Source organism: Carcharodon carcharias, chromosome 32, assembly GCF_017639515.1.
Source record: "Carcharodon carcharias isolate sCarCar2 chromosome 32, sCarCar2.pri, whole genome shotgun sequence".
NCBI classification, from domain to species: Eukaryota; Metazoa; Chordata; class Chondrichthyes; order Lamniformes; family Lamnidae; genus Carcharodon; species Carcharodon carcharias.
Window position 1 is genome coordinate 10,711,211 of NC_054498.1, and position 288,358 is coordinate 10,999,568.

Genomic DNA, 288,358 nt, shown 5'->3' on the forward strand with positions numbered 1-288,358 from the left:
GAATGAAGCAAGGGTGTCCATCCCTTAATAAAATTTACCAGATTCTGTACAAAATTTTACAAGTGTCCAGCTGGTGTGGGGCATTGTGAAACAAGTGCTTGGAAACACCATCATCTTGGCCTTATCGTAGAATCACAGAATGGTTAAAGCACGGAAGGTGGCCATTTGGCCTGTTGTGTCCGTGGAGCATTCTGCAGAGCAACTCCACCAGTCCCACTCACCTGCCAAAATGTTTTCTCTTCAGATAATTATCTAATTCTCTTTTGAAGGCCTCGATTAATCTGCCTCCACCATATTCTTAGGCAGTGCATGCCAGATCTGAACTGCATGCTGCATAAAAAATGTTTTCCCTATTAAGAACATGAGAACATAAGAAATAGGAGCAGGAGTGGGCCATTTGGCCCCTCAAGCCTGCCCCACCATTCAATAAGATCATGGCTGATCTACCCAGGCCTCAACACTTCTTTTGTGCCAGGTCCTCATAGCCCTCAACTCCCTGATATTTCAAAAATCTATCTACCTCCTCTTTAAATACTTTCAGTGATCTAGCCTCCACAGCTCTCTGGGGTAGAGAATTCCAGACATTCATTACCCTCTGAGAAAAGAAATTCCTTTGCATCTTGTCTTAAATGAGTGTCCCTTTATTCTGTAACCATGTCCCCTAATTCAAGATTCCCTCACTAGTGGAAACATTTTCTCAATATCTACCCTGTAAAGCCCCTTCAGAATCTTGTATGGTTCAATAAGATCACCCCTCATTCTTCTAAACTCTAATGAATAAAGGCCTAACCTGTTTAGCTGTTCTTGATAAGTCAACCCCTTCATCCCAGGAATCAGCCTAGTGAATCTCTTAGGAACTGCCTCCAATGCCAGCATATCCTTTCTTAAATGCAGGGACTAAAACTGTACAGAGCACTCCAGATGCAGCCTCACCAACACCCTGCACAGTTGTAACAAGACTTCCCTATTTTTAAACTCCAACCCCCTAGCAATACAGGCCAAAATTCCATTTGTCTTCTTAATTACTTGCCACACCTACATGCTAATTTTTTGTGTTTCATGCACAAGATCACCCAGATCCCTCTGTGCTGCACTTTTTTGGACTCTCTCTCTATTTAAATAATAGCCTGTCTTCTCATTCTTTCTACCAAAGTGCTTCATCTCATACTTTCCTACATTAAGCTCCGTCTGCCAATTTTTTGCCCACTGACTCAACGTGTCTATATCCCCATGCAGATTCCTTACGTCCCATCACAACATGCTTTCCCACCTATTTTTGTATCATCAGCAAATTTGGATACATTACACTCTGCCCCCTCCTCCAAGTCATTAATATAGATAGTAAACAATTGAGGCCCGAGGACTGATCCTTGTGGCACTCCACTAGTTATGTCTTTCTGACCTGAAAAAGACCCTTTAACCTCGAGTCTCTGTCTTCTGTATGTTAACCAATCCTCAATCCATGCTAATACATTACCCCCAACACCGTGAGCTCCTATCTTGTGCAATAAGCTTTTATGTGGCACCTTATCGAATGCCTTCTGGAAATCCAAATACATTACATCTACCTGTTCCCCTTTATCAACTCTGCTTGTTATATCCTCAAAGAACTCTAGCAAATTTGTCAAACATGATTTCCCTTTCACAAAACCATGGTGACTCTATTTGATTGTGTTGAGCTTTTCTAAATGTCCTGCTATTTCTTCCTTAATAATGGACTCTAGCATTTTCCCAATGACCAACGTTAGGTTGACTGGCCTATCGTTTTCTGCTTTTTGTCTCCTTGCCTTCTTGAACAGGGGCATCACATTAGTGGATTTCCAATTCCCTGGGACCCTCCCAGAACCCTCTGGAATATTTTGACCAATGCTTCCACTATCTCTGCAGCCACTTCCTTTAAAGCCCTTGGACGCAGGTCATCAGGTCCTGGCAACTTGTATGCCTTTAGTCCCATTAGTTTGTCAAATACTTTGTCCCTCATGATAGAGATTGTTACAAGATCTTTCCTCCAATTAGCTCCTTGCTTATCGTATATCTTTGGGATGTTTATAGTGTCCACCACTGCGAAGACCGATGCAAAATATTGGTTTAAATTATTTGCCACTTCCCTGTTCCCCATTATCAATTCTCCAGTCGCATTCTCCAAGGGTCCCACGGTCACTTTAGCCACTCTCTTTCTTTTATATACCTGTAGAAGCTCTTGCTGTTTGTTTTTATATTTCTTGCCGATTTACTTTCATAATCAATTTTCTCCTTTTTTAGATTTTTAGTCATCCGCTGCTGGTTCCTAAAAAATTCCCAATCCTCTGGCCTACTACTAGTTTTTTGCTGCTTTGTATGCCTTAGTTTTTGATTGGATACTCTTCTTGGCCACCTTTGTTAACCAGGGGTGGTTCATCCTTCTCATTGAGTCCTTCTTTTTGACCGGGATAAATTTTTGCTACATGTTATGAAATATCTGCTTAAATGTCTGCCACTGCTCATCTACTGACCTTCCCCTTAGCCTATTTTCCTAGCCTGCTTTAGACAACTTTTTCTTCATATCTCTGTAATTGCCCTTATTTAAGTTGAGGACATTGGTTTGAGAGCCGAGTTGCTCACCCTCAAACTGAATTTGAAATTCTATCATGCTGTGATTGCTACCCCCTAGAGGATCCTGAACTATGATATCTTTTATTAATCCCACCCCATTACACATTACTAGAACTAAAATAGTCTGCTCCCGGACAAGTTCTGCAATGTATTGCTCTAAGAAACAATCCCTGATGCTCTCTACAAATTCGTCTTCCGTGTTACCCCTGCCAATCTGATTTGTCCAGTCAATATTCAGATTAAAATCACCCATGATAATTGTAGCATCCTTCTTAGACACCTCCATTATTTCCCGATTTATACATTGTCCTTCAGTGAGGCAACTCTTTGGGGGCCTATAGATGACTCCCACCCATGACTTCTTTCCCTTGCTATTCCTTATTTCCACCCAAACTGATTCCACATCAAAATTTTTAGCACCAATATTACTACTCACCACCACACTGATACCTTCCTTTCTTAACAAAGCTACCCCAGATCCTTTTCCTTTTTGCCTATTTTTCCAGAATGTCGAATACCTTTGAATATTGAGTTCCCAGTCTTGGTCACCCTGCAACCATATCCCCAAAATAGCTATCAAGTCATATTCATTTATTTCTATTTAAACTCATCTATCTTGCTACAAATGCTGCGTGCATTCAGATAAAGAACCATAAGCTTTGATTTTTTACCATTATTACTTATTCTGGTTCTAATTTCTGCTGCATTCTTCTGCTTATATTTTCTGCCCCTTTCTGTCACACTTTGATTATCGTTTGCCTCTTCACTACCCTGCACCTCTGCTCTCTCATTTCTTTTTGATTTTTGAAACTTCCCTTCAATTGAACCCTCCCCCCACCCACCACTAATTAGTTTAAAGTCCTATCTACAATCCTAGTTATACGATTTGCTCTCCATTTGCTGGGCCTCCCTCTCTGCCGCCAGTTTTTATTTCCCCCCGCTGCTGCCCTTCTCATGCAGGTCTGTTCTCTACTGTTTTCACTGTTGCTTCAATTGCCAGTCACCTTAAATCAGCATTCTCTGGTTCTGAATCTTATTACCAATGGGGACAGTTCTTCCCGAAACACTCTGTCCAGACCCCTCATGATTTTGAACACCTCTATCAAATCTTGATCTGCTCTGGGGTCAGATCAGAATCTAACACCTAAGCTACCACTTTTCATGTTGATATGTCAGTTGTTGCTTAGTGAGTAGTTCTCTAGTCTCTTAGACTGAGAGTTGTAAGTTCAGGTCCCATTCTAGAGGCTTGAGCCCACACCCTCCAATGTGATGACACAACATCTTCCTCTGCCCTTGCAGGCTTCTGAAAGGATCGTTCCCTCATCACAGCCCTATCCACTCTTCAATCTCCCCTTCCCATAGCACCTTTCCATGCAACCACATGAGATTCAACACCAGGGCTTTTATCTTCTCTCCTCACCGTCCAAGGTCTTGAACACTCCTTTCAGATGAAACAGTGATTTTTGTGCACTTCTTTCAAATTAGTATACTTCATTCGCTGCTCACAATGTGGTCTACTCTACACTAGGGAAACCAAACCCAGGTTGGATGACTGCTTTGCAGAATACCTTTGTTCAGTCCGTAAGCATGACCCTTAAGCATCCAGCCACCTGTCATTTAATTCCACTCCACCTTTCTCTCATACTAACCTCTCTGTCCTCAGCCTTCTGCAGTGCTTCATTGAAACTTGACCTGAACTTGAGGAACAGCAGCTCATCTTTCCATTAGGTACTTTACAGCCTTCCAGACTCAACAGTAGGTTCAACAATTTCAGACTGTAATCTTAAACCCAATTTTGTGTCCTTTCGCTTTGCAAGTTTCAGTTTTACTCTCTATTTTTTCATTTTGCTTTTGGACAGCAGCTGTTCATCACTCTGCCATTCATATCTCTTCTAGACACAACCTTTGTTTATTTCCTTGTTTGTCCCATTTCCACTCATTGGCATCTTGCATCACCAACTCCTTTGTCATTTAATTTCTCCTCCCCTCCACTCTATCACAGACCATCTCTTTCTGATCTTTTTCTACCCCCACCCCCCTCCACTTTCTTATGACCAATTACATTTCTAACTACCATTCTGGCCAATAGCTATACCTCAGCCAATGCCAAAAACACAGATTATTTGGTCATTAATTTCACTGCTGTTTGTGGGACCTTGTATACAAATTGGCTGCTGCATTTCCGACAGTACAGCAGCAACTGCTTCAAAAAGTACTTCATTAGCTTTAAATGACTTTAGGATGTCCTGAGGTTGTGAAGGGTGCTATGTAAATAAAGTCCCTTCCTTTCTTTTTAAAGTGGAGCTTTACATTAGCATGAAAATGACAGTGTAACATAGATCCACATTTCTTTATTTGTCCAAGCTACATTTCAGGATCTTTAACCAATTGTGACATTAGGGTTGATGTTAATGTTGATGTTAATCACATAGGGTATAAGGGACTTTTTCAAAAACAATATTTCAGACGGAGCAATTTGCTATCACAAATCAAGATCATGTCTTACATTTTACTGTTTATCTGCACTCCACTAATTGTGTAACAACTCAACTTATGGTATTAGATATAATCAAAAGCTGATAACATCACATCTTTGGGACAGGATGGAATTGTGGTTTGAAGTAGTGTGTGATTTTATCAATTTTGTCCTACTGTCACACGATCTTTCTATTTACATAACAAAGTTTCCCTTTCACAGCTGCACGATACCATTGCTCACACTTCACCAAAGACAAAAAAAGAAACAATCCCATGTGGGAAGGATTACAGAGTGGATGATTTATGAACAAATGGATTTAATTCAGAGTGAACTTCTTTGCAAATTGACTTTTCAGGTGTTAGGCAGTTTAACCTCTTTCAATTCTTCTACCTTTTTATAACCAATAACCTAAAGTTTCCTTTAGATTCCAACTGCATGCTTTTGTTTTTCCCTTCATCTAACTGCCACATTCGACTAAATTCTCCCCACAGTTCTGGTTAACTTCCCTGCAGTCGTAGACTGTGCCAGTGTTACAGCTCAGTCCTGCCTTCGGACTGACCCTAGTGCCCCGGGAATCTAAACTCTTCCCTGTCATATTGTGGCGAAGAAATTGTGATGTGTTGTCCCTGATTTGGGTTCTAAAACAGTCAAAAAGTGTACCAACTTAGCAGTAGGTCAGCCTGCGTCCAATTTACATGCATTGATCGCAATGCTAAATTAGTGGATCATCCCTTTCAGATATTCTTGGCAGATGCATAAAAGAGATGGTTAAGCTCCTTAATTACTTAAACTAAAGGTCTTATGCCCCTTGAAGGACCCCTTCCAGAAGTTAGTCCTCAAAAGTGTTGGAAATGATAAGTTATTTTTCCCCATAAAGAAAATGTGTTTGTGGAGTCAGGAAGAGCAGGTGTGCCATTGTGACTCCATGGAAGTCATGATTGACTTACCCTGTAGTCCAGTGCTTCCCAAACCTTTTCCTGGCGTGATCCCATTTTAATGCCTCAGACTTTGTGAAAATTTGGGGGAAATGAAAGTTGTTGAGGAGGGGCGCGCAGTGACTTCAGCTGTTCAATGGGGGCAGGGTGGAGGCTTTATTTCTTGACCAGGTCATGAGTTGAGCATGAGGGTGGGGCAGTTGATGAAAAGGTGGTTTCTCCAAAAAGAATACCAAACACATCCTTATTCACTGGCTTTTTTTGCAGCAGCAATCAGGCCTCAGAGAGTAGTCCATTAGGCCACGCACACCAACAACTAAAAATTGCAAACATTTAAAGGGGCCTCAGAGCTGTCAGAAATCAGTCCAAACTTCAAGGCAGCCAATGCTTGCCATCCCAAAATCTAATCTTGCAACATAACTGGGGATTGTGATACTCACAGTTTGGGAGGCCCTGTTGTAGCAAGCTCTAGTCTCTGCATTTGGGACTTACCTAAGGGCCGTTGCTGACGAGACAGGTATCCCCGCACTGATGTCTTCACTCGGACGAGATGCCTGTCGAGGCAAATATCTTGATGAGACTCAAGGCTCAGTTCCTTTTGAAATCTAGATCCCTCAGATTCTGGTGTGGGCTGGCCACATAAACTCTTAAGTCGATACCTGAAAACAAGCCTGGGCCAGAATTCATCCCCTATTTCTCTCACCTTGCTAACACTAGTATGTTGCATGCGAAAAATGAAAATATTTTCCTTTCACATGTGTTATTGAGAGACAGTGTGCCCTGTGCACTACAGTTATAATTCAAGATGTTTATCAGCATCCTAATGAACAATGTCAAATGGCAGTAGCAATAAACATAACAAAAGAGGTCAGTTAATCAGCTTTACTGAGTAGATTTCACTGAAGTAATTTTTTTTTCAGGTTGTTGCGTGTCTCTCTTACCAATGCCAGGACGTCACCCCCTCGAGCTAGTTGCTGTAGTTCCTGTTGCTCTATTTCCATTGCACGCATATGTTCCTCATTAAGCTGCAGTTGCAATCCCTTTTGTATTCAAAGGCTACACTGTATGTAGCAAAATACCAACATTTTATACACCCTTAATGACATATGTAAAATAATCGCAAATCAATGAAGAAACCGTTAATTTAATCTTGGAGTTCAAAAATACGTTTAATAACTGATCTTCTATTTTTATATAGATACAGTAATTCTAGACTTCATTTAGTGACACATCTTCCCTCTGAATTTCTTCCCTTATTCGTTTGAAGGCACTGACTGATTAATACAGCAAAATGTTGTTCTATGTTTCCCAGAGGTCTGGAAAGGCTCAGGCACTGATGAGGTTTCATGAATTAGGATAGTTTCTTCAAAGTAAATCGATCACATCTATCCATTCATCTTCACTCTGGAAGAATGGAATGCGCTTTGGCCGTTGACGATTGACTCAAGAGTGACCGGAGTGACTGAAGGCATCATTTCATCATCAAGATGATTTCTGCTACAAGTCGCGCATTAGTTTGTTTTGATCTAGGTCTACTTTTTGTCTTTTTTTTGACATAGCAAATCTGTATTTTTCCATTCCGTGTTGCATCAGCGGCTGAATGCGTTCCTAACGGCATGTTTCAGCAACGTCAGTAGGTTCCTTGATTAGAAAGTGTTACATTCTACAAATCAAAATTGAAGAAATCAATCCTTAAATTAAGCTTCTGATTGTTCCGTGAGCTGCCACTTTAAGAGAAAAGGCTTGACCTTGCTGTGAACTAAAAAAGTAAAAGTGTTTGTGTAGTGAGGGAAGTTCTGTGACTTTTTATACGAGGCACTGCAGGTTGCGAGTAGTTCTTAATACACAGGGGAGTTCTTACTACATCTCTGTAGAAAGCCATTTTAATGAAAAAAACCTGATTCTTTATGGTTTGGCTTTTGATTTTTAGTGCAGAGACTATAAATACAAGAGAAAGAACACTGAATATTACAACTAAGGTAAGAGATATTGAAACCATATTTAGTATTAATAGTTGAAGTACAATGAGGCGCAAACCCACAAGATTGGTGAAATAGTCAATGAAATTTACGACGAAAAAAGATCACAAACCTAAGCAAATACGTGGAGCTGTGCGTGTTGAAATACAACAAAATAACGCACAGAGTGTTTCTTTCTTTGCTCCTCATCAATTCTCTCCTATCCTCTGCTGAAGGTTCTATCTCACTGGGTTATGGGACATTGGTTTTTATCATTCAGCTAGAGTATTCACGTATGAGTCTTCACACTGTGTCAACGGCCTATTCAGCTAAGTCCTTATAAATATCGGGAAAGGATTGACAGATATACAAGTCAGGAATTGATTGACAAGCTGGATCTAGGTCTTTAGAATTTTGAATGGCTTTGATCGAGTGGATGCAGAGGGAATGTTTCCTCTTGCGAGGAAGAGCAGAACTAGAGGCCATCAATATAAGATGTCACCAAGAAATCCAATAGGGAATTTGGAAGAAGCTTCTTTATCCAAAGAGTGGTGAGAATGTGGAACTTGTTACACAGGGAGTGGTTGAAGCAAATAGAATGGACGAATTTAAAGGGAAGCTAGACAAGCAAATGAGGGAGAAGGGATTAGAAGATTCTAATGATAAGATTTATATGGGAGGAGTCTTGAGTGGAGCTTAAATGCTGACATGGGCTGGTTGGGCTGAATGGCCTGTTTCTGTGCTGTATATCCTACATACAAACATTCAAAATAGGAGCAGAAGTAGGCCATTCAACCCCACGAGCCTGCTCCACCATTCAATAAGATCATGGCTACTCCGATCTGGCCCCAATAGCCTTTGATTATCTTGCCTAACAAGAATCTCTCTACCTCTGCCTTAAAAATATTCAATGACCCCAACTTCTAAGGCAGAGAGTTCCAAAGTAGCACAACCTCCTGAGAGAAAACATTCTCCTCATCTCTCCTTAAAGTGTGACCCCCAATTTTAAAACAGTGCCCCCTAGTTCTGGACTCACCCACAAGAGGAAACATCTGAAGCAATCCTGTGTAAGCATTCCTAAATGAATTGTTCTAGTTGAGGTTGCTGCACTAGATTAGGAACCATGGCTGATTTTCCCTACTGTAGCCCAAGTGAGGCTAGTTAGTCAGCACAGACCAAGAAGGAAATCCAGGCTTTTGCCGCTCTTTAAGGCACAACAGAGGAGATTTTAACCTCAAGCAATTGGGATGGTGAAAGCATTACAAACAACTTCCATTTATATAGCACCTTTAATATAGGAAAACATCCCCCAGGTGCTTCATAGCAGCCAGACAAAAATTAACACCAAACGAAAGAAGAGGGCATTAGATTAGTTGACTAAGAGTTTCCTAGCTTGTATGTAGGGTCCTGCAAGAATTTAGGTTGAAAGCTCTGCAGTCCTGCCACATCCAGTTGTGAATGGTGGTGGACAAATTAGACAACTCACTGGAGGCTCCCCAAATATCCCCATCCCCAATGATGGGGGAGCCCAGCACATCAGTGCAAAAGATAAGTTGAAGCATTTGCAATAATCTTCAGTCAGAAGTGTCCAGAGGATGATCCATCTCGGCATCCTCCGCAGGTCCCCAGCATCACAGAGGACAGTCTTCAGCCAATTGGATTCACTCCACGTGATATCAAGAAATGGCTGAGGGCACTGGATACTGGAAAGGCTATGGGCCCTGACAATATTCCAGCAATAATACTGAAGACTTGTGCACAAGAACTTGCCGCGCCCCTAGCCAAGCTGTTCCAGTACAGCTACAACACTGTCATCCACCCAGCTATGTGGATAATTGCCCAGGTATATCCTGTATGCAAAAAGCAGGAAAAATCCAACCAAGCCATTTACCGCATCATCAGTCTACTCTCGATCATTAGTAAAGTGATGGAAGGGGTCATCAACAATGCCCTGAGGCAGCAATTGCTTAGAAATGACCTGTTCACTGATGCTCAGTTTGGGTTCCGCCAGGATCACTCATTACAGCCTTAATCCAAACATGGGCAAAAGAGTTGATCTCCAGAGGTGAGGTGAGAGTTACTGCCCTTAACATCAAGGGAGCATTTGACTGAGTGTGGCATCAGGGCGCCCTAGCAAAACTGGACTCAATGGGAATCGGGGGAAAACTCTCTGCTGGTTGGAGTCATACCTAGCACAAAGGAAGATGGTTGTGGTTGTTGGAGGTCATTCATCTCAGCTCCAGGACATCATTGCAGGGGTTCCTCAGAGTAGTGTCCTAGGCCCAACCATCTTCAGCTGCTTCATCAATAACCTCCCTTCCATCATAAGGTCAGAAATGGGGATGTTCGCTGATGATTGCACAAGGTTCAGCACTATTTGCGACTCTTCAGATACTGATGCAGTCCATGGCCAAATGCTGCAAGACCTGGACAATATTCAGGCTTGGGCTGATAAGCAGCAAGTAACATTCATGCCACACAAGTGCCAACCAATGACCATCTACAACAAGAGAGAATCTAATCATGCCTTGACATTCAATAGCATTACCATCACTGACTCCTCCACTATCAGCATCTTGGGGGTTATCATTGACCAGAAACTGAACTGGACTAGCCACATGAAGAGCTAATCAGAGGCTTGGAATTCTGCAAAGGGTAACTCACCTCCTGATTCCCCAAAGCTTGGCCTCCATCTACAAAGTCAGGAGTGTGATGGAATACTCTCTACTTGCCTGGATGAGTGCAGCTCCAAAAAAGCTCAAGAATCTTGACAAAACAGCCCACTGGATTGGCACCCCATCCACAAACATTCATTCCCTCCACCACTGACTCACAGTGGTAGCAGTGTACACCATCTACAAGATGCACTGCAGGAACTCACCAAGGCTCCTTAGATAGCACCATCCAACCCCACAACTGCTACCATCTAGAAGGACAAGGACAGCAGACACATGGGAACGCTACCACCTGCAAGTTGCCCTCCAAGCTACTCATCATCCTGACTTGGAAATATATCGCCGTTCCTTCACTGTTGTTGGATCAAAATCCTGGAACTCTCTCCCTATCAGTAGTGTGTGTGTACCTACACTACATAGACCACAGCAGTTCAAGAAAGCAGCTCACCACCATCCTCTCAAGGGCATTTAGGGTTGGGCATTAAATACTGGCCTAGCCAGCGATGCCCACATCCCATGAATGAATGAGGCTTAGGGACGGAATTCCAGAGCTTAGGGCCTACATGGCTAAAGGCAAGGCCACAAAAGGTGGGGTGATGGAATTGGAGGATGCATAAGAGTTGAGAGATGAAGAAACATAGAGTTCTTGGTGTGCTGCAAGGCTAAAGAAGATTACAGAGGTAGGGAGGGGTGAGATAATGGAAAGATTTGAACATGAAAATCAGAATGTTGATGGGCTGGGAGCCAGTGTAAGTGAGCACACACAAGGGTGCTGCGTAAGTGGGATATGGCGTAGGTTATGACGTGAGCAACAGAGTTTTGGTTACAATCATGTTTATGGAGGGTGGAAAACAGGAGGCCTGCCTGGAGAGCATTGACACAGTCGAGTCTAAAGGAAACAAGAGAATGGGTGAGGGCTTCAGCAGCAGATAGTTACATTTTTATCATAATGAATGGGGTAGTTGACCATCTACAAAATTAGTTGCTAAATTGAAATTTGTTCATCAATTATTTTGATTTAAAATGTAAACTCTTTTGATGTTAAAAGTTCAAATGGTAGAAACATTGCTTCTCAGTTAGGAGGTTGTGGATTCAAGCCCTAAAACAGTAATTTGAACTCCTACTCCAAGCTAAGAACCCAGTGCAGTACTGAGGCTGTGCTACACTGTTGGAGGTGGCATCCTTTGGATGAGATATTAAACAGATCTCTCATATATCTATTCCATTGTATGTTATTTCGATGGCGTTGCATAACAAAAAACCAGGGAATTCTCCTGGACGACATTCTTTGCTCAACTGCTACCACCAGAGGTACTGGTCAACTGGTTATTCATCACAAACCTGTTTGAGGAATCTTGCTCTGCACAAAATAACTGCTGTATTAGCCTACACGACATTAACGACTATATTTCAAAGTGATTCATTGTATAAGATGCACACGAGTCATAGAAATTATAGTGCATCTTTTATATGGCCTATCATAGAGGCACTGCCATACCTCCTTAACTGAAGCTGTCGAGTTAAACCAATTTTTCTGCCATTTTCCCCAACCTCCTATATTCTTCCTTTTCAAAAACGTATCCAGTTGTCTTTTAAATAGTGTTTTATATAGTAATAGCCACTTCTAGTAAAGCATTCCACGGTCTAATAACTCTGTGTGTGAAAATATTTCTTCCAACTTCTAATTTTGTTCTTGTAATGGCAAGTCTGAAGGTATGCTTCCTTGTTATTAATTTGCCAACTAGTTGAAACAATATTTCACTACTTGTCATGTCAAGAGTATTTATACTTTTGAAAACCCATTACATCCTACTTAATCTTCAATCTTCTAGGGAAAAAAGGCTCACCGTTTCAAACCTTTCTTTATAATTATAACCTCTTGTTTTGTGTTTCATTCTGCACCCATTCATGGCTCTAATGTTCTTCCAATCACAAAACCCCAGCTGCGAACTAATTATTGCCTTGCACCAATTTAGGATCACTTTGTTCTTATATTCCATGCCGCCATGCATAAAAGCCCAGAATCACAACTGCCTTGTTACTGTGCTTTGGTACCAGCACTTCCACCTTGAAAGATCTATATATTTATATTCAACTTCAGTCTCTCTCTGTTTCTCCACTCTGTTCGGAATCTTTACATAGAATTAAATAGAATTCACAGCACAGAAACAGACCATTCAACCCAAATGGACCAATCTCATCAACATGAAAAACATTAATTTATTTCAATGTCTTGGGTTGTACAAACTTCAGATTTTTAAACATGTCAATCTGACCCTCAAACTTTCTGTCACCTTCAGTGTGATGCCACTGCCATCTTCCTTTGCCCTCCAATGTCAGCATTCCAAAGGGACCGTTTCCTCCGTGACACCTTGGTCCTCTGCTCAATCACCCCCAATACCTCGCTTCCTTCCAATGGCACCTTACCACGTAATCACAGGAGATGTAACACCTGACCTTTTATCTCCTTTCTCCTCACCATCACCATCCAATGTCCCAAACACTCCTTCCAGGTGAAGCATTGATTTACTTGTACTTCTTTCAATTTACTACAGTGTATTCGCTACTCACAATGCAGTTTCCTCTATACTGGGGAGACCAAACGCAGATTTGATGACCACTTTGTGAGACACCCCAGCTCAGTCTGCAAGCATGACCCTGAGCTTCCAGTTGCTTGCCATTTTAATTCACTGCCTTGCTCTCATGCTGATCGCCCTGTCCTTGGCCTGTGGCAGTGTTCCAGTGAAACTTAAGGCAAGCGCGAGGAACAGCACCTCATCTTTTGATTAGGCATTTTACAGCCTCTGGACACAACAATGAGTTCAACAATTTCAGACCATAAACTCTGTCACCCATTTTGATTCTTTTTTTTTGTCATGTACTGGTCTTAATCTTGTTTTTCATATTTGGACAGAGCTGTTCATTATTCCGCCATTCACCCTCTCTCTGGACAAATTTTCTCTTTCTTTACCACAGCCATTTTACCACTCCCTTTGCCTTTTGTTCCACGACCTATTTGACATTCAAATTCTCCCGCCCTTTACCCCATCCCAGGCCTTCCCTTTTGCTCTTCCTCCGCCTCCCCACTTTCAACGGCATAAAACCCATCGTATTTCTACGTTTCGACCTTCCTTTAATTCTGACGAAGTGTCATTTTCGACTCGAAACATTAGTCCTGTTTCTCTCACCGTAGACGCTGCCAGATTTCCAGCACGTTCTATTTTCACCTGAAAACTCAGGCAACACAGTTCTATTTTCATTGGCATACCTATTATTTGTTATGGCTCAGTTGGTAGTACCGTCATTGGAGTCACAAGTTTCAAGCCCCATCCCAGGCCATGAGCACAAAAAAAAAAATCAAGATTGATACTCCAAAGCAGCATTGAGAGAGCACTGTACTGTTGGAAGTTCTGTCTTTCGAATGGGGTGCTAAACTGTGGTGAGGACCCACCTGCCTGTCTGGGTGGATGTACTATTTCGAGGAAAAAGGGAGTTTTCCCTGGTGTCCCGGATGATATTTATCTCTCAATCAACCTCACAGAAACAGATTATCTGGGTCATTATCACATTGCCGCTGATGCGAGTGCATTGTGTGCATATTGGTCGATGCATTCCCTACCATACAACAATGGCTATGCTTCGAAAAGTACCGTTTTTAAAATTCTTTTGTGGGATGTGGGTGTCACTGGCAAGGTCAGCATTTGTTATTCATCCCTCAAACTGAGTGGTTTACTCGGCCATTTCAAGGGCAAATAAGAGTCAATCACACTGTTGTGGGTCTGGAGACATGTAGGCCAGGCCAGATAAGGATGGCAGATTTCCTTCCCTAAAGGACATTAGTGAACCAGGTGGGTTTTTATAACAATCAATGATAGTTTCAAGATAACCATTACTGAAACTAGTTTCAATTCCATACTTTTAAAAAATTAATTCAATTTAAATTCCACTAGTTGCTGTCATGAGATTTAAACCTATGTTCCCAGAGCATTAGCCTCGGTCTCTGGATTACTAGTCCAGTGACATTACCACTATACCACCATCTCTCCTTAACTAGCTGTAAAGCACTTTAAGACATCTGGTGGTGCAAAGCGCTATATAAATGCAAGTCTTTCTTTATTTGCTGTATGTTCTGATTGATATTTGTAATGCTGGAAGTTTAATGCACCTGCTTTTAGCATTACTGCCTCATTGGTAGATAAGATCTAACTCAGGACATCTTTATCATAGAATCATAGCAGAGAAATTGTCAAATCAGTTTGTCAAATCAATGCCAATGTTTTTTTCTCCACGAGACACATAGTCTAATCTCACTCTCGAAATCAATCCCTATGACTTTTCACATTCCTCTTTCTCAAGTAACTTGTTTATTTCCCTTTTGAAAATAGTTATGAGATACCCAAGTTTAAAAGGTTGGTTCTGCTCTTGGAAAGGAGCCTTGTCGATATCTGTTAATGTCAGCAACTTAAAATATGTGCAAATTAATGGCAACACGGGCTTACACTTTACTTCTGGGCTACCAAGGCTTCATGGTATCTACATAGGTGGTCTACGAAGAGAAAACTTTGCAGACCCCAAGCCATCTCTTCAGTGTGTTTAAATGCTATATAAGATGTGGCTCACTTAAAGCAATCTTGCCTCTGAGTCAGAAAGTAGACTTTAACACAAAATCTAAGCTGATATTTTACTGCAGTACTGAGGGAGTGCTACAAATTAAACTGATGAGTTGTTAAACCAACACCTTGCGCGTGCTCTCAGCTGGGTGTAAAACTTGTTGTGACACTTTTTGAGGATGAGACAGGGTACCTTGGGCAATATTTAACCCACAAGCAATACCTAAAACATTTATTTCTTGCTCTTTGTGGGTGCCAACTTTGCAAGAGTATGCTGCATTTCCTAAATTCCAACAGTGATTACCCTTCAAAAGTACTTCATTGGTCGTAAAGTACTTTGGGGAGTCTTGAAGTTGTGAAAGGCACTAAGAAATTCAAGTCTTTTGTCCTATAATAAAGACTGAAGATGATAGAAACACACAGCAATTCAACCACCATCTGAAACGATCCTGGCTCCACTTCCGTCCCACATTCCTGAGCTTTGGCTATCCCTGACAGACCTTATGCTCCAGGACCTGGTTAGCCAAAATTTCAGGCTTGGTATGGCTTGTGGGGGTGGTCTCTCTGGTTTCTCCTTCTGCAGGCTTGTCCATGTCTGGATGGTCCTGAGGAAGCACATGCTATGTGCTGGAGGCCTTCTGTGAGCATTGGCTATTGCAGGGACTGGAAGGTGCGGTCAATAATATGAATTTAAGTTACAAGCTTTCTTTGTTTTATGATTTAGCTTTATATTAGTTGCACCCCTCATCATTTAATCTCCTTTTCATTTCAATTAAAGAAAAGGCATCTGTTATGATGATTGGGGCGGGTATCTTGTTCTGAGCATCCACATTGAAAATGTCACTAGAACAACTGCTGATTAATCAGCTGTGTAAATGCAACATTTTCTATATTTTTTTGATGGCTTTCGAGCGTTTGCTATATTTCCTTTTTATTTCACTGTATAAATGTTTCACTTGTTCTGCTCTATCTCTTTAACTTAGAGTTATAGTCCATTTCAATCTTTCTTACCGTAAATCCCACATTCACTCCTAATAGATCCCAAATTTTGACAACTACATTTGTCTTATTGCAATTTATCCTGCCGGATACTTTTTAAGTCGCAGGAGCTGCTATAACCCCTTAGAGGGCTGGAAGGATTAAAAAGGGCTATAAATGAGGAATAAACTGATGAGCCCTTTTTTAATCTTTCATGGGATGTTGCTGGCAAAGCCAGCATTTGTCGCCCATTGCTAATTGCCTTTGAATTGAGTGGCTTGCTAAGCCATTTCAAAGGGCGGTTAAGAGTCACATTGCTGTGGGTCTGGAGTCACTTGTATGTCAGAGCAGGTAAAGATGGCAGATTGATTGCCTTCGCTGAAGGACATTAGTGAACCAGGTGGTTTTTTTTATGAAAATCAATGATAGTTTCGCGGTCACCATAATGGGACTAGCTTTCAATTCTAGATTAATTTAAATTCCACCAGCTGCCATGGCAGGATTTTAACCTGTGTGCCTAGGACATTAGACTGGGACTCTGGGTTACTGGTCCAGTGACATGATCACCAAGCCACCATCTCTCCATTTACTTCAGGGATGATTAATTAATTATTAGTCATGGAGAATTACTTACTAATCAGTGATCATGAGGGACTAGGTCGCTAACTCCTTTCAGCAACTGAAAGGATTACACTGGGATGGAGTGGAGCCCGTCGCTTGGCTGCTGAGGAGGCAGGGGGATCGGAAGTGGGTCGGGTTGCTAAGGGGAAGTGACGTCAGCGCGTAGCCACACCGGGGGCGGAGCAGCGGAGCGGGGCGGGGCGCTGGCGCCCGCGCAGGCGCAGAAGCCCGGTGGGGGTGGGGGAACGGGCGATGGCGGAGCTGTGTGTGGATGCTCTCGCTTTCATCGCTGCCCAGCCTCTGTAAGGGTCGCTGTCCAGCCCAGCCCAGTTTCAGGCCGCATCGCTTAGTTAAAAACGTAAGGGACGTCGCCTGGTCGCGGTTTCGTCTAACCGGGGAAGCGCGTTGACTTTTTGAAGGGGGTGGAGGCGGGAGGCTTTTCCTCCATGGATGCTGCTGTGCCTGGGAGTTGGATTGGGCCTACTCCCCACCCGAGCCCATTCAATAGCAAAAGCCTGGTCCTTTTTCCAGCAGCCCACTCTTTGGTGATCACTAATTAATTATGACTCATCAGTTTATTCTCCATTTACAGCCCCCTTAAACCCTTAAAGTAAAAATAAAATGCTGCGGATGCTGGAAATCTGAAATAAAAATATAAAAGTGCTGGGAAGAACTCGGGTCTCTGGCTGCATCTGTGGAGAGAGAGCAAAACAGCTAAAGTTTCGAGTCCAATATGACTTTTTTTTTGGAATGGAGAATAGTCTTCTAGAGAATTTTTAATCCTTCCTAAACTCAATGGGATTACAGCAACTGGGGCTGCCCAAAAGCATCAGATCAGACATTGCATTGAGTTTTTTTTTATTTCTCTTCTCTTTCCACCCCACCCCTGTCTTATCCAACTATGGTATGAAAACAAAGTGCTAGAAATAATCAACAGGTTATGTAGCATTTTTGGAGCGAGAAAGAGTGAACCTTTTGGGCTTTTGGTCAGAATTGCAGTATTTTGCTTTTGTTTCATTCTCAAAGCCTTTGCATCTGGACAAGTCCAGACAGCTCACTCCTGTGTTTTGAATTGACTTGGGAGGGGTGGTTTTGGTAATGAGAGAGAGAGAGAGATAAATTCATATGTTCACACACATGCTTCAATCTTTATTTACACTTTGCTTGCTTGCACTTTCAATCTTTAACTTGAGAGTATAGGTTTGGTCCAGGGAGGTGGTGGTGTATAATGTTTTGGGAAGACGGGCTCAAATACCACCATGACACCTGGTGGAATTTAAATTCAGTTAATTAATCTGGAATTGAAAACTAGTCTCTGTAACGATGACCACAAAACTATCACTGATTGTTGTAAAAACCCATCTGGTTCACTAATGCCCTTCAGGGAAGGAAATCTGCCATCTTTACCTGGTGTGGTTAACATGTGACTCCAGACCCATAGCAATGTGGTTGACTTTTAACTAGTCTCTGAAATGGCCTAGCAAGCCACTCAGTTCAAGATGGAGCCCATGAAAGAGTCAAGAATGAAAATGTATACACAGTCACAACACTGGATGCTGTGTTTTAGCCCCCAGAGTTTGCAGCTTGATGTCACAAAACTTGCATTTATATTGAATTATTATGAAGCACCTCTGGCAATTTTGAGCTTTCTTGTTATTGGATTAAAAGTGACACTACTGTTTGAAGGTAAAGCTCAGGGAGTTCTGCTTTCACGCTACTGTGTGTAATAGTTGACTGACAGATCCTGAGTACAGGTATAACCATTGTTTTGTAGTCAGTAACATTTTTAATCGAAGTAGTATATGATTTTTGACCCTAGATTTTTAAACATGATTTTAAAAAGGTCCAATATGAATTCTAGCTGAGAAAATATGTGGAACTGAAGTGCTGTTTTCTTTAGTTTGTATTGCAAATTTCCCTAGCAAGTGATGTGATAGAATTGTTATGCTTTATGACTGTAAAATAACTTTTTATTAAACTTCGAGCAGCATTGCAAGAAGTTTTAATAATATTGAAATTTTGTAGAGCAAAAGTTAAAATTTGAGTTAATTATTGTAAGTGTTTACTTTCTTGGGATTTTAACAAGATTAGGTCAGGTGTTCTGTTCTTGTTCGCAACTTCATAAATGTAAGGTATTCCTTTAGCAAATACATTCTTTACTCTCATTTGGAATTAAATTGACTAATATTTCAAGGATTACGAGAACTACAGAGATTAGTGACATTAACAGATCTAAGAGCATGGGATTAATAGCGCTTGGTCTGGTTTTATTTAAGAAATGAGTTGTTGCATTAGGTTACTTGAGATTATTTTGTTAAAGCACAGGGTGAAGTGTTTCCGTGATTGTGGTTTTGGAGGAGTTGTACCCTAGAGTGATGCTGCATGCGTTTAAAGGCTCCCCACTGTTTGGTCACTGAAGATGGGTACCATAAGAGAGGCCAGACACTTCCATGCCAGGGGTTATTCCTGCTTGTTGATTTTGTGGCTCTTTAGAGTGACGCCGACTCCAAGCGTATCACCAAGGAGGAGGGTCGGTTAGTCGCCTGCCTGTTTTGATTGAAAATTGATACTTGGCACAAGAATAATAAAGGAGGAGAGCGAATATTTAAAAATAAAACCCGTTTTTGATTTTAACACAAGGAATGAAAAAAGATGCATTTTTAAATGTGCAAAGTTTGCTGAGTCGTCATTCTCCTCGATGGTTTTGAACAAAGATTAGTTCATTTGGGGTTTGGAAGTTAATTAATATGAAAGTTTAAGAGAAGTTTTTTTTTTTGCTTGAATTTTCTCCTTCACCTTTTCCGAACTGGTCTCCTTGAAAGTATCTGCTTCCTAATTGCCTTCTAGTGACCGCCCAAGCATCCATTATTCATGTGAGTTTGACGCAATGTGGCAGGGGGCTATTTGACAATAGTGGCATCACAATTCGAGCTCACCTCCAATAGGAGGCATGCTCAGAAATGAGACGTGGAAGTTATACTCGACAAGCTGGAGGGAGCAAAGTAAACTGTAGTCCCAACTCCTGTTTGTAGTTCAAACCAACTCATTCAGCATAGATCACAGATCAAACCTTGGAATTTCTTGTTCTACATGGTTTAGCTATTAAGTACACAAACTTACTGACCTTTTGAGAACACACTTTTTTCAATCAATGAAGCTTAGTTGCAAAGAGAACAATTGTTTTGAAAAAATATGTTTTAGCAGTTCTGTTAACTAAAAGCTGATATTATGCTGTACTTTTAAATGCCACAATGTATTTCATCTTTTAAAATATTTTTTAAGGTTATTAACAAGAGAAAAATGGATAATACAGCAGAGTAGGAAGTCACTGCAAAGATTAGCTGCATTTGCTATATTACCGGTCCTTGTCTTGTGTGATTTGCAAATTACAATGTCTGTCAATAGCACTGCTAATAATTTGGAGAGCAACTAGAAAATTAAAGCAGATATTTGTTTCATTGTACATCTCTCTGTCTCCTTGACTCTTTTAGTTATGCTCTGGAGGATGGCTGTAAATTGGATTGGAAGCCTTGTTTCTATTAACTGTGGAGAGACACTTGGAGTGTATCAGGGCAAAATTTCTGCAGTGGATCAAGGCAGTCAGACAATCTCTCTAACACAACCTTTTCGCAATGGAGTGAAGTGTTCAGTCCCTGAGTTAACTTTTAGGTAAGTGCTCTTCCTTCAGTAACTTAGCAATGTCAACAGATTGCGACCGCATAATATAATTGGAACTTGAACCATAAACATCCAGCAGTACAATTGTGGATCTTGAGTCCTTAAACTTAGGTGATGTTTGGAGAGCATTTTTGATCTATTGAACAGTTATGGACGATTGTGCAAATTCAGTTTACACAGCTGCATTCCTTCCCCACAGTTACCTAAATCATCATTGACAGGGTCTTCTACTGGTTACCTATTGGTTCTTAGGCTTGGGAGATGTCAGATTAAGAGGATAGGCCGCTTTTTGTTCTGTCATTGAAGCCACTTTTTGGAGGTGGACTACCAGGGCATTTAATACTTATTGACACTTAGCTGAACAGAATCTCTCCAGCTTGAAATCGTCCTGGTCAGATTAGAAGAGAAGATAGTTTTATCTACTTTATTTTAACTAGAGTTCGTCTGGGGTACTCCAGGAGTTAGCATCCACTGAGTTGGTCCCAAATGTATGGAAATGCAGGTTTGTCAGTCAGAAGAATAAATTTCCATTCAGATTTTTTGGAAGAACCTAATCAAGGTAAGGGGACAAGAAGAGACAGAATTAATTGATGATATTTAACCTCTGAATATACTTTCTTCTATCATGCAAGTTTAAAGTTTTGTAACAATTCTAAATATATGTCTATTTGTTCCAATTCCCAGTCCCTCCAGGACATTAGTATTTACCAAAGCCATGTGACCAAACATGTCACTACAGTTTGTATCCCCTGTCTTGTATTTGCTAGATTCTTACTTATTAAAATATGAAAGACCATCAGGTTAATTAGGACTGTTTAAAAGCCACCAGTTTGGCAGAATTACATTGATAGTGGTTTGTATCAGAGAGCCCTTGATATTCTGTTGTGTATCAAATGCCTTGGGTTAGTGAAAGTGCAGTTCTCTATTCAGGCTCTCATTAAGCTATGACATATCTAATTTGACCAGATGAATGGAGAACCTAATTTTCACCTGATTTCATTCTAACAAGATGTCTTGATGTTCATGTTCACAGAATCACAGTGCAGAAGAGGCCCTTTGGCCCATTGAGTCTGCACCGACACGTGAGAAACACCTGATCTACCTACCTAATCCCTTTACCAGCACTTGGCCCATAGCCTTGAATGTTATGACGTGCCAAGTGCTCACCCAGGTACTTTTTAAAGGATGTGAGGCAACCCGCCTCCACCACCCTCCCAGGCAGTGCATTCCAGACCTTCATCACCCTCTGGGTAAAAAAGAGTTTTTCCTCACATCCCCCTAAACCTCTTGCCTCTCACCTTGAACTTGTGTCCCCTCGTGACTGACCCTTCAACTAAGGGGAATAGCTGCTCCCTATCCACCCTGTCCATGCCCCTCATAATCTTGTACACCTTGATCAGGTCGCCCCTCAGTTTTCGCTGCTCCAATGGAAACAACCCAAGTCTATCCAACCTCTCTTCGTAACTTAAATGTTTCATCCCAGGCAGCATCCGGGTGAATCTCCTCTGCACCCCCTCCAGTGCAATCACATCCTTCCTATGTTATTTTTCAATCATTTGCCCTCATGAAAGTTATTATCACACGTGTGCAGCCAAGGTGTGTGTTTCCATAGTTTTTGTTGGGTAATTTACTGGTTCAGTTTCCTTAGTTCACCCAAATTGGGATGTTTGGGTCAAGCACCCGTACCTCCAGGCCTCCAATCTGTACGTTAGAACATTATAATTATTATCTCTTCCTGGGTAAGAAAGATTGCAATTAACCTTAATTTCTTCAATTGATAATTGTCAGGATTTTTTCAGACATTGGCTGATGTAGCGCAGGCAAGTGTTAAGTGAAGAAGCTAATTTATTGTAGATTCTTGGCCAAATTTACTGAGATTTGCAATTTCAGTGTAGCAACTATGTGCTTGTAAAAATCATGTTTATGTATTTTCAGATAGAATTGCATAGACGTAACAGTATGAAAACAGCCTGCTTGGCCCATCCAGTCCACTGTTTATCCTCCACATGGGATGTAGTCTGAATTCCATGTGCTTGTTCTCTCATTCATTTATTCCCTTTCCTTAACTGTCTAACCTATTGTGTTGATTTGATTTCACAATCTCCTTTGTAAAAATGTTTTCCTCTCTGTCCTAAATCATAATTTATGAATTTCTGTCTTCTCATTCCAGACCACTGGAAACAGTTTTTCTTCAGTCTTCCCTGTGTCTCCATCACTTCAAAATTTTAGAGGCCTCTGATAACTCGAATGGTTTTATCAGCTTGCTGACTTAGCATCTTAATTGACCTGTATTGCTTACAGAGCAGCAAGGCTAAGTGCATTCTTCAGGAGAAACTGCGTTAGAGGGAAGTGGGTAATTTGACCAGGGCGTGTAGTTACAATATTGAAGATAGACATTACATCTTTAATTTGCTTCCTATGTCATAACATGCACCAAGTTCTGTTCACCTATTCCCCCTATGCTCTATGGCTCCCAGTCAAGCAACATCTTGATTTAAAAATTCTCACCCTTGTTTTCAAATCTCTCCATGGCCTTATCCCTTCCTGTTTCTGTAATCTCCTCCTACCCCACAATCCTCTAAGATAGCTGCACTCATTATTTTGGCCTCTTGAACATCACTGATTTTAATTGCTTCACCATTGCTGGTTATACCTTCAGTTACTTGGGCCTTAAGCTCTGGAATACCCTCCCTACTTCTCTCTACTTTTCAATCTTGGTTCCCTCCTTTTAAGACACATCTTAAAACCTACCTCTGGCAAAGTTTTTCGTCATTTGATCAAATGTCTCCTTATGTGGATCAGTGTCTTGTTTTTATAACGTTCATGTGAAGCACCTTGGAACATTTTATTATGTTAAAGCTGCTATGTGAACATATGCTGCTATTTAAAATGATTCTGTATAGTGGTTAACTATCAACATACTTGACACTTGGAAGAGACTTGGTTGGCACATAGGTGTTTCCCTACAGTACAGTTTGAGGATCTGGCAGATGGCAAACTGTGATGTTGTAACACCACCACTAGCTGGAGGATGTAATTAAGTGTGACAAGTTTACATAGGCAGTTTCTCTTATAAATGCATACGTCCACATTTATAATGGAGAAAGTGAACACAAAACTATAAGCAGGAAGTATGTTCTTGTCAACAGGAATAGTATGTTAATATATAGATTTACGGAAATGTGCAGTAAAATGTACATTAGCTAATAAGCTTTTACACTCTAATACTCTGAATTCCTGTCAACCTGCCACCACTACCACCAGTGGCTAGGCTTGTAGCCACCAGTATTTTACTCGAGTTATATAGCCAAAAGTGCTTTCTCCAGGCAAAACTTGAGTTTTGGACGAGCAAAATTTGTAATTGTACTGCAAATAATTATTTCCCTATAGCTAAAATGATTGTAGTATAAATGTGTTTCTGACTAATTGCACTCTAATCTTCGAGACTGTACTGATGTGACTTAGGGCACGCAAAAGTAAACTGTGAAAAAGTGCAGTGCCAGTAAGGTTCTCGTGCAGATGTTGCCTGATACTCTGACCCTCGATATTTCTTGGTCTGAAATTCTCACAATTCTTCCAAAATGCTTTGCGTGAATTTTGCTAAATTTGACCAGTGACCTCTCGTGTTTAAATTTGAGCTCCTTGCAGGCGGGCATGTTTTTTTAAAAAAAAAAGTTCCAGATGTCAAGCTACAGAGTTTTAAGACTTTGTCTGCAATACTATGTTGATGTTTTAACAGCTGTTGAAGTTGGCAGACTAAAGTATGGAGGGAAAAATCTCTGCTTGCACCAGCATACCATGCTTGCAAATGCCTTTTACTGTTTTAGGGCTCTATAGTACAGTGGTGCAAAGAATACTTGGATTGAGAGACTGCCAGTAAAGCATGTTAATTTGCTGTTGCAGGTTTATCACAGTGTCTGCACTATTGGAAATTGTACTTAGTGTTGTTTGTTAGATAAACCCATTATTGTTTTATATGCTCAGAGTGCTTTTAACTTTATATTGACCTAATGTTGAAAATGAATCAACCTTGGTGTGGTTTTTTGAAGATTGCGAAGTAAAACCATTGTAATTTTTATGAGCATTTATGTCTCTGATTTCAAATGTAAAGTAGTGCCACCTATCAGTGCTCAGGAACCAAATTTGAATTTGCTGTTCTGTGCATTTCCACTTTCTTATATTTTTACAGTGCAATTGACATCAAAGACCTCAAAATATTAGACATCCCACATTCGCAGGTGAATATAGGCCTGGCTCAACCTTCTGTGTTCACATCTACCAGTTTGTCGCACAATGCTTACTCATCTCAGAACTGTGCCGGCAAGGGTGTGAAGAAACCAAACGCTTCAGGAAGCGCTCCCCAAACAATTCCACGGCGTGCGGAACTCAAGGTTCAGGACCTGGTCACGTCACCTCAGCAGTATTCTAAAAGTTATGTGGACCGTCACATGGATTCTGCCCTTACTCCATCTAAAGCGTTTCGTCGGAGACATAATTCCTGTAAGTAGGTTGTGGATGGGGTATTTGAGGGTCGCTTTACAATATTGAAGGATTTTCACAATTCACTTTGAATCTTAGACATTGTTGTTTTGGCAAATGTATTTTACTGAATACAGCTGCCAGAATTATTCATCATTTTTGTTTGATGTCCCACTAACTGCATATTTCAATGTACGAGTTCCGTGCTGTTATTGTCATGGTATATGAAGGCAAAAAATTTAATTGGTTACGGATTGATGAAAATACCCCTCAATGGATAATGCAGTGGGATTCCCAGAGAAATTTGATTGCAGGGTGACTGCCACCAGAGCTGTATCAATATCTGCTGAAAAGTAAAATTGAGGGGGCATTCTGGACATATTGAGAGCTTCATGGGTGTTGTTGCACAGTGCATTAACTCTTAACAATTTGCAGGTCTGAATATTTCAAACAAGGGCAATCATTTCAACTTTATTTGCATCAGACCCATTTCTGAAACAATCCCAATCATAATCTGCAGCAAATTTATGCTGGGTTTAGGCACACCACAATTTCAATACATTAAATATTTTTAAAGTACATACAAAAAGCATTTTTAAGAGAAATTAGGTATTTTAGGCAAAAAGCGTTCACTCCACCTTCGAGTCCCCATGCGGTGTCTAGTTGGTTGTCGCAGTAACTGCCCTTTAAGCCCTAGCTTTTAATTTCATCAGGTAACAAAGCCATGGGTTGCCAAGAGGAATTGTAAACCCACTAAGTCATCAGCCAGTAGGAAAATTGACTTATATGACCTTTTTTATTTTGTTCCAGGAGTAATTCTTGGATAGATAATTAGTTTATTGAAAAAGCATCATGGCGACAAGTGCCCAATTGTGATGACAATACAAATAAAATAAGTAATCGTTCATAAGGATTCACAGTTATGAACATTTCAGTGTACAAATAATTACAATATGTTGCAAAATGCAGGTCCCCTTAATTTACAAAATAAAAATGAAAGGCTACTGCACTCTTAAATATTGAAATAATAACAGATATGTTATGATGGGTAATCAGCTCCTTGGCTTTCTTGCAAGCCTCTGCAATCTACCCTTGTTCCATTTTGTTCAAACGGCTTTGAATTATTATTGAAGTCAAGATAAAGAAGAACATGCTGAATTGCACAATAGGTTCAAAATAATCTCTCAGATCAGCAGAAGGGGGCAGGGAGGACAGATTAACAGGAGAAAAAGAAGGCGAATGCTGCCTTTTCTCGACAGATGCTGACTGAATTGCTGTGTGTTGTTAACGTTTTCTACTTCTGTCTGAGATCTTGTGAAACGAATGGGACAGTTTTCTAACCTGCAAAATTGAGCAATTAATCTTGTGGATGAGGCAGATAATTAGTATTCATTTCTAATGTATTTTATGGGCAAATGGTATTGGAAGTAACAAACTTGAGATACTGTGAACTATATCCAAGTGTAAGTTGCACTATCTTGGAGATGTGAGTGATCTGCTATTGTGAAACCCTAATACTCTGTTCCTAATACTCTAGGTGTTTTCCTTGGATTTTTTCTTCCCTTTTTTAACTGAGTATGGTATCTGACCATGGCTGAGATTGGGAACTTGATACATGTGGACTTGTGGCCTAATTGCACTGTTGATGACTCCTTCAATCACTTTGATGATTGAATGGACTGGTAGAGCAGGAGTGGCCAGGATACATTGTTCAGTAGTTGCCAGCGTTGGAAGTGTACTGGAGCAGCTTGGCTAGAGACCTGACTATTTCTGTAGCACAGATGTTCAACACGATAGCCGGATGTTGTCAGGACCCATAACCTTTGTGTGACTAGTGCAGTCAGTCATTTCACTCTGATATCACAAATCAAATTGGCTGAAGTCTCATAGCTGTGATGATGAAACTTGGTGGACCTTAAACCTCAACAGATGCCTTGCAAAATAATTGTTTTTGTAGTTGCGCTTGTTCTGACTACTTTGGATTGTTTACTTTTTTTGTGTGTGCCTTTTGATAGGCCTACGCTGCTACTGAATAATTTACAAAAGATCCTTTGATTGGCATTGAATGGTATTTAAAGCCTTTGTGATGCAACCTGTAGTAATGTTTTATAACCAAGATAGCTCTCTGAGGAAAATGCGTTTTTTGTTTTAGACTCCTGTTTTTGTTTTGTTTTTGCTTTGTGCCTCTTATTGTGTGCAGAAAAATTGATCTGAGTATAATCGGTGAAATCTAGTTTATCCCCTGGAGAGTCTGATTGGAAATTATTTTGTGTTTGAAAGTTAAACTTGACTAGGAGGTTAGAACAACAAAAGGAAAGTGAACAAAGATAAGTAGAGTTGCAGTTTAGCCATGACTACCAGTTTTATAGCAACAGTACAACCTTGTAACGTTTTGAATTTCAGATTCTTACTTGACCAAAAAAGAGTCTTATTTGTGCCCCATCTAAAAGCAGCATTAGATAGAGAGAATGTCCTTACGTGTGATGGAGGGAGCTCTGTTAGGTGAGTTTTTTTCATAATTCCTTCGCCTGTCAATACTTCACTCCCCTTTGCATTGGGTTGTTTGGGATTTGGGCATCCTTCAGCACCTTATTGCCATTCAAGGAAGTCTAGATGGTGAGTCTGCAGCCTACTTGCCCCATGGGCACCAGCCTCTGATTTTACCAATACCCCTGCATGCAATTTCAGTTGGGGTATTTTTGTGGTGGTTTGGTCTGTTTTCCTACCTCCAGCCCTGGATCTGCACTCAAATGTAGTCCCCTGCCCACCATGTCAGAGGAAACTGGCTTGATTAGTACAGGCCAGGTTTGAACCTGCCATTTTAATTCACTGCCTTGCTCTCACACAATTTCTATCCTCGGTCTATTGCAGTGCTCGAGTGGAGCTCAACATAAGCTTGAGAAGCAGCATCTCATCTTCTAGTTAGGCGCTTTATAGCCTTCTGGACTTGAGGTTGAGTTCAACAATTTCAGACCATGAACACTCTCCCCCATTTTCTTATTTTTCATGTTTTTGCTTTTGGGCAGAGCTTTTCATTATTTGGGCATTTACACTCACTCTGGACTAGTGTTTTGGCTCTTTACCACAGCCAATACCACTCCCTTTGCCTTTTGTTCCATGACATCTTTGTCATGTAATCTCTCCCACCCTCTCTCCTATTGCAGACCTTCCCTTTTGTCCTTCCTCTCCCTCCCCTCTCTCGATGTCATATAACCTAACCCATTTCTACACTCCTTCAGTTCTGAGGAGACATATTTGACTCAAAAGGTTAACTCTGTTTCACTCTCCATAGATGCTTCCAGCTCTGCTGAGCATTCCAAGCACTTTGTGTTTTTATTTTATGTTTGAACCTGGGAAGTTGGCCTGTATGTCTCAGCCACTCTGGTTGAACCCATTCTGGCTGAACCCATTCAATTGTTGGGGTGCCCATTTGGATGACTAACTGTATCTTGTGTATGCAATTTGGCACTTTATTGATTGTTTGCCTCAAAACAAATTAAATCATGGTTTTGGCTGAGATCCCTTTTGTGACAGGTTTCCATGTAGCTACTTCTGACTGGCACATCTGATAATCTCCCCTCTGGTTGGGGATATTGTGAACTAAGTTTGATAAACCAATATTTTTTGCGGGGAGGTGGTGGTGATGGGAATATTTTCAGACTATGTAATGAGCATGGATATGTTTAAAGGGAAGCTACCATTGAAATGATTAAAGTCCTGTAGTTTCGTATGCCCAGCAGCTTTTCCTTGTTTATTTGAGAGGGAAGTTTGGATGTTTTAGTAGGCAGGACAGAATCAAGAAAATAGGGATTATTTCCTCGATCTGACCATAAAAGAATTTTGCAGTGTAAATATTGGGGAAACTTGATTAGTGTTTAGCGCTATAAATTCTAAGCTGAGCACAGTTTGTCTGTTGCTACTTTATCAGAGTGGGTGAGTCAAGGGCAGGAGGGTTTTCAAAATGCTCAGCTGATTTACTGGTGTAGTTTGACCACAGTTTGTCCTTTATTCTATCCTTTCATGGGATGTGTGCATTGCTGGCGAGGTCAGCATTTGATGCTGATCCCTAATTGCCCTTGAACTGAGTGGCTTGCTAAGCAGTTAAGAGTGGGCCTGGAGTCACATGTAGGTCAGACTAGATAAGGATGGCAAATTTCCTTGGGTTTTTGCGGCAATCAATGAGTAATGGTGACCATGAAACCATCATTACTGGTGGTGATAAAACTGAGACTAGCTTTCAATTCCAGATTTATTAATTGAATTTAAATTTCACCAGCTGCCATGGTAAGATTTGAACCTGTGTCCCCAGAGTATGAGCCTGGGCCTCCGGATTACTAGTACAGTGACATTACCACTATGCCACTGCCTCCCTGATAATGTAACAAATCCTGGAACTCCCTCTCTAACAGCACTGTGGGTGTACTTACACCACAGGGACTGCAGCGGTTCAAGAAGGCAGCTCACCACCACCTTCTCAAGGGCAACCAGGGATGGGCAATAAATGCTGGTCTAGCCATTGACACCTGCATCCCATGAAATGAATTTTAAAAAGTGCTGCACAGGTTGCAACATGTTTAAGGTAACGGCGACGAAAGTTGGTGTCTATTGCTGGTGTGTTGTCCATGGCCAAAGACGATACTGTTAAATTTAAAATGCAGTTTGGTAGTCCTGATCTTTACCTGCGGTTATATTTTCTCCCTTCATATATTGCCTCTGAAAAATTATTTTGATAGATGGCTCCGCCTTCTAGTTGAGGGTATTTTAATTAAGTCTATTTAAGTAGAGAATAATTTCCATTTGCTCAGAAGCTTATTACATTTGTTCTCTAAATGCTTTACAGATTGAGTCACAGCTTCTGCTCTTAAAAAGACTTTAAGGCATTTTGTGCAGAGGAAGATCCCACAATCAGTTATGAGTTGAGTGACCCATACACTGTTGGCAAGGATACCAAGAAAGCTTGCTGCTATTTGCTGAATCATGCTTTAATGTCCACCTGAACTACTCCTATTCAGGGAGGATGAGCCCTTATATCATAGCACTTTTGAACAATATAACACTCCCTCAGCACTACATGATGTATCGGTGTAGATCCTGTATAGTTAAATCTTGGTGTGGGGCTGAAGCCTGCACCACTGCTTTCTGACTTTGAGACAAGTATACAACTAACTGAAGCATGTTAATGCAGGAAATGTTTAATGTTAGGCTTACAAAGTTGTTATTTGAGCTATAAAAAACATTCAGCTGGAATGGTTAAAGATTTTGTCCTTTGTCCTTCCAAAATTCAGCTGCATCAGGGGAGGAAATATTTTCAGCTTTGTATTAGGATGCATTGATATTTATAGACCTATCATTGACAGTAGAAGCAGCTTGAAGTGATAAGTTTTTGTGCTTTGAGAACCTTACTGCACAGCAGTGAAGTATATTGATTTGATTGCCCTTTTCCTACTGCCTTATGTCAGTACTGTTATCTGAAAGTTTGTGATTTATTTGTAAAGCTGGCATCCAATTTTGTAGCTATCTCATTTTATCTGAATGACTCAGTACTTCATTATTTGCTTGAGCAGTTCCTCTGTTTTGATTGTGCTGATTGAGGGATAAATGTTAGCCAGGGCACAGAGAGCTCCCATGAAACAATGTTTGAATAGTGCATGGGACCTTGGTGAACAAATAGACAGGGTCTCCAGTTAATGTCAAACCTGAAAAGCTGCACTCAAAGAATTCAGCGCCCTGGCATTGCTGTGAAATGTTGGTCTAGACTTGATTATGAGCTCAAGTCTTATAATTGTCAGTTAAGGGAACAGATGGTTTTATATAACTAATATAGAATATCTTGCCTGTGGTGAGCATTTCTTGCAGTATCATGTTTACTTCCTGTAACACATTTCCAGTCAAGTTTTTCCCACCATGTTGTGTTAACTTCTCTGTTTAAAAGCTGATTACCCTCTGACAAACATGATAGTTGAAACTGGTATCTTTGTATTTATCTGAATATAGTTATTTTTATATCTTATTTAACAAACAGTGATTTAGTGCTGTAGTGCATGTTGGGAATTCAAAGAAACATAAAGCATCGTCTGTCTGTTGGAAATTAGCATTGAATATGTTTCCAGTACTTTTTTTTATTTCTAACACCATTTTCTGATTGTGGCCATTGTAATCTCGAGTGGAAACATTTTTTTCTTGGCAGTTGCTGCTATCCATTATAAAAAGTGCAATCTGATGGTCATTTGGTAGCTCTCTTCTTTCTGAGCTTGAAGATTAGCAGTTCACTCCAGGACTCGAGCACAAAATCTAGGTTGACACTTCAGCACAGTGCTGAGTTGGTGTTGAACCGTCAGAATGGCCGTCTTTCAGATGAGACATTAAACCGAGGGAAATGGCTGATGTAAAGGACCCCACAACAGTATTTAACGATGAACTGGGACATTCTCCCAGTGTCTTGGGAAATGATTATTCCTCAACCATCACCTAACAGAGATAATCAAGTCCTTTCTTTCATTGTTGTATGTGGGACCTTGCTGTGTGAAATTTTGCTTCCCTATTTCCTACACTACAACAGTAAATACAAAAACAGAATTACCTGGAAAAACTCAGCAGGTCTGGCAGCATCAGCGAAGAAGAAAAGAGTTAACGTTTCGAGTCCTCATGACCCTTCAACCTAGTTCTGTTGAAGGGTCATGAGGACTCGAAACGTCAACTCTTTTCTTCTCCGCCGATGCTGCCAGACCTGCTGAGTTTTTCCAGGTAATTCTGTTTTTGTTTTGGATTTCCAGCATCTGCAGTTTTTTGTTTTTATTTTTACAACAGTAAATACACCTCATGAGCTTTGAGACACCCTGAGGTGGTGAAAGCTGTCATCTATGTGTAAGCTTGCTTTTTTTAATGTTCTTTAATGGGATGTAGGCACCACTGGCAAGGCCAGCATTTGTGTGCATTCCTATTTCCCCCTGAGGAGGTGGTGGTGAGCACTTTCTTGAACCGCTGCAGCCCATCTGATGCAGGTAGTCTCTCAGTGCTATTAGGAGGGGAGTTCCAGGATTTTGATCCAGCAGCGGTGAAGGACAGCAATTATAGTTCCAAGTCAGGATGGTGTGTGGCTTAGAGGGGAACTTGCACGTGGTGGTGTTTCAGTGCCCTTGGCCTTCAAGTTGGTAGAGGTCACAGGTGTGAAAGGTGTTGTTGACGGAGCCTTGGTGAGTTGCTGCAATGTGTTGTATATAGTATATAATGCTGTCACTGCATCAGTGATGGAGGGAGTAAATGTTTGTGGATGGGGTGCCAATCAAGCAGGCTGCTTTGTCCTGAATATTGTCAAACTTCTTGAGTGTTCTTGGCTCATCAAAGCAAATGGAGAATATTCCATCACACTTCTGACCTGTGCCATGTAGACAGACTTTAGGAAGTCAGGAGGTGAGTTACTTGCCACAGAATTCTGAGCCTCTGACCTGCTCTTACAGCCACAGTGTTTATATGGCTGATCCAGTTCAGTTTCTGATCATCCGTAACACCCAGGATTTTGGGGGAAAGCTGCTACTGTTGAATGTCAAGGTGAGATGGTTAGATTCTCTCTTGTTGGAGATGGTCATTGGTCGCCACTTGTGTGGCGTGACCATTACTTTTTTTTTCATTCATTCATGGGATGTGGGCTTTACTGGCAAGGCCAGCATTTATTGCCCATCCCTAATTGCTCTTGCAAAGGTGGTGGTGAGCTGTTGCCTTGAACTGCTGCAGTCCATGTGGTGTTGGTACACCCACAGTGCTGTTAAGGAGAGAGTTCCAGGATTTTGACCCAGTGACAGTGAAGGAATGGCAATATATTTCCAAGTCTGAATGATGAGTGACTTGGAGGGGAACTTCCAGGTGGTAGTATTCCCATCTGTCTGCTGCCCTTGTCCTTCTGGATGGTAGATGGTGGGTTTGGAAGTTGCTTTCTGAGGAGCAGGCTGTTGCTTGACTAGTCTGTGAGACAACTCTCCCTATTTTTGGCACCCAGATGTTACTAAGGAGGACTTTGCAGGGCTGTTGTTGTTTCTGGTGCCTAGGTCGATGCCGGGTGGTGCATCCAGTTTCATTCCTTTTCTGAGGCTTTGCAGCGGTTTGATTGCTAGGCCATTTCAGAGGGTTGTGGGCCTGGAGTCCAGACCATCTCTAACGGGACATTAGTGAACCAGATGGGTTTTACAACAATTGACAACGGTCATCATTAGACTTTTACTGAAGCCATCTGCTGTGGTGGGATTTGAACCCGGATCTGCAGAGCATTACTCGTGAGTCTCTGGATTACTAGTCCAGTGACAATACCATTACATCATCGCCATTGCCTCCCCCTTGCCACTTATCAGACCAAGCCTGAATATTGTTCAGGTATTGCTACATACAGACAAGGACTGCTTCAGTATCTGTGGAGTTGTGAATGATACTGAACATGGATTGGTATACTATAACTGCTGTGACTCATTGTACACCGAAAGACAATTACAATAATAGAGTAAACATAATAAAATGTCATTGTGGTAGAGATCAAGACAGATTAAATTTAACCATTAATGCGTTATGAAATTCAGTTGATGCATTATTTTCCTAAAAAAAAAACATACATGGTATGTTTAAATTAAGATATGGTGTTGCTGAGATGCCTCGATTTTCCTTTAGTTTCAAATTGCACAGGTTATTTAAAAATGGCCTGCTCTCAAAATGCCATCAGTCTCGACTAAACCAAAATAAATATACAAACCACAGGCATGATAGTATCGGTAGAGTATTTATAACCCTTTGGAAACTCAAGTTCTTTTAATCTTAAAGCCAGTTTACACATACTGCATGAACTGTTGATGAAATTCACTAAGTGAATCTAATTTTGTCTTTGTGTCTTCTCACCTGAAGTTATTGAATGAATCTGGTTGATTTTAATCTGCCACTTTGCATGTGAGGAGTGAAGACTTAACTGTTGCCTTCAATTGACGCTTTGTTAGAAGTTGAAGAAAACTAGACCATGCATGCAGATGTAATTCAGCTCTCGTTTCAAATTTGTACAATTTTTTTCTTTTTTAAAATTCCTGTGTCCATATTTCTAATTGAAATTGTTTATGTAAATTTGTCACTGTAGTTGTACCTTTTTTCTCACTCCCAATGGAAGTACTTCAGCGACACCATTGGCAGGATGGTGAAATTACAGTTTGACAAATTGGGCAATTTCTATTAGAAAACGTGGGCATAAACATTTACACTGGGGACAAAAAGGTGACGGGTAGTCCATGTGGATAAGAGATTTTTAATATAATTGGATATACTGCACAGGATATCTGGTCGAGGACTTGTTGGAAGCAAAATTCCCAAAGGGTGGAAATAGCCTGCAGACATTATTTTACTCCATTCCATTTTGTACTTCCTTTTGCTTTGTTGAAAGACTTATGTTAGCATTATCATTGGAATCGGAAATCAGGAACACTGATAGGTGTCAGTGTAGTATTTTTGCCTAGTTAATGGATTAAATATATAGAAGGAAATGTGTTCAGTCCTTGAGTGTGTTAAATTACTGAGCAGTAGATATATTTTGTGAATCAATATTTTATAATGGCCATGATGATGAATGGCCCACATAGTACATCTTGCTGTGTTGTGGATTTTTAAAAAATCCATAAGTTTTTGATAAACGCTAAATGCAGTGAAGAAATTGATTTTTTTTTCCCCTGCTGTTCTCGGAATAAGTTTTAACAACCCAGCTAATAATGGATAAAATGCCATTGATATTTATAGATTGAAGATTACTGTTTATTAGAATTAAATGCCATTCATACAACATTTAGTATAAGGGAGCTAAAAAAACTAAGGTTCCAAACATGAAATTCTAGTCATGCCTGTGTCTTGATAAAAATCAACTCATACTTTACAAACTTAGTTCTCGTCTAGAAACGGGATTGCATTTTTTCTTTTCCCCAAAAGCTTCACATTTATAGACCCTATTTTGACTTTTAATTCTGCTCATTTCCTCTTATCCATTTCCTTCATTCCTTTTTTCCTGTCAATTTATCTTTATGGAACAGTGAGGGCTTGTTTTATACTGGCATTTGTGCAGTTTCGATTCTGAGTTAGGCTTCACCTGTTTACACTCCTAAATTTGGCTCCCTTTTCCTGGCAGCAGAAATGAAGATGAAGGGCCTACAGTTCTGAGTTAAGATGGTCAGACTTAGTAGTGCAAATGCTGGGTTTGACCTCATGGGCTACTCTTGGAATATAAACTTAACAAACTCCCCCCTGAATTACAACAGGACACTTCTTCCCACCTTAACAAGCTGCTTTTTAGATAGCTGTATAGGGTGTCCATTTGGGGCATAATTGGGGAAATTGCATTAATTAGATTGCTGTCAAAAGTTTCCACAAAAATTAATCTGCATGGCACAAATGTGAATTCTTCATGAGCCTGTGTGTCAGAACTTAACTGTTTCTTTTTTTCTTTCCATTTGAAGGCCTTCCTTGATGTATTTAAGAATGATATCTGGATGTAGTTTTATGAATATAGCTTAAAATTGGTCTATCAGCATTTTTAATGAGGTTTTCCAGTCTAGTATTTGTAAGTAACATGATTTAAGATAGCCAAAAATGACTTAAGAATACTGAACCATTTAATTGTTTCATTGGTGTACACTAGTCAGTTTCTTACTAAATTCAATATTTGATATGATAGTATCTTATCAGCCTTTGAGGACAAATGCCTAAGAAATCAGGGGGCATGGCCAATTTTGTGCCAAGGAGTCTGAATTGAATGAATTGAAACTTGAAGCAGACATAAAACCTGGAATTTTTGCGATCGTTCGCAGATCGTGAGGGAGGTCACTAAGAATAGGAGCCTATGTGATGCACGTTGCAATCTCTCTGTGATGAAATCAGCGAGGAAGAGATTGTATGGTGGTATATTTAGAGCTCAGGAGGAATAAGAAAGTTCAGAAAAAGAATGAATGACTAGTATCCTTGATAAAAGTTGAGACAAGAATGGTTGCGACAGGTTGGAGGCCAGATTCAAACTTAAAATCCTAACTATTGTAGAGTATCTGTGCCATGGCTAAAGGTAATCTTTTAGATTTGATTCACACAATAGAGCTTTTCTGAGAGACAAAATCTGAATAAAAGGTTGCTAAACAAGAGTTTTTGTTGAATGAAGAAATAATCTTCAGTTACTTTGGTTTCAAAGATAACTTTTAACCTTCAGAGTTTGTCACTAATTTCCTTAGCATCTGAGGATTTTGCTGTGCATCTATTCTTCTTTTTCACATGAACACCTGTTGTTCAATTTGGCATTAAATAAGCAGAATCAAAAATGCTGCTTTGGAAATAAACTACTAATTTATAAAATGCAAATGAGTGCAGAATAGGTGTGAAGATGCATATGTTTAATGGTTGAGCGTCAGACCCTCCCTCCCATTCACGAAAATCAAACTGATTAACCCTTGAGTGTTGTTGTTTTGGATGTATGGGATTTTTTTGGGGTGTAAATGATGTTATTATTATTGAAATTGAATCAAATCATTTTTTGCTCATGTTTGGTTCTCTTACTGAGGAGCCTGAAATGTTTGCTGCATGGCCAAATATAATTAGTTAGGACTGAGGATTTGGAATTTTTTTGGTTTTGGACAACCAGTGTCACAAACAAGCAACCCCAGATCAGGTTAAGCAGCAAATTAAAATCCTCCTTTTTTTTGCCCCACAAATTTGCTTCAGCCTTAACATCAGAAGAGTGCTCCTCTGCTTTAACAATGTTGCAGTTTTCCATTTCTCAGTCCGGTCATCTGCTGGGTTCTCTCATGCAGTTGTCAGTTTAGTGCAAGATTAAAGGCAGCAGTGTCGTATGACTAAGTGCATGCTCACAGGAGTAAAACTTAGAACTGTCCAAAATGGTTTCAAGAAGACTTTGTACAATTACCCTGACCTGGATTTGTGACTTGTGACCCAGGGGTGAAAGGTTAGTATCTAATCTACTCCCAACGTCCAACCCTCCACTATTGTCCATTGAAACTTATGTCCAAATAACTTGTTAAATTCTGGCGTGCGTGTTCTATCTGCTCGCAGTAATTTAACCTGATAATGTAGCTTCTGTTAACGGCGTTAATTGTTTTATTTTAAAAGCTTCACTTTAATCTCTGTTCATTTCGTGCAGTGCAGGAAATCACAATAGAATCACAAGTTCAGTGGGTCCTGACAAGCTAATCTTATCAGACTTGCTCTATACCACAGCCACGGATGATTACCTTTTGATCCTTCTATTGAGAAACTGTTTAATACACCTGCATTATAAAAACTGGGATGAATAATGTTTGCACAGCAAAATAACTAATACCACACCACATTCTGTATGGTCTATAATATGAGGAAGAGGAAAGGAAATTGGAAAGAAGAGGATGGGTGTCTACTTTGGCAAGTGACAGCATGTAATGAATGATTTGGTAATGCTGACTGTTCTGTGCAATTGTGGAATGACCTCTTTCATCATACAAGACATTCAAAGTGCAATAAAATGCTGCTGATGTAGAAATGAGAAGTTAGCACCTAAAAATTTTACTGTGTGGGTACAGCAGGCTGCATTTTAAGCTTCGCTTTGAAGTTTAGGGGATTAAAAACTTCACCTCTGTTTCTTTAGGAGTTATTTATTTAGATTTGTGATATTACTTTAGGATTTTATTTAACATTTAAAGAGGGTAAAATGAGCACCCAACTGTTCCAGCTATTTTCTTTACATTTTTACACTTTTTACAACAGCTTGCAACTATATAGTGTCTATGACATAGAGCGATGCCTTGAGGTTCTTTGGAGACTTTATCAAATAGAAATGAGAGACAGAAAAGGAGATCTTAGGAAGCGTGACCAAAAGTTTGGCCAAAGAGGTGCATTTTACATAAGGCCTTAAATGAGAAGTGGGAGGTGGAAAACACATGCAGGGAATCTGAATGTGGAGCCCAGAAGGTGGTGGTGGTGGTGTGGGTTTGGTGGGGGGTGGTGGGAGGCGTGTGGGGGTGCAGTTGGGGAGGGGATGGTGGTATGAGGCACAATCTGTAGAGATTGGGAGGAGTAAGGTACCGAGACCCCCAGAGGAAGATCAAGGTAGGTCGACAGGGACAAGAGCGATTGGTGAGTAAGATTTGGTATCGATTAGGTTATCGGCAGCAGAGCTTTGAATATAACAGAAAATAACATTGCAGGTGCTGGAAATTTGGAGGAAAAAATGCACAAAATGCTGGATAAACTTAGTAATTCAAACCACATGCTTAAAGAAAGGAAACTGTTAATGTTTTAGACACAGCCCTTGACGGAATTAAATCTTCAAGCATTTTCAGCGCTTTGATTGAGGTTGGATGATGGCAGGCTGATCGGGAGAAAATTGGAACAGTTAATTCTTGATATGGTAAGGGTGTGGATGAAGGTTTGAACAAGATTGTGAACAGTCTGGTTTAGCCTTAGATACATTGGCGGGAGGCAGTGGAATCTGAGGCAGGGGCTGAAGACAATGACTTCGTTTTCCCAATGTTTAACAAGAAATTGCGGCTTATCTATGACTGGATAATAGGCAAGTAGTCTGACAATACAGGCAGTGGAGAGATAGAGCTGGGAGACGTCAAGGTGTACACCTGCAAATGTTATGAAAGGACAGCAGGTACTTAAGAAAGAGGAAAGGGGCAGGGATATATCTTTGGACATTGGAGGAAAAGGTTTGAGAGTGGGGAGAGATACTATTACTAGAAATGCTAAACGCAAGGAAGGACAGTGCCACGCACTCAGTCCATTAATGGAGGAAAAGCATTAGAGGAGAATGGTGCAGCCAGTGGTGTACAAGGCTGAAATGAGGTGCTGTAGTGTGAGCATAATGCCCCATGGCCACAGAGGATGTTATTTGCGACTTTTGTTACGGCTATTTGTTGTGGCAGCAATGAAAACTTGATTGAAGAGATTCAAGCATGTAATTGTGTGAAAGTTGCATTTTAGCTAAATTTAAAAATTAATTGATGGGATGTGTGCACCGTGGGCTAGGCCAGCATTTATTGCCCGTCCCTTATTGCCCTTGAGAAGGTAGCGGTGAGCTGCCTTTTTGAACCGCAGCAGTCCATGTGTTGTAGGAACACTCAAGTGCTGTTAGGGAGGGAGTTCTAGGATTTTGACCCAGCAACAGTGAAGGAATGGCGATATATTTCCAAGTCAGGATGGTGTTGTGGCTTGAAGGGGAACATGCAGGTGGTGCTGTTCCCATTCCCTTCCGCTGCCCTTGTCCTTCTAGGTGGTAGAGGCTGTAGTTGGAAGATGCTGACAACTTTTGTCAGTGTTGGTTTGGTCAGTGTTGGTTTGGTCACTGAGATTTCAATCCACTACAGAACTGTACTTCATAAAACAAAAGCAAAATATTGCACATGTTGGAAATCTGAAATAAAACCGAAAATGCTGGGAATACTTGGGTCAGGCAGCATCTGTGAAGAGAGAAGCAGTTAACATTTCAGGTCAAGGATCTTTCTTCAGGCCTGAAGAGAGATAGACGTAATAGATTTTAAGCAAGACTGGTTCAGACTGACTCGACTGATTCCTAGGATGAAGGCTTTGTCTTACGAGGAAAGGTTAGACAGCTTGGGCCTGTATCCATTGGACTTCAGAAGAATGAGAGGTGATGTTATTGAAACATATAGGATCCTTAGGGGATTTGACAGGGAGGATGCTGAAAGGATGTTTTCCCTGGTGGGCGAGGCTAGGAGATACAGTTTAAAAATAAGGAGTCTCCCATTTCGGACGGAGACGAGAAACATTTTCTCTGACGATCATTAGTTTTTGAAACTCTCTTCCCCAGAGAGTTTTGGAAGCAGGGTGAAAATATTCATTGTATATTTTTAAGGCTGAGTTAGATCCTGGACTGACAAGAGAGTCAAAGGGTATAGGGAGTAGATAGAAAAATAGAGGCCACAATCAGATCAGCCATGATCTTATCAAATGGTGGACCAGGCTCGAGGGGCTGGATGGCTTGCTCGTGCTCCTAATTCGTTGTTTCTACGTATGTAAGTGAAAAGGAAGGGGGTGGTGCAAAAACAAAACGGGAAGGTCTGTCATAGTATGGAGCATTTTCTGTTTTTATTTAGACTTAATGGACTTAATGATCTAGGACTCCTAGGTTTTTCAGCATCTCGAGACCAACTCCTGAAGCAAGACCATCCAGCCTTTGGAGATACCTAAATATAATTATTTTTTAAAAATGCTTCATAAACACAGTGGTTTTGTTGAGAAAAATTGGGTGTTCTGTACTTCTTAAAGCCAGTTTACTGTGATTAGCCACTGAGTCTGTTTTTCACAGTGATAGCTGCGACTTAATGTGTAACTATCTCATCTGATTTCTGTATGATCCCGGTGTAATAGCTCAGTGTTAAATGGCATGTTACCTGTTGAACCAATATTAAAACCCGTTCTTCATCCAACACAAGTCTTTTAGCCCCATTGATCACTAATTTGTCATATTTGTACATGTAACCAACTGAAGCTGGACTTGAGTTTCAACTTGATCAAGTCAGTTGATTATTAGATCCTGAGGGGTCTTGACAGGGTTGATGTGAAGAGGATGTCATGCTAACTGGCCTGAAGTTATCTGTTTTTTGTCTCCCTCCCTTTTTGAATAAGGTTGTTCCATTGGCAGTTTTCCAATCTTCTGGGACGTTGCCAGAATCTAAGGATTATTGGAAGATTACAACCAGTGCACCCACTATCTGTGTAGCTACTTCCTTTAATATCCTAGGATGCAACCCATCAGGTCCAGGGGACTTATTGGCCTTTCGCCCCATTAGTTCCCCTAGTACTTTTTCTCTGGTGATAGTTATTGTATTTATTTCCTCATCCCCATTTGCCCGTTGGATATTTAGTATTTTTGGAATGCCATTAGTGTCTTCTACTGTGAAGATTGATGCAAAGTATTTATTCAACTCCTCTGCCATTCCCTGGTTTCCCATTATTATTTCCCAGCTTTGTTCTCTAAGGGGCTGATGTTCACTTTGGCCTCTCTCTTCCTTTTTATATATTTAAAGAAGCTTTTGCTGTCCCTTTTTATATTACTTGCTAGTTTAACCACAAAGTTTATTTTCTCTCTCTTTATTATTTTCTTGGTCATTTTTGTTGGTTTTTAAAACTTTTCCCAATTTTCTGGCTTACCACTAATCTTTGCCACATTGTATGTTTTTTCTTTCAATTTGTTACTATCCTTAACTTCCTTGGTTAACTATGGTTGGTTTATCTCCTTCCTAGAATTCTCCTTTCCTGCTGGGATTTATCTTTGTTGTGAGTCATGAACTATTTTCTTAAATGTCTGCCATTGTTCATCAACCGTCTTTTCTGCTAAACTCCTTCCCCAGTCCACTCCTGCCAACTCTGCCCTCATTCCTTTGTAATTACACTTATTTAAGTTTAGCACAGTTGTTTCCAATCCAAGTTTCTCACTCTCAAACTGAATGCTAAATTCTACCATGTTGTGGTCACTGTTTCCTAGATCTCTGAGATCATTTATTAAACCTACTTCATTACACATTACCAGATCCAAAACAGCCTGATCCCTGGTTGGATGTTCTAGGAAACTGTCCTGAACACACGCTATGAATTCTTGCTCGTGGTTACCTCTGCCAATTTGACTTTCCCAATCTGCATGAAGATTAAAGTCACCCATGATTGATGTACTGCCTTTTTTACATGCCCTCATTATCTCCTGATTTAGTCTCTGTCCTACAGCATAGCTATTGTTAGGGGGACGATAGTCTACTCCCACCAGTGTAATCTTCGCCTTGTTATTTCTTAATGTCCACCCATATGGATTCTGTGTCTTCCGATTTAAGATCATTTCTTGCTATTGTACTTATTCCATCTCATTGTAACAAAGCTACCCCACCACCCTTTCCTTCCTGCCTGTCCTTCCTAATACTATGTGCATTAAGTAAAGAGACGTTCATTTTGCCTTTTTACTATGTTTTCCCTCTTTGATCCTATTTGCTGCTTTGTAAAAAAAAAATGTTTGTACACGGTCTCTTCCTGTCACACTTTGGGTATCATTACCTAAGTAGCTACCCTGCAATGCTGCTTTATCCTTTTGCTTTGTAAGCGTACATATCCCCTCTCCAGAAACCCCTGCCTTCCCCCTCTATTTAGTTTAAAGCCCACTCTATAGCCCTAGTTATTCGTTTCTCCAGGTCCCAGCACGGTTCAAGTGAAGCCCATCCCACCGGAGCAGCTCCATTCTATCCCAGTACCGGTGCCATGAACTGAAACCCATTCCTCCCACACCAATGTTTAAGCCATGCATTTAACTCCTTGACATTATTTACCGTATGCCTGTTTGTCCATGGCTCAGGTAGTAATCCTGAGATTATTACCGTGGAGGTTCTGCTTTTTATATTAGTTCCTAACTATTCCTGTTCTTTCAGCAGAACCTCCTTTTTAGACCTATTAATGTCGTTGATACCAATGTGGAGGCTGGATCCCTCCCCTCCCACTCCAAGTTCCTCTCCAGCCCTGGGGAGATGTCCTTAACCCTGGCACCGGGCAGGCAACACAGCCTTCGGGACTCACGCTCATGGCTGCAGAGAACAGTAGCTATCCCCCTAATTATACTGTCCCCAACCACTACTACGTTCTTATTTCTTCCCTCCCACTTGAATGGCTCCCTGTATCATGGTACCATGATCAGTTTGCTTATCCTCCCTGCAGTCCTCACTCGTCCACACAGCTTGAAAGAACCGTATAACTTTTGGACAGTTGCAGGGCCCAAGGCTCCTCGAACGCTACCCCATGGGCCCCCATACCTGCTTCACCTGCACTCTCACCCTCCTATCCCTGATTGCGGACCAAATTTGAATTACCTAATCTGAGGGGTGTGATCACCTCCCGGAGCAAAGTGCTCAGGTAACTTTCCCCCTCCCTGATGTGACGCAATATCTGCAGCTTGGACTCCAGCTCCTCAACTCTGATCCGAAGTTCCTCGAGCTGCAAACACTTACTACAGATGTGTTCACTCCGGATCACCTTGGCGTCCAGCAGTTCCTACATGCTGTAGCAGCAACACAACACATGCCCTGTCATTGCTATTGTATTTTATTTAATTAATTACTCTAATATCCCTGCTATTTACACTTTGTTGTAATTATTTTTTACACCAGTATCGATCCTATACTTAAGCTATTTTTAAGAAAAAGAAAAAAAAGACTAGAGACCCAAACAAACTAAAGACCTTACTTTTACTTTAAAGCCTAGAAATACTCACCAATCCTACTCAGTAATCAGCTGCTCTTTACGCTCTTTCCCACCTTGTGCTCTTTAATGCCTCTCATCTCTCTCTTTCTCCGTGCTCTTTATTGGTCTCTCACCTCTCTCTGTCTCTCTCTGCGCCCTTTAATTGTTTCTCACCTCTTTTGTTAATGGCCTCGCCTCCCTCTGCGCTGTTCAATGGTCTCTCGCCCCTCTCTCCACGCTCTTTAGTGGGCTCTTTAGTGGCCTCTCTCTCCCCGCCCTTTAATGGTCTCTCACCTCTCTCTCTCCCTGTCCTTTAATGGTCTCTCGCCTCTCCCTCCATGCTCTTTAATGGCCTCTCTCTCGTATCTCTCTCTCTCTCTCTGCGCTCTTAAGCTTTCTGCCTTTGCTGATATTACTCACGTTACATGCATCTCTAATTTCCTGATTTATACCGTGCCCACCGTTAGCACCACAGTTTGGTGGTCTATAAACAACCCCCACCAATGTTTGCTGCCCCTTGCTGATTTTTAGCCCCACCTAAACTGAATCTACATCTTGATCCTTCGACCTGAGATCCCATCTTACTAATGTACTAATCTCATCCATTACTAAGAGTACTACCCAACTTCCTTTCTGTTTTTTCCTATCTCTCTTAAATACAAAATGTCCTTGGATATTCAATTCCAAATCTTGGGCACTCTGTAGACATGACTGTAAGGAGCGACTTAAAGGGAGAGAGAGAGGTGGAGAGGTTTGTGGAGGACTTGAGGACCTGGGCAGTTGAAGGCATCAAATGAATGTGACTTGTGAAGCACATAGACGGTCCACAAGATACAAAAGCTTGTTTATTTTTTCTTTCTAGCTCTTGACTATATTTTAAAATATAACCAGAAAACTCCCCAAAGCCTCTCCATCATCTGAAAGGCACAAGTCAGGAATGTGATAGAATACTCTCCGCTTTTCCTGGATGACTGTGGCTCCAACTGAAGCTCGACATCACCTAGGACAGAGCAGCCTGCTTGATCACTTCATCCACCACCTTAAACATTCATTCCCTCCACCACCAGCACACAGTAGCAACAGTGTGTGTACCAGCTACAAGATGCACTGCAACAACTCACCAAAGCTCCTTAGGCAGCGCCTTCCAAACCCCGTGGTCTCTGCCACCTAGAAGGACAAGTGGGAACACCACCATCTGCAATTTCCCCTCCAAGTCCACACCATCCTCACTTGGGACTATATCGTTGTTGCTTCACTATCACTGGGTCAAAAATCTGGAATTCCCTCCCTAACAGCACTGTGGGTGTACCTACACCACGTGAACTACAGCAGTTCAAGAAGGTGGCTCACCACCACCTTAAGGGCAATTGGAGATGGGCATTAACCTAGTGACCCCCCACATCTGATGAAAGACTAAATAGTTTGTTCACTAGAAGTGATTTATTTTCCTACCACCCCCACCTCCCCTCATTGTATGTGTCTTCCAATTTGATATTCAATCAGTAGTATACTCTTGTGTTGAATGTTCCATGATACTGATTCTTTGGTGGTTTCATTTGCTAAGTAAGGCGGGTTCATTTTGCAAATTGTGAAAACTTGCAGTTGCATGCAGCTGTTTATGCAGGATCTATGGTTAAATGAAAATTATTGTTGTTGACCTCAAAGTCCCATAGCGTGCTAAATGAAGTCCAAAGTTCTACTTTATAATACTTGTGTGGCAAAAATCAATAAACAACAAATAGTAAAACAAGCTATGTAATAAGTTTCATGCAGTTCCTTCATTTAATCTATCACGCTACAGGCGACTATGAAAAGGCAGCCTACAAGCAGTGGTTTTGATTGTATTGGAAAGGAGTGCTTTAGTTTTGCTGGAATATAATTAAAACATAAATGCTGGAAGTATTTGTTTACTTTTAATAAATAAGGAATTATCTTTTACGTTGAGTGATTTGCTGGCCTCATGTTAAGCTCCTCACTGTTCTGTTGAGACCGTTGATTGCTGAGAGTTGTAGGGTGAATGCACTTAGTTTTTTCAAAGGTCGTGTGTTTGTGCACTGCTCAGGTTGCGTGACCTGCTCACAGTGTGTTTAACGTTTGCTTGAGAAAGATTTGAAAAGATAGTTTTAACCATGAAGTGGCATATCTGTGGGAAATCTGTGTTACCTACATGATGGAGAAGGCAACATAGATGCAGATTTGACCACTTGCTAATTTTTTTTATGGCTACTATTTAGGTAATCTAAAGCGATCAAATGAATTTGTTCCCATCATTCGAGTTTTGTTTGTCTTCGTGGTTTAATGTAACCTATAATTTAAAGCCTGTTGCTCATTTGGGTTCCTTGCCCAACACTGAGTGGATGCGAATTGCACGGTTTTTATTTGGGATGGCCAATTTGTCAGTAGGGAGGTTCAAATGGCTGCAGCAGTTAAATACACCAAAATAACAGGAGGCTGGAAACCTGCATCTGAAAGATTGACATTTAGGTTGGAAGCGATTAAAAATAATTAGTAAGTGGTCAAATCTACATCTACATTGCCTTCCCCAACACGTAGGTAACACAGATTTCCCACAGATTATGCCACTTCATGGCTGTTCGTCTTCTAAGTCCTCAAAACATCTTGATGCACTCGATTCATAAAGTTGAATTACTTTCGAAATGTGGTCACCATCGTAAGATAGGGAAATGTGGACAGCAAGTTTCCACAAGTAGCACTGAGTTAAGATACTAGATTATTATGTAGAATTTGTAGCACAGAAACAAGGCCACATGGTTTTAACTGGTCCATGCTGGTGTTAATGCACCACATGAGCCCCCTCCCACCACACTTCATCTCACCCTATGAGCATACCCTTCTATTTCTTTCTTCCTTATGTAGTTATTTACCCAGTTTACCCTTACGGTCTAAGCCATTCACTTCAAATGCTTCATGTGGTTGCGAATTCCACATCCGAGCCACTCCCTGGGGGTAAAGCAGTTTCAACTAAATTGCGTTTTGGGAGATTTATCTGTTAGTGATGCTGTGGAGGGATACATGTTGTTTAGGACACTCCACTGCTTTTGTTTGCGTTGCTGCCTTCATCTGAGAATGCAAACAACCCCTCTCTTTAACATCTCAGCCAAAAGACAGCCACTTGTGGCAGTGCAACACTTTAGCAATCAGAACACTTCATTACATTAGAGTGGGACTTGAACCATGATATTCTGACTCGGTGCTTGCACCGAGTCAAGGCTAACACCAGATGTCCGGAATTGTGTGTTTAAAATTAACCAATCATGAGAACAACCAATATTATCAAAGAAGGAAAAGTATGCAGCACAGAAGGTTATTTGGGCCACCATGCTTGTGCCAGGATATCATGGCCCATGTTACCAACTAAAATAAAGGAAATGGTGCTCTTGACATGTTTGAAATTGACAAGTAACATTTGTTACAAAAACAAGAATTGCTGGAAAAACTCAGGTCTGACAGCATCTGTGGAGAGAAAGACAGAGTTAACGTTCAAGTCCGTATTACTCTTCTTCAGAGCTAAAGAGAAGTAAAAACGTGGTGAAATATACATTGTTTAAGGGGGAGGTGGGACAGGTGAAGCTGGATAGAAGACCAGTGATAGGTGGAGGCAAAGGAGAGATTGCAGAAGATGTCATAAACAAAAGGTTGAAGGGATGTTGATGGTGGTGATACTGGCTAAAGGAGGTGCTAATGGTGACATTAAGAGTAGAAAGCAGAAGGTGCAAGTGACAGATGGCCCTAGTGGAGATGGGGTGGGGTGTGGGGATGAAAGATCGAAATAGGCTAAAAGGTGGGGATAAAACAATGAATGGAAATAAGTTTTAATAATAATAGAAATAGGTGGGGAAAAAAATATAAATTAAACAAATATTTGAAAAGAGGGGTCAAAAAGGGGTGAGAATGGAGGAGAGAATTCAAGATCTGAAGTTGTTGAACTCAGTGTTAAGTCCGGAAGGCTGTAAAGTGCCTAATCGGAAGATGAGGTGTTGTTCCTCCAGTTTGTGTTGAGCTTCACTGGAACATTGCAGCAGGCCGAGGACGGACATGTGGGCATGGCACAGGGTGGTGTGTTAAAATGGCAAGTGACAGGAATGTCTGGGTCATGCCTGTGGGCAGACATTTGTTGCAACATTTGTTGCTGTCAGGTTTTTGGAGATAAAGAGTAATACAAAATTAATGAATATTACTAAAGCAAAGCATATACATTGTATTAGCAAAGTACAGTGTCTCTAAGGAAATCCAAGGTGGTTCCATTGACATTTTTGCCTTTATTGTTCTTTGATTGCTAAAAATAGTGAATGTATGCTTTATTTAAATGTAAGGACTTTGTCGCTGGTCGCATTACGGTGCAATTTAATTGGATACTATTCCACTGAATCACTTGACTGACCAAATATAGTAGTATTTTTTTTTTCAAAAGTTATTTTAGCTGACATAGGTACATTACAAATTAGTTTTCAAATGTAGGTTAAGGTTTCAATACAAGTGTTTTAGGAAACTTGAAAAATCAGTTACTTTGCAGTTATGTTTTTCCTTTCAGATTTTGGTAACGTTACGCATCACATCCAGTGGAAAATAATTGAAAAAGCAGAATTGTGATTCCTCTCTTCAGTTGTTCTTGTGCACCCCTTCCATCCAGCCCAAATTCAAAAGTAAAGAGAATTGTGAATTTATAGAAAAAGTTATCTTGACAATGTACATTGACACTGGTTTCTGCATAATTGCCAATAGATAATTGTACAATCATTCTTGCCTTTTTGTTGGAACTTTTAATATTTACCTTTAGATACATAGGACTTAGGATCAGGCCATTCAGCCCTTCGAGTCTGTTCCGTCATTCAATAAGATCCTGACTGATCTGGTTGTGGCCTTAGCTCCACTTTACTATCTGCCCCCCCATAATCCTTGACCCCCTCGGCTATCAAAAATCTGTTTAACTCTGCAATAAATTCAATTACCCAGCCTTGACTGCTTTCTGGGGAAGAGGATTCCACATACTAACGACCCTTCTTTGTGCATGTGAAGTGGTAGCTAGATTGCAATTTATGGCCAAGATCACCCTGGAATATAACTTGGGTGCTGGCACACTCTATATCTTGAGTATCATTTTGTGGAAGCTTCATATTCTAGAAAGTCCAAAGCACCTGCCAAGTAGCTCAGTTCTCTGTTGGATGCAAAGTGACTACAAGAGGATTTGCTATGAGGTGCACCACTTAAGTATATGCATTTTTAATGTTTTGAAATGAAAACATTAATTAAAATTAACCACTTAGTAGTTGTTGCTCGATGTATGTAAAAGCTGCAGAAGAATTTCAAACCCAAAGGATTAAGGTTTTGTTTACAGAGGTTGCTCTTCAGTGCCTGTGATGGCTTAGCGTGACTGAACCTACCTTCTGAGATCTCGTGTGTGGCTTGTCAGATTGGTTCACCTATTTGCAAGTCAGTTTAGATTCTTCAAATGCTAATTGTGTATTTTTAAGGTTGTATTAATTAAAACAAGTCTTTACAAGATTATATGTTCCTGCTTGCTGAATTATAGAGAACAGAAGACCCCACGTTTGGTCCTGGGTTAGCTGATCACGAGCACGGTGGCAGAAGCACTGCAATTAGCCTCCATGTTTGTGCACATTCCTTCTCCAGATTGTTGTTCAGTGTCTCCTGATGAAGTGTGCCCATACATAAGCCGTGGCTCGGTTGGTAGCCCTCTTGCCTCTCGGTCAGAAGGTTGTGGTTTGAACAACACATTATTGAAGCTAATGCTTCATTGCACTTCAGAGGGAAATGTTGCACTGTTGGTGGTGCCGTCTTTTGAATGAGAAGTTAGACGAAGGCCCGTTTTCCATTTGGCAGATGTAAAAGATCCCGTGGTTCTTTTTCCAAAAAGGAGCAGGGGAGTTTTCCTCAATGTCCTGGCCAACATTTATCTCTCGGTCAACGCTACTAAAAACAGATTAGCGGGTCATTGTCATGTTGCTGTTTGTAGGAGCTTCCTGTGCTGAAATTGGCTGCTGTGTTTCATATTTCATCAGTGACTACACTTCAGAAGTGCTTCATTAGCTGTAAAGCGCTTTGGAATGTCCTAAGGTTGGGAAATGCTATATTAATCCAAGTTTGTCTCTTTGGGAACCAGATTAGAACCGAATACACTTTGGCTGTGATGATTCCTTGTGATCAAATGGCTGCTGTCTGGCACCACACGCGAGAATGACATCTTGGGAGTGAGGTATTACAGATCACATGTCACCATCTAACTGTACAACAGTATGATTTGCACCTTCAAGATAAAGGGAAAATATTGAATAAGATCAATAAATAATATGCAATTAATTATATTAATAACCCCCAAGTGAAAGTCATGAACTGAACTTTGTGCAGAAAGTATATTTTGATTGCAACTTAATTAAAATTTTAAGCGCGTTTTAAAGCTTTGAGGAAATGATTTTGCCTTTATGACACTGGATTGCAGTTATAAAATGCTTACTGATAATTGCTGATGAAAAGAAGTGGTGAGAAAATTACAGCTTTTGTTTTTCTTTATAAAAGAAAGGCTAGAACAAAGTACCAGATATTTTCTACTTTTCACCAAAGCTGTAATGGGAATCTATTCTTGGGCATGACATTATAACTATAGAAACACTATAAACCCTAATGGTTCAGGTGGTTGTCCATTTTCATGAACCCTCCCTCACATTTCCATTTAGAGGTCATTAGTTACCTCAGTTTGTTTGATTTGCGTGTGTATAGTTAGAGACTTCAATAGGAACCTTGATCTTGGGAATGGAGTAACAATATCTGTTGTCAACCAAGGAAATCATAAACATCATTGTAATATTGTAACACGTCTTGGAGCCAGCATTGTGCATTCAGGAAATTGATCTCTGCCTTAAACTGTGCTGGTTTAAATGCCGGTGAACACATATTTGTTCAGTGGTTTCGGTGCTCTGAGTATCAAGGATAACATAGTTGTTATGCTGCAGTCTTCCGATGCTGACATCTAAAAGGCCTTACACCCAATACACTCAACTTCCATATTTATCGCACAATTTCCATGATGCACTTGTGGCGTCAGCACACTACTTGTGTCGCGCTGCAGTAGCTTCATGAAGCGTGTGCTGATTCCCTCAGTTGTGGGCACCTTTGGTTTTCCAATCAGATTTTACGGGCTCCAGTCCAAATTCAGAGCATAAGGTAGATTGACAATCCAGCGCCATAATGATGCACTGTTGAGCTTGGTGCCCTTTGGACGATGTATGTGAATTTTAAGGTTGAATGGCCTTAAATTGAGGCCCTGGTCTGCCTGTCTGATGAATGCTGTAGCCATATCCAAATTGCTGGGAGTTGTCTTGGTTTCTTGGGCCGCATTCTTTCCTTAACAACACCATTAAAGGCTTGTTAATTGAGCATCCGATTTTTGTTGACAACATCTCACCATTCACAAATTAACCATCATGTTTCCATAGAAGTAGCAAATTGAGCTATTGCATATGAAGTGTTTTGGAATGTTGCTCTCACATAATGATGTACTGTCTGAAGGCATGTTTGTTTGGCATATTCCATCAAATCGCCTACTGATGTAAGGGGTGGCTTTGAGCTTGTCACCCATGGATTCAAATTTCTGCATATGAGCAAGCGTCTTTGTTGGGGTAAGTATGGGGAAGTCTAATTTTGCTATGTTCTTAGCTTCTATTATAACCATTAGTGCCTCGGTTGCTAAAACTGACTCTTCTCGCCATCTGATCACCTGAGATCTACGCAGCAAAAGAACGTCTTCTCTGATGGACAAATCTGGGCCAAAGTTTATAAACCATGCTGTAAATGGTGAAAACTAATGCTAGTTTGATGAATTTAGCTATCAGGCTCAGAAGTATGCTGCATTACCTTAATCAGAATGACAGCACTTGAATGAACATGTGCAAACAGTCAAAAAAAGGCTGTGAATTTTGTGGCACAGTTTGGATTTGCCACTCCATTAGAAGTAATTTGTCTTGTAAGTTTATATGTGGTAAATCATGTTCAGCAACTGACAGTCGATTATCCAGTTTGTTTTGCTAATATGTTAGTGACTAAGATCTTCAAATTGTGTGAAGTGCACAACAGTTGATAAAATTTAGTTCCTGAACAAAATCTATTCAACTTTGATGGTTGTTATTTTTAGAACAAAGGGTGCCATGATTCTTCCCATTGTGTCATGTGCTGCCTCTTTCCAAACATGACTGACTTGTCTACTTGAAAATCATCTTAGCAGTCTTGTCAAAGTGCAGCTTTGCAGTGAGTTAGAATTCCAGGCTGAATGTGCTGTGACTCCACAGAAAGAGGAAAAAATAGAACCAGCAGTCAAATTCGCCAAGTACAGTTTAAAAAGAAGCAAGTACTCTGTTTGCCATTTAACAGTTGCCTTCAAGTGTGCTGCTATCTTCACAAACCATCGGAGCAGAGATTTGTGGTATTATTGAAATAGTTCAGTCTCTTGCTGTCAATTGGCATTAAAAATCTTTTATTGTTTTGCTAATCTTCTAAGATCCATTGAACTTTGTGAAGTTAAGAGGAGAAGAGGACATTTAGACTTGAGCTCTTTTTCCACAGAATTTCTAAGCTGCATTTCAGAGTCAGTCTTTCTGCTTTGGTCCTTTTATTAATGTTGCAATTGTAAAACAGAAACATTTAATTCAAACCAACCAGTGCATCTGTTTCAAAGGGAGTGGATGTTGATGACTTTGTCTTTTGGGCAAATCCTGGCAATTACTCTGACTATAAAAACATTGCGGACTTTGTGAAAATTTACAGGGCCTCTGCCTTTGATTTGTACAATTGTGAGCAAAACTGGCAGGAGATTGGTAGCTGTCAACCAAACCCAGCATGTGAAATGTTTTGTGAAGTATTTTCAATACTGTGACCTGCACAAGAAACTGGTGAAGAATTAATTCTGTGAAATGCATCAACCGGTGAAAAAATAAGCAAAAACTATTCTGTTGTAGAAGAAAAGCAATATTAATTGACTATTATTAGAAAAATACGCAGAACCATTAGTAAAATTTGGTTGGTAAACTTTCTTCCTCCTGTGCCCCCCCCAATAATTGTCACTTGTATTTCACAATAATGGACTTTAAAAATTTTCTTTTGCTCATTTGATTCAGAATTGCAGAGCATAATTATAGTTTATCTTCTAAATCTTGTTTAGAGAGAGCCTTTTGAACTGAAGAACGTAAAGTAATTGTGGCTATGGGCCCATATCTAGTGAAAATGCTACTTGAGGTGATATACTAAAGCATATTGCACGAGCAATTAGTGTGCATCAACTTCAATACAACACCTAGAGTGCACTGTTACCATTATGTCAAATAAGCTTAGTAACAACTTTTGAATGCAATTTTTAATGAAAATATGTTTACAGCTTGTCATTAGAGTACACGCTGCAGTACATATCTCACATGACTTGCAAGTTACTGCAATAAGGGTTTTAAAATGAACAGTTATATATGTTAGTGTGAAGGGTGCTTGGTGATGGAGTTGGCGACATTCCTGTTAAGTTGGTGCTGGAAACTTGTTAGAGGATAGATGCTGCAGTAATTTTGCAACCCTATGACTTTGAGTTTTAAGTTTGATTTTTGAGTTTTTTTTTCTGTGGTTATTTTATCAACTTTTGCAGTTTTTGAAAAAACAGAAAAATCTAGCGATTTGACCTCGCTTAGAAGTGGTTTGGAAATGTATAGAATTGAATGTCTACAAATTAAAGTGGAGTTAAACTACTGTATGTAAACTTGGTGAGAGATATGTGACTTATCTCCTTGAGAGGTACTTGGGGATTGGGCTGATTGTGAGAGGTTGAGATGGGTGAAAGGCTGCCCTATAGAAAGTGGCTAGATATCTCCTGGCTTTCCTCTGATCTATGCACATCTTTGGTGTCTGCATCTAATTGGTGCATGTGCGTTTTGTGACTGAAGCGGTTGCCTTGTGAAGTTCTGATAAGCAATGAATGATTTACATTACAACCAACAATGTGTCTAGCTGATTTATCAGTGAGTCGGGTTGGGATGGGGGGGACGGGGTGGGGGGAAACCAGGCAACAGGCTTTTCTGCTTGGTGCAGGTAACTCAGTCGTACCTTATGTAGTTTTTATACAAAATAAATCTATAGGTAATTGTGATTTATAAGGTTTAACCCTTTTCAATGAGGCCTGAGATAGTCAAAAGCTTCAAACACAGATCCAATGTTAATGCCCTTTAAACTAGACCCAGTTTTCTGTTTCAAAATATTGAAATTAGATTAAATAAAAATTTTTAAAAATCAGTTCTCAAATTTGCTGTTTTGAGTTTTTTTTCTGTGGTTATTTGTATCAACTTTTGCAGTCTTTTTAAAACAGAAAAATCTAGCGATTTGACCTAGCTTAGAAGTGGTTTGGAAATGTATAGAATTGAATGTCTACAAATTAAAGTGGAGTTAAACTATTGTATGTAAACTTGGCGAAAGAAAGATTTGCATATACAGCACGTTCCATAACCCAGAACATCCCAAAGTGCTTGCAACCAATGGAGTAGATTCAAAGAGTAGTCACTTTTGTAATCAAGGAAAAAGAGCAGCCAGTTTGCGCACAGCAAGGTCCCATAAACAGCAATGTTGTGATGATCAGATAACCTATTTAGTGATGCTGGCTAAGAGATAAATATTAGCTGGGACTGAAGGCGAGCTCTGCTTCTTGGACCGAGTGAGATGAGAACTTTTGCATCTACCTGAAGAAGCAGAAGAGGACCTCCGTTTAATATCTCAGTCGAAAGGAGGCACCTCAGTGCATACTCCATACTGTATTGGGAGTGTCAGCTTCATTTGTTTCTGGAGAGGGGCATGAAACCACAACCCTCTGATTCAGAAGTGAGAATGCTACACAATGAAACATGGCTGCTGAAAGTTGTAATTTATAAAATTACATTGAAGTGCTTTTACTTTTTAATATCCATTTATTTGTTGGGAAGAAATTGAAAAATATATTAGTGAAATAGTTATGCTACGTATGTTTCTACAGAGGCATAGTAGCAGTTGAAAGTTTATTCTAGGCATTTCTCCATGTTTTATCTCCTGAGACCAAGAAGTGGTGCCGAGGTTTTGTTAAGAATGTCGTGACTATTTATAATATGAAATTCACTTGTAGTGTTGCCAAATAACTAGCTGGAGACTTTAACTGGACAGGACATTCGTGGAATCATTCAGCATAATACATCTCTTACACCTCCCCCATCACTGCCCCCCTGCTGCCGTCAGCATTCTTTAGGGATCTACTTAATTGAAGAATGTTCTGAACTATGCATTGAGCTTTTGACAAGAGCGCACGATGACCCAGTGTCCTTTGCTGAGTCTGGAACATGCCCTGGCTCATAGCAGCATGCTACATGCAACTGCACCTCCCCTCCCCCCCCCCAAACTTTAATCAACTAGTATTGCTGCACAATCTTTTTCTTTAAAGCTACTTCTTATCTTAGCCCCTGCCATGATATAAGCTGAAGAATATTTCTCATTTGTATATCAAGGTTGTTGAGTTTGTCTCTGTAGAGCTGTCAGTCAATATTCTATCTAGTTAAGTGTTTACATTTTTCTTTCCTCTTTCTCATAGGTTACTTCCTATTCTTTTCAAGTATGGAAGTGTAATGACTCATATGACACAAAGGCTTACTTTCTGATTTTTATTTTCTTAGTCACCTATCTGTTTCACTTGCCAATTGCTTTAATCACCTTCACCCCAATATTCTACCTGATGCACGTTAACAGCCTCTGAAACAGCTCCGGTCACAGTGCAGCCATTGCTCAGTACTTCACAGGACTGAGTTCCGAGCCAAGCAAACACACTACAACTCCAACAAGTCACTGAGCAGCCCAGCTTCCATTACAGTGCATGTTCAACAGTGCCATTGTATTGTAAAGCTGATGCAACATATTAGAACATGCTGATGTTGTGAGATGAACATGGGTGGGAAGAAGTTAATGTGGACCAGTTGGGTCAAGTGGTGTGTTCCTGTGCTGTACATTCTATGAAACCAAACAGCCTCAGTATAATTCCTAAAATTATCGGGTGAACCCAAATCCTGAAATTTCCTTTACTCTCCCTATGGCTTTGCAGCAACCCAAACTTCAGTGCTTCCCCACAACCCTTCGCTCTGACCTTACTGTCTGTTGCTCCCTAGCACACTTCTCCTTGCCAGCACCTGCCCAGTTCGCTCGTACTCCCCACATAAGTTCTGCTTCTGCCTCACGTCCTTCCGTTATGCATCTTCCCAGATTGGTTCATATTCCTGACTCTGGGTCTTCTGTTTATACTGAATTTGCATTGCAGCCCATGATTTCTCTTTTCACTTTGTTTGCTCCTTAAAAGTACAGTGGACATATCGAGTGTTATAATTAAAGGAAATCTCAGATTAAGTGAAATGTTATTATTAAGGGAAACGTGCATCAATGAAAATTGCACTTAATTATATCTATCCTTGGTTTATTGGCACTTCATTCAATACACAGATTAAAGCCATTAAAAAGATAATGTGATGTATAAAAGTAAATTAAGGATTGGAAACCAAATAACGAATATGAGAACAAAGAAAATACAAATATTGGATCGCATTTGTTTCAATGTTTTAAGATGAATGTTTTTGCTTGTGAGCTGTGTGCATGGTATTTGTTATTCTTAAACAGGGGGAAAAAAAACTCCTCCCTGGCTTGTCCTGACACTGGCTCTGGCAACAAGAGCAAAGAAACCATTACTTGGGTATGAGGCAGCCATGGAAGGGCAAGGCAAGTGGCACCTGTGTTTTAGATATCATGAAATTCAGATGTGAAATCTGGATCAGTTCATTGACCAGTGAATAAGCAGATAACAATTGTTGGAGGCCATACATCAAAGAAGCAGGTGGTTCTGGGCTCTCTTGGAATCCAAGTAGATCTAGTAAAGTTTTTTTGTTTTTATTTCAATTCATGTAGTTTGCCAGTGATGTTATAATTGTTTAAGTCATCAATTATACTTATATGCAATGGGGAAATTATTAAATTTGACGAGTTAAATGTGGCATGGTAGAGGTGCTTACAGCTGGGTCAATTCTTATGTCTGCTAAAGAAATGATTTTGAACTACTTGTTTTGCATGCTGCTGTATATTTAGTAAGGGAATCAAGGGATAGGGTGGGCAAGTGGAGTTGAGGTAGAAGATCAGTCATGATTTATTGAAGGCAGAAAAGGAGCAGTATAGCTTACTCCTCCTATTTCTTATGTTCTTAAATATTCAGTTGGGCAATTGCATTCTCATACTGAGTTACAAAGGCACAACCATTACAGATATAACAGGCAAAACCCTTGTAAGGTGGAGGGAAACCTGGATCCTTTTAAAACATATTTGCACAACGTACCAATCTCCATATCATTCTTCTTCTTCTTTTCCTTAGGGTCATCGAGCAGTAAGATTCCAAATCAAGCAACGCCAAAGAAAAACGGAGTAAAGAATGGACCAATGAAAAATAAAGACGATGAATGTTTTGGGGATGGAATTGAAGTAATTCTCGATACAGACTTTGATTTTGAAGGCAATCTAGCACTCTTTGACAAAGCAGCCGTGTTTGAAGAGATAGACACTTTTGAAAGGAGGAACGGAACACGGTCCCGGGGGACACCCAACGAGAAGCCAACAAGATATCGCCATGATGAGAACATTCTGGAGTCTGAGCCTATTGTCTACAGGCAAATCACAGTGCCACAACATAGTGGCAAAGAATATTGCACTGGTGAGACGAAACACAGTTTTAAAGCTGTTTAATTGGTAAAGGAAGGGAAGACTTAAATTTAAGCAGATGTGTTTGAGGAATTGGTGCATATTTACCAGGGTAAATTATTCTAAAATACTTTTGTTGAAAAAAACTGAAGCAACATGTTACTTTTCAGGTTTTGACAGATTGGAGTATTTTAAATATGTGGATGTGGGCTGGTTTTTTTGCAGGTCCATTCATAAAATCTCTAAATGTCCATTCTTCATCTGGCCATCATTTGGAGGTACAATTTGCTGAGACTGCATTATTCATATTTTTATAGGTGGAATTCTTCACCCTTCGTTTGCTGATAATTACCCAGCTTACAACAATCTTGTATTGAGGACTGGGTTGGGATGGCTGGGGGAGAGATGGATGGGAAAGGGTCTTCAAGAATGTTGTTTACATTCAGTTTGTTCCAGGCGGTTTGTTGCAGATCTGTATTCATGAGGAATTTGAAGTATAGAATGTTTTGTTTTGGGGTATTACCTATGGGTTAATGTGGAGATATTTTGAGAAAGAATCTTACTACAGTGCCTGACTGACAGAATATAAAGAGCTGAGAAGCCATTTGGAGGGAAATCAAAGTTAAACAGAGCTAGTTTATTTTCCTGGGAAGAATTTTGGAATGAAATTGATCTGTTAGCTGGTAGATTCACAAGGTCTTAAAGCTTTGGATTTTACTATGTTGTGCACCCAGGGATGAAGACTGCAAGAGTGGGATAAGGTGAGGTCTTTCATTGCCACAAAGGCAGCACCTATGAGTTTGTGTTCGGCTTCCTGAATTTGTGTTGCAAGCTGCTGAGCTGGCTGTGTTAAGATCAGAACTGCCAGTACTAATGGGCATAGTTAGTTCTTCACCTGTTTATCATCCCTTACCTCATATGTGAGCTGTTGGATGGGAACAGGATTGGGTGCAATGCTTGCCATGGACAAATAGTTCTCCAACGTTTGTTGTCCAAGTTCTCTCATAAGTAATGCCCACCTCCACCATGTGGAGGATGGCGTCTCAACATGTCCCACCAGGGAGCTGCTCCTTAAACAGAGGATTGGGAGGCTGAAACATTCAGAATTGCTGTCGAAGCTGATTTGTCCCTGGTGTCTCAGCTCAGCGTCGTTTAGTACCTCTTAAATGAAGGTTTCAAATGGATTAAATTTGTTTTTAAATGTTGTGGCTTTGCAGCGTCGCTGGACATGTGACAATTGATTCAGAAATAATGTACTGGAAAATGGCACTGCTGCAAAACATCAAGTGCCTTAGGCCAGACAAAACATTACAAACCATTTACAGAATTTTGCTGAGAGATATTTTCCACAAACTTTTTTTTGGTGGTGTGTGGTTGCTGCCAGCACTACCTAACTTTGCGATTGACTCTTTTTGGGTCTGATTTTGACATGTTCATTATGGACAAAAACGGAAGATATAAAATTCGTCATTGTTGGAATTTTGTCCCGCGGTGAAATCCACAGAACAATAGTGATAGAATCGCGAGTTCTGAGAAGCCCCCCCCTCCCACCTCTCTTCTTCTCCCCACCCGCCTCCCCCTCATCACCAGCTTCCCTTGCATCCCCGCTTTTGGAACCACTTAACTCAAGTTGATATGTCATTCAGCCATCAGTGGCCAAAATGACTGTTCTCGCACGGTCCTAGTCGTGTGGTTTGCCATTCCTCCTTGGGAGGCTTCAGAGCTAAATCTGTTCTTTTTCATAGGTGTGTTTTCCATGTACCATGAGATAGTGGATATGTTTGCTACAGACCCCTATCAAATCTGTGATTGGACCAGTTGTGGGGCTCCACCCATTTCCTCAATGCTGCTGAGAACAGCCTCAGGCCGTTTGTACTACGTTAAAGATGCTATGTATAAATGCAAGTTATTGGCTGAGATAATCTAAAGTGTCAAAGCCTGTGGATTAGACCTGAAGCTTTTCTGATCAGAATAATTTAGTACGACACTATGTGTTGTATTTACCATTGAGGGGTTGAGAATCTCATGAAGGACTTCCATGTACAATGCAAATGAAATGTTCATTGTGTCACAAAAGCAAAACAATCCAATGCATTTGGAAATTCTTTGTGCGCATTCTGTTTGATAACCTTAGTGGGGTTTCATCCGAAGTAAGTGACTCTATAGAAATTTCCGTCGCCCCTCTTTGATCTACTTTCTCTTACTGTGAGGTAATTTGCTCAGCAGTTTTACCTCCGGCGCACCTCAGGGCTCCTACCTGCCATTTCCCTTGTTTGAGGCAGCGGCTAAACTTGTTCTGTCTGGTGTGTGTGATACAAATGTTTCACCCGTACGTTTATTATGGGAAGGGCTGCACTGTTGCAGGGAGGAATGATATATTTTCTTGTAAGTAGTGAGAGCTGCCCTGTTGACTGCATTGAGAAGGGTTTGGCTGCTTTGTTTAAATGGGGAGTTGACTGAGAACTTTTTTAACCCCCTTTTCTAAATAATTCTTCAGTTTTTTAGTGTCGTTTATCAGGAGCAGTTCTGTATTTTGCTCTCAAGTTAAATGACACAAATTACACAATTGTTGATGTTTTGTGCAATGAATTAAGCCATTTGTTTTCAATGTGATTCCACAGTCAAACCCTTTCACCCAGCCTCTCACTTCACCTTCACCCTTTCCCCGTACCTTTCCCTCCCTAATTCCGCCCCCCCCCCCATCATTTACCTGTTTTGAAGCCGGTTCCCCAGTCCTAAGCGTAGACGAAAGAGCCAACACAAGAGGCTAATAGCTGGATCGTGATGATGGCAGGCAATGGAAATAGTGGAGAGAGGGTTAAGATTTACCTTTAAACATGTTTTTAAATTATATTATCTGATCTGGAATGCTTGTCCCTAAGCTTCATCGAGTATGGAGACAGGACCTGGGAGATTGTCAAGATAAGTAGGCAACAGCACCACCTACTTTGGAGACAAAGTAGTGCAGGATTCCAGGTATGTAAGGGCAATTAAAAGAAGCAGATTTGGAGATGGTGTGACAGGCAGAAAAAATGGTTACAGTAAGCACATGTTAATTGTAATTGCATGGAGATACCTTTTCAAGCGCAATTAGGGATGGGCAACAACTACTGCTGGGCTTGCTAGCAGCTCATCCCTTGAAAGAATTTTTAAAAAGTCTTATTATAATACAATATACAAAAAACATGTTATGAAGATTTCTGCCAACAACCATGTTCCTATTGGGGCACAGATAGGTATTTGGTGCTAGATAGCAGGTCAGCCATGATCTCATTAAATAAACTCACTGAACAGGCTCCAGGGGCACAATGACCTACTGTTGTTCTCATGTAACAGAGTTGGGCCCTATAGATGCAGCACACAACTCTATCTATAAGCAATAGCTTTTTTCAAAAAAAAAACCATCCAGGGTTTATATCAGTAAACATTTACTCTCTGGGAACAAAATGGGTAATTGTGTTTCTTGCCTTGGTGTGCGGGGCTCATTTTTGGCTTGATTTGAAGCCGATGGGAAGTTTGCCTTTCCTAGATTCATTGCAAGACTAGAGTTTTGGTTTTCTACTAATCAGTTTTCACACTCTGCTTTGCATACACCTTCTCTTGCTTTCTTCCTCTGTCAGAATTAAGATAAGCAATCAAACTGGTTTTATTAAGTGTTTTTCCAATCCTGGGTAACTGGAGCTGATCCTCGGAGTCATTTTAAGTTTTCTATCTCCAAATGTAGATATTTAAGAGTTTTTCACACAAAAATCGGTATAAAGTCCAACTTGAATAGAAGTCCAAAAATGCCACTGAACTCTGAAATGTCCTCTTTATATGCATTATGTTGCACCCCCAAAAAGCTACATTTTGTGTGCTGGTAATTTAGTGTGCTTGTAATTTAATATGCAGAAAGCACTTGCTGCCAAAAGTCGATGGGAACAAATACGTTTTTCACACAGCTAACTTGAACATTTGGCAGCCAGTAATCTCAAGATTTGTAAAGTAAACCTCTGTGCTAAGAAGTAATTAATTAAACATCTGAGGTTTGACGTATCTGCATTCAGGAAAAAGAGAAATTAACTTTCTGCTGAAACTTTATCCCTGGAAAAAAAATCTGGTAGCGAAGTCTGGATTTGTTTTCTCTCCACCTAGTTTACCAAAGAAGTCCGAGTGATTAAATATGGCTTTTATATCTACAACAATCGGTGAAATAATCAACTGCATGTGGGTAGTTCTGTCTTGTTAGCAACAGTGTAATGAGTACCAGATGCTGCCCATCTGACGTTGTGCACTTAACCATGCTTGCGGTTGACTAAGATTCACAGTTGTGTTTTCCAGTCTTGTCACTTACAATTTATTGCAGTCCACCATAACTTCACAATAGTGTTGGCAGGTCTAATGTCACGAATCCCTTGATAATTTTGTTGCTAAATCTGATTGTAGTGGTATCAGATTTTTGTGCTAGTATTATATCACTGCTTCATAATTTTGTCTGTTGTTTTAGTTTCTGCTCAGGACATCCCCTGGTTACGAGGAAATTGAGTCTTTTTTCCACTTAAACTTCTGTAACAATATTCATTAGGGCAGAGTTTCCGAAAAATAATTTGATCATATGCTTCACTCCAAATTCAGATTTGGCTTCCTCTGCTGCCCCGCTAGAGTTCCTGAACTATGTCCTAGGTCTTGCAGCAGTTTGTTTTTTGACTTTGTAATTAAGCTCTTCACAACTTTGTATATGAACATTCAATCTCCCTGTATAAAATGTCTTCACCCTTTATCTTAAGGCCGCTAACCTATTAAAGATAAATTGGTTAATGTCCCCTGTTTAAAAAAAATGGACAAAAGAGGGTTATAGGAAATGCATGATATGGGTAGGTGGGCTTGATGGACCAAAGGATGTCTCCCCCGTGAAGCTGTTGCCGTGCTACTGTTGCTAAGTGTGTGCTAACAATTGAGCTGCAAAATTTCAAGGCATTTGTAATCTGAGAGTGGGTAATTCTAGATGTCCACTAAAGACATCAAACCCAGTTTTCAGATTTCCCATACCGGACTCAAGTAGCTAAGGCTAATATAATCTGTTCTCGGTGTCGAATGTCTTTTATACTCATCGCATTTAGAATTCACAACTAGTGTCAGAGAACATCCGTACATAGCAATTTGTATTTATTATATGAAATATTGGGCTATAACTTCCGAGCTCCAGGGCATTTGGGGTAACCCTAAAGGTGTGCTACCCCACTGCACCCCCCCACCCCCCAGAAAGTTTCCAGGTAAGGTTTGAACAGCAATTGTCTGCCCTGGAAACCAAACCAAAATGCGATTTCAACCATGAACTTCGGATGGTTCCAACTATCTTACAAGAGTAGTTACCCAGAAAAAGTTAGATAAATGAAAACCATTCCTAGCTTTTGGGTAACTATTGTACAAACCCACGCTGACTTCCTCCACCCCACCCCGCACCCTCCGCCCACCCTCAAACGGAGCTACAACCCCCCAACCCCGATTGAAACCAACCTACAGGATACCCCTCCACTATTGCCACCAGGCCCAACTTACAGGGATGCACTGCATTGCCCAGATCTTGCCTGGCCTGAGCCAGAAGATTGAGTGAGATAGGACCGCCTGGATTTCAAGGTAAGTACTTTCAAGCGGAGTGGCAATCAAACTCAGTTACTGCTCCATCGGAAGTTGTGGCCCGTTATTTGGCGTAAACTGAGTTCACTGCATATTATTTCAGCCTAGATCAACATAAATCAAATGATCATGGCTGTCTGCTCTCTCCGAAGGTATTAATCAGTTTTGCTACATCTCCATAAATTCTCTTAATGTGGAGGTGTATTATCAACAACAACTTATATTTATATAGCACATTTAAAGTTATGTAACATCCCAATGCGCTTCTCAGGAGTGGCTTCAGTCAGCATTGCTCAAGTCTTGTCACTTTATCGTAAGTGAATCCATTGACACCTCTTAACCCTCCTTCCTGTGTATTATTGTGCACTATTGCTGTCGAACCTACAGCAGAGTAAGACCCTGCAGCATTTCATTTCAAAGCATAATTCGATTAGTGGTATTTGCCATTTATTAGGAACCACTATGATGACCCGCCACCAGTAAAACAGAATGAATCCAGTAAGGCCACCTGGCAAACCCAACTGTGTATGTTGTACAGAATGACATCAATTGGAGTGTTATGTTTTAGGTTATAGTTGAGATTAATGGACTGCTCTGACCTTTGATATCCTCTGAATTTTGGCCAAGTGCTGGATTGACAAGATGCCCAGTTTGGGCAGTTTTAATCATTCGTTGCATTATACGCAGGCTATTGGATATTGTGTTTAGATGCAATATTGTTTTCTCAAAAACTGCAATTAGACTGTAAAAGATTTTCAGGAAAAACTCAGTAAAACTGCTCCCAGAATGGAGTCTAACTTGATGAAAGTATGAAAGGTGCTTTAGCTCAACCTCTGGCTCCTGTCCAGCGAGGCTCTGCTTTGTGAGTGCAGCCTCACTGAATTCAGTTGTGTACTGTATTGAATACTTTGACCAAATCCATGCTGTTTCACAGCACCAAATCATTCTTTTTTGATAAATGAAATGGGGACTTGCCATCAGCAAACTTTCCCGTATCTTTCTTCTTTCACCCATTACCCCTGTGCTTGCTGACTTACACTGGCTTCCAGTCCAGCAATACCACAAATTTAAAATTTGCGCCTTTGTCTTCAAATCCATCTGTGGCCTTGCGATCCCCATCTCTAACCTCCCCCAGCTCTGCGAGTCTCCAAGATCTCTGCGCTTTCAATTCTGGCATCTTGCGCTCCTCCATTATTTAATCCCTCCACCATTGGCAGCGTGCTTTCAGTTGCTTGTGGCCCAAGAGCTTGAATTTCCTCCCTAAAACTCTCCATCTCTCTACCTCTCTCTCCTCCTGTAAGATACTGCCTAAGACTTAACTCTTCGACCAAGCTTTTGGTCACCTGTGCTTCTTTGGCTCAGTGTCAAATTATTTGATAACACTTCTGAGAAGTCACTTGGGATGCCTTACTATGCGAAAGATACTATATAAGTGCAAGATGTTGTTGTGATTGCTAGTAGCTGTTTCAACTAAATGCCATATTTTGTAGTGTGTAGCTGAGCCTGTAAAGATTTTGTGCAGTTTACATTTGCTGCTTGAACAGTGTTATAAATGTGCTCACCAGAGTCAGAGTAATTTGATTGTTTAAGAATACCAATCGTTAAAGGGTTTGGAGCTATGAGTTTTCATCCAAAGTGTCTCTTTAATAACAGAATGCCTTGTCCAGGCAAAATGGATATCTGCATGAGAAGTTTATAGAACATTAAGCAAAAGATTAATCCGCTTGGAGTTAAATCAGTCTGAAGTTTATTATGCAGATTACATGTATAGAGTAGACCAACTTGGAGCAGTACTAAGTTCTGTAATAAAGAACTTGATCCCACGAGAACGTGTATCAAGTCAGCAGACCACAGCAACCGATACACGTGGTGTAAGTATTTTATTTGCATGCTTAATGGCGCCATATTGTTGTTAATCCATGTGTATCATTTTGTCGTTTTGTCCAGCAATAATGCACACTGTTATCCGTTTCTTGCTATTGGCCATAAACCATTTTTCCATCAGCCGTCCCCCTGCCACTGCCTAAACCCGTTTCCAATCCCAGCCAAAATCAGAAGAGGTCTTTGTTTTTAATAACAGCCATGTGGGTTAATTTTTAAAAATAATCTCATGGATGCGTTTTCAACAATTATGTTTTTTGTGTCAGCTAATAAGCTTAGCCTTGCTTGTTTGTGGAATTGGCATGTCTTCATTTAAAGGAAGGGGTTGCTTCAGGGAGTGGGAGCATTGTTACACTTAGATTTTCTATTGTGGGATAAGCCTGATATGAATCCAAGGCTGGTGTCTGGCTGCAATTGTAAACCTGCTAGGCTGGTTATTTTCTGCCAGTTTTACACTAGAGAAGGCAGAGTTTCCCTCATCTGTTTCTCAATATGGCCATTGTGAGCAGTCATGGACTACTGGCATATTATAGACTGTGGTCAGCTATTCTTCATGGATACTTGGCAATGCTGCTGTTAACAGGTTAACTAAGCTTTGAATGGTCATAGGCATGCCATTTATTGTTCATTGTAGCTGCTCCACAGTATAAATTAAATACGTATTGATATACTTTGCTCAAGCTGATTGGTTCAACTCTGATTAAAGAAAGATAGCATTATCCTTAGTTTGATATTGTGTTGCATAGAAAACGCTGTTAACCTCGGGACTGAAATCACTTCACTTTTTTATGGGCTCTGCTGATTTGAAGGAACAGTTTGCTGTTTTTTGGCACCTTTTTGCCAGCAGGACATCTCTGAATGCTTCACATTCTCATAGATTGCTTTTGAAATGTAGCCACTGTTGTATTTTTAAGTAAACCTAACAGCCAATTTGTGCATTGCAAGGTCTCAAACAGGAAATTAAATAAATGTCCATCCATTTTATCTATGTTTGGTACTGCTGGTTAAGTGAGCAATGTTGACTGGGCCAAAAGAGCTGCTCTTTGAATAGAGGTGTTTAGTGTTGGCCTAAACCAATGAAACAGGCAGATGGGAATGTGGTTCCCGAGAGGACCTTCAGTGATCCAGTACTCCCAGTATTACACTGAAATGGATTCCAACTTTGGTACTGAACGTGTTGAGCACTATGTATTTAACTGCTGTCCATCATTTTACTCATGTGTGCTTTGGTGTGGGTAAGTATCAAATAAAACCTTGAATGATTGTAAAGTTTCAAACTTGAGATACTTAAGTTAGTCAGTACTTATTGCACTTGGGGTGACTAGGTTTGCATTTATGAATTCAAAATGTGACAAGTTGTCTCTTGTGCGTTCAGGCTGACTGTGCGATGAATGTTAACTTGGCTGGAATTCCAGTATCATAATAAATTGAATGTGCGATTATGGTATTGAGATTTTATTCCTGACAGTTTTGTTGTGGAATTTGCTGAGTCCTTCCTAAGAATGCAGTACCATCATGCTGGAGAACTGACAAGTTAGCATCTTTGAGACAGTACGATTGAATCAAACTTGGTAACTTTTCAATTTAGAAGTTTTAATTACTTCAGAGAGAATTCAGGTTCAGACACATTAAGTTATAGCTTAACTCCTTGACACTAGGTTTCCTTTTGGTGATTTTGTTTTTTATAATTTATTTTCCAGGTCACTCCGACTACATTTAATTTGAATATCACTGAAAAGAGAGGCACATTGCCGAAGCTTTGCATCTTGCACCCATCAGGGCAAACACAGGATGAAAACCTCGGCAAAGTGTCTCTCTTTTCAGCAATATTCAAGTTCTGCACTGCGATGTGACATCTTAAGATTTTTGCAGCATGGATAACAGAGGAAAAGATGAAATGTGCACAACAAGGAATAAATATTTTGATTCCTTGTTAACATTAAAAAAAAATTCATTCATGAGATGTGGGTGTCTCTGGCTGGGCCAGCAATTATTGCCTATCCCTGGAGAAGGTGGTGGTGATCTGCCTTCTTGAATGTGACAGAGAGGGAATGGCAATATAGTTCCAAATCAGGATGGTGAGTGGCTTGGAAGGGCCCTTCCAGGTAGTGATGTTCCCACGTGTCTGCTGCCCTTGTCCTTCTAGATGGTAGAGGTCGCTGGTTTGGAAAATGTTGTCTAAGAAGGCTTGGTGAGTTCCTGCAGTGCATCTTGTAGATGGCGCACACTGCTGCAGTTGTGTATCATTGGAAGTGAGTGTATGTGGATGGGGTGCCAATACAGCAGACTGTTTTGTCCTGGATGGTGTCAAGCTTCTTGACTGTTGTGGGAGCTACACTCATCCAGACAAGAGTATTCCATCACACTCCTGATCTGTGCTTTGTAGATGATGGACAGGCTTTGGGGAGTCAGGTGGTGAGTTACTTGCCACAGGACTCCTAGCCTCTGACCTGCTCTTGTAGCCACAGTGTTTATATGGCTAGTCTAGTTCAGTTTCTGGTAAATGGTAACCCCCCCAGGATGTTGATAGTGTGGGATTCCAAGATGGTAATGCCATTGAATGTCAAGGCACAGTGGTTAGATTCTCTCTTGTTGGAGGTGGTCATTGCCTGGCACTTATGTGGCATTTGCCACTTGTCAGCCTAAGCCTGGATGTTGTCCGGGTCAAGCTGCATTTGGACGTGGACTGCTTCAGTATCTGAGGAGTCGTGAATGGTGCTGAGCATTGTGCAATTATTAGCGAACATCCTCACTTCTAACCTTATGATGGAAGGAAGGTCATTGAAGCAGCTGAAGATGGCTGGGTCTAGGACACTACTAGGATCTCCTGCAGTGATGTCCTGGAATGCAAGCTGCATTGCTTTGTGTTTACATCTGTGTAGTATAATTTAAAAAATTATAATGTTATTTTGCTAGAAAACTGACTTCAAGGCCTTGAGGCCAGTTGTTCATGAAAGAGTGGTATCAATTACTTTTATGAAAACTGATGTTTCCTAATTTTCAAGGTTAGATGCAAGGCTCGGTTTGGCTATCATAATCATTGTTTTGTGGACAAACCATTATATATTGCAGATGAAGTTGAAAAATAAGGTTTGATGTTGGATTGACTATGCTAGTCTGCTCAGCTTCATTTAACAAGACAGAGAAAGTAAATTAATGAACTAGCACCCAAGTTGTGCTGAGATACAGCAGCCGAGCTTCAAATTCCTGCAGTGTTGAATATATCCAGTGGGAAGCTTGGCTTTAAGAAATTGGGTGAGCTTTTGCTAGTTGCTGAGTTCAAACTTGGTAGTATAAATAACGTTGAAATTGACTGGTTGGCTTGTTTGCAATTTTGAAGCTGCAGTGTATGGCAAAAGGATAATGGGATTTTTAAACTATTTCAGATGTGGACAGTGCTCCATGACTCAACAAAGTCGTATGTTTTTCAACTGGGGGCATTTTGAAATCATGCTATGGGGATTTTTAGTTAGAGGATTGCTTCAAACTTGAACCCTTCTGTATAATAGCTTCATTGATAGAGAAAGACGAGATGGAAAAATAGGTTACATTTGGTGTAAGACAAATACACAGTACAAGGCTTTGGCCAGTGGAAGTTATGGGGGTGAAAAGCTAGCATTCCGTTGGTGCTTAATTTTTTTGTGTAAGCGTGCTTCTGTAAGCTTGTCATGTATACCCTTTAATTTTCCGTTACTGGAACTTTCGTCTTCAGGTACTGTACTTAATTGGTCTTGTGTTGTGCTATAATTAAAACTCTCCATTTCAGCAACTGAAATGCCAAACCTGAATTACCAGTGTTCTAGTATTTATTTTAATTCATGTTTTTACTCATGGGTCAAAGTTGCTTTGGTGCTTAATGCACACTTGCTAAACTGTCTTTCATATTTGCCCTTCTTACCTATAGTAGTATAGTCATATGGATTTTGATAAAATATGATTGTAAGTCTGAAATTTTACCATGCCAACACTGCATGCATTTTTTCCATTCAGTTTTCAATAAACTATAATGAGCATGAGTTAAGTTGTTTTCTGGTGCATTTTATATGGAACTGTGAAAATAAGCACCAATATGACTTATAAATTTTGCCTTTCCAAATTCTCTTGAGAGACAACTCACCTAATATTAAGAAATGCTGACAGTTAATTAAATGGCCACAAGTGACTTATTGGGAGATGATGAAGCAGAAACACTGCATTCAGTGGCCGGTATTTTGTAGGCAGCAGCGAAGTGACAATGATCACAACTCATTTTGAAGAAAGCTGCCCACATAGCTCTAGTGGTCACCCTGGTATGAGTTTCTCCTTTCCCAATGTTGCCTTGATTCTGACATCCTGCAGCAGTGAGGTCATCCAGCAGACTAAGCGGCCAATCACATTGAAGAATTCTCTCGGGCAGCAAACCACTGGTTATCCTTCATTTTTAAAAAATATTATGCAACATAAGGATTGGGAAATGCATGTTTGATTAAGGCAGAAGCTGAAATATTATCAACTTTAAAAGAAAATATTACTTTAAAAATGTGGATTTTTATCATAATTGATTTGCCATTTTACAAATATAAAATAAGTTTTTTCAGAACCAATGAGACTGACCAGTAGTAATTATGGACTTAGTATGCCATTAAAAACCCAGTTACACCTTATTCAGCAAGGTGTATCTTGAGTATTGTTGAAAAAAGAGACGTTGAAGCTTTTCATCTTGCACTCATCAGGACACCACAAGAATACCAAATGTAAAGGGGACAACAGTTTATACTATACGAGAAGAAAGTGCTGATTGGCAAGTGGATTCTGAGGCTTTGCCATTGAGAATGCATCAGTTGATAGTGACTGGCAGTTAACTGCCAATCATTGTTTGAAATTTAAACCAGGCAGCTTGACCCTGATTGGTTATGGCATTGCCCTGAGGAATGAGTTAGCAAATGGCTGTCACTTATTTTGTTTAGTTGAAATAGACTCAGTATACGTATTCTTTCTGTTTGCAAAGAACAGGGCCAGGTGTATTGATATATGTAGCTTCCAGCACATTCAAATGCACCACACTGCGAGCCTGACTGACTATCTTAAATTGGTTGTCAGTGTAATTCTTAGCGTGTTGAGGATTACAGTGTGGCACATTTGCCTGTACAGGAAGCTGTAAAGATTGATATACAGGGCCCTTTGCAGACAGAAAAAACATGTACATACATTGTGCCTGTTTCAGCTAACAACAAAATAAGTGATAGCCATTTGCTGATTCATTCCTCAGGACAATGCCTTGACCAAACAGGATCAAGCTGCCTGGTTTAAATTTCAATCAGTGCTCAGCAGTTAACTGTCATTCAACATCAATTGGTATACTCTCCATGGCAACTCCTCAGAGTCCATGTGCCAACCAATCAGCACTCTCTTCTCATACGGTATAAACTGTTGTTCCCTTTACGTTTGGTATTCTTGCGAAGTGTCCTGATGAGTGCAAGAGGAAAAGCTTCGACATGTCTCTTTTTTCAGCAAGTTATCTACTACCAAATGACTAAGGTGTAACTTTTTCGTGGCTTTTTGCAGTGAGATTAATAATGTAAAAGTGGAAGTTCCTGTCAAGCTAAATGATTTCAGAAGATTTCAATCTGCGAGAATTTCAACAGTGCACCCCATTGAGGAACATTGAATAATTGGCAGCATATTTAACTTTGCATGTGTGAACTCCAGAAGCTTCCCCCTCCTACCAGATTTGACAACTGTTTCTAAAATCTCATTTCATCTGAGCTCCACTATCCTGTGAAGTGTTTTGAGACACCTTTCTGCATGTGAGAAGTATATAAGGATTGTAAATCGTAATGTGGGCCTTCAGCCCTCTTTAGAAATCAGAAGCTAGCTGATGGAGGAGGAGGAGGAACTTTGCTCCTTCTTTTTTCTTTATTGTCTCTTTGGTTGGATTAAATATTTGAAGTCCAGATTAACTGGAAACTTATTAGCAAAAATCAGAGTATAGTTTCCAATGATGAGCCTTGCCATTATCTTTAGTAGAACCAGATTAACCTTATTTTAGTCATGGGCTCCTTATTGCATTACCCAGAATCAGCTTGATATATTTGGAATTCTTCCAATATGGGATGGTATTCTTCCACTGTTCAGCTTAATTAATAATCTCTTGCATCTATGTTTTATCTTTTTAAGTTTCATTTTTACCACCTTGTCATTCCAAAACGAATGTTATGCCTTGGCTGGTGACACAATAAATTAATTGTTAAGCTCAAAAACGTACAATTGTAAAATCCAGCATTGGATTGTGTAATCCTGTTTGTGTCATTTGATGTTTCCATATCAAAATGCGGAGTGATGAAAAGTTAAAATACTGGAGATGCACATGACAGAGATCCTTCATCAAAACTTTAATTTTCTTTGATAAGTTGATTGACCTTCAACATACGCCCAATATTTTTAGATCATTTCCCGTTTTCTCCCACTTCCCTGCCAAATGCCTCCTCATCCACTTAAGGAATCATCTAAGGCATTGTCTCCTGTATGATTTCAATGGTGCTGGTCACCTTCTGGCACCTGGGCTAAGTGACCATTTTCAGGTGTTGGCAATTCATATGTCTGTGGAGGGCATCGCTGAGTTCAAGGCTCTCTTCACAAAGCTGAAACCCACTGACAATGACAAGTTTTGTTCTGTAGTCCTGCTACTTTGAAACCAGTTGTAATGCCTGTACTGCCACCTAGACCAAGAATTGCTCCCGCACCACTCCCTGCAGCGCCCCCCCCCCCCCCCCCCCCCCCCCCCAAAACTACCCCAGCCTGCATTGTTCAGTTATATGCTGCCTTACCAGGTTGAGCCATCCAAGCATTTTATGTTTTTATTACGACATGATGTGATGAATTAGTCCTGTAATGGAAAATCAAATGAAGTACTTTTCAGTGATGAGAAAACTTTACTGCACTAATCCAGTTGTAGTTAGTATTGGCTTCAATCCAAGTAAATTTCCTTCATTGAGGTGGAGTGTTACTGCTGTGTGCACACTGTGGTATGACCTTGATTCTTTTCCTTTTATAGTTTATCACACTTGTAGTTTTAGGGTTGTGCTGCAAGTCTACCGATAACCTCTCAGGGCAGGTTATACATCGCGTGTGTACTTGACGGGAAGTTGGCTTGGCAGCCAGTACCTCCATCCAGACAGACTGTTCAGTATCAATTAGAGCAAAGTGCATTGTTTCTCTGTTTCCTTTTGGTTTAATAGTACAGACTTTTGCCCTGTTTACCAGACACAATTTGTGGTGCATCACGCACATTTAGGCCACCATACAAAGTACAGTACGTGTTTCTGTCTCAGTTATTATTTAGAGAAATAATATGAATCTAATCCCCAGTTCACATTTTCCACATGCAGTAATTTGTGCTGTACTGGAGAGTGAGAAAGAGCAAGCTCACATTTATATAGCACCTTTCACATCCTCAGGATGTCCAAAAGTGCCTCACAGCCAATCAGTTACTTAGTGAAGTGTGGGCATTGGCAACTAGCTGTCTTTTAAAATTGATTAAAATAGTTGGCACCCTGGATAACCTATTTGAAATAGTGAATGTCAGCCACAGACATATTGCACTTCTGCATATTGACTAGAAACAATTGTCTGTAGGGTTAAATTTGAAAAATTCAAAAGTGGCAGCTGGTAATTCACTTTAATTACTTACATAAGTTCCAGCTTAGCTCCGAGGGCTCACTTGCGGATGTTACCAAACTAGCTAAGTAACTTGTTCCAACAAATTTTAGGATACATGCTTGCCTAATTAACCTCTGTTCTGCCAACTATTTAGGACTGTTAAGTTCACCAAAAATTTACTTTAGTCGCAAGCACACTTTTGGAAGGGTGAACTGATGACTTGAAACAAATGATTATTGAAGAGTTTGGAATTTTTTTTTGTGTAAAAAATATTTGCCAACCTTTTTCTTTTGTTTGGAGACTCATAACAGAATTGCATTGTGGTGCATTCTTTTTGTTTGTGTCACATTATGGTGATTCCAACAGACTGCTTGTTGGATCCCTCAGAATCTCTTAAAATAAGTTGAAGATTAACTTCCATGAAGACAATGTTTCTTTAAACCTGTGTTTGACCACTGTGTGTAATTAAAATTGTCCCACATTTGTCTTTCTAAAAAAGTAGATAACTGTTTCCCAACCCCATTTTAACTCTGCGATCCAATGCTTATTGGTTCAAAGTGCCCTGTTTAATTTGTTATCCCTCAGGTGCTTATTAGGGGGATGATTAGAGGAGGGATAATATTTGTGCATACTCTATTGTTTTCACAGCCTTGGGACATCAAATGTTTTTTTTTTATATTTGTCATGGGATGTGGGTGTCGCTGGCTGGGTCAGCATTGTCCATCCCTAATCGCCCTTGTTCAGAGAATCAGCCACTTATAGGCCAGACCAGGTCTGGACAGCAGATTTCCTCCCCTAAGGGATATTCGTGAACCAGATGGATTTTTTACGACAATCGACAATGGTTCCATGGTCTTCATTAGACTTTAAATTCCGATTTTTATTGAATTCAAATTCCACCATCTGCCATGGTGCGATTTGAAGCTGGGTCCCCAGAGCATTATCTTGGGCCTCTGGGATACCAGTCCAGTGACATTACCACTACGCCACTGCCTCCCCTTAACTTATTTTGCACTTCTTTGTAGCAATATGTATGGTGATATTCCTGCCTATGCTGGTGTGATTTTTCCATCTTTACTGATATTACAAACCATGTACAACTGCAGTGTGACACTAAGCACCAGAGGCACTGTCATATCGTACCTTTTCCTTCTTGTGGTATTCCCTTATGTCAGTTACTGTGTTAAAATGTATCTTGTACCTAAGCATAGACATTACTGTTCAATCCGACTGATGAAATTAATGTTCATATTTTTTCAGAATAATATTTAACTTAATTTTCAAAAGAAATGCCAAATCCCTGGTGTCCATCATACTCTTACTTAACCGGCTGCTTAATAAACCTGCATCCAGCCTCAGGAACCCTGCTCGTTCCAAGAAATACTAGTCAAATAGCGCTGCTACTGAACAAATGTGCCTGTGTCAAAATCAGCATAACCTCAGCAGATGTTGATTTTAAAACCTCATTGAAACTGTTTATTCCTATTTTCCAGGAAAGCACTTAGATGTTGAAAGATTTTGTGACATGAATGTTTACTTATTGGTCCTGCTCTCTTTGCCTTTCTGTGCTGGCTGCATTTAGTGGACCTGGAGTTCCTTCTGTACGCAAGATTTATCCCACTTTTAATGTATTTTAGAATGTATTCCTTTCAAAATTAACTGCAGAAAAATCCAATGAATGGGGCAGGTCTTAGTTTAATTTTGTAAGCATTATTTATCTGCTTAGGTTTCTTTTTAAACTTGTGTACGCCAGTTTGTCAAGATGAAATGGGCTGCGTGTTCAGTATTGAACAGCCATATCTCGGAAATTGTTAAATTATGCACTTCTTTCTTTAAGGGCCTTTAGAAATGAGCTGACAGTCAGAGATCATCTTTTTCTAACAAACACTGATTCATTACACTTAAGCTATTTAATTGCTATAATGCAGTGAGAAAGATCTATACATCTGTTGCCTCTTGCTTTTTTAAATTCATTCACTGGTTGCAGGTATTGTTGGCAAGGCCAGCATTTATTGCCCATCCTTAATTACCCTTGAGAAGGTGGTTGTGAGTCCCCACCTTGAAGTGCAGCAGTTCATCTGGTGTAGATAAACCAGAGTGTTGTTAGGTAAGGAGTTCCAGGATTTAGACCCAGCTTTGATCAAAGGAACACCAATGTATTCCTAATTTGGGGGGTGTTTTGTGTGGATTGGAGGGGGAAATAGAAGCATTTGTGTTCCCATGTCACGATCACAATATATTGACAGACTTGACAGGTGCATTGAAAAAAAAATAGCAACCTAAATTATAAATTATGGATATATTGGCAAGCAATCTACCATTTAAAAGTGTGTTGAATTTGCATATAGTTAATCCTTTGCAACTGGCATAATCCTGACAAATGTGTCTTATTTAAAGGAGCTTGCCACAGCTTTAATCGCAGTCTTCCAAATTTACTGAAGGATTTCACAAAATCCTTGTTCAGTCAGGCATTGATAACATCAGAAATAATCTCTGATTTTTTACATTTAAGAGATGGCCTTGCAGTACTCAAATTAGTTTTTTGGCGATCTTCTTCCCATCAAATTCTAAACTTAGAACCTTGACTGGATTAAACTTGGATTAAAATTATTATATTTTAAATTTACTGTTGTCTTCCCATTCTTTCATAATGAAGGTCACAGAAGGCATCCCTTAATTCTAAATAGCCTTGTGTAGCTAATTGCATTTTAATTTGAAGATCAAGCTCCTTGTAGCCTCTTAAGCTTTTTGACCAAGGGAGTGGAAAAATCATCATAATCTCTTGATAAATGCATGCAGATAATGTTATCAAATGTAACAAAGAATCAGTTAACTTTAGATCTTGTTTAAACAGAGGGGCAAACAAAATTCATGTTGACAGAAAAGTAGCATGTTTGTAAGCAGTTGGTTTGAAATCCTAAAATGAAGTGTCAAGGTTGAATCCATATTAAGGTGAAAATGTTACTAGTTGAAATAAAAACAGAAAATGCTGAAAATACTCAGTTGGCCTGGTAGCACCTGCATAGAGAGAAACCGAGGTAACGTTTGAGGTTGATGCCCTTCTGTCAGAACTTGGAAAAGATAGAAGTGTACTAGCTTTTAAGTAGGTAAAATTGGGGAGGGTAGAAAAAGAACAAAAGGCAAAGTCTGTGATAGGGCAGAGGACATTAAATAACAAAAGAGTTGGTGGGGCTGAGCCAAAGGGAGTACTAATGGGAGGAGTACAGTAACAAATGATGGGTCCAGAGGAGGTGTGAATGGCAGAATAATGAACAGCGTATGTCTAATGTGTTGTGCTCTGGAATCTTAGCACAGTCGTGAAGGACCCACTATAAGTACCATAAGTGTGGTTCAGAGCAGATTTGGCAATGTGAGTTCTTCCACAATGGTTTTTAACAACTCTTTCCCCCAAAGCCTTCTCCCTGGATTCCCTGATATTGTGGTTATGTACATGCAAGCCTAGCCGGACACTGCAATGAGGTTTCAGCTTTTTATGTATTTAATGGTGCTAATATTGCACTTACTGTGGAAGTCAAAACCTTCAAGCATGTCTTAATTACCTTTAAATATAGTAGTGCAACCATCAGATGATGATATACCAGATTTTTTGGTACCATCTATAGTTTAACATATGAGAAAGGATAAATGCTAAACAGTTACCAATAGTGAGCTTACCAGAAAAACTTGGGAGAGCATTCTCCATGTGTTATACAACCCCCATTACCATTTTAGGATTTGGGAGCTGGTCTCTGGAGAAAGGTTTGACTGTGCTGTTAATGCAGGGACCCTTGAGTGCAAATGCAGCTCGTTATGTTTACTGAAACTGGCGGCCACAACCTATTCACACAATGCTGCAAGTACTCAACATCTCCTTGAATCATTTTTCTGGTTGATGGGGCCTCAGTTCAATGTTTTATACAAGAGTTGGTGACTCGGGCATTTGCATGGTGTGTCAATTAAGATGACCAGGGCCAGATTCCCTGCATGGAGTTGAAAGCTCTGAATCTGAGGCAGGAGCGCTATCAACTGACCCAAACCGCCACCTAAGTAGGCAGGAGGATAAAACAAGATAATTTTTTAAAACTTTCTAAAATAACCCCAATTTAAAGAAAATTGCCCTTTAATTGCTCAGCTCTGGTAACATGTTGCAGAGTGATATGACTGGAAACGTATACTTGCTAGACTGGGGCCTATTTCTGCTCTCTGTCTTATGATTGTGAAGGTGAACTTATGTATTTTCCTATATTGCTGTATCACAGCAATTAAGTTGGAAGCTTTTGTTAAATTGTGCCTTTATTTGGAAATCTAGAACTTAAGGAGAGTTGTGGCTGGGCACAGCTTCAACAGTACTTGTTGATGTAAGACCTAAGACAGCATCAAAGAATTATGTATAGAACTGATCATAGTGTTTCTGCTATGACTTGGTAAAACACAATCATAAAATGTCATAGCCCAGAAATGGGCTGTTTAGTCCATCAAATCTGTGCTCATTTTCACTCCACATAAGCCACTCATTTAATTCCACTCTATTCATTCCCCATTGCCATGAATGTTCTTTGTTCAGCGACTGTCTAAGTCCTTTCAAGAAAACACGTATACTCAACAGTGGTTTGTGGCAGAACATGCTGTTTAAAGATTTATTTTCTAACCCCTCCCATTGCCCCAGTTCATTTTGTGATCATCTTCAATGTATGCCCTCTCTTTGTTTCCACTTGTCAGAGGGGCAGTAATGGTAGTTCGGGAATCTTTGTGTACGCTGAGCTGTGGGCGAACATCCATTGGTGCAGTGCTAGATTTTGTGCATTCATACTTGGATTTGTATCTTTGGTCACAGGAGTCATCAATTCAATGAGTTTAGTGCATTCACCCCATGGTGCTGCAGTGGTATCTGTCAATTTGCCGGGGGTGGCAGCAATTATGTTACACTCCTTCCCTCATCACACCCAATCCCAATACTGCCTCTCCCAACTGTAGCCCTGACCTACCTACCTTAATTCCTTTGCTATTGCTTCTCTGAGTTATCTGCCAGCTTGCTAAATAAATTCTTGTGCTCTTGTGTACTTTTGAAGGTGCATCTTTCAGATGAGTCATTAAACCAAGGCCCCTCCTGCTCTCTCAGATGGATGTAAAAGATCCAATCACTATTTGAAGAAGACCGAGGGGAGTTCTTCCCAACGGCCTGGCCAACTGGCCCTTACCTAACATGTAATTAAAACAAAAAAGATGATCTGATCATTACCTTATTGTTTGTGGGACCTTGCTGTGCTAAATTGTTTGCTGAATTGCAACAATAATTGCACATCAAAAGTAGTTAATTGGCTGCACACATTGACATGTCATGAGGTCTTAAAAGATGCTATATAAGTTGAAGTCTTCCTTTCCATCCTTGAGGGAAGCTGTAGTGAAACCATTGTACATATTAGCATTGTTCTTATTACTCTGGCTCTGCAGATGACTGAAATGCCAGCAAGGTTTTGTGCTCTTTTTTTCTGCTCCGCCATTTTTGGGCACAGCAAGAATTTTTTCGAGCAGCGTTACTCTATTCTGTCATAACCGTACAGTGGAAATGTTCTTCCTGAGCTAATGCAGAAACTTTGGTCATTTGAGATTTAAGCAGAATAGTGGGTGAGGCCTCGGCTGTGACCTGACTTGTCAATAGGATGTCTGAGGCAATCATTCATTGACACTCGACAACAGAATGTGCAAGGGTCAGGTTAAAACAATCGCACGTGTGCCACACCCCACACAGACTGTTTAAATTCCACCTCTTGCTGTCCAACAGGTGCTGCAGGAGTACATAATTACTCACATTCTGGTCCTTCCTATGCTTCTGGCCCTCTCGGAGCATAATGGGCCTGAGAGGCACTCACAAGCCTCAGAGGCTCCCTGTGAGGCATGAACATCTGTAGGTATAAGATGACTACAGACCATTGCACTGCCATAGCTCATCCACCCCAACCGCAAACATATGCATTTATAACACTTACAATTTGACAAACTGAACAGGTTATAACACCCGCCCTGGGCTGCCATTGCATTCTACCTGCTGGGGAACAGGACTGCTTTGAAACAAGAGGAAGAAAACCCTGAAACTTAATGAACCTCCAAAAGCTGACTGTCATGTATGATTTCCTCTTATGATCATGACTCCATTTCAGCAAGTGGTGACAGATGGTTCTATATTTTGCCCTCCCTTTTTGTGTAAGTGCCTGTGATTTAAATCATTGTTTCATTGCATAACTCTGTAAAGTTCTTTGTGAATGAAAGGCTACATGTCTGAATCAGTTCTCTGTACCTTACATTAAAAAAATGCCTTGTACCTTTTATTTTGTAAAGAAATGCAGCATAGTATGCATGGAATTGTTTTGCGTGTGAAGACCTTCCTTTAGAACTGTATGTATAGAGCGCCATCTGTCTTGAATTCTGAATGCAACAATGATTTTATTTGTAGCAAACCAGTTCTTGGCTTGTTTGATTGGGCAGGATGCTATATAACGTGAACGTAACACTTCAGAATGCAAAAGCAAAATTGCATGGAGGGCAAAAATTGTCAGGTTCTATCAGCAATGAGCACTTCTAAAATGTTTCTAATTGACACGACCAAATTGGAATTTTAAATGCCAGGATGATATTGCTTTTTGCACAAAGGAAGGCCCAGTAACCACTTAAAGCCTGCTGCTATTGTTTGCAGTGGGTCTAGTAAGCCGCTAGTATAGGATTTTGACTCCAAGGATCATGCAGTTGTATGGCATCTGTCCCAGTTAAACTGAAGCACTTTGGCTTTTTTGTTGGTGAATTTTTTTTTTGCGCCTCATAGGCTGAACAGAAATATCTTGGCCAATCTGTGAAGTTTTTAGTCGCAGTAGTATCAGAGTAACAATATGGTGGAGGGAAAACATTCTGGAAATACCCCAGGGTGATTTGCTTTGTCAGGGGCCAGCTGCTGATGTATCATGCACCTGCACAATCTTCTACATTTGCTTCCAGGCTCCGATAAGCAAGAACAAGATTGGCATGGCCTTCACATGAAAAGACTTGTGTCTATCACTTCTCAGCACATCCATCATTTCAAAGAAGCCTTCTAGGCAAAGGGCGGATTCTGATGCGTTACACTAGGCTGCTGCATATGATTTTCCTTGATGCACTCAGTTTTTAGAGAATGGGAAGAAATATAGTTCTGGCCACAGACTCTTGAAGAGGTACACGTCAGTCATGTAGTCACAGGTTTTGCCTGATCTTCCTGGAATGTTTTTTTTCTCCCTTGTGAATTGGGACCTGCTGCGTTCAATGATGTGTTCATTATTCACATTTGCTCTCAGCAACACCCTGTCCCCTGCCCATTCACTGCTGTTCTGGACCTTAGTGTTTGTGGCCCTTTAAGACCTTCTGTCTCAGATGGAACAAGGTGAAGGCCTCCATCTTTTCTGGATCTCTCGTGAGCCTGGTCAATATTTATCCCTCAATAATATCACAAAAACAAATTAACACATTGCAGTTTATGGGAGCTTGTGTGTGCATTTGGCTGTCAAGTTTCCTACATTGCAACAGTGACTACACTTAAAAGCACTTAATTGGCTATAAAGCACTTTGGGACATCCTGAGGCTGTGATAGGCGCAATATAACTGCAAATTTTATTTTTCCTTTTGCCTGCACTGCTCTAGACAAATGGAGAGTGAGACTTTCTGTTCCCAGGTTTTCACTGGAATGCCACTAGCAATAGCCTGTGCTACAGTGTTTTTAAAAATGCCAACCCTCCTCATTATTGAGATGTTCTGATCCAGGAAATGCACATTTTCAACTCATTTTTTGTTTGTTTGTTGATGTGGTGCAGTCTTTCAGGTTTCAGAACAATTGTTAGGCTGCGCTGCGCCACATGTCAAGATTTTACCTCGTGCAGTTGGGATTTTATTTTGTAAAGCTTTTGATCCATTCAACAGCAGAGGCATTGTTTTACTAAGTGCTCCTTATGGCACATACGAGTAGATGTGGCAGGGTTGTTTTGTTTAATGTCTGGCTGGCATCCACATATTCTAGCCTGCAAATAAGCTATGTCAAAACTATATTCAGATCTAAACGATATATTTACGTGGTTGCTGATTAGCACCGTCAGTTTTTTTTTGCTGATTTTAATGTCATAAAGTACTGTAATGTGCACTTGAAGACTATTACACTCGTCACCATTAACCGTGTGCAATATGGGTGCACTTTTATCTTTCCTGATCTGGCCTTTCTTAATCAGCAGAGGGAGGTAAGAAAAAATTAATACTAAAGTAAAATACTACAATTGCTGGAAACCTGAAATAACACAAAAAGCTGAAGAAACTCAGCAGAACAGACAGCATATGGAGAGAGAAACAGAATTAACATTTCAGGTTGGTGACCTTAAAAATGGACATTGCTCTCAAAGCTGGCTCAAAAAAATCTTTGAAAACACCTGAGTTCTGAAAAATCATCAGCTATTCTAGCTCACTCACATGAAGACTTTTGCATTGTGACCTGCAGGTTATAAATTATTTACTGCACATTATTCTAAGTTTGTAGAGATGGAGATAAGTGACTTTTTAGGTACAATTGAACATATAGAATGTATGTTTCACTTCTGAGTTTGTAGCACATTCAATTGCTTTTTGAAACTTGTGTGTCTGTAGAGTGGGAAAGGCTGGAGAATTCCAGCGCTGATAGAAAGCTTCGGAAAAGCAGATTTGAGTTACCAGTGCTACTGCATTATATTGTTGATTACAACCAGGTATCCCCCACTCTGCTGATCTCCATCTTGTCATGGGCTGGTTAATAGTATTTGTTTGTCAGAATCCTTCAAAAAATATGTTTTACTTTTTCTCAAGGGAATGTGTGTGTGCCAACTAATGTTGCGTGTTAAGTAGCGTTGTTTCTTGGCAACCCATAGTTTACAAAACTGTATTTTAAGCTTAAATAAACAGTAGCAGTTTCCTCATTCTTCTCATTTTGTTGCTATGTAATTGGTATGTGCTGAGTCCGAGCTACTCGTTCAGAATTTCTCCAGTGGCGTGCAAACAGGCTGTGGCAAACAACATAAACTCACCTGACTGACGGGCACATTTTTGTTCTATTTAAGTATGTGTATCGAGAGCCATCTGATTGTTTCGGTCCCTAAAGGCTTAATACTCTTCAGCGAGTGCTATCATTTTTTGGCTTCTTGTGTAAATACTGGAACTGCTGGAAAAGTACAAGTTGCCATGACAAAGTGTGTCCAGAGGGAAAGAGAAGATAATAGTGTTGGGGTGTTAAAGGGTGCATTAGTGTTATTTGAGGTTAATAGGATCTGACTGTTGGCTGTTACATCAAAGCATGTTATTTAAGAAGTTCTTTAAAAGCCTTTTCAGGTATTAATGATTATTGGTTATAAGTACAGTTGAAATCCATAAGCTCCAGCCTACCCAGTGTTGCAGCTAGTTAATCATTGAGTGACTAAGCCTAACACACCGGCAAGGTTCAATTCCTGGTAGTGGGTGAGGCAACAGTAGGGGGTGTTGCCATTGTAGCCTGCATTGGTGAGGGGGATCAGTTAGAGTTGCCACTCCTGGTCGCTGTTGAACAGCCCTCAATGCAAGTCGACTTGCGTTCTGTTGGATTAAGGACAGGATTGTGACTGCAGTAGTGTCCTTCCCACACATTTGAATAGTTTGCCAACATATTACCTAGATTTGCAGATGAAGCACTGTTACCTGGGTCAAATACTAGAGAGCACCCTGTGCCTGTGAAATTGTACCTCCACATGAAGTCAATGCATTCGGGAGAATGAGAGGAATCTGGCAGAAAAACACAAGTTCAGCAAAGGATTTTAAAAAAATAAATAAATTCCAACTCATATACTAACACTTCTCACTGCATAGTGAGAATTTGAACATCTAGCAAGCTCGTAAATTTTACTGCAAGTGTTTCAAAAGACTACATAAAGCTACAACAAGCATGTGTCGTTTGTCTCTGGGACACTCTATTTGATTACCCCCCCAACTCCATGCTATCTGTCATTTGACTAGGAGAAGGAAATAGATGTTCTGTGTAAAGCTCCATAACCCAGAAGCACTTGCTGGCAGCCAGCAGAGTATGTTCAGCAGGCCATGCCAGATATCAAAAGACAGCATATTAAATATTTGGACCGTTGGGTAGTTTCAGTATGACAGGCACCCAATTCAGAAAGTCAAAGTTCAAATTCTAAGCTCACAGCTCACATCGCTCACTTGCTTTTCATGGACATCTCCCATTCCAACTTCAGGGGCGTATGGCAATGTTGTGGTAATGTCACTGGACGAGTAATCGATTTTTTTATCTGTCTTTGCCACAAAAGGAGCTTCCTAAGATTTTTTTTCTTTCATGGGATCAGTGTCACTGACAAGGCCAACATTTTCCCATCCCTAATTGCTCTAGAACTGAGTGGCTTGTGAGGCCATTTCAGAGGGAGCTAAGAGTCAACCACATTGCTGTGGGCCTGGAGTCACATGTAGGCCAGACCAGCTAAGGAATGGAGAATTCCTCTTCTGAAGGACGTCTGTGAGCCAGATGGGTTTTTACAGCAGTCAATCGTTTCATGGCCACCATTACTGAAGCTAGCTTTCAGTTGTGGATTTTTATTCATTGAAATTAAATTCATCAGCTACTGTGGTGTGGGAATTGAACCTGTTTCCCAGAGCATTAGCTTGGGCATCTGGATTACTCGTCCAGCAACATTACCATAACGTGGCCATATGCCCCTGAAGTTGGAATGGGAGATGTCCATGAAAAGCAATGTGAGCTGTGAGCCTAGAATTTAAACCTTGACTTTCTGAATGGGTGCCTCTTGTCATATTTAACCTACCCAATGGTCCAAATATCTAATATGCTGTCTTTTGGGGAGTCTGACACCTTTAAGATTTGGGGTTTGTTGTGGAATTTAATTTTCTTAAAAGCATCTGTGTATGGTGACCACCTCTACTCCCATGTTAAAAAAAACTGGAGTGGTTGATGTGGAAAATTAAGCATTTTTTCTTTATATGCTCTTTAATTTGGCACAGCGAATTCCTGTGTCACTGTGGAACATTGTTAGGAACTCAGTTAATCACTTTTCCCCCACTGCTAAGGGCTGACATAACCAATAAAGTTTAACATTGAATCTTAGGCTTTAGAAAGCCATGCTGACGCACTGCAAATCATTATGGGGGCTGTAGTCCCCACAACAGACCATTCCTGTGAAGCAGTTTAAGATTGAATGTCTTTCAGTAATGCATTCCAATAACGTGCTTTTAAAAAAAAATTTTAATTCCCTCACATTCCTCTTGGAATTTATGATTTCCTCTCGAGTCAACCTATGAAGCAATCACTCTTCTGCAGCCAAAGGTGCTGGCTGGAGACTTTATTTGAAACCATCTACCTTACAAAAATATCCCTGTGATCCATTCATTCTCCCGCCATCTTTTTGGTGCAGTTCATGATTTTTGTTTGGCAATCCCTCCTGACTCATGGGTTGTGGTTGGTTCATTGTGAGGATTGAGTAGATAGAAACCCTATCTGTGGCAATTGCATCACCCATTTCCTCTCTTGAATGCTTTGGTTTTGAATGTCAAGTATTTTTCTTTCCCGCTCTTCCCACTGTCACAGGATAGTTTGTATTTCTGCAAACGCAAGACAGGGGCATGAACCCCAGGCTGGATTTTTGATGATACGAGGTATGTAAAAGGTTTTGACAACATAGTTCTGCAAAACTTAACAGTTTTTTCACTCCTCAACATTTTCAGCTTATATGCCTGGTTTGTGCTACATTTGGCTTCAATTTAAATTGCCAGGATTCCCCAATGAGTCACTCAGTTTTACAATTATATAAGCAACTTTCTGCATTCCTAAAGAATATGCCTAGTTTTCATTGCAAGCAGCTGTTCATGGAACTGCTATAGTTTCAAGTGATGCACTTAAGATGTTTGAAGTCCAATGTTTGTTTTTATCAGAGTCATTGCAAGTATAATTGCAATGAAAATTATTGTATTTATTTTAAATATATACTTATATTTGTGTGCCTTTCTGGTGCATCTATATATGTGTAAGTAGTTGGTCCCCATTGATTACTTTCGCAAATGACACATCTGGGCAGGAGTTCAATGTATTGGGCATTCACTGTATCCTAACACTGCTGCATCAGATAAACATTGGCTGGCTGCTTTCCAGAAACTGAATTTTGATTAGCCCATCAGTTTAAGGCTTGATCGTGTCCAGTTAATTTTACATACCATGAAGTGCTCCGGTAATCAACATCCCACACTAGTTAGGGCCACTTTAACCTCTGCAAGTCAATGTAACAGCACAATGAAATGGTGCACCTGGATTTATCAGATACTGCTGTATTGCCACTGAAGTGAACACAATGTTTAACCGTTTGATTGTTGACAATTATCTCAGCTTGAGCAAGTGAAGCTCGAGACAAATGTGAAACGTTTTTCATATCTTAGTGCCTAACCCGGTTACAGGTCACTTGCAACTTCAAAAAAAATCGGGCTAGCATTAATAGCAGTTGGAAGACTGATTAACAGATTGTTTTGAACTGATGGACATAATATAATGAGAGAGTGCTTGGATACTTGTGGACTCTGCTAGCAGATTTCCATCCCTGAAAGTTATTGGTGGAGCAGCTAGATCTTTATGACAGTTTGGCACGGTTGCTTTCATTGACTTTTTACATGGAAAATTCAAATTCTCAAACTGCTATAGTGTGATTTGCACTCTGTTTTTCTATTGCCAGGACATTCACAGGAGATAAATGATGTCTTTAGCATAGCTGCTGAATGTTTTCTCCACATTTTACAATGACATTGTGTTTGCTTGCCTTACAGATTCGGGATTGGTTGTCCCGAGTATTTCTTACGACTTACACAAGAAGTTGCTGGCAACTGCTGAAAGGCATGGCCTGTCATTGGAGCGCAGACTGGAAATGACTGGAGTGTGTGCCAGCCAAATGACACTAACACTGCTTGGTGGGCCTAACAGGTACTTCTGGGTTTATGTACATCACTCTGTCATTCTATTTTTAAAAAAGCACAATGAGCCTTCTATAATCTAGTGAGCTTCTTTCAGTGAGAGATTTGTATGCTTTGTATGGGAAATTGAGCAATTTTTTTCACTACTGATTTGGGTTTCCAGTGGCAGCATCTATTCCCATGTCAGTGTGACATGAGCAATTTTAGTGGTGGATGGTTGTCTGCTGTCGGTCTGTGTCTAATGAGAATTAGTTTGAAATTATCTTAAAACACTTGTGGTGTCCAAAGTCCTGCCACTGGCCTCACTCTCTTCCAGTTTCTCCATACGAGTTATTTGTATTGACTTTTAAGCAATCATGTTTCTCCCTTTACATGGAAGCTCTAGCATCACCATCCCCTCATCTGTGCATCTATGGAGCACCTTCATTCACTTAGATGGAAGTTAGTGTTTCACACTGGGGGATTCTCAAATCAGCAATTGTTTGCTCTAGTTTGACACTTTGCTGCTCTTTTTGTAACTTTTTTCCAGCTGGTGTAACCATGAGTCACCAACCTTGTGTGTAGGCGAATGGAGCGGATTCAAGTGTTGGTAGTGGCACAACATGCTGCTCTTTCATATCAGGGAAAGAAGAGAGAAATCACTTATGTATTCTGAAAGATCAGTGATATGTTAGCGTTGAATGCCTGCAAAATGCAGAGGCACAAACACCATGATTTCTCAGTGGTTTTGGGAAGATTACACTATGGTTGCTGCTGGTGGTGTGAGACTTGCTTGTCACACTAGCATGTCAGCAAACAGTGTAAGACCAGCCTCAGCTTGATGGAGAGATGGTGGCATAATGGTAATGTCACTAGACAAGTAATCGAGAGGTCCAGGTTGATGTTGTGGGAACACGGGTTCAAATCCCACATGACATCTGGTGGAATTTTAATTCAATTAATAAAATATGGAATTGAAAACTAGTCTCGGTAATGATCATGAAACTATTATCAATTGTCATTTAGGGAAGGAAATCTGCTGTTTTTAACCTGGTCTGGCCTATATGTGAATCCAGACCACACCTGTGTGGTTGACTCTTAACTGACTCTGAAATGGCCCAACAAGCCACTCAGTTCAAGGGCAATTAGAGATGGGCAACAAATGCTGACCTTGCTAGCGACATCCACATCCCACATCCCATGGAAGAATAAAGGAGAAAAACCTCATATTAGGTTGATCCCAAGTGCACAAACTAGGCTTATCTTACTCAAATAATGGTTATACCATGGGGACACAAACAAGCATCATTTGAGAGCTGTATTTTAGAAGCCACGTTGCACCAACTTAATCAAACCCAGTACAGTAACAGCAAAGTACCATGCCTAACGCTGATCCCGACGCTAAATATTAATTCTGAATGTTAGTGATGCCATTTTTGTCTTTCGTGCAGGACATGAGCTGGCACTAGCAAATATTAATTTTTTTCAAATTGTGACTTCTTGTCTGTTGGGGCCGGAACTGAGGAAATAGTTTCATATGGTGCAGGATGTTTTAACGGGCAATTTCCTCCTTGGGTGTGGAACTCAAACAAATCAGAATTTCAAATATTACGAGTTCCTGCCAGTTTGTGACTACCTTTTGGGGAGTAGGAGTAGCAGCATTTTTCTTCTGCTGTCTTGTTTTCTCACTCATTGTACATTTGTACACAGAGTGGCCCCCTCATTGTGCTCGGGAATATTTCATCCCTTATTAAGACTCTACACATTCTTGGGACATTTCTCAAATGTTTGAACATTTGGAATCTAAAGATACAATCTTTTATTCATCAGTGAAGTTCAAAACTGGCTCTCAAAACTTTGTTATTTTAAAAAAGAGTAACTCTTGCCCGTGTGAAATGGTTGAAGCCGCTGACTTTCACAAGGAAAAGTGGACAGGTGCTGGGACGCAAGCTCCCAGAATCCTGTATAATAGCTTGACCTTTGGCCTATTCACTCACCGTTAAGTAGAGGTCCTGGTAATGGCTTTATAGTTCTAACAATCAACTAGTGTCATGTTTAGATTCTAAAACAGCTGAGAAACGCTTGTGTCTGCTGTCTTGTTTTACCCCCAATCCCACTTTCTGAAGGAGCTAATTCCAGCAGGGGTATGACTCCATGGCAGCCAAAAACGCTCAGGTGCCCTCACTCAGGGCCAGGAGAAAAATCATGGGCTCCAGTGCTTCTCCTGCTTCCAGGTCCCTTATCCCTCCCCCTACTTTAATCCTCCCCTCAGTCATGCTTGATATTTTTTCCCCTTTCAAGATTCACCAATCACAGGCCCTAGTGAAATAATAATGCCCATTTTTGGCATCTGCTTACAAATATCATCCGATATATATGCAGCATGGGTCATTAATATTAAAAGCAGCAACAATATAATGCAGTGGTAATTTGTGTGCACCCTATAGGTGATCCCACTGTGACTATTAAACAAACCAGAGTGTACAAATTTTACTTCAGCATTGTGCAATATTGTTAATTTGAGAGGAAAATATCCCATTGGTTATTTGTAATGCTGTGCAGATGGTACCGCTGATTTCAGTGACTGCCTCAGCCCTCATTAACATGTTATGCACAATGCACCATGTGGACACGGTCACAGTGAATTCATATTTGGGGAAAGATTCAATACTTGCAACCCAGATAAACTGCACAACATCTTTTCCATTCTGTAGAAGTAGAAGACGACTTCCTTTTGCCTGGGTGCATGATACTATTCAATATAATTATTTCATACAAGGTATGTAATTGAATTCTATTTTATCAATAATCTCTCAGAGTAGAAAGATCAAATGACTCCTAAGCAACAAAGTGGAATGACTGAACAACATGGGTCTTCACTGTCATTGAGAAGGTTTGGAGCCCTCATGTGTCTCTGTGCAACACAACTTAGGAGACCAGAGGACAAAGACTGAATGGTTCACAATTGTATCTGTCTTGATCAGCAAGTCTGAAGGTTCTGCTGCTTCTCATTCCCCCGACCCTCCCACCAAACCGCTCCCCCCCCCACCCCCGATCTCCTGCCGCTCCCCCCGTCTGCTGCCATCACCTCTTGCCCCTGCTTGCTGCTGCCTCCCCTCCCTCCCATTTCCCTGCCACATTTCCCCCCCCCCCCCAATGCATGCACACAGCATCAAATTGATAACGACGATTTGAACTGCCGTTTTTCAAGTAAAAAAAGTTCTTAGTTGCTGCACTGCTGTTGAACTTCAGGCAACTTCGCAGTTTTCTGGCGAGCTTTACAAAAGAAATTGCAGCCAGGGAGCTGCCCGAAGGTCAGAAGCGGCGCAGCGACTTAGTGAAATTGACCCGACTGATGCGCCTGTTTTAAAACAGTTTGGACTCAGCCTAACAGATCCATTTTATTTAAGCTGTTGTTTCACGTTTGCAGCTCTGGCTGCTCCGTGTGGATGACGAGAAGCTCTGTTACATCACCGGCCCCAGGCCCCCTCGCCTCTGAGCCCCAGTGTTTTGCACCGCCTGCACTCCTGCCTCTCCGTGGCCCTGCCCTCCCCAGTGTGAGCCTACACGGCGTGGACAAACAAGGCAGAGCCGCAGCCGAGTCCCATCTTGAAATACCTCAACATATGTGCACAGTTTCCCATAGGGCTCACTGGGTAAGAATTGCGTGGGCACAATTGCTGATATTTCTTCTCCCTACCACTGTAACCAGTTGTGGTGTTGCTACTTCAAAACAGACTCTGGGATGAAACCTAGACTTTGTTGGTCTGTATGATTTGATCCTGCACTCGGGCAAACCAGGTGGCTACCTTTTGATACCATTTTTTTACTCAGAGGCATTTTATCAACACGGTATTTAAACTAATAATAGCACTTAACACTCCCATTTTATTACGATGGCACCTAAAACCACACAGCATGATGGATTTTCAGCACTTGAGTATAAGTTTAGGGATGACAGTCAACTGGGCAGGATACTGGAAGGTTGCCAGTTCCTGCAGACCCAAACTGCAACATGAATGAGGAGAACGTGTGAAGAAAATTGGGCAACATGGTACCCAAAGAATTACATTGTTCTTAAACTGCCAACGGAGCAAAGCATTTTTTTTTTGTTGTTGTTGGTTAGAGTACATCATTTTCCCTATTCTTTCGTAGGACGTGGGCATCACTGGTAAGACCAGCATTTGTTTGCCCATAACAAAAACAGAATTACCTGGAAAAACTCAGCAGGTCTGGCAGCATTGGCGAAGAAAAGAGTTGACGTTTCGAGTCCTCACGACCCTTCGACAGAACTTGAGTGAGTCCAAGTGAATCCACTTGAGTGGACGCACTCAAGTTCTGTCGAAGGGTCATGAGGACTTTAAACGTCGACTCTTTTCTTCTCCGCCGATACTGCCAGACCTGCTGAGTTTTTCCAGGTAATTCTGTTCTTGTTTTGGATTTCCAGCATCCGCAGTTTTTTTTGTTTTTATCTATTTGTTTGCCCATCCCTAATTACCCTTGAATTGAGTGGCTTGCTAGGCCATTTCAGAGGACAGTTTCAAGTCAACCACATTGCTGTGGACCTGGAGTCGCAAGGAGGCCAGACCAGGTAAGGATGGCAGATTTCCTTCCCTGAAGGACACCAGTGAACCAGATGGGTTTTTATGACAATATCACTGATAGTTTCATGGTCACCATTACTGTTGGATACCCTCACATGCCAAATTTATTAACGAAATTTAAATTCCACCAGCTGCTACCTGGAGCATTAGCTCGGGCCCGTGACAGGACCACTCTGCCACTGTCTCCTCGTACAATACTTCCATGTGATTGCAGATGAGTCTCAGGATGATTTTGCTTAAAGGTTAAATCGGGAGGATATTTATTCTGTGTTCAAGGTTAAACCCCAAGAATGTTCACCAGCGTCCGACAGTTGCATTGCTGTGCGGACCACATGTGAAGGGCGCTCAGGGAATCAGCTGCGGTCGCCATCTTGCCAACCACCAGGTGCAGATTATCCTGTTCCTGCCCAACTTTGTGAAGATGCTGGAGTGCATCACCACGGAGCTTCAGCTTTTCAGCAAGACAGACGGCAAGCAAGTGGCCAGTGTCAAAGGTGCGTTATCTTCCAGTCTGCGTGCATCTCATCCTTTTGCCCATCGCAGGCTGTGTGGAACCTGCGTGAGTGTAAATGTGTTGAACCTTGGACAGTCCTCACTGGGGTTTTTGGGAAGCCTTTCACCAGTGACTGGTTATCAAGTACATGTAGCTTAATAGATTTCTGCAGGGAGGGATTGTATCTATTCCATTCATACTAGAACTGAGCAAATTTGCTTTTTCAACAAGCAATCAGGCCTTTGCTAAATTGCTATTTATTTCAGTTATAAATTTTAAGTTAGCGATTTGCATGGGCAGTTTAAATCAAGAACACAGATAACTGCAAGGTACATGCAACTAAGTACAGCCAAGTATCTAAAATCATGAAGGGTCTGGACAGAGCAGATAGGGAAAAACTGTTCCCATTGATGGAAGGATCAAGATCGAGAGGGCACAGATTGAAGTTAATTGGCAAAAGAAGCAATGGGGACACGAGGAAAAACTCTTTTTTCACCCAATGAGTGCTTAGGATATGAAATATGCTGCCTATGAGTCTAATGGAGGCAGGTTCAACAGAGGCATTCAAGAGGGAATGGGATTATTATCTGAAAGGAAGAAGGTGCTGGGTTATGGGGAGAAAATGGGGGAATGGCACTGGGTGAATTGGAGAGCTGGCGCAGACATGACTGGTCGAATGGCCTCCTGTTCTGTAAGAATTCTCTGATTCTGTGATCTAGTTCTTGGAGTTTGGTTCTAGAGGTAGCCAGATGGTTACTTCAAGTCCCACTCCCTGAGCACGTAATTTAGACTGAAACTGCAGAGTAAGTACTGAGGGGTGTGCTGCATTGTTGAAGATGCCAATCCTAGAATGAAACAGTAACATGAGTCCAGTTCTGGTGGTTTCAGTGGCACCCTGTAAAGAAAACTAAGGGATTTTCATGGTGTTGTGGCCAACATTCTTCCTTTGGCTGACAAAACTAAGAAAAAAATAACTGACCATTAGCCTGATGTCTCTTCGTTGAATTCTGCTGTGTGCAAAATGGCTTTCATGTTTTCCATCAAAGCAAATCCCTGTGTTTCAAACCAATTCCTTTTCTGTCTTCTCTGCATTTTGAAACATTTCCATTTGAAAGAAATGCATGCAGAATGTCAGCCCTAGTGCAGTTGTTATCTCTGAATTAGCATCAATAGTATTCATCTCTAGGCTGTCAGTTAAATACGATGATGCAGGTGAAATTAGCACAAGAAGATTTTACTTTTCAGAAATAAACGCACAAAGTTTTTTTTAAAACTGAGGTTGTTTGGAGCATTTTGGTGAAATGTTAAACCCCGCCCCCCAACTGTGGGAAACCACTCATGAGAACAATTAAAGATTTTGTCTCCCCAAATGCGGGTTGCATCTGGACAGAGCATTTAAAGATATCTTAAGGCCAGCTTGAAATATTATGGCCTGCCACTGCTGATGAGAGTAAGTTGAATATAGGTGCAGTTTTTCCCTCAGCTTTTTGTTACCAATGCACAAAATATTTCTAATGACCACACAAGAGGTCTCCAGAACGTAGTTAGATAACAGTTAACGTATTTAATTCACACCTTAAAAATGTAATAAATTTGAGCACCCAGCAAAGTGCAGTTGCTTTTATTTTGAGCTCACTGCACTTTTTGTGGGATCGACTCCGATGTGTGGGTTTCACTAAAGAAAACTTGTTGGATTTGCTAAGGACACGAGCCTTCAGGAGTGTGTCTGGTGTCCCCCCCGCCCCCCCGTCTCTCTCTCTCTCAACTCTCTCTCTCTCTCTCTCTCCCCCCCCCCCCGACACACACACACACACACACACACACACACACACACACAAATTTACTTTGGCTGTATGGAACCTTGGTGTCTGGAGCTGTCTGTGCTAGATAGATGATATGGCAGTATAAAACCAGCGTAAAATCATCCTCCTACACTCACTCCTTTCAAACTTCAAATTGTACTTTCTTTCTGGGCTATTTGCCAGACCAACCCATCTGGGGGGGGAGAAGATGGACTGGGCTGCTTTCCTACTTTGCACTTGGTACATTATATTCACCAGTTCCTGTTTATTTTACCTGGCACCTTGCAAAAAAGCAAGTAAGGCCAATTGTTCTGTGAGCTCAGTTTTAGTTATTCTATAAAGTCTGTTCAAGGAATATTATGTCTTTAGAGGGTCAGTTAATCAGTGTACTGTTATTTAAACAATGGTAATGTTTATCTAGAAGGTTTTTGGCTGCTAAATATCTTTGTATTATAATGTTTGATATTGGATTACACTGAAGCTTCCAAGTAGTTTTACACAGAACAACCAAAACTGGTTTCAACATTGCTCATTATCAGCTTAAAAAAAAATATACATGCTGATTAACTTTTAAAGGCTGTTACACCACTGTTTAGATCCTTCTATAATTCCGTAGTTATTTTTTAATAGAAATACGCAGTTTGCTATTCAAACTGATATTTCCTTCCCCTCCCTCATATATAACCTCATTCCACCCCCCCCAACCCAATTTTCTTCCCCCCCCCCCACCCCCTCCCCCTGAAGGCACCGACTCATGCTGCATTACATTTCCATGGTTGGTGGCTGCCCTTCACATGTGAATGCAGATAGTGATTCTCCCAACATTCATACCTGTCATTTCCAGTCAAGATTCGGGACCCACTCTGATCTTTTTTGCCCCCTATTCTAGTGCAGAGACGCTGCCCTCCTCCTTTCTCCTTTGTAAGTAAGACCTTATTCTAACCTACACCATTGATTCCACACCCCCCCCAAAACCTCCTCATAAACAGCAGTTGTGAATGTGATTTATGCATTAGTCAATTGGCATTTTTCTACTGTTTCTTTGTGTTGTTCTAGAGTTGTTTTACCAAAATTCTATAAGTTTCAGAAAGGTTAAAACTTTGATTTAAATTTTGGAAGCCATTAATAATGTCACGTCCCTGGTTCCTAAAAGAATTTCACCTCTGGTTTGAGGTCATTAGGAAATGGCTCTCAAAAGAATGCAACAAAGGTGCAATGGCCAAGTCATGTTCCAACTTGGATTATAGGCAAAGAGAATATGTTATTGGCTCTTGACAAGTGCAGCTTCGTTCAGCCACAGCCTCAGAACTGCTCACGCCTGGGGTTTTTCAACTCTATTTCGTTCTGATGCTAAGATCTCAAAAGCGTTGCAATCCTGAATCAGTCGATGTTAATGGAGATATTAATCTTGCCTTTGTCACAGTTTTTTGCCCGCCTGTTGCAAATCCTTACAACTTGGCATGGATTAAGATTCCAGTTCTGATTGACACCAGTAAACCCCAAGGCATGAATACAGTACTAAGAAGTGGAAAGAGAAGTTGTCATTGAGGAACTCCATCTCTAAAACTTTATGAAGTGTTCCTTCAAAGTTACAAGCCCAGCCATTTCAAGTTCCTTGGTGGTCTTTGTGTGAATGTCTGCTGCTTAAATTGGGACTCTTTGGGTTCCGAGACCGGAGACGGCAGCTGAAACTTAGATTATACCCTTTGCGGAAGAGAATGAAAGGAATTTAGTTATATAGTGCCTTTTTTAATTCTCTGGATGCCCCAAAGTGCCTCATACCTTTTCATAATGCTGTTAGTAGAATATGGAGAAACCTGGCAGCCATTTCACGTACAGCAAGGCTCCTTATACAGCAGTGTGATACATAATCAGATAAACTGCTTTGTGATGTTGGTTGAGGGAAAATATTGGCCAGGACACTGGGGAGAGGTCCTCTGCTGTTCTTCGAATAGTGGAGTGGAATCTTTTGCATTCATGTAAGCAGATGGGGGGTGGGGGGGGGGGGCGCCTCGGTTTAATGTCGCGCACAAAAAACAGCACCCCCGGCAGTGCAGGGCTCCCTCAGTACTGCAACACACTGTTAGCCCAGATTATTACATGACTCTCTGGTTAACTGTATCTCTGTTCTATAATTTCTATATTATAGTCTTTATTATAGAACTCTTTGCGGTAACTTTTACTGCACAGATCCTCTGTACTGTAACTCCTGTCACATAATGCTTACGTTATGCTGCACTTTGCAACCCTGTGGACTCTGCTGCAAGAGGTGGGCAAGCGCGGTCGATCGTACCACGCTGCCACAGCTGGTGCCTGGCTGAGACCAATAGATTCAGTACCAACACAAGACAGAACTTGAATTTGCCTAATATTCATAGCTTTGGTATGCTCTCTGCCTCGCTCCATGCTCAATATTCTGTAGTCTCCTATGTAACATCATTTTTGCAGCTCCACAAGAGCTGCAGCTGTTTCAGAAGGCCCATCGTGATCTTATCGGGGAGCTATGGATGAGCAATGAATGCGACTTTAGTGTCGCCCAAATCCTGAAAGCAATTCAGATGGTTTGGAGTGAGTGCGCATTGAGGATGTCAGTCAAACCATCGTTTCCATATTTCATCTCATTTCTATGTTTCCTTAGTTCTGATGAAGAGTCATACGGACTCGAAACGTTAACTGTGTTCCCCCTCTCCGCAGGTGCTGTCAGACCTGCTGAGCTTTTCCAGCTGTTTTTGTTTTTGCTTCAGTCAACCCATCCTTGCCTTTAACTCATTTTGCAGGAAGAAAGTTTCTGCACCCTGTCTAAGCACCTTCACCATCAGTAACCTAGAGAGCAATCTTTCACATTTTTGACATGCCCTTAAAGCACTTCACAGCCAGCTAATTACTCGCTCGGTGCACAGCATGGTGAATGACCAGTTAATCCATTTTGGTGGTGTTGGTTGAGGGATGGATATTGCCTAGGCACTGGGAGGGCTCTCCTCCTTTAAAACGTGCTGCAAGATCTTTTCTATAAGCCCTTTGGGCTTCGGTTTAATTCCTCAACTGGAAGAGGGCACCTCTGACAATGCAGCTTTGCTCTCAGTCCTGTGCTGAAGTGTCAGTCCAGGTTGTGTACGCAAGTTCTGGAGCAGCACTTGAACCGTACAACCTTGTGACTCAGCGGCAACAGTGCTACTGCTGGCAAGTCAGATTTATCTCTGGTCATTCATCCAGCACCAGCAGAGTCACATGGGATTTCCCAGTCTCCAATTTGTACTGAATGCATCAAAAAGATCACATTATTGGATTTTAGACTCGACACAAGGAAGTAGTACTCTTTAAGTGGAATTTTTTCCCACATGATTTTCTTGAGTAACTTACCTTTTTTCTTTGCAAATTCCCAGACTTGCCGGACACTCCTGTTGACTTGGTGATCAATTGCCTTGACTGTCACGAGAACCCGTTTCTTCGCGAGCAACCTTGGTACAGAGCCGCTGTCGAATGGGCCAACCAGAATCGGGCTCCAGTGTTGAGCATCGACCCGCCCGTGGGTGAATTGGAGCACGTCATTGATGCCAAGTGGTCTTTAGCCCTCGGCCTGCCTTTACCGCTGGGGGCAAGTGCCGGCCGGGTGTATCTCTGTGATATTGGGATACCAAAGAAGGTTTTCCAGGAAGTGGGAATCTCCTATCATTCGCCTTTTGGTTGCAAGTTTGTTATACCTTTGCACTCTGAATAATCGTGGCTTAACGCACAAGAGGAAGATCGTACAGGCCATAAAACATCCAGCAGCTGGGCAGAGAGAAGAATGTGGAAGTGTTAGAAGCCTTAATGTACAACTGACTTGGATCTAAATAATATTGTTGCAGAAAATTGTTTTGTGAAGCAGGGAAAGCACTACAAGTGTCCTGTTGCGACTGGTGCCATACCACGTTCCAATAAGGGATGGCTGCACCAAAGGTCTGCAGTTATGCCTTGACCCCACGTACATTTCTGTGCCTTTATTGTGAAGGCTGTGCATGGTACTGTTTGTTACATTTGCAAGGCCTTGGGGTTGAAATGGGCACCATCCCACAAATGAGTCTGCCCATGTTGAGTATTCTCACTATTCAGCTAGTTATTTTCTTTGGGGGGTGAGGGTGGAAACTACTGTCTTAAGTGTGAACAAGTTTAAAATGTGGAAGATATTCATGAAGAAAAGCGGTATTTGTCACATTTGCGGTTTCCTTTTAATTCTATGCACCATTTAGAAATGATCACTGGTGAGATTTCTTTTGCCACTAGCAAAAGCGCTAATGGCTTAAAACAATGTTTTCAAGCCCTGTGGTTTTTATGAAGCTAATGTGTGTGGTGAAGCACCAGCTTTTCATACTTTCAAGATGCCTGTAATTGTGATCTTTGATATGCACTTATAGCGCCCCCTAGTGCAGCCAAGGCTTGAAAGCAGCTTCTGCAGAGGACAGAAGGCCTTCTCGTTTCTGCTTTCCCTAGCTTAATACTGGATGAGGGATGTTGCGACAATTTCAGTAGATCCCAGTCATATGCTGCAAAATGCAGGAGGATGCCTGATGGCATCAGCTTCATTTCTGCCATCGATAGGAATTTGAACCCTTCAGATACACAACCGTTTTGAACGGAATGGACTGCGGTGTCTTAAGACCAAACGAGGATTCACCCTTGATCGTATTGGTTTTTAGATGGGTCCACTACACATTGTTTCTTTCTGTCTTATATTGTTAGGTGTCAACTTAATGGATCTACCAGCTAGAGTGGGTAAAGAGAGCTTTTGTTTTGTTTGCCAAGTTGGTTGATTAAAACAATCTCACATATTCGCACAATAGTTGATGGGGACCATTAGTTCAGTAGACTACTTTTAATCCAATACCCTACTTATAAATACAGCTGCTGTGAGGAAATGAGATTGTGGAAGAGCAAAGTTAAGATTGTGATGAAAGTCAAGCCGAATCACAGCATGTAGATTAGCCTAGAACTGAGCTCTAAAATGCTTTTATTTAGATACATATACTAAGCTGGAGCCAGCAGAATGAACACATCTTCCTTGTGCTCTTAGTCTATTGAAGTATTTCTAATCACTTTTGTTGCATGACCAGATTAGCATAGCAAACATTTTCTGTTGTAATAGATGAGCATTTTAAGTAGATTCACTAAAGTGGGATGGGAGTTTTTTTTCACTAAAACTAATTTCGCAATTGCCCAAAGAACTGGTACAAATATACACAATCTTGTACCCTCCATATTCAGTCCTTGTGGCTTTCCTAGTATCGTGTGTCCCTTTCTTTAACCGTGACATGGTGGAAAAAGTTTCTGTCATTATCTTACACTACCCTTTGATTCTCCGGACATCTGAATCAGCCACCAGAAATGCACAAGGATCAACTTCAAGGTTGTATTTATGTTCTTGAGTGTAGACTAATTCTTTGTTCCTCGACTCCCAACATTTATTCCCCATCTCATCGTTTTTGCTTGGACAATCTTACCTGCTCACTGGAAAACATGGGAGTCGGAGGAAGAACAGTAATTGCAGAGAAATTGCAGTTTCCTAATGTTTAGAAACACACTGAACATCCATGGGAGCTCAGAATTGCAGTTTCTTGAATGGAGCAGGGCCGAACATGGCTTAATTTCTTTTGTGAAGACCAGCAGCCTCAACTTTACTGCTGATCATGTTGTGCTAATGAGAGTCAGAGTGTTTCTCTGAAAATACTTCTTTGGTCTCCGTGCAGTGTTCTTCATGCTGTGAAAGTTGACAATATTGCATGTGGCAATACTTCAGGAGGCTGAGGAAGATTCTTTGGTTTTCAAACATTTTTTTTTTCTAAAGTGTAACTGTTCAAAGTTCTACTGAGATCTCTTGATACTGCCTTTTGTGAGATGCCAATGGCTTCATGTTGTAGATCTCTGTATTTTGATATTTGACAAATCTCTGGTAGAACAATGGCAAGAATTACTTTTAGCAGCTTGGAAGAACATGTTTGCCTATACAATGTGATGATGCTTAAAACCAGTTTAACTATTTAATGAAGTGCTCGCAATGATTACAGCCTTCCATGCCTCCCTTTGCTTTGAGCAAGAATGGTCAGTAAAACTTGTTCAGTAGCTTGAATCAAGCCATCACAAAGAATTAAGTTGATTAAAAAATGTGTTTGTTTTCCCAGCTTACCTTTGAATTCATTTTGGAGGAGGGGTGTTTTTCTTTGTTGTAAATGTGGATGGTTTCCATTGAGGGAAAGGGGGTACAATGCTTGACAACACAAGGGAGCAGAATTAACATTGCACCCTTGCTATGATAGATTTGGTGAAAGACCCTGGTTTAATGTCTGATAACTCAGACCCCTTTTTGTTTCCAGTTCAAAACCAACGTGAGGTCAGCAATATACCCATTTCTCAGAACAACAGGTTCTTTGTGACTGCAGCATTTCTGCTCAATTTAGGCCTGATGTGAGACATCATTATTTGAACTATTCGAGTACAACAGTAGAATTATTATCTTTAGAAATAAATCTTATAGAAATCTTTGTTTTATGTAGTCATTGTGCAACTTAACGACTGCAGTGTTTAAAAGGACAAAAGTTTTGTGCATATTTTTCATTGACACAAGAATGTAGGTAAACAAACATTACTCACATTTGTAGAAGGGTACTTTTCAAGCAAGTGAGTGATTTCTTGTTGCTTGTAAACTGGAGACAAGCTGTTATAGATGATGCATACAGGGCTTTGCACCGTGCATCAGCATTCTTTTTGAAACTGCTTGGACAGTGATAGATGTGTACTTTCAATGCAACAAATACACTTAGTATTTTAGGAAAACTACTTTTGCATGCAAGTGTTGTGCCACTCGAACTTTGGGTTTTGTCAGTCCTGCCCCATTTTTAAGCCAAAAAATGTGATTTTTTTTTTAAACCATTAAATTTTCTTTAGGTGGATTTGCGCAGTCTATAAAAATGCACCATGAGAGTGAGTATAACCAAACAAGGGGTAGTGATGGAGTATGTCAAACTCTGTTGAAAATGTAAGCCAGATCTGTCACGTTATTTCAAGAAATTCCCTAACACCACCAAGCCCTCAGTACCCTGTGCTCATTGTTCATAGCAGACGAGCGGAATCCAAACATCCTGGTGCTTTTGTTCCAGGCAGATAGAAAACATGGGCCATTCTCCAAAGTATACCACCCTATACTTTAGTGAGCACTCTGGTCTGATGCCACAGCACTGCATTTCCTTTCTTCCCTCTCCCAGATGACTATAATGGCCCTGTAGGCGGAGTATGTTGTGCTTTTTCCTTGGACAGGGGTTTTAACAAGTCCCTATGGTGGAGAATCTTGCATAAAAGGAGGAAGAACTCTGGTCTAGATTATTTTTTGCTTATTTAACAAAAATAATACATCTGGCAAATGGGATAGAATTTGGGAATCCTCAACCTTTCAGGTCATTTTATGTTATGACAGCACTGATTTGAGGAGCCAGGAAGTTTTGAAGAATTAATGTCCTATTTTAGTTCTATAAAATAAAGCAGATAGTTATTTTTAGTGATTTGTATCGGATCAGCAGTAAAAGATGACAAACAACTTGAATTATCCAATATACAATATTGCCTCACTTTGTTTTTACACACAAAAACCATCAAACTCCTTCCCACTTGCTGCTCTTGAGGCAGTGTTGCCAGCGCTGTCACCATATGATGCCTTGCTGACTGAAATACACCGGAAGATCCATGAATGAGCAGAAAGTTTCCTGAGTTAGGATTACGGTATGTTACTGAGCATCGCATCTTCAGTGATGGCTTAGTGATTAAATGTGGCATGTGGTGCTTCACTGAACAACCCAGGCTGACCTGTGTGCGCTAATTGCCTTTTTTGCCATCAGCGGTCCTGGCTTAGTAAGGAGTAGGGGGAAAAGAAATAAGCTAAGTCTTCTCTTCCTGACTGATTTCTAGTTACCCTCCTAAGTACTGGTGTTTGGGACGTTGAGTGAGGACATGGTAGGATTTCAATTGGGCAACTGGAAATACCTGCCGACGCTCATTTTTTGGCTCACTCCTGATGAATGAATGGCCACTTGAAGGACTGTGGACCGGACACCAAGAGTTGGAAAGAAAATTTTAAAAAGTTCTTGTTGAAACAGAAGTAATGGTGTCTGTACATTGGTGTCTATGTTGCCCTCTGCTGAAGCAGAGAGCTTTACACGCATGTGTAATTCCACACCTTAACAACAAAGTCATCCTAATTTAGTGGAAAAGGCTGCTAGGAATCTTCATGGTGGCCAATAGTTGCCCAGAGTGAAGTGAAACACCCATTTTAAAGAACTTTTCACTGTGAATGAAATGATCAAAATTAGTGCTTTGAAATGGAAAAGATATTGAACATATAGTAAGGTCCCTGGGGTCTGGTATTTCCTTACAAGGCCTATTTTGATAACAAGAGCTGATGAAACTTGATTCTTACAGTATTTCAGCATTAATGCATAATTTTCCTTTGTTATTGTTTACATATCTTAGACACATTCTGCACCACCCAAAACTTATTGGTGACAGGAAGCCCAGACAATCGCACGTTTGCTTGGTGGAAGTGCTCCTGTTCGCCAAGCTTTGAGGAGTACATTGCATTACAGCAGTGTTAAATATTGTACTGTGGTGCAGGTACAAGTGGTCACCAGTGCTGCTTTTCTTCCCTATCTGCCTGCTTCTTTGTATTGCAGTTGCTATTGCTAGTAGCTCTTGGGAAAACATCTGTTAATGTTAATTAGAAATGATTTTTTAACTGCACACTTAAATAGGCTGGTACACTGTGACGTGATCTTTTGAGTAAATATAGATATTTTTCAATAAAAGCAAGTGAAAACAGTCACTCACTTTTGTAGCTGATTTACAGTATTGAAGCCAACTTACTTGCTAATTCAGACAGCATCTTCTATCTGTACTACTTGCTTTGTGTTTTCCAGTTTATTGGAAAGCTCGACCTTGGGCATTAGAACCAGAGCTGATGCACATCACACTTGTGCTGTACCAGTTTATTTTAGTTTTAAGGTTACTACTCTGAGGAACTGTGACCAAGATGCTTTGTGGATGTGTTTTCGCTTCAGTGTTGACTAACGTTTACAAAATGTAAATTTGTTGTCTCGAGATTTTCAATCCAAATACTATCCTGTGTTTTGGAAGGTACGTGACTTCTCATTGCTAGAACTAAAGAAAGAACTAAATAAAGACAAGAATTTCTGTTGACTGGTCTCCTTTTTAAAATATGACTCTTTGCATTTGGGAGTAATTCCAGACACGAAGAAAAATTGGGAATGCCAGACGTGGGAAATAAAATGACACTTGGCTGCTGGTTAATTTTTTTTCCAAAAATATGCTTAATTCATAATATTTGTCAGTGTTACATAACAGTTCAAATTTGACAAAGTACAATATGAGTCAGTTTCTTTCAATACAGGACATGAGGTGCCTCACTACACTTGCCATTACATGTGTTTGGAATGCATACTTTTTATGGCAAACATTGTCTTATGCAACAAAAACAGAAAATGCTAGAAAAACTCAGCAGGTCTTAGCATCTGTGGAGAGAAAAAAAAGTTAATGTTTCAAGTCCTTATGACTTCTTCAGAGCTAAAGAGAAATAAAAATGTAATGAAATTTATACTGTTTAAAGTGAACCTGAGTAGAAGGTCAGTGATAGGTAGAGGCAAAGGAGAGATTGCCAGAGATGTCATGGACAAAGGGCTGTTAATGTAATTGATACTGGCTAAAGGAGGTGCTGATGGTGGCATTGTCTTGTGCGCATAGCCCAAAGGGTTTTTATATGGTTTCCAGCCTCTCGGTGTACTCTGGCAAGAAGGCCTTACTTAGACTATCTCTGTCTGTCTCTAAACATGGGAGATGGTGGCACAGTGGTATTGTCACTGGACTGGTGACCCAGAAGTCCAGGCTAATGATCTGGGGACATGGGTTCAAATCCCACCATGGCAGCTGGTGGAATTCAAATTTAATTAATTAGAATCTGAAATCTCAGTAATGGTGACTCTGGAGCTATTATTGGTTATCATAAAAACCTATTTGGTTTACTAATGTTTTTGGGCATTAGGAAGGACAACTGCCATCTTCACTGGTCTAGCCTGCGTGTGACTCAAGATCCACAGCAATGTGTTTGACTCTTAACTGCCCTCTGAAGTCGCCCATCAAGCCACTGAGTTCAGGTGCAATTGGGGATAGGCAACAAATGCTGACCTTGCCAGAGACACCAACATCTCTTAAAGGAATAAATTTTTAAAAAATGCTGTGTGTCCCTCGACATGGATTCCTGCTGTTGGAATGTGCCAGTCTGCAACACACAGTTGTTGATAGCTCTTTGTATTGGAAGACCAAGTTTCAGGCAGACCAAAGAATGTCTTTCACTGAGTTCATGATTTGTGTGCACTCCGCTGGGAACAAAGCAGTACTGGGTCCTGTGTTACAGAGGTGCTCAGGATGAAGCTCAACAATAACCACTGCATCTCTTTGCAAACCTCCTTTCACGTTTCAGTTAAAAAATAAAATACAAACACAAACAAGGAAGGCAAGAAGAAACAAGTTGGTTAAGTCTGTTGTGGTAACTGCACCATTACCCCCACCTCTGTGGCAATTCAATCTTCTGGGAAAGGCAACAAAGAAAGCTGTAGGCCAATTGAGTTAAACTCCCTGACTAATGAAAGTAATGATGCTTCTGGAGATTTCAGGCTCTGATCTGACTCCAAGTATTAAATAGGAAAGATGATGCTGATTGGCAGCTATAAAGTTATTCTAAAGTATTGCTATTTAAGTGCAAAGATAGAAACATGGCTGTAATGCCTATTTTGAAGAGAGTGGAGAATTAGAATGGGGAACGGCCTGCAATGAACAAGCCAATGTGGGAGAATGGGCTGGGCATAGGATTGATTTCAGCTGAACTTCGCAAGTGTATATGCAAGTGCACCAGCAGAGGGCAGCTGGATTCTTAGTGGGGAAGCTAGTTGGACTGTTCCAATTGCCTGTTACTGTTAACCTAGCAAGAATCATATAATTCTATTACTCCTCACAGCTCTCCAACACTTCAGCAAAAACAGCTTTTGGTGGATGACTGATTGTGATTTTTATTCTGATATGTAAATCTCTTTCCAGGGCTGAACTTGAAATAGAAAAAGTCTGTTGCATTCCAAGTTGTTTAATCTGATGATGGGCCATTTCAAAGTTAAATTGTCCTTTCAGAGGTGTGGACCAAGCTTACTGAGTCCCGAGTTTACTCATGATCACACTATACGCAAAGTGTCTGTCCGGATTCTGACATCACTTGTAGGATCTTGGCCAGAGGTTATAAAGATCATTAAAGCAAATCATCAACTAAGAGTATATTTAAAAAGTTAACTGCATTGCTGGGTATTTTAGCAGGGGTGTGGAAAATTTCAGAGTGCGGTATAACGTGCAGTGTAAGCCCCCTGCTGGTTTCATAAGGCCCAAACTAGCCCCTGGCAGCTAACTCAGTCCATGATACCCTTGATTTCTTGTGAGTTGGTTTACACTGCTTTAATTCATGGGCCTGGCAAGGGCTCTCTATTTTGTGATATTGCTTCATTGTTGGATAAATTGTTAAATCAGAAAGAAAGACTTCCATTTACGTCGTGTCGTCATTGTTGTCGGAAACAGTCGCCAAGTTATGCACGGCAAAGTCTCACAAACAGCAATAATGAACTGTGTTTCATGTACTGAGAGAGCCAGAACATCTAGGAGAATTCCCCTCCACAATGGGGCCACGGGATACGTACGAACATGTGAATTAGGAGCAGGAGTACACCACTCGGCCCCTCGAGCCTGCTCTGCCATTCAATAAGATCGTGGCTGATCTGATTTTAACCTGAATTCCGCATTCCAGCCTGTCCCGGATAACCTTTCACCCCCTTGATTATCAAGGATCTATCCACCCCTGCCTTAACAACATCCAAAGACTCTGCTTCCACCACCTTTTGAGGGAGAGAGTTCCAAAGACTCATGACTCACAGAAAAAATTCTCCTCATCCTTGTCTAAATGGGTGACCCCTTATTTTTAAACAGTGTTCCAATTTTCGATTCTACAAGAGGAAACATCCTTTCCACATCCACCTTGTCAAGACCCATCAGGATCTTACGTTTCAATCAAGTCGCCTCTTACTCTTCTAAACTCCAGCAGATACAAGCCCAGCCTGTCCAACCTTGCCTCACTTGCCCCGCCAAATCTAGGTATTAGTCTAGTCCTGAACTGTTCCCAATGCATTTACATCCTTCCTTAAATAAGGAGACCAATACTGTACACAGTGCTCCAGATGCGATCTCACCAATGCCCCGTGCAACTGAAGCATAACCTCCCTACTTTTGTTTTCAATTCCCCTCACAATAAATGATAACATTCTATTAGCTTTCCCAATTACTTGCTGTACCTGCGTGCTAACCAGTTGTGATTCATGAACTAGGACACCCAGATCCATCAGCATCTCAGAGCTCTGCAATCGCTCACTATTTAGATAAAATGCTTTTTTATTCTTCCTGTCAAAATGTACAATTTCACATGTTCCCCCATTATACTCCATTTGCCAGATCTTTGCCCACTCACTTAACCTATCTATATCCCTTCGTAGCCTCTTTATGTACTCTTCACAACTTACTTTCATACCTAGCTTTGTGTCATCAGGAAATTTAACAACCATTCCTTTGGTCCCTTCATCCAAGTCATAAATACAAATTGTAAAAAGTTGAAATCCCAGCAATGATCCCTGTGGCACACCACTTGTTACATCTTGCCAATCAGAAAATTACCTATTTATGCCTATCGGTTTCCTGTTAGCTAGCCAATCTTCTATCCATGCCAAAATGTAACCCCCTACACCATGCACTTTTATTTTTTGCAATAATTTTTGACATGGCATTTGATCAAATGACTCATGGAAATCTAAGCACATCCACCAGTTCCCCCTTATGCACAGCACATGTTACTTCTTCAAAGAACTCCAATAAATTGGTTAAACATGATTTCCCTTGCACAAAACCATGTTGATTCTGCCTGGTTACCTTGAATTTATCTAAGTGCCCTGCTATAAAGTTTTAATAATAATTTCTAAATTTTCCCTATGACATATTAAGCTAACTAGCCTATAGTTTCCCGCTTTCTGTCTCCCTTTTTGAATAAAGGAGTTGCATTCACTCTTTTCCAATCTAATGGAACCTTCCCCGAATCTAGGGAATTTTAGTAAATTAAACCATCAACTATCTCACTTTTTATGTCCAGCTGCCATTTTCACTTTAATGTGACAGACAGCACCTCTAACAGTGTAGCACTCCTGTGCTACCATGGAAATCCACATCCCCAGAATGCAATTGCAGGAATGATATTTGTGTTTATTGGTCCCCAGTTATTTGATATATACTTGTTGGACTTGCTATAGTTTATATTATTATAGAGATGCCTTATTTGCTGACATAGGGCTGCAAAATAATGTAGGGGGACTTTGCTGAATCCCTGGACTATCAAATGGAGACTTCAATACACATAGATAAGCTGGTCCTCAGAGTGTGCAAGGACAATGATGATGGACTATAGGCAGACAGTGAGTTAGGTCTACAATGTTTCTGGATTACAAAGTTATTCTGATTAGTTTGATTTCAAGACTTCAGTGAATCACTGGCTGGTACAGTCTTTGCCCCTGCCCCAGTCCATCTACTGTTGAAACCTTGTCTATGTTTTTATTATCCCCAGATTCAACAGTTCCAATGTGCTCGATTCCTTCCACCATCTGTCAGCATCCAAAACTCTGCTGCCCGTATGCTAACTCAGAGTCCCGTTCACTCTTCAACTGTGCACTCGCTGATCTACACTGGCTCCCAGTCCAGAAACACCACACATTTGAAGCTCTTATCCTTGTGTTTGAAACCCTCACCCTCTCCCTATATCTGTAATGATCTCCAATCCTGCAGTCCACTGAGATCTCTGTGTTCCTCCAATTCTGGACTCGAGCATCCTCAATTACTGTCCCACCACTGGCAGTCATGCCTGGGCCCTAAGCTCTAGAATTCCCTCCCTAAATCTCTCTGCCTCTTGCCTCTCCTCTTTTGAGATGTTCCTTCAAATCTATCTCTGTGACCAAGCTTTTGTGTCTGGTGTAATCTCTCCCTCAGTAGCTAGGTGTCAATTTATTGTCTTATAATGTTCCTGTGAAGTGTCTTGGGATTCACTATTCAACTAAATAGTGCAGCAATTAAAATTAAGGATACACAAGAGACCATAATTGGATCAACGCACCTCAGAATGTTGTAAGACTGTAGGAAGTCTGAGAAATAGGGGGATGGGGTGGAGGTGGGGGGCATGGCCAGAGAGGGATTTGCATACATGAATACTTAATTGTAAAACCAGGGCAATGTTGGACTGGGAGGAAATGCGGGTTTTCAAGAACAGGAGTGATGGATAAACGGGACTCAATGTGAGTTAGGTTACATGCAGCAGGATTTTGAATCAGTTTAAGTTTATGGAGGATGGGAGGCTGAGCAGATGAGTGTCGAAATAGGCGTATCTGGAGGTAACAAGAACACAGACCAGGGTTTCAACAGCAGGTGAGCTGAGGCAGGGATGGAGACAGGTGATACTCCAGAGGTGCACATGACTGATCTTTCTCATGGAGTTGGAAACTCAGCCTAGGGTTAAGTAGTACACCGAAGTTGTGAACAATTTGGTTCAGTCTGAGGCAAAGACCAACCAGGAAGATTGTTATGTTTTCTTTTATGGGATGTGGACATCACTGGCAAGGCCAGCATTTGTTGCCCATCCCTAATTGCTCTTGAACTGAATTGCACTTCAGAGGGCAATTAAGGGCTGGCCACACTGCTGTGGGTCTGAAATCACATGTAGGCCAGACCAGGTAGGGACAGCAGATTTCCTTCCCTAAATGACATTAGTGGATCAGATGGGTTTTTAATGACCATAAATCAATATTGATCACCATCACTGAGACTAGCTTTATATTCCAGATTTATTAATTCAATTCAAATTCCACCATCTGCAATGGGAATTGAACCCATATTGTAGAGCACTAGCCTGGATCTTTGGATTACCAGGCCAGCAACATTACCACTATGCCACCATTTCCCAACATTAGTGAGCAGAGTTTGTGGCAGGAACCAAAGACAATGACTTTGGTCTTCCTAGTGTTTAATTGGAGAAATATTTGGCTCAACTAGAACTGGATAAGCATTTTTTTTGTATTCTTTCATGGGAATTGGGCATTGCTGGCTGGGCCAATATTTACTGTCCATCCCTTGTGGCCCTTGAGAGGGTGGTGATGAGATGCCTTCTTGAACCGCTGCAGTCCATGTGATGTAGGTACACCCACAGTACTGTTAGGCAGGGAGTTCCAGGATGTTGAGCCAGTGACCATGAAGGAACGGTGACATAGTTCCAAGTCAGGAAGGTGAGTGGCTTGGAGGGAAACTTCCAGGTGGTGTTCCCATCCATCTGCTGCCCTTGTCCTTCCAGAGGTTGAGGGTTTGGAAGGTGCTGTTGAGGAAGCCTTGGTGAGTGGCTGCAGCACATCCAGTAGTTGGTACACACTGCTGCCAATATGCTGCACTGGTGTAGGGAGTGAATGTTTAAAATGGTGGACGGAGTGCCAACCAAGTGGGCTGCTTTGTCCTGGAAGGTGTTGAGCTTCTTGAGTGTTGTTAGGGCTGCAACTCATCCAGGCAAGTGGAGAGTATTTCATCATACTCTTAACTTGTGCTTTGTAGATGGTGGACAGGCTTTGGGGTGTCAGCAGGTGAGTTACTCACTGCAGAATTCCCAGCCTCTGACCTGCTCTTATAGCTACAGTATTTATATGGCTGGACCAGTTCAGTTTTTGGTCAATGGTAAACCCCAGGGAGTTGATAGTAAGGGATTCAGCGATGGTAATGCTATTGAATGACAAGTGGAGATGGTCAGATTCTCTCATGTTGGAGATGGTCATTGCCTGGCACTTGTGTGGTGTGAATATTGCCTGCCACTTATCAAGCCCAAGCCTGAATGTTGCCAAGGTCTTTCTGCCTATGGACATGGACTGCTTCAGTATCTGAGGAGTTGCGAACATTGTGTGACAAATCAGAAGCAGTGAAGGGGTTGAGAGGGACCTGGCAGATGCAGAGAGAACATTTAAGGCTGCAGCTACCCTACGTCTAGGTGTATAGCATTGGTGTGATGTGTGATGTAAGTCTGACTCCAGAGCAAACCACGCTGATTTTATAGTTGAAACGTGAGAGTGATTTCCCAGGCATGTGGAAGACTATAAGGTAAAGAGGGGTCTTCAGACCGAGAAGGTCTGAATTGTCACAAACCCCACTATTTCAAAATATATCAGTAAACTGAGTAATGAGATAGTGAATGCAAATTTTAAAAATGCAGGTGATAGACATTGCAGAGGGCATTGTGTAATGTTAGTGATTTCTGATTGTTCCACTGTGTATCTATATCAATGTCAGCTGTGGCGTAGTGAGCAACACTCTTGCCTGAGTCAGACTGAGAGTTCAAATCCCATTCCAGAACTTGAGAACAACAATCAAAGCTGGGCTCTGATGTGGGAGTGCGGCACTGTCAGAGGTGCAGTCTGTTGAATGAGACATTAAAACGAATGCTCTGTCGGCCCTCTCTTTGGATGTTAAAGATCCCATGGTACTAGTTTGAAGAAGAGCAGGGCCGGGCCAACAGCTACCCCTGAACCAACATGACAAAACAGATACCCCAGCCGTGTATTCACTATACCCCCTGACCTTCCCCTCTCCGATGCTGAACGTTCAGTGCTCAGCAAAGGACTTAGTTTCATACCCTTACGCCCTCACCTCAATGAATTTCGGGCTCGGCATGATGCTGAACTCTTCTTCCGCCGTCTTCGTCTCCGGGCTCACTTCTTTGGGCAGGAGTCCTCTCCCAGTTCAACGGATCCTTTTACCCATCTCCAATATTCTCCCTCCACCTGGACCCCTCCCTCTGGATTCTTTCCTTCTCTTGGTCTTTTCATTGAGAACTGTCGGCGCGACATTAGTCGTCTCAATTTCTCTGCTCCTCTCACCCATTCTAACCTGTCTCTCTCTGAACTTACTGCACTCCATTCTCTCAGCTCCAACCCAGACATTGTCATCAAACCCGCTGACAAGGGTGGTGCTGTTGTTGTCTGGCGCACTGACCTCTACCTCGCGGAGGCTGAGCGTCAACTCACAGACACTTCCTCCTACCTCTCCCTGGACCATGACCCCACCACTGAACATCAAGCCATTGTTTCCAGGACTGTCACTGACCTCATCTCCTCTGGGGATCTCCCTCCCACAGCTTCCAACCTGATAGTCTCCCAACCTCGGACGGCCCGCTTCTATCTCCTACCTAAAATCCACAAACAGAACTGCCCCGGTAGACCGATCGTCTCAGCTTGTTCCTGCCCCACAGAACTCATTTCTCGTTATCTTGACTCCCTTCTCTCTCCCCTTGTCCAGTCCCTTCCCACTTACATCCGTGATTCCTCTGACACCTTACGTCACATCAACAATTTCCAGTTCCCTGGCCCCAACCGCTTCCTCTTCACCATGGACGTCCAATCCCTCTACACCTCCATCCCCCACCAGGATGGTCTCAGGGCCCTTAGCTTCTTCCTCGAACAGAGGCCCGAACAATCCCCATCCACCACTACTCTCCTCCGTCTGGCTGAACTTGTTCTCACACTGAACAATTTCTCCTTCAACTCCTCTCACTTCCTCCAAATAAAAGGTGTGGCTATGGGTACCCGCATGGGCCCCAGCTATGCCTGTCTCTTTATGGGGTATGTGGAACATTCCTTGTTGCAGTCCTACTCCGGCCCCCTTCCACAACTCTTTCTCCGGTACATCGATGATTACTTCGGTGCCGCTTCATGCTCTCGTCAGGACTTGGAAAAATTTATTAATTTTGCTTCCAATCTCCACCCCTCCATCATTTTCACGTGGTCCATCTCTGACACTTCCCTTCCCTTCCTTGACCTCTCTGTCTCAATCTCTGGTGATAGACTGTCCACCAATATCCATTACAAACCCACCGACTCCCACAGCTATCTTGACTACAGCTCCTCACACCCCGCTTCCTGTAAGGACTCCATCCCATTCTCTCAGTTCCTTCGCCTCCGTCGCATCTGTTCCGATGATGCTACATTCAAAAACAGTTCCTCTGACATGTCCTCCTTCTTCCTTAACCGAGGTTTTCCACCCACGGTCGTTGACAGGGCCCTCAACCGTGTCCGGCTCATCTCCCGCGCATCCGCCCTCACGCCTTCTCCTCCCTCCCAGAAACATGATAGGGTCCCCCTTGTCCTCACTTATCACCCCACCAGCCTCCGCATTCAAAGGATCATCCTCCGCCATTTCCGCCAACTCCAGCATGATGCCACCACCAAACACATCTTCCCTTCACCCCCCTTATCGGCATTCCGTAGGGATCGCTCCCTCCGGGACACCCTGGTCCACTCCTCCATCACCCCCTACTCCTCAACCCCCTCCTATGGCACCACCCCATGCCCACGCAAAAGATGCAACACCTGCCCCTTGACTTCCTCTCTCCTCACCGTCCAAGGACCCAAACACTCCTTTCAAGTGAAGCAGCATTTCACTTGCATTTCCCCCAACTTAGTCTACTGCATTCGTTGCTCCCAATGTGGTCTCCTCTACATTGGAGAGACCAAATGTAAACTGGGCGACCGCTTTGCAGAACACCTGCGATCTGTCCGCAAGAATGACCCAAACCTCCCTGTCGCTTGCCATTTCAACACTCCACCCTGCTCTCTTGCCCACATGTCTGTCCTTGGCTTGCTGTATTGTTCCAGTGAAGCCCAACGCAAACTGGAGGAACAACACCTCATCTTCCGACTAGGGACTTTACAGCCTTCCGGACTGAATATTGAATTCAACAACTTTAGGTCGTAAGCTCCCTCCCCCATCCCCACCCCCTTTCTGTTTCCCCCTTCCCTTTTTTTTCCCAATAAATTATAAAGATTTTCCTTTTCCCACCTATTTCCATTATATAAAACAAAACCCCCACTAGAGCTATACCTTGAGTGCCCTACCATCCATTCTTAATTAGCACATTCGTTTAGATAATATCACCAACTTTAATTTTAACACCTATGTGTTCTATTGTACTATTGTCGTTGACATCTTTTGATGATCTGCTTCTATCACTGCTTGTTTGTCCCTACAACCACAACCACCTCCCCCCCTCCACCTCTTTGTCTCTCTATCTCTCCGCCCCCCACACACACACCTTAAACCAGCTTATATTTCAAATCTTTCTTGGACTCACTCAAGTTCTGTCGAAGGGTCATGAGGACTCGAAACGTCAACTCTTTTCTTCTCCGCCGATGCTGCCAGACCTGCTGAGTTTTTCCATGACAAAACAGATGTTTACCCGCAGGATCATCATCACACTGCTGTTTGTGGGAGCTGGCTGTGTGCAAATCGGCTTCCTACATTGCCACAGTGACGTTTCCGATGTGTTTCACTGGCCGTGGTGTGATCTGGGTGCGCCAGGGAAATTGAAGTCTTATTTTCCTGCTCTTGTTTGATTCAGAAGCAGAATTCCCGCGGTTCCCCGCGCCGCCAGGGCTGGCCACGCAAGCGCAGTCTGCCTGAAATCACAAGGACGCTGGATACATTGTAACTGAAAGTGATACATAGGTGGATACATTGTCGCGGGGTTTCAGCAAAAGTAGCCGCTGTCTGGGATACATTGAAACTTACTGGAAAAGGGGGTTACAACACTACCTGAAAACTTGCTACAAAGACCGAAAGAGGGAAAGATAAGACTTGGATGGTTGCTGGCTGCAGTTGCGTGTGTGTGTATGTGTGTTTCTGGTTACTGTGGTTGCAGAAGGCGGGGTATTTCAAAGTGACAACAGAAGAATGATTTCTTACACCGCCACCCAGCAAGTGGCAGGACTTTTCTGCCCTGCTTTCTGCGGTGACCGGTGATTTGAAGTGCCTTTCGCGGAGTTAGGAGTATCGAGGAAAGGCGTGGCAGGCGGGTTTGGGACTGGATCCCTCCCTGTTTGCTGCATGTTCGTTGTGGAATACATTCGCCGGCCTGGCTCGGCCAGCGTGTAATTAATTGACAAATGGCAGATTTCAGCACAAGCCGACAGGACCGGCGCCACAGGTTGGCGGCAGGCGGGAGTTGGCACCGACAAGGGCTCCTGCAGTCCCCACCCCTCACCCTCTCGGAGCTGGGCAGAAGCTACGAGGAACTACACCGGGGCAGAAGATCCCCGCTTCGATTTCAGGTAATGCCTTCATATGGAGGAAAGCGTTTCTTTGGCGTGACAGTTTGCAGTGGGGGAGAATGATCAACTTTGCAAGTGATGCTGGACCCAAGCCTGGAGAGTGACCAAGTTATATCTCAGTTTATGAAACTTTGAGGCTGGTACCCTGGGAGATGTGGTGCTGAGATGCTGAACTAATAACTAATTTGGAGTTGTCAAACTCAGTGTCATTTCGCTAGCTGGTGTGAGAAGGGAAAACGACTGAAAAGTTCGCTGGCCTACATGTCTCGCTCCATTCCCACATGTTTTTAAGTTATAAAAATAAATTATTTTACTGTTGTTTTATCTTGCGAGCTGTCCTGGTGAGTACAAGACTAAAAGCTTTGATGATATGCCTCTCTTTTTCAGCAATACGTCTATTTCACCGATAATGTGTTTAGACTTCATTAGGGGATTAGAAGATCTGTAGAGGATGTTTAGTGGTGCAGTGGGTACCAGAAACTCCAGCTTCGAGTCCCAACCCCAGACTTGATGACCAAAGAAGCTGTGCTCGTAACATGGGCAACAGATTATCAACCTGTAACCTTGGCGGAGAGGCTGTGGCATTGTGGTTATGTCACTGAACTGGCAAGCCAGAGGCTCGGGCTATAGGGGCAAGGGTTCAAATCCCACCATGACAGCTGGTGGAATTTAAATTCAATTAATAATCTAGTCTCAGTAATGGAAATCATTGTAAAACCCAGCTGGTTCACGAATAAAATGTGCTATCCTTGTCTACATGTGACTCCAGGCCACATAGCAATGTGCTTGACTTTTTTAACTGCTGAAATGGCCTGGAGTAAACAAAATCCTTCCAACTCATGTCAATGGTTGGCAGTAAGAGTGGGATCCTGGCCACCCATGTGATGGAAAAACTAGTTGAAGCCTCTACTCCAGATTACAACGTGGGCGTAAAAGTGCATGTTGCCACGGCAACTCGACTCCCTGAATGAACTGTAGCACACCATGGGGAAGATCGGGAGTGGTTGGGTCAAAAATCCTGGAATTCCCTCCCTAACACCACATGGACTGCAGCAGGTTCAAGAAGACGGCTCACCACCACCTTCTCAAGGTCAATTAGGGATGGGCAATAAGTGCTGGCCTAGCCAATGACACACTCATCCTGTGAATAAATAAATATTAAAAACAAGAATGATTATCCGATGCAGCACCAAAACAGTCTATACAGCCCTATAGGCCTATGCTCCACACGAGCCTGCTCCTTCTCACTCCATTTGCAGAGGAAGACATAGATTCCACAGAGAAACCTGCAAAAAAAACCTCCACAGGAAAGGAATTCTAAAGAGCCACGGTTTAAATTAACCTGGAATAACTTGAAAATCAAAGCAACGCTCTTGTGCATCTCTGAGTTATTTCTGCTACTTTGTTTTCAGAGGATGGTTTGTGGAGGGAAAGGACAGAGAGATGGGTGCTACCATCACCAGCACTGACCCATCATTCCGATGTACCTGTGGCACCCTCAGGATATGCAGGCCCAATGTTACATTGGAACAGATGGCATTGAGTGCAACAGTGGTAGTTGTAGGATAAACAATGGAGTAAGCAATGGAGGAAAAAGGCCTGAGTCTTGCAGTTAAATGATGGGACCAACCCCAATGTCACTGCCTATGAAGCAGCAGACTTCATACTGTAGCTACTGGTTTCCCTTGACTGTTCCTTGTACTTGCGCAAGAACCAGTGCCATCTCAAGCCGTGTGACATTTCCAGTGAAGGTCCACAACGGAGCTCCACCTACCTTTGTATGAACCTACACTTCATTCAATGATTTCAGAGCCATGTCCCTCTCCTCCTGGAGCTCTGGTACTGCAATCTTGCAATTCATTGTACTCTTTTTGGAAAAGAATCCTCCAATGCTGTGGGCACTCCTTAGGAAGGATCTATTAATCTTGGAGAAAGTGCAGTGTAGATTTGCTAGAAATGATACTGGACTCCAAGGGTTACATATGTAGGATTACATATATAAGGCAGAGTAACAGACATTCGGCCCAATCAGTCCCTGCTGGTGTTTATGCTCCACTCGAGCCTCCTCCCATTTTTCCTCTTCTTGACCTATCAGCGTAACCCTCTACTCCCTTCTCACTCATATGCTTGTCTGACTTCCCTTTCAATGCATCTATACGATTCACCCAGGGCTGCGATTTCCACTCCCCTGTGTAACAACATGCCCCCACTGTGGAAGAACATGTGGATCCAGAATTGGGCTCCTAAGTCATCTGAAGTCTCTCCATGCCTGGCGGAGGTCATCCCTGATTCCAAGGGACCGCTGCCGATGTCTCGCTTCAGCCACTCCCTGTGGTACCGAGTTCGACATCCTCTCCACTCTTTGGGCAAGGAAGTTTCAACCACAAGGAGAGATTAAACAAAGCATTAGAATACTTGATCAAATTTTTCATAAATATTAAGAAGGACAGATAGAGAAAAAACATTTCCGAGTTCTGGAGATTAAGACTAGGAGGCATGGCATAAAAATTAGATTAGACCTTTCAGGATACTAGATCAATTGTTAATTTTAGATTTTGGTTAACCAATCTCAAAGTTATCAAAGGTTTTAAGGGATATGTGCAAAGGTGAGTGTATGGAGTTGGATCACAGATCCACCATGATCTCATTGAATGATGGAAAAGGCTCAAGGGCTCAATGGCCTCCTCCTATCCCTTTGTTCTTAATTTTCCCTCTGGCCCAGCTGAGCCCTATTCTATCCTCACCTGCCAAACGTAAAGTGCACACACACTGCATTCTCATTATTCGACATGAGCAGTCTCTGTCGATTATTAGTGAAGGAGATTAGCAGGAGACTGAACCTGTGGCCTTCGGGACACTATAACCAATTGCAATATTACAAATACAGCCCTGGGTAAGATGAGCTCACACGGTACAAGATGTGTTGTTGGTATTTTTTGCAAGATTTCACAGTATGACCTGATACCTATCTAACCACATTGCATAAGTATCTTCTATGTTTTTTTTTATTCATTCATGGGATGTGGGCATCGCTGGCCAGGCCAGCATTTATTGTCCATTCCTAATTTCCCTTGTTCAGAAGGCATTTTAAGAGTCAACTATATTGCTGCGGGTCTGGAGTCACATGTAGGCCAGACCAGGTAAGGACGGCAGATTTCCCTCCCTAAAGGACATTAGTGAACCAGATGGGTTTTTACAACAACTGGGTTCCTTCACTGTCGCTGGGTCAAAATCCTGGAACTCCCTCCCTAACAGCACTGTGGGTGTGCCTACACATGAACTACAGCGGTTCAAGAAGGCAGCTCACCACCACCTTCCCAAGGGCAACTAGGGATGGGCAATAAATGCTGGTCTAGTCAGCAAGGCCCACATCCTGTGAATTAATTTTTTTTAAATGGTTTCATGGTCATCATCAGACTTTTAATTCCAGATTTTTGTTAAATTCAGATTTCACCATCTGCCGTGGTTTGATTCGAAGCCAAGTCCCCAGAGCATTACCATGGGTGTCTGGAATACTAGTCGAGTGACAATACCACTATACCACCGCCTCCCCCGAATCTGTTATGTTGGGAATAGCTTCTGTCCTACCAAATTGGACAGAGGATAGTTTTTTAAATGCTTGCATACAAACATAATGTCTGTTTGCACGTTTGCAGATTGTTTTTAAACTGCAGCATTCCAAATTTGGTTTAGTTTTTGACAGTCACAATTACTGGACACTGTCTCGCACTTCAGGACTACAGTGTTGGTCACCCTATTGCTCACTATAGCACATGCAGCACTCACGACAAGGACCGCAATGGTTCAAGAAGGCAGCTCACCATCACCTCCTCATGGGCAAAGAGGAATGGGCAATAAAAGTCAGTCTTGCCAGTGATGTCAACATTCCTGGAATGAATGAATTTTGTTTTATAAGAAAATAATCACTCAATCTGTTTTTTAGTAAAGGTCATTAGTTTGCATTGAGACTGTGAGTAGGTAACTTCAGCTTTGTGACAATGTCAGCTGTTTGTTACATCCCTTCTTGTTCTAAAGAAAAGTGTCTCAGACATTTTACTTTAAGAACTGACCCCTCTTAACCAAGTGTGTAGGGTGTCCAATTTCTATTGGTGGTGACAACGTTGATTCTCAGCTTCATTGGTGAATTACCTGAAGTTAGAGCAATGTGTCTATTCTGATACATATATCCAGATCATTGTGCCAGTCAAGCTATTCCTGGCAATGCCAGCATTTAGTGTCCATCATTAATTGCCCTTGAGAAGGTAGTGTTGAGCTGCCTTTTTGAACTGCTGCAGTTCATGTATTGGAGGCATTGCCTCAATGTTGTTAGGGAGGGAGTTCCAGGATTTTGACCTGGTTTTGATGAAGGAATGGCCAATACATTTCCAAGTCAGGATGGTGTGTGAATTAGAGACCTTGAAGGTGGTTGTGTTCCAATGTGTTTTCTGCCCTTGTTTTTCTAGGTGGTAAGGGTTGTGGGTTCAGGAGGTGATGTTGAAGAAGTCTTGCTGAGTTGCTGCAGTCCATCTTGTAGCTGGTAAACACTGTGCCGGTGGTAGAGGGAATGAATATTTAAGGTGGTGAAATGGGTATCGATCAAGTGGGTTGTTTGTCCTGGAAGATGTTGAGCTTCTTGAGTATTGTTAGAATTGTGCTCATCCAGGCAACTGGAAAGTATTCCATCACACTCCTGACTTGTGTGTTGTGGACAGTCTTTAGGAAGTCAGAAGGTGAGCTACTGACCATAGAATTCCTGACCTGTGATCTGCTCTTGTAACCACAGTATTTAAATGGCTGGTCCAGTTACGTTTTTGGTCAATGGTGACCCCTAGAATGTTGATGGTGAGTTTCAATTATATAATTGCCATTGACTGGGATGGTGGCTACACATTGCTCTTTGGAGAGGTCATTGTCTGGCACAGATCTTCCTTGCCACTTATCAGACAATGTGACACCAGAGGTTTTTGATAGCTTCACATATCTGGGCCTCACAATCACCAGCCATCTGTAACTGATGCTGAAATCAGCACACACATCGCAAAGGCTGCAACTGTTATGTCCAAACTGAGTAAGAGTGTGGAACAGCAGCAATCTCACTGACAACACCAAACTGTAAGTCTACCAAGCCTGTGTTCTCAGCGCACTCCTCTCCAGGATTGAAACCTGGACAACATGTGCCAGGCAGAAGAAAAGACTGAACAATTTCCACCTTCGCTGCCTCAGTTATATTGGTAGCACAAGGTCACAAATTCAGCGGTCCTTGAGTGTGCTAGTTCCATCGGTGTACACTCATTGCTAAGTGAACGATGTCCGCACTGGCTTGGTCATGTTCATTGGATGGATGACACCCGTGTACCCAATGACCTTCTATACAGTGAACTGGCCACTGGGTCATGGCCTCCTTAGTGGCCATACCTCTACTGCAAGGGCACATGAAAGTGAGATATGCAACTGGTGGACATTGACGCTGATGGCTGAGAGGCAGTTGCTAACAGTCGCGCCCTGTGGAGGCTGACTGTTTGGAAGGGCACTGGAAAAGGTGAGTGGAAACAAAAAGCTCATCTGGCCAGGAAAAGGGCCCAGGGAAAGCAGAGACAAGCAAATCATTCACCTTCTCAGCCCACTGTCTTCCTCTGCAGCAAATGTGGCAGAGACTGCTATGTCAGAGTGGGGATCCTAAGCCACACCAGGCAATGCCCATCACTGAACAGCCCCAATTCTGATCTTATGATGGAGAGAAGGCTATTGATGAATCATCTGTCCTGAGCAACTCATGCAGTGAGGTCCTGGGTTTAGATGTTATTTTCCAACAACTACAGCCATCTTTCTAGGTACAATTCCAACCAGTGGAAAGATTAACTTCAATTTTACTCAGGCACCTTGTTTGTACACTTGGTCGAATGCTGCCTTATGTCAAGGGCAGTTACTCTCACCTCTGAAATACAGCTCTTGTGTCCACTTTTGGACCAAGGCTGTAATAAGGTCTGGACTGGAGACCAGTGATCCCTTTTTTTAAATTCATTAATTCATTTTTTATTCAGGGCATTTAAGAGTCAACTACATTGGAGGCACATGTAGGCAAGGATGACAGTGAAGAATCGACAATGGTTTCATGGTGATCATTAGACTTTTAATTCCAGATTTTTATTGACCCTGGGTCTCTGGATTACTAGCCCAGTGACAATACCAGTACACCATACTTCTCCCTAGAGGAACCTAAACTTGTTCGGAATGGAACATCAAAGTCCAAAGCTTAGCTGCTCCACTGCTGCCCTTAAATTACAGGCAGTTCTTGCAATTAGCTCAACCACAGCTTAAGTTGTAGATCTTCAAAGGGTGAATAGTATACAGCAGATGCCAATTTATTGTCATGCATGGAGGGACTGTATGCAAGGTTACTATTGCAAAACGCTTCATCATCTAACAGGTCTGACAGCATCTGTGGAGAGAGAAAAAGAAACAGAGTTAACATTTCGAGTCCTTATGACTCTTCAGAGCTCTGAACTGCTTTGAAAATGAGTCAAAAAGACTCAATACGTTAACTCTGGTTTTTGTCCTCTCCACAGATTAGACCTGCTGAGGTTTTCCAGCATTTTCTGTTTTTGTTTCAGATTTCCAGCATCCGCAGTATTTTGCTTTTAACTTTATCATCCAACATGAGGTAAATATGCAGTGTTTCCAATTTGGCATTGTCCTTGTATCTTTGATGAAAAAACAGCTTTTTATTGGAAGGGCCAGGTGTAACTTTGCATTGCCGACAGAGCGGTGATCTTATAAATGCATTATAATGGGAGTGTGTGCTTTTGAATATTCTAACTGATAGGGCAGCTTTCTTCCCTCATTGAAATCTCTGGCTCAATGCGTAGCCCAGTCACCTCCAAGTCAGAAAGTTGTGGGTTTAAATCCCACTCCAGAGACTCAAGCACTGGTATCTAGGCTGACTCTCCGGTACGGTATCGAGGGAGGCGCTACACGCTCGGAGGTGCCGTCTATGGTATGAGGAGCTGAAGTGAGGCCTTGTCACCTTCTTGGGTGGACACGCAAGCTACTTTGAAGGAAAAACAGGGAAGTTCTCCCTGGTTTTCTGGCCAAACTTTATCCTCTAACCAACAAAACAAAAATCAGATTGTTGTTTGTGGGATTTGCTGTGTGCAAATTGGCTGCTGCATTTCCCATGTTCCAGCTTAGCCATTTGCTAGCGCAGAACTTACCAATTTCCCCCTTATAATGGTATTCTTGCGAGTGTCCTGATGAGTGCAAGATGAAAAGCAGTACTCAAGACCTACATTTCATGGGCAAGGAAGCACTTTGGGACATCCCACAGTTGTGGATGTCGCTCTAGAAATACAAGTTTGTTTGTTTTTTTCACAGCTCCTCTCAAACCCTAGCCAACAAAAACTCTATCTCCTTGAACATGTCTAACTTCTCAAAGTGCAAGGCACCATCAGGGTTACAAAGCTAGCAGAGAAAATGAGATAAACCAGGAAATGATAATTTGGTGACAAAATGCTTGATGATCAAGGATTATAGGGAAAAGGAAGGTTTAGTGGGGAGGTGGTAAGGTTTTGCACAGTGTTGAGATCAAATAACACAAGAAGAGGGCACCCGACCCAATTTGCCAATGCTGGATCTTTGGAAGAGCAATCTCATTAGTCCCACTCTCCTGCTCTTTCCCCATGGCCCTACAAATTTTATTCCTCAAGTATTTATCCATTTCCCCTTGAAGGTTGTTGTTGGATCTACTTGCGTCACTTATTCAGGTAGGATATTGCAGATCAAAGCTCAACGCGTTAAACAAATTATTCTATTCCGTGGTTCTTAAATCTTAAACCTGTGTCCTCTGGTTACCAACAATCCTGCCAATGGAACCAGTTTCACCTTATTAATGCACAGGAAAACCCTTCAAGGACCAGGGAAGGAAAGATTAGAATAGTGAACTGTGTGAAAAGTCACGATTTCAATGCAGTGACGATATATTGAAGAGCGTGTGATGCCCTGTTGTTCGGGGTGAACCTGGGAGAGTTCCAAAACTGCACAGGGGGAAGCAGAGTATGATCTGATGTTCTGCATTGGAATTTTATTTTTTGCACCTTCCATGAGACTAACTGTTAACTTGGTGACTCAAGCCCATGAAAGATGTGTTGCTTTGGTTACAGTGGTTACTATAACAACCAGTTGGATGATTCAGGGAACCGTCATGAAATCCCAAATGATTTTTTTTAAAGCCAAGATCGAGCTATCCAGCTAATTTAAAAAGAAGATCTTGAGTTTCTTCTCTAGCCTCCGCTAGAATGGAGTCCATCCTAAACCATTGTGCAGCTTACCGCTCTCACTCGCCATGATCACTTACATTCTCTTCGAGATGTCGATGATCTGAAGGCCAGGCTTGTGTGGTGGATGGACTCGTTGACCAACCTTTGTCTGAGTCTTGTCAGGGGCTATTTGACTGTGGCAAGGCATCACATTGTGGAGAACCATCTCCTGCGCATGCGCGCGCTTATGAACTCCCTAGCAGGGGTCACCGGATGACTATTGGCCACAGGAGGTTGGATTTTTGATCTTCCTTGCCCTGGAGCATTGAGATTGATTGGAGCATTCCATCGCTGTCACTGATGAGATCAGTTTAACTCCATTAAACCTGGGGTTTCACTGGCCTGAGATCTTCAGGACCACACCGCAGGGTGTAATAATCTATTAAGCCACTGAAGAACTGAGTGCTTGATAGCGAAAACCCACCTGCAGAGTCAGACGTGGCTGGCTAAATGGGGCAATGATTGAAATCCAATTAACACCTTAGCAGGTGTAGGTATGTTTAAAGGAATTTGAATTCTTGTGCTTACCGCTGTAATGCCAATTATTTTCCCCTTTTACCATGCTATTGGCTCAACAAGAAATATGCTCCTTTTTGTTTATAAAGATCTCCATGCAGTGATGTCAATGGCGTATTAAATTTGCTGTGTGTGCGTTGTGCACTCCTCACTTGCCTGTCGCCATTCTGTAACTCTCAGTTGCAAACTTATACCAGTGGACAGAGCTTCATAAGCATCCAATCCCCATATGCTTTTGCTCACAGCATAGCTAATAAACGAAGGGAAATGTTCTCTTCTGCTGATGTACTTGGGCAATGCCAAAGTATAATCACCAGTGAACCAGAGAAACATAATTAAAGGCGAGAGCAGGCCAGTTGGCTGACTGACTGCATTCCTCTTGCACTCAAGTTCTCCCATTGTAACCTCCAGTCCTGTGAACGTCCCTAATGCCTCCGTCTGGCACATTTATTCCAAATGTTTCTTCCCAATGTCTGTTTTCAATTTACTTTTTGCTGATTTAAAATTTATGTCCTTCGGTCCCACTTGCCAGGTTTACTTCAATATTCTGTGATTCCCCTTATTGAATGATGCTCAGAATTTGTTGCCAACTCAGTGAGGTCCTGCCTTTCCTCTCTTCCTTTTGGACCGATGTGTGAAGCTTAACATTTATCTCAATGAAATGTGATATGGCACACCAGTGTCTGTGACATTACTACAGTCCAGTTGCCTCAGCACTGCCCATTCTGAGTAGAATCATCAAATTATACAGTGCCAAAAGAGACCATTCAGCCCATTGTGCCAGCCTGGCTCTTTGAAAGAACTATCCAATTAGTCCCCCCCCACCACCATAGCCCAGCATTTTTACTTTAGTCTTCAAATATTTATCCAATTCTCTTTTGAATGTTAGAATTGAATCTGTTTCAACTCCCTCTCAGGCAGCGCATTCCAGATCACAACAACTCGCTGTGTTTGAAACAAAGAATTCCTCTCACCTCCATTTTCTCAATGATCGTAGAGCTTTGTGCTCTGGCTACCTTCCCTCCTGCCAGTGGAAACAATTGCATCTTATCAGTTCTATAACATCCCACTTCCTCTGAACACCTCTATCAACTCTCCCCTTAAGTTTCTCTGCTCCCCAATTTCCACCCGCCAAGCCTGCCCGGCTTTGTTTTCTAGCATCTTTTTGCGTAAACAGCATCTCTTTAAAACCCTTCCCTCGAGTACGTGATCAGCCAACCTGACTTCCCACATATCTGAACGTAATGAAGGGCAATTTAATGAGCTGCTAATTTGCTTGACATTTCGTGCTGGCTTAAATTGGGGCCTGCTCTATGAGCATCAGTGGCCCTGCGGCACCTCATTCAGTTGGCCACGTGTGATAGTAAATGCCAGCATGCTATTTGACTGGGGGTATCCCGCTTGGCCACACCTTCATGCTGTATAATGCCCAACAACCGCTCCCCCCCACCCCACAAACACACTTTCCAATTGTCAGCAAATAGTGATCAGGAGTGGATTGTGACTGAACTTAAAACATCTGTCCCACCATCTCCCCCACTGCCCACCCTCGGTCCCTCAGCTCAGGGTGCTGAGTCCAACTGAATCCCTCCTGCTTTGATGAACTCCTGTCTGCTCCTCAATACCAACATCCATCCACTGAATGGTATGCAACAGTATCAGGACTCTCCAACCAAGTGTCTGAACGTAACCCCGCACACACAGGCGAATATTTGGCAATAAATGTTTTCGTCATTTTGAGCATGTTATGTAAGCAGTGCGGCTTTAAATAAGCTAGCAGGCTGTCATCCTGATTTTGTGCACAGAAGCCAAAGCACCTCACTCGGAGCTGGTGTAGGAGGAAGATCTGTCGAGTGCTCAACATCCCTGATCTATTTAACCTAAACCCTTCTTTTGTTCCAACCGTTGTAGGACTCTCTGCCGGAGGACCGGGAATGCCTCGATCCGATCTGTCCCTGCCGCAGCCTGAAGGGATTGGGGTCTGTTGATCCATTGCCAGACAAAGCCCTGCGACTGGCACGGAGACTTCATTATGATCCATCTGATGCCGCCAGGTAGGAGAGGGAGGTCGATGGGCAATTTTGTCATGTCAATGGCGCGTGTGTCTTTTCAATTCCTGCTTCAATTTTCCTCAGAAAATTAAAACAATCAAATCTCTGATCTCTTGCTGTTATCTCTTCCCTCCTACCAGCTGCCGAAACCACAGTAAACAGGGCCAGTAAGGATAGAGCATAAGTTGTTTTGGGCAGGAGTTAATAGGAACAGTAGTAGGTCAGTAGGGATTGTGTAAACAGGTGGACTGTGCTGGGGCAAGGTAACCAGGGGGAAGCATATAACCCAGTTGACACTGGTCTGGAAAGAGATGCAGTGTTTATTGTTGAGGTTCATCCCTAAAAGCACCGTGACTCAGGACTCTGTGCTCTGCAGGCTGTTTCCAGTGACGCACACCGAGATGAGAATCAACTGCTGCTGGAGGACCATCAGCTCGGTGAAAGACTCTCTTTGGTCTGCCTGACACTTTTTTTGCATTCATTCACAGGATGTGGGCTTCGCTGGCTGGGCCAGCATTTATTGCCCATCCCTAGTTGCCCTTGAGAAGGCGGTGGTGAGCTGCCTTCTTGAACCGCTGCAGTCCATGTGGTGTAGGTACATCCACAGTGCTGTTAGGAAGGGAGTTCCAGGTCTTTGACCCAGCGACAGTGAAGGAACGACCGATATATTTCCAAGTTAGGATGGTGAGTGACTTGGAGGGGAACACCTAGGTGGTGGGGTTCTCACCTATTTGCTGCCCTTCCCCTTCTAAATGACAGTGGTCATCAGTTTGGAAGGTGCTATCTAAGGAGCCTAGTGAGTTCCTGCAGTGCATCTTGTAGATGGTACACACTGCTGCTACTGTGCATTGGTGGCGGAGGGAGTGAATGTTTGTGGATGTGGTGCCAATCAATCACACTGCTTTGTCCTGTCCTTGTCCAGCTTCTTGAGTGTTGTGGGAGCTGCACTCATCCAGGCAAGTGGGGAATGTTCCATCATGCTCCTGACTTATGCCTTGTAGATGGTGGACAGGCTTTGGGGAGTCAGGAGGTGAGTTATTCGTTGCACAGTTCCTAGTCTTTGACCTGCTCATGTAGCCACAGTATTTATATGGCTAGCCCAGTTCAGTTTCTGGTCAATGGTAACCCCTGGGATGTTGATAGTGGGGGATTCAGTGATGGTAATGACATTGAATGTCAAGGGGCAATGGTTGGATTCTCTCTTGTTGGAGATGGTCATTGCCTGACACTTGTGTGGCGCGAATGTTACTTGCCAACCCAAGCCTGGATACTGTCCAGGTCTTGCTGCATTTGGGCACAGACAGCTTCAGTATCGAGGAATCACAAATGGTGCTGAACATTGTGCTATCATCAGAGAACATCCGCACTTCTGACCTTATGATGGAAGGAAGGTTATTGATGATGCAACTGAAGTTGGTTGGGCCCAGGACACTACCCTGAGGAACTCCTGCAGTGATGTCCTGGAGCTGAGATGACTGACCTCCAACAACAATAACCATTTTCCTTTGTGCTAGATATGACTCCGACCAGTGGAGAGTTTTCCCCCTGATGCCCATTGACTCCAGTTTTGCTAGGGCTCTTTGATGCCACACTCGGTCAAATGTTGCCTTGATGTCAAGGGCAGTCACTCTCACCTCACCTCGGGAGTTCAGCTTTTTTGTCCATGTTTGAACCAAGGCTGTAATGAGGTCAGGAGCTGAGTGGCCCCGGCAGAACCCAAACTGGGCATCAGTGAGCAGGTTATTGCTAAGCAAGTGCTGCTTGATAGCACTTATGGCTGAAGATTGTAACAAATGCTTCAGCCTTATCTTTTGCACTGATGTGCTGGGCTCCTCCATCATTGAGAATGGGGATATTTGTGGAGCCACCTCTTCCAGGGAGTTGTTTAATTGTCCACCACCATTCATGACTGGATGTGGCAGGACTGCAGAGCTTAGACCCGATTCATTGGTTGTGGGATCACTTAGCCCTGTCTATCACTTGCTGTTTATGATGTTTGGTACACAATTAGTCCTGTGTTATAGCTTCACCAGGTTGATACCTCATTTTTAGGTATACCTGGTGCTGCTCCTTGCATGCCCTACTGCACTCTTCATCTTCATTGAACCAGGGTTGATCCCCTGGCTTGTTGGTAATGGTAGAGTGGGGAATATGCCAGGCCATGAGGTTACAGATTGTGTTTGAGTACAATTCTGCTGCTGCTGATGGCCCACAGTGCCTCATGGTAGATTCCCAGTCTTGAGTTGCTAGATCTGTTTGAATTCTATCCCATTTAGCACAGTGGTAGTGCCACACAACATGATGGAGGGTATCCTCAATGTGAAGGTGGGACTTCATCTCCACAACGACTGTCAGGTGGTCACTCCTACCGATAATGTCAGACGGGTTGGTGAGGACGAAGTCAAGTATGCTTCTCCCTCTTGTTGGTTCCCTCACCGCTTGCCGCAGTCCCAGTCTAGCAGCTATGTCCTTTAGGATTCAGCCAGCTTGGTCAGTAGTGGTGCTACCGAGCCACTCTTGGTGATAGACATTGAAGTCCCCCACACAGTACATCCTGCACCCTTGCCACCCTCAGTGCTTCCTCCAAATGATGTTCAGCATGGAGGAGCACTGATTCATCAGCTGAGGGAGGGTGGTGCATGGTAATCAGCAGGAGGTTTACTTGTCCACGTTAGACCTGATGTCATGAGGCTTCGTGGGCCCCGGAGTCGATGTTGAGGACTCCCAGGGCAACTCCCTCCCGACTGTATACCACTGTGTCACCACCTCTGCTGGGTCTGTCCTGCTGGTGGGACAGGACATACCCAGGGATGGTGATGGTGGTGTCTGGGACACTATCTGTGAGGTATGGCTCCATGAGGATGACCATGTCAGGCCAGTGCTTGACTAGTCTGTGAGACAGCTCTCCCAATTTTGGCACTAGCCCCCAGATGTTAGTATGGAGGACTTTGCAGGGTCAACGGCGCTAAGTTTCCGGTGCCTAAGTCGATACTGGGTGGTCTGTCCGGTTTCATTCCTCTTTTGTGACTTTGTAGCAGTTTGTTACAGCTGACGGGCTTGCTAGGCCATTGCAGAGGGCGTTTAAGAGTCAACCACATTGCTGTGGATCTGGAGTCAGTACAGAGAGTGAGTGAGTGTCGCAGACTGGCACATTCCCAGATCCAGGACAAGGTGCTGAGGGATTACTAAGGCTTGGGCTAGCTGCCGCAGAGACCCAATGGGGAAAGATCGCCATCTAAGGCCTTTCCCCCACAGTACACCGAGAGGGTGGAATCCCTGTAAAAACCCCTCGGGCTACATGTTTGATATGAAATGTATATTGTCAATATAACCTGCAGTTGGAACTGTGGTGAGGCACCTCAGAGGGCCGCATGCTGTATTGAAAGAAATTGAAATGTATTGCGCTTTATGTAGTGTCAAACTTGAACTGTTACATAACAAACTCTTAGTCATTTGGTCGTACAGAACTTGAGTTTTGTTGAAAAAAGAGATATGTAGAAGCTTTTCGTCTTGCACTCATCAGGACACTTGCAAGAATACCAATATGAGGGGAAAGCAATAATTTAGACATAAAGTATAATTTATACATACAGTATAAATTGTTGTTTTCCCCCTTTTATTGGTGTCCTTGCGAGTGCCCTGATGAGAACAAGACAAAAAGCTTAGACATGTCCCTTTTTTTTTTAGCAATAATATAATCTATTCATAAAATTTTTTAAAGTACATTTTTGACAAAAGAAATTCAGGCTGACACTCTCAGTGCAGCACTGAGGGGGTGTCTTACTGTCAGGGATGCCATCTTTTGGATGAGATGTTAAGCCAAAGCACCATCTGCCCTTTTAGGTGAGTATAAAAGATCCAATGGCACTATTTCGCAGAAGAGCAGGGGAAGTTTCTCCCCGGTGCCCTGACCAATATTTATTCCTCCCTCAACATCACTCAAAGCCTGTGGCTGTTTGTGGGAGCTTGCCATGCTCAAATTGGCTGCCACATTTGTTACATTACAACAGTGGCTGGTCAAGAAGAAAAACTTAATTGGCCGTCAAGTGATTTGGCGATCCTTGAGGTTGTGAAAGGTGCGATATAAATGCAAGTTCATCTGTCAAGGTCGGTATCAGGCAGGCTGGGGGTTGAGATAGACGGTTATGATAAACAATTGCTGGTCTGGTTGGCTCATTTGGATCAGTGGATAACAAGCATAGCCATCATGGTCACTAACCATCTGCCAGAGAAAAAAACCTTCAATTGCATTGGGAACTTGTACAACTGCACCCGGAGAACTTCAAAGTACGGCTATATTGCATTTGTTTCCCCAGGGCTAGTTGGAATAAAATGGAACGTTGCAAATTATTTATGTAATGAATACTTTGGAGCCAATTTGTCTTGTAATTTCACCACGTTCTCATGCCCTCCTTTGGTAACCACCCTCTCTCCTGAGGAAACTCTCAATGCAAAATCTTGTAAATGGTGCAGCAAGTCTGCTGCATGTTACAGTGGGAGTGGGTCCACCCACTCCCCAACTGGAAATGGATCCATCCCAGGGCCCCAAGTCATCACTAACCTTTATGCTCAACATTAAACCACAACTTTTAAAAGTATCTGTTTCTAATCTATTGCTAATATTTCTGGCACTAACATTCATAAAACAGTTGGAGAAATGTACTGAACTGTGGAATTCTTTGCCCTTTTCTCCAGCAGCCCTCGAGTCCTTTGCCCATGTGGCCAATATTCATGCACATGCCAGTCAGCCAATGACTGGTAGGCTAGTCAACCTTGGTAGCCATCAGAAACTGAACCTTTTTGTCCTTGCCCATTGGCCCTGAATCTGCCATATCAATAACATCAAGGGTGTGATCATTCGCTGTGATTAGAGAGAAAACTGACAGCAGCTTCTGGTGTCTGCACATGTGCAGTTAAACACTGAAACACAGAAATTGCTGTCAGTGGTACCTCGCTCCTTCATGTGTTTTGCTGTTGCAGTCCCTGCAGATTGAATCTGTGTAACCATCAGGTTGGGGCGTGAATTGATTGCCCTCTATTATCGCACTAAAGACTGATGAAAAATTCTAACCTTTTTCAGTCAGGAGCCATGTTTTTTTTTATGGTAGAACAGGTCAAAATTACTACTCAACAGCCTCTCTGGTCATGAAAATTTAATTTTACGAGTCTGGCCTCCAATTCCCTTAAGGGGAAAAAAATATATAGATTTTGTTTGTTTAAAACCTGTGCTTTTCTATTTATGTTTCTCTCTTAATCACCCAAGTGTATGTTCCCAATTTTTATTTCACTTTCTCTGCAATGATTTAAGTAATTTATTTTCTTGGTTTTTGTTTTCTGCTTTGCTATCTGTGAGGATTCTTCAATCTGCTTGGCCCACCAACATAGATTTCATAGATCCACTGTAGAGGGCGCCAAATTCAAGCTGCCATGGAAGTAAGAGGAGGTCTGCCCACTGGAGTCTGCTGGGCACTTTCTTCAAGTCCCATCCCTTCGCTGTTGATTACAGAATTCAAGTCCATCTCGTCTAATTCACCAGATAGTGAGAGTTCAGACTAGTATCTTTTCCCTCCTTAGAATATTCTGATAATCCACTGGCTGACCTGCCGCCTTGCACTCCCTGTCAATCTAATTTCATCCATAACCGTGCTGTCCATATCCTAAGTTTCGCCAAGTCCCATTTACCCAGCACCGCTGTGCTCACTGACCTATGTTGGTTGCAAGTCTGGCAACAGCCTTGATTTTAATAACACTCACCCTTGTTTTCAAGTCCTTGGCTTTGCCCCTCTCTATCTCTCCAACCTCCTCCGACCCTACAATCCTCCGAGATCTCTGTGCTCCTCCAACCCTGGCAACCTGCACAGCTCTGATATCCTTCACTGTACCGTTGGGGGCCGTACCTTCAGCAGCCTGGACCCTAAGCCCTAGAATTCACTGCCTAAACCTCTGGCTCCTCCTCTTCCAAGAAGCTCCTTAAAACCTACTAAATGGTCCAAACATTGCCCCACGTGAGGAGAGGTGGTCAAATGTTAAAGATTTCCTGATAACACTCCTGTGAAATGCCTTGGAAGATTTTGGAATTCTAAAGGTGCTATATAAATGAAATTGCCAGGCGAGGAGCCAGTGTCGGTCAGCGCGCGCAGCGACTGGTGAGTGAGACGTGGGTAGAGATGCCGGTTGCCAGAGCAAGAATATCATAATGGGCAGTCCTGTGGTGGAGGCGGGAATTTGGAGGGTTTCTTGCCACGAAGGCTGCTGGGAATTTGCGCCATATTGCGCGCCGCTGGCCTAAGTAACTGTGCGGTGGATGGGTTTCCTGACGTTTTGTGTGGTGAGGTGGGCTGGATGGCTCATGCCCTGTCATCATATCCAGGTGCCATGCTGAAAAGGCACATGGACATCAACGGATCCACCGTCGACTATAGAAGATCCAGCTCCTGGAGGTAGACGATCTGCATCGGAGGTGTTACGCTCACTCATGCCTGTTCAGGGGCCCGGTCGCTGGAGGCCTCCCTCTTCCCTTCCGACCTGTGCGAGCTGCCCCAGGCCTTGCAGGGTGAGCCTGACATTTACCCACCACGTTGGTCCGGATGTGTTCTGGACTGGCGTGAAAGCCCGCTGGGCGGCACAGAAAATCGGACGGGGTTGGGGAGATGATTTCGGTCGGGCCTTCACCTGTTTCACGCCGGCCTCTGGTGGGGAATGGCGACCCCGCCATGACGGGCAGGGCTGCCCAATCCCGCCGTCGTTTTACACCAGCGGGAAACCAACTTTGCAGCTCCCACCACATTGCACCCCACCCCCCCCCCCCAACCACCACCACCACCACCACCCCCCCAACCCCCCCCAACCATTAAACCCGCTGCAGGGAGGCGTCTGGAAAATTCCGCCGATGGCGTGAGTTTGATTTACTTCATTTCGTTTGAGGGATTGTTTCTGCCGGCCGGGGGAGTCTAAGACACCGGGGAACAGCCTCAAGATAAGGGGCCATTGATTTAGGACTGAGATGAGGGAAAAATTACTTCACTCAAAGGCTTTTGAATCTTTGGGATTCCCAACCCCAGAGGGTTGTTGGTGCTCCATCGTTGAATACATTTGAGGCTGGGATGGACAGATTTTTGGTGGCTCAGGGAATTGAGGGATTTGCAGGAAAATGGAGTTGAAGCCCAAGATCAGCCATGATTGTATTGAATGGTGGAGCAGGCTCGACAGGCCGTCTGGTCTACCCCTCCTATTTCATGTGTTTTTGAGTTCGGATGTGGGCAGTACAGTTTTGGTTGAGCTAAAGTTCATTAATACTCTGCAAGCTCTAAGCTTTATACTCCTTTAAACAGAGGAGTTGATATAACAACATAGTGGCTGTAAATACAATGCATTTTCAGAATCAATATTTGAAAAATTATTATGGCAGGAGGTTAAATGGTCATTTCTGCTCTCTTGAGGTGGGCGAGATAATTGAGGCCTAGATCATTACCATAGTGACAGAAGCATGTTGTCTCTAAATGAAATGGCTGCCATGTGCAAGTCCAATACCTCGGGCACTGTGGGTTTTAAACTGGTTTCAAAGGTGAAGACTTCATGTGGAGAATTGTACCTATGAAGGCACACAATTTGTTGCAAACCAAGGTTAAAAATTGCTGTGGCCTTGAATTGTGCTGACATTTTGGGTCCTTAAAATAAGCTCCTTTGTTTACCAGTCGAAACTTTAGGGTTGAGAAGACTGGAGAACTGTCCTTTAAGTCTGTAGATGATGGCAGTGAACAGTGCATGCAATTTCTTTGTGCTTGAACTTGGTATGCAGCACATGACAAATGCCTTTCCATATTGTTGATTGTAATCCAGTTTTTGTAAGTAGGTCATGTGATGATGATGTGATGGTTTCTCTCACTTTCACCACATTATACATTAACTAAGTGAAATTAATTAGTTAAGGAGAGGCCTGTGCTATCAGCATTAGCTCTTTGTCCAGAGAGTGGTTAGAATGTTGAACTCACTACCACAAGGAACGACTGGCATGGATACATTTAAGGGGAAGCTAGACAAGCAGATGAGGGAGAAAAGGCTTGCGTTTATATTTGTGGCCTTTCATGACCACAGAATGTCCCAAAGCACCTTACAACCAATGAAGTACTTTTTGAAGCATGGTCACTATTGTAATGTAGGGAATGCAGCAGCCGATTTGTGCACAGCAAGCTCCCACAAAGAGCAATGTGATAATGACCAGATAACTTGTTTCTGTGGTGTTGGCTGAGGGGATAAATATTGGGCAAGACACCAGGGAATAAGAAAGGGAAGATCTGGCCCAATTTTTTTTTAAAGCTCACAGATCAAGAGTCATAACACTCCATTCTGAGAGTTGTATCCAGACCTGTTAGTAAGATGATAGGAACAGGAGGATGCTATTGAGTCCCTTTAGCCTGTACTGCAATTCACTTAGATCATGGCTAACTTGTATATTAACTTCAATTACCTGCCATCATTCTGTAACCCTAACAAGAATCTATCAGTCTCAGTTTAGAAATTTTCAGTTGACCCCCAAACCTCAATTAGAGTGGGTTCCAGATTTACACTCCCCTTTGTGTGAAGAAGTGCTTCCTGACATCACCCTGAATGGCCTGGCTCTCATCTTAATGTTACGCTACGTTGCCTAGAGGAAAAAGTCTGTTTTATCCCGACTCCTTTAATTATTATAAACACCTCAATGAGAGCACCCCTTAATCTAGCATACCCGGGGCAATACAAACCTTTTTTTTAAATTCTTCTCTGAGATATGGTTGGGTGTCACTGGCAAGGCCAGCATTTGTTGCCCATTCCTAATTGCCCTTGAGCTGAGCAGCTTGCTAGGCCATTTCAGAGGGGCAGTTAAGAGTCAACCGCAGTGCGGTGGGTCTGGAGTCACATGTAGGCCAGACCTGAGTACGGGCATTGCTGAACCCAATGGATGATAGTTCCGTGGCCCCACCCCCCCCCATTGTTCTCAATTTCAGATTTATTAATTGAATTTAAATTCCACCAGCTGCCTTGGTGGGATTTGAACCTGTGTCCTCCCCTGGCTTGGGCCTCTGGGTTATGAGTCCAGTGATATTACCATTTGCCAGCATCCAAATCTGCTCTCATAATTTAACCCTTTCAGCCCAAGATTAAGGCACTTGTTTTGATAATCTAGGTTAGAATTATGCAATACAATAGTGTTATTGTTTAACTGAGAGTGATGCAGATTCTTTGAATGTATCAGTTAGCCTACCAGCTAAACGGATTTATTTCCAGCGACTGTGGCTCGGGAGGAGAATGTTTAGTCAGCCCTTCTTTATTTTCTCGCTGCCTAGTGACCTCGGCTGGAAAGTACAAATGCAAGGACATCGTTTTGGGAATCTGCTCTGGCTTTGCTATGAGGCCATTAAGACCATAAGACATAGGAGCAGAAATTAGGCCATTCAGCCCATCGAGTCTGCTCCGCCATTCAATCATGGCTGATAAGTTTCTCATCCCCATTCTCCCGCTTTCTCCCCGTAACCTTTGATCCCCTTACCAATCAAGATCCTATCTATCTTGGTCTTAAATACACTCAATGACCTGGCCTCCACAGCCTTCTGTGGCAATAAATTCCATAGATTCACCACTCTCTGGCCAAAGAAGTTTCTCCTCATCTCTGTTCTAAAAGGTCTTCCCTTTACTCTGAGGCTGTGCCCTCGGGTCCTAGTCTCTCCTACTAATGGAAACATCTTTCCCACATCCACTCTATCCAGGCCTTTCAGTATTCTGTAAGTTTCAATCAGATCCCCCCTCATCCTTCTAAACTCCATCGAGTATAGACCCAGAGTACTCAAACGTTCCTCATATGTTAAGCCTTTCATTCCTGGAATCGTTCTTGTGAACCTCCTCTGGACTCTCTCCAGGGCCAGCACATCCTTCCTGAGATACGGGGCCCAAAATTGCTTGTAATATTCTAAATGTGGTCTGACCAGAGCCTTATAAAGCCTCAGCAGCACATCTCTGCTTTTATATTCTAAATAAATGCCAACATTGCATTTGCCTTCCTAACTACCGACTCAACCTGCAAGTTAACCTTAAGAGAATCCTGGACTAGGACTCCCAAGTCCCTTTGCACTCCAGATTTCTGAATTCTCTCCCCATTTAGAAAATAGTCTATGCCTCTATTCTTCCTACCAAAGTGCATGACTTCACACTTCCCCACGTTGTATTCCATCTGCTACTTCTTTGCTCATTCTCCTAACCTGTCCAAATCGTTCTGCAGTCTCCCCGCCTCCTCAATACTACCTGTCCATCCACCTATCTGCAAACTTAGCCAGGATGCCCTCAGTTCCTTCATTTAGATCATTAATGTATAAAGTGAAAAGTTGTGGTCCCAATACTGACCCCTGCGGAACTCCACTAGTCACTGGCCGCCATCCTGAGAAGGACCCCCTTATCCCCATTCTCTGCCTCCTGCCAGACAGCCAATCTTCTATCCATGCTAGTACGTTGCCTCTAACACCATGGGCTCTTATCTTACTGAGCAGCCTCCTGTGCGGCACCTTGTCAAAGGCCTTCTGAAAGTCCAAGAAGATAACATCCATTGGCTCTCCTTTGTCTAACCTACTCGTTACCTCCAATGATCCTCATTCTCAAAGTTGACGTGAGAAGATTGCCTGCTGGAGCTAGATATTGGGGAACTGGAGGGACCAGACTCCAGCTTCCCCCTCGGATCCAACTGCTCCTCAATAAAATGGAGGTCTGGATGCCTCAAAGGAGGAAGGTGTCAGCCATGGATCAGTTGGTAGCATTCTTGCCTCTGAGTCACAAGGTTCTGGGATCAAATCCCACTCTCAGGACTTGAGGACAAAAAATGAGGCAGGTGTTTTGGATGAGACATTAAACCAAAGCTCCACCTGCCTACTTGGATGGGTGTAGAAGATCCCATGGCACTATTTCAAAGAAGAGCAGGGAAGTTATTCTCGGTGTCCTGGCCAATAGGTATCCCTCAATCAACATCAAGAAAAAAGATGTGGCCATTATCACATTGCTGTTTGTGTGTGCAAATTGATCACACGATTCCCTACATTACAACAGTGCCAACATTGGCTGTAAAGTGCTTTGACACGTCCAGTGGTAATAAAAAGCACTATATAAATGCAAAACGTTTTTGAGAGTACAATGCAAACATTTGCTAGCAATGCACTAAAGACGATTCCTTGTCTTCACCTGACATTAAGCATTTCTTGTTTCCCTGCTAGCCCCTCTCTCTCAAATGGAACAGTGGACCTTGGGCCCTACAACTGGATAACAACCAGAAGGCGGTACTCTTTGTCTCACCTTCCAGATGACTACAAAGCAGATGACCCGCTTTGCCCGCCCCCCCAAGTGCTGGGTTTGGGCCACTTCGATGTGAACCTCAAGGCCTGCCTGTCGGACAGCGGGAAGAAGAGGGCACAGCTGGTGGACTGCCTGAAAGAAGCACACAGCCTTTTGGAGGGGCAGTCTGCACAGCTGCGGAAACGCGAAGACCAACTATTGGAAAGCAAGGCCAAGATTGAGCTGCTCTCTGTCAGGCTGAAAGTAAGTGATGTGCCTCCTTTTTTTTGTCTCAGGTGCGTTGAAAATGTATTTTCAAGTTTAATTAGTGCCGTGGGAAAATTCAAAACTAATTCCAAACCACAGCTTCCACCATCTAGAAGGACAAGAGCAGCAAGTGCATGGCAGCACCAGCTGCAAGTTCCCCTCCAAGTCCCACACCATCCTGACTTGGAAATATATCGCCGTTCCTTCACTGTCGCTGGGTCAAAATCCTGGAACTCCCTCCCTATCAGCACTGTGGGTGTACCTACACCACAGGGACTGCAGCGGTTCAAGAAGGCAGCTCACCACCACCTTAAGGGGCAATTAGGGATGGGCAATAAATGCCAGCAATGCCCGCATCCATGAAAGAATTAAAAAAAACCAGATAGCCACTAACAAATCCAATAAGTAATTGAAGCGAAGCTTCATTACCCAGGGTGTTTCTTTTCTGTTAACTCTGTTAGCTAATTACTCTTGTTTTACTTTTTAGCAATTGGAAAATTCTATTTCTCAACTAGAAAGAGAGAAGAACATGCTGGAAATGTCACGACTTGAAGATCAAAAGAAAAGTGGAGCACTGCAAGACAAGTAAGATGACTTGCTGGTAAATGTTTTGTATGTAGCTTTGTGTCTGTGGGCAGAGTCTTAGCCCATTGTCTCTATGCTGCTTACTGCTAGCGCAATCTGAAATTAGCCATACAGCCCCTGCACTCTGCTCAAAGCTCTGACTCATTGAACCTTACAGCACAGATGGAGGCCATTTGGTCCATCGTGCCTGTGCCAACTCTTTGAAAGTGTTCTCCAATTAGTCCTACTCCCCAGCCCTTTACCCATAGCCCTGCGAATGTTTTCCTTTATAAATATTTATCCAATTCCCTTTGCAAGTTACTATTGAATCTGCTTCCACCACCCTTTCAAGTAGCACATTGCAGATCATAACAACTCATTTTTAAAAAATCTCCTGCTCTCCCCTCTGTTATTTCTGAATCTGTGTCCTCTGGTCACAAACCCAGCCTCCAATAGAACCAGTTTACACAGAGTTACTCTATCAAAACATCTCATAATTTGATGCTCCTCCATCAAATCTCCCCTCAACCGTCTCTACTCAAGGGAGAACAATCCCAGCTCCTCAAGTCTTTTTAAGTCCCTCATCCCTGCTTTCAATGTATATCTACTCTTCCCTCAGAAGATGTGATGGTCTCTTGCTCAGTTCCCTTTGGTATTCCCTACCATGCACACAAGCCAATGGATCTCCTGTGTCATTACTCATCATGTGTTAGAGATGTTTTCAAGAAAGGTTCTGAAATTTGTAATCCTTTGTGTTCAAATCATCCATAGCCTTGCCCTTCCGACTGTGACACTGTGACCTCCTCCAATGCTACAAACTTGCCGTTCTTCCAATTTTGGCCCCTTGAGCATCCCTGGCTTCCATTGCCCCACCATTGATGGCCATGCCTCCAATTAGCTAGGCCCTGGAATTCTCTTTCTAAACCACCACACTGCATCCCTTTAGGATACTTTAAAAATTCCTTTGATTAAGTTTTTAGTCACTTACCCTAATATCGCCTTCAGTGGCTCAGTGTCAAATTTTGTTTGACGCTCTTGTAAATCAGTTTGAAATGCTTTGTTATCTTAATGGTGCTATACAAGTGCAAGTTGTTGTTGTTGAGATGGTGATTGACAATAGGTAATGTCCTCATGAGATGGCCGACCTTGTCTTCTGCTGAAGTTAACTCTTCACAATGGCCAGTGAAAGCGATTGGCTGTCCAATACTATATCTGGAGTCCATGTGACTAAATACCATCATTGTCTGTGTATTAACCAAATGGTTGTTTGTAACATCTCTCTTGACTTTGATGCTCTCACCTGCAATAAGGATAATGTGCAAATATCATGAAATCTGTTATATTTGAATGCAGTGTCAACAGATGAAACTTATTGTGAAACTTAGCCTAACATGATATATAGAGCCTTTCAAGACCTCTGAATGTACCAAAGTGCTTTTTTAATTCTTTTGCAGGATGTGGACATTGCTGGCTAGGACATTTGTTGCCCACCCCTAGTTGTCCTTGAGAAGGTGGTGGTGAGCTGCCTTCTTGAACTGCTGTAGTGTGTGTGGTGTTGGTACACCCACAGTGCTGTTAGGGAGGGAGTTCCAGGATTTTAACCCAGAGACAGTGAAGGAATGGCGATATAGTTGCAAGCCAGGAAAGTGCGTGACTTGGAGGGGAACTTCTAGGTGGTGGTGTTCCCATCCATCTGCTACCCAAGTCCTTCTAGTTGGTAGAGGTTGTGGGTTTGGAAGGTGCTGTTAAAGGAGCCTTGGTGACTTGCTGAAGTGCATCTTGTAGATGGTACATACTGATGCCACAGTGCATTGGTGGCGGAGGAAGTTATCCAGGCAAGTGGGGAGTATTCCATCACTCTCCTGGCTTGTGCCTTGAAGATGGTGGACAGGCTTTGGGGAATTATTTCACTGCAGAATTCCCAGCCCCTGACCTGCTCTTATAGCTACAGTTTACGGCTGGACCAGTTGCTTTCCAACAGTTGATCCTTGCGTTTCTGCAGCTGCACAGACTGCACCCCCCAAAAGGCCATGTGCTTCTTTCAGGCAATCCACCAGCTACACCCTCTTCTTCCCTCTGTCTGACATGTAGCCTTGAGGTTCACATCAGAGTGGCCCAAACCCAGCGCTGTGGGGGATGAGCAAAGGGGGTCATCTGCTTTGTAGTCATCTGGAAGATAAGACAAAGAGTACCACCTTCTTTCTGTTATCCAGGTCAATGGTAACCCCCAACTTGTTGATTGGTGGGGGTGGTTTCAGCGATGGTAATGCCATTGAATGAGAAGAGGAGATGCTTTGATACTCTCTTGTTAGAGATGGTCATTGCCTGGCACCTGTGTGGCACAAATGTTACTTACCACTTAGCAGGCAAGCTTGAAGCAGCTATCAAAGTAGTGTACTTCAAGATGTTGCAATGTAGGAAATGGCAACCAATTTGCCCACAGCAAGTTCCCACAAACAGCGATATGATAATGAGCAGCTATTGGGAAGAATAAAAAAGCAGAGTATTACTTAGATGGAGAATGACTGCAAAATTCAGAGGTGCAGAGGGATCTAGGTGTTCTAGTGCATGAGTCACAAAAAAGTTAGTATGCAGGTACAGCAAGTAATTAAGAAGGCTAATGGAATGCTATCCTTTTTTATGAGAGGAATTGAACATAAAAGTAAGGATTTTATGCTTCATTTATACAGGACATTGGTTAGACCATATCTCAAATACTGTGTGCAGTTTTGGTCCACCTATTTAAGGAAGGATGTAAATCCATTGCAGGTGGCTCAGAGGAGGTTTACTAGATTGAGTAAATCCAGAATGAGTGGGTTGCCTAATGAGGAAAGGTTGGTCAGACTGGGCTTGTTTCCACTGGAGTTTAGAGGAGCGAGAGGTGACTTGATTGAAGTATATAAGATGCTGAACAGTCTGGACAAGGTGGACGTGGAAAGGATGTTTTCTCTTGTGGGTGAGACCAGAACTAGGGGGCACTGTTTTAAAATTAGGGGTTGCCTTTTTAGGACAGAGATGAGGAGAAGTTTTTTCTCTCAGAGGGTTTTGCGACTTTGGACCTCTCTGCCTCAGAAGATGGTGGAGGCGGGGTCATTGAATATTTTTAAGGAAGAAGTAGATAGATTCTTGTTAGGCAAGGGAATCAAAAGTTATCAGGGAATGTGGAATTCAAAATACAAAACAGGTCAGCCATGATCTTACTGAGTGATGGAAAAGTCTCGTGGGGCCGAATGGCTTCCTACTGCTCCTATTTCATATGTTCGTAATCTGTTTTTGAAGTGATGATGGTTAGGGAATAAATATTTGACCTTGACACTGGCGATACCTCCCTTGCTCTGCTTTAAAATAGTGTCATGGGATCTTTACATCCAACTGAGATGTCTGCCATCTCAGTTGGATGTAAAGGATGTAAAATGGTTTAACATCTCAGCAGGAAGACAGCACCTCTGCCAGTGCAGCATTCCCTCAGTACTGTATGGGAAGGGTCAACCTGGATTAGGTGCCCAGGTGCCTGGGGCAGGACTCGAACCCAAAAGTTTCTGGCTCGAGGTGAGAGTGCGACCCGCTAAGCCAGGAATGATACCGGATAAGGGAGTGCTAAGTTCATTGTGTCTACTTGCGAATGTACTGTCCTTGTGCAATGAAAAAATCTATTGTTCTGTTTAGGGTTTCACACCTGGAGGCTGAAATGGCAAAAGCGAAATCCTCACTGGATTTAATCAACCGTAGCCATGGGTCTAACCCATCACATCCCCCTCTTTCATTCACCTGGACAAAACTGGAAGATGGTGCTCTAAAGCAGGTGAGCACTATTATGGTAGCTTATCACTGTAACTTTTCTTATTATTTTTAAACATTTGCAAACTGATTTCCCTTGGCATTGTATATGGAAGGTATGGAAGTCTCCCTACAACTGTACAGGGCATTGGTGAGACCGCGCCTAGAGTTGTGTGTGCAGTTTTGGTCTCCTTAAGTAAAGAGGAATATGCTTGCATTGGATTCAGTTCAGACAAGATTCACTCGGCTGATTCCTGGGATGGAAAGGTTGAGCAGGTTGGGCCTATAGAAGATTGAGAGGTGATCTTATTGAAACATATCAGATTCTGAGGGGGCTTGACAGAGTGGATGCTGAGAGGTTGTTTCCCCTCATGGGGGAATCTAGAACTCGGGGGCACAGTTTCAAAATAAGGGGTCTCCCATTTAAGACTGAGATGGGGAGGAATTTCCTCTCTTGGAGGGTCATTAGTGTTTGGAATTTTCTCCCCCAGTGAGCAGTGGAAGCTGGGTCATCGAGTATATTCAGGGCTGAGTTAGACAGATCCTTGATTGACAAAGGAGTCAAGGGTAATGGGGGGCAGGCGGGAAAGTGGAGTTGAAGCCACAATCAGATCAGCCATGATCTTATTGGATGGCAGAGCAGGCTTGAGGAGAAGAATGGCCTCCTCCTGCTCCTGTTTCTTATGTTCTCATGACCAAATGTATTGTTTGGAGGTGGGTAAGGTGGGGTTAGAGGGCAAGAGTTAATTGGGCCAGAGCTGCAGAGAACATTCAGGACCCATTTGAGGGTTGCATGTTCTGTCCTTTAAATTAATGCACCTGTTCTGGATTCTTCTGTTGCCATTTATAATGGTAACTATCTATAGCAGCTTGTTATGCAGGTTTGGCTCTCAGCCATGTGATCACTTCTGAGGATTGTACCTTGAGCATATGCGGCTGCTGAATGTGCTTTGCTCTGGGATTGGGATTCAGGAATGAAGTTGATTATTTGCTTCCTCAGTGTCTCTGCAAGTAAAGTAACATTGCTGAGGCAGATAGAATGGCATGGGTAGATCAGGAGCAAAATCAGGAGGCACTTTCTCTACACACAAGTTTGTCACTCCCTCCCCTCCAAAGGTTGTGATCGCTAGGGGTTGAATGGAGTTTTCACGACTGAGATCAATAGATTTATGTAGGGTGAGGTTAAAGCCAAGTAGACGAGTTGAGGTGCAGGTCAGCCGTGATCTAACTGAATGGAAATGCAGGCCTAAGGTACTGAATAGATTCCCCTGTTCTTAATGTTACTATGGGATAGATGCGGTAAGGGCAAATAGAGTAGCATTAGTGAAGGAGACAAAAAAAAGCTTTTCTGAGATCTGGCCCCATCTGTCCAATTGAAAGAAAGACTTGTATTTAGATAGGGCTTTTTACCGCAACCTGTGTATGAGTTTATGAATTCATGAATTTATACACCTGTCTCAAAGCACTTTACTAGCCACTGAGGTACTTTTTGAAGTGTAGTCACTGTTGTAATATAGGAAACACAGCAGCACAGCAAGCTTCCACAAACAACAATGTAATAGTGATCATGTAAGCTGTTCATTTGTGATATAAAAACTAAAAATGCTGGAAAATCTCAGTAGGCCTGGCAGCATCTGTGGAGAGAGAAAAAGAGTTCACGTTTTGTGTCCGCATGACTCTTCTTCCAAGCTTCTTTTATCATGTTGATGGAGGGCTGAATGTTGGTCAGGACACTGGAGAGAATTCCCCTGTTCTTCTTCAAAATAGTGCCATGGGATCTTTTGCTTTCAACCCAGCAGACAAATGGGACCTTGGTTCATCTGAAAGACTGCACTTCTGACAGTGCAGCACTCCCTCAGTACTGCACTGGAGAGTTGGTGTAGATTTTTGAACCTGGTGTAAATGTGAACCCAGAACCTTGTGACTCAGAGACATGAGTGCTCCCAACTCTGATTGCACAATGTTCAGCACCAGTCACGACTCCTCAGACACTGAAGCAGTGCATGTCCAAATGCAGCAAGACCTGGACAATATCCAGGCTTGGGCCTCACATATGGCAAGTAACATTCGCGCCACACAAGTATCAGGCAATGATCATCTCCAACAAAAGAGAATCCAACCATCGCCTCCTCACATTCAATGTCATAACCATCACTGAATCCCCCACTATCAACATCCTGGGAGTTACCATTGACCAGAAACTGAACTGGACTAGCCATATAAATACTATGGATACAAGAGCAGATCAGAGACTAGGAATCCTGTGATGAGTAACTCACCTCCTGATCCCCAAAGCCTGTCCACCATCTTCAAGGCACAAGTCAGGCACTTGCCTGGATGAGTGCAGCTCCCACAACACCCAGGAAGCTTGACACCATCCAGGAAAATACAGCCTGATTGATTGGCACCACATCCACAAATATTCACTTCCTCCACCACCAATGCACAGGGGCAGCAGTGTGTACCATCTACAAGGTGCACTGCAGGAATTCACCAAGGCTCTTTCAACAGCAACTTCCAAATGCATGACCACTACCATCTAGAAAGACCTAGGCAGCAGATAGATGGGAACACCACCACCTAGAAATTCCCCTCCAAGTCACTCACCATCCTGACTTGGAAAAATATCACCGTTCCTTCACTGTCACTGGGTCACAATCCCGGAACTCCCTCCCTAACAGCACTGTGGGTGTACCTATACCACATGGACTGCAGCAGTTCAAGAAGGCAACTCACCACCATCTTCTCAAGAGCAATTAGGGCAATAACTGCTGGCCCAGCCAGCAAAGCCCACATCCCATGAATGAATAAACAAAAACTGAGCAATGGCTCATGCCGTGAACTTGTGCGTGCCAACAGTCTCGTGCTGAGTCCCGTCCCATTCCTCTCCGACATCCGCTACATTCACACACTCTAAATGGCCCGGCTGCTTGGTTCTTTTTCCCCTTAGCTTGACCATCAAAGCTGACTACAATAACCTTAATTCCACCCTGTCTGAAACTAATGCAGGGCAGGCTATTGATCAATCCGTGCTGACAGGCATATTAATTGTCAGCGAATAAGTCACTGGAGGCTACTCAACGTGCTTAACAAGTAAATGAGACAATGTCCACATTGAGAGGCTTTGCTGGAATAGCCCCTCCCCAAGGCTAAATTTCTGTCCCTCCGCTTCACTCAGACAATAATACTTTGCAGAGCAAGTGAGGAGGTTTTGCGTTCTTTTTGGAGGGCAGCCTGCTCATACACAGCCAGGCATGTTCAGACTTGTTCCTTATGAGAAAGCCTTTGGTCTACAGGAGTGGGGAGAAACACTGTGTAGTTTGCAATGGGAACTTCATTTACTTCCACTTTAATCTTCTGCATCCAGATTTTGATCAACTCTTGACTTGCATTTTTGTGTCCCCCTCACCCCTTTTTCCCCGTCGCTCTCTTTGTTTCATTTTAAAAATTCTCTCTGGGGGTCACCAGGGGAAGGACAGCTTGTTATGGGAGCTGCAGTCTGTGTGAGAGGCACTCCAAACATACCAAGACCGGGTGAGGAGCCTGGAGGAGGAGCGCGATAAAGCTGGAGAAGACGTGAGGAACTCTCGGGAGGTCGGTCTGCATTTATGCGCTGCCCCATATAGGGGTCTTTGGGGCTCATAGAATGGTACAGCACATAAGGAGGCCATTCAGCCCGTTGTGCCTGTGCAATCCTTATGAAAGAGCTTTCCAGTTAGCCCCTCTCCTCAGCTCTTTTCCCCCATAGCCCTGCTGATATTTCCACTTTCCTTTTCAATATATATCCAATTCCCTGTTGAAAGTTACTATAAAATCTGCTTCCACTACCCTTTTAAGCAATGCATTCCAGACCCTATTAACTTGCTGTGTTTAAAAAAAAAAAAATTGCTTTGCCTCCTTTCTGCTACCTTTGTGAATTATCTTTTAAATCTGTGTCCTCTGGTTATCAACCCTCCTGCCAGTGGAAACGGTTTCTCCAGACTATCAAAACCCCTTCTAATTTTGAATGCCTCTATTAAATTTCCCCTTAACCTTCTCTGCCTTAAGGACAACAATCCCAGCTTCTCCAGTCTCTCCACACAACTGAAGTCCCTTATTGCTGGTATCATTCTGGTAAATCTCCTTTGCACCTTTGCCATGGGCTTGAGATTCATCGTCTTTAACTGTTCTTGAGATCTCTCCGATGGCTGCGAGGTCTTGTGGAATGGCTGGCAGATGCTTTTGTATCTGAGCTGGGTGAGTATAGATGGGAAATGCTGCAGGTTCGGTACCTGATCTGTGTATCTGATTTGTGTTGGGCTTGGGAATGTTGCGTCTCATGGTTTACATGGCCCACCAACATTGCCTAGAAAGTGCACTTTGGGATGGTGAGTGAGGACTGAATTGGGCTTGCTTATGATGTACCCCTCCGACAAGCCCGCTCTGAAGAGTGGCCACGGAGAGCTGCTGGAGGGATACTGAGCCCGAACGCTAACAAGAGTGAGTGCCTCCCGAAGGACAGAATGTCTTGGGAGGGTTAAACCCCAGGGCTGGTGAGGGAAAAAAATGCTCTAGGGAACCCCCCTGCACCAACACCTCAGGTGATCATAGGGACCATGTTGTTCAATTTCAGAAAGCCACAAGGTGAAGGATAGAACTGGAGCCAATCTTTATGCACTTCTAAGCTTTTATTTACAGAGGTACACATTACGAACAGTAATCTCCACACCCAACAACCTTAGTTTCAGTCCGTTGCTACATATAGGAGCGCCAGTGAATCCCCGGTTAATTCCCACCTTCTGAATACAATTAAATACTCAATTGCTATAAATTAACATGCATGTAAGCTATAAAACCAATTATTGTCCATGTAACTGTCCCAATTAATATTCCGAGTTTCCTTCATCCAGGCTCAACATTCAGCACTAGTGAAAACCAGTGAGGCCAATCAAAGACTGACCGATTCCTTGCGAACACAGACAGGCCTGCATGATGAGGTGAATGAGCTACGCCTCAAGTACAGTGAAGCCAGTTTGGTAATTACATTTTGAGAAAGTGTTACTGTAAGAGCTGTCAAAGGTGTCGCAGGCATGGAAAGCAGCTGCTGGCTGGGCCTAGCTGCAAGACTCTTTGACTGTGGGTGTGGGGGGGTCTTTGCACCCAAGACTAATCCCTTTCCCACTGCAAACTGAACATGCTCATGTGTGTTTTCCATTTGGGGGTCGCTGGATGATGACAAGGATTGCCAACTTTGTTCCTCTGCTCTTAGTTCAGGAGAGATGCGGACAATTTTACTCACCTGAGTCCTTGCGCAACTCAGGTCCTCCATGTCCAGACGCAGCAGAACAGCTCATTAGAAAAGAGAGGGCTGAGGGATGGTAGGGGGCTTTCAGATTATGAAAGGGTTTGTTAGAGTGGACGTTTGTTGGAAGGTATGCTCCCATTTTACCTGCATGTTGTTTGCCTGTCCTTGCAGGAAAGGGATGTGCTCTCCTCAAAATCAGTGAGACTGGAAGAGACTGTTACCAACCTGAGGACACAACTAGCAAGTGCAGCAGCAAACAAGGATCGGTTCCTACAGGTATGATCTTTCGTGAACTGATTTTTCCATGGAATTTAATTTAAGTCAGAGGGAAGGGGTCAAACTCTGCCCAAAGGGCCATTTGCCCTTATCTCTGTCCTCCTTGCACTTCGATATCCTGTCTTTGATGACTTGTCGTGTTTTGTAGACTGGGTCCAAAGGTCAGTCCTTGGTGCTGTTGCACCAATTAATAGCTGTGAATGTGAGATTGATAAGAATTTTGCTCGTCCAGGGTATTAAAGGGTGTAAAGCCAAATTTTGGGCAGATGGGGTTAGAATACAGATCAGCCGTTATCTCACTGAATGTCAGGACAGGCTCAAGGAGCTGAATGGTCTCCTGTTCCAGTGCTTCCATCTACCTCACTGGTGGCAAAGTCCTAACTGAGAAGACTGAGCTCCATTGGCATCAGTAACTGGATATGTTTGCAAGCTGATGGGAATGCTGATTTTAAACTTAATATGTGGTCCCCACAAGACACCTTTCGTACACTCTACGAGATTTGTACCCTGCTGTATGGAGGAAACTTGATGAAACATCTCCGGATGGTGAAGAACCTGTGGCATCTATCAATCATTTATATAGCGTGTTATTCTATGGCTTCAAGTGATGAATAATTGGATTATGCTCCACATTCTACATAGTGTGCTTACCCAAAACTTTCTAATTATTGATTGATACAGCTCAGAAGGAGCTGTTCGGCCCATCCTCTTTACTGGTTCTTTGGCGATCCGATTAGTTCTACACTCCCTGTTGTAATATGCCTTTAAGGGATAGCAGCATGCTGTCACTTTAAAGGAAGTGTGTCGTGTGATCCAGCCTCAGTTTTGCTTCGGCCTGGAGCAGAACAGGCACACAGCTCTGATGTTCTCAAGCTTTCTATCCATGCTCACATTTGCCTAGAATTGATTAATGAACCCACAGTATGTTTGCACAATCCCTCATGAACGATTCGTGCCTTTATATCGTTATACACACACGTGACACTCCCCTGTTCTTTCCCTCATAGCTCTGCCATTTTCCTCCCTCCAAATATTTATCCAATTCCCCTTTTTAGAGTTGCTATCCTTCCACCGCCCTTTCAGGCAGTGCATTCCAGATCACAATAACTCGCTGTGTAAATAATTTTCTCCACATCTTCTGTTTAAAAGATAATATCTTTAAATTTGTATCCTCTGGCTGCTGACCCTCCGGCCAGTGGAAACAGGTTTTCCTTATTTACTGTTATCAAAACCCTTCAAGATTTCAACACCAGTTAAGAAGGCAGCTCACCACCACCTTCTCAAGGGCAATTAGGGATGGGAAATAAATGCTGGCCCAGCCAGTGACACTCACACCCACATGAATAAATTTAAAAAAAAACTCCCCTTATCCTTATGGATGTGGTTTAATATCCTACTTGTTTATTTCTGACTCTCATACTTTCAGGATGTGAATGACTATATTCATGGCCATCTGTTCTAAATTTCTACAATTATTAGATATTCTTTGGTGTTGCCTGCAAGAAGTCAAAATGAAGTACATTCCTCTTGGTGCATTAGCAATGCTGTACGTATAGAAATGGGGATGGGGAGAAGTTGGAGCTCCACCTAGTGGTAAGAGTGTGCATGGCTGCATCACAGAATAGTGATGCCCAAATATGGAGTTTACGCCATGTATAGCAATTGCTGAGAAAAGAGATGCGCTGTTGAAGCTTTTTGTCTTGCACTCATGAGGACAGGCACAAGAATAGCAAATTTCAAAGGGAGCAACAATCTATACTACATGAGAAAAGGATGCTGATCAGTTGGCAAGTTGACTCTGATTTGTCAAAACATTGCCATGGAGAACGTACCAGGGAAGTATTGTCACTCATGCTTTTATTTAATTGAAATATAGATTGTTGCTCCCTTTGAAATTTAGTATTTTTGCATCTGTCCTGATGAGTGCAAGATGAAAAGCTTTGACAGTAAGTCTCTTTATTTCAGCAATACTCAAGTTCTGCTTGACCAAGTGAATACATATCAAATGTAACCTATTATGGGGTTGCTTACAGAATATAGTAAAAATTCTGTTATGTTATCGAGGAAATAGAAACTGCTTCCACTGGCAGGAGGGTCAGTAACAAGCAGACAAAGATTTAAGGCAGAAGAACCAGAGGTGAGATGAAGGGAATTTTTTTATGCAGCGTGGAGTGTGCTACCTGAAAGGGTGGTGTAAGGAGATTCAATAGTGATTTTCAAAAGAGACTTGGATAAATATTTGCAAAGGGAAAAAACAATTACAATAGGGGAATGAGTGGGGTAGTGGGGCTAATTAAATAGCTCTTTCAAGGAGCTGGTGCAAGCAAGATAGGCTGAATGGCCTCCTCCTGTGCTGTATGATTCTACGATATTCCCAGAAAACAAAGAACGGGACAGGTGAGATAAAAAGAATGAATGCTCACTTGAAAATCTAAATATCATTTTGTTCACCTGGAGAGTGTAATGCTAAGAAAACATGGATACAATGGTTAAGTGAGTGTTGGTTTCTGACATGTCTGAGTGTTACAGGAGAAGCTGGATTTACACCAGCAGGTTCAACACTTGACTCTGGAGTTGGAGCGAGCTCTGAGAGGGAGGGAAGGCTTTGATGACCAAGTTGCTGATCTCCACATGGAGTTGGCGAGCACCAAATCTCAGGCCAACAGACAGGACCAGGAAAAAGTCTTATTAAAGGAAAATCTAGCAGCCATCAAACAGGTATACGCTTTACCTTTTGTAAAATATTGAATATAACAATGCAAGTTCCTAACGACACTTGTTTTAAAAAAAAACCCCAAAGCACTGGGGTTCAATGCTAGACGGATGGAACTGAACAGCAGGAACATTGTAAACTTGCACCTAACCTTGGGCTAGGCTTCATTTGATGTAATGGGCACAGTTCTGGTCACCATATTATGAAAAGGATGTTGAGGCACAGGATAAGGTGCAGAAAAAATGTTCAAGGGCGATACCAGAACTGAGAGATTATAGATATTAGGAAGGATTGAAAGGGTTGTGGCTCTTTCCTCTAGAAAAGAGAAGACTGAGGGTTGATTTGATAGAAGTCTTCACAATTATAAAACCGTTTGAGATGGCAGGTGTCGAGTGGGAGAGACCAAATGAAGTGTTACAAATATAAGATGGTCACTTATAACTGTAATGAGGCATTCAAGAGAAGCATTTTTACTTAGAGGGCAGTTAGAAAGTGGCATTTACTATCATAAGCAGTGGTTGGGATGAATGGGATAGATGCAGTTAAGGGGAAGCTGGATGAACACACAAAAGAAAAAGGAATATGAGTATGTGTTGGGAGTGTTAGATGAAGTAGGGGCAGGAACATGTGGAACATATATGTCAGCATGAACCAGTTGGGCTGAATGGCCTGTTTCTGTGCTGTAAATTCTGTGGGAATCTGTAATTCTGTCCCCATAGCTGACATCCAGTGGAGTTCCTGAGGATCGCTGCCCACCATTTCACCGAGCTGTTTCTTTCCGTCAGGTGAATGAAAAGCTCACCTCTGAGCTCAGCGAGTCCCGGCGGAGGCTAGAGCTGTGCCAGGACCAGCTCCACCAGCTGCAGGCCGAGAAGGTGATCTTCAGCAACCAGATTGAAGCTTTGGAAATGGAACGCGGTCAGTTGGTCAGCGAGAAAGAGATCTTGCTGACCGCTGTGCAGACGGGTGGCAAAACGCAGGAGGATGAGCTACTCACTCTGAGGCAAAACTGCAAGGAACTCAGGTAAGGCTGCTCAGTGCTCAGGAAACACAGTGAGAACAATGGAATCATTCACTTTTCCCATTAGATTACATAAAGAATTAGTCTGTCTTGCAAGCACATACAATAATTTACACATATGCACGTACACACACACACACACACACACCCCCCCCCCCCGAGGCTAATGCCCAGGGAGCGTTGTTTCAAATCCTATCACAGCTGGTGGAATTTAAATTCAATTCATATAATCTGGGATTGAATGCTAGTCTTAGTGTTGGTGGCCATGAACCTATCATCGATTGTCGTAAAACCCCATCTCGTTCATTAATGTCTTCTAGGGAAGGAAATTATAGTCATGGAGGCCTACAGCACAAAAAAAGGCCCTTTGGCCCATCAAGTCTATGCCAGTCAAACATTCTAATCCCATTTTCCAGCACTAGGCCTATAGCCTTGTAGGCCATGGAATGGCAAGTGCACATCCAAATACTTCTTAAATGTTATGAGGGTTTCTGACTCTACCACCCTTTCTGGCAGTGAGCTCCAGATTCCCACCACCCTATTCCTCACATCCCCTCTAAACCTCCTGCCCCTTATCTTAAATCTATGCCCCCTGGTTATTGATCCCTCCACCAAGTGGAAAAGTTCCTTCCTGTCTACGCCATCTATGTCCCTAATAATTTTATACACCTCAATCATGTTCCCCCTCAATCTCCTCTGCTCCAGGGAAAATAACCCCAGCCTATTCAATCTCTCCTCATAACTAAAACTAATAAAGATATTATTAATTAATTACTTATCTAATTAAAGCTAACAGGGCAGGTGACACAATGCTTGAATAATGTCAAAATGTCCAATCTAATACCAGATAAGCAGCTAACATCTCTATTTACAGAGTCAAGCTTGTGCTGGAAGCATCTGAGATGAGCTGAATACGATTGAATTTATCACCACAACCCCACATTCCCACCATCATTCTACAAGAATTATACTCCTCGGATGAGAGGTTCTGACTGTCAGAGATGCTTTGGTCAGACTACAACTGTTCACTGGGCTGATTCTGAGGAAAGGTGGAGCTGGTTGGGCCTATACTCATTGGAGTTTAGATAAATGACAGGTGGTCCTATTGAAACATATAGGATTCTGGAGGGACTTGACAGTGTAAATGCTGAAAAGATGTTCCTTCTTGTGGAGGAATCTAGACCTGGGGGTCACAGGTTAAAGACAACGGGTCTCCCATTTAAGATGGAGATGAGGAGGAATTTCTTCTCTCAGAGGGTCATTAGGGTTTGGAATTTTCCTCCCCCAGCAAGCAGTGGAGGCTGGGTCATTGAATATATTCAAGGCTGAGTTAGACAGATTTTTGATCTACGAGGAAGTCGAGGGTTATGGAAGACAGTCAGGAAAGTGGAATTCAGACTTCAGTCAGGTCAGCCATGATCCTATTGAATGGCGGAGCAGGCTCGATGGGCTGAATGGCCTTACTCCTCCTATTTATTATGATCTCATGATCTTTAAATTCTGTGCCAAGTAGTTTGGTCACATAGAAGGGAGGCATTCAGACCCTGGAGGCGATTTGGGGAAGAACAACATGACTCACCCCTAAAGTGCTCAGTGAGTTAGCATCCTGAGCAAGGATGGTAGAAACATGGGGGTTTTCAGCCTTGAAAGGAGGAGTCTGAAGGATGGCTTTATAAGAGATGTGTAAGGTAGTAAACGCGATGGAAACAGCATGTCTGGAACACACAAATTCAAACTAAATCCTAATAAAGGGTCAAACTAATGAGAAGCGCATTAAGAGCTAATATCGGATTGATGCAGATTGAGTGACTAGCACATGGCATGAACCAGCATGTAGGATAGTAGAAGCAGAAACCTTGAAATGAGGGAAAGAATACAGTTGAATGTTGTGATTGGGGATGATTGGATCTTTTCTAGAATAATGAGCTGGGGCAGGCTGAACAGTTCTCCTCATCTGCATCCTTGTGTCTTCATGCATCACCGAAGAGACTTGAACCTTAATCTTTGTGTTATTTTGAACTTCAGTTTATTCCCTGCACTGTTTTAAGTTATTGATTAGTATAGCTTTGTGCATCTGTGCATGTGTCCGTTCATCCATGTCCTGTGTTGGCATTTGGATGAAGTTCCTCTTTTAATGAATAAAAATGCTAACCAAATCGAATTCTCAGAAATAACGTGTTTCAGATTCACATGTCCTGTAATTAAGGGTGTCCTTCTGACCGACTTACCTCCCTCCACCACCCCCCACCCACTTCCTCCCCAGGAGGGATGTATTCACCTTGGGGAGGGTGCAGTCCCGATTCACTGGAATGGTGTTGAGCCTCAACAGGTTAAATTCTGAAGAGAAGTTGCATACAATTGGCTTGTGTTCTCTTGCCTGGAAAAGTTTTGAAAAGTGACCTGATCAAGGCGTGTAAGATGTATTAAACAATTCAATAAGGTAGGTACAAAGAAATTATTTTGGGGGAAGCCGGAACAAGGGCACAGGACCCTAAAATTGGAAATGAGCTATTCAGGAATGAAACCATAAGGCAACTTTTCAGACTGAGGGGAGGGAAATTTGGAACTCTGGAATGTTCAGACAATTGAAAACTTAAAGACTGAGATGACCATTATTTTTGTTGGCTAAGGGTGCCAAGGGATATGGAGTTAAGGTACAGATCATCCATGATCTAACAGGAGAGTGTTAGCTTAAAGATGACCCCACTTTGCTCAGAGTTTTGACTGTTAAAATATTGCCCAGAGGTGTCTTGAGAGAACCTTTTTTAAAAGTGAACTGATTACCAACTGATTATTAAACCGTTGAACTGAGGCCCCTTTTGCTTGCTCAGGTGGATTCAAAAGATCCCATAGCACTATTTTGAAGAAGAGCAGTTGAGTTAACCCCCGGAACCCTGGCCCAATATTTATTTCTTGATTAACATCATGACAAAAAGCTGATTATCTGGGCATTTATCACATTGCTGCTTGTGGGATCTTGCTGTGCACAAAACGGCTGCCACGTTTCCTACATTACAGCAGAGGCTACAAAAGCACTTCATTGGCTGTAAATTGCTTTGAGAAATTCAGTGGATGTGCATGCAAAGCGCGATTATAAATGGAAGTCTTTTCCTTCGTCTCTGTTAATGGTTGTTAACCGGCCTCTCTCCATAATTGTGAATGTTCGTCGACATTGAACCTCTCCGATTTACGCTGTCCTCCTCAGGGTCTCCGAAGCTGAATTGAAAGAGCACAGGGGACGCCTGGAGGCTGAGCTGCGGCGGAAGGCTGAGGAGCTTGCTGCAGTCACTCTGGAGCAGCATCAAACAGCTCAGCATTGGAAGGAAAAATGGCAGGAGGTTGCCTTGGCTCTTAAAGCCAAGGAGAAGGAGCTCCAGTTGGCGATTACGAAGCAACAAGGAAATAATGAGAAGGTATGGTGCTTTTTACAGGGAGAATAGCAGCTGACTTATGTCCAAGGGCACAGTTTATCTTAGTAACCTTGGTGTTAAAACAATGCCAAATGGAGGTGCAGAGGCATGCACACAAAGCAACAAACACCATAACTCTCTGATGTGCTGTGTAAGATTCTGGCTTCATTAACATGTCAAAGCGCTGCAGTTACCTGAACCTCAGTAATATATCCTGTTTTATGTATTTTATCGCCATCCCTGTTTCGGTAGGTTGTTGACAATTATGTAGGATTTTGATAAGTTAAATTGTGTAAAACTATTTCTGGTCATCGATGACAATGGGGGGGGTAGATGGTGGGGTAATGGTAATGTCATTGGACTAGTAATCCAGAGTCCCAGGCTAATGCTGTGGGGAAACGGGTTCAAAGTCCACCACAGCAGCTGATGAAATTTGAATTCAATGAATAAATCTGGAATATAAAACTACTCTCAGTAATGGTGACCGTGAAACTATCATTGATTGTCGTTAAAACCCATCTGGTTCACTAATGCCCTTTAGGAAAGGAAATCTGCTGTCCTTACCTGGTCTGGCCTACATGGTGTCTCCAGACCTCACAGCTGTGTGGTTGAATCTTTACTGCCCTCTGAAATGGCCCAGCAAGTCACTCAGTTCAAGGGCAATTAGGGATGGGCAACAAAAGTTCACCTTGCCAGCGACTCCAACATCCCATGAAAGAATAAGGGAAAAGGGGTGTCTTGAGGTCATCAACAAAAGAACAGGGGAGTGGCATAGGGAAATATTTTTTATGCAGGTTCACTAGAACGTGGAATTCCCCACCAAAAAAATGTTAAAAAGGGACAAATACCTGAAGAAACATTATGTGAGAAAGGACAGGGGGTGGGACTATGTTTTATTTTTTCAGAGAGCCAAGATGGGCTGAATGGCCTCTTACTGTGCTGAAAATGGCGTGATTCTAGGGAAGGGGCTTTGAGGTGGAGTTGCACTTTGGAGACCCATGACCTCCACCTATTGCTCCTTTCTCTTTATTTAACTTGGTGCTGCTGCTCCTGGGCTCGCTAGGGTGAAATGTGAAGGACAGCTGTGGACCAGATGGGTCTCTGATCCTGTCGGAAGGCCTGATTGTTAGGTTGGGGGGCGGGTTGGTGGGGGGGTGGGTGTGGTGGTGGTGTTAAACGGATGCTTTACTTCAATGCAGAAGCACTTTGGCTTTTTACAGGCACTGTGGAATTTTATGGCTGAAACTTAACCTCATCAAGAGGTTGCTTTATTAAAAAACTGAATTTGCAAGGGGATGCAGACATCAGAAGCGAGCAGGCATTTATTGCCTGACTCCTCGTTGTGCCGTGTAAAACTATTTCTGGTCATTAATGACAATGGGCAGGGAGACGGTGGCATTTTAAAAATTTTGTTTGTGGGATGTGGGTGTCGCTGGCTGGGCCAGCGTTTATTGCCCATCCCTAATTGCCCTTGTTCAGGGGGCATTTAAGAGCCAACCGCGTTGCGGTGGGCCCGGAGTCACACGTAGGCCCGGCCAGGTAAGGAGGGCAGATTTGGTTCCCTAGAGGACATCAGTGAGCCAGACGGGTACTTTTGACAGTCGGCAATGGTTTTGTGGTCACCATCTGACTTTTATAGAATTCAAATGTCACCATCTGCCGAGGTGGGATTGAAACCCGGGTCCCCAGAGCATTACCCTGGGTCTCTGGAATGCTGGTCCAGTGACAATGCCACGAGGCTACTGCCTCTGGCAGAATGGTAATGTCATTGGGCTAGTCATCCAGAGATCCAGGCTAATGCTCTGGGGGCCATGGCAGCTGGTGGAATTTGAATTCAACTAAGAAATCTGGAAGCAAAAGCTAATCTCAGTGATGGTGACCATGAAACTATCATTGATTGTTGTAAAAACCCATCTGGCTCACAGCTGAGTTACTTGCTTGGCCACTTCAAAGGGGCGTTAAGAGCTAACCATATTGGTGTATCACACACAGGTCAGTACTGGGTAAGGTGGGTATAGTATAAAAGGTTAATGTTAACTATGTAAGTATGTAGTCTACATCATCAGTGAACAGGGCATGGAGGGAGAGAGTTCTATGTAGAGCCTCATGCAGAGTCCACCTCATAAATAGTTAGCATAATGTTCAATAAAAGATAGAGTTTGCTAACAGTATCGCCTCCAGCATTGTCTGTAAATCCAGATTCATAATTACCACTGATACAACCAAAAGCAACAATAACAGAGTTGGCAGGCTTCCTTCCCCAAAGGCCACCAGTTCGGGCTTTTACATCGATCCGACTGCTTCACGGTCATGCTTACTGCTCCCGACTTTTTATTGCCGAGTAACAAATTCCCAAAGTGGGATCTGTGACTTGCATCGTCTAGATTTACTAGCCTTGGGATTACGTCAGTGACTGACCAATACCGTACCCCAACATTTATGCAAAGCAGGACTTGTTTTACATCGATGTCCGTTTTGAGATGGAGCCTTTACCCCTTTTCAGGTTGACACGTCGGCAGATTGTGAGAGTTTTGCAGCTGACCTGGAAGAGCTGTCTGAGCTGAGGGCTACGTTAGCCAGGTACGGTTGTGTCTGTCATGAGCAGGCTTTCAAACATCACTTCTGCCTTGGCCACTGATTTTGCATAGCCTTGCTAAGTGTGACCAGGCTAACCTGTAGAAGTTTTTAATTAAACCACAGTTAACATGTCCAGGGCATGGCACTTTCATGTGATAGTTTTGGTCATTTGAAGTCACATACAGCACAGTCTATTCTTCACCCCAACCCCCGCCCTCGCCCTTGCCCTATGCTTGTTCTGCACACGAGCGTTCTCCTACCCTACATCCTTTAACCCTCTCAGTATATCCTTCTATCCCTTTTTCCTTCATGGGTGGAATTTTACGGCTGCATTGCAGTGGGGTTGGGGCCATAAAATGTGACAAGCCGTTCAAAAATCCATTGACTGCAGCAGCGGGACCATAAAATCCCGCCGGAGTAAAATTCCACCCCACGTTTTTATCAATCTTCCCCGTAAGGCCATCTCTGCTACTTGCCTCGATCGCTCTATATTGTAGCATTCCACATTCTCACCACTCCCTGGGTGAAGAAAATCCTTCCAAATTCCCTGTTGGGTTTATAAGTGACTGTCCAACATTTATGGCCCTTGCTTTTGCACTCCCCACCACGATCAGAAACATTTTCTCTATATCTACCCCATCAAACCCTATTCTTAATTTTAAGAGCCTTCACCATTTCTTGAGCCCCTGTTCCCTAGAGAACAGGATCGCCGTCTGCCCAGCCTTTTCTGATGAGCTGTATCAATTGGTTAAAGTCACATGATTTTATAACTTGGCAAAAGGATTGGGAATGAAGATCCTGTAAACTGAGGCCGAGGTTCAGTGGAGTGATGGCCATACTGTAAAGCAGCTGGAGGTTTGAAGGGAAACATCTGTTTTTTTTTATACAGGGGACCATTTTTGACAAAAATACCCAATTAAGAGATTACCGGGAAGTGGACGTCTCTTGCAATTTCATGTTTGCCAGCGAATGCGCACCTGCAATTGTACAAATTGATTTTGTTGCTTGGGACGTTTGATCACTTTGACTAATATCCATTTTCTCTGTTTGTGTCTCGTTGCATCTCTTTCAAACTCCCACCACGTCCTTTGAGCAATTGGCACCGTGGGGTGAGAGGGTGCAGGGGGTGGGCGGGGGGGGTGTTGGCAGTGGCACGGCACCAGTCTACAATTGAATATTTGCATTTACCTAGTGCCTCATCACAATATTTCATAGATCTCCTCACAATGAAGACTTTTTTTCTGTTGAATGAGGTGACTGGTGTGAAAGTCAGCAGAGGACATTGTGTGCCAGCAATGGTCCATAATCAGGAGTGAGCAATGTATGGAATGGTTGCAGGGTGGCACAGTTTGGGTGCGGGGAAGGCGAGGAACTAAGTGGAGTCTGAGAATATAAGTATATAAATCGCTGGAAGGGACAGAGAGAATTCAAATACTGGACTGGGTTTCATTTCTAGTGGAATAGAATACAAAGGTTGGGGAGGTGGTGTTAAATTTGTAAGGGACCTTGGGTGATGCTACACTTACTGGGTGCAGGTTTCCTAACTATAAAAAGGGCGAAATTACAGGAAATGTTTACAAGGATGTCACCAGAATAGATAGGATGTGACCATGAAGAAAGATTAAGCAGGCCTTTTACTCTGGATAGCAGCAAGTTTATTTGTAAAATACTTTGAACGTGATTAGGTGTGTTATAAAGATAAGCTTGACACTGAGCAACATAAAGCAGATGAACAAAAGCTTGTTCAAAAAGATAGGTTTTAAGGGGCAGCTTAAAGGAAGAAAGGGACGTTGAGAGGCAGAGAGGTTTATGGAGAGAATTCCAGAGCTTAAGGCCCAGGCCAGTGGTGGTCAAGGGAAGTGTGGGAGGCACCAATCTGCTTGCTCATGCTGTGCAGCAATTGGCGGCTGTGTCCCAGCACATACCAGAGCCCCGCTGACCGGGGAGCACTTGGGAAGTCCTCAGGGTGTGGTGAGTTGATAAGTCAGTCAGCTTGGTCTTTGATAGGTGGCGCATGGGCACAACTCTGGCTGTGGATTGGTCACCTCCCTTTCCTGATTTTAGGATGACGGCGGAGAGGGCGCAACTGAAAAAGCAGCAAGCGGAGAGCGAGCGGATCATTCACCTCCTCCAGCTCCAGAGAGACATCACCAGCGACTCTGTAAGTGTCCCGCTCACTGCCTGCAGCCTGGTTGAGCAAATGTTCTGTTTGGACTGCTCACTGATTGGTCACCTCTTTCCCTTTCTCCAGGCACTGCAAGGCTCTCCAAAGTTCTCCAATAAGCTGGAGAATCTCCACGCGGAACTCCAGCGGAGCCAGTAAGTCCCTGAAGTCCATGATGGGCGATTAGCGCTCTATCCCTTCGCCGCACACTCTGAATTAAAGGAGGTGAGGGTGTGGGGGTGGGGACAGTGAAAGGGGTTTGCAGGGAACAGCAGTGGAAAAGTGAAGATGCTTACAATTCCTCTTGTTTTTACACAGGGACAGAATACATGAACTTGAAGACGAAAAGATTGAGATGGAAACGGAACTGAAGAAATTCAAGGTATTTCCAGTAAGGACTTGTAATAACACAAGCAGATTTGGAATAAGTATCGTTATAGATGTGACCTAGTGATAGCTCAGCATTATAATGGTGAGAGTGCCTGTGTGTGCCCTTGGGTGTGGGTATGTATGTCCATGCCCATGTACGCAGGGGCACCTCTGCCCACAATGTGTTTCCATGATTGTGGCTTAATACTTTGATTCCCCAACTTCTTTCTCAGTGTACAGAAGCAGAATACTGCAGATGATGGAGACCCGAAATAAAAACAAAAACTGTTGGAAATACTTAGCTGGTCAGGCAGCATCTGTGGACAGAGAAACAGAGTAAATGTTTCGGGTCATGATGACCTTTCATCAGGACCGTTCAGATGAAAGGTCATTGACCTTAAGCGTTAACTCTGTTTTTCTCTCCACCGATGCTGCCTGACCTGCTGAGTATTTCCAAATATTTTTGTCTCTATTTCTTTCTCAGCGTGTAGGCTTTTAGCAGCTCCTCCAGGTGGGCATATGTGAGCCAGGGCACTGGGTTATTGGGTAGTAGGGGAGCAGCATATCTCTCTGGTGTTCAAATGGGGGCCCATTCCAACAGTAGTTGCCGGCTAGCCATAGTGTGGGCAGAGAGGCTGACTCTCATCCCCCCCCACCCCAACTTCCACTTTTTCCTTTCAGAAGCATCCAGCTGCAATCCAAACCAAAGACCTACAAAAACTGAGCACTGTCCCTGCCAGTCCCTGGCACATTTGGTCCCGCACCACACCAGGCTCTGTGCAGGTCGATGTGCAAAGAAACGGGTGCAAAAAAGTCACCACACCCTTGGCTGCACCGTTATTATTAAGAACCTGCTAAATTTTCCCATTAAGCTCACTGAAAAAAGTTAAAGCTGGTAATTAATTGCGTAAGTACCCATTGATAATTGTTAATTCAATGCTAATCCATTCCTTCAGCCCAGAAAGGGAACAATTTAAGCTGTTCCATCTTATTTTTGTGGCTAGTAAATTGTAGTTAGAAATGAAAAAGAATAAGTCTTCACCTCTTTCCTTCTCTCTGTCAAGGCAGATGATGTGTTCCAGGCAGACCAAATCCATAAGGGAAACTTGGTCACGCTATCACAACAGTTTTGCAATTTGTATTTATTACGAGAAGATGCGTGCACTGAATTCAGAAGTAGAGTCCACCAAGACCTTTAGAGATTTTAAAAACTATATTAAAATATTTATTAACAAAATATAAAAGATTTCAAGCACCATACATAAGATTACAATTGCTTACTTCTATAACAAATCCTACAATTCCTAATTAACCTGACCCCCAGTTATACCCCCTTTAAGGCAACAGTCCAGAATAGATTTTAGATTTAAAACAGAACCAGTAGGTTAACACAGTACCCACATGACAGTGGAATTCCAAATGGTTTTTTCCCAACTTCAGTTTCATTGTATAGCAGACTCATGCACACATGACTGGAGGCTTCATTCAGGCTATTTCACTCACTTTTGTTAGATGTTATATGGCCTCCTTCCCACACAGCCTTTCATTCTCCTTGTTTCTCTCTTTTTAATACGTACATTTTATTTTTCCATATGCCTTCGAAACTGTATCTTTGTCATAATATAAAAAATTTCATGTTGCCAATATTGTCAGTAACCTTTGGGGAAAATTAACATGCTCCTTAGCCCTGCTTATCTGGCTAGTTGTAAACAGACTTAAGATCCCTTTGAAATCCAAAAATCCCTTCATTTATCTAAAAATGCAAATTCCCTTCATGCCTTACATGCTAAGCTAGCATCCATATTTACTCAGCATGCTAAGCACCTAGCTTCTTCTGATGATTTAAAACTAACAGTCTACTTGACCCCAAGTGCAATTAAATCACAGAGACAGACCCAACTATACTTACCCCCATAAACCTACTTCACAATAAGCCAGAAAAATATTATGAAAATGATGAGGCTTTCATCACATTCACTCAATCGATTCTTTCCTTCTCTCTTTTTCTCTCCCTGTTCCCTAATTCGTCCTCTTTCTCTGTTATTCCTCTGTTGCCTGCTCAAGCCTTGTTAGTTGAGGCGACAGGCTGTGTTAAATGGATCCCCAGTCGGATGGTGAAGTACTAAACTAGACACAAACCTTTTGCTTTATTCTTGGTTTATTTTCAGGATGCAGTGTTACATCCGTCTACCTCCTCCCAACTCACTCAGTGTCCCAGCAGTTTCTCTCTATACTTTTTTTCGAGCAGCAATTTACAAATAAACAAAATTAACCAATTAACCACCCCTTAAAGGGGCACCATAACTAAAACAAAAACATCAAAGAGATCTTGAATTAAGATGTCATTAAGGGGAATGATGATGCATTCCAGCTCCTGCAGCACCCACTGGTTGGGAGGGCCTGGCCTGGAGCATGTCGGTGGATCAAGTTTGTTGCCTCTCCAAGGATACCCTGGGCATCAATATACCCACAAAAGAGAGGCAGACAGTCGGGTTGAATGATCCCCTCAACCGCCGACTGCCTGGATCTGGTAATGGCCCCCTTGGCCAGGCCCAAGAACAGGCTAACTCCCCCGAACTTCCCCACCCACCCCCCCCCCCCCCTTTATTAGATCACCTTCGTAGAAAGGTAGCTAGTTTCTGACGTTGCAGCTTTACTGCACATCTTATGTTGTTGCAGTGATTTGCACACATTCCACTGAAGCAAGTCACAGTGGATAGCTGCATTAAAACTATGCTGAACCTGTTCCAATCCTTTAAGAGGTACTTTCACACTGTCAATGATTATGCATCCGCAACTTTGATGGAATATCGAACCACAAAGTGAGGGATTAAAAAAAATGCAGCTGCCAAGGCAGCCTGCGCAAACAAATTTAGGAAAAGAATATCTTGTTTAACAACAAGAAAGGGGTGGTCATCTCTATATGTGATTACACTGCTGTTTGCATTCAAGTTGATGTCGCAGTTTTGGTACTAAAGTGGCAGTACAATCTGGGACAAAAACAAAAATACCTGGAAAAACTCAGCAGGTCTGGCAGCATCTGCGGAGATGAACACAGTTAACGTTTCGAGTCCGAATGACCCTTCAACAGAACTAAGTAAAAATAGAAAAGAGGTGAAATATAAGCTGGTTTAGGGGTGGGGGGGAGTAGAGCTGGATAGAGGGCCAGTGATAGGTGGAGATAACCAAAAGATGTCACAGACAAAAGGACAAAGAGGTGTTGAAGGTGGTGATATTACCTAAGGAATGTGCTAATTAAGGGTAGAAAGCAGGACAAGCAAGGGACAGATAGCCCTAGTGGGGGTGGCGTGGGGTGAAGGAATCAAAATAGGCTAAAAGGTAGAGATACATTTAAATGGAAATACATTTAAAAATAATGGAAATAGGTGGGAAAAGAAAACTCTATATAAATTATTGGAAAAAACAAAATTAAAATGTTGTTTTGGGGGACTAATGATGCTCTCCAGCTCCTGTGATACCCACTGGTCATGGTGAGTCCCTCTTTATATATGCCCTTTTTAATAAAACAAGTGAACCATAAAATAAATGAATAAAAAGGGTGACAACCCCTTACAGGGACACTGTAAGTAAAACAAAACCTTAAAATGAAACGTAACAAATAAAACTAAAATGGTATGCCTGGGGCTGATGATGCAATGTAGCCCCCGCAGAGTCCCTCCTTATGTGTACTCAAGGTACTTAATCAATCATAACCCTCAACCTCTTTATCCTTAACCGTAACAATACAATTAACATAACATTAACAGGCTGTGGGTTCTGTTGTTCCCCAAGGGCCCAGATACTCTGTCCCCCTCGCTGTGCTGTTATTATCTCACACTTCTAACAAGTTAGGGCTCAAAACTGTATTCGAGCTGAAGGCTGAGGGGAAAAATCCCTGTTCCAGCAAGTTATTAAGGGGCACAGATAGGGTGGATAGAGAGAAGCTATTTCCACTGGGTTAGGGAGTTTAGGACTAAGGGGCATAGCTTAAAGGATGGAGCCGGATCCAAAATTAGGAAACACTTCTCCACGCAAAATTTGGGAGAAATTTGGAACTCCCATCAATACCAATTAATCAACCCCACACTTAAAAATCCCAAAAGAAAACTTCTACTCTGAGATGTGATTCTGTGATTGGGCAGCACTTGCTGAACAGTCCTGAGTGTGCTAATAGCTACACCAACAGCCAATTTAAGATAATCAGTCAAATTTGTAATGTGGCTCTTTTACACTTGCTAGAAGCAGCATACATTCATACGCAGGGGCCCATTCTCTGCAAACAAAAGTAATATGTTCAAACCTTGTACTATTTTTGAATTACCCGGGAGCTTGGGGAGCCTGTAGTTCCCTGCTGCTTTCTAAATGGTGATGCCTCAGCCAATCAGAGTTGACTTGGCAACCAGTTGGCACCGTTTTCTCCTGTAGTATAAATCATCGTGATTGTTTGAAATTTGGCATTCTTGCATTTGTCTTGATGAACCCAAGAAGAGAAGCTTCGTCAACATGTGTCGCTTTTCAGCAAGATTCAAATCGATCAATTGTTAATTCTAAAAATGGGATTGATAGATTTTTGTTAACCAAAGGTATTGAGGGCTATGGGGTAAAGGTGGCGTTGGACCACAGATCGGCTTCGTTGAACTGAATGGCAGCACAGGTTTGAGGGTCGACCCCTTCGCCTATTTGGCTCGATGGATGTATATAACTTGAAATGTCTCTGTTTCCAGTTGGAGAGTATACCTCTAGCCCGCGTGGAGCTGCACGCCTGCAAGCAGGAGCTGGAGCTCGAGAAGATTCGGAGTCAGAAGCTGCAGCAGCAACTTTGCGATCTGAAACGTGCCACCCAGCTCCTGGTGGAGCAGAACCAGCCAAGTCAAGTACGTACCCGCTCTGCGCCTGAGAAACCAGGGGAAGTGCCAACCGAGCAATTATTACAAAGCAAATGTATTTTCCATAAGGTATATTTTCATCAGAGGTCAAACTTAAAAACAAAAGACTTGCATTTATAGCACTTTTCATGATGTAGAAGGGAGATGGTGGTAATGTGACTGGACTAGTAATCCAAGAGACCCAGACTAATGCCCTGGGGACGTGGGTTCAAATCCCACCACGGCAGCTGGTGGAATTTAAATTCAATTAATAAAATCTTGAATTGAAAGCTAGTCTCCGTTTCGTGGTCACCATCACTATCATTGATTGTCGTAAGAACCCATCTGGTTCACTGATGTCCTTTTTTGGGAAGGAATTCTGCCTTCCTTACCTGGTCTGGCCTACATGTAACTCCAGCCCCACAGCAATGGGGTTGACTCTAACCCTGCTTTCTGAAATGGCCCAGCAAGCCATTTAATTCAAGGGCAATTAGGGACGGGCAACGAATGCTGGCCTTGCTAACGATGCCCGTGTACCATGAAAAAAATGGAGAAAGAAAGATCACCAGACATCCTGAAGCTCTTTACAGCCAATGGAGTACTTTTTTTGAAATACAAACAGAAACTGCTGGAAAAACTCAGCAGGTCTGGCAGCATCTGCGGAGAGAGAAACAGATTTAACGTTTGGAGCCTGTATGACTTCTTCAGGGCTGAAGAGAGGTAGAAATGTGATAGGTTTTATGCTGTTGAAGGGGTGGGGGGTGTGTGGGTGGAGCAGGTAGAGCCAAATAGAAGGACACGGGCAGGTGGGAGCTCAGGAAGGATTTGACAAAGATGTCACGGGCACAAGTCAAAGAGAGTGTTAATGGTAGTGTTAAAGAATAAAGAAGATGCTAGTAATGGCATAAAGGTAAGATAGCGGAATGTGTTAATAGCAGAACGAGGATCAGCGCTGTGAAAGCAAAACATAAGAACAAATTACAGGTGGCCCTGTGGAGGGAGAGGGTTGGTTTTTTAAAAATAAATCAAAATGGGGAACAAAGTTAATGGTCTGAAGTTGTTGAACTCAATGTTAAGTCCGGAAGGCTGTAAAGTACCTAATCGGAAGATGAGGTGCTGTTCCTCCAGTTTGCGTTGAGCTTCACTGGAACAATGCAGCAAGCCAAGGATGGACATGTGGGCATGAGAGCAGGTTGGTGTGTTGAAAAGGCAAGCGACAGGGAGGTCTGGGTCATGCTTGCGGACAGACCGAAGGTGTTCCGCAAAGCGGTCACCCAGTCTGCATTTCTATACCTGCTCCATATCCCCTTCTTCAACAGTATAAAATCCATCATGTTTCTTACTCTCTTCAGCTCTGAAGATGAGTCATGCAGACTAGAAACGTTAACTCTGTTTCTCTCTCCACAGATGCTGCCAGACCTATTGAGGTTTTCAAGAATTTTATGCTTTTATTTCAGATTTCCAATTTTTATTGAAGTACTTTTTGATGCGTGGTCACTCTCGCAATGTAGGAAATTTGACAGCCTATTTGTGCACAGCAAGCTCTCACAAAACACCAATGTAATGGTGACCAGGTAATCTGTCTTTTGGGATGTTGATTGAGGGATAAATATTGCTCATTTAAAGTCGAAACTGTGCAAACACAGGATTAGTACAAAACCAAAAATTGCTGGAAAAACTCAGCAGGTCTGACAGCATCTGTGGAGAGGAAGACAGAGTTAACGTTTCGAGTCTGTATGACTCCTCTTCAGAACTATAGAGAAATAGAAATATGGTGAAATATAAGTTGGTTAAGGGGGGTTGGAGAGGTGGAGCTGGTTAGAGGGCCAGTGATAGATGGAGGCAAAGGAGAGATTGCCAAAGATGTCATAGACAAAAGGACAAAGGGGTGTTGATGGTGGTGATATTATCTAAGGAATGTGCTAATGGTGACATTAAGGGTAGAAAGCAGGACGAGCAAGGTACAGATAGCCCTAGTGGGGTGGGGGTGGGGGGAAGGGATCGAAATAGGCTAAAAGGTGGTGATAAAACAAAATGGAAATAAATTGTAAAAATACTGGTAGAAATAGGTGGGAAAAGAAAAATATATTTATAAAAAATATATAATAATTATTAGAAAAAAGGGGATCAAAAAGGGGTGAGTTTGGAGGAGAGAGTTCATGATTTGAAGTTGTTGAACTCAATATTCAGTCCAGAAGGCTGTAAAGTGCCTAGTTGGAAGATGAGGTGCTGTTCCTCCAGTTTGCGTTGAGCTTCACTGGAAAAATGCAGCAGGCCAAGGACAGACATGTGGGCATGAGAGCAGGGTGGAGTGTTGAAATGGCAAGTGACAGTGAGGTCTGGGTAATGCTTGTGGACAGACCGAAGGTGTTCTGCAAAGCGGTCACCCAGTCTGCGTTTGGTCTTTCCAATGTTGAGGAAACCGCATTGGGAGCAGCGAATGCAGTAGACCAAATTGAGGGAAGTGCAAGTGAAATGCTGCTTCACTTGAAATGAGTGTTTGGGCCCTTGGATGGTGAGGAGAGGGGAAGTAAAGGGGCAGGTGTTGCACCTTCTGCGGTTGCATAGGAAGGTGCCGTGGGAGGGGGTTGAGATGTAGGGGGTGATGGAGGAGTGGACCAGGGTGTCCCGGAGGGAACGATCCCCACGGAATGCCAACAGGGGTGGTGAAGGGAAGATATGTTTGGTAGTGGCATCATGCTGGAGTTGGTGGAAATGGCGGAGGATGATCCTTTGAATGCGGAGGCTGGTGGGGTGATAAGTGAGGACAAGGGGGACCCTATCATGTTTCTGGGAGGGAGAGGAAGGTGTGAGGGCAGAGGATGGAACCGCCGGCCGGTTGCAAGTCTTTGAATAATGTGTGTGGGATCTTTTATGTCAACCTGAGAGGGCAGATGTGGCTCACGGTGCGAAAAATGGTACCTCTAACGGCACCAAATGCAAGATTTTGTGCTCCAGCCTCTGGAGTGGGATTTGAACCAATAACCTTCAGACTCGGAGAAGTCACAACAGACGCAGCTCACCGGCTGGAACAACACCCCCACCACTCCAGAGGGTGTTAGGTGCGGTGGTTTAAAGTGTTTCTCAGATAAATTGGATAGCGCAGTGACATTATTTGTGATATTGGGGGGAGGCATTGGCGTGGTGGTGTTGTCACTGGACCAGTAAAATCCAGAGACCCAGGGTAAGGCTCTAGGGACCCGGGTTCGAATTCCACCCACGGCAGATGGTGGAATTTAGATTCAGTAGAAATCTGGTTGACTGTGAAACCAACGCTGATTGTTGTAAAAACCCACCTGTCCTTTAGGGAAGGAAATCTGCCATCCTTACTTGGCATGGTCCACATGTGACTCCAGGCCCACAGCCGCTCTCAGTTAGGGATGGGCAGTAAATGCAGGCCGAGCCAGCGACGCCCGGCGCACATCCCGTGAACAAGTTTTTTAAAAAAAAAAATAAATTTGGCCGTGGGGCAATTGGTCGTTTTGGGTCACTTCCTAGTGCCCGGGGCCATCGTTCGAGCCTTGGGTCAAAATCGCTCAAACGGATCACCCGATCGTAATCGCGTTGCTGCTTGTGGGATCTTGCTGTGCACAAACTGGCGGCTGCCCTGCCCGCATGACAGCGGTGGCTGCGCCTGACGAGGTACCTCGTCGGCTGCAAGCGCCCCCGAGGCCTGAGAAAGGCGCCGCGTGAATGCAGGTCGGTCTTACTGGAAAGCTGACGGCGCCTCTTTAGCGTCGAGAACGGGCTGAACGGTCTCTTGAATGAACAGAACCTGTGCCACCCTGAGGCCATAATCACCGTTGAATTGTTTCACAGGCTGCGGCGGTACACAGGGTTCAGAGGAGGCAGACAGCAGTGACAGAGGGGAACGCCTGTGACCAGGATCCAGGCTGCAACTGGTCGGTTCAGGTTTTTTAAACAAAAAAACTTCAAAGTTTGACAATTCCACTTCGCTTGCTTTGATATTATAAATATTATTAATAATTACTATTAGCTTCAACTCTCAATTTTTAAGCTTGGCTCTATTATGTTTTAAATGTCAGGCTGTACCTGGTGAGTTTTGATATATAACGGAGCAATAGAATAGAAAGATTTAGACCCCAGGCCCGTCCACCCTTTCCATTGGGAGGGGGTGGGGAGGGCGGGGGGGCACATGTGCTTTTTATACGGGGCGGAATAACAAATTCCGGAAAGATCAGCTTTGGCACAGCAATAAACTGAACCCCAGAAAAAAAAAGCTGAGGTTTGAAGGAAACAAACAATGGATGAAGCAAAGTCCAGAAATGTCATCGCAATAGGTTAAGTTTAAATAAAAAAGTAATTACTAAAAATGGCCAGAGAGTGACAGGGTCAGTGTGTGTCCCCAGCTCACTCTCAGTGTCAGGGATCACACACACTCAGCAGGGAGTGAATGTGTTAGTGTGGGCGGCACATACAGAGAGCGAGAGAGTGAGAAACCTGAGATCGGGAGTAATCCACACACTCCCTCCCCTCCCCCCGACACTCCTTCCTCTCCCCCCGACACTCCCTCCCCTCCCCCCGACACTCCCTCCCCTCCCCCCGACACTCCCTCCCCTCCCCCCGACACTCCCTCCCCTCCCCCCGACACTCCTTCCTCTCCCCCCGACACTCCTTCCTCTCCCCACGACACTCCCTCCTCTCCCCCCGACACTCCCTCCTCTCCCCCCCGACACTCCCTCCTCTCCCCCCGACACTCCCTCCTCTCCCCCCGACACTCCCTCCTCTCCCCCCGACACTCCCTCCTCTCCCCCCGACACTCCGCCCTCTCCCCCCGACACTCCGCCCTCTCCCCCCGACACTCCGCCCTCTCCCCCCGACACTCCCTCCCCTCCCCCCGACACTCCCTCCTCTCCCCCCGACACTCCGCCCTCTCCCCCCGACACTCCCTCCTCTCCCCCCGACACTCCCTCCCCTCCCCCCGACACTCCGCCCTCTCCCCCCGACACTCCGCCCTCTCCCCCCGACACTCCGCCCTCTCCCCCCGACACTCCCTCCTCTCCCCCCGACACTCCGCCCTCTCCCCCCGACACTCCCTCCTCTCCCCCCGACACTCCCTCCTCTCCCCCCGACACTCCCTCCGCTCCCCCCGACACTCCCTCCGCTCCCCCCGACACTCGCTCTCCCCCTCCCCCACACGCCCTCTCTCTCCCTCTCCCCCCCCCACACACGTTCTCTCTCCCTCTCCCCCCACACGCCCTCTCTCTCCCCGTCCCCCACATGCCCTATCCCTCCCTCCGACCCACACGCCCACTGTCCCCCTCCCCCACACGCCCTCCCCCTCCCCCAAACACCCCCTCTCCCTCACCCCCTCCCCCACACGCCCCCCCACCCCACACACCCCCTCTCTCCCTCTCCCCCACGCACCCCCTCTCTCCCTCACCCCCTCCCCCACGCGCCCCCTCTCTCCCTCACCCCCTCCCCCACGCGCCCCCTCTCCCCATCCCCCACGCGCCCTCTCTCCCCCTCCCCCACGCGCCCTCTCTCCCCATCCCCCACGCGCCCCCTCTCCCTCACCCCCTCCCCCATGCGGCCTCTCTCCCCCTCCCCCACGCGCCCTCTCTCCCCCTCCCCCCCGCGCCCTCTCTCCCCCTCCCCCACGCGCCCTCTCTCCCCCTCCCCCACGCGCCCTCTCTCCCCCTCCCCCACACGCCCACTCTCTCCCCCTCCCCCAGACGCCCGCTCTCTCCCCCTCCCCCAGGCGCCCGCTCTCTCCCCCTCCCCCAGACGCCCGCTCTCTCCCCCTCCCCCAGACGCCCGCTCTCTCCCCCTCCCCCAGGCGCCCGCTCTCTTCCCCCTCCCCCAGACGCCCGCTCTCTCCCCCCTCCCCCAGGCGCCCGCTCTCTCCCCCCTCCCCCAGGACGCCCGCTCTCTCCCCCTCCCCCAGACGCCCGCTCTCTCCCCCTCCCCCAGACGCCCGCTCTCTCCCCCTCCCCCAGGACGCCCGCTCTCTCCCCCTCCCCCAGACGCCCGCTCTCTCCCCCTCCCCCAGACGCCCCCTCTCTCCCCCTCCCCCAGACGCCCGCTCTCTCCCCCTCCCCCAGACGCCCGCTCTCTCCCCCTCCCCCAGGACGCCCGCTCTCTCCCCCTCCCCCAGGACGCCCGCTCTCTCCCCCTCCCCCAGACGCCCGCTCTCTCCCCCTCCCAGACGCCCGCTCTCTCCCCCTCCCAGACGCCCGCTCTCTCCCCCTCCCCCAGACGCCCTATCTACCCCTCCCCCAGACGCCTGCTCTCTCCCCCTCCCCCAGACGCCCGCTCTCTCCTCCTCCCCCAGACGCCCGCTCTCTCCCCCTCCCCCAGACGCCCGCTCTCTCCCCCTCCCAGACGCCCGCTCTCTCCCCCTCCCCCAAACGCCCGCTCTCTCCCCCTCCCCCAGACGCCCCTTCTCTCCCCCTCCCCCTGCGCCCCCTCTCTCCCCTCCCCCACGCGCCCCCTCTCTCCCCCTCCCCCACACGCCCCCTCTCCCTCTCACCCTCCTCCACGCCCCTCTCTCCCCCTCCCCCACGCCCCGTCTCTCCCCCTCCCCCACGCGCCCTCTCTCCCCCTCCCCCACGCGCCCTCTCTCCCCCTCCCACCCTCCCCCACGCGCCCTCTCTCCCCCTCCCCCACGCGCCCTCTCCCCCCCTCCCCCACGCCCCCTCGCTCCCCCTCCCCCACGCGCCCTCTCTCCCCCTCCCCCACGCGCCCTCGCTCCCCCTCCCCCGCACGCCCTCTCTCCCCCTCCCCCACGCGCCCTCTCTCCCCCTCCCCCACGCGCCCTCTCTCCCCCTCCCCCACGCGCCCTCTCTCCCCCTCCCCCACGCGCCCTCTCTCCCCCTCCCCCACGCGCCCCCTCTCTCCCCCTCCCCCACGCGCCCTCTCTCCCCCTCCCCCACGCGCTCCCTCTTTCCCCCTCACCCATGCGCTCCCTCTTTCCCCCTCCCCCATGCGCTCCCTCTCTCCCCCTCCCCCATGCGCTCCCTCTCTCCCCCTCCCCCACGCGCTCCCTCTCTCCCCCTCTCCCAGAAGCCCGCTCTCTCCCCTCCCCCAGACGCCCGCTCTCTCCCCCTCCCCCAGACGCCCGCTCTCTCCCCCTCCCCCAGAAGCCCACTCTCTCCCCTCCCCCAGACGCCCGCTCTCTCCCCCTCCCCCAGGCGCCCGCTCTCTCCCCCTCCCCCAGGCGCCCGCTCTCTCCCCCTCCCCCAGGCGCCCGCTCTCTCCCCCTCCCCCAGGCGCCCGCTCTCTCCCCCTCCCCCAGACGCCCGCTCTCTCCCCCTCCCCCAGACGCCCGCTCTCTCCCCCTCCCCCAGACGCCCGCTCTCTCCCCCCTCCCCCAGACGCCCGCTCTCTCCCCCTCCCCCAGACGCCCGCTCTCTCCCCCTCCCCCAGACGCCCGCTCTCTCCCCCTCCCCCAGACGCCCGCTCACTCCCCCTCCCCCAGACGCCCGCTCTCTCCCCCTCCCCCAGACGCCCGCTCTCTCCCCCTCCCCCAGAAGCCCGCTCTCTCCCCCTCCCCCAGACGCCCGCTCTCTCCCCCTCCCCCAGACGCCCGCTCTCTCCCCCTCCCCCAGACGCCCGCTCTCTCCCCCTCCCCCAGACGCCCGCTCTCCCCCTCCCCCAGACGCCCGCTCTCTCCCCCCTCCCCCAGACGCCCGCTCTCTCCCCCTCCCCCAGACGCCCGCTCTCTCCCCCTCCCCCTCCCCCAGACGCCCGCTCTCTCCCCCTCCCCCAGACGCCCGCTCTCTCCCCCTCCCCCACAAACCCTCTCTCCCCCTCCCCCACGCCTCCTCTCTCCCCCTCCCCCACAAACCCTCTCTCCCCCTCCCCCACAAACCCCCTCTCCCCCTCCCCCACAAACCCTCTATCCCCCTCCCCCACGCCCCCTCTCTCCCCCTCCCCCACACGCGTCCTCTCTCCCCCTCCCCCACAAACATTCTCTCCCCCTCCCCCACGCCTCCTCTCTCCCCCTCCCCCACGCCCGCTCTCTCCCCCTCCCCCACGCCTCCTCTCTCCCCCTCCCCCACAAACCCTCTCTCCCCCTCCCCCACGCCTCCTCTCTCCCCCTCCCCCACACGCGCCCTCTCTCCCCCTCCCCCACGCCCCCTCTCTCCCCCTCCCCCCCACGCCTCCTCTCTCCCCCTCCCCCACGCCCGCTCTCTCCCCCTCCCCCATGCCCGCTCTCTCCCCCTCCCCCACGCGCCCGCTCTCTCCCCCTCCCCCACGCCTCCTCTCTCCCCCTCCCCCACGCCCGCTCTCTCCCCCTCCCCCACGCCCCCTCTCTCCCCCTCCCCCCCACGCCTCCCCTCTCTCCCCCTCCCCCACGCCTCCTCTCTCCCCCTCCCCCACGCCCGCTCTCTCCCCCTCCCCCACGCCTCCTCTCTCCCCCTTCCCCACGCCCGCTCTCTCCCCCTCCCCCACGCCCGCTCTCTCCCCCTCCCCCACAAACCCTCTCTCCCCCTCCCCCACGCGCCCTCTCTCCCCCTCCCCCACGCCCCCTCTCTCCCCCTCCCCCACAAACCCTCTCTCCCCCTCCCCCACAAACCCTCTCTCCCCCTCCCCCACGCGCCCTCTCTCCCCCTCCCCAACGCCCCCTCTCTCCCCCTCCCCCACGCCTCCTCTCTCCCCCTCCCCCACGCGCCCTCTCTCTCCCCTCCCCCACGCGCCCCCTCTCTCCCCCTCCCCCACGCGCTCCCCTCTCCCCCTCCCCCACACACTCCTCTCTCCCCCTCCCCCACATACTCCTCTCTACCCCCTCCCCCACGCCCCCTCTCTCCCCCTCCCCCACGCCCTCCTCTCTCCCCCTCCCCCACGCACCCTCTCCTCCCCCTCCCCCACACGCCCCCTCTCTCCCCCTCCCCCACGCCCCCTCTCTCCCCCTCCCCACGCCCCCTCTCTCCCCCCTCCCCCACGCCCCCTCTCTCTCCCCCTCCCCACGCCCCCTCTCTCCCCTCCCCCACGCCTCCTCTCTCCCCCTCCCCCACAAACCCCCTCTCTCCCCCTCCCCCACACGCCTCCTCTCTCCCCCTCCCCCACGCCCCCTCTCTCCCCCTCCCCCCACGCCCCCTCTCTCCCCCTCCCCCACGAACCCCTCTCTCCCCCTCCCCCACACGCCCCCTCTCTCCCCCTCCCCCACGCCCCCTCTCTCCCCTCCCCCACGCCCTCCTCTCTCCCCCTCCCCCACGCCCCCTCTCTCCCCCTCCCCCACGCCTCCTCTCTCCCCCTCCCCCACACGCCCCCTCCCTCCCCCTCCCCCACACGCCCTCTCTCCCCCTCCCCCACGCCTCCTCTCTCCCCCTCCCCCACGCCTCCTCTCTCCCCCTCCCCCACAAACCCTCTCTCCCCCTCCCCCACAAACCCTCTCTCCCCCTCCCCCACGCCTCCTCTCTCCCCCTCCCCCACGCCTCCTCTCTCCCCCTCCCCCACAAACCCTCTCTCCCCCTCCCCCACAAACCCTCTCTCCCCCTCCCCCACGCCTCCTCTCTCCCCCTCCCCCACGCCCCCTCTCTCCCCCTCCCCCACGCCCCCTCTCTCCCCCTCCCCCACGCGCCCCCTCTCTCCCCCTCCCCCACGCCTCCTCTCTCCCCCTCCCCCACGCGCCCCCTCTCTCCCCCTCCCCCATGCGGCCTCTCTCCCCCTCCCCCACACGCCCTCTCTCCCCCTCCCCCACACGCCCCCTCTCTCCCCCTCCCCCACACGCCCTCTCTCCCCCTCCCCCCACGCCCCCTCTCTCCCCCTCCCCCACACGCCCCTCTCTCCCCCTCCCCCACGCCCCCTCTCTCCCCCTCCCCCACACGCCCCCTCTCTCCCCCTCCCCCACACGCCCCCTCTCTCCCCATCCCCCACGCCCCCTCCCTCCCCCTCCCCCACACGCCTCCTCTCTCCCCCTCCCCCACACGCCCCCTCTCTGCATCTCCCCCTCTCCCACCCCCCCCGTGTTGTACCCCTGGCTCCGGCCCCACCGGCACTTCCCTTCCCATGGGCCCCGCAGCCCTCGGCGCCCTCAGTGCTCAGCTGTTGTTGTGCTGCTCCTCCAATCACAGACTGTTTCTCTCCCTCATTTGCTGCTGATTGGTTCAGCCATGAGCCTCCCGGCAGCAAACGCGGGGAAGGAACGGCCTGTGATTGGAGGAACTGCCCCTTGCGCAATCCTGAATTCCCCTCCCCAGCGTTCGAACAGAGGCTCCACCGACCGGCAGCTGGACAAGCCGGGGTTTGTTCACTCAGATAAATTGTCTCTTTGCCAGTGCAGCTTGGTGAGGTCGGGCTGTATTACTGAGTGTTGTGTGTCAGAAAAGTAGTCGTTTTCTAGGAGCAAAACAGAAAATGCTGAGAAATCTCGGCAGCAAGTCTGGAGAGAGAGAGAGAGAGAGAGAGAGATGGGGTTAACATTTCAGGTCAATGACCTTTCATCACTTTCTGCTCTGGTGCTTTGAAATGGTTCTGAGTAACCTTCCTTCATGTAGATGTCGCCACCCAGAGCTTCAGTCATAAAACACCAGGAACAATCATTTCCACTTTCACCTTGCTCGTAGAATTCAGAGTCCCATTTCAAGGCGTTTGTATATGTCCAACTTTTGATTAAACTTTATAAACCACTCACTATCCTGACTTGGAAATATATCGGCCGTTCCTTCACTGTCGCTGGGTCAAAATCCTGGAACTCCCTCCCTAACAGCGCTGTGGGTGTACCTACACCACATGGACTGCAGCAGTTCAAGAAGGCAGCTCGCCACCACCTTCTCAAGGGCAATTAGGGATGGGTAATAAATGCTGGCCCAGCCAGCGAGGCCCACATCCCATGAAAGAATAAGAAGTATTGTCATTAGTCTCTCTATCTGCCTCTTTCACTTTCTCTTTGTCTCCCCCTCGTTACTGCTCCTCTTTGTGTCTTTCTCCTTTCTCTTGCCTTCCTACTCCTTCCGTCTCTCTGTGTTCCACCCATGTCTCCCCCTCCCCTCTCACCTCCCCCTCTTTTGTCTATCTGTCACGCTTGCACTCTCTCTTTCCCTACCTCTCTTTGCTTCCCTTCCCTCGTTCTTGTTTTCTTTGTTTTCCTCTTTCTCTGTCACGCTCTTTCCACATTTGATCGTCTCGCATATATTAATACATTCTGCTTGTTTTCAGCAATAAGAATGATGAAGACCCAATGTCATTTGAAATTCATCCTTCCTTACAGATAGAAGGTAAGTCTTTATATTTTGCATAAGAGATTCCTTAAGGGGAAATTTGAGTTACTGGTATAAATATATTTCCCCTTTTAAAATATATGCACTGTTGCTTCTCTGTAAGTTCTTTCAGTTGGGAATTGATGACGATTAATCATTTTTCGTAAATTACTCATTATAACTCTTCGCAGGAATGCCAATATAATGTGTACGCACATTATGCCTGTTTCAGCTAAACAAAATAAGTGCCATCCATTCACTGACTCATTCCTCATGGCAGTGCCTTGGCCAATTAGGGTCAAGCTGGCTGGTTCAAATTGCAAACCATGCTTGGCGGTTAACTGTCAGCCACCATCACTGGCGCATTCTCCATGGCAATGCCTCTACCAATCAGAGTCCACTAGCCTACCAATCAGAGTCCACTAGCCTACCAATCAGAGTCCACTAGCCTACCAGAGTCCACTAGCCTACCAATCAGCACTCTCTTCACATACAGTATAAATTGTTGTTTCCTCCTTATATTGGTATTCTTGTGAAGTGTCCTGATGAGTGCAAGATGAAAAGCTTCGACATGTCTCTTTTTTCAGCAATACTCAAGTTCTGTCCGACCAAATGACCATTGTAACTCCCTGGAAAATAATTAATAACAAATAGCTCAACTGAAAGAATGAACTTGCATTTATTTAGCACCTTTCACGTCTTCAGAATATTCTAAAGCCCTTTGCAGCCAGTGAGTTATATTTGACACGTCGTCGCCGTTGGAATATTCACATAGCAACAGCAACATGTTAAGTGATCAGATAATCTGTTTTTCTTTGCATGGAGATAACTTCCCTGCTCCACCTCGAATAGAGCCATGGGCCCACCTTAGAGGTTTAACATCTCACCCGAAAGGGCAGCACCTCTGACGGTGCAGCACTCCCTCAACTGGGAGCGCCAGCCTGGGTTTTGTGCTTCTGCCTCTGGAGTGGGATTTGAACCCATGACCTTCTGACTCCAAAGCGAGGGTGTTGCCCAATGAGCTGCAGCTGACAGGCGGTGTAAATGCTTGAAGCAGCCTGCAGCCCTGTTTCTCTGAAATGGACCCAACTCCCAACCACCACCACCACCCAGGCTCTCCAGTGGATCCCCGCCTTGTTTGAAGTTGCAGTCAGGCAGCCAGCAGCAGTGAGACTGCAGGATGCGCAAAAGCACCAAAGCGGTGAGCAGGTCGATAAACCCAACTTGAGAATTATTCTGGCAGCAAGAATTATCTGGTCATTATCATCACATTGTTGTTTGTGGGAGCTTGCTGTGCGCAAATTGGCAGCTGTGCTTCCTTCACTTTAAAAACAATGTAGCTCATTGACTGTAAAGCACTTTGGGATGTCCTGAGGTCACGAAAGGTGCTATATAAATGTATGTCTTTATTCTATTCAATGAATGGACATTTTTTCATAAAACTGGATTGGATGATTTTCTCCTATTAAAAAGCTGTGGATTTTATTTTTAGAAAATGTACTTCCACACCCTTCCCTCCCTTGCTTTCCTGTCACTTTGGTAGTGATCCAATGTTACCTGTCATGACCGGTGTTACCCTTTTTGCACTTTATCAACCAAGTTCTTAATCCTCTGGGGCTGTTGGTATTAAGTTTCTGCTGTTGCCTGAAAGTGTCAGCAGGTGGCAGCAATAGCTCAGCTTTCACTCACACTATTTCCAGAATATACGTATGTGTGTGTGTGTGTGTGTGTGAGGTTCCCGGCTTTGAGCTCAGGTTTGTTGTTATAATTCCTATCTGTATCTGTCCAGGAATCTGAAGAAAACTTTAAGTTGTAGTGCAACAATCTATTTTACTTTCCCCTCAGTTCAACCCCACTCCCGAGACTTGAGCACAAAACTTTCACTCTCTCCCCACCCCTCTCCCCAACTTCCTTTCCCTCTTGCTCTCTCTCCCACTCTCTCTTCCCTCCTTCACCCTCCCTTGCTAAAAGGAATATCCAGATAGGGCTCGGCAGCGGCTACGAGAACCACTTCTTCAAATAGTGCCATGAGGATCCTTTGAGGTTTACCCGAGAGCGGGTGGGACCTCGGTTGAGCATCTCCTGTCCCAGCCGCATAGTGACCAACGCTCCGAGCCATTCCGGTTTTAAAAACAAGCCCCGTCGTCATGGGGTAAACTCATTGTATGGACCAGAATAGGAAAGCTGTGAAAATCAACTGGAAATGCTGTTTGTCCAGCCTCCCCCTGGCCAATGTCAACCTTTGAATGCAGTGTCAATACTCACTCACTATTCCAGAACCCGCTTCATCCAGTTCAGGGTCATAGGGAGCCAGTGCCTATGGGCACTACACCCAGGACAGGGGGCCAGTCCATCACAGGGCACACGCTCACACCTGGGGGGGTGGGGGGCGCAATTTACCGCAGCCCACCCATCTCACCAGCACGTCCTTGGACAGAGGGAGGGAACCAGACTCCCTGGTGGAAACCCACAACAACACAGGGGGAACTCCACGCAGACAGGAAGCCGAGGTCAGAATCGAACCCGGGTCCCTGGAGCTGTGAGACAGCAGCGCTAACCACTGTGCTGCCCGGGCGTTGTTATCAATCGAGGCAATTTCTAATCGAGTTGCCCAGGTGAAGAATGAGAGGGGATCTTATTGTAACACACAGGATTCTTGAGGGGGCTTGACAGAGTGAATGCTGGGAGGAGATTCCCGCTCACGGAGGAATCTGGGGGGCACATATTAAAAGTAAGGGGGCCCCCCATTTAAGACAGAAATGAGGAGGAATTTCTTCTCTGAGGTTCATTAGCGTTTGGAGTTCACTACCCCAGCGAGCAGTGGAGGCTGGGTTACTCAGTATACTCAAGGCTGAGTTAGACAGATTTTGGATTGACAAGGGAATTGAGGGTTATGGGGGGCAGGCAGGAAAGTGGAGTTAAGGCCACAATCAGATCAGCCACGATCTTATTGAATGGCAGAGCAGGCTCGATGGGCCGAATGGCCTACTCCTCGCTCCTGTTTATAATGATCGTGCTGTGAATCGGGCTTCAGTTAACAGCCTCTGACTATAGTAGTGAAGCTTGCGAGATATTGAGAGAGAGACTTAGAGGGGAGATGCAGAGAAACTATTCCCACTAATAGAGGAGACCAGGGCTAAGTCATAGTCAAAATCTTAGAGGCAGACTTTTCATTGAAATGAGGGCACCCCCTATACACACAGGCTGCCAGGAGCCTGGAATTCTTTTCCATAAATGATAATTAATGCTGGATCAATTGTTAATTTAAAACTGGGACAGATAGATTTTTGTTTTCCAAATCATTAAGGCAAAGGTGGGTATAGGGAGTGAAGTTGCAGATCAGCTGTGATCTCGCTGAGTGGCCAAAGAGACTCGAAGGGCTGAATAGCCTCCTCCTGTTGCTGTGTCTATCCGTTGTTGTGTGTTCTGTGTTTAGAGTATGATCTATCTCTCTATCGTATTTTGCAGATAAGGGGATGCCGGCAATTCACTTAAACAACCACAAGCATTGTGCTGTCTCCACACACAGGTACGCAGAATAACCCAGATTGGACTGAGTGAGAGGATTCAAATATTCCTGTCTTCATGGAGAAATGATGCTGTGTGATAGAGAGAGTGGGAAAAATGAAATGTTAACACCATACCCCTAACTCGGATATACCCCACACCCCTCACTGTAAAACTCTGATACACCCCACACGCCTCACTGTAACACTCTGATATACCCCACACCCCTCACTGTAAAGCTCTGATATACCCCACACCCCTCAGTGTAACACTCTGATATATCCCACACCCCTCACTGTAACACTCTGATATACCCCACACCCCTCAGTGTAACACTCTGATATACCCCACACCCCTCAGTGTAACACTCTGATATACCCCACACCCCTCAGTGTAACACTCTGATATACCCCACAACCCTCACTGTAACAATCTGATATACCCCACACCCCTCAGTGTAACACTCTGATATACCCCACAACCCTCACTGTAAAACTCTGATATACCCCACACCCCTCACTGTAAAACTCTGATATACCCCACACCCCTCAGTGTAACACTCTGATATACCCCACACCCCTCAGTGTAACACTCTGATATACCCCACAACCCTCACTGTAAAACTCTGATATACCCCACACCCCTCAGTGTAACACTCTGATATACCCCACAACCCTCACTGTAAAACTCTGATATACCCCACACCCCTCACTGTAAAACTCTGATATACCCCACACCCCTCAGTGTAACACTCTGATATACCCCACACGCCTCACTGTAAAACTCTGATATACCCCACACCCCTCAGTGTAACACTCTGATATACCCCACACGCCTCACTGTAACACTCTGATATACCCCACACCCCTCACTGTAACACTCTGATATGTCCCATACCCCCTCACTGTAACACTCTGATATAGCCCCCACCCCTCACTGTAACACTCAGATATACCCCACACCCCTCACTGTAACACTCGGATATATCCCACGCCCCTCACTGTAACACTCGGATATACCTCACACCCCCCACTGTAACACTCGGATATACTCCACACCCCTCACTGTAACACTCGGATATACTCCACACCAATTGCTGTGACACTCTGACATACCCCACACCCCTCACTGTAACACTCGGATATGCTCAACACCAATCGCTGTGACACTCTGATATACCCCACACCCCTCACTGTAACACTCTGATATACCCCACACCCTTCACTGTAACACTCTGATATGTCCCATACCCCTCACTGTAACACTCTGATATAGCCCCCACCCCTCACTGTAACACTCAGATATACCCCACACCCCTCACTGTAACACTCGGATATATCCCACGCCCCTCACTGTAACACTCGGATATACTCCACACCCCTCACTGTAACACTTGGATATACTCCACACCAATTGCTGTGACACTCTGACATACCCCACACCCCTCACTGTAACACTCGGATATGCTCAACACCAATCGCTGTGACACTCTGATATACCCCACACCCCTCACTGTAACACTTGGATATATTCCACATCAATTGCTGTGACATTCTGATATACCCCACACCCCTCACTGTAACACTCTGATATACTCCACACCCCTCACTGTAACACTCTGATATACCCCACACCACTCCGTGTAACACTCTGATATACCCCACACCCCTCCGTGTAACACTCTGATATACCCCACACCCCTCACTGTAACACTCTGATATACTCCACACCCCTCACTGTAACACTCTGATATACCCCACACCCCTCAGTGTAACACTCTGATATACCACACAACCCTCACTGTAAAACTCTGATATACCCCACACCCCTCACTGTAAAACTCTGATATACCCCACACCCCTCAGTGTAACACTCTGATATACCCCACACGCCTCACTGTAAAACTCTGATATACCCCACACCCCTCAGTGTAACACTCTGATATACCCCACACGCCTCAGTGTAACACTCTGATATACCCCACACCCCTCACTGTAACACTCTGATATAGCCCCCACCCCTCACTGTAACACTCAGATATACCCCACACCCCTCACTGTAACACTCGGATATATCCCACGCCCCTCACTGTAACACTCTGATATACCTCACACCCCTCACTGTAACACTCGGATATATCCCACGCCCCTCACTGTAACACTCGGATATACCTCACACCCCTCACTGTAACACTCGGATATATCCCACGCCCCTCACTGTAACACTCGGATATACTCCACACCAATTGCTGTGACACTCTGACATACCCCACACCCCTCACTGTAACACTTGGATATGCTCAACACCAATCGCTGTGACACTCTGATATACCCCACACCCCTCACTGTAACACTTGGATATACTCCACATCAATTGCTGTGACATTCTGATATACCCCACACCCCTCACTGTAACACTCGGATATACTCCACACCCCTCACTGTAACACTCTGATATACCCCACACCCCTCCGTGTAACACTCTGATATACCCCACACCCCTCCGTGTAACACTCTGATATACCCCACACCCCTCACTGTAACACTCTGATATTGTCCACACCCCTCACTGTAACACTCTGATATACCCCACACCCCTCAGTGTAACACTCTGATATACCCCACAACCCTCACTGTAAAACTCTGATATACCCCACACCCCTCACTGTAAAACTCTGATATACCCCACACCCCTCAGTGTAACACTCTGATATACCCCACACGCCTCACTGTAACACTCGGATATACCTCACACCCCTCACTGTAACACTCGGATATACCTCACACCCCTCACTGTAACACTCGGATATACTCCACACCCCTCACTGTAACACTCGGATATACTCCACACCAATTGCTGTGACACTCTGATATACCCCACACCCCTCACTGTAACACTCTGATATACCCCACACCCTTCACTGTAACACTCTGATATGTCCCATACCCCTCACTGTAACACTCTGATATAGCCCACACCCCTCACTGTAACACTCAGATATATCCCACGCCCCTCACTGTAACACTCGGATATACCTCACACCCCTCACTGTAACACTCGGATATACTCCACACCCCTCACTATAACACTCGGATATACTCCACACCAATTGCTGTGACACTCTGACATACCCCACACCCCTCACTGTAACACTCGGATATGCTCAACACCAATCGCTGTGACACTCTGATATACCCCACACCCCTCACTGTAACACTTGGATATACTCCACATCAATTGCTGTGACATTCTGATATACCCCACACCCCTCACTGTAACACTCGGATATACTCCACACCCCTCACTGTAACACTCTGATATACCCCACACCCCTCCGTGTAACACTCTGATATACCCCACACCCCTCCGTGTAACACTCTGATATACCCCACACCCCTCACTGTAACACTCTGATATACTCCACACCCCTCACTGTAACACTCTGATATACCCCACACCCCTCAGTGTAACACTCTGATATAGCCCCCACCCCTCACTGTAAAACTCTGATAAACCCCATACCCCTCACTGTAACACCCTGATATACCCCACACCCCTCACTGTAACACCCTGATATACCCCACACCCACGTGCTCTCTGATATCCCTCACTGGTAAAAACTCTAATACAACGTGTCTTGCACCTGCCTAGTAGAACTCAGTGCTTTAAGCATTATTTCTGACTTAATACAATGGATTTTTGATCTCTTGTTTAGTAGAAATCACTTGGTGTTGATTCGAAAGACGGTCTCACACTAAAGCTGAAATTTAGACCCTTGCAAAACTCTAAAGCGATTTCTGTTCCTGTAGCTAACAACCTTGGTCTCTTGCAGCCAACAAATGCCTTTGGCACAGGAACTGCTGTCTCAAGTCTCTTCACTCCAACAAGAGCTTAAAGATGCAAAGGTTGTTCAGAGGCAGCAGAACGCCATTATACAGGGTCTGCGAGAGGTGAGTGAGGGTATTGAGGTACAGGGCGAAATGGTGATCAGGGGGCCGACCCAGACTCTGTAACTGACCATTCAGACCTGTGTCTGAAACACAATCGTCCAAACTAATTTCCTGTCGTGAAGTCAACATTTGGATTTCTCAACCCCGACCCCCACCTCCCACCACCCCCGTCTCCCACCACCCCCTAGTTTTTTGTCTTTAATTTGTTTTGAGGGAGTGATCACGAGAATCAGGAGTGGGAGTAGGCCATTTGGCCCCTCGAGCCTGCTCAGCTGTTCGATATATCATGGCTGATCTGGTTGTGGTCTCAACTCCACTTTCCTGTCTCTGCCCCCACCCCCACCCCGACCCCCACCGGCCATAACCCTTACCTCCCTTGTCGGTCAAAAATTTGTCTAACTCGGCCTTGCATATATTCAGTGAGCCAGCTTCCACCGCTCCCTGGGGAAGAGAATTCCACAGACTAATGATCCCCTGAGGGGGAAATAAATGTTCTCCTCTCCACACTCAGGCTCATAATTGGAAGGCCCCCTAATTTTTTAAAACACGTGGTATAAAACCACTTCAAACAACTTGCCAACTGAACAGATTGCTTTCTGTGTTTTAATGTTGAGTGAGTCTCTCAAACTCTGTAAAGCAGATAGGGGGGAGAAACTTGGCTCATTTTTCCAGAAAGGCCAGTGAGTTCAGGGTGAAACGCTAACTAATTATTGAACAATCCTCTGGTCTCTGCTTCCACTCCATGTACTGATCACTTTTGTTTTATTTGTTCATGGGATGTGGGTGTCGCTGGCTAGGCCAGCATTTATTGCCCATCCCTAATTGCCCTTGTTCAAAGGGCATTTAATAGTCAACCACATTGCTGTGGGTCTGGAGTCACCTTTAGGCCAGACCAGATAAGGACAGCAGATTTCCTTCTCTAAACGGCATTAGTAAACCAGATGAATAATCTCTGATATACCCTTCATCCCAACACTCTGATATATCCCACACCCCCTCACTGTAACACTCTGATATATCCCATACCCCCTCACTGTAACACTCTGATATATCCCATACCCCCTCACTGTAACACTCTGATATATCCCACACCCCTCATGGTAAATCTCTGATATATCCCATACCCCCTCAGGGTAACACTCTGATATATCCCACACCCCTCACTGTAACACTCTGATATATCCCACACCCCTCACTGTAACACTCTGATATATCCCACAGCCCCTCACTGTAACACTCTGATATATCCCACACCCCTCACTGTAACACTGATATATCCCACACCCCTCACTGTAACACTCTGATATGTCCCACAACCCTTCACTGGAACACTCTGATATATCCCACACCCCCTCACTGGAACACTCTGATATATCCCATACCCCACATGGTAAATCTCTGATATATCCCACACCCCTCACTGTAACACTCTGATATATCCCACACCCCTCACTGTAACACTCTGATATGTCCCACAACCCTTCACTGGAACACTCTGATATATCCCACACCCCCTCACTGGAACACTGATATACCTCTCACCCCCTCACTGGAACACTCTGATATATCCCACACCCCCTCACTGGAACACTCTGATATATCCCACACCCCCTCACTGGAACACTCTGATATATCCAACACCCTCTCACTGTAACACTCTGATATATCCCATATCCCCTCACTGGAAAACTCTGATATATCCCACACCCCCTCACTGTAACACTCTGTTATATCCCACATCCCCTCATTGGAACACTCTGATATATCCCACACCTCTCACTGTAACACTCTGATATATCCCACACCCCCTCACTGTAACACTCTGATATATCCCACACCCCTCACTGTAACACTCTGATATATCCCACACCCCTCACTGTAACACTCTGATATATCCCGCATCACTCACTGTAACACTCTGATATATCCCACACCCCCTCACTGTAACACTCTGATATATCCCACACCCCTCACTGGAATACTCTGATATACCTCTCACCCCCTCACTGGAACACTCTGATATATCCCACACCCCCTCACTGGAACACTCTGATATATCCCACACCCCCTCACTGGAACACTCTGATATATCCAACACCCTCTCACTGTAACACTCTGATATATCCCATATCCCCTCACTGGAAAACTCTGATATATCCCACACCCCCTCACTGTAACACTCTGTTATATCCCACATCCCCTCATTGGAACACTCTGATATATCCCACACCTCTCACTGTAACACTCTGATATATCCCACACCCCCTCACTGTAACACTCTGATATATCCCACACCCCTCACTGTAACACTCTGATATATCCCACATCACTCACTGTAACACTCTGATATATCCCACACCCCCTCACTGTAACACTCTGATATATCCCACACCCCTCACTGTAACACTCTGATATATCCCACATCACTCACTGTAACACTCTGATATATCCCACACCCCTCACTGTAACACTCTGATATATCCCATATCCCTCACTGGAACCCTCTGATATATCCCACACCCCCTCACTGGAACACTCTGATATATCCCACACCCCCTTGCTTGAACACTCTCTGATATAACACACACCCCCTTGCTTGAACACTCTCTGATATACCCCACACCCAATTGTTTTCTGTACAGGAGCACTTCCTCAAATCAATTCTAAATTGGACAATTACCCCCATTGCACTGAAAGTTGATTATACCTATTAATACCACTGTGATATATTCTTTTACTTTTTTTCGTATTAGGGATGTACAGATTGCACCTAGTACAGCCCGTGATTAAACCTTGGGGTGAGATCTCAACTAAAGGGCTCATTGGGTAGTCAAACCTGCAGGTTTTGAGTTGGGTAATCCAGATCTGGGAAAGTCGCTGGTCTGAGACAATCAGCCTGTGCTTGGAGACCTGCTCTCAGCCTGGGTTTGTTCATGCTGGGGAGGAGGGGGGAAAACGGCTGGTATCACCACAAGGGTTTACAATTCTGCTTGGAACTCAACACATCAGCTCTTGCCTCCAACCAGCCCGTTCAGTCTCCGAGCCTTCCCACCTAACCTATAACTAATGATATTGGCCAAAGGAAGTTAAATTGTTTTTAGTGTCTTGGTGATTTTCAGCCGGCTCCCTGCTGAGCCAGGAGTTGACAGGTCTTTAATTTGTGTAGCCTCCAGAACAATCCTAGCGGGTTACCGATTGTCGTTACCTCCCTATCTCTAATCTCCTCCAGCCCTACAACCCTCCAAGATCCTCATGCTCCTCCAATCCTGGCCACTGGCAGGTCCCCGGGGAGGCAGTGGCAAAGTGGTATTGTCACTGGACTAGCATTGCGGAGACCTGGGGTAAGTGTCTGCTGGCCTGTGTTTGAATACAACAAAAATTAAACGTCTAATGATGGCCACGAAACCATTGCCGATTGTCGTAAAAACCCATCTGGGTCACTGATGCCCCTTAGGGAAGGAACTCGGCCATCCTTACCTGGTCTGGCCTACATGTGACTCCAGACCCACAGCAAAGTGGTTGACTCTTAAATGCCCTCTGACCAAGGGCAGTTAGGGATGGGTAATAAATGCTGGCCCAGCCAGCGATGCCCACATCTCATGAATGAATTAAAAAAAAAGTCGCAGCACCATTGGCAGCCGAACCTTCAGCTGTCTAGGCCGAAATTCCCGACCTTAAACCTCCACATTTCTCTCCTACGTCTTGTTGACCAAGGTTTTGGTTATTGACTCACTATCAAATTGTGTTTCGTGATGCTCCTTGGAAGTGACTTGGGTGCAGTGTTTGCTCTGATTTGCTTTCTGCAGTGAGCACGTGATTTATTTAAGTGCGTGGCCCCCCCCTATTTAAAAGGACCAACTTGTGCATGACCTGGGTGGGGCTCCTGGGTTGCCGTGGGCCCTCGGTTGCCGTGGGCCCTCGGTTGCCGTGCTACTTTAAGAGGGAACATTGCTTTGCAGGTTTTGCTATGTTAAAAAGCGCTACTTAATGTGAGATGCTCACCTTGGAGCCAGAGAGATTGAGGGACATTGGGGTGAAGTGTACAAGATTATGACAGGTTCAGATAAGGCAAACAAAGAAAAGCTGTCCCCTTTAGCTAATGGAACAAGGATGAAGGGGGTATGGGGGGGGGGGGTGGTGGTGGGGGCAAAGATTTGGGCAAGAGATGCAGAGTTGATTGAGAGAAAGAATTGTTTTTACACAGCGAGTGTTAATGACCTGGAACTCGCTGCCCAAGCGGGTGATGGAAGCAGAGACGATGAATGATTTCGAAAGGGAAATTGGATGGGCACTTGAGGGAAATAAACTTGCAGGGCTACAGGCACAGAGCAGAGGAATAGGATTGATTGGATTGCTCTACAGAGAGCCAGCATAGGGTTGATGGGCCAAAGGATCTTCTTCAGTGCCATAAGGACTCTGCAAGTTGTTCTGAATTGGTTAGTTAGCTGTGTGGAGTTTGGAATGAGAATAGGATTGGGATTGACTGCCATGATTGAATATTCCCATCCACTAGGCTCATGGAGACAAGTCCCTTGGTTAAAATGTCAAAGGATGGCAGCCTTCTGGGGAAGTGTGTCTCAGTATTGAAATAAGTTTGGAAAAAGGAAGCTTAAAGGACATGCTTGGGTGTTGTGAGATATTGAAGCCCCCTCCATTTAGGTTCTCTAGTCAGGACAAAGCAACCCACTTGATTGGCACCCTAGCCACTCCCTCTACCACCGACGCACAATGACAGCAGTGTGTACCATCTACAAGATGCACTGCAGGAACTCACCAAAAATCCTTAGACATCTTTCAAACCCATGACCACTACCACCCAGAAGGACAAGGACAGCAGACACATGGGAACACCGCCACCTGGAAGTTCCCCTCCAAACCACAAACCATCCTGACTTGGAAATATATCGCCGTTCCTTCATTGTCGCTGGGTCAAAATCCTGGAACTCCCTCCCTAACAGTACTGTGGGTGTACCTACACCACATGGAACTGCAGCGGTTTAAGAAGGCAGCTCACCACCACCTTCTCAAGGGGCAATTAGGGATGGGCGACAAATGCTGGTCCAGCCAGCGATGCCCACGTCCCATAAATGAATTTTTAAAAATGCTGTTAGTACCGCGAGCACTTCCTGCCTGTCAGCAGACATGTCTACTGTTGTGTGATCAGGAAGTTACTTCTTATACCGCTGCACAGAGTCACTGTTACAGTTGATAAGCCAAACAAACTTTGGGAGGAACATACTTCTGACCTGCCACTTGCAATGAAAAGGTCTTGTCGAGTTTGTTCCAGGGGTGGAAACGGCTAATTTGTAGGCACAGCTTTTTGCAGCAGCATATTGATTCTATAGTTTGGACTGCTGGTATCTGCACTGGAGAGAGACTGCACACAAGACTAGCAGATGGAGCCAGGGGAGTTGCAAGCAAAGGCCAATCAATCAGCCATGCAGCGGCAGGACACAGCGATTGCATGTTGAGTGAAATCGCTTGCATCGATCAGGGCACTGCGTGCTCTGTGAGCTGCAAACTCACAGGCCATGGGACAGTGAACAGTTCATTACTGTCAACGGTGGTTCCCTCTGTGAGGCTGAGGAGCCACTGGTTGACATGAAAAGAATAAGCAGAACTTCGCTGAACCTTGAGAGGTTTATTTGGTCTGTTGGCTTTGTTGAAGGTGCCTTTTCCAGTTGCACAATTTGAGGAAGAGGTCAATTAACAATGTCACAGTAAGCCAGTCCCCGATAGCGAGCTAACTGGCCCTTCTGCATCCCCGGGCAACTCTTGCCTTGGCCTCTGTTTTACACGCAGAGTTGTGGAAAAGTAGAGACTTTTCCCAACCCTGTTAAATTTAAGTTAGTAGGCTGGGATCATGGGGTCTGATTTTAACCCATTCAGAATCATCCCAGTTGCATGGTGCTAAAAATTGGGAGGTAAAGTAGTTATAGGCTATTCAGCCCATCTAGACTGTGTCAGTGCTAGATTTTCCAGATGTCTACCTTCAATGCCTCCGTCCCACTTCCACTAAGGTTATAGAGATTAGCGCACCGAAGGAAGACAAATTATTTTGTTTACTCATAATGTGCCCCACGTCCGCACCAAGGGATTGCCCGTTTGGTGAGCGGGTTGTCTGATGACATTTAGCAGTGGGCTGATAGACTTTGTAGCGATCTGTGGAGTGTAAGAGCTCACATCAGAGAAAGTCGTCACTGCTTTGCCCTCCAATTTCCATTTCTGAAGACTAATTCAAACTGGTGTTCTGGCCTTTGACACATTGTGTGAGTGGTCAGCCTTCCTCAATAAGCATGGATGACAGGAAAATGACATGAGAGCAGCCCACACCTGTTCTCATTTGCCACTCGGACTTTGACATTGAACTTTCCAAGGGGAATGGGAATTCCCTGAGTGAGAGTAAGAAACCCGCTAAATTTTTCTTCTCCCCTCCCTATTTTGCAACGGTCCTGAGGCTAATATTCCCAACTCCAGAGACCCGAGCACAAAATTCAGGCTGACACTTCGGTGCAGTACTAAGGGAGTGCGGCACTGTTGGAGGTGCCGCATTTTAGTTGAGATGTTAAACTGACCTGCACTCAAAATGTAATCAGGGCAGAAATCCCTTGCAACTTCTGATACCCTCCCATTGAGTGTCTTGTCTTAAAGTGTCCAACAGACACTCGCTGACCCGTAGATGCTCTTGCAGGGCAAGGCAGTACTTTATCAGCAATGGCAGCTGAATCAGAATGCTGATCTGCACTTAATGCAAATCAGGATTTCACATTGTGACCTTATGGTGTGAAAATCAGTGCTTCCAGATTACCCAGGGAGAGCTTTTTTTTAAATTTTATTTTCTGATCTTGTGCTTTCCTCTCTCTAGGAACTGGAAGAAGCCAGCTTGAACAAACCAGGAGAAATTAAGGTAACTGCCTGATGTTGTTTTAAAAAGTTCCGACATTTCAAAAGGCCTTTACTTGTGGGTGCAGCCTACATCATATGTCTATAGTTGTGTCTCGAGTTTTGCTGAGAAAAGAGACATGTCAAAGCTTTTTGTCTTGTGCTCATCGGGACACTTTGCAAGAATATCACTATAAGAGGAAAACAACAATTCACACTGTATGGATGGGCAAGTGGACTCTGATTGGTAGAGGCGTAGCCATGGAGTTCATTACTTGCATTCTCCTTAGCAATGGTATAAATTGTTGTTTGCTCCTTATATTGGTATTCTTGTGAAGTGTCCTGATGAGTGCAAGGTGAAAAGCTTCAACATGTCTTTTTTTTTTTAAGCAATACTCTAGTCCTGTACGACCAAGGGACTAGTCGTATCTTACTGTAATCCGAAAGCCAAACGCATCCACAAAACCACACTTTTTTTTTTTGAACCTCATCGACCTTTGGCACAGGAAACCCCTCACCCAAGCCAACGCGGCCCGAGTCAACACAGACCTCGCCGACCAGACCCAACCTTTAGCACGGGAAGCCTAGTTGTTTAAAAGCAAAATACTGCGGATGCTGGAAATCTGAAACAAAACCAAAAATAGCTGGAAAAACTCAGCAGGTCTGACAGCATCTGCGGAGAGGAACACAGTTAACGTTTCGAGTCCGTATGACTCTTCATCAGAACTAAGTCGTCGTTTGTCTGTCCTACGAGCAGAATGGCAGACGGTGCCATGGGTGGGAGCTTATTACAGGTGCCCTGTATTTATTATTCTGTGATACAGAAGTTACTGCAGGCACAAGTGACTTGAATCCAATCAACTTGCAGCAACAGAACATCAATCCAGCTGATGTTTCCATTTAACCCTCAGTCCTCAATTGGATTGACTGCCATTCAATACACTGTTCATTTTGGTAGCTGCATTTCTGTCTGTGAGATAGTCAAGATTCAGCATGATTTGTTTGAAGGGCCAAATGGCCTACTCCTGCTCTTATGTTGCTCATTTCTCTCCTGCTCTAAGATGTTTGCGCAAGTTTCCAAAGCCTACAAGCAAGCTCGTGCAATATTGGTTGAAGCAGAAGCAAAGTTGGGAACCAAATTAAACTTATTTTCAAAGGAATAAGGAACAAATAGATTTAACATAGAGCAACAACTGTCCAAGATATTTGAATCCTAAAATACCAGAATGTGTTGCAAAACGAACCCAACAATCTTGAATACTCTCATAGCAGTCTTGTGTGCATGCCGAGGCTAGCTATAGTCTAAAGTAAATAAAATGGGTAGAAATTTAAGATGTATCACACCTACTTCTATGTCATTTTTCCCCCATATCCCCATTTCCCTTCATGTCATTAGTATCTAGGAGTGTATTGACTCTTACCTTCTGTCTTTAAAACGCTCAATGATTGAACTTCCACAGTCCTCTGGGGTAGAGAATTCCAAAGATTCGCTGCCCCCTCAGTGAAGAAATTCTTCCTCATCTCAGTCCTAAATGGCTTGCCCCTTATTCTGAGACTGTGTCCCCTGGTCTTGGACTCACCAGCTGGGGGAAACATCCTACCCACATCTACCTTATAAGAAGTTTGGATGTTTCAATGAGATCACCAGATTGTTCATGACACACTTTACTTTCATCAAGAAAGATTTCCTTTAGTTCTTTACCAGTCACCTTCTAATAGTTGCATGGTTTACTTTTTGTTTCAAAATAATTGTGTTTTAGTACAGACTGTTGATTTTCCTGTTATTGCCTATTCTCAGCTGTACTGCCAGCACGGTTGGGGAGTTGGGGGGGGGTAAAGGCTGACACAGACTAGATGGGCTAAATGGCATGTCTTGGTGTTAAAATTCCTAGAGTCTAGTTCAAACTTGAAACATGTAACATTATGTGACTTGATTGTGCGCTCGAGGGAATAACTTTCAGGTGAGTTGTGATATAACCGTGTGCGTGAATTTCCTTTGGCTACTGTTAGAAGCAAGGCATTAAGCCGGACAAGGTTACCATTAAATTAGTAGACCAAGGAATTTCACAGGAACTCATAGAATGGTATAGCACAGAAGGAGGCCATTCGGCCCATCGATCTTGTACTGGCTCTTTGAAAGAACTATCCAATTATTACTGCCATTCGCTGACTCATTCCTCAAGGCCATGCCTTGACCAATCAGGGTCAAGCTGCCTGGTTTAAATTTTAAACAATGCATGGCAATTAACTGTCAGTCACCAACACTGGTGCATTCCCTATGGCAGTACCTCTACCAATCAGAGTCCACTTGCCAACCAATCTCTTGTCATACAATATAAATTGTTGTTTTCCCCTTACATTGATATTCTTGCAAATTGTCCTGATGAGTGCAAGACGAAAAGCTTCAACATGTCTCCTTCTTTCAGCAACATTCAAGTTCTGTCCGACCATCTGCCTATCCAAGTATTCCCACTGCCATCCCCTGCTCTTTCCCCATAGCCCTGCCAATCTTTGCCCCACTCAATTATCCCACGTAATTTGAAATGTTGATGCTGCACAAATCTGTGGGCAAACCTCCTGAAGCCTGGGGTATTCCAGTGGCCGAGTGGTCACAGCGAGTTGTTCTGACCTGGAAGGCGCTGCCTGAAAGGGTGGCGGAAGCAGTTCAATAATAACTTTCAGAAGGGAATCGGATAAATGATTGCAAAGAAAACCTTTGCAGTGCTGTTGGGGGGAGGAACACGGGAAGTGGATAGCTCTTTCAAAGAGTCGTCATGGGCACAATGGGCTGAATGGCCTCCTTTTGGTTCTATGTTCTGATCCGTAATTCTGCTCTTGCTGTTTCAACTCATGGGTTGTGTTTTCAGGCTTCCCTGGAAGAAGTGGACAGCGAGCTCTTCCTGGTGCGGGAGGAGTTACAGAAGGTTTGGGACATGCTGCACGTTCGGAATAGCGAGCTGGAGGAACAGCACCAGGAGCTGGAGTCAGCCAGGGGCCAGGTCAGAACGTATAACTTGCAGTGAGGAAGCAGATTTCAGCTAACTCCCAAGCATGGAGGGTAAAAGGACAGTCATAGGAACAGGAAGAGGCCATTCAGCCCCTTGAGCTTTTTTTTTCCCCCACTCCTTTCTTGGGATGAGGGCACCGCTGGCAAGGCCAGCCCATCCCTAACTGCCATTTCAGAGGTTGGCTAAAAGCCAACCACATTGGTGTGGATCTGGATTCACATGTAGGCCAGACCAGATAAGGATGGCAGATTTCCTTCTCTAAAGAGACATCAATGAACCAGGTAGGTTTTTCATCACAGTTGATGGTCACCATTACTGATCCATCCAGTTTTATTAATTCAGTTCATATTTCCCCAGCTTCTATGGTATTTGAACCTATGACCCCAGTAACATAACCACGATGCTACCAAGCCCTGTTTTACTACTCAATGGCTGATATGCATCTTAACTCCATTTATGGCCTTGGTTCAATAACCCTTAATACCCTCATCCAACAAGAGTCTATTAATCTCAGCTTTGGAATTTTCAATCAACACCCCAGCCTCAACATCCTGGGGGTTGCCATTGACTAGAAATTGAACTGGGCTAGCCATATAAATACAGTGGCTACAAGAGCAGGTCAGAGGCTGGGAACCCTGTTGTAACTCACCTCCTAACCCCCCAAAGCCTGTCCACCATCTACAAGGCACAAGTCAGGAGCATGATGGAATACTCTCCACTTGCCTGGATGAGTGCAGCTCCTACAACATTCAAGGAGCTTGACACCAGTCAGGGCAAAGCAGCCTGCTTGATTGGCACCCCATCCACAAACATTCACTCCCTCCACCACCGTTGCACAGTAGCAGCAGTGTGTACCATCTATAAGGTGCACTGCAGGAACTCACCAAGGCTCCTTAGACAGAACCTTCCAAACCCACCACCACTACCATCTAGAAGGACAAGGGTAGCAGACACATGGGAAGACCACCACCTGGAAGTTCCCCTGCAAGTCACTCACCATCCTGACTTGGAAATATATCGCCGTTCCTTCACTGTCGCTGGGTCAAAATCCTGGAACTCCCTCCCTAACAACACTGTGGGTGGACATACACCACATGGACTGCAGCGGTTCAAGAAGGCAGCTCACCACCATCTTCTCAAGGGGCAATTGGGGATGGGCAATGAACACTGGCCTAGTCAGTGAAGCCCACATCCCATGAATGACTAAAAAAAACAGCTTGTTGGGGGTGGGGTAAGCAGTGGGAGTAGAGTTTTCCACTCCCTTTTGTGTGGAGAAATACTTCCTGGCATCACCCCTGAAGCCTGACTTTAACTTGAAGGTTGTGCCCCTTGTTTTGGACTCACCTACCAGAGCAAAAGGTTTCTCTCTCCATCTCTCTCTGTCGAATCCTTTAATCATCTTAAACACCTCAAGTACATCACCTTTAATTTTCTCTACCCAAGGGACTAGCAGCCGAGTTTATGCATCCTGTCCTCTTAATTTAACCCTTTTAGTCTTTATTATACTAGCGAATCTGTACAGCAGCCCCTCAAAGAGCAACATATCCTACCTGAAGGCGCAATGCACGGAACTGAAAGCAGGTTCTTCAAATGGGATCTGACCTGAACATTATAAAACTGTAAAATAACTTCCACCCACTTTGTATTCCAGCTGTCGTAAGGGACAGACCGTGCAAACATACAAATTAGGAGCAGGAGCAGGCCATTCGGCCCTTTGAGCCTGCTCCGCCATTTAATAAGACCATGACTGATCTGTCTGTAACTTCCTATCTATCCCCGATAACCTTTCACCCCCTTGTTTATCAAGAATCTATCCGCCTTGAAAACATTCAAAGACTCTGCTCCCACTGCCTTTTGAGGAAGAGTTCCAAGACTCTCGATCCTCTGAGAGAAAAAAGAAGCCCCCCCCATCTATTTTTAAGCAGTGAGCCCTAGATTTTCCCACAAGCGGAAACATCCTTTCCACATCCACCCTGTCATGGCCCCTCGGGGTCTTATATGTTTCAATCGAATCACCTCTCACTCTTCTAAACTCCAGCGGATACAAGCCTAGCCTGTCCAGCCTTTCCTCATTAGACAACCCACCCATTCTCTGAACTGCTCCTCATGCATTTACATCCTTCCTTAAATAAGGAGACCAAATCTGTACTGGGGAAGTAATACAATGTGCACTTTAATGCCCATTGAATGTACCCAGTGACACTGGTGATCATTAAGACCAGCCTGGCACTTCTGCCACTCCAGATACAGCAAGGGGACTGAGGAGCTGTGTCTGCATCATTCACTCAGCCCTAGCCTGTTGGATGAACCTGAACATATTGCGATGGTCAGTTGAGGCATTAACATACTTTACCAACTTGCCCCCAGCTAGTATATGAAATCTTTGCTGCTAATTTGTAATAATGGAGAACAACCACCCCCAGGATTAAATAGCACAGTTATATTAAAATGGAATGGCTCAACCTGGTCTACTCTTTTAATGTTGCCTTTGATGAATAGGAGTCCGACATTAGCAGTATCTAAAGGGACACGAAGCATATTATTAGTAGGTCATGTTACATATTGGCCGTTATTTACTCTCCTTTGGTTAAGGGCGTTGTCTTGAGTTCAGTGTAAAATGAGACTCAGTTGTTGGTGTAGGAACCAGAGTACTGATGAGCTTATTTACATCCATTATATCAGCTTTCTCCTGATGCGAGCTGTTGTTTGATCAGGTTATATTACATGCTATACAGCTGCTTTAGCTCAATTGCTCACAGCTGTAGAGACAGGGTACACACCTGACTCCTTTGTTTGTTGGGTTGCTTTTCAACCGGTCACCGGACGCAGCTCCTTAGTTCCCTTGTTGTATCCGGAGTTGCAGGAGTTCCGGGCTGGTCTTAATGATCACCACTACCACTGAATACTTTCAAAGTGCACGTTGTATTATTTCCCCAGTATATCAGTTTGGGCTTCACTGTCAAAATGGACAGAACCACACCTTCAACAACGACTTTCATTTATATAGCACCTTTAACATAATGAAAGTATCCTAAGGCGATTCACAAGAGCGATTATGGAACAAAATTTGACACCGAGCCACATAAGGAGATAATGGGTGTCCAAAAGCTTAGTCAGAGAGGCAGGTTTTAAGGAGCGTATTAAAGGAGAAGAGAGAGGTAGAGAGGCAAAAAGGTTTAGGGAAGAAATTCCAGGACGTGGGGCTCAAGCAGCTGAATGCATGGCTGCCCATGGCTTAGACTGGGAGAGGTGCAGAAGACCAAGGTTGAAGGTTTTGCGGCGGGCTTGTGAGGTTGGAGGAGTTTACAGAAATAAGGAAGGGTGAGGCCATTTTCCTCCGTGTTAATGCTGCCACCGAGCACTGGGCTCACTGTGGTTCCTGTGATACCTCCTGTGGTTCTGCATGAATATGTGAGTTTGTCACTGAATTCCCTATTCAATCCTTCACCCTGAAGGCATGGTTTAGGTGAATGTGGGTACAGATTGGAGCTCTATCTTCCCATGGCACAGAAATGTATAATTCCAAACCCCTCGCTCTAACCGCCCCCATCCCACCCCATCATCACCATCCTGTCCCACCATGAGTCGTTACCCCTAGAAAGGGGACAAACAACCAAGGAAAATACAAACGCCTCAAGATGACCTGAATGTACCCGGTGGTATTTTCCCCCTCTTTCTTACACTGGCTGGTTGCTGAGGTTTGGTGGGGAGGTGGTGGCATAGGTGTATTGTCACTGACTAGTATTCCAGAGACACAGGGTAATGCACTGGGGACCCAGGTTCAAATCCTGCCAGGGCAGATGATGAAATTGGAATTCAATAAAAATCTGGAATTAGAAGCCTAACGATGACTGTGAAACCGTTGTTGATTATCGTAAAAGCCCACAGTCCCCGCAGCATTTGAAATGTGCTGTCCTTTGCCAAAGCCAGTCCCAGCCATCGATGTTGGCAGCCTACTCAACTGTGGGAGGCATGGCAACCGGGCCCAATCCTTTTGCCAACCAAAGCCATGGTGCATTTTCTAGCGGGGATTACTAAATGGCAGCCTTGCCTCCAATTGTAACCGCTGAAAAGGTTCAGGGAGGGGGCTAAAGCATAAAGAGATAGGGGATAATGGAAGTGACACTGCCACTGGCTGAGGAGGCTGGATCATGTTGTGATCACGTGGATGCCTTGGGACTGGAGATATATGTAAAGGATTGCCTTCAGGGGAAGTGGACAAGGGGATGAGTGCTGGGTTAGTCAACCAGGTTTTCTACTGGCTGCCTGGTTACTGCATGTAACTTATTCTACTTGATTATTAAAGTGGCTGATACTTGGCGGGGAAGTGGGAAGAGGTGAGTTGCTCCTGTAGAGAGACAGCACAGGGACAATGAATGGCCTCCTTCTGTGCTGTGCCCGCTCTAATAATCCCTTTAAATCCGTGTACAGGAATAAGAGCCTGGGCTGTTCTCTCTTCCCTCTAGTTAGCTGAGGGGAATGCCCCTCTGTTGCCACCGATACCAATTGTAACACCCCCTCAGTAGCAAGTCTGGCTCAGAACATAAGGTCATAAGAAATGGGAGCAGGAGTAGGCCAATCGGTCCCTTGAGATTGCCCCGCCATTCAATAAGATCATGGTGGCTCTGATAGTGGCCTTAACTCCACTTTCCTGCCTGCTCCTCCTAACCCTGGACTCCCTTGTCAACCGAAAATCTGTCTAACTCGGCCTTGAATATATTCAATGGCCCAGCCTCCACTCGGGAAGAGAATTCCACAGACTAACGACCCTCTGAGAGAAGAAATTCTGCCTCACCTCCGTCTTAAATGGAAGACCCCTTACTTTGAAACTGCTCTAGATTCCCTCGTGAGGGGAACCATTTGCTCAGCATCTACCCTGTCAAGCCCCCCTCAGAATCTTATATCTTTCAATAAGATCACTTCTCCTTCTTCTAAACTCTAATGCCAAACCTGGAATCAAATTTTGGGCTTTCTGTTTTTTTTATTGCTTTTTAGAACACCATGCGGTGCATTTAGCTAATGACTAATCTGGTTTACTTTGGTGAATCTACATGATGTCTTGAAGACTTTTTTGCTCATGTTGTTGCCTGATTAAATTAACGTACAAGGAAAAAGAAGAGTAGAAAAACCCTGTGTTTCCCTTTGTTTTCTCTCATGTCTGTCGGTCCTCTGTGTTAGGTTGATTATTGGCTGGCGAAGAGGTCATTGATGACTGCCGGGAATGGCCCCAAGTATACAGTGAGATAATGTTACAATGATTCTCTTTGACTCTCTCTCTCTCTCTCTCTCTTTAACAGACTCCTTGATACAGGCACAATTCCAAGAGCAGCCATTGTGGTGCCATTATTATACGTGCCATGTGTATGCTGCATGAAATCACGACTAACAAAACCTGGGCTTCACTTGCTTATTTTCTTGCCCAGAACCTCTGGCTTTCCTCCCTCTTTTTGTTTTTCAATTTCTCATGATTTCCTTAAGAAATAGGAGCAGGAGTAGACCATTCAGCCCCTCGAGCCTGTTCTGCCATTCAATAAGATCATGGCTGAGCTGTTTGGGTTTCGAATTCCACATTCCCATCGACCCCCCGATAGCCTTAGGTTCTTGTCAGGCAAGGGAATCGATCTACCCTCACCTTTAAAAGTATTCAGTGACCCCGCCTCCTGAGACTGTGTTCCAAAGTCGCTCAACCCTCAGAGGAAAAAATTTCTCCTCATCTCTGTCCTAATTCTAAAACAGTGCCAGTTCCATCGAGATTCCCCATCACCAAGGGCCATGAGTAAATAATTTATTTCCAAAATATCTCGAGGACTGTTAAAAGGTGATGCATTAATATTACCAGTTCTGTTTTTGTGAATACACCCTGAAACGTTTGGAACTTTAAGAAAGTAAGTGTCAGGTGTTGGCCACTTAATTTAATGGCCCGTAACTTCTGAGTTCCAGGGCATTGTAACTGCGGGGGTTGGTGGAGGGGTTCCTAAAGATGTGCTAGGGAATCATCCCCCTCCCCCTGGAAGTTCCCAGGTAAGGATTGCAATTGCCTGGTTCAAACTTCCGTTGGGCAATTGCCCTCCAATAGAAACCATCTGAAAACACGATTTAAATTGCAAACTTCCGACTGTCTTACCAGGATAGTTACCCAGGAAAAGTTAAGAGAGTTAAAACCACTTCTAACTCCTTGATAACTATCATACTGACCAGCCCCTGACCCACATGGGACTCCATCCACCTGACCCCCCGACTCCCTGGACCACCCTCACCCCCACCCTACCCACTTACCTTACACCCTCACCTTCTCTAGACGCGGGACCTTTAAATCTACCTTCTTTATGGCAGCTGGTGCTTGCAAAAGGTGGCGGGACTTCCTTACCTCCAACTCTGCTGCCCTCGATCGAAGGCCTGGTGAACCCGCCGCACTGGGCAGTTCTCGCCCTGCCTGAGTCGGAAGGTCGGGCGAGAAAGGAGCGGCTGGATTTCAGGGAGTGGAGCGGAGCGGCAGTCCAACACTGCCACTCCACAGAGGCTCAGGGCCAATATCTCCTGTCTTCTGTTCTGTTGAAGAGTCACTCGGACTCGAAACGTTAACTGTGCTCCTCTCCGCAGATGTTACCAGACCTGCTGAGTTTTTCCAGGTATTTTTGTTTTCGATTTCCAGCATCCGCAGTTTTTTTGCTTTTATCTCCTGTCTGATTGGGCATTATTGAGAAAAAATTTGAGTTGTTATACTCCTTAAGGTGACATCCCCATTCCCTTTCTTTTAATTTTTTGGTCTGAGTTTTTTAAGGACTAAAGCTGAATGTAATGCAAAAGAAAAATTATGTTTGAAAATTTTTTTATTCCATTTTACACATTAATTTATACACTTCCAACCCCACCACTCTCTTGTTCACTCTGTCTCTCTAATCTTTTGCTCTCATTTCTATTGGCTCTTTCCCTCTATCTCATTCTCTTTCTCTCTCATTCTTTCTTTTCTTTCACTCATTCTCTCCTTTTTCTCACCCTTTCCTCACTTTCCTTTCCCTCGCTCGGTCCCTCCGTTCATTACCTCCTTTCCCTCTGTTCATTCCCTGGCTTGTTCCATCCTTTCCCTCCTCCTCCCCCCCCCGTCCCTCGCTCCTTCCGCCCCACGTCCCTCGCTCCTTACCCCCCCAAACACCCCCGTCCCTCGCTCCTCCACACCCCCCCCCCCACCCCCCCCCCCCCCACCCCGTCCCTCGCTCCTTTCCCCCTGTCCCTCTTTCCTCTCTGGATAATACGGGCCATGTGCTGTACAATTAATTCCGTTATCTGTCCTTATTCAATGTGACCTGTCCAGCAGCCGTTCCTTTAATGTGCAAAGCGCTGTGTGTAGTGTGGTGGCAATTCATTCATTTCTAAGGGATTAAATCTATAACGCATAGCTTTATCATCGTGATAAAAACAAAAAACTGCGGATGCTGGAAATCCAGAACGAAAACAGAATTACCTGGAAAAACACAGCAGGTCTGGCAGCATCGGCGGAGAAGAAAAAAGTTGACGTTTCGAGTCCTCATGACCCTTTAACAGAAGGTCAACTCTTTTCTTCTCCGCCGATGCTGCCAGACCTGCTGAGCTTTTCCAGGTAATTCTGTTTTAGCTTTATCATCGTGCTTACCGTCTGCAGGTCTGTGAGGAGATTTGGTTTGGCCATTCAGATGCCATTCTGCAGAACTCCAGAGTCTGCATCAGATGATTTAATGAATCATTTCAGCGACTCGTGAATAAAAAGCCACTAATGTGTGTGATTGATCAGCATGGAAATGGGTAGCTTGTGCCAGTTTAGGCACTGGGGGATTAGTGATTACTGAAATGACTTTAGGAAGATCTGCAGGAACCAGCCATGAAGTAACCTCGTTCCCCTCCTTATTGATGTTAAAATCATAACTGCAGGCAAGTGACATCGTGCCTTTCTTAAACTCCTGGCTGTGACCTAAGTTGACTCAAACTATTTTAGTGTTTCTTGTGTTGAGTTAATCTCTTATAAAGTTAGGGCATCATAGCCATGAAAATAGAGGAATAAAGGGCAGCCTAATTGAAGCGTTTAAAATAATTAAAGGATTTGATAGGGTCGATAGAGAGAAACTATTTCCACTGGTGGGAGTGGGGTGAGTCCAGAACAAGGGGAACAACCTTAGAATTAGGGATAGGTCAGTGAGCCGTGATGTCAGGAAAGACCTCTTCACACAAAGGGTTGTGGAAGTTAGGAACAGTTGGCCCCATAAAGCTGCTGAGGGCAGGGGGGGGTCAATTGAAAATTTCAAAACTGAAGTTGATGAACTGTTGTTAGGTCAGGGTATTAAAGGTTACGGAACCAAGGTGGATGGATGCAGTCGAGATAGATCAGCCATGATCTAATTGAGCAGCAGAACAGGTTTGAATGGCCATTTCCTTTTTCTCTCTTAGCAGCAGCAGGTGGAGTTTAAAGAGCTCCATGGCATGAAAGTCCTGGCAAACTGGGAGACTGGTATCAAAAGGCATGGATTACAATTAGCGCAAAGAAAATCGATCATACATGGTTCATCATGAGTATCTCATGAACTTAGACAATGATTATCGGCAGATCACAATCAAACCTGGTCCCCTTCTCATTTGACACCCTCACACTTTCCTGTAAGATCAACCAGGGTGGCTGAATTAGCTGTTCACCTGCTTCAGCCCCACGCTTGCTTCTTAAAGTGAGCCACACTAACCCTACACTTGGGGAACTGGAGTCCAGAACCCCACAGGTCAGTATTTTATCCATCCCAGCTAGCAGGAGAGCCAAACAGAATTAATTTTGCCAAAGTCGTACACACACGTCAAGAGCAAAGGGTAATTAGATCCCAGCTTCAGGTCTATGTTGTTTTGTGTCTCTCACAGTAACTGCACGTTTTCTCTCCCACAGTACACCGAGTGCAGCTCGGAGAATCAAAGGCTGGAACTCTTGGTCTCTTCGTTAAAGCAGCAAATTTCGGAAAAGTAAGTTGAGTGAATCATAAACCGCCTCCCCACACCCCAGTTATTGTATGGAGAGTAGGTTGTGCTTAGCCCCTCAGTTTAAATCCACCTTTTTGAATCAGAGATGAATACAGGACATGGGGCAATAACATTCTTTGCTAACAGTCTACCTGAGGAATGGTTTCTCCTAATGTCACTGAGTGAATCACTATAATTCAATCAGAGGAGTCGATGCTGTTGGATTAGTATTAGCTGACTGACTCCTGTTTTCAAAGGAAGGAGACTTCCTTGTATTCTTTGGGACAGAGGAGGCTGAGGAGAGATCCAACTGAAGTGCATAAAATCATGGGGGATCTAAATAGATTGGGGGTGGCCTTGTGGCGCAGTGGTAGTGTCCCTACCTCTGGGCCAGAAGCTCGGTTCAAGTCCCATTTCAGGACTTGTTAGCCATGGAGGGTGCATTCACAACGTGGCCAGACAGGTTGATAATCAGCCTGTAAATCCTTCCAATACGCCTGATGGAAGGTGGTAAGAGTGTGGGAGTTCCCTGCTCAGCTATACTGCAGAAGGCAATGGCAAATCATTGCAGTACTTTGCCGTGGACCAATCCAATGGAGATCCATGGTCGTCAATGCCCTCTGACGGCATGGCACCTGAAGGAGATAGAATGGAAAAGAAGGCACAATTCCCCTTTATTAAGGGGTCCACAACCAGGGGGCATGGACTTAGGGTTAGAGGTGGGAGGTTTGGAGAGGTTTTGAGGGAATGTCCTTTCACCTAGAGGGTGGTGCAGGTCTTGACTCAATGCCAAAAGTGTGGTTGAGGCAGAAACCCTCATCACGTTTAAGAAGTACTTGGTTATGCACTTGAAGTGCCACAATCTACAAGGCTATGGACCAAGAGCTGGGAAGTGGGAATAGGCTGATGATTCTTTGTCAGCTGGCGTGGACACAATGGGCTGAATGGCCTCCTGCCTTGCTGTAAATTTCTCTGATTATTTTCCTATTCTTGATTTCCTTCGTTTCCTTAGACTGGGTAATGGAGTTTGGGATTGACATGGGTAAAATTCACTCGCTTTAGACAGCTGGTGAGCTCAAGGAGTTCTGATTCCTAACGGTTGTAAGTCTGAGTCCTGGGCCAGCCTGTCCCTGAAAATGGCTCTGCTGAGCATTGGGTTGCCATGGAGTCTCCAGAATTTGAAGATTAATCTCCTGGACACGGCTGCAAGCAAACATCAGGGAAAAAAATCATAGGGGCATTTTAAAAAGTGATTCTTTTTTCAATTTCTTAGAAAATTGCTCTTTGTTATAGAATATTGGAGATGGAGAGAGTGGCTGTTTTTCTGGGTGGTTGGAGCCATGGAGTCATGATGAAACCTCCAGAATGATGTCCAATTGCTGCGGGCGGTCTAGTCCCAACTGAGCTACCCAGCCTGAGTGGATAATCAAACTCTTTCCTGAGGAACAGGCAGGAAAGACAGCATCTATTATCCAGCTTAACTGGTATTGGCTAATTGCATAGCAGATTTGATGTGACATAGAGGTGAAACGTTCAGTAGTTCTGTGTTTGATTACAAGAGTCTGGTTACTGATCTGCGCTCAATGTGCTTGATTGGTAAAGCCTGGATGTTGACTCAGAGCAAAGTAGACAGACACCACAGAAGCTGGTAGAAGCTTGAGCTGGGATAAGCATGAGTGCAGACATTTTGTGATTGCAGAGATATTCTAAAGCACTAAATAAACCTGTTGCAACTTCGAAACTAGTGCCATCTCTACGTTGCCGTAAGATTCATAAAATACACAACAAATTCGAAAAAGACACCGCAAGAGGAACTTCCAGTCTTAATCATCTGAAGGGCAATGCATGAGATTGAGTAACCAGTAAGAGGCAATTATTGTGTAAACCGGCCTCTCTGCATATGCCAGAAAATGGCAAGTCTTCCTTCACATGAGTATGGTGCTCCAAATAATATAGGGATTCCTCATTGTGTAACCATGGTGACCAACACTCAGAGAAAAATGTAAGGGACTGGCGTGGAGGACTGTGTGAGTGGGCCGGGGTTACTGGTGAACCTGACAGTGCGGGTGGCTGTCTGATTTAGGTAGCCAGGAGCAACATTGGGAGAGATGTACTGAGCGTGTCTGAAATTTAAATGCCTGAACTATGTATCCCAGCAGCATACAACCTGGACACAGGACAATAACCTCAATAATGGGACGAACCCATAAAATTGGGGATGGCTGGTCCTACACATGGCACTAGGGATCCCCCAATTCATTTCCAGCAACTACATCATGAGCATATCTGAAGAGGCAACCTATGTGAACTTGCCCCGGTGATAATGCAGCACAACAATCATTGAGGAACATGGGTGACTGGCAAAGACCCATTGTAGTAGTTATGGTTTTGTTAAATATTGAACTGTACATTTACCAATAGTCCTGTGATGTAAGATCACATGATCTGTTTAAACCAGTGTATTAGCAGCTTGGAGTGTCAGTCAGTGTGGCGATAGAGATGGAGTTGAAAGCACACGTGTAGTTGCTGCTGGCTGAATTGTAAATAAACCTAATGTTTCCACTTAGAGTCGATCTGCAGACAACTTTCTATTACAAATAGGTGACAAGATCAAACTACAGCACCCATAGGCTTCGAGATCGAAAAGAGTAAGAAGAGTAAATTGAGAAGTAGGGGGTTAGGTAATATCATGCTTTGAGTATTAAAAGCCTTGCAGAATGTGATGGGAAGGTGGAGGACATTGGGTTGAAAGGGTCTGGGAATGAATCAACTCAAGTAGTTGAAGCTTATTCTCCAAACAGTGAGGAACATGGAGGGAGAACAGTGCCAGACCCTTACTGCTTGGGGAAGCATGCAACCACCTGGTACCATTCAAATGTCTTGAGTGTGAGCTGTGCTGGAGGCGCAGAACCTTAGCTTAGCAAGATGCTACCAATGAATGGTCTCACCTGTGTTGTCCATCTTGGATGATAAGTCAGGAAGGGTTATTCACTTCACAGCAGAGGTGGGAGAAAATTGGAGGGCACATTCAACACTGGAGTGTCTTCAGCCACCTCTTAAAGCCCATTTCTTCATTGTCACTGGGGTTAAAGTCCTGCAATTCTCTACCTAACAGCAGTGTGGGGACACCTTCACGTAGAATGCAGCAATTCAGGGGGAAGGAACAGTATCTTCTCAGGGACCACTAGGGTTGGGCAATAAATGCCAACAACACCTACATCTCCAAAATGAATATTCTAAAATTCTTGGCAGTAACCTCTTGGATAGAGAATGGTGACAGCAGATACACATCTAAAGAGGTGGTATATTGCTTCAGGCTGTTTTACTAACTATGTTTGAATCTCTTTTCTGTGTCTACAGAGAGCAAACATTGAGACAACTTGAAAGACGCAGAAAAACTGAGAAGACTGAACATGAAATTAAGATTTCGTCATTGGAGTTAAAGGTTTGCTGCTTAAAATTTACCTTCTCTCCCTCCTCGAGTTTCCATGTGTTGTGATTCATTCCCTCGCTCTGTCTTTGACAGTGCTGATGCACAATACGATTTAGTACCATGGGCTTCCGTAGCTCTCTGGAACCTCCCTGAACTGGCCAATTTCCATGAGCTCAAGATGTTTGTCCATGGTAAGGTGGGTGTCATATTCGAGGCTGTTTCCTGGTCTTGCACCACACGTGCTCAGAGTTGGGGACAGAGTTTATGATTCCAAGTAAAAGTATGGAGCCTTATAAAGAGGCACTTCAGTGGTGGATTCCCTCTGTTTTCTGCCTTCAAGAACTATCCGGGGAGCTGTGTAATCGAAACAGGGCTTGTTGACAGACTTTGGGTCTTTCGAGTTCCTCCAAACCTGAAATCTCTGCACTACTCCAATTCAGGCTTTGTGTGCATCCTTGATTTATAATCGCTCCACCATTGCTGGCTGTGCCTTCAGCTGCCTGGGCCCAAAGCTCTGGAATTCAATCCCTCTCTTCCTTCCCTCCTTTAAGATACTCCTTAAAACTTACCTCTATGGCTAAGTTTCTGGTCATCCAACCTCATATCTCCTTATGTGGCTCAGTGTTAAATTCTGTTAACATGCTCCTTGGCAGATCTTATACAGTTAAGGTTGCAGTATAAGTGTGAGTTGCTGAAAGTGATGATATGTGATCCTGAATGTGGTAGATCTGTCCTTGTTGATCTTTTGCAGTTGGCAGAAGCGGACGTTTTGGGAGAAATTCACCAACTAGTGAGCCCTAGTGAAGAGTCCGAGAAGCACCAGAGGTGGGGCTGTGAGTCATATCTGATAACCCCCTCCGCCAGACAGAGGGTCCAATGATATAGGAGACATGGCAGCCAATTTGCATTCAGCAAGATCTCTCAATGTCCAGACCCTTCACTGTTGTTGGTTGGGCAATAAATGTTGGCCAGGGCAGTTTGGAGAACTCTTCTTTAAAAATGCACCTTGGGATCTTTCACACCCGCCCCTGAGGTCAGGCGAGGCCTTGGTTTGATGTCTCATCTGAAAGACAGCATTTCTGACAGTGCAGTTCTCCCTCAGTACTGCCAACCTTGACGTTGTGCTCAAGGGAAAAACTGGGGGGGATTGTGTGGGGGCGGGCGGGCGTGCCTCTGATCGGCGCCCCCCCCCCCCCCGATTGGTGGTGTGCCGCCATTTTATGTGGGCGGGCCAATTAAGGCCTGCCCAGCGTGGCGTCTGCCAGGAAGTGCTATGCGCTCCCTGTGTGGGTGGGGAGGATTCCCTCAGCCGGGAGTGCACACTTTTGCGCATGAGCATGATAGAGCGCACAGATCTCCCTGAGGCTAAGTGCTGCCTCAGGGAGATCAGCTCCGATTTAAAACTTTTAATGAACGTGTTTAAAAATGTTGCCTGACACGTCCCCTCATGTGACACTGTCACATGAGTTGGTTCATGTCCATAAGTTTTATTGAAACCTTTCTTAAAAATTTAAATACCCTCATGAAACCTCACCCCGCCCGTGGATGAGGTTTGATGCTTTTTCTGAAGCCCGCCAGGGCTCCCAGCCTCCCCGCCAACCTTAAAGTTGGACGGGCAGGTCCGTTAATGACTTTAATTAGTTTTTCAATGGCCTCAATTGGCCGTTGACAGGTCGGCGGGCACACAGCTGATTCGGCTGCACCGCCTGCCGACCTGAAAATGGAAATAATGCGGGGTGACATCTACCTGGCATCATCCTGCGTCATTTTACGCGTTGGTGAGTGGGCCCCACCCCCCCGCTTGCTGACCGGAATATCCTGCCCAAAGTCTCTGGAGTGGGGCTTGAACCCATAATGTCCTAACCAATAGCTGAATAATGGTTAGTCACTCGCCCTAATTGGAAGTTTAAAGATTTGACTGTTCTTGGCTTGGTAAGACGAGAGTGTCTAACCATAACCTGTCATATTCTACATGTAGCAAGGCCACATTTACTGTTGACCTTCATTGCCTTGAGGAAGTGTTGTCTTACTAGGCCACTTCAAAGGGAATTTTATTGGCACTCTCAACTCTAAATTACAAGATTGCAGTTCAATCTAGGCTTCAGTGCGCTGTTCTGCAATATTGGAATTCCTCCTTTCAATCAGGCACCTCACCAAAGGCCCTATCCCCTTATTCAGTTGGATACAAAAGATCTCATGGCACAATTTGCAAAAGAGCAAGGGAGTTCTCCGCATTGCTCTGACCACCGTTTCTTCCTCGACCAACAGATTAATTGGTTTTGCAAAGTGGCTGCCTCTAAAACGGTGACAATAGTTCCAAAGTAACTAACTGGCTGCAAAGTGCTTTGCAATTCCCTCTGTGCGGTATAAATACAAGTTGTCTCTTTATGGAGTCAAGCGGATTGTGTGGACTAGATTGTGTGTCGGCTGGATTAGATAAGGGTGAGTAGTTCCCTTTTCCTGTAGTTGGGTTTTTTAATGACAAGAATTATGGTGATATTTGAACTCTAGGTTGCTAATCCAATATTCCCTTACTGATGGTACGGTATAAACATAAAATATATACACACCGTGGGGGTCTTGTGGCAGTGTTCCTGCCTCTGAGCCAGAAGTTCTGGGTTCGAGCCCCAGTCCAGCACTTGATGGCCAAGGAAGGTGCATTCGTAACATGGCCAAACAATGGCAGGCAGTAAGAGTGGGAGAGATTCCTGGTCAGCCATGTAATGGAAAGAATGTTGGAGCCTCTACCATCACTATCCATAGCTGCAGACTACAACATGCATGTAAAAATTCAGGTTTCCACAGCAACTCGGACTCTCTGAGTCATCTGTAACACACACAAATACCTATGCTAACAGACATTTCCTTTTAAATAAACAGATTCAAGTTTCAATTAAAATAATGGGGAGATGAACCTGATCCAAGCACGTTTGTCTGCTAACATCACTGGCATTAATTTCTATCCCATCAGAAACTATTAACTCTTCACTTCCTTCTATTGCAGTTATCCCCTTCAGAAATGTGCTCGTTGTGACTCCTTTCTGGAAGAAATGAGCACCAAGTTGCAAGGTACGTTTCACCTTTTATTGTGCGGGTTATACCCGGAATAGTGTTCTCTTATCTCCCTCCTCTTTAACTTCCTCCCCAGATCCAACCCACAAGACTGGCTAAATGTCCCCCTGTCAGGAAATAAGATGGTTCTAATGTTCTGTTATTATGGTTCCTGAGTCTATGCCACTTTGTTCATTTTTAAATCTGTCTCTTGCCCTGAGACTCATTAAATTCTTCCTTTCTTCTAATTTGCTTTCATGTTGTCCTTCTGTTCCTCTTTTGGTCTCATTTTCCTTGATGTTTCCCCTTCCCCCTCCCTTCCTTTTCTTGGTTCTCTCATTATTGACCATCTCTCTTGTTCCTGCTGCTGTCTTTTGCAGCTGTTTTTGCTTTCCTTTTCTCACTCTATCTCTCCCATTGCTCTGGCCCCTCTTACATTCATTCCTTCACTGCCTGCTGATCTGTCCCTCTTTTCTCTCCTCCTCCTTTGCTTGCTCTCAACTTTCCGACTTTTGCTGCTATTTCCCTCTCTTCCACTTTTGAAACTAACTGCACTTCCTTCATCCTGTCACGCACACTCTGTGGTCCATATTGCAGCATCCTGAGTTATTTTTTAACAGTAATAGTGAACCCAGTACGGGGCCAAAGATATGACCTGAAGATGTACTCCTTCCACAACGCACTTTGTGAAGCACACATTATCCACCCTGCCAGCCCCCAATTTTGGGGGGTCTACAGTATATTTTTATATCTCAGAGCAATGCAGAGATGACACTAGTTTCTGTGTGATTAACAGGTTTTATTCGCAGTTCTGGCTTCCAGCTCTTTTTATAGCTTTTTTTACTTTTCTCTGAGTTCACACTCAGGCTTAACCAATCAAGCACAGTGAGCATCGATAGTAAACATAATCAAACACAGAACAATTGAACACTACATTGAAGAAACCCCATGCCTTACACAAGTGATATAGAGCAGTGACTACACTTCAATTACTTCATTATCTGTAAACCACTTTGGAACCTCCTGAACTTGTGAAAGGTGCGATATAAATGCGAGTCCTTTCTCTTTTATTTTGTTTGTTTTCTTTCATTTTGAGATGATCTTAACAGTAAAAATTTTCTGGATGATATGTGTGTGATGTAATTCAAGGATATTTTTGAAATATATGGGCCACAGAAGGAAATGAGATATCCGATCAATATCATAGTGCCTGAGAATCCACAATAAGAGTGATCTAGATATGAAGCTCAAGGCTGCAATTGGTTAGTTTTTATGCAGGTATGTTTAATTTGGCAGGGTCTGGTTACCATCGTCATTCTAATATGACCTCTATGCATTTTATATAGGATCATAAAGTCATTAGGATACAGGAGAAGGCCATTCAGCCAATTGAATCCATGCCAGCTTTTTTATCCATATTATGCTTTATCACATCTTGTTTTATGATGCTCCTATGAAACAATTCGGGCATTTTATTACTAAAGGTGCTATATAAATTTAAGTTATTGCTACGTAGAGCCTAGAGCTGCCAATATCAGACAAATATAAAGTGTAGGAGTTGCAGGGGGGAGGCGATGATCATGTAGTGGTAATGTCACTGGACTAGTAATCCAGAGGCCCAAGCTAATGCTCTGGGGACATGGGTTCAAATCCCACCACGGCAGCTGGTGGATTTTAAATTCCATCAATAAATCTGGATAAATATAAGAATTCTCAGTAATGGTGACCATGGAACTATCATCAGTTGTTGCTTAAAAAAAAACACATCTGGTTGACTAGTGTCCTTTAGGGAAGGAAATCCACCATCCTAACCTGGCCTGGCCTACATGTGACTCCAGACTAACAGCAATGTGATTGACTCTTAACTGCCCTCCAAAATGGCCTAGCAAGCGCTCTGTTCAAGGGCAATTAGGGATGGGCAACATATGATGGCCTTGCCAGTGACACCCACATCCCATGAAAGAATAAAGAAAAAATGGCATTAGGTGTTTACTTGTGACCGGAGGTTAAACATGGTTATGAGTGGAAATCTTCACTGTCACACAGGCTAAGAGGGATTGATGAATCCAACTTGTCTCCCTCCAGTGGGATAGGGAGCTTGAGAACTGCCTGTAATTACTGGTACAAGCCATTTGTGGGGATTGTGATCCTGAGGCAGTAGGTGTCAAATCCAAGCTTCACAAGGTGTATAGAGACTTTCAGGGGTAGTAATGGAACACAGATGGGGGGAAATGAGATCTGCTGCCTTATCATGAAGCCAAGTGGTTTGTCATTATTAGCCTCCTCCACCTGGAAACCTGCACTTGCACTGCCTCCACAAGTTGTAAGACAAATTTTGGTTCAAATCACTTGCAGCAAGGATATAAATTTGTGGGATGCTGCCCTGTGCAAATTGTATGCCTCTGATTGTCTTCAAGTGACATCCTTTTCTCCGTCATCTATATTTATATTTTCAAACCCTGAGTGTTCCTTCTATTCTTCAGATTACAGCGCCAGAAGCAGCGAGCTCCAGGAAGAGAGGGACACGGCTCTCAAATCATTGACTGAGGTGCAGGTCCTTGCACAGGTAGGTGGAACTCCATTGTGGATCTTCACTGGAAACCTCATGTGGCTTGAGCTGGCCCTGGTTCTTGAGCAAGTACAAGGAACAGTCAAGAAAACACAAGAAATAGGAGCAGAAGTAGACCCTAGGGCCTATCGAGCCTGCTCTGCCATTCAATACGATCATGGCTGATCTTGGGCTTCAATTCCACTTTCCTGTCCACTCCCCATATTTCTTTATTCCAAAAATCTCTCTATACCAGCCTTAAATGAATTCAACGGTGGAGCATCCACAACCCCCTGGGCTGAGAATTCCAAAGATTCACAACCCTTTGAGTGAAGTAATTTCTCCTCATCCAATTTACTCAGCCTCTCATCATAGGACAACCCCCTCATCCCAGGATCCGATTTAGTGAACCTTTGCTGTACCGTCTCCAATGCAAGTATATTCTTCCCTAGATGTGGAAACTAAAAACTGTGCACAGTATTCCAGGTGTGGTCTCACCAAAGCCTTGGGCAACTGTAGCAAAATGCAAGGGAAACTGGCAGGTACAGTAGTGAGACTGGTGCCTCACAGGCAGTGACATTGGGGCTAGCCCCCGAGGTATAATGTTCTGTTTGGAAAGCTCAGACTTCCTCCTTCCATTGGCTACTCCAAGGTATATCCACAACTACCCATTGTTACACTCAATGCCAACATAGCAAATGCCCAATGAGGGGTTGATGCTGGTGATGGTAGCACCCGCTTGGCAGTGATTTGGACGTAGGGTTGGGCAACCCAAGCTCCTTCGACTTGGTGCCCTTTCTCCCCAGGAACTATCTCCAATTCTCTTTTCAAAGCCAGAGTTGAATCTGCCTCCTCCACACTCTCTCACTCCGGCTCCTAACCGCTCACTGCATAAAAAGGTTTTACCTCATGTTGCTCTTTTGCTGGTGGCTTTAAATCGGTGCCCTCTGATTTTGACCATTTGGCCAATGGGAACAGTTCCTCCCTCTCAACCCTGTCCAGCCCCCTCAAGATTTTGAACAAATCTGCTCTCAACCTTCGCTTTAAGGAGAACAACCTCATCTTCACCAGTCTATCCACATAGCTGAAGTCTCTCTACCATTCTCTCCAATCTTTTCTGCACCTTCTCCAATCCTGTCACATGCTACCTTTTGGGCTGAATGCCTTGTTTCTGTGCTGCAAATACTTGTTACAACAGATGATGGATTTTTGCAACAGAAACCTTATTTCTGATCGCTTGTGCATCTCTGATTTTCTTTGTCCCACCACTGGTGGCCAAGCTTTCAACTGTCTAGACCATAAGCTCAGGAATTCTTTCCCTAAACGTCTCTGTCTCTCTCTCCCCTTTTTTTAGACAATCCTTGGAACATATCTCTTCGATCAAGCTTTTGGTCAGTTCTAATGACTCCTCCTTTGGTTCAATGTCAATTTTTTCCGATTAAATTCCTGTGAAGTTCCTTTGAAACTTTCAATGCACTAAAGGCTCCATATAAAATGCAAAGTTGTGGCTAAGTCCCTTGGGTTTGGTTCCTCCCTCAGCCGAAGCCATTTGAAGATCCTCTGTCCCATCTGAAAGTCAAGGCCATTGTATAACTGGTGGTAATTGACTTCTAAAAGAAATAGTTTTGTGTCCCCTTCACCGTTTTGCAATGAAAGTTTTCTTGAACAGGGTAAAAGTGGTTTTAAAGTGCATCTCCTTACATCTTCCCACTTGTCACAAAAGAGGGAGATCAAAGTAATGCAAAGGTTTGATGTAGTCACCAAAGGCGAGCTTTGATCTTGTCAACACCCTGCCTTTTGTACTTGCAATGAGAAATGGTGAGAATAAGCTGCCTTTGACTCAGCATTGTATTGAGGAGGTTTTATCCTGTGAATAAAGTCACAAGTCTTCTAACTGAGCTTGAATATCCAAGTCTATACCTCGCAAGTTAAATACCAAAGTTTATTGCCTGCTTTGTAAAATATTGAATGAATAAAATATTTAAATTCAACGGAAATCTTGATCCATCATTTTTGATGACTTAATTTTTCCTCATTCACCCACCTGCTGTTCTGCAAACTTTGTTAGAAAGTTCAATATATTTATAAAGTTTACTGATCCCTGTAGGAGGTCCAGTGCGCCTGATGCTTAAACCTGAATAATCAGATCTGATATATGACCTTTCCTGTTCTCCCCTGCTAATCAGGCATTGCTATTGTTGCTACACAGCCTCTGTCCTTTCCATGGTGCTTCTACTCTTTGCTTCTTCAATTTCACTTTTAACTCGTTAGAGAGGAGATGGTGGTGTAGGGAGTGGCAGTGTCAGTGGATTAGAGCCCCAGGCTAATGCTCTGGGGACACGAGTTTGAATCCCATCACGGCAGCTGGTGGAATTTGAATTCAATTAATAAATTTGGAATTGAAAGCTAGTCTCAGTTACGGTGACCATGAAATTATCATCGATTGTTGTAAAAATCCATTTGGTTCACTCATGTCCTTTAGAGAGGGAAATCTGCAGTCCTTACCTGGTCTGGCCTACATGAGACTCCAGGCCCACAGCAATGTACTACCCTCTGAAATGGCCTACCAAGTCACTCTGTTCAAGGGCAAATAGGGATGGGCAACAAATGCTGGCCTTGCCATTGATGCCCACATCCCATGAAAGTATAAGGGGGAGGAAAACAATGCTTAAGAAGCCGTCCAGAGGTGGAGATCCCACTTGCCTATGTCAAAGCCTTGTAGAGAGTAGCTAAAACTTTATGTGCACCAAACTGTTAGTGGAGTAATGGGCTTCAGCAATCAGAAACCTGACAAATACCTGTGGCTTCTTTATGATTAATACAGGAAACATTTCAACCCCTGTTAAAGAAGCAAGGCTGGCACTTATCCAGTGCCTTTTACAGCCTCAGGATACACCAGGCAGTGAATGTTTTGATGCACAGTCACTGTTGTAATGTAGGAAATGCAGCAACCAATTTGCACACAGCAAGCTCCCACAAGCAACAAATTGATTATTTTTTTGTGTGTGTGATGATTGAGGGGTAAATCTTGACCAGGGTGTTGAGGATAACTGCCCTGCTGCTCTTCGAAATAGTGCCAAATCCACCCGTAGAGGGCAGATGAAGCCTTGGTTTAATGTCTCACCTGAGAAACAACACCACTCGTAATGCTGCAATTCCTCAGTACTGCACTAGAGCATCAGCTCGAATTTTTAAGTTCAGGTGTCTGGAGTGGGGCACAATCTTCAGACTTAGAGGCCCGAATGCTACCCACTGAGCCACGACTGATGTATGACATAACTGCATTCTTGTATATTAAGTGGCAGGTACCCATCCATTTTTCCAGCTCCTGTGCATTAGCCCCAGAGGTGCTGTCAGAACTTGAGGGCATGTCCTAGTGTTGTCAGACAAGAGATTCCCTGTGGAGCACATTCACACAGCTCTGCAACGTGTGTCTGCCTCCAGACTGTTCTAGTGCCATTAGCAAAGGTCTTTGCTATCCCTCATATGATATATGACTTCACTTGCAGCCTACAAAGAGATTAGTGCCTTGCCATTACTCCCAGGAGTCTAATAAACCATCTTCTGATTGTTGGAAAATAAACCTCTCATTGTGACACAACTTAATACTTGCTCCCCTTTGATCCAAACCATCATCATTATTGCCCCTTCACCTGTTGTCTCTCTGAGTGCAGAAATGAAACAGCCAAATGCCAATTTTGCAGGGAGACAAGAAACAAAGCAGTTAGGTTTTCAGTCACTTGGAAGTACAGAGCTTGAATATTGCTGCAAAGGGAGACATGTCGCCAAAGCTTTTTACCTTGTATTTATAGGACAAATGCAAGAATGCGAAATTTCAAATGATCGCAGCAATTTATACTACAGGAGAAAAGGATGCTGATTGAAAGTCAAATCTGATTGGCTGAGGCACTGCCATGGAGAAAGCAGTTTGCAGAGAACAGGACCCTGTGTATGAACGTATGATGCTTCTAGCAAGCATAAATGAGCCATATTACAAGCTTGACTAATGACCCTAAATTGCTTTTTCATTAATTTAAGAGATCAGTTCAATAACAAGATTCTGATATTCTTTAATTCTGCATTGAGAACTAGCTGCAGCCTAACTCTTATCAACCTTCAATTACTGTATAAAACGTGTAAGAATAGAAAAAATAGCAAGAATCTGAAATCTATAAATCTATAGGGCCCCCAAACTCCCGGGTAATTTAGAAAAGGTGCAATGCCTGAACATATTCCTTTCGTTTGCAGAGAACAGGACCCTGTGTATGAACGTATGATGCTTCTAGCAAGCATAAATGAGCCATATTACAAGCTTGACTAATGACCCTAAATTGCTTTTTCATTAATTTAAGAGATCAGTTCAATAACAAGATTCTGATATTCTTTAATTCTGCATTGAGAACTAGCTGCAGCCTAACTCTTATCAACCTTCAATTACTGTATAAAACGTGTAAGAATAGAAAAAATAGCAAGAATCTGAAATTAAAACAGTGAATACTGGAAACGTGCAGCCAGCAGAAAGAGAAAACATAGCTTAATGTTTCATAGAACCATGGAAAAGTTACAGCACAGAAAGAGGCCATTCAGCCCATTGTGTCTGTGCCGGCAGAAAAGGAGAAAAATAAATAAAGCTAGCTGCCTATTCTAATCCCACCTTCCAGCACCTGGTCCATAGCCTTGCAAGTTACAACGCTTCAGGTGCAGATCAGGTACCTTTTTAAATGAGTTGAAGGTTTCTGCCTCCACCACCAAACCAGGCAGTGAATACCAGACACCCACCACCCTCTGGGTGAAAAAGCTTTTCCTCATTCCCCTCTCATCCTTCTACCAATCGTCTTAAATCTGTGCCCCCTAATAACTGAATCCTCTGCTAGGGAAAACAGGTCTTTTCTGTGTATCCTATCTAGGCCCCTCATAATCTTGTACATCTCAATTAAGTCACCCCTCAGCCTCCTCTGTTCCAAGGAAAACAACCCTAGCCTATCCAATCTTTCCTCATGGCTGAAATTTTCAAGCCTTGGCAACATTCTTGTAAATCTCCTCTGCACTCTCCCCAGTGCAATTATGTCCCTCCTGTAATGTGACGACCAGAACTGTGCACAAAATTCCAGGTGTGGCCTAATTAGCATTTTGTACAGTTCCAGCATTACACCCCTGCTTTTGTATTCTATACGTCGTCCATTAAAGGAAAGCATTCCATATGCTTTCTTTTCCACCTTATCTGCCTGTCCTGTCATCTTCAGGGGCATGTGGACATGCACTCCAAAGTCTCTCACTTCCTCTACCCCTCTCAATATCCTCCTGTTTATTGTGTATTTCCTGGCTTTGTTTGCTCTCCCCAAAGGCATTACCTCACACTTCTCCAGATTGAATTCCATTTGCCACTTTTCCACCCACACAACCAAACCATTGCTATCAATTTCAACTACACAGCCAATTTTTGTGTCATCTGCAAATTTCCCAATCATGCCTATCGCACTTAAGTCCAAATCATTAATATATCCGACAAACAGCAAGGGCCCCAAACACTGAGCCTTGTGGAACACCACTGGAAACTGCTTTCCATTCTCAAAAACATCCATCGATCATTACCCTTTGTTTCCTGTTGCTGAGGCAATTTTGGATCTAACTCGCCACATTCTCCTGTATCCCATAGGCTTTTACTTTTCTGACCAGTCTGCCATGTGGGACCTTGTCAATGCCTTAGCAACATCCATTGCACCACCCTCATCAATTCTCGTTGTTACTTCTTCAAAATATCAATTAAATTCGTAAAACACAACGTTCCCCGAACAAAACCATGCTGACAATCCCTGATTAATCCATGCCTTTCTAAGTGACAGTTTATCCTGTCTCTCTGAGTTGATTCTAATAATTTTTCCACCACCAAAGTCAAACTGACTGGGTGGTAATTTTCTGCCCTATCCTTGGCACCCTTTTTTAAATATTGGTACAACATTCACAGACCTCCAACCACCTGCTACCTCACCAGGATCTTGTGATGATTAGAAAATGATCCTCAGAGCATCCGTTATTTCCTCCCTGGCTCCCTTGAATAGCCTGGGATACAATCCATCTGGCTCTGGTGAGTTATCCACCTTCAATGATGCCAGTCCCTCCAGTACTTCCCCTCTCACTTTGCTTATTGTACCTAATATTTCACAATCTTCCTCTTTAACTTGAATCTCTGTATCATCCCTTTCCATTGTGAAGACAGAGGCAAAGTACACATTAAGAACCCTGCCCACATCTTCTGTATTCACACATAAGTTACCTCGTGCATCCTTGATAGGTCTTGCCATTTCCTTAGTTATCCTCTTGCTCTTAATGCACTGGCAGAACATCTTTAGGTTTTCCTTGATTTTACCTGTCGATATTTTTTCATAGGATCTCTTTGCTTTCCTAATTTCCCCTTTGAATTTCACCCCTGTATTTTCTATACTCCTCTAGGATTTCTACAGTATTAAGTTTTTCGTGACTGTCATAAGCTTTCTTTTTCTGCTTTATTTATTTTTTATTCATTCACAGGATGTGGGTGTCGCTGGCTGGGCTAGCATTTATTGCTCATCCCTAAATGCCCCTTGAGAATGTGGTGGTGAGCTGCCTTCTTGAACTGCTGCAGTCAATGTGGTGTAGGTACACCCACAGTGCTGTTAGGGAGGGAGTTCCAGGATTTTGACCCAGTGACAGTGAAGGAATGGCGAGGGTAGTGATGGTGATACACCTACAGTGCTATTGACTTACTTTTAGCAATTTGATACAACTGCGTGGCTTGCTAGGCCATTTCAATAGGCAGATTTCCTTCCCTAAAGGGCCTTAGTGAACCAGATGGGTTTTTATGACAATCAACAATGGTTTCACGGTCATCATTAGATTTTCCATTCCAGATATTTATTGAATTCAAATTTCAGCATCTGCTGTGGTTGGATTTGAACCCAGGCCACCAGAGCATTACCCTGGCTGTCTGGAATGCTAGCCCTCTTAGAAAGGCTCGGATTAATTAGGGATTGTCCACTGCATAAGTTACCTTGTACATCCCTGATGGGCCTATCCTTTCCTTATTATGCTTCTGGATAACCAGGGGGCTCTAGGTTTGGCAGTACCGCCATTTTTCTTTATTGTACTGTGTCCATAGAATCTCCCCTTTGAATGCCTCCCACTGATTTGTCACTGATTTTCCTTTAAGTAACTGCATCCAGTCGACTTCGCCAGATCACTTCTCAGCTTTGTAAAATTTGACTTCTCCCAATTTAGAACTTTTACTCCTGTTCTATCTTTGTCCTTTTCCATAATGATGCTAAATCTAACTGTATTGTGGTCACTATCTCCAAAATGGTCCCCCACTGCTGCTTCATCCACTTGCCCGGCTTCAGTTCCTAAGACTAAATCTAGAATTATACTCCTTCTCATTGGGCTTGTTACATGATGACCTCGAATGCCGTTCAAGAATTTGTATCCCAGTTGATATTGGGGTAGTTGAAATCCCCAACTATTATTGCCCTATTGTTTGTGCACTCAGAAATTTGCCGACATATTTGCTATCACTATTTGGGGGTCTATAGCACACTCCTAGTGTGGCTACCCTTTTTATTTCTGAGCTCAGCTAATTATTTCCACTATCTGCCTTGATGAGATTTGAACCAGTGTTTCTAGAGCGTTAGTCTAGGCCTCTGGATTACTAATCCATTAACATTACCACACTTCAGGTGTAGACTCTTTGTTGGAGCTTGTCTATTAGGCAGTGTCCCATTAGGGTAGTGATTATGATCCAAAGGCCCAGGGGTTAGATTCCACCATGGATTTAATAAGATGATGACATCAGTAGAAAGTGAGAAGGAACGGTTTTAGCACCATTCGATTAAAAACCAAACTGGTTCAATATTGTCCCGTGGTGTTCAGCCATCACACAGTTGGTAGCCCCCTTGCTTCTGAGTCACAAGGCAGTGTGAGGCACTCATTCAAGGCACAGAGTCACAGCTTCAAGTCCCACTCCAGGTCTTGAGTACAAAAATCAAGGCTGACACTCCATTGCAAAACTGAGGGAGTGCTGCACTGTTGGAGGTGCCGTCTTTTGGATGAAACATTAAACCAATGTCCCATCTGCCTGCTTGGGTGGATGTAAGAGGTCCCAGGACACGTTTCTGATGAAGAGCACGTCAGCTATCCCTGGTGACCTGGTCAATATTTATCTCACCATCAACATTGCAAAAAAAACCCCACATTACCTGCTAATTAGCACATTGCTATTTGTGGGAGTTTACTGAACACAAATTAGCTTCCACATTACAACAGTGACCACGCTTCAAAAAGTAATTCATTGGCTGTTAAACACTTTGAGACATCCGGTGCTCATGAAAAGTGCTATATAAATGCAAGACTTACTTTCTTTCCTTGGGAAATGGAACCTGCTATTTTCACTCCGTCTGGCCTATGTATGTAGTCACATCAACATCCAGGGGGTTATCATTGACCAGGAACTGCATTGGATTAACCATATAAATACTATGGCCACAAGAGCAGGTCAGAGGCAGGGAATTCTGCAGCGAGTAATTCACTTCCTGTCCACCATCTACAAGGCACAAGTCAGGAGTGTGATGGAATACTCTCTGCTTGCTTGGATGAGTGCAGCTCCAATAACACTCAAGAAGCTTGGCACCATCTAGGACAAAACAGCCTGCTTGATTGGCACCCCATCCGCCACCTTAAACATTCACTCCTTCCACCACTGGCAGACAGAGACAGCAGTGTGTACCATATATAAGATGTGCTGCAGCAACTCAACAAGGCTCCTTTGACTTTCCAAACTCTCAACCTCTACCACCCAGAAGGACAAGGGCAGCAGACACGTGGGAACACCACCACCTACAAGCTCCCCTCCAAGCCACACACCTTGGAAATATATCGCCATTCCTTCACTGTTACTGGGTCAAAATCCTGGAACTCCCTTCCTGACAGCACTGTGGATGTACCTACACCACATGGACTGGTTCAAAAAAGTGACCCACCACCACCTTCTCAATGACAATTAGGAATGGGCAATAAATGCTGGCCCAGTCAGCGATGCCCAAATCCCATTGAAGAATAAAAGTCCCATGCTACACAGTTGATTCTTAATGCTCTCTGCTTAAAATCATTGGCCACCAGTTCCTGAGAATAGCTATGAACTGGCATTAGACATGGCCTTATTAGTGTTGACTATGTCCTAACAGCAAATTTTAAATGTTCTCTCTTTTCAAACTCCTAGTGCACCTATGGTGCAGAAAATGTTGGAAAAGCACAAGAGATACATGTATGCTATGGGGCTCTGTGCCAATGAAAGGGTTAACAGTCAATGAGAGTATCTGACACTGCTGTAAAATGCCTATTGAAGCAATGATAGTCAATTTAGATTGGGATGTTTGAGAATTATATTAGCAATTAGAGAGAGTGCCCTTTCATCGACTCTGACATCACTCCATCAGCGGAGGATGTTTTATGCTTTAACTTCTGGACTCACGGGGGTGGTTCGATAATGGATTTGCTCTGACAGCTAAAACAATGTAGCCAAGTCTCATTATCATAGATGAGAACGTTGACATTTCAAACCTCTTTTTACCTGAATGATTGATCAACCTAACTGGATATGAATGGCATAAGTTTAACGGCAGTCATTTAGTTACATTGTTGTGCAATGATGGTACTGTAGCCAGGAGTAAAATGACCCTTCAGACGTTTTGTGGTGTTGCTCTATGATCTGCAGTAGATTTTGAACTGCGCGTCGAGGTCTTTGTCAGTGATTTCCCCCACCCCACTCCCGTCCCTCCTGAAAGTTCCCCCCACAGGCACAAGCAAACCTCCAGTACCTTCCTCAAATGGGTGTCCAAATGTTCACCTAGACCGTGATTTCCTGCCAGCTGATTGACTATAGCATGCTAAGCTGGATCATGTTTTCCATGACCCTATGACCCCCCCACTCCAAAACCATCAGCTGCCAATACCTTGCACTGTCTTCCTAAATCCCTTCCTCGTTCCACATCTCTTCCTCACCTTTGAATGGAGCCTGAAATCCCATCTTTTCCATTATGCCCCATCCTTTCCCAATTCCTGATTTATAGGTGCCCCTTTCTGAAATGTCTTGGGATGTTTTGCAAAAGAGAAAAATACTTCAATTTTAGATAGTGCTTTTAACGGCCAGCAGACATCTCAAAAGACCTTATAGGCAATGAAGTACTTTTTTTTTTAAAGTGTAGTCACTGTTGTAACGTAGGAAGCTAAAACTCCCCCAAGCAGCAAGGTGATAATGACCAGATAATCTGTTTTTTGAGATGTTGATTGTGGGGTAAATATTGGCCAGGCCAACAGCTCTTCTTCAAAATAGTGCCATGGGATCTTTTACACCCACCCAAATAGGCAGACTTGGCTTCCGTTTAATGTTTCATACAAAAGAGTGCCTCTGACAGTACAGCACTCCTTCAGTACTGCACTGGAGTGTCAGCCTGAGAGTATTTGTGCTTGAACCCTGGAATGGGACTTGAACCCAGAATTTTGTGATGTAGAGGCCAGAGTGCTACCAACAATCCACAGTTGACACAGTGCAATGTTAAGCATGCAGTGGCATAGTGGTATTATCACTGGACCATTAATCCAGAGACCCAGGGTAATGCTGTGGGGATGCGGGTTCGAATCCCACCACAGCAGATGGTGGAATTTGGATTCAATAAAAATTTGGAATTAAAAATCTGATGATGACCATGAAACCATTGCTGATTGTTGTTAAAACCCATCTGGTTCGTTAATGTCCATTAGAGAAAGGAATCTACTGTCCTTACCTGGTCTGGCCTACATGTAGCTCTGGACCCACAGAAATGTGGTTGACTCTTAAATGACCTCTGAACAAGGATGGGCAATACATACTGGCCCAGCCAGCGATGTCCACATCCCATGAATGAATAAAATACAGAGCTGTAAGTTAATGATACCCACACATTTGTACTTTCCGGCAGGGGTTCACTGAGTAATAATCTCATTGTTGGTTAATTTTTGTTTCTCTTGCCTTGCTCTAGGGCATCAGGCCAATTAAAACGTGTCCCCCAACCCTGCCCCATAGTTGAAGCAAGCTCACCCGGCATGAACCTGGGACATTTCTGTCAGTTTAACTTAGTTCTTCAGGGAATAATCCTTTTACCCATTGGGTCAACAGAGCCGCTGTCATAGCTGAGGTTAGTCATTGCTGAGTGTCTGTGCAGATTGCCAGTTTGTTAGAAAAGTTAATGACTCGAAGAATCTAATTCTATTCCAATTGTTTAATGGGAATGTCAAGCAATCTGTCTGAATTGCTGCTTTTCCGATTAAATGTCCCATGGAGCAGCTTTTCCAGTTCTCTTTCTCAAAGTGTGGGGGCAACTTCCCTGCTTGTTAAGTTTGAAGGGCAAAAAGACTGGGGAATGGAGGCCTGTTCTACTCTTGTCACTCAGCAAAATGGTCAGATCCAAAATATTGAGTTACAAAGTGAAGAAGAATCATTTTTAGCAGTTCATGAACGTGCAAGTTTCAAAAGGCATTGGGTACTCAAAAAGACTCGTTTACTCTGTTTCACTTCAGTGATTTGTGCCAGTGGAAACCCACTTGCTTTGGCTGCTTTTTGTCCCATTGCAGTTCACTGCTGTTGCGACTCGTTTACTGGAAACAGTCTCCCTTTTTCCGAATCTGATTGCACATTAGCAAACCAAGAAGTTGAACTTGCATGGCTTTCCCCTCAAAACGCTAAGGTACAGAGTATCTCAGTATCACAGTATCTTTACAGTGCAGAAGGAAACCACTCAGCCCATCGAGTCTGTACTGGCTCTCTGAAAGAGCATTCCACCTAGTCCCACTCCCCTGTCTTATCCCCGTAACCCTGCACATTCTCTCTTTTCAGATAGCAATCCAATTCCCTTTTGAATACCTCGAATGAACCTGCCTCCACCACCCTTTCAGGAAGTTTGTTCCAGTAAATGTAAATGTCCCTTATCAGCCCCCCTTCACCCCCCCCCCCCCACTCCAAACTACAGCATTCCCAGTAACAACTTTATTTATAGAGTGCCTTTCACCACCTCAGGATGTCTCTAATGTCGGCCTTTTGAAGTGTAGTCACTGTGATAATGTAGGAAATTTTTTATTCTTTCCTGGGATGTGGGTGTCGCTGGCAAGGGCAGAATTTGTTGTCTATCCCTAACTGCCCTTGAGCTGAGTGGCTTGCTACGTCATTTCGGAGGGCAGTTAAGAGTCAACCGCATTGCTGTGGGTCTGGAGTCACATGTAAGCCAGACCAGGTAAGGATGGCAGATTTCCTTCCCTAAAGGACATTAGTGAACCAGATGGGTTTTTACGACAGTTGATAATGGACAACAGATGCTGGCCTTGCCAGCGATGCCCACATACCATGAAAAAATTTTAAAAAAATCAGTGTTCCCTGTCGGCTGTAGGCGTGGCTGTGCAACAACCTGTCGGCTGTAGGCGTGGCTGTGCAACAACCTGTCGGCTGTAGGCGTGGCTGCGCAACAACCTGTCGGCTGTAGGCGTGGCTGCGCAACAACCTGTCGGCTGTAGGCGTGGCTGCGCAACAACCTGTCGGCTGTAGGCGTGGCTGCGCAACAACCTGTCGGCTGTAGGCGTGGCTGCGCAACAACCTGTCGGCTGTAGGCGTGGCTGCGCAACAACCTGTCGGCTGTAGGCGTGGCTGCGCAACAACCTGGAAGGTCCTGCACAAGCTGAGGTCGCAAGCTGCCCCCTTTAAGACGCCACGTGAAACAATTTAAATGTACCACGCACTGAAATGAACAGGCCGCATATGACAAAAGAAATTTTCTGAGGGAACATTAGTGACAGTTCAGAACAGTTCGGGATCGCTTTTGGCGACGTTCCAACGAGCAATTCATTGGTGCAAGATTAGAAAGGCCAACTATAGTCCTCTGTTTTGAAGGGGCGGGAGGAGACGATGAAGCTTGAAGAGCAGTTTTCTCAAACTCTCCAGCGGGAGAACAACAGCTTCAGCAGACGCAGCCAGCTAATGACTGATCAGGTAAGTCACTCTGGAAATGTTGCTAGGGCTGTATAATCTTTCTCGCTTTAAGGACCTCCATGGGGAGACCTACCTGAGCTTTAGCCTTGGAAACTCGATCAACTTTATCCCGTTTACGACAGTGGGTTGCATCTCTTTTGTGTGCCTTATGCGGCAGTCCCTCGCAGCACCTTCGAGAAAGGAAGAGGGAGAGACGGAGGGAGTGAAAAGTTAAGGAACAGGATAGATCCAAAGAAAGAGATAAAGAAGAGGGAGATCTTGAAGGAAAGGGCAAGTGTAGCAAGCGGGATGGTTTTGCGAGAGAGTTCTTCAATCAACAAGCATAATGACTGCCCTGAGGAGGGATGGGGGAACCAAGTGATAGACCAAGGGGGGAAGGATGCAGGCTTAAAGTTGCATTGTAACATTGTCCTGGGACTAAGCTGCTCTTCCACTGTGGTCTTCAGTGGGACTGGGATAGATAATTATTTAGGGAGAAGGAAAGCTACTGCACTATTAAGAATGGAAAATGGGGTCAGAATGTGGAGGAAAATCATGTTTCCTCCAAATAAAAATGACGTGTGGCCTTTCTCACGATGAAACAGGTCTCCGCACCCAGGTGAAAATGGCGCCCTTGATCTCCTTATTTAAAGAGAGACTTTTTTAAAAAAATGTATTCTTTCATGAGATGTCAACATTATTGCCCTAGAACTGAGTGGCTTACTGGGCCATTTCAGAGGGTAGTTGAGTCACACTGATGTGGATCTGGAGTCATATGTAGGCCAGACCAGGTAAGGACAGCAGATTTCCTTCCCTAAAGGACAGTAGTGAACCAGATGGGTTTTTGCAGCAATCGATGATAGTTTCATGGTTCACCATCACTAACTTTTAATTCCAGATTTTATTACTTGAATTTAAATTCCACTAGCTGCCCTGGTGAGATTTGAACCCATGTCCCCCTGAGCATTAGCCTGGGTCTCTGGATCACTAGTGACGTTATCACTATGCCACTATCTCCTCCAGAATATACTTGCATTGGAGGCAATTCAGAGAGGTTCTCTAGATTGATTCCTAGGAGTAAGGAGTTGCCTTATGAAGGAAGGTCTACTAAGTTGGGCCTTTGCTCATTGGAATTTAGAAGAATGGGAGGTCTTCTTGAAGCATTTAAGATTCTGAAGGAACTTGACAGGGTAGCTGCTGAGAAAATGTGGGGGAATCTAGATCTAGGAGGCACGGTTTCAAAACAAGGGTTCTCCCATTTAAGATGGAGATGAGGAGGAATTTATTCTCTGAGTGTCATTAATCTTTGGAATTCACCACTGCAGAGAGCAGTGGAGACTGGGTCATTGAGTTAGACAGATTCTTGATCAGCAGCAGAGCTGAGGGTTATGGGGACAGACAGGAAAATGGAGTTAAGGCCACAATCATATCAGCCATGATCTTATTGAATGTTGGAGCAGGCTCGAGGGGCTGAATGGCCTACTCCTGTCTTGTTGAGGATTGCACCAGCGAAGAACCAACACAGACACAATGGGCTGAATGGCTGCCTTCTGTGCTGTCAACGTTCATTATTCTGTTACAAACTAGCTGCAACGTAGTTCCATATTGTAATTTACATTGTTATGTAGTATTGATTTTTTAAGCATTCGTTCTGGGCGGAGAAGAAAACACCTTTTTCATCTGTTTTGAAGAGGACATTATCTGGAGAAAATGGGGGCTATAACAATTTTCCTGCCTTTCAATAGTTGGCCACTTTGGTGAAAGAGCAAGAAGATTTGACAAAAGCTTACAATAAGCTCCCAGACAATAGGAAAGGCAATGCCTCTCTTGAATACTGGGTGCCAAAATCGCATCTCGTTCAGGTAAGCACGCTTCATAATGTCCTGTGCAAAATTCTGCACTTCATTTTTAAGCAAAGAATCGTTCTGACTCAATTTAAATGTTTAAGAAAAATCCTCACTTTCAAAGCAACAAAAAGAGAAAGTTTCAAAGAGAACAAGCACCTTTCTTTCCCCCCAGGGTTAAGTGAACAGACTAAGTTAAACACGGCCACTGTGAGCTCAATGAATGGTCTCGCTTTCCTTGCAAAAAAAGTAGGACAGAAGGGCTAAGTTACATTATGATGTTGGCTGCAGACAGTAGTTCATTGTCCCAGGAACTTCAGAGTTCCTTTTAATGGGTTTGTAATGCTTTGTGAAGGGACCTCGCTTGGTTGTCGTTCCGGACTTCCTAGAGTTGAGCCGGATCAGATTCCTGTGCCACTCAACTTGGCACGAGCACCAGTAAGCTGAGGCATGAGTGGCATGATACTTTGTAGTTGAGAGAGCCCATTCAGCCTATCTTATTGATCCACCCAGAGCAGCCCTATATTACTTCCATTTTTTCATCTAGCTCAACCTGTACAAAACTTTGGTTAGACCAGACTGAAAGCACTGCATGCAGTTCTGGTTGCCATATTATAAAGAGGGCATAGAGACACTGGAGAGGGTGCAGGGAAGATTTGCAAGGATGATACAAGGAAATGCATGGGTATACATATGGGGAAAGGATTGGCAGGCTGGGTCTCCTCTCTTAAAGAAAGAAGGCAGAGGGGGTGAATTAATAGTGGCCTTTAAAATTAGGAAAGCTTTAGAGAAAGTGGACACTTAAAGAATGTTTTCTTTTGTGGGGAAGAGCCTAACTAGAAACTGTCAATATAAGATAGTCACCAAGAAATCCAATAGGGAATTCAGGAGAAACTTCTTCACCCAATGAGTGGTGAAAATATGGAACCCGCTAGCACAGGGAGTGGTTGAAGCGAACTGTATAGATGCATTTAAGGGGAAACTAGACAAGCAAATGGCGGGGAAGTGAATAGAAAATTACAATGATAGATTTAGAGGACGAAAGATGTAAAAGGCTTGAGTGGAGCTTAAGCACTGGCATGCACTGGTTGGGCTGAATGGCCTGTTTCTGTGCCATGTTCCCTATGTAATCCTATCCTATGTAATCTAGTTGTTCCTAGTAGTTAACCACCTTCAGGATTTTCACCTCCACCACTCTACCCAAGTCATTTTAAGTGTTGATCATTCTCTGCTGTCAGGAGAACCTCCTCATATCAGTCCAAAAGTTCCCATTTACTAGTTTGGACCTTTGTCTGACAGAGGTTTAACTTAATGTTCTGGATTAACCAATCTCATTTTATTTGTGGTTTTAGATCCTTCTAAGATCACCTCATGGTTTCTTCCTATTTGTCCAGGAAACACCAAACTCCCTCCAGTTTTTAAACATAACTTAACCCATACACCTGTCCCTATAGGGATAAGGCTTGTGACTTTTCTCTGCACGATCTCCAACATTTGAATATCTCATTTGCTTCTTGATAATCAGAACTGTTTGTACTTCACCCCAGTATCTATTTTCTTTGTGCCAGCCGAAAGGCTATTTGACTGTGCAAGGCCTCACAGCTGAGGATGATGGTAGCCATGGCCTCCCAGGCTTACACATTTCACCAGGAATCACTAACTTGAAATCAGGAGTCAGACTCTTGGCTGATTCCTCTTTTCGTTCCTGGGTGCTGAGGGTCTCTGTCACTCCGCAAACACGATCCCGCCTGGAATTGAGTTAATGCAGCATCTCAGCCAGAGACCCGAATTGGCCTGTGCCTGATCTGCACAGGTCCGACGGGATTAACCTGCTGTTCTCTATGTGTGACAGAACGTGGTGGAAATGGTGAAATCCCAGGAGGGGCAGAAACTGTGCTTGGCGGAAGAGAATCAGAGGCTGAAGGAAGGCCCTGACTTTCAGAGATTTCAGAAGCTGGAGGAGGAAATTCAGAGCCTGCAGCAGCACCTGGATTCCAAAACCGAAAAGGTAATCGCAGAGTTTAGTGTGTGATCAGCAAAGTGCCTGGAGTCAAATTACCTTGTTGTAGTGCTGTTGGGAATATGTTCTTGTTGGGGTTTGGTCTTGCGAGCTTTTCTAACAAAATCTTCAAGGAGTCCAAGCATGAAAACCCTGACTGTTGGGAGGTTCTGACCAAAATTTGCCTTCACAAGTGTTATAATCTGGCAAGCCAGTTGTTGAAGGATGAGGCTGGAGCCAATTTTTACACAGACATTTATTTACAGACTGAAGCATTACAAGCATAGACCTCCAAACTCAACCACTCCAGAGCTTCGATAAGTGTCCCTTTATACATGCTCTAGTGAAACCCCAATTATGGCCCATTACCTACATGCAATCAAACGTAATTAATATACAGTTAACAATTGGCGGTTGTGCCTTCAGCTGCCAAGATCCTAAACTTTGGAATTCTCTCCCTAAACTGTTCTGCCTCTCTGCCTCTCTTTCCTCCTTTAAGACGCTCCTTAAAACCTACCTTTTACCAAGCTTTTGGTCATCTGTCTTAATAACTCCTTACGTAGCTCAGTATTAAATTTTGTGTGATTATGCTCCTTTAAATGACTTGGGACATGTTACTACGTTGAAGGTGCTATATAAATACACAAACACACAGGTAATATATGCATACAAACGTACGAATTAGGAGGAATAGGCCATTCAGCCCCACAAACCTGCTCTACTATTCAACAAGATCATGGCTGATCAGATTGTGGCCTCAATGACGCTATCCTGCCTACCCCTGACACTCTTTGATTCCCTTATTAGTCAAGAATCTATCTACCTCTGCCATAAATACATTCAATGCCTCTGCCTCTACCACTCTCTGGGGAAGCGAGTTCCACAGACCTATGACCCTCTGAGAGAGAAAAAATATTCCCCTCATCTCCAGCTTAAATGAGAGACTGCTTATTTTTAAATGGTTTTCCCTAGTTCTGGATCTTTGTATATGTAAGTGTATAATATATATATATCGTGTAGGCAGCTGTTATTGTTGAAAAGCATGAGCTATTCCTCATATTTCTCTGTACTGCGATAGCATTGTGTTTAAAATTTTGCTTTATTATTGCCTTGTTTCCTTTGGTGGGGAAAACCTAAAGATACCTTTGACTGGGAAGTGCGATTGCTCCAGATTCTGTAAAATTAGTGAACAGTAAGCTACTTGACTTGCATAACAAGCTACATTTCATTCTAGGTGGCTGTTATGGCTTGTGAAATGGAAGCACTGAGGCACAAGAATGAATGTCTCGTGAAAGGTAAAGCTGCTCCATTCTCTTCCTTTATTTGATGGCTTGCCACCCTTTAAGGCTCATTCTGATCTTTGACACTGTCCTCCTCCCCGCCCCCCCCCGACCCCAACAGCAAACACAAAGGATTGGCAACAGGTTCAGAGTCTAAGAGATCAAAGTAAAGACTCGTTCATTGCTGCACCGGGGACTGTGGCTCTTCCAAGGCTTTCCGATGGGCATCCTTCCAATCCGTGGGCAACGCATTTGTTATGGGAGCTTAAGCCTGGTAGCCAAAGAGACAGAGACCCATCCCCATGCCAAATGCGGGACGTGACCTCACCTACAGCGACCAACACTCGGAGCGTGAGAGATGAACAACGGTACATGGATTGTGCGTGGCCTGGCCAAGGCACCCTTAGCTCTAAAAGTGCTCCCTACAAGGATGCTTGGCTCGGCGGAACTTCAAGCCAATTAAAGGCAAAACAGGCCAGTTCGCCAGACCAGTCTTCAGCCACTGTGACCCAGAGCAGGACTCCGTCTCCACCCAGGTCCAACTGTCCGGACCCACCGCTGAACGTTAGCAGGTCATCACTTAACTTCTCCTTGGCCTCAGAGGCACAGAGTGAGGATGAGAAGCCACAGGGAAGGACAATGCCATCAGCAATGAAATGTTCACTTCTGTTATCCCCCAGGCCTTTCAGATTACACAGGTCGAACAGGAATAAGAAATGACATCTTTTGGTAAAGAGTCAAAGTTATTTATATTAAAAGAAATCTTGCATAATTCTTGTTTTTGAATACAGAAATGATTGGAACTCCTTAAGAGGCACTGTCCTCATGTAATAATGTATGAGATTATAATGGAATATTTTGCTTTGGAAGGGCACATTCATGTTAGGTCACTATTATGTGTGCTTCACCACAGTTTACACCAGTGTACTCAAGTTTGTTTGTAAACCAGATAGATTTGACAAATGTTCTCCATTTCAGTGGTTTCCCCCCCCCACCGCCCCCCTCACCACCACCTTTTTAATGAACTGCAATGTTGCAGCAAGCTTTGTGAACAAGTAAGCCTCTTTCCAGTCTGAAATGCTGGATACTGTGCTACAGGTATCAACAAGGAACAAGCTTCAAAGTTACAGAAACTAGTTTTGGATAAGTTGGATAAAAGGTGTCTGGAACTCGATGCAGTTTGCATTGCAACTATCCACCTCTTGCATCGCTGAATTCTCTTTGTCTTCCCTTATTCCTCCGACTGTTGGCTCTGGACTCTAGATTCTCCATGATTTGGTGGGCCAGGAGATTTGGGCCATAGTTCTTTTGCACACTTACGTAATTATATGGCAAGAGGTTTGTACTTCTGCAAATTAGCGTGAACGAATCTGTAGGTTTTGACGGGCTTAATGGCCTCCTTCTGTGCTGTGATTACTCTGCCTCTAAACCCCTGCATTGTCAAGCAAAATTCAGACCAACAATTGGCAGAATTAAGCTCAATGGCTTTTAATGTTAATGATGCTGGTATATAACGTATGGCTACCCTTCTACCATTGCTGGTTTGTAGCTCAACAACAAACTTGCATTTAGTAAGCATGTGCAATGTAGAAAAATGTTCCAAGTCACTCCATGGAAGTGTAATCAGATAAAAGTTGACACAGAGCCAGAAGAAGGAGATACTAAGAGGGCAGACTAAAAGCTTGGAAGGGGTAGGTTTTAAGGAGGGCTTTAAAGGAAGAGATACTGGGAGGTTTAAGGAGGAAATTCCAGAATTCCAGTAGGAGGGCAAAATGAAGTGGGGTTTTGGTAGGGTAATAAATATAAACTGTTTTTGCTGTCATTAGCCAGAGATTCAGATTTAAGCTAATCGGCAAAAGAACAAAAGGAGAGGTGAGAATCCATTTTGCTTAGTTGTTGTTGTAACCTGGGATGCACTGCCTGAAAAGGTAGATTCAACAGGAACTGGATAAATACTTGAAATGGACAAGATACAAATTTAGGAAGAAGATGGTGAGGGAATGGAACTAACTGGATAACTCTTTCAAAGAGCCAGTACAGGCACGATGGGCTGAATGACCACCCCCTGTGCTGTATGATTCTATGTGATATTATCTGTGAAGTCAGAGCAAAATGTCACACCTTTGATTTGTACCCCAGCTAACTGGGCGATAGCAACTCAATAAGTCTGCAGTTTATACCACCTTTCGATAGATGTTTTGTGAGCCCCAAGGTTTAGGGATATGGGGCCAAGGCGGGTGGATGGAGTTAGGATACAAATCAGCCATGATCCCACTGAATGGTGGAACAGGCTCGAGGGGCAATACCAAAACAAGTGATTGTTCTCAATTGGAACGTTGTCAATTTTATTTCACAATGAGGTGAGGTATGAGAGTTCTAACCCAAAAGGAATACATTTGACACACACTTCATGAATTATCACTGTGGAGAGCATAATGTCACTTAATTATAAATGTATTTTAGTTTACTATGCAGCCCAGTACATGGTTTGCACTTTCCGCATCTTGCATAACACACTGGCAAAATAGAAACAGAAATTAGGCATTTAGCCCCTAAAGCCTGCTCTGTCAATCGCTCAGATCACAACCTGTGACAATCATGCTGGTGATGGAAGGTGTGTTTGATTCCTTATTTTGTAAAGGTACATGTCTAGCATGAGATTTTTTTGAATTGTGACAAATACTTAAAAAGCAGAGTTGTATGTGTATTGATGTATCATATTGTGTTTTGCTGAAATATTAATTGCCTTGTGATAAAATACTAAATAATATTCATGCATTTTCTTTCAAATGCAAGTAATTTTAATTCTCTTTCCTCCTCTCCTGAAGTTGACTGCTTGTACTTGGGGAAACAAAATATAGCTTTTTAGTGCCTTGCCCAGCTAAGCATTCTTCATGTAGGATCCAAGACTGAAAGCTGAGGCTTGATTCTTAACTGATTTTAGAGCCACACAACTATTTGGCACCACTGTCTCATTCGTTGTCTGGGTTTAAAAGTTCTCCTGCTGGCTGCTAAGTGAAGAAGGGCAGGAAGAGACTCATGCGCTTTAAACCTACACCCCAGGGACTGCAGCAGTTCAAGAAGGCAGCTCACCACCGCCTTCTCAAGGGCACTCGGGGATAAAAATGCTGGCCCAGCCAGCGATGCCCACATCCCATGAAAGAATGGGGGGGTGGGGCACAAAACCCCAGCAGTATGGGCCAGTTGGGCTGAATGAGCTGTTTGTGTGTTGTACACTCCAGGTAATCCTACCCAAAATTATCTTTCGCCCAGGTTTAGTCAATATTCCAGTGTCTCGCCTTACCTTGAAGTGGATGTACCTTTCCTGTATCACCCGGGGGCATCAAGGGCCTCTCTCTGTCATTGCTATTCAAGGCCTTAGCAGCCATAATTTCTCCATTTTATTTCTCTCTCTCTTGTATTTTAATCTTTTGGTTACTTGATACTTGGATCATTGTTGTTGTGCTTCTCTGTACCAGGCATCTCAGGCTCGAATGCTTCCATTATGTAATAGTAAGTTGAATATATGTGGACATGTGCCATCCAAGCACTGGCTCTGTGCAGAACTGTTAACAGCAAATTGCATTTATGCTCCTTGTAATGTTTCTTTAAAAAAAAATCCCAAGGCTCTTCACTAACGCATGAGCACTTGGACCAGGAGGAGAGATGTATGCCTTCTGGAAGGAGCTGGACCAATTCCTGGCTGAGGCCAAGATGGCATCTTTTTTACAGATACCACTTGGTCTGTTCGATCTGCTGCGTTGGCTCCTGATGACCCAAGGGAGGTATCAGGGAAGAATTTTCCAAAATCTTGTTTCTCCTCTTGGCTCTTTGAAGGAGTGGGGGTGCAATAAATATATCGCTAAGTGGTTTGGTCGTACAAAACTTGCGTATTGCCAGAAAAAGAGACATGTCGAAGCTTTTCATCTTGCACTCTTCAGGACACTTCGCAAGAGTACCAATATAAGGGGAAAACAACAATTTATACTGCATGTGAAGAGACTTTCCACAGCTCAAGGCCAGCTCAGTGGAAGATATCTATTTTGACCCCCACTAGAAGCATAGACGTCTAGCTCAATTCATTAATATAGTGTGCAAAGGTGATATCCTACTGGATCTTTGAAGGAATGGGAAGAGGTAAGGAGTGCAGGAGGGAGTTGGGGGGTGGTGGAAGGAAATGTAGGGGACAGGAAGGTGAAAAAGGTGGAGATCAACTTGTTCCTCATTTTTTCATGGGATGTGGGCATCACTGGCAAGGCCAGCATTTGTCACCCATCCCTAATTCCGCTTGAATTGAGTGGCTCACTAGGTCATTTGAGAGGGCAGTTAAGAGCCAGCCATACTGCTGTGGGTCTGCAGTCACATGTAGGCCAGACCAGGTAAGGATGGCAGATTTCCCTTCCCTAAAGGGACATTAGTGAACCAGGTGGGTTTTTACAACAATCGATGATAGTTGTCATGGTCTAAGACTTGTTTATATTGCAGATTTATTAATTGATTTTAAATTCCATCAGATGTCATGGTGGGATTTGAACCCACGTCCCCAAAGCATTATCCTGAGCTTCTGGGTTACTAGCCCAGTGACATTACCGCTAAGCCACTGTCTCCCCACCTTTGGTTCCTGCTGAAAGTTGTTTGCATGCCTCATAAGTGAGAACAACGTCGAGCTGGGTTTAATGCCCCGTTGATACTCATTTCTAGGCTCCCACATGAAAAATGGCCACTTGGTGAGATAGCAGAGGGCCATAAGTGGTCATGATGGGCCTGTTCCCCAGTATGAGTCAAAAAAAGCATAAATTAATGTTCATTATGCAGGGGCTTCTGTGGGCAAGGAAATGCACTTGAAAAAACAAAAGGGCACATTTGCGTTTGTAAGATTTAATTGCAAGACAACATTTACACAAAATATTCATGAAGAAAGCAATATACAAGCAAGGGTCCAAAATATGTATACACTTAGACTGGCTACAACCTTTTTTTTAATTGAGATATTCTGGTTCACATAGAAAGACCCTTAGCTATCAATGATCAATCAAAAAACACACTTGATATTTCTATTAGCAAGCAAGCAAAGTTTGTAATATTATCTGTAATTGTGCATAATATGGAATAAATAATCACCTTTACGTATTACCAGCCACTTAACGAACACTGTAACTGGTACTAATAAACAGCAGTGACCTAGGAGAAAGAACAGGCTGTGATCACAAGAAGCTCTCTGTAATCCAGCCAAGTCAATTCTTCTCAAAAATCATTTTGAACAATCATCCTGCAGAAGGTGTGTGATCATTTTGTTTTACTATTTAGGACCAAAGGACTTAGGAGCAGGAGTAGGCTGTACAGCCCCTCGAGCCTGCTCCACCATTCAGTAAGACCATGGCTGATCTGATTGTAACCTCAGCCCCACATTCCTGTCTGTCCTGCATAACCCTTGATTCTCTTGTCAATCAAAAATCTATCTAACTCAGCCTTGAATAAATTCAATTAGCCAGCCTCCAATGCTCTCTGTGGAAGAGAATTCCACAGACTAACAACCATCTGAGAGGAAGGTAAATTCTACTCATCTGCACATTAAAAGAGAGACCTCTTACTTTTAAAACAAACCTCCCAGTTCTAGTCTCCCCCACAAGAGGAAACATCCTCCAACATCCAACCTATCAAATCTCCTCAGGATCACCGCTCGTTATTCTAAACTCCAATGGATACAGGCCCAACCTGTTCAACCTTTCTTCATAAGATAATACTTTCATCCCAGGAGTGGGTCGAGTGAGCCTTCTCTGAACCGTGTTTTCAAATAAGGAGACCGACCAAAGCTGTACACGGTACTCCAGATTTGGTCTCACCAAGGCCCTGTATACAGCTGCAGTAAAACTTCCCTCCTTTTATATTCCATTCCTCTTGCCTTCCATTTGCCTCCCTAATCACTTGCTGTACATGCATGCTAACTTTGTGCCAAGACACTCAGATCCCTTTGCACCACAGAGTTCTGCAATCGTTCTCCATTTACATATTGCTTTTCTATTCCTGCCATTGGTCAAAAGAAGTCTTTGTACTTAATGTAACTAGACCTTGAGGCAGTTTATGATGGAATTTCCATCTGCTATTAAAAGTAACAGGAGTACCAGCATAGGGACAAATGTACTGGGCATTCTGTCCTAAGCTTTGGTATTTCTATTAGTAGTCAGTAAAACTAACCTGGGCCCTTAGCAGCCATCAACCTAAACTCAAAATAGCTCCCTAACCTTTCTCATTCTCTGTCCTGGTTTAAGTCCCTCCTCAAAATCCATGTCTTTGGTCACCTGTCCTCATATCCCCTTTTGTGGCTGTGTGTGAAATTAATAAACCACTCAAAATCAGCTCCACAGGAAAGGGCATGTCATTCATATGCCTGACACCAGACTCCCTAAGCAACTGCTCTACTCTGAACTTGTCTGCAACAGGGCTTTCACAGGAGGGCAGTGGAAATGCTTTAGGGATGTCCTCAAAGGATCCCCGAAGAGGTCAAACATACCCACTGACTCGGGGGACCCTAGCTTCTGACCGACCAAAATGGAGACGGCTAATTCGGGAAGGCACCGAGCACACTGGGGGGACTTCCTCAGAAACGTGCCAAGGTGTCGGAGGGAATGCGAAAACCACCAAACCACCCATGTACCCTACCCTTCTAACACCACCTGCCCCGCAAGAGGTAGAGTCTGCGGATCACACATTGGACTTATCAACCACCATCGAACCGGAGTAGAAGCAAGTCACCCTCAATCCCGAGGGACTGCCTAAGGAGGAGGTTATTTGCTAACACCCCAATGAAGTCCCTTGGGATGTATTACCATGTATCAGTGTTCCCATTATGTTTATTGGAATGTCCATTAGTTACTGACTCCGTGAGAACATTTTTTAACTTCGCTTTCTGTAAATGATTTAAGCACTGGGCTCATGATCTCACTAGAGATTGCACCAGAGGAAAATTTCCCAACACAACACACATGGACATCAGCATGCTTTCAGAAGTTTACATCCATGTCAAACCCCTGTAATGTTAAATGATGCTATTCAACTGCAAATTGCTCCCATTGGTGACAGACCTAGACCCACCCAAATGCTACACAGCTCCACATGAAGAGACAGATGGGGAAAATTTTACCTGTGTTTGTATTGTTAAATATATTTTTAATAAAAATACAGGTCTAATTTGTTTATAACTGAGACTTGATAGGATAAATATTCCTTAAACGTATGTGTGTGCAATCTCTTATTGTATGACTGGGTGTTTATCTCAGATCCGTTGGGCATAATGTGGCTAGGTGTCAAACTTTGGTTGTCCGGTACCTTGGGACGTTACTATATAAAAACTGTTGTTGCAGTGATGGTAACTTTTTCGCAGGGTGACTTATCTCTTGGTATGGTAATGCAGCAAGTTGCAGGAAGTGTGACTTTCCTGCCCAACCTTCCAACTTCCACCCCACATCATCCAAAACTCCGCTGTTTGAATCTGCTGGGCCTATTCATCCATCGCCCCTGTGCTGACCGGCCTATGCTGGCTCTGGCCTATGTTGGCTCGGGCCACATCTCGATTTGAAAATTTCCATCTTTGTTTTCAATCCCCTCCATGACGCCATCCCTCCCTATCTCTCTCACCTCCTTTAGCCTGAAAACGCAATGATACGCTGGCGCTCCTCCAATCCTTTCACATTCCTGAATTTTTGATTGCCCCATCATTGTGGGCCATGCTTTTGGCTGCCTAGGCCTTAAACTCTGAAATTCCTTCCCTAAACCTTTCTGCTTTGCTTTTCCCCCTTTTAAGATGCTCCTAAAAAAAACTACCTTTTCTTCTCAGCTGCCCTAATACTTCCATATGTGGTTTGGTGTCAAATTTTGGTTGACAATGTTCCTGTGAAGCACCTTGAAATGTTTTATATCAATGTAAGAGGTTGTTGTGGCAATATTTTTTCCCCCCCACTGTGGTATGTTTATTTCATTCTGTAAAGAATGTCTTTTTAAGCAGTTTTCAAATGCTTTTATTCTCCCAGGGTAGGATCAACAGCGGTAAGTAGATTTAGACTGCAGACTGAGATTGTCTGGAAGCAAAGCTGAAATTGCCTCAACTGATCACATATCCCTTAGCAACAAAATGGCTGCCTCAGTTACCAAGCCTAGGCCGAGGCCTGGACCTGGGCCATGGAAGCGAGACAGTAACATCTACCTTTACTTGGAACTGTTTACCTTGTTCCTGCAACATCAAGCTCCTAACGGACATAGGGTTTTTAGTACATTTTGTTTTACATTTCACTGAACCAGTTAAGAGGAGGGGGTATACGAATGTGTACGAGGGTATCTAGAAAGTGTCTGGCTGGATGGTGTGCCACCTGGCAGATTCCACATGCCCCCGACTGGACATCTCCTTCCAATGTGCCTGTCCCGTCTCTGAAGCATTTGCACCAATGACCACACGGCCAAGGGCACCACTTCGGGTATAAATACGACCCTAGAAATTAAAAAGAAGGTTGCATTGAGTAAACCTGTGCCAGATCCAGTTTTCTGCCCCTTCAAAAGAGAATTGAGGCTTGTGCATATCAAAGTTGGAATGGATCACGCCAAACACTCTCCAATCGGGAAGAGAACCCAATGGTTCTCAATGGCTATGCCTACACACAGGCTTTACTGGAGAGCAAGCATAAGAGTCTCAACAGGTACAGCTCGAGGCCTTCTGTGACCAGCAGGCACCCCAGGAACTGGTTTGTGTAGTTGATAAGAAAGGCAAAATTATATTTCAAAAAGTTTAATTATAATTTGGATTTTTTTTTTAATGATATGTTGCTAAAGTGGAAGAATTTCTGGAAAATGTGTGGGGGTAGGAAAGGGTGGTTGGTTGAAAGGACAGATGACAACCTGTTCTTAAACAAAAGAGAAAATAGAAACACACTGGATCCTCAACCTGAACAAACATTCCCCCAGGCCCTGGATGTGAACACCAAAACCACTTCTTCATTCTTGGCATATGGGCATCACTGCCTAGGCCAACATTTATTGCCCATCCCATTGCCCTTGAGGGCATTTAAGAGTCAACACATTGGTGTGGGTCTGGAGTCACATGTAGGCCAGACCAGGTAAGGACAGCAGTGAACCAAATGGGTTTTTAACAACGTTTGACAAGGGTTTAATGGTCATCATTAGACTTTTAATTCCAGGTTTTTATAAGATTCAAATTCTACCATCTTTAAATTCAAATTCCAGGTTTTTATTTAATTAATTCCAGGTTTTTAATGGTTTCAAATTCTACCATCTTTAAATTCAATTCAAATTCTACCATCATCATTAGACTTTTAATTACAGGTTTTTATTAGATTCAAATTCTACCATCTGCTGTGGGTGGGATTCGAACCCAGATCCCCACAGCATTACACTGGGTCTCTGGGTTATCAATTTAGCAACGATACCACTACGCCACAGCCTCCCCTTAAATTAAAATCCAATGTCTGGAAGATCATAAACGATGCACTTTCCTAATTTCCAATATGCATCATATTGCACAAGGTTCCTCTAGGAGGAGCACAAATTTGAAAAAAAATTGCTATGCTTGGATATTTACCCCTGCTCCAGACAAAGAACAAATTCTTTTCAGCTGTTTATATCAGTTGAAGCTGGCAGTAATATTCCATTGAGAATAATCTGATACCCAATGGACTGATGTTTCTGCAGCAAGTTGGTTGTAAAATGTAGAGCTGTAACACCAAGAGGCTTCTTTATTTATTTACAGAGTTGTTGGATTAACTGCCTGCTTCTAGCAAGGCTACAATACACTCCCCCAGGCTAGAAAAACTCCACCACCTTATGAGATTCCCCACTCTCGGTGTTGATTGGCTGTTCTGATCACGTGACCCCCTACTCAGTAAGGCTGGCCTGAAAGCAACAATCACCACATAACTATATCAAACCACAAGGTCATATCTGCCATGAATCAAGCTCTTGGCCGCATCAAATTCCTAATTAAAAACCCTCATCCTTAATTCAACAATTATGGTATGATTCTATTGCATTATTTAAACTCATTATCCTGCCATCCAGGACCTTTTCTCATCAGATAACAATGTTATTCTACCTTCTGAATATTGCTGAAAAGAGAGACAATGTGCCAAAGCTTTTTGTCTTGTGCTCATCAAGAATGCCAAGCAAAATGTCTACTGTTAGATGTGATTCCCTGATTGGCCAGCACTTGATGAACAATTCTGAGTGCGCTAATAGCTACACTAACAACCACTTTCAGATAATCAGTTGAGCTCGTAATGTGGGCTCATTTATACCTGCTAGAAGCGACAGACATTCATACACAGGGTCACATTCTCCGCAAACAAAAGCAACAGGTTCAAGCCTTGCATCTTTTTTCAATTACCTGTGAGCTTGGGGAGCCTATAGTTCCCCATGGCCTAGCCTCAGCCAATCAGAGTTGAGCTGCCAGTCAATCAGCACCCTTTTCTCCTATAGTATAAATTGTTGTGATTGTTTGAAATTTGGCATTCTTGTGTTTGTCCTGAGAAGTCAAAGACAAAAAGCTTCGGCCACATGTCTAACTTTTCAGCAAGATTCCAGTTCTGTGCTGCCAAGTCTCAGAATTTTGTTCCTGACCCTTGCCCTAGCCACTTTTCATAATATCATAATATTCAGATGGGGAAAGAGAGAGAGATGATTGCATTGTTCCACTAATGTGCACAAGATGGGTCAATTTGGCTACATAGTTTCACAATATCAAGCTTACCATCTATCCTTTACAGCTGCTTCTTGAGCAAGTCAATTGCCCTAGCCTATCCTTCGCCAGTGTTCAACCTTGGCTAAATAAGGCCTAATATTGGGCATTAGGTTGTTGAAAGCGATGAGTTAGACAAACTGTGAGCTTGCCACCGCCCTTACCTGCATGACTATAAACTCCAGAGAGAGCTGCAGACTCTCAATGTTTCCCGGAGGAACATCAAACAGAAATGGTGCATTCCACACCGGGTTGTAGCCACTTGAAGTTTTGGTTTCCTTGGTTGAGAGAACTTTACCACCTTGGTGCAGGTTTATGATGACATAATGATCTATAAAGAAAGATAGGGAGATGAACAATGGCGACGCCTTAAGGAATCAGTGGGTTAAGCCCTCCCACAATGGGCAGGACTAGTTCATTTGCTGCCTTGTTTGGTACCCAGGCACTCTCATCTGCAGCCATGCCGATGATGTCAGTTAGGTAGCACGGAGGCTGCAACAATTATCCTTAGCATCTCGCATCTCTTGCTGTGGGTCACCAATGCCTGAGAACAGAATGGCTGAATACTTAAGGACAAACAGACCTTGGGCAAAGGCAGCAGTTGAAAACCTGAACTGGCCAAACCTTGCTGCTTCTGTAAAGCCCACTGCATGTTTAACTTGCATTTGTAGTCTGTCCAGTTTACGTGCCACCAAATTGCAAAATTCATTGTTTCACTATAAATGTGAATCCGTTCTAATAAGCTATACATCGGTGGATTATTGAAGTGCACTTGGAGAAAATGTTCCTCGGCTCTATGTTAAATAGAGCAACTTGAACAGAAAATAGAACCATGGGCAAACTGTTTAGATTAGCTGATGGAAGTGCGTACTTGTGAATAGACCTGACCACTGCTGTGACACCCACTGTTTGCTTGAGTACTGGTCGCTCTGATGAGGTACCAGAGGACCTTGCGATTGTCCCTGAGTGAGGAGTCAACACCTTCAGGTGGAGAGGACGAAAAATCAGCAGAGATTTAAAAATAAACACTCTGCAATTTGGACTTTTTGCACACAATGGCCCCTTACTCTTCCCCAGTTTCCTTCACTCCATGATTAGTGGCTGTGCCTTCAGCTGTCTCAGCCCTAAACTCTGGAATTCCCTTTTTCAAACCTCTCCTCCTTCTATAGCTCCCCCTTTAAGACATAACTCTTTTGACCAAGCTTTTGATTACCTGTCCTCATATCGCCTTGTATAGCTGGATGTCAGATTTTGCTTTTGTTAAGGGTCTTGGGACGTTTTACTACATTACAGGCTCTGTACCGATTTTCCCACCAGGGAGAAGGGAGAGTGTGAACTTCAGACCATTTTATTTAATTTGCCGAGAGGTGTATGAGTTTTTTTGTGACACATACTCCAAAGTCAGGGAAGGGAAAATCCTTCCTAGGCTGACGTACCTCCGAAAGGCCTGTTTCTCGGCCAGTCTGCTGGAGGTCTCAGTGCTGTCACTGCCTTTCCTGTCTGTCATTACCATGCGAAGTGTAGATAGAGGGAGAGAGACACATACACACAACTGGGAAATGCTCTTTCTAGCCAGAGACCTAAAGTGGACTTCAACAGGGGGACTTTTAAGGACGCATTTTGATGTAGAAACTGGTCTGACTGCTTGAACTAACTCGACAAAGGGACTGACTCCCTGTGCTGGAATGGTTAAACTCAAGGCCCACCTGATATTATGAAGATATTACACTAGACTGGTGAGCTACAGACCTCACCATCCCCAGGCAGCTCTTGGGTCCCAGGCAGCTCACTGGCAAAGCAACTTGAATTTTGCAGCATCAAATATTTGCTCCTTGCAGTTTTATTTTTAAAGCTATATTTCTATATCTGAGCCCACAGCATATTGTATTAGTTTCTACTTCCATGTATAAGAGGTCAGGGAGATTGGCACACCCCATGCACATGTCTGACATGAGGAATCCTTTATATGGGCTGTAAGAGTCCACCCCATGGTTCATACCGCCGCAACACCTCACCTGGTGAGCCTGGCATGCGGGTCAGCTTGCCCAGAGTCTCGGCCTTTCGAACCATGACCTTGATTCGGTTAGCCAAGGTCTGATATTGGAGCAGGATGAAGAGCTGGCCCAACAACTTAGGCTGGGCTGTGCTGATTGTAGGACCCACCACGTCTTGGGAGCTGAGACACTGAAAAATAATGCAAAACAGCTTAGTTATAGGAACACTAAAGCAACTTAAAGCACAGAAGGAGGCCATTCAGCCCATCACACCTGTGCTGGCTCCTTGGAAGATCCATTGTGCTTTGAGCCACATCCCTGGTTTTCATCCAGTAGGTTCCTTATCATCGTAACTCCCTCAAAAAATTATTTATGGGATCAACTTCTATTTTTTTTGGGTAGAAGTTTCCAAATCCTGACAACTGAGTAAAAATAGTTTGCCTCATTTCCCTTGCAGACCTTTTGCCAATGATTTTAATTCTCCCACCTTGAATTATTGACCCGCTTGCCAGAGGGAATATTGTTTTTCTACTTTCTCTCTCATAACCTCTCATCATCCTGAAAACTTCAATTAGGTCACTTCTTAACTTTCTCGATTCCAAAGCACATAAGATAATAGGAGGTTAAGGGATAGTATTAGATTATAGAAGGGATGTATAATGTTGCAAAGAATAGTCTGAGGATTGGGAATATTTTAGAAACCAGCGAATGGTCACCAAAAGACTGATAAAAATGGAAAAAATAGACTATGAGAGTAAACTGGCTAGTAATATAAAAACTGATTGTAAGAGCTTCTACAAGTATATACAAAGGAAGAGAGTAGCTAAAGTAACCTTTGGTCCCTAGAGGCAGAGATGGGAGAAAATAACTTGGACAGTGAGGATATGGCAGAGATGTTGAACAAATACTTTGCGTCTGTCTTCACTATAGAAGTGACTTACATACCAGAAATAGAGGGTAATCGAGGCACTAATAGGAGTGAGGAAATTAAGGTGCTTAATATCAGCAGAGAAAAAGTATTGGAGAAACTCAGGGGACTAAAATCCAACAAATCCCAGGAACTGTTGACTTACATCCTAGAGTGCAGAGATGATGAATGTGCTGGCTACGATTTTCCAAAATTCCCCAGATTCTGGGATGGTTCTAGTAGATTGAAAGTTAGCAAATGTAACAAGGAATAAGGGAGAGAGAAAACTGGGAACTACAGGTCAGATAGCCTGATGTTAGTCATCAGGAAGGTGCTGGAATCTAATATTAATGAAATCTTAACAATGCACTTGGAAAAGCAGAGTATGTTTAGAACAAGTCAACATGGTTTTACAAAACGGAAGTCATGTTTGACAAATTTATTAGAGTTTTTTGAGGATGTAATGAGTAAGATAGATAAAGGGGAACCAGTAGATGCAGTATACTTGAATTTTTAAAATGCTTTTGATAATGTGTCACACAATAGGTTAATACATAAGAGTTGGGGGTGATATACTAGCATAGATAGAGGATTGGCTAATGAACAGGAAGCAGAATCTATATTAATGACTTAATGAAGAGGCAAAGAGTAATGTATCTAAGTTTGCTGATGATACAAAGCTAGTGGGAAGGTAAACCATGGGGAAGACACAGAGGCTGCAAAGAGATATAGTCAAGTGAAGTCAGTGGGCAACAAGGTGGCAGATGGAGTATAATTTGGGGAAGTATGAGGTTATTCACTTTGATCATAAGAATAGAAAAGCAGGATATTTTCTGAAAGGGCGAGATTTGTAAATATTAATGTTCAGAGACACTTGTGTGCACTCATGCAAGGAACACAAAAAAGTTAGTATGCAGATATAGCAAGCAGTTAGGAAAGCAAATGGCATGTTGGCCTTTATTGCAAGGGGACTGGAGAACAGGAATAAAGAAGTCTTGTTACAATTGTACAAAACTTTGGTGAAACCACACTTGAAATACTGTGTGCAATTTTGATAGCAACATTTAAAGAAGGACCTGTTTGCATTGGAGGCGGTGCAACACAGGTTCACTAAATTGGACCCTGGGATGAAAGGATTGTACTATGATGAAAGGCTGAGTAAATTGAGTCTATATTCTGTGGGGTTTAGAAGAATGAGAGGTGATCTCACTGAAACATTCAAGAGTAAGAGGGTAGTTACTGAGACATTGTTTTCTCCTGGCCGGGGAATCTAGACACAGCCTCAGGATAAGGGATTGATTATTTAGGACTGACGTACGCTCAAAGGGTTGAATCTTTGGAATTCTCTACCCCAGAGAGCTGTGGAAGTGCCATCATTGAATATGTTTAAGGCCGAGATAGATGGACTTTTGGTCTCTCAGGGAATTGAGGGATATGGGGAGCGAAGGCAGGAAAGTGGAGTTGAAGCCCAAGATCAGCCATGCTCATACTGAATGGTGGAGCTGTATAGTCTTCCCCTGTTTCTATAATGTCCTTATGTTCCAACCTTTCCTCATAACTGAAGTCCCTATTCCCTTGTAATATCCTGCTAAACCACCTCTTTATCCTTTCTAAGGCTTTTACATCTGTCTGGAAGTAGTATCCTTTACAGAATCATTGAACTGATAACACAGTACAGAAGTATTGTGATTGCAATGTGCTCTCTTTACAGGTTGCACTGCAGCAACTTGCCAAGGCTTTTCCGACTGCACTTTGCAAAGCTGGGCTCTCCACCAGCTTGGAAGACAAAGACAGCGGGCACATGAGGACCTGTTCTGGTTCAGGCAATAAACGCCAATGCCAATCTCACGTGAATTAAGTTGGTTCAGTCTCAGTCAAGAACCCGGAAGGTCTGAACCCAAAACATGAATAAAACCTTGTCTAATTTAGTATTCGTGTTCAATCTCATAGTGGCCAGAGAGTGACAGGTGTGGGAAATGGAAAACCCTGGTAGTGATGCAGCACTCGTTGGAGTGGGGTACAGGAAACTTGACTCTTTTCTGAAGCGCGCCGTCACCCATGCCGGGAGTATATCAGACTCACACTGAGTGCCAGAAAACAAGTGTTGCATTGTCCCTCGCTTTGATAAGTCCAATATTAACATAGATAAATGGCCATTCAAATGCAATGAGGCAGAATTGGAACATAACCAGAGTTCGAGTCAAGTGCGTCATAAATGAGAATTTTTGTTTCTTTTTATCAACTTACTGCTGTCTGGCATGACTCAGGTCGATTGATAAAAGATAGTGTGCACGCTTTCTAAAGTTAAACAGGCACTGGCTATTAATTCATGTTATGTTTACAATTATGAAATATTTACACAAACTGATGTGCACATGGGCAAGCTACTGATCCAGTTCCCGGCGGTGGACTGACACCTAATAAAGGAAAACAGTGGGCTTAAATTATTGTAAAATGGCCACATCCGCGCGAACAAGGGTCTCAGTGACAAACACACAGAAGAAATTACATCTGCTGCAAAAAATTTGTGCTGAACTCCACTGGCCCAACTTGTGTTCAAATCCCTGCATGGTCTCAACCCTTCACTATCTCTGCAACCTCCTCCAGCCATAGAATCATCCTGGATCTCTGCACCCCTCCAAATCTAGTCTCCTGTGCACCCACTGTTTACATCACTCTATCACTAGTGGCCGTGCCTTCAGCTTCTTGGGCCCTGAGCTCTGGATTCCCTCACAATTAACTTTACATGCAGGGAGCTGAATCAGGCGACTAGCAGACATGCTTTGACTTAATTGGCCGGCATTAGGTTAGTGACGATAAATGAAAGCTGCATAATGTGTGGGTATTAACGCTGAAGCACATTTTAGGCACCCAAGTTTAGTGCTCAACAGTCAGATGCGATGCAAAGTAAATATTGCATGAGTAGACATTATTATCTGCCCTATTGTCACACTTGCTATACCCACCATAACAAGATTACCAGATAAATATTTGGAATGGCCAGGTTATCTTATGAGGAAAGGCTGGATAGGCTAGGCTTGTATCTGCTGGAGATTAGAAGAGTAAGGAGGCTGAAGGCATGGCCGCCAATGATGGAGTGATGTAAACAGTGGGTGCACATAAAACTAGATTTGGAGGGATGCAGAGATCCAGGATGATTCTATGGCTGGAGATAGTGAAGTGGTGAGACCATGCATGGAATTGAAACATGTAAGATCCTGAGGGGACTTGACAGGGTGGATGTGGAGATGATATTTCCTCTTGTGGGAGGATCTAGTACACAGGAGTCACTGTTTCAACATAAGGGGTCACCCATTTAGAATAGAGATGAGGAAAATATTTTTCTCTCAGAGGGTGGTGAGACTTTGGAATTCTCCTCCTCAAAAGCTGGTTGAGGCAGAGCCCTTGAATATCTTTAAGGCTGAGGTAGGTAGACTCTTGATAAGCAAGAGGGTGAAAGGTTATCAGGGTTAGGGAGGAATATGAGGTTAAAATCAGATCAGCCACAATCTTATTGAATGGCGGAGCAGGCTCGAGGGATCAAGTGCCTACTCTTGCCCCTAACTCGTATGTTCATAAGTTCACAGCATTTTGTCAGTTAATTTCACTGAAGTCAGACCTCAAAGAGTGGAGTCAAAATGGATTACTCACTGCAGCAATCCATTCAGAACCAACTCTCTGAATTTGTAGGTTTTCAATGTTATTATATTCGCTGTGCCTCAAAACATTGTAACACCTCAATAACGATTGTTGTTATGCAGCAACCCATTCCACAACAGCAACATCCTATGGGATGAATGACCAGTTATTCTGCTTTGTTGATTCAACATTAGCCTGGGATCTTTAAAATCCACCTGACCAGGCAAGTGAAGTCTTTAGTTCAGCATCGACCTCCATATATCCGGCCATGAGTTTGACCACATCAACTTGGTCCTCAGAGAGCTCAATAATAAGTAGAATGCATGGCTTATCTGTTGCTGTGGGTTTTAATTATATTGGGCATTGTCCTCCTGTCTGATAGTGCACTCTGGTCTGGGAAGCAAAGGAACGACCATGTAATTGGGTATGGAGAGAATATTAATTCCCCTCTCCTGATCATATATTGTCTAAGCACAGGTTTGGAGGACGATACTATTGACTGCTCTGTGTGAGCTCAGTTGTTACTTTCTAACTGTACATTAACATAGAAATTGTGCGAATTGTAGATGAATACCTCCATTTGCCTTAACAGAGACATGAACCCATTTAAATTAAATGTATTAACACCTTTTTTAAAATTATAGACAAAGGAATATCATAACAAACATATCAAGAACAAATTTACCTAAATCACCAATAATCATTTCTGGGTTAAATTCCTGCCCGGTATTATAGTCGGATATCAATGGATTTAATGATGCATCTCTTAGAGGTGCAGAAATTGAATATTGCTGCAAAGAGAGACATGTTGCGAAAGCTTTTTGTTCTGCACTCTTCAGGACAAACACAACAATGCAAAATTTCAAATGATCATGACAATTCACACTATAGGAGGAAAGGGTGCTGAGTACACTGAGTGTTGTGATCATTTGAAATTTGGAATTCGTGCATTTGTACTGATGAGTGCAAAAACAAAAAGGATTTAGTGATATTTGTTTTTGCTTCTTTTCTTGTGGGAACTTTTGGTCAGTGGGGAGAGATATTTATTATGTAGAGAAGCATATTAATGGTAAAAGCAAAAAACTGCGGATGCTGGAAATCCAAAACAAAAATAAAAATACCTGGAAATGCTCAGCATCTGCGGAGAGGAACACTGTTCTTCCCAACATGTTAATGGTATCCAGCTTTAGGGTGGTACCATATAAAGGAGAACAGTCTTTTCATCCCTGGGATCTTGAATGGGACATTCCATTCTGCTGGGGCAAAACTGTGCATCAGATAATGTTTGTTGTTAAGAAGAATTCTTTGCTGTTCAAGGTGAGGGATCTTAGTCCCAAAGAATGGAACACGCATCTCCTTAACTTCCTCAGTGTCAATGTTACAAGGGAACGGTCCCTCTATTTAACTTTATCACACTGTAGTCACAGTAACAAAACATCAAAATTACTTCATTGGCTTTCAAGTCGTAAAAGGCACTATACAAATGCAAGTACTTGTGTTTTGAGCAAGTCTGAAATCTATGATCAATCTTATGTTTTAATCATAAATACTCCAGCTGTGGCTGCCTTACACATGATCCTGATTTGGAAATATATTGCCGTTCCTTCACTGTCACTGGGTCAAAAACCCAAAAATCCCTCCCTAACAGCACTGTGGGTGTACCTACACCACATGGGCTGCAGCAGTTCAAGAAGGGAGCTCACCACCACCTTCTCAAGGGCAGTTGGGGATGGGCAATAAATGCTGGCCCAGCCAACAATGCTCATAACCCAAGAGTGGCACTTTCAGTCACCTTGAACCCAGACAGAGCTCCTGCTCCAAGGCGCTGGTCCAGCAAACATGGAAAACAAAAGAGGCAAGGAACTTATCTCGGAACACCTGCCAGCAGCCTCCTGGTGCCACAGTATCAGCTCCGCCTCAGTCCTAATCTCCTACTCACTCCCCCGACCATCCAGTCCCTCTCAACCCCTTGCCTGGACCCTTTCCTCAGGATCTCAGGACTGTATCTCAGCTCTGACCCTTCACTTAACCCATTCCCTGCAAAATTCCCTGAGAAATTTACCAAAAGCCAGTAAACCTGAAGCAGATTTCTAAAATTGTACTTGGGGTTTTGTCACTTAATTACAAACTCGTTTGATTTGATTGATTTCCAAGGATTAGCTATTCGCTGCTTATCAAAAAATTGCTTGCAATGAGTACTGGTAAATAAGGTTTTCTTTCATGGAAGGTGAGCATCGCTGGTAAGGCCAACACTTGTTGTCCACCCCTAATTGCCCTTGAATGGAATGGCTGGCCAGGCCATTTCTGGGGGCTGTTAAGAGTCAGTCACATTGCTGTGGGTCTGGAGTCACATGTAGGCCAGACCAGGTAAGGATGGCAGTTTTCCCTCTCTAAAAGACATTGGTCAAGCAGATGGGCTTTTATGACAGCCAATGATCGTTGTCATGGTCACCATTACTGAGACTAGCTTTCAATTCCAGATTTACTAACTGAATTCAAATTCCATCAGTTGCTGTGGTGGAATTTGAAATGTCCCTAAATCATTATCCTGGGTCTCTGGATTACCAGCCCAGTGACATTACCACTATGTCAGCATCTCGAATGTACTATTATTTTGCTTTGTTAAATTTAAAGTCTGTGTTAAAATAGGTTTCCAAACTTATTGATATTAATTCACAAGTTGTTTATAACTCCTAGCTCTTAATATTGGACATGTCGGCTGTGGTTCCACAGCTCGTGACTCTGAGTCAAAAGGTTGTGGCTTGAAATCCCACTTCAGAGATTTGAACACAAAAATCCAGACTGACACTCAAATGGGGGAAAGAGAGATTGAAGGAGATGTTGTCCTATGGATGAGGTGTTTAATAAAGGCTCTATTTGCTCTCTCAAGTGGATGTAAAAGATGGCACTATTTCAGCAAAGGGCAGGGGAGTTCCCCCTGGTGTCCTGGCCAACACATATCCCTCGATCAACATCACTAAAAAACATTATGTAGTCATTATCACAAAGCTGTCTGCTGGGGCTTGCTGTGCGCAAATTGGCTTCCATGTTTCCTACATTACAACAGTGAGATGCACTTCCAAAGTACTTTGGGATGTCCTGACGTTGTGAAGAGCACCTTATACATGCAAGGCTTTAATTATAATGTACACATTATGTTATTAGCAGAATTGAGTCTATCGGAAATGAAATAATTGTAAAATGGACTTAAGATTGGATGGTTAATTTAGGGTTCATCACCGAAACTCAGGTCTGAATCCAATACAGTGTAATGAACAAAAAGCTTTGTCTCTCCCTCTTATTCTCTCACCACGATTCTCTCCCTCCTATCATTCATTCTCACCCTATCCTGTTGTTTAAAAGTAGAATTTATTTTTATATTCACTCTTGGGCTATGAGCATTGTTGGCTGGGCCAGCATTTATTGCCCATCCCTAATTGCCCTTGAGAAGGTGGTGGTGAGCTGCCTTCTTGAACCGCTGCAGCCCATGTGGTGTAGGTACACCCACAGTGCTGTTAGGGAGGGATTTTTGGGTTTTTGACCCAGTGACAGTGAAGGTACGGCGATATAATTCCAAATCAGGATCATGTGTAAGGCAGCCACAGCTGGAGTATTTATGATTAAAACATAAAATTGATCATAGACTTCAGTCTTGCTCAAAACACAAGTACTTGCATTTGTATAGTGCCTTTTACGACTTGAAAGCATTTATAGCCAATGAAGTAATTTTGATATTTTGTTACTGTGACTACAGTGTGATAAAGTTAAATAGAGGGACCGTTCCTTTGTAACATTGACACTGAGGAAGTTAAGGAGATGCGTGTTCCATTCCTTGGGACTAAGATCCCTCACCTTAAACAGCAAAGAATTCTTCTTAACAACAAACATTATCTGATGCACAGTTTTGCCCCAGCAGAATGGAATGTCCCATTCAAGATCCCAGGGATGAAAAGACTGTTCTCCTTTATATGGTACCACCCTAAAGCTGGATACCATTAATATGCTTCTGTACATAATAAATATCTCTCCCCACTGACCAAAAGTTCCCACAAGAAAAGAAGCAAAAACGAATATCACTAAATCCTTTTTGTTTTTGCACTCATCAGGACAAATGCAAGAATTCCAAATGATCACAACACTCAGTGTACTCAGCACCCTTTCCTCCTATAGTGTGAATTGTCATGATCATTTGAAATTTTGCATGCTTGTGTTTGTCCTGAAGAGTGCAGAACAAAAAGCTTTCGCAACATGTCTCTCTTTGCAGCAATATTCAATTTCTGCACCTCTAAGAGATGCATCATTAAATCGATTGATATTTGACTATATTACCGGGCAGGAATTTAACCCAGAAATGATTATTGGTGATTTAGGTAAATTTGTTCTTGATATGTTTGTTATGATATTCCTTTGTCTATAATTTTAAAAAAGGTGTTAATACATTTAATTTAAATGGGTTCATGTCTCTGTTAAGGCAAATGGAGGCATTCATCTACAATTCGCACAATTTCTATGTTAATGTACAGTTAGAAAGTAACAACTGAGCTCACACAGAGCAGTCAATAGTATCGTCCTCCAAACCTGTGCTTAGACAATATATGATCAGGAGAGGGGAATTAACATTCTCTCCATACCCAATTACATGGTTGTTCCTTTGTTTCCCAGACCAGAATGCACTATCAGACAGGAGGACAATGCCCAATATAATTAAAACCCACAGCAACAGATAAGCCATGCATTCTACTTATTATTGAGCTCTCTGAGGACCAAGTTGATGTGGTCAAACTCATGGCCGGATATATGGAGGTCGATGCTGAACTAAGGACTTCACCTGAGATAAAAACAAAAAAACTGCGGATGCTGGAAATCCAAAACAAAAACAGAATTACCTGGAAAAACTCAGCAGGTCTGGCAGCATCGGCGGAGAAGAAAAGAGTTGACGTTTCGAGTCCTCATGACCCTTCGACAGAACTTGCGTTCGAGTCCAAGAAAGAGCTGAAATATAAGCTGGTTTAAGGTGTGTGTGTGGGGGCATGATACTGAACTCTTCTTCCGCCGTCTTCGTCTCCGGGCTCACTTCTTTGGGCAGGAGTCCTCTCCCAGTTCAACGGATCCTTTTACCCATCTCCAATATTCTCCCTCCACCTGGACCCCTCCCTCTGGATTCTTACCTTCTCTCGATCTTTTCATTGAGAACTGTCGGCGCGACATTAGTCGTCTCAATTTCTCTGCTCCTCTCACCCATTCTAACCTGTCTCTCTCTGAACTTACTGCACTCCATTCTCTCAGGTCCAACCCTGACATTGTCATCAAACCCGCTGACAAGGGTGGTGCTGTTGTTGTCTGGCGCACTGACCTCTACCTCGCGGAGGCTGAGCGTCAACTCTCAGACACTTCCTCCTACCTCTTCCTGGACCATGACCCCACCACTGAACATCAAGCCATTGTTTCCAGGACTGTCACTGACCTCATCTCCTCTGGGGATCTCCCTCCCACAGCTTCCAACCTGATAGTCTCCCAACCTCGGACGGCCCGCTTCTATCTCCTACCCAAAATCCACAAACAGAACTGCCCCGGTAGACCGATCGTCTCAGCTTGCTCCTGCCCCACAGAACTCATTTCTCGTTATCTTGACTCCCTTCTCTCTCCCCTTGTCCAGTCCCTTCCCACCTACATCCGTGATTCCTCTGACACCTTACGTCACATCAACAATTTCCAGTTCCCTGGCCCCAACCGCTTACTCTTCACCATGGACGTCCAATCCCTCTACACCTCCATCCCCCACCAGGATGGTCTGAGGGCCCTTAGCTTCTTCCTTGAACAGAGGCCCGAACAATCCCCATCCACCACTACTCTCCTCCGTCTGGCTGAACTTGTTCTCACACTGAACAATTTCTCCTTCAACTCCTCTCACTTCCTCCAAATAAAAGGTGTGGCTATGGGTACCCGCATGGGCCCCAGATATGCCTGTCTCCTTATGGGGTATGTGGAACATTCCTTGTTGCAGTCCTACTCCGGCCCCCTTCCACAACTCTTTCTCCGGTACATCGATGATTACTTCGGTGCCGCTTCATGCTCTCGTCAGGACTTGGAAAAATTTATTAATTTTGCTTCCAATCTCCACCCCTCCATCATTTTCACGTGGTCCATCTCTGACACTTCCCTTCCCTTCCTTGACCTCACTGTCTCAATCTCTGGTGATAGACTGTCCACCAATATCCATTACAAACCCACCGACTCCCACAGCTATCTCGACTACAGCTCCTCACACCCTGCTTCCTGTAAGGACTCCATCCCATTCTCTCAGTTCCTTCGCCTCCGTCGCATCTGTTCCGATGATGCTACATTCAAAAACAGTTCCTCTGACATGTCCTCCTTCTTCCTTAACCGAGGTTTTCCACCCACGGTCGTTGACAGGGCCCTCAACCGTGTCCGGCCCATCTCCCGCGCATCCGCCCTCACGCCTTCTCCTCCCTCCCAGAAACATGATAGGGTCCCCCTTGTCCTCACTTATCACCCCACCAGCCTCCGCATTCAAAGGATCATCCTCCGCCATTTCTGCCAACTCCAGCATGATGCCACCACCAAACACATCTTCCCTTCACCCCCCTTATCGGCATTCCGTAGGGATCGCTCCCTCCGGGACACCCTGGTCCACTCCTCCATCACACCCTACTCCTCAACCCCCTCCTATGGCACCACCCCATGCCCACGCAAAAAATGCAATACCTGCCCATTCACTTCCTCTCTCCTCACCGTCCAAGGACCCAAACACTCCTTTCAAGTGAAGCAGCATTTCACTTGCATTTCCCCCAACTTAGTCTACTGCATCCGTTGCTCCCAATGTGGTCTCCTCTACATTGGAGAGACCAAACGTAAACTGGGCGACCGCTTTGCAGAACACCTGCGGTCTGTCCGCAAGAATGACCCAAACCTCCCTGTCGCTTGCCATTTCAACACTCCACCCTGCTCTCTTGCCCACATGTCTGTCCTTGGCATGCTGCATTGTTCCAGTGAAGCCCAGCGCAAACTGGAGGAACAACACCTCATCTTCTGACTAGGGACTTTACAGCCTTCTGGACTGAATATTGAATTCAACAACTTTAGGTCGTAAGCACCCTCCCCCATCCCCACCCCCTTTCTGTTTCCCCCTTCCCCTTTTTTTTTTATTTTATTTTATTCCAATAAATTATAAAGATTTTCCTTTTCCCACCTATTTCACCTATTTCCATTATATAAAAAAAAACCCACTAGAGCTATACCTTGAGTGCCCTACCATCCATTCTTAATTAGCACATTCGTTTAGATAATATCACCAACTTTAATTTTAACACCTATGTGTTCTATTGTACTATTGTCGTTGACATCTTTTGATGATCTGCTTCTATCACTGCTTGTTTGTCCCTACAACCACACCCCCCCAACACCCCCCCCTCCACCTCTTTGTCTCTCTATCTCTCCGCCCCCCACACACACACCTTAAACCAGCTTATATTTCAACTCTTTCTTGGACTCGAACGCAAGTTCTGTCGAAGGGTCATGAGGACTCGAAACGTCAACTCTTTTCTTCTCCGCCGATGCTGCCAGACCTGCTGAGTTTTTCCAGGTAATTCTGTTTTTGTTAAGGACTTCACCTGCCTGTTCAAGTGGATATTAAAGATCCCAGGCTAATGTTGAATCAACAAAGCAGAATAACTGGTCATTCACCCCATAGGATGTTGCTGTTGTGGAATGGGTTGCTGCATAACAGCAATCGTTATTGAGGTGTTACAATGTTTTGAGGCACAGCGAATATAATAACATTGAAAACCTACAAATTCAGAGAGTCGGTTCTGAATGGATTGCTGCAGTGAGTAATCCATTTTGAATCCACTCTTTGAGGTCTGACTTCAGTGAAATTAACTGACAAAATGCTGTGAACTTATGAACATACGAGTTAGGGGCAAGAGTAGGCACTCGGTCCCTCAAGCCTGCTCCGCCATTCAATAAGATTGTGGCTGATCTGATTTTAACCTCATATTCCTCCCTACCCCTGATAACCTTTCACCCTCTTGCTTATCAAGAGTCTACCTACCTCAGCCTTAAAGATATTCAAGGGCTCTGCCTCAACCAGCTTTTGAGGAGGAGAATTCCAAAGTCTCACCACCCTCTGAGAGAAAAATATTTTCCTCATCTCTATTCTAAATGGGTGACCCCTTATTTTGAAACAGTGACCCCCGTGTACTAGATCCTCCCACAAGAGGAAATATCGTCTCCACCTCCACCCTGTCAAGTCCCTTCAGGATCTTATGTGTTTCAATCAAGTCACCTCTTACTCTTGTAAAACTCCAGCGGATACAAGCCTAGCCTGTCCAGCCTTTCCACATAAGATTACCCGGCCCTTCCAGATATTAGTCTATTAATCTTTTTATGGTGGGTGTAGCATGTGTGACAATAGGGCAGATAATAATCAGTCTACTCATGCAATGTTTACTCTACATCGAATCTGACTGTTGAGCACTAAAATTGGGTGCCTAAATTGTGCTTCAGTGTTAATAACCACACATTATGCAGCTGACATTTATCTTCACTAATCTAATGCCGGCCAATTAAGTCAAAGCATGTCTGCTAGTCGCCTGATTTGGTTCCCAGCATGTAAAGTTAATTGTCACTATGATCCCACTGAGGAGAATCAAACTAAAAGAATATGTCAGTACTTGTTGGTTTGAATGGTCATGCTGTGTTGGCAGAGTGATAAATTTTGAATCTTGCTGAAAAGAGAGACATGTTGCAGGAACTTTTCCTCTTGCACTCATCAAGATAAATGCTAGAATGCCAAATTTCAAATGATCACAACAAGTTATCCTACAGGGGAAAAGGGTGCTGATTGGTTGGCAAGACGACTCTGATTGGTTGGCAAGTCGACTCTGATTTGTTGCCAAGTTAGCTTTCATTGGATGAGGCGTTGCCTTGGAGGACACAATGGGGAAATTATAGGCTCCCCAAGCTCCTGGTAATTCAAAAAAAGACACAACGCTTGAACATATTATTTTGTTTTTTTGCAGGCGGAGAACAGGTCCTTGCTTAATGTGCCAAAAAGACCAACTGCCCAGCATACAATTGGGCAATGCTGTCTATGAATTTCAGCGCTGGTATGATGCCAAGTATGTAGGCTGTACAAACCAATGATTGGTTGATTGAACCAAACAACATGTTCTTTTGACTGTATGTAACAGGCAGTGTACAGACCATACTTAACCAGCCCACACTTGCAAAAGCCAAAACAAAACATCCACCATTAGATGTGATTCAGTGATTGTACAGCACTCACTGAACAATCCTGAGTGCACTAATAGCTACACTAACAACCAATTTCAGATAATCAGCAGAGCTTGTAATGTGTCTCATTTATGCTTGCTAGAAGCAACACACATTCATATGCAGGGACCTGTTCCCTACAAACAAAAGGAATATGTTCAAGCCAAGCTCTTACTTTGAATGGCCAGGAGCCATTCTATATTTCCCTGCTGATTTGTCCATGGCAGCGCCTCAGCCAATTAGAGTTAACTTACTAACCAATCAGCACCCTTTTCTCCTGTAGTATATACTGTTGTGATTGTTTGAAATTTGGCATTCTTGTATTTGTCCTGATGAGTGCAAGACAAAAAGATTTGGCAACACGTCTCTCTTTTCAGCAATATTCAACTTCTGTCATACCAAGCGACTATTGCTAAGTGTTGGCCAGGACTTCGGGAGAACTCCCCTGCAAAATAGTGTGGTGGGACCTTTTGCATCCACCCAAGAGGGCAGATGGGAGCCGTTTTCTAATATTTCATGCTGAAATATTTCACACTTCCAACAGTGCAGCATTCCTTTGGGACAACAAGACAAATTTCAGCCTGGAATTTCAGCTCTGGAGTTGGATGTGAACTAACAACCTTCTGAGTGGAGATGCCAGAGCATTACCTGTTTGAGTCCTGGTTTTTGGGGTTGTGGGTTAGCTAGCAAGGGGACAGGCTCTGAGTGTCCAGCCGGTCAATCTGGCTGTGAACACAGATGGAATAACTGAGCACGCCATCCTTGCTCTCTCACCCAAGCATTTAACTTTCAGCCCGCACAATCAGCTTCTGGTGACTCTTACCTTTTTGAGCTTTGTCTTAGTTGTGGTGAGTTCCCTTGTGTAGGTCAAGGGAACGTCTAGCTTCCAGTCTCCCTGCTCACAGGCAAAGAGGACCTCCCCAACAAAAGTGTCTTTAAAATTGTGGAACTCCTTGACGTAGGCGGCAAAGCGAATTGTGAAGCACCTTATCTCCTCTAACGTGTATCCCGAGAATTGGAAGCTCTCTCTGAACTCCGGATTCAGGCTCTTTCTGCGGACAGTGGTCTGCTGTGGCTCTGTAAACCTGGGGAGCAGGTAGACCCTCACATATGAGCCACAGCTGGCGCCAAATTTCTTGGGCAGGTTGGAGACGCTCAGGACGGCTACCGTTAAGGTGACCTCATAAGCCGAGTAGAACAGCATGAAGTGCAGCACTGGTCTCTGCTTCGACTTGGCACCCACGAGGTCGTCAGGCACGGTCTGGGACAGGGCAGGCTCAGGGCCTAAGGATTTGGAGGCCGGACTTTGAAAGGCGCCTTGTTCAGTGTAGACTGAGCAGTCACCCGAGACGGTACAGCGCCGCTCCAGGATTCTCCTGGTTTTGCTGGCCAGGCTGGCTTTCTGGACAGTGGGAATGAACGGCAGGGATGCTCTGCCATGGGGACCAAGCTTGTGGTGGGAGTCAGGTTCGAAGTCTGGCAGAGCGCACACATCACAGGTTGGGTAGTCCAAGACCAAGCCGTGCACCTCCTCGTACTGCTGCTTGATGGGCGTGCTGGTGTTCCCTGGCAGGGACGAACTGGGGTCCATAATGATGCGCTCTGATGCCTGGTCTTTGCTGCTGGCATAACTCCGCTGTTTTCCTTTCCGCCAACAGATGGCGCAGCCAACAATCAGGCAGAAGCAGAGAAAGGCAAGGCCAGCTCCAAGGAGGACCTGCAGATGCACTGAACCAAAACATAGATGTTAATGCACCACATCCATCACAATAAGCATCATCTCCCTCTACCACAATATACATTCACTCCCTACACCATCTTCAACATCCACCCCACCCACCACCTTTAACATTCGCTCCCTCCACCAGTGATGCACAGTAGCAGCAGTGTGTACCATCTACAAGATGCACTGCATAAACTCACCAAGGGTCCTTCAACAGCACCGTCCAAACATGCAAACCCTACCACCTAGAAGGACAAGGGTAGCAGATGCATAGGAACACCACCACCTGGAAGTTCCCCTCCAAGCCACTCACCATCCTGACTTGGAAATATATCGGCTGCTCCTTCACTGTCGCTGGGTCAAAATCCTGGAACTCCCTCCCTAACAGCACTGTGGGTGTACCTACACCACATGGACTGCAGCAGTTCAAGAAGGCAGCTCACCCCCACCTTCTCAAGGGTAACTAGGGATGGGCAATAAATGCTGGCCCAGCCAGTGAAGCCCACATACCATGAACGAATATTAAACAAAACATAGCACCTTTCAGGACCCCTCATCAATTAGCTGTTTGGGAACGTCAACTGATATTTGTAGGTTGTTAAAAATGACTCCGTTTCAGATATTTGAAAGCAATCTTTCTTCAAAGGAAAATCAGTTCACAAATACTGAAAAAAAGCTACTCACTACTTTTAGCTCACAATTATATTAGCACCTTTAACGTAAAACATCCCAAGGGGCTTCACAGCAGCGTTACCAAACAAAATTTGATACCGAGCCATTATTAGGACCTGGGACCAAAAGCTTGGTCAAAGGAGTAGATTTTAAGGAATGTCTTAAAGGAGGAGCGGGAGTTAGAGAAAGATGGAGAAGTTTAGGGAGGGAATTCCAGAGCCTAGGGCCCAGGCAGATGCACGCACAGTCACCTTTGGTGGATTAATGAAAATCAGGACAGTGCAAAAGGTCAGTTTGGAGCAGTGCAGATTCCTTGGAGAGATGTAGGCCTGAAGGAGATTAGGGATATTGGCACTTGTCTAATTCCGGCCTCTCAAGCACCCCCGATTTTAATCACTCCATCAATGGTATCTTCAGCTGCCTGGGCCCTCAGATCTGGAATTCCCTCCCTAAACCCCTAACTTTCTTTCATCCTTTTAGACACTCCTTAAAGCCTATGCCTCCTTGACCAAGCTTTTCGTCATCTGTAGTCTAATTTTGCTTCAGAATGCTCCTGGGAAGTGCCAGGCAGCAATTAATACATTAAAGATGCTATATAAATGCAAGTTGTTGTAGTTTGCTACTCAGTTCTAAATACTCATGCATTAACAATGAAAATGAAATATCAAAGCTGTTGCTCTCATTCATGACCATTTACCATCCCTTTTTTATTAAGCAGACTGATTGATCTGAACGTTATCATGCAAGGCCATATCAGGGTTTTAATGAAGCCTGATTTCCATTGACGCCATTTGAGTTGAATGAGTGATCTATCTTGGGTGCAATATCCTGAGACAACTCCGGAAATTTCTACAAGTAGCACTATTTCCTAACCGGCCACTGTAAGTCTGCACAAGAAGTCCCAATGCAGCGAAATTGTCGGTTGCTTAGTCGATATGTCTTGCAGTATTCATGGGTTCAGTCTGTAGCCAGAGAAACTTGAAAATGCTTTCACTTGCCAGTGCAACCCTGGAGCCTAAGCCTACAATACCAGCTGAGAAAAGCCTTGGGCCGGGATTTTCCGACCCCTCTCGCTGGCAGGATCCTCCGTCCCTGCCGGAGTCTTTTAGCTGGCTCACTGCAGAGGAACCTGCCACACCAGCACCAGGAAATCCCCGCCTCTACGCTTGCGCTTTAAGGGCTAAGAGCACCTGATCGTCTTAATCCCGTTGAGTATCAGAATCTAATTACTTTGAAACAAAACTGTAGGCTTCATTAGGATTAGAAGATGCCTTTTTAAAATATTCACTTGAACATACAATTGAAGAATCCGTGCTTTCTCTTAAAATGGGGAAACGGTGGTGTAATCACTGGACTGGTAAATCCAGAAACATGGGTTCAAATCTCAACCTGGCAACTGGTGGAATTTAAATTCAATTAACTAAATCCAGTGAAGCTCAACACAAACTGGAGGAACAGCACCTTATCTTCCAACTAGGCACTTTACAGCCTTCCGGACTGAATATTGAATTCAACAACTTTAGATCATGAACTCTCTCCTCCATCCCCACCCCCTTTCCGATCCCCCCCTTTTCCAACAACTCATAATTTTCAAAAAATATATTTTTCTTTACCCACCTATCTTTAAATTTATTTCGATCTATTGTTTTATCTCCACCTTTTAGTCCATTTCGATCCCTTCCCCCCACCCCACCCCTACTAGGGCCATCTGCCACTTGCTTGTCCTGCTTGCTACCCTTAATGTCCCTATTAGCACATTCCTTAGATAATATCACCACTGTCAACACTCACTTGTTCTTTTGTCTATGACATCTTTGGCAATCTCTTTTTTGCCTCCACCTATCACTGGCCCCTCTATCCAGCTCTACCTGTCCCACCCCCCTCAACCAGCTTATATTCCACCTCATTTCTCTATTTCCTTAGTTCTGATGAAGAGTCATATGGATTCGAAATGTCAACTGTGTTCCTCTCTGCAGATGCTGTCGGACCTGCTGAGTTTTTCCAGCTATTTTTGTTTTTGTTTCAGATTTCCAGCATCTGCCGTATTTTGCTTTTAACTAAATCTGGAATTGAAAGCTAGTCCCATTAACAGTGACCATGGAACTATCATTAATTGTCATAAAAACTTATCTGCCTCACTAATGTCCTTTAGGGAAGGAAATCTGCTGTCCTTACCTGGTCTGGCCTAAATGTGACTCCAGACTCGCACAGCAATGTGGCTGACTCTTAATTGCCCTCTGTAATGGCCTAGTAAGCCACTCAGTTCAAGGGCAATTAGGGATGGGCAACAAATGCTGGCCTTGCCAGTGATGCCCACATCCCATGGAAGAATTAAAAAAAACAGATTATGTTTCTGTAGACTGTAGCTCCGTATAACCAGATCCCTGAATGGTAAGGTCGGAGCATCTCAAACAAAAGGATTTCTAAAATTTCTATTGTTACTGATGAGGCCAACTTATGTAAGTATTTTTTTTACATCTCAATAATCAGTTCAAAGTTCCTCAAAACTGAAAGTACTGTGAATGCTGTCTCAATGCTTTTATAGACCTTTGAAGCAGGGTCAAGTTACAGACATTAAAAGGTGAGTTTGATGTGCCTCTATTGGAGGATCACCTGATAGTATGGTGACATTGTGCATATTTGTATGGTAGCTGGTGGAACTACATAATGAGCTATTAATTTATAGAATATCTTCTCAACCAGTGAAGTTATTGGCTGCCTCAGTTAAGCATGTACAGAGTTAATGTAGGACTGATTTTAGTACTGCCCACACAGTGATGTAAGAAGGCACATGACCTAGCCCTAGGGTCAGTGTGGTGTTGAGCAGAGACATTAAAAGACCTAGACATGGAGATAGCTCCTTGCCTGTACTCTTTACTGTATATGTGTATATAGTTACAAGTGGTGAGTAGAAATTTGCCATTAACCTATTGAAGACTATGAAGACTTCTTTAAGAGACACAGTTGTGTAACCAACACCCTCCCAACATATTCAAAAGGAAAATGGATGGATTGCTACTTCAAGGGGGTGTTATGGAGTGAGTGCAAGGCAGTAAGCAAGAAGAAAAAGTTTTTAGATGGTCCTGAGCATGACTACACTCAAGAAATACTTAATTGGCTGTAAAGTGCATTGGGAAATCCTGAGGTTATGAAAGGTGCCATATAATTGCAAGTACTATCTTTGAACAAGGGCTGAAATGACAGGCTGGCTGGGTAGACATGCCTGGGTCCCATATGTTCACATATATTGTATAGTTTTATTTCTTACTTTACAATATGCTTTGCTTTGCATCCAAAGTTTAGAATTATAAAACTATAGAATTTTATAGGTCTGTGGAGGCCATTCAGCCCACCGTACTTCCCCAGTAGTCTTGTACCTTTCTCCATTTTCAATTTTTCCATCTTGATAATGCCTCTGTAAGACTTTTGTTTCTCAGTTGAGGGTGTTAATTTAAACACCACAACACTCAAGAAGCTTGACACAGTCCAGGACAAAGCAGCCCGCTTGATTGGCACCACATCCACAAACATTCACTCCCTCCACCACTCACACACAGCAGCAGCAGTGTGTACCATCTACAAGATGCACTGCATAAACTCACCAAGGCTCCTTAGACAGCACCTTCCAAACCCATGACCACTACCATCTAAGAGGGCAAGGCAGCAGATGGATGGGAACACCACCACCTGGAAGTTCCCCTCCAAGCCACTCACCATCCTGACTTGGAAATATATCACCGCTCCTTCACTGTCGCTGGGTCAAAATCCTGGAACTCCCTCCCTAACAGCACTGTGGGTGTGCCTACACCACATGAGCTGCAGTGGCTTAAGAAGGCAGCTCACCGCCACCTTCTCAAGGGCAACTAGGGATGGGCAATAAATGCTGGCCCAGCCAGTGAAGCCCACATCCCGTGAATGAATAAAATAAATACAACTTGTTGCTGTTGTGTTACAAATATTTACCCACTTCTCTAATAAAAGCTATTATGGATTCTTCTCCTATCACTGTTTTCATGGGTGCTATGAAAAATAACGGCGATTTGGCCATTTCTGAAACCCTCCCCTGATCGCGGGAGGATTTGCGATATAGCTTACACTGCTCATGTCCTGCTTGTAGCTACTCCTACCTGGAGATCCGCTGTCATGGTGTGTCACACTCGCCTGTATTGTACTATCCTCGTACATCCACTGTACCTCGTTTGCCAACCTCTCTTGTGACGCCCGTCATTCAACTACACCTCGGTCGACCCCTCTTTCTGTTGCATCCACTTTGCCCTCTAGATAGGATCTCTGTAGCTTTTCAGTTTTGATCAAATGGCTGAAATACTAACATCGGCTTTTCTGTGTGTCACTTCTCTAGGAGTTATTTTTGCTTTCTCTATTTCAAGCGCCCCTTCATTTTTCCTTATGGTCGGCATGTGGAATTTTATAAACAAACATCTTAGCGTCCACATTTCAAAAGCCTCTATTTCCTCCGACAGATCTTTACTTATTGTTCAGCCAGAAGAAGGAATTGAGATAGCCAGAAGTAATTTTGTGAAGATGAAGGATGTGTGTACAGCAACAAAACTCAAGCTTTGCAACAAGGAAAAAAAAAATTCACAAGATGCTACATTCTATTCACTTTCCTGTCTGCTGCGGAAATTTGCACCTAAAGATAGCTTACTGCAATTTGACAGCCATGGTGTATCTCAGGCAGATTAACTGAGCTAGGAAGTCTGTCATTTAGATGTATTAAAGATCTAATATACACACGATCCAATCTCGATCTCCACAATTTAGACAGAGACATCATCAAATGCGTATTCCAGGCAGTTTACAGCTCCTCAACTTTTCAAGGAAGTTCTAAATAATGGAGGTTTGAACTTTGAAAGCAGGAAAACAGACACATGAATAGATCAAACTTCGCTCATTAAAGCAACATTCACCTTATGTTGGCATTTCCAGTTCACATGTTAAATATCACATATGTAACAATGGGTCCTTCTTCACACCTAGATCCATTAATTGGAGCAAAAGGTCATGAAGCCCAACAAAGACTTTCCCTTTGTGATGGGTCAGGCCCCTCGAACCAACTTTTCACCATACCCCTTTATCCCCCGAAACATGTCTAAGTGAACTTCAACCGTATGAGGATGTCAGCAAGGCCTACACTGCTAGTGTGCCGCCTTCTTCATAAGGGGATGGGGTTGCAGAATCAACACAACAGTGCTGGGGCCCTACCTTCAACCTGTTTGTCATCTTCTAACCTGATTAAATTCCAACTCTGTTGTACCAACTTCCGCTCACCCACTACGTCCTCTCTGGCCCTCAATGTAAAATTCCCATCTCATCCATTCAATTCCCTCATGATCTCACCCTTCCCTATTTCTGTAACCTCCTCCAGATCTACAAACCACCCCCTCTTCAAGGTTTCTTTGGCTCTAGCATTTATCCTACCGTTGGTGGCCATGTCTTTAGCTGCCTAGGCCCCACACTAATGGATTTCCCCCCTAAACATCTCCACAGCCTTTAAGGTTGTCCTTAAATCACCCTCTTTCCCTATAACTTTTGACCAAGCCTCATCTCCTTCTTTGTACTTGGCACACATATTTTTTGGATTATGTTTCTATGAGGCACATCGAGGCATCTTTCTGTGTTAAAGACTTTTAAGTTGCTACAAAAATATTTTTCTTGCATTCACTAACCTAAAAATAAGGAAGACTTACATTTTCATAACATTTTTCCTGACCACTGGATGCTCCATAGCGCTGTGTAGCCAATGAAGTACTTTCGATGTGTAGTCACTGTTGCAATTTAGAAAATGTGGCAGCCAATTTGGGCACAGCAGGATCCCAGTAAGAGATAATAACTCGATAGTTTTTGTGAAGTCGATTGAGGGTTAAATGAAGGCCAGGACACTGGGGAGAACTCCCTCACTCTTCTTTGAAATAGTGCCACAGGACCTTTTACATCCACACGAGCATATAGATGGAGCCTTGGTTTAATGTCTCATCTGAAAGGCAACATTTTCGTCAGTGCAGCACTCGCTCAGTCCTGCACTGGAGTATCAGTCTTGATTTTTGCGCTCAAACCCTGGAATGGGACTTCAACACGGGACCTTGTGACTAAAATAGAAAATAAACTCACACCTTCGGCTTACTAAACTAACAAAAGCACAGTTTTTAACCTGTGTGACCACCCAGAGCCCAGTCTCCTTACCTGCAGTATCAAGGTGCGCAGTGGTTTCCATCTAGCCCAGGTTTAAGTAGCACAGGTGAGCAAGTACATGTTACAGGGCGGTGAGATGGAAGGAAACCTTAGCTGAGGGCAAGTCAGCCGTGTAAAAGCTCACATACTGATCTGCCTGTCATAACGTCAGCATTCTCTGTGAAAACCTTCAGCTGTTGCTCCATATCGTTTCAGCCAATGGAAACACGCTCCACTGACTCTCAGAGCAAAAAGACAAAAAGAATAATGTTTAAAAATAACTGTGGTTAGAAGTAACCTGTTCAGCGTACCCCCTACCTGTCTATCACCAAAACAATTAATGAATGTGAGTGGTTTTTTTTGGATTAAAAGAGAAGGGAAAGCTGGCTGGAGTTTCTCAGATGGCTTTGACCTTCTTTCGACATATATATGACTATAATGTAATTGTGTTCATAAAAGTGTGTTAATGTTTACCGATCAAATCTAGGGCAAACTAATTTCAAATGCTTAAACTTATTAGCTCAGTGTGTCAGGGTTCTGGCCTGGCACAGTCTCCAGTTTAAAATTCTCCTCCTTGTTTTCGAAGACCCACATGGCCTCACTCCTCCTGATCTTCAGCCCGACAACCCTTTGGGATATCTGCGCTCCTTCAATTCTGGACTCCTGCGCAGGTCCGATTTTTAATTGCTCTACTGTTGACAGGCTGGAGCCATAACTGCTGGGGCTCCCAGCTCTAGAATTCCCTTCCTAAACTTTTTGGCAAGTTAACCCAGAACTGGCACTTTATTGTGACCCAGATTTTTTGATCAGAACGGGAAAACCCCATTTCCAACCCTGATCAGAGAATGGGCGGAATCGTCCCAGGTTTGCACCCAATTGTGGCAGTGGGCGGGAAAGGAGAATGTTTTGTCCGTCGGCCGCAATGGTGGTTTCTCACGCCCGTATTGTCCCAATCCCACCTCGTTAATCAGGCATTCCCGGGAAACGCGCCATTTCGATGGCAGGCGGGTTCCCACGCAGTCACCCCTGCCCCTTCCTCACGCCGGACGCCATATTTAAAGTGCAGGCGCGCGCACACCTCTCAGTGCTTCCAGCCCAGGACTGATGCACAGGAGACATGGCCCCGAGAGGCAAGAAGACTGCAGCCTTCCCGATTCAGTGACACGTCCCTGGAATACCTTTTGGACGCTATGGAGGCCCGCTTTGATGTCCTCTACCCCCAGCTCTGGCCACAGGAGGTCCAGCATTCCCAGCACTCCGGCTTGGGAGGCAGTGGCAGTGGTGATCAGCGCCAACGCTGCACAGAAGAGGTTGGCCATTCACTGTAGATAGAGGGTGAATGATCTCATCCGTGCAGCCAGGGTAAGGCAACCATCTCATCACTCTAAACTCACACACTCACAAGCCCATCACACACTCACTGGCATCTCACTCACTGCCAGCTCAAGGGACATCACCACCCTATTCTCACCCACACCCTCACATGTCCATCTGGCCTCATCTCCTCTGGAGACTGCCTCCTCAGCCCTCACCATCTTAAGGCCACTAGCACAGATCAACATGTGCCCCCACACACCCCCTGATGCCCCCTTCCCCAGTACAGTCCTCGCCCTACAGCCTCTTCCCTTGTCTGAGGCCCAATCCCTACCCCCCTCCTTTTCTGCAAGCAAGTCCTGGCCCTGCAGCTGTTGAAAAGTTACTCCCGCCTCACGGCTGATCTGGTAGGTAGAGACCTGCCCGTGAGCCTCCCTAAAAGTGATGTGGTGCTGCCTGTGAAGCCTGGCGCTGATGACTGTGAGTGCTGCCCGAAGCGAGGTAGGCAAACAAATCTTGAAGTCCTGAGAGAAGTGCAGCTCCCTATACAGTTGTGAAACACGTCGGTGTGCTATCACACTGACATGCTCGGATGATCCAGCGTGAGGGGGTGATTCTGGTGAGCTGGGCCCATGCTGATATGCAGATGTATTACAATGAAGTTCTCGAAGTCCGATGGTGGGAAATGTAGCCCGTCATTGACAGGCAGAGCGGACGCTTACCAACTGGATTCACGACGTCACGAAACCGATTTTTGGCCCTATCGCTATATTGTCCTTTCCAGCCCCTGAACATGCCAAACGCCAACTGGCACGGAAAATTCTGCCAAATGTTTCTGAGCGATCTTCCGGTGGGAGGACCCTGCAGAACTCAGTCGGAGCAGAAACCATCATAAGGAGCAGCACAGAGAACCCACATAGAAGCCACGTCCCTTTTTGACAGCTCGAGCTGCCATATTCCCAGTCAGCAGAGCTTGAATGTCCCAAAGCTGTTTGGAAAGCAGCTACAGAGAGAAGCTAAGTATGAAACCTAAATGGTTAAGGGGGTAGGGTGGGTAAGGAAAGGAGAAAGATAGGTAAGGGGGCAGAGTGAGTAGGGTAAGTGGGTAAGGGGCTAGGGTGGGTAGGGTAGCAGGTGGCTAAGGTGGTAGGTGGGTGAGTGGGCAGGTGGGTCGGGGTAGTGGGTTGGGGCGGGGGCTAGACTGGTCAGGTCGGGGATGGGGAGTCGGGGAGGGGGAATCAGGGGTGTAGTCGTGGATGTTGTAGGGGGGTCAGGGGATAGTCAGGGTAGGATCAGCATGAGTTATTGGGGGGACAGCGGGTCAGTTGTACAGTTGTCCAGGTGTTAGTCTAGGCTTTTCTGTCTATTATTTCTTGGGTAACTACCTGGGTTAGTAAGTCGGAACTGTCTGAAGCCTCTGACTCGAACTCAGATTTGGTGACTTTTTCAGAGGGTCCTGGGGAGCAGGGGGATTGCCCATTGGAAGTTCAAACTTCCGAGGCAATTCTCACAGAGTCTTTGCGTTGGGGCTTCTGAGAGGTCTGGCAGCGCATCTTCAGGGGTACATCTGGTATCTGACTACCGGAGACCAGAAGATCTAGGCCATTATATCTAAATCTTTTCTCATGGGCCTGTTTTATGGTTTAATGTGAAGCGCTCTGTCTCTTCTCTGGGTCAGTATCCCATGGGTTCAAGTTTCACTCCAGAGACCTGAGCACAAATATCTAGGCTGACACACCCAGTAAAGTGCTGAGGGAGTTCTGTGCTGTCTTTCGGATGAGATGTTAAAAAGAGGCCCCTATCTGCCCTCTCGGGGGGTGTAAAAGTTCCCACGGCTGTTTTTCAAAGAAAAGCGGGGCACTTTTTTCCCCAGTGCGCAGGGTCAGTACTTATACTTCAACCAACATCAATTAAATAAACATATCCCAGTCAATGTCACATTGTTATTTGTGTGATCAGTGTGAAAATTGACTGTCATGTTTTCCGACTTTACTTCAAAAAAGTTTTGGAGATGTCCTGAGGTCACGAAAGACACTATAGAATTGTAAGTTCTCTTCATTTTCCACTTATTTTTCTCTCCTCCCTTAGGATGGAGATAACTTTCAAACCTACCTTTTTGACCAAGTTTTTGGTGCTGTCTTAATATCTCTTTCTGTGGCTGCAGTGCCAAATTTAGTTTGATTATGTTCCTGTGAATTTCTCTACAGTGTTTTAGTATAATAAAGGGGCTATTTAAATGCAAGTTGTTGTTTTGTAGTATTCTTAGTTGGCTTCTAGATTTGAAATTTATAAATAAATCTAACTTTCAGCTGAATGTGATTGCTGAGCTTTGTCGTAAAACCAAAGGCATGACCATCACTGAATCCCCCACTATCAACATCCTGGGGGGTTGGGGGGGGAGTTCACTGACCAGAAACGGAACTGGGCTAGCCAATATAAATACAAGAGCAGGTCAGAGGCTGGGAATTCTGCAGCGAGTAACTCACCTCCTGACTCCCCAAAGCCTGTCCACCATCTACAAGGCACAAGTCAGGAGTGTGATGGAATACTCTCAACTTCCATGGATGAGTGCAGCTCCCACAACACTCAAGAAGCTCAACGCCATCCGGGACAAAGCAGCCCACTCGATTGGCACCCCATCCACAAACATTCACTCCCTCTACCACCGATGCATAGTAGCAGCAGTGTGTACCATCTAAAAGATGCACTGCAGCAACTTGTCAAGGCACCTTCAGTAGCACCTTCCAACCTGCGACCTCTATTTTGCCTAAGACAAGGGCGGCAGGCACATGGGAACACCACCACCTACAAATTCCCCTCCAAGCCACACACCATCCTGACTTGGAAATATATCACCGTTCCTTCACTGTCGCTAGGTCAAAATCCTGGAACTCCCTCCCTAACAGCACTCTGGGTGTACCTACACCACATGGACTGTAGCGGTTCAAGAAGGCAGCTCACCACCACCTTCACAGGGCAATTAGGGATGGGCAATAAATGCTGTCCCAGCCAGCGAGGCCCACACCCTGTGAAAGAATTTTTAAAAATCTAGTTAATATTAAGAGGGACTTCCATCATCCAAAGTTTAAAGCTGGAAAGTAAACATATCTTAATTCTATTATGAAAGCTAAATTCTGCAGATGCTGGAAATCTGAAATAAAAGCCATAAATGTTGGAAAACCTCAGCAGTATTTGCGGAGAGAGGAACAGAGTTAACATTCGAGTCTGTATGACTCAAAAGAAGAGTCTGGCTCTAAAGAAGAGTCATATGGACTTGAAATGTTAGCTCTGCTTCTCTCTCCACAGATGCTGCCAGAGCTGCTGAGTTTTTCCAGCATTTTTTGTTCTTAATTCTAGTAATCCACTTAACAAATAAGATGCACTCAAGGATAAGTAGTACCTTCATGGTGAGCCACAAAACATCAATATTTCACCTTCAGGACACTTAAATTGTGCTTATCACAGAACTATACAGCTCAGAAGGAGGCCATTTGGCCCATTGTGCCTGTCCTATCTCTTTGAAAGAGCTATCCAATCAGTCCCATCACTTATGCTTTCCCCATTGCCCTTAAATTTGTAGCCTAGTACTACCACCACCACCTAGTACTACTACCACCACCACCTAGTACTACCACCACCACCACCTAGTACTACCACCACCACCTAGTACTACCACCACCACCACCTAGTACTACCACCACCACCTAGTACTACCACCACCACCACCTAGTACTACCACCACCACCACCTAGTACTACCACCACCACCTAATACTACCACTGAACCACTGCTGACATTGCTGGTATTCACTGTGGGCCCATAGACATTCAGTATAAAGTTTAAATCTTGTCTTATTCATTTACATATGTCTCAAATTGCTGATACTAACATCATAATTTTTGCATTTGCATTTTATTCAACATTAAGACAGTGCGAAAAACAAACCTTTATCCACCTCCTGACCAGCAAAATTCAACCAACAAATTCTCTTCATCTCTCTCTGGTTCTTTTACCAATTATTTGAAAATTGCAACCTCTGGCTCCTAACCCTCCTGCCAGTGGAACAATTTCTTCTGATTTACTCTGCCAAGACCCTCAGAATTTTGAACACCTCCATTAATATTCCCCTCAGCCTACTCAACTCTTAAAAGGAACAATCCCAGCTTTTCTAGCCTCTCCACATAACTGAAGTCTCCCAAACACTGGTACCATTCTAGCAAATGGTCCTCTGCACCCTCTGTAAGGTGGATATATCTCAGACCTTTCACACTAAGGCTCAGTGATAAATACCAAGTACATAAGCCAAAGAAGTCTGCATTGGGAAAATGTAGGCTGGAAATAGTGAAGGATTGCAGATGGAACAGCCCTGCCCTCTTTCATAAAGCTGTAGCATAATGGGAGAATCTGAGATTTGTGGGAGATGTAGTCTGAGGGATTAATTTTAACTATGTGATATGTTAAGGAAACACAGTATATGTCATCACAGAAGGTGATGCAATGTCCGAGACCAAACTCGCTACAGACAAGTGGCTGAACAGAAACCACATCCACGGTCCTACCTCATCGGAGTAGATAATGGTAAGATGAAACTGAACAGATGTGCCCTAGTTTCCACACAGAAGAAACCTCCTACACAGCTGAAGCACCCATCAACACCAATGGACAGGCCAAGAATGCTGCGTTCATCGAGAGATCCAGATGACAGCCTGATTGCTGAACTGGAGTCATCTGTCAGTTCTCCTTCTGCCCAGCAGAGCCTGAGGGACCACATGCAGAACTCAAATCCCCCAATCTCCTCTAAAGGAGCAGGTGACCCATTTGGGTAGACTAGTGAAACCACCGAAGCAGTTGTCCCCATAAAACAGAAATGGAAGTTAGAGACTTGAGGTGGCAGGGGCAGGGGGGAGATGTAATATAATGGGATAAATCAAAGATTTGGGGGGGATAAGTAGTATATGAAGTTAATTCTAACAATGCAAATGAGATACATTATACATCATCACTGCAAGTGATGCAATACCTCATGATCTTGCAGAACCTCATGGCAAGATGAAGATACAGTAAGTTGTTCCTTTGTAAAGTTAGTGCTTTCCTTACCTCAGCAGACTCTGTAAATACTCTGCATTAGCACCACAAGACCAAGAATGTTACAAAAGCCTCTCCTTCTGTAGGTCATGTATAGGCTGCGCTATTGTTTAGTTTATTTGCCAGCACCTCATAAGCCTGCAACCTCCATGCCAGGGAGGAGGAAGGCATCAGGTGTATGAGAATACCAGAAATTCCAGATTCTGTCACTCGATTTGGAAATCTGTCGCCATTCATTCATCATCTAGTGTACTTTTGGATTAGGTCTGTTTCTTCACAAATCAATATTTGCCTTAAACTCAGTTAGTGTTTTCATTAAATAATCTTAAGAAGCCTTGTTACATTGCAACATTGATTTTACTCCAAAAAAACTACATTGGCTGTAAAGCGCTTTGGAACATCTGTGGTCATGAAAAGCACTGTATAAATTCAGGTCTTTATTAGCTTGATAAACATTAATCTGTAGTAGCAGTCATCCTTAGATGGGCTTAAGACACTTGATCATCAATTGATAAGTGATCCTACCCTTACTTGCTCACAATTGTTCCTACCGATTGGCACAGGCTTGCTAACATCAAGAAAAAAAAGTTGTGTGTCTTTCTGAAGTTCTGACCTTTATAAAGACAAATGCATATTGGTCCTCATCTAACAGTTTCAAGATAGACATTTCACTTGAAGAAACCTATACAGCGAACAATAATTGTGCGTGATTAAAAATCAGAAAATGCTGGAAAACCTCAGCAGGTCTGGCAGCATCTGTGGAGAGAGAAACAGAGTTAATGTTTCAAGTCCGTATGACTCTTCTTCAGAGCTAAAGAAAGGTAGAAATGTGATGGAATTTATACTGTTTAAGGGAGGGCGGAGCAGGTGAAGCTGGGTAGAAGGCCAGCGATAGGTGGGGGCTAAGGAGAGATTGATAAAAATGTCATGGACAGAAGGCAAATGGCGTGTTAATGGTAGAGGTGAAGACTGAAGAAGGTGCAGATAATGACATAAAGGTAAGAAAGCAGAATATGGTAATAGCAAAACAAGGGCCAGCAGTCTGTGAAAGAACAACGTAGAACAACTGATGGATGGACCTTTTGGGGAAGGTGGGGGAGGGGTTGGGGGAGGGGGTGGGGGAGGGGGAAGGGGGAGGGGGAGGGGAGGGGGTGGGGGTGATGGTTGGGGAAAAAGGATAGAAAAAGGGAATTTCAAAAAGGGATGAAACAGTGAATAAATGAATAAAAATAAAAATAAGTGAATAAAAAATAAAAATAAATTGAAAAAAGGGATTAAAAAAGGAGTGAAGATAGAGAAGAGAGTTCATGATCTGAAGTTGTTGAACTCAATGTTAATTTCGGAAGGCTGTAAAGTGCCTAGTCGGAAGATGAGGTGCTGTTCCTTCAGTTTGCGTTGAGCTTCACTGGAATATTGCAGCAGGCCAAGGACAGACATGTGGGCATGAGAGCAGGGTGGTGTGTTGAAATGGCAAGCGACAGTGAGGTCTGGGTTATGCTTGCGGACAGACCGAAAGAACACATTTAAACATGAGGAAGGCAATGGAAAACCACCTCATGCTTTTCCTTTCCCTAGTCAAATATGGCCAGTGAAAACAATTCTTATCAAGACAACAGCGTGAATGGGGTTGGCACCACTCGTGTCAACACTTTGCTCGGTATGGATGTCCATGAGCTGCAGGTGGAACCGGAACTCCAACAACGATGTAGTCATTGTTGCTACGACCGGAAAATTTGGAAGACCCTGGTTGCCCATGGCACCCAGCATGTCACTGAGGTAATGATGGCCCATTTACATGCAGCTTCCATTAAAGTAAGTCTGAGGCTAGATCTATTAATAATAAACATGTTTTTTTTAGAGGACATTGAGTATACTTTCCATTTACTTTCATAAGTTTCAATCCATTCAGGTTTTTCTTAAAAATTGAGAATGTAAACTTCTCTTTGCATCAGGTTTTAATGCAGATTGGATTGGAGCAGAGGTGACTGTATCAGCAAGTTATCATCGCATGTTCTGATTCTATCCACATTTGATTTACTTATTAATCCTTTTATTTTCGTTGCTAAGTTTATTGTTGCCCACCGCCTTAGATGGGGTGGACCTTAGTGCTTCACTAAAACCATGACCAGGAACCAAGCTTGGGGTTTGCCACTGTGAGTCCAATGCTCAAAGGTTGTACCCTCTGTGCTACCTTACACCTATTAGAAAAAAAAAGACTTGCAGTTATACAAGACTTTTGCAAAAGCCCAAGGGTATCTCAAAGCATTTTACATTCAATGAAGTACTTTTGAAGTGTAATGTAAGGAAAACACACAGCAAGGCCCCACAAGCAGAAATGTGATAATTGTGGTATTACCACCACTGATTACTGTTATATTATGGTGCCAGCTGTGGTGTTTCTCACTGATGAGATCTTGAGACATGTATGTTTAAACACAAATCATTTATTGTTATTCTTTAACTATTTATATGTCCTAGGTTACAGTCATGCATGGTGCTGCTGCTGCTATGCAGGTTGGCTGCTTCTAGAGTGTTCCCTCTAGACTGTTCTCTCAGTCTATTACCATACATCATACTTTGGGCAGGGCCATTCTCCAGTCAGAGCTTAACCATTGCTCTGCTGAGCACCTTTACATTACAATGGCATGTAGGCGCATATGACATCATACAACAATATTGATCAGGCAGTCTGTGTCAGTGATGATCATTGAGGGATAAATATTGCCCCTGGGCACTGATGTAACTCCCCTGCTCTTCAAAATAGTGCAGTGGGACATGAAAGAGAAGGTATGGTTTAATTTCTCATCTAAAAGATGGCTCAGCTGACAATGAAGGACTCTCTCGGCATTGTGCTGGGGTTTCTGCCTAGGTTTTATGCTCAAATTGCAGAGAATAGGGTTTGAACACATACTGTGCTAACTCAGAAACAAAGGTGTGAACCATTGACCCGCGCATGACACCTTGTGAGCATCAGTCAGAGGTGTTAACATGAGGAGAGGCCTGATAGCTGATATTAATATCTCACTGGGATCATTTCCTTGACTCAAATCTGTTGTCACAACGTCATATTCAGATGATGAATGCATCTCGTATACTCATCTATTCATCATCACTGTACTTTATAGTCACAATAGAATTTAATTGGTGACAATTGGCTCTTACACACTTTTAAAATAGACTCATAAGCAGATGGGCAATGAGGAATTCATCCATCTCACCCCAGTCTGTCACATGGCAATGGCCATATTAATTGTTTGACAGTTGTTTGTTTACTAAAGCTGACAATTAAACATACCTTCAGCCTACAACTGGCAGAAAAAAAACCGAAAACAGTTTGACCTTTACAGATACTATGGTGACATAATCCCTTTCTGCTGGCCAAGATAAGGTAGGCATTGAAACTATTAGCAACACGGCCAGCAGGGTCCGATGCTCATCAGCCATTCCCTTGACAGAGTTAAAGACTGATACAGGTGGAGTGTCGCCAATGCTCATAATTTGTTAGTTTTATCCATTTATCATTGAAGCGTAGGTTACATGAGGATAGTAACTCGTACCAGAGCAATGTTGACTTTTGAAACACAATAAAATTCTATCAGTGTTTGGAAAGCACAACTGTACCATCTTTAAATTCCTAATATCAAAGGAAACAACAACTTATATTTATTTGGCGCCTTTTATGTAATAGAACATCCAAGGTGCTTCACTAGAGAAGGTAAAACAAAGAACGACACCGAGCAGCATGGGGAGATATTAGGTCAGGTGGTCAAAAGCTTGATCAGAGAGGTCGGTTTTAAAGAGTGTCTCAAAGGAGGAAAGTGAGGTAGAGAGGCTGTGATACCCAGTAAAGGGTAAACCTAACAAGAACATGTCAGAAAACAGCTAATGCAGGGAGATGGACATGACCGGGGACTGCCGATCACAACCCTGAATGATAATAAGCTTGCTGGAAGCTGTTTAACCGCAAGGTGTGGTACTTGCTGTGATATTGTACTTTAATGGCATCACAACCAAACCGATCACATTTGGAGCCGGAGGGGTTCTCGCCCTGAGGTGGGGCCCATTGTGACCTGTTGTGAAGAGTAACACAATGGATGAGTTAATCAACCAGCAGGATGAGCCTGAGAGATGAGTTAATCAACAGTACAATGCCACTGATAAGCCGAATTCCAGCGGCTGTAGTCATGCATGAAGAAAGAAGGATAATAGGAAGACAGAAGTCCGGGTGAGGCAGGAGAACCTGGGACCAACACTCCAGAAGCAGACCCGAAGTTGGGCTTTGTGAGCAAGTACCCCACCGCAGACTTGATCAGCCTGAGGGCAGATGGGTAATATCCCAATGTAATTGGGATATTTAGCGATGGAGCTACCTTTAGTAAAATAAAGCATTGTGATTGTTTAAGTGGAAACCTGTGCATCCTGGTTGTTACTCGATACCACTGGCAAGTGCACAGGACGTGCTAGACAAGGGTCAACAGACGGAGAGGTTCAGGGGGGAATTCCAGAGCTTAGGATCCAGGCAGCTGAAGGCACGGCCGCCAATGGTGGAGCGATTAGAATCGGGTATGCTCAAGAGGACGGAATGAGAGGATTGCAGAGATTTCAATGGGTTGTGGAGCTGGAGGAGGTTACAGAGATGGGCAGGGGTGACACCATGGACGGATTGGAAAACAAGATTGAGAATTTAAAAACTGTGACGTTGCTTAACTGGGAGCCCATGTAGGTGAACGAGCTCAGGGGCGATGTGTGAATGGGACTTGGTGTGAGTTAAGATATGGGCAGCAGAATTTTGCATGACCTCAAGTTGACTATCATTTCCAGTAAGTGTATGGGTTTTGTTTACATGGCAATGGGTTTCTTGGTTGTACCAGAGGGGAGAGAAGGGGGTTTTAAGTATCTGCACTCAGGGATGTGCTGCTATAGCCTTAGATCAGCTGCAGTGAATAGGATATTCTAAGTGAGTTTTCTGAAATACTGGGTGAGAAACACCAAAGGATAAATATGTCAACTGGTCAATAGGAAATCTCAGATAGTTTGACCTCCAAACTCATCTCTGATCTCTCTCACTGTGTGGGGATATAGGAAGAAGATTGGGTGCAACATTGGAACCTGGTAGCCTATGAAGCAGGGTAGAAGAGAAATTATGAAATACAGATATCCATCCACAAACATTCACTCCCTCCACCACAACCCACAGAGGCAGCAGTGTGTACCATCTATAAATGCACTGCAGCAACTTACCAAGACTCCTTAGACAGCACTTTCCAAGCCCACAACCAATACCACCTAGAAGGACAAGGGTAGCAGATGGATGGGAACACCACCACCTGGAAGTTCCCCACCAAGCCACTCACCATCCTGACTTGAAAATACATAACCATTCCTTCATTGTCGCTGGGTCAAAATCCTGAACTCCCTCCCTAACAGCGCTGTGGGTGTACCTACACCACAGGGACTGCAGTGGTTCAAGAAGGTAGCTCACCACCACCTTCTCAAGGGCAATTAGGGATGGGTAATAAAAAAGAAGATAAATTGTCAGCTAGAGATATTCCATCACGACAGCTGGTGGAATTAAGTCAGTAAATAAATCTAGAATTGCAAGATAATCTCAGCAATGACGACCATGAAACTACCATTGATTGTTGTAAAAACCCATCTGGTTCACTAATGTCCTTTAGGGAAGGAAATCTGCCATCCTTACCTGGTCTGGCTTCCAGAGCCACAGCTCTGTGGTTGACTCTCAATTGCTCTTTGAATTGGCCTAACAAACTGCTCAGTTCAAGAGCAACTAGGGTTGGGCAGCAAACGCTGCTCTTAAGAGCAATGAAGAATGAAGAATATAAAGATAACCCCCGGCAAAAATACGAGGGTGGATCTTGATGTTACCCAATCATATAAAATGGCCAAAGGTGAATAGGTAGGCTGCTACATCCCTCCCAAATGTTATTGCCAATTCAATAAAATTAAAAGCGGGGAGTGAAATAAAATGGACTGCTGGTCACCCATTTTATATTGCTGCACAAAGTTAAGTATAACCCCACCAGGAGTAAAGCACTATAAAGGCCATCGTAGACAAGGAGGGAATGGATAGGAATTGGAAGCAGCAGCATGTGGAAGAGAGAATGAGCTTGGATCTGATGGAAAACAAGAGATCTGAGCGTTTAAAAAAAGATCAAAATAGTGTCGAATGCTTAAGAAAGCCAGTTGGGTCCTCAGGTGAGCCAAGCTAAAAGGCTTCTCCCACCCTGGAGAAAAGTTGATGCTAAGTTCTGCTCAAGGTTTCTGCTGTAATTCCCACACACTTGGCAGCCTGTCAGGGAGTGACACCCGTCGTCAGCAACTCAGTCTGCACCTCCCACACAACTGACACAGCTGTGACCTGGGCAATCCTCTTATGATACAGGGGAATACACAAAAAGGAGACAGCAACTGAGAAAAGATGAAAAGGGATCTGAAAAGGTGCAAACTTACTGCTCGCGGCTCAGTGGGTAGGACTTTTTCCCCTGGATCAGAAGGTCATGGTTCAAGTCCCACTCCAAGAAAGTGTAGTCTTATGGATGGGATCTTAATCCCAAGGCTCTTGCACGCTCTCTCAGGTCAGATGTAAAAGATCTCCCGGTACGATTTGAAGGGTAGGGGAGTTCTCCCTGGTGTTCTGGCCAACATTTGCCTCTCAACCAACACCTTAAAACAGTTTATCTGTTTATCAAACTGCTGCTGGTGGGAACTTGCTACGTGCAAATTGATTGCTGTGCCTTCTACATTACAACAGTGGCGACACTTCAAAAATACTTCATTGGTTGTAAAGTCCTGAGGTCCTGGAAGGCGCTATATAAATGCAAGCCTTCCTCCGCTATTATTTGAATCCTTTATATTTTCTATCCAGTAAGGAAAACAATCCTAGTTCTTAAAGAGTTAAATGCAGGGGCTGGGTACTGATCGGAAGCCATGGCAGGATGTTCAAACGGTTCTGATGCACAATAATAAAATGAACAAGTGTTACACCTGCATGGTCATGTGACGTGCCACGTAATCACCTGTAACAAATGCCTTTCATGTCAACCTGATTCATCTCTAAATGCGTTATCTCCTCACTTGAAATCAAAGGTTGCTCCTCTTTGAGTTTTCTGTGAATGCCTCACTGACTAGCTATTCCGATGTAATTTGCAATTCTGGCCAGCGTTAAAGAGAAATGTCATTGCAGGGTTATTAATTAATGCATAGGATGTGAGTCAACACTTGCAATCGCTGCATTCGCTGTCAAAACAAACACTGGGATTTTATATATTGTGCGCCTTGGAACATTGGATTTCCCTGCTTGTCTGCTCACCCCTTTCAATCTGGCTCTTGCAGCCTTTCGAAATAAGGGGGGTTGGTGGGGGCAGAATTTTATGGCCCCTCCCACTGGCGGGGTTTTCTGTTCCCGCTGAAGCCGGTGGAGTTTTGAGCAGCTCGCCACATTTTACAGCCCCACCCCCGCCAAGACAGGGCTGTGAAATTCCGCCCAGGGTCTCTCAATTAAAGATGGTAACGAAGAAGAGTTTCTTCTCTCTGAGGATGGTGTAGCATTTGGAGTTCTCTCCCCGCAGTGAGCAGTGGAGGTTTGGGTCATTGATTATATTCAAGGTTGAGTGAGACAGATTTTTGACTGATGGCGGGGTCAAGGGTTAGGGTCAACAGGCAAGAAAATGGGGTAAGGCCTCGTCAGATCAGCCATGATCTTATTAACTGTGGAGCAGGTTTGGGGGGCTGAATGGACTACTCCTGCTCCTATTTCTTTGTTCCTATATTCCTTTGTTCTTATGACTGAGTCAGACTGACTTATGAGTCAGACCTTTCCCCCGATAGATGCCAAGGATCCTCTGTTAAAGCTGCCTGGGATTTCCCAAACCATTAATTAGTAACAGCAGGTAAATACTGCAAACATTCCCAAGTATTGGAAATATTGTGTATGAGGGAAACATTAATGCTGAATGTTGAGTTTCTATTCATCCCTTTTGCCATTGTCACATTGCAGTGTGCCAAAACTGTTTGAAAATGTGGTATTAAAATGTTTTATATATTCTGAAAGTTATTGGGTAAATATTGTCCTCTTGATTCCTTTTTATTAGCGAGATTTTGGTGTCATTAACAGGACCAGCATTTATTGCCCATTCCTAATTGCCCTTGAGAAAGTGGTGGTGAGCTGCCTTCTTGAACCGCTGCAGTCCAAATGGTGTAGGTACACCCACAGTGCTGTTAGGATAGGAGTTCTAGGATTTTGGTCCAGCAACAATGATGGAACGGCCGATATATCTTTTATTGTGCCTGGTGCCAAGGCCATTGCTAAGTTGCCCATCAAACTTTATTCTTATTTGACATTTTCATAGTGGTAACATACAACATGATGGTGACCTTTGAACTTGAAAGAGATAGCCATCCTTGAAACCGACTGAGGCTCGGGTGTAAAGCTTCCAAGTGGACATTGGATGGTTGGTTTGATAGTGTATGTGGCTGGATGGGCAGGTTTGTTAGGCTGGATAGTCTCCTCCTGGCCTTTCTTTGTAAACAAGATGAAAGGCAGACTGGAGGAAGCATGGAATTCTCTATTTTGGAGTTCTTGGGAAAGGATGTTGGAGAGGGAAATGGTGTAAGAAGTGTCAATTTCAACCTATGAGTGGATGGGAGTGGGAGCTGTTTTGTTGTACCTGTCATAAAGGTCCAGTCATCTTTTTATATGGGTGGTTTAACTTTGAGCACATTAGCTGCTCACTGACTCTCTTATCATTCCATTATAAGTGCACGTAATATACAAAGCTAAAATTGCTTTATTATATACAGCAATATCCTGAAGCATCACCGACTGATTCAAATAAAAGTTTATTAGATTTGATTCTTGAGATACGTGGGTAAAAAAGGAAGAAATAAGATGCATTTATATAGTGCCTTTCACAGCCCATGCACATCCCTTTACTGCCTATGAAATCTTTTTGAAATATAGTCGCTGTGGTAACGTAGGAAACGGGGCAGCCAAGTTGTGCACAGCAAGCTCCCACAAACAGTAATGTGATAACGACTACATAATTTGTTTTTGTGATGTTGATTGAGGGATAAATATCGGCCAGGACGCTTTCTCTTCAAAATGAGATCTCTTGCACCCACCCGCAAGGGCAGGTAGGGCCTCAGTTTGATGGCCCACCCAAGAAACAGCATTTCCTCAGGATTGTGTTGGAATGTCAACCTGCATGTTGTGCTCAAGTTCCTGGCATGAGACTTGAACCCATGACCTTCTGACTCTGAGGTGAGAGTGCTGTCAACTGAGCTGACTAATATGTCATAGCCTGCATGATAGGGTAGTGGAGGCAAAGACAAAGTGGGATCGCTCAAGAGGCCGATTGAAGTCACGATGCCCTGCCCATGGATCTCTTTGTAAGTATCGAGTATATGGACCAACCAAATCGTCCCCTGCAGTATTTTGTGACCTCTGTAATCTCGCCTTTCATTTCCTTTTAAGCTTCCTCCGTATAAATAAAGGACAACTTCTCAGGCAAGGACATAGAGGCAGGAACGGCATCCAAAAACATTAACACAATCCACAGGGACAGCGAGTGTTAACCCCACTATCAGAGTTCATGAGAGATGATCAAACTATCAGTTATCTCAACATCAGTTGAAGCGACTCTACTATTGTGATTTAACCCTATCCTGAGGTCCTTGCAATGTTAAAGGTAGTTAAATATATGCAAAAGGAATACAGTATTATTGGTCTGTGATTAATTCATTGCCTAAAAGTCAATTCATTATAATCAGCTGTGAAATTCAGGTCAGCATGATGGATTTAAATAAAAGTGCAGAGAATTGAGACATTGAGCTCATTGAAAGAATTAAGCCATGCAACCTCCATAGTTCACAAAGACTCTGACGATCCATCAGCTTCCAGGTATCATAACTTGCTCACATTTTAAGGTGTGTAATTTTAATAACGAGAAATGACCCCACTGCATTTGATTCTTCGATATCGTGTGCAGACTTTGCATTTTCTGAAGCCCACGTTTAGAGAATGGTGTTGGAAGGCTTAGCACCTGTACGTTCGAGGGGAAATCTTTTCACTCAGAGGGTGGTGGGAGTCTGGAACTCACTGACTGAAAGGGTAGTAGAGGCAGAAACCCTAACCCCATTTAAGAAGAATTTGGAAATGCACTTGAAGTGCCAAAAGCCACAAGGCGAGGAAAGGGCCAAGAGCTGGAAAGTGGGATTAGGCTGGATGACGACTTGTGGCACAGGCATGATGGGCCAAATGGCCTCATTCCATGCTGTAAATTTCTATGATGCTATGAAAAACTAGTGATGCCTGTTACAAAAATAATCCCAAGCATGGGCCTGAAGAAGTACTATGAGGTATAAGTGAAAGATAGACTTACTGTTGCACATATAAGGCACTGGAGGTGAAGATTCTACATCTGAAATCAGCTGCAGAAGTGAAGGTAGCAGAATTGGTTCTGATCAAACACAGACAAATGCACAAAGGTACAGAAACATTACACCAAGGGAAGAATGCCCCAAACTAGCCAGATTTGCATGAGAACAAGTGGGCCTCTGTATGATGCATTTTCAGAAACTTGATAGATGAAAGTTTGGCCTGGATGTTTCTGCATTTGCAGGTAATTTAATAAGGTGCACTCATTGGAGAGAGTGGCACCTCCAGCCCTGCTGGATGGAACCAGTGTCGATACTAATGAAAAAAGATCTTCTCAGTTTCTCTATCAGAAATACATAATGACAAAGCAGCATCTTAAATAGCTTCGAGGTAAAGACAATCCCGGCCAATGTAGCCAGAAGAGCTAACATTCGATCCCTTCTCCATCTAGAGCTGAGCTGAGATTAAGTAAGGCTGAAATTAAATTAGAGAAGGAATAATCTCTCCTGGATTTGAACTCCTGATTGCTGAATCACGGCATTCATACACAAAGAACGGCCAATTTGGCACTATGTCAACATGCTCAGTGAAACAAAGAAAGTTGGAGGGGTAAAGAGAGGCATCTCTTCCTTTGATAGATCTAAATCAATGAGCTTGAGTGCAGATATTTATAATAGACTGACAGTTTTAAAACAATGATGATCTACGTGATTGTATATAAAACACCTATCTCATATACCGGTGTGAAAGTCAGGCTCATGTCACAGTTGATCTATGATTTTTGCTGTAAAAGTTTATAGATTTTCCTAAACATCATCTAAAAGTCGACCTTACATCTTCAGGAGTGAAAGCCCCCAAAATTTTCAGAACTGAAGTGTAATGAAGGAGGTGGTAGCTCAGTGGAATTGTGACTGGGTTAGAGATGCTATGGGGACCCAGGTTTGAATCCCACCATGGCAGGTGGTGAAATTTAAATTCAATAAATTAAAAGTCTAATGTCAATTGTTGTAAAAACCCATCTGGTTAACTTAATGCCCTCCATACTTGGTCTGGCCCAGATATGACCCCACAGTAATGGGATCACTCAGTTGTGTCAAACCACTAGAAAGTCTATAAGAATTGAAACTGGACAGACCACCTAGGCACCAGCAACAACAATGGCAAACTCAGCCATGTTGACCTTGTAAAGACTCCCTGACAAAAGTGGGAGAGCTGTCTCACAGACTAGTCCAGTAACAGCCTGACATAGTTGGGCTAAGGGAATCATACCTCACAGATAATGTCCCAGACACCACCATCGCTATCCCTGTATCTTCTGTCCCACTGTCAGGACGGACCAAGTAGAGATGGTGGCACAGTGTTATATGTTATAGGGAAACTCTGGTGGGAATTGCCCTGAGAGTCCTCAACATGGACACCCACAAAGCCTCATGGCATCAGGTCAAATGTGGGCAAGGAAACCTCCTGCCCTTTACCATTTGCTGCCACCACCATTCCCATTCCCCCACTTGCCCCTCAGCTGATGAATCAGCACCTCCTCCATGTTGGCTGGACAGCTGGTTTGTGATGCAGAGGGATGCCAACAGCATGGGTTCAATTCCTGTACCAGCTGAGGTCATCCATGAAGCCCCTGCCTTCTCAGCCTTGCCCCTCGCCTGAGGTGTGGTGACCCTCAGGTTAAAATCACCACCAGTTGCCTCTCTCTAATGAGAGAGCAGCCTAGCCTCCGTATTGAACACCTTTAGAGAAAGCAATGAGGGTGGCAAGGGCCCAGAAAGCAGTCTGGGTGTGGAATTTCAAGGTCCATCACCAAATGAGGCTTGGTAGCACCAACATTGGCCAAGTCCTAAAGGACATGCTATACTGGGCCTGTGGCAGGTGGTGCATATTTGACCTCATCCTCACCAACCTGCCTGCTGTGGATGCATCTGTCCATCACAGTGTCGGTAGGAGTGACCACCGCACAGTCCTTGTGGAGACAAAGTCCTGTTTTCACATTGAGGATACCCTCCACCGTGCTAAGTGGGATAGATTTCGAACAGATCTAGCAACTCAAGACCGGGCATCCATGAGGTGCTGTGGACCATCAACAGCAGCAGAATTGCACTCAACCATGGTCCAGCATATCCCCCACTCTACCATTACCGCCAAGCTGGGAGATCAACCCTGGCTTAATGAAGAGCGTGGGAGGGCATGCCAGGAGCAGCACCAGGCTTACCTAAAATTGAAGTGTCAATTTAGTAAAGCTACAACACAGGACTACCTGCATGCCAAACAGCATAAGCAGCAAGTGATAGACAGGGCTAAGTGATTCCAAAACCAATAGATCAGATCCAAGATCTGCAGTCCTGCCACATCCAGTCGTGAATGGTCGTGGACAATTAAACAACTCACTGGAGGAGGAAGCTCCACAAATATCCCCATCCTCAATGATGGAGGAGCCCAGCACATCAGTGCAAAAGATAAGGCTGAAGCATTTGCAACAATCTTCAGCCCAAAGTGCCGAGTGGATAATCCATCTTGGCCTCCTCCGGAGGTCCCCAGCATCACAGATGCCAGTCTTCAGCCAATTCAATTCACTCCATGTGATATCAAGAAACGGCTGAAGGCACTGGATAGTGCAAAGGCTATGGGCCCTGACAGCATTCTGGCAATAGTACTGAAGACTTGTGCTCCAGAACTTGCTGTGCCACTAGCCAAGCTGTTCCAGTACAGCTACAATACTGGCATTTGCCTGGCAATGTGGATAATTGCCCAGGTATGTCCTGCAAATGAAAAGCAGGAAAAATCCAACCCGGCCTATTACTGCCCCATCAGTCTACTCTCCATCATCAGTGAAGTGATGGAAGGAGTCATCAACAGTGCTATCAAGCAGCACTTGCTTAGCAATAACCTGCTCACTGATGCCCAGTTTGGGTTCCATTAGTGTCACTCAGCTCCTGACCTCCTTACAGCCTTGATTAAGACATGGACAAAAGAGCTGACCTCCCAAGGTGAGGTGAGAGTGACGGTCCTTGACATCAAGGCAGCATTTGACTGACTCTGTCATCAAGGAGAAAAGCTGGGCTCAATGGGAATTGGGGGAAAACAGTCCACTGGTTGGAGTCATACCTAGCACAAAGGAAGATGGTTGTGGTTATTGGTAGTCAATCATCTCAGCTTTAGGACATCACTGCAGGTGTTCCTCAGGGTAGTGTCTTAGGCCCAGCCATCTTCAGCTGCTTAATCAGTGATCTTTTTTACATCATAAAGTCAGCTGATGATTGTGCAATGTTCAGCACCATTTGCAACTGCTCCGACCACAAAGGAGTCCATGTCCAAATGCAGCAAGACCTGGACAAAATCCAGGCTTGGGCTGACAAGTAGCAAGTAACATTTGTGTCAATGTAAATATATTGCCGTTCCTTCACTGTCACTGGGTCAAAATTCTAGAACTCCCTCCCCAATAGCACTGTTGGTGTACCTACAGCACAGGGACTGCAGCGGTTCAAGAAGGCAACTCACCACCACCTTCTCAAGGGCAATTAGGGATAGGCAATAAATACTGGCCTAGCCAGCGATGCCCACATCTCATGAACAAATTTTATAAAAACCTGCAGATGTTTGGGATGGTTTAGGATGCCAAAATCATAAAACTCGTCAAAGTGCATTTCATCACATCCGTGGGATGGGTGAAATTCTTCAAACTTCCTCCTTAGATGACTGCTCCTCATGACCTCTTTTTATGCGCCCACACCCCCCCACACCCCCCCCGTCCCCCGTAAGTAAAATGATTTGATTTCATTCTAAACGTATAAGTCCGAATGAGAGAGTAAGTCAATGCTTAAAATGTTTATACATTTAAGTTTTGTTTTATTTTTATTTATTCACATTATTGAAAGGATCAGGTTATGAATAACAAATTGTGTTGTGATAATTAATTACTTAATTACTATGGTTCATTAATTTATAGGCAAACTTGCTTGTGTTTTCATCATTTCTACTGGAGTTTGTTGGTTTTTATTTTATTCCATTGATTACTTAGAAGCAATGGTGGAAATTTATTGTACAATAAACAAGGAGAATAACTACTGCTGACAGTTGAAAATAAGCCTATGACTTGGTACATTTTAATTGATAGAGCGATGGTCTTTTTAGGAATTTACTCAAATTTTTGTTTTGGCCTTTGTTTCATGCCGCGTGGTCCCAACTGAAGCACATGCATGAACCCCTTGAAAATATTATTTGTGTCAACGTCAACCCTTAAATTTTTGCCTGAAAAAATTAGTCTCAAAATTTCGACCGGATATGCGATACACAGAATGTCAACTTCTGGGGCAGAAGTCCCACTCTAGAGGCCTGAACACAAAATCTAAGCTGACGCTACAGTGCAGTGCTGAGGGTGTGCTGCATTTTCAGAAGTTCTGTCTTTTGAACGAGATGTTAAAGCGAGGCCCTATCTGCTCCCCACCCCCCACCCCCCCCAGTGGATGTAAAAGATCCCACAGCACTATTTCAAAGAATAACAAGGTGTCCTGAACAATATTTATCCCTCAACTAATCACTATCCATCACTAATACAGGTTATCTGGTGATTTATTTCATTGTTGTTCATGGAATCTTGCTGTGCTCAAATCCACGATTGATTTTTCTACATTACAACAGAGACTACACATCCAAAGTGCTTAATTGGCTGTAACGCACTTTGGGACAAGGTGAGGTCATGAAAGGTGTTATAAAAATTTTGTTTTGATAACCATCAGATGAGTGTACAAAAGCACATTCCAGCCATCTCAACCACCCCCCTCTCTACTGCCTCACCGTGACTTGCTTCACTCAACCGCATTGTCAGTCACAGAGCCCTAGCACCTTTCTTGCCTCCTTCAAAATTCTCTTTCAAACTTACCTCTTCAACTCGTCTTCCAATCCCTGCTTTACCTGCAATCCCTGGAACAACAAGCCCTGTCTGTTTTGGCAAGTTCTTTTGAAAATCTTGAAATGAGAAGCGCTGTATTCCTGGGATGAAGAGGTTGTCCTATGAGGAAAGATTGAACAGGTTGGGCCTATACTCATTGGAGTTTAGAAGACTGAGAGGCGACCTTATTGAAACATATAAAGATTCTGAGGGGGCCTGACAGGGTGGATGCTGAGAGGGTGTTTCCCCTCCCTTGGGGAGGCTAGAACTAGGGGGCATAGTTTAAAAATAAGGGGTTTCCCATTTAAGACTGAGATGAGGCGAGGGTCGCTAGTCTGTGGAATTCCCTTCTCCAGAGAGAACAGTGGAGACTGGGTCATTGAAAATATTCCAGGTTGAGTTAAGCAGATTTTTGATGGATAAGGGGGTTATGTGAGACAGGCAGGAAAGTGGAGTTGAGGCCACAGTGAGAACAGCCATGATCTTATTGGCTGGCGGAGCAGGATCAAGGGGCTGAATGGCCTACTCCTAATTTTGTGTATAAATGCTAGTTGTGATTCACTACAAGCAGTAAGCAATATTAATCCTCAAATGATCAAAACTATTTTGAGCGGCTGAGTGCAAACGTGCCTATTGCCTTCAATCCAAACTTGCCCTTTTAGTAGCAAAAGGACCTGTCACATTTACATCATTTCCATGAACCGTGGGTTTGCTTTAACAACTGTTTATGTATTTTTATTTTAATCAATTGTCCTGTGCCCAGACTAAATAGCCCAAAGAAGCTTTGTCTTAATTAATAGGATGCCTTGTATTTAACAACTGATGAAAGATTATTTTCTTTCATGAGCTAGTTAGCCCATAATGCAATGGCTTCACTGGGTTGGACTGCACGCAAGTTACTTCTAACTCTTGTATCATTACAAGCCCTGCAGAACTGAGAAAAGACTGTACTAAACCTGGCACTGTAGCTTTTAAATAGTAATCAGAATGGATTGTTTGAAGAGGTTTGTAAGGTCAAACAATGAATGGGACATCAACTGGGGGAAAAAGTAGCTCTCAAGACAGAGTGATAACAGACCAGGGGATAGGTGATAAAGGGTTCTCTTCAACCAGCCTTGCTCTTATTTTTATTCTTTCCATTTGAGCCTACAACGTGAGATGGTGGGACTGATATTACAGGGCTGCACACCTAGTGCAAAGCCTTGCTTAGATGGGAGCATGGAGCATGTCTACTTCCAGACCCTGCTCGGTTCCAGTGTGTTGGTTGGTGATGGGGCTTTGAAATTTCAGCCATGTTCTGCTGTTCGCAGCAATGTCGACTGTGATTGCCGGAGTCCAAAAGCAAGCTGTATCACGCTGTATGCTCGCTGACCTACATTAGCTCCTGGTCAAGCAATGCTTCATTTTAAGATTCTCATCCTTGTTTTCAAATCGCTCCATAGCCTCCACCACACTGCCCCCTCCCTGCGCCCCCCCCCCCCCGCCCCCCGGCCAAATCTCTGTCATTTCCTTCAGCCTCACAACCCTCTGAGGTATATGAGTTCCTCTAACTCTGGCCTCTTGTGCATCCCTGATTTTAATCGCTCTACCATTGGTGGCCGCGTCTTCGGCTGTCTGGACCCTAAGCCATATCAGATCTTCCCTGAACTTCTCCTCCTTTCCATCTCACTTATTTCCTTATAACCTACCTCCTTGACCAAGCTTTAGGTCACCTGACCTGCTATCTCCTTATGTGGCTCAGCGTCACACTTTGCTTGTTAATGCTCCTGTGAAGTGCCTTGGGACGTTTTATTATAATATGTTAAAGGCACTATATAAATATAAGTTGTTGTTGTAAATTATGTTGTATCAGCCGCGGTGCTAACTGCTCAGGAATGAGAACAGAAAAGGCTGGAGAAACTCAGCAGGTCAGGCAGTGTCTGCGGAGAGAAACAGACTTAACATTTCAGATCGATGACCTTCGGTCAGAACCTTTTGGGAGTTACTCGTCAGGCGTGGGAATGGGTGAAGTGTCTGTGCAGCAAAGGAGGCGGACAAGACTCTAATAAGATGGCAACGTTAGATGTGACTCAGTGGGCCACGCTTCTGCTATTGAGTCAGAAGGCTGTGGGTTCAAGTCCCACTCCAGTAACGTCAGCATAAGATCTAAGCTGACACTCAAATGAAGGACTGAGGGAGTGCTGCACAGCTGCTGTCTTTCAGATAAAACTTTAAACTGGAGCCCTATTTGCCTTCTCAGGAGTCCCAGTGGCACTATTTTTAAGAAGAATTGGCTTACTGACCCCAGTGTACTGGCCAATATTAGTCGCTTCTTCGGACATTGTAATATTCCCGGATACCAATTGCAAATACTATCTGATTCTCCAGACCTCCCTGTTCATATTAAAACCTGTTTTGGGAACCCCCCCACCTTCAAGTATCAACCCTTTCTCAGATACTCTCTGTAAACATTAATACACTCCTGCAAACCTCCTGTAAGTATGAACTCCTTCCCATGGATGCCTTGTGCTTGGAACTGTTGGAATACCGTTGAGTACCCAAAGTTAAAAATGCTATCATCGATTGGTTAATGCTTCTCCTTGCAAGAAACATTTGGATCATTACCACCTGAGTAACATTGACCAATTGGTTCTTTGTAAACTGAGCTGTTGACCAATCAATTAGAAATAGGTGGTCACTGATAAGTATTTAAGTGAGTGGAAAAAGTGGGTAATAAGTGTTTAAGAGTCAATGCATCAGAACAACGTGCCAAGAGGAAGCAACCGCTATTTAAATTACTAATGCATAGTCAACAATTGCCTACTTATAAGGGGGAAAAGAAAAAGACTTTCATTTATATAGCACTTTTCATGATCAAAGCACTTTACAGCCAATGAAATATCTTTGATCATAATAGGCAGAGTACAGACTGTACTCAACCAGCACGCGCTTGCAAAACCTATAACAAAATATCCACTGTTGGATGTGATTGCGTAATTGGGCAGCACTTGCTGAACAACCCCGAGTGCGCTAACAGCTACACTAACAGCCAATTTAAGATAATCAGTTATAGAGTCATAGAGGTCTACAGCACAGAAAAAGGCCCTTCGGTCCATCGAGTCTGTGCCAGTCAAACAAGTACATAATGTTCTAATCCCATTTTCCAGCACTAGGCTCATAACCTTGTAGGCCATGGCATGGCAAATGTGTATCCAAAATACTTCTTAAATGTTATGAGGGTTTCTGCCTCTATCACCTTTTCTGGCAGTGAGTTCCAGATTCCCACCACCCTCTGGGTGAAAAAATTCTTCCTCACATCCCCTCTAAACCTCCTGCCCCCTACCTTAAATCTATGCCCTCTGGTTATTGATCCCTCCACCAAGTGAAAAAGTTCCTTCCTGTCTACCCTATCTATTCCCCTCATAATTTTATACACCTCAATCATGTCCCCACCTCAATCTCCTCTGCTCCAGGGAAAATAACCCCAGTCTATCCAATCTCTCCTCATAACTAAAACTCTCCAGCCCAGGCAAAGTCCTGGTAAATCTCCTCTGCACTCTCTCCAGCGCAATCACATCCTTCCTATAATGTGGATTCCAAAACTGCATGCAATACTCGAACTGTGGTCTAACCAGCATTTTATACAGTTCCAGCATAACCTCCTTGCTCTTATATTCTATGCCTCGGCTAATAAAGGCAAATATCCCTTATGCCTTCTTAACCACCTTACCTACCTTTCCCGTTACCTTAAGGGACTAGTAGACCTGCACAACAAGGTTCCCCTGATCTTTGGTACTTCCCAGGGTCCTACCATTCATCGTGTATTCCTGTGCCTTGTTTGTCCTGCCCAAGTGCATCACCTCACACTTATCCGGATTAAATTCCATTTGCCACTGATCAGCCCATCTGACCAGCCTGTCGATATCTTCCTGTAATCTAAGACTATCCTCCTCACTATTTACCATCCCACCAATTTTTGTGTCACCCGCGAATTTACTGATCAACTCTCCTACATTCAAGTCTAACTTGTTTACATATACCACAAACAACAAGGGACTTAACACCAATCCCTGTGGAGCTCATAATGTGACTCATTTACACTTGCTAGAAGCGACATACACTCATATGCAGGGACCCATTCTCTCCAAACAAAAGGAATATGTTCAAGCCTTCCACTTTTTTTTGAATTACCAAGGAGCATGGGGACCCTACAGTTCTCTGTTTCTTTCTCCATGGCAACAGCCAATCAGAGTCGACTTGCCAACTATTCAGCACCCTTTTCTCCTGTAGTATAAGTTGTTGTGATCATTTGAAATTTGGCATTCTTGCTTTTGTCCTGAGTGCAAGATGCAAAACTTCGGCAACACGTACCTCTTTTCTGCAACATGCAAGTTCTGTATTGCCGTGCGACCGATTATCTGTGAATTATGGTCACTGTTGTGATGCGGAAGACAAACTCCCAGAAATAGCAAAGTGACAATGAGCAGATGTTCTATCTTTGTGATGTCGATTGAGGGATACACATTGAACAAGGCACCAGGGAGAGCTCCCCAGCTCTTCTTTGAAATGATACCATGGGAGCAGATAGGCAGCAGTGAAAAATTGAACGGTTGATAATGCAGCACTCTCTCAGTACTGCACTGGAGTGTCCGCCTGGATTTTTGTGCTTAAATCCTGGAGTAGGACTTGAATTCAGAGCCTTGTGACTCAGAGGAAAGAGTGCTACCCACTGAGCCATGATGGAGTTAGTTGTTTCAATTAAGCAATGAGCATTTTGTCTAAAGCCAGCGCTGCACACAGAACTGGCTCCACTTTCATATTAAAATAATGAGCAGGGTGAGTTTCTAGTTACTGTCTGTGCATTGGGGGATCTTAGAGCAACCTCCAAATGGAGTCTAGTTTTCGGGTCCTCAGGCACATTTGGAAAGTTTTCACATATTATAAAAAGTATTTAACTTTAAAGCTAACTTTTCAGTTTGTAGAGGTGAAGCAAATCGGGTATTATTGCTCTGCCTCTAGTGCCTATAGAATCTGTGGAAGTGAAACCAATTCTATTTACTTTATTCAATCACGGGATGTGGGGCTTCGCTGGCTGGGCCCAGCATTTGTTGCCCATCCCTAACTGCCTCCTTGAGAAGGCGGTGGCGAGCTGCCTTCTTGAAC

General features: G+C 43.9%; 4 protein-coding genes across 5 annotated transcripts; 3 read left to right on the forward strand and 1 right to left on the reverse strand.

The window, feature by feature from the left end:
- The first annotated feature begins 17,076 nt into the window (after positions 1-17,076).
- edc3 (enhancer of mRNA decapping 3 homolog (S. cerevisiae)) lies at positions 17,077-101,189 on the forward strand. 2 transcript variants are annotated; one of them, XM_041178460.1, is made up of 7 exons: positions 17,077-17,206; positions 20,340-20,517; positions 24,716-25,026; positions 56,657-56,992; positions 84,952-85,105; positions 89,955-90,172; positions 95,357-101,189. In XM_041178460.1, exons 2-7 carry the CDS (start codon positions 20,342-20,344, stop codon positions 95,689-95,691), a joined length of 1,530 nt encoding a protein of 509 aa, XP_041034394.1. In that variant the 5' UTR covers positions 17,077-17,206; positions 20,340-20,341; the 3' UTR covers positions 95,692-101,189. The 2 variants fall into 2 exon arrangements, with proteins under 2 accessions (XP_041034394.1, XP_041034395.1); XM_041178461.1 differs by having other exon boundaries at positions 100,467-101,189.
- Positions 101,190-111,720: 10,531 nt separating this feature from the next.
- LOC121271965 (sodium channel and clathrin linker 1) lies at positions 111,721-149,279 on the forward strand. Its single transcript, XM_041178225.1, has 9 exons — positions 111,721-112,261; positions 123,001-123,143; positions 134,372-134,693; positions 135,184-135,281; positions 138,927-139,062; positions 144,493-144,597; positions 147,127-147,315; positions 148,096-148,334; positions 149,206-149,279. Exons 1-9 carry the CDS (start codon positions 112,097-112,099, stop codon positions 149,240-149,242), a joined length of 1,434 nt encoding a protein of 477 aa, XP_041034159.1. The 5' UTR covers positions 111,721-112,096; the 3' UTR covers positions 149,243-149,279.
- Positions 149,280-149,958: 679 nt separating this feature from the next.
- Positions 149,959-227,091, forward strand: LOC121271966 (flagellar attachment zone protein 1-like). Its single transcript, XM_041178226.1, has 23 exons — positions 149,959-150,014; positions 151,537-151,744; positions 154,245-154,321; positions 156,383-156,479; positions 156,570-156,637; positions 156,801-156,864; positions 161,576-161,725; positions 165,536-165,618; positions 172,841-172,899; positions 176,350-176,410; positions 180,221-180,338; positions 187,204-187,245; positions 190,088-190,219; positions 199,128-199,201; positions 202,559-202,643; positions 203,383-203,456; positions 205,636-205,700; positions 208,166-208,248; positions 221,171-221,269; positions 222,994-223,110; positions 224,945-225,100; positions 226,326-226,386; positions 226,493-227,091. Exons 1-23 carry the CDS (start codon positions 149,959-149,961, stop codon positions 227,089-227,091), a joined length of 2,628 nt encoding a protein of 875 aa, XP_041034160.1.
- Positions 227,092-234,703: 7,612 nt separating this feature from the next.
- LOC121271967 (synaptotagmin-11-like) lies at positions 234,704-260,790 on the reverse strand. The gene is made up of 6 exons (XM_041178227.1): positions 260,778-260,790; positions 253,767-254,671; positions 239,125-239,293; positions 238,016-238,090; positions 237,274-237,440; positions 234,704-234,853 (listed from the first exon to the last, which is right to left on the reverse strand). The coding sequence occupies exons 1-6, from the start codon at positions 260,788-260,790 to the stop codon at positions 234,704-234,706; spliced, it is 1,479 nt and encodes a 492-aa protein (XP_041034161.1).
- Between the last annotated feature and the right edge of the window lie 27,568 nt (positions 260,791-288,358).

Coding starts and splice junctions, on each gene's coding strand:
- edc3 (XM_041178460.1), top strand. CDS start 20,342: ATGCTCTGGAGGATGGCTGTAAATTGGATTGGAAGCCTTGTTTCTATT. Junction 20,518..24,715: donor GTCCCTGAGTTAACTTTTAG/GTAAGTGCTCTT, acceptor ATATTTTTACAG/TGCAATTGACATCAAAGACC. Junction 90,173..95,356: donor GCAAGTGGCCAGTGTCAAAG/GTGCGTTATCTT, acceptor GCAAATTCCCAG/ACTTGCCGGACACTCCTGTT.
- LOC121271965 (XM_041178225.1), top strand. CDS start 112,097: ATGGCAGATTTCAGCACAAGCCGACAGGACCGGCGCCACAGGTTGGCG. Junction 139,063..144,492: donor AAGATGGTGCTCTAAAGCAG/GTGAGCACTATT, acceptor CTGTCCTTGCAG/GAAAGGGATGTGCTCTCCTC. Junction 147,316..148,095: donor ATCTAGCAGCCATCAAACAG/GTATACGCTTTA, acceptor TCTTTCCGTCAG/GTGAATGAAAAGCTCACCTC.
- LOC121271966 (XM_041178226.1), top strand. CDS start 149,959: ATGGGGGTTTTCAGCCTTGAAAGGAGGAGTCTGAAGGATGGCTTTATA. Junction 165,619..172,840: donor CAGGATCCAGGCTGCAACTG/GTCGGTTCAGGT, acceptor GCTTGTTTTCAG/CAATAAGAATGATGAAGACC. Junction 203,457..205,635: donor GAGTCCGAGAAGCACCAGAG/GTGGGGCTGTGA, acceptor CTTCTATTGCAG/TTATCCCCTTCAGAAATGTG.
- LOC121271967 (XM_041178227.1), bottom strand. Junction 239,294..253,766: donor CTAAGACAAAGCTCAAAAAG/GTAAGAGTCACC, acceptor ATTATTTTTCAG/TGTCTCAGCTCCCAAGACGT. Junction 237,441..238,015: donor GACCAGTACTCAAGCAAACA/GTGGGTGTCACA, acceptor CTTTCTTTATAG/ATCATTATGTCATCATAAAC.